Here is a 243,793-nt window from a genome sequence, read left to right as displayed (position 1 = left end):
TGATTCCCTAATTTGTAAAAGAAGATTAATAATACCTGCCTTGAGGAGTTTTGTGAGGATTAAATAAAATAATTCATACATTTAAACTTTCTTTAAAATATTAACTTTGCACTGTGGTAACCTAAATGGGAGGGAAGTCCAAAAGGGAGGGGATATCTGTATGTGTACGGCTGATTCATTTTGTTGTGCAGTGGAGGCTAACACAACATTGTAAGGCAACCATACTCCAATAAAAATTAATTAAAAAATAATAATTACAATAAAATAAAATATTAACTTTGATCACCATGAAAGTAGAGGGAAGAACATTGAGAAGTTATGGCAAAACCTTTTTACTTTTCTAGGACCCCTGTATTGAAGACCAAAAGACACTATCAAATACGGCTTTGAGCAAAACAATAAAATATGTTGGTCATGTCTCTTTCTCCTTTGTCCTCCACCTCCTCCCCCTCCCTTTCTCTTCTTCTTCCCTTCTCCCTCCTCCTAGCTGTTATTGTTGCAGGATGTCTCTTTCTTCTTGAGGACAAGATCCATTTCTTTTCCTCTGCTTTCATATTACTTAATATGTTATTCTTATATTAGGTTCTCCATGAATATCTATTGAGGTAATAATAAGTACTCATATACTGTTTTATAGATGATAATGCATTTTCAGATACATTATCTCATTCTGACCCTCAAAATTCCCCAGGGAAGTAGGATGGCATATAATATTATATCCTCACTATCAGAGGAGGAAACTAAGGCTCAGAGAGGTTAAAAACTAGCAGAGATAACAACCTAGCTCTGCTTCAAATGCCAACTCAGAGTGCCTTTCCCCTTGGCACACAGCCTACCAACATTCTTGACAGAATTCAGGTGGATACTTCAGTCTCCAGTTAGTACCAATGTATAAAATCTTTGCAGGATAAAAGACTGAACTTTATTTTTAGAAAACTAACAGTTGGTGGTATTTTGACGCTTGCACTGCAAAATATGCTTTTACAGGGAAACAAAGGAGATCTGAAATGTTCAGGATATAGTATTAGGACTGTAACTATTTGCAAAATTTGAGATAGATATAACTATTATTCTCCTTCATCCCAAATACAATTCTCAGCAAAATAAGAATTTATACTATAAAGTACTCCACATCAGGTAAAAGTAATTTCTTTCTGGAATATTGTTTCTGATTTAACCAGTATATAAACATTGACTGAGGATCATTTCCCACTTTTGCTTTTCTCTTTTTATCTTATTTTACTTAGAACAGTTTTTTTACCTATTGCAAAGGTGTAATGATTGATAGTACACAGTATATCTATTTTGCATTGTTATCTGTGTAGAAAGTTCAGGGTTTTCATTTTATTTTGGGCTAATCTTCCCCTAACTCTCTCTTGCGGGAGAATTTTTTCCTGTAGATAAAAGAACAAGAAGTGGTTGGGGATCCTTCTTAGATAATCACTTGTATTTCTATTGCTTCATCTTAATTTAGATGTTATCCCATTGGTACTTTTTATGGTTATCACATGACAAAGAGCTTAGCAAATGCACCCTGATATCGGATAAGCAGTACTATGTATTATTCAAAATTAAAGTTGTTGATACTATTACTGTAAGTTCTTATTTTGAAAATTTAATTAGAAGTATTTATTTATAAAAAGGGACTTAATCTAGCTGAATTACAATAATTCTACCTCCTCTAATAAAAGTGAATTGTTGAGGAGATGTAAAAATGGTGATAAATTCTGGGGTAAATTGTTTTAATTCATTTTCATATAAATGAGATTTCATATTTCATAGAGTCTGAGTTTATAACAAGGGTTATAAAATATTTTTTTCTCAAAATCTAGAAATTCTATAAACCTATTGTTAATTTTTATTAGTTTGATACTAAATGCTCCATTAGTTAAAGAATGCTGATAGTTTTCAACTCCATAGAATTATTGGCTGTATTTTAAATGCACTAGATAATGCACCTGTCTTGTTCTAGACATTGATGGCAGTCCCACAATACATTAGCCTGGTGAAATGAAATATTTTTCAAACCAAAATTGAGAGATTAAGAAAGAAAGAACTAATAAAGTTATAGATAGAAATCCCAGAGATAAACCCACACACATATGGTCACCTTATCTTTGAAAAAGGAGGCAAGAATATACAATGGAGAAAAGACAGCCTCTTCAGTAAGTGGTGCTGGGAAAACTGGACAGCTACATGTAAAAGAATGAAATTAGAACACTCCTTAACACTGTACACAAAAATAAACTCAAAATAGATTAGAGACCTAAATGTAAGGCCAGACACTATAAAACTCTTAGAGGAAAACATAGGCAGAACACTCTATGACATACATCACAGCAAGATCTTTTTTGACCAACCTCCTAGAGTAATGGAAATAAAATAAAAAATAAGCACATGGGACCTAAGGAAACTTAAAAGCTTTTGCAGAGCAAAGGAAACCATAAAGAAGACGAAAAGACAACCCTCAAAATGAGAGAAAATATTTGCAAACGAAGCAACTGACAAAGGATTAATCTCCAAAATATACAAGCAGTTCATGTTGCTAAATATCAAAAAAACAAACAACCCAATCCAAAAATGGGCAGAAGACCTAAATAGACATTTCTCCAAAGTAGACATAAGATTGCCAACAAATACATGAAAAGATGCTCAACATCACTAATCATTAGAGAAATGCAAATCAAAATCACAATGAGGTATCACCTCACACCAGTAAGAATGTCCATCATCAAAAAATCTACAAACAATAAAGCTGGAGAGGGTGTGGAGAAAAGGGAGCCCTTCTGCACTGTCAGTGGGAATGTAAATTGATACAGCCCCTAGGGAGAAAAGTATGGAGGTTCCTTAAAAAACTAAAAATAGAACTACCATATGACCCAGCAGTCCCACTACTGGGCATATACCCTGAGAAAACCATAATTCAAAAAGATACATGCACCCCAATGTTCATTGCAGCACTATTTACAATAGCCAGGATATGGAAGCAACCTAAATGTCCATCGACAGATGAATGGATAAAGAAGATGTGGCACATATATACAATGGAATATTACTCAGTCATAAAAAGGAATGAAATTGAGTTATTTGTAATGAGGTGAATGGACCTAGAGTCTGTCATACAGAGTGAAGTAAGTCAGAAAGAGAAAAACAAATACTGTATGCTAATGCACATATATGGAATCTAAAAAAACAGTACTGATGAACCTAGTGGCAGGGCAGGAATAAAGACACAGACGTAGAGAATGGACTTGAGGACATGGGGGTGTGGGAAGGGGAAGATGGGACATAGTGAGAGAGTAGCACTGACATATATACACTACCAAATGTAAAATGGATGGCAAGGGGAAGCTGCTGCATAGCACAGGGAGATCAGCTCAATGCTTTGTGACAACCTGGACGGGTGGGATAGGGAGGGTGGGAGGGAGGCCCCAGAGGGAGGGGATATGAGGATATATGTATGCATATAGCTGATTCACTTTGCTGTACAGCAGAAACTAACACAACATTGTAAAGCAATTATACTCCAATAAAGATATTGATAAATAAATAAATAAACAAAGTTATAAAGCCAACTACTAGAAAAAAACAACTAAAACTGAAGGGAGAGAAAATAAGGAAAAGCGAGAAGTAATTTAAGAGTGCTAAATTTTGTATCTTTCATAATTAGCAACCAATATATATTGTTGAAAGTTGATAAATCAAGAAATGGAAATATCTTTATTTTTATTTTGTACCTTGTAGTACTGTTTAAAAAATTTTAGTCATGTGCATATGTCACTTTTTTTATTAAAAAATTAAAACACAGCAAAGTACTATTTTTTTAATGTGACTTAGCTAGAGCAAGTATTCTGAGCTCTGATTTCCCATCGCTAAACTAATTCAGGAGACAGGGAGGCAGCTTCCCAAGGGATGTGGCTGTACTTTAACTGCTACTCAGAATAAAGGCTTATCTAGGCTGTGGAGTTGTGTTCATTACTCCTCATTGGGAAACTCTTCCTACCTAGGGCATAATGATGGTAAGCAAGGGGAAAAAAAGGGGTGGTTTTCTAGCCCCTGGTCAAGAAGTAGTCCCTTGGAAGAGAAATATTTAACGTGTTTGTGGAGAAATAGGACAAGCAAGGGTTGGATTCACAACAATATATGGTTAGTATTGCTGACTAAATGCTTTAGCTTAGAAAGAAATTAAGTTTTTTTAAAAATTTTATTTTTATTTTATTTTATTTATTTTTGGCTGTGTTGGATCTTCATTGCTGCACGCGGGCTTTCTCTAGTTGTGGTGAGTGGGGGCTACTCTTTGTTGCGGTGCACAGGCTTCTCATTGCAGTGGCTTCTCTTGTTGTGGAGCGCGGGGGCTCTAGGCGCGGGGGCTTCAGTAGTTGCGGCACGTGGGCTCAGTAGTTGTGGTGCACGAGCTTAGTTGCTCCGCGGCATGTGGGATCTTCCTGGGCCAGGGGTCGAACCTGTATCCCTTGCGTTGGCAGGTGGACTCTTAACCACTGCACCACGAGGGAAGTCCCAAGAATGATTATTAAGATTCCCAAAACATCACCCTGTTACTTCACCACCAACCAATCAGAAGAAAGTCCATGAGCTGCAATCCTCACCTCGTATGTTGCCTTTAAAAACACTTCCTTGAAAGCCATTTGGGGGTTCCGGTCTTTTGAGCATTAGCTGCCCTTTCTCCTTGCTTGGCACCCTGCAAACAATGCTGTAATTTCTTTCACCACAACCTGATGTCAGTAGGTTGGTTTTGCTGTGTGGTGGGCCAACAGATCCAAGTTCAGTTCAGTAATATTGAGATTTCTTCAGTTTTTTACTGAATGCCCTTTTCCTGTTCCAGGATCCCGACCAGGATACCAAGGCTGTCTTACTTTTAATGATGTTCATTTTGACCAGTAGATTCAAGTGTTTTCAGGTAGATGGATCCATCATAAAGTTCTCCACTCAACCTTCCTCTTAATGGTTTTAGCATCTATTGGTTATCATGGCCTAGGTCCATTATTTAATTAGGAGCTGCATAATTTAAAATTCTATGATTTCTCCTGTAAGTATTAGCTAGAATTCTCCTATAAAAAAGAACTTTCCATTCTCAGGTACTTGGTTACTTTTGAAATACTGAACAATTTATCTTGCATAGATTTTAATGGTTCTAAATGTTAATGATTCTAATATACCCATGTGATATGTGTGAGAAATTCCAATTACTTTTAACTTTTAAATTATTTGCACAAAAGTACAAAGAAAATGTCTTATACTGCTAGTCAAAAGCTGTGGCTTTCATCTTCCTCTAAGTAATTTCTGCCATTTATGAAGACTGACCAAAAACATGTTGCAAGGATAATTGTTAAGTTGCCTAAAAAAGAAAACGACTATAGTATATTTGTTTTGAGCCAAAAAATTCCAGGCACTTAACTGGTATTAACAATTAGTCCTCACAGATGTTTTAAAACTTAGTTATAATAAATACTATTGTTATTTAATTTGCATGATGTAGTGACAAATACCATAATAGATTATGGCTGAGGAATTGAGACCCAGAGAATTAAAGAAAGTGGCCTAAGGGACTTCAGTACTATAAATACACAGAATTATTAAAGAGAATTAGTAATAAAAATATAAAAGAATATAACCCTTCTACAAAGGTATGGCATGTCACTTGTTTCCCTTCAACCAAATACTGTACAATCTACCTGTGTAGAGCAAACTTAATTTTCTAATAGTAAAATATATTACATAATAGTAGAACCATTGAAAAAGAATACATATCTAGTAATCAATCAAAAAGGGTTTCCAATAAAACAGTGGCCTCTTCATATTCCCCATGTTTCACTATCTACTTTATTTTCCTCACAAATATAGACACCACAATTGTTTAGAAATTAAGAGTGCATGATCCAGGACTTCCCTGGTGGCGCAGTGGTTAAAGATCTGCCAGCCAATACAAGGGACACAGGTTCGATCCCTGGTTCAGGAAGATCCCGCATGCTGCAGAGCAACTAAGCCTGTGAGCCACAACTACTGAGCCCACATGCCACAACTATTGAAGCCCACACGCCTAGAGCCCGTGCTCTGCGACAAGAGAAGTCACCGCAATGAGAAGCCCACGCACCACAATGAAGAGTAGCCCCTACTCACCACAACTAGAGAAAGCCCGCGTGCAGCAACGAAGACCCAACGCAGCCATAAATAAATAAATAAATAAATATTTTTTAAAAAAGAAATTCAGAGGGCATGATCCAAATTTTTAAACACACATGTAAGATGGGGTCCTCGGCTAGTTCTTGAAGGAACTTTCCACATTGTCTACCTCATGAACATATTACTGGAAAATATGTTCCTAAAATTGGGGCATATACTCTATTGAATATACTACACTTACCTGATTCATGCTAATGACCTGTGGAGGTAATAGCTGAGAGCAAGAGAAACTTAGAATGCATAGTGAAGGAGGGAAATGAGGAACACTAGTTGTGACCTGAGATTAACTGCTGTTGTGGGAGACTGTAGCTTGTCCCACTAATCTTCCTTTCCTAGGTTTCCCCTTAGGAAAAGAAGTCCACAGGAACCATGGCAAATCTAATTCCCAAACATACATGAAGAAATGGATTTGTGCAGAACAAGAAGTTTACTGTGGTAGCCACTGAGGTACCACACTCAGATCTCCCTTTAAGAGATTCTGCTGCAGGAGCCTAGCTGATTGACAATTGATACACTTTTGGCTCTCATGCTTTTGGGTCAGGCCATACTTCCCCTAGGCTACTCCCAGCCAATGAGCACAGCAGGGTGTAAGAACCAGTCCATTCCTACACAAAGCAGGATTCCTTTAACTGGCAACTTCAGCTCAGGGGCTTCCCATTGGCCTGGGTGAGATTTTCTCAGAATTGCTCTATGGTTTGAGGCTCTTCCCACACAATCCTTCCTTCCCTCTCTCCTGTCACAGGTGTTAGACCTGCCTCACTCTCCCTATATGCCCCTTCTCCTTTCCCCTTTGTCTTTCATAAGCATTCTCTCCAATGAATCCCTTATACATCAGATTTCATCTTGCTGTCTGCTTCTCCAAGGATTCAAATTGACACATGTTACATAAGAATTTAGCCCCCTGGGTGAAACTCACAACTGTTTATAGCAAGTATAAACAATTTCTTGGAAAACTATATAGACAAATAGATGGCTTAATATTAGAATACATACTTTAACTTAAAAATAATGTTAATGCAAATATACATGTAAATTATTGAATGGTTTTAAGGTCTTAATTAGCAATCGGAATATCTCCTGGGTTTGATCTTACGTGTATCTAGCCATCATTTAAGCACTATTTTCTAGTTTTGGGGTGGTGTGATTATGTATAGCAGAATTCTTCTCCATTCAGAATCAAATTCTACTCTCTCACTTGTTCTTAGCTCTTAAGGGTGGCTATGAGATATTAAGGACCTGTATTTCTACGTGCCGTTAAGTAAGGCATATCAGCAGAAGTAAAAACAGAAAGTAAAAGAAGGAGAGGTCAATCATAGTTCACGGTTTATTCATATTTTATAGTGCAAAGCAAACAAAAATGGAAACAGCAAACCCTGGGCATCCTCAAAGCCAACTGATACTGGACCTAATTCACCTACCTTGTGTCTCAAATACCATTCTATACCATGCTGGGAAAGCTGTGGATTCCTTGAGGGTATTTGTCTTGATTTCCTAAAAGAAAAAATAAAGTCATGGTCACTTGGCTTTTTTTTCCTCATCATGTGACAAAATCATATAATATCCATATCCATGAAGAAAAATGAAGGGAAGTTTGATTTGGGGAAAAAGGAACAGTATCATACTTCCTTGGCTTATTTCTAAACCCCTCACCTTGGAAAATACCCAGCACTTAATAAAAAAACTTTAGGACTTCCCTGGTGGTCCAGTGGTTAAGAATATGCCTGCCAATGCAGGGGACACGGGTTCGATCCCTGGTCCGGGAAGATCCCACATGCCACGGAGCAACTAAGCCCATCGCCACAACTACTCAGCCCATGCTCTAGAGCCTGCAAGCCACAGCTACTGAGCCCGCGCGCCACAATTAGTGAAGCCTGCGCACTCTGGGGCCCGGGTGCCGCAACTACTGAGCCCACATGCTGCAACTACTAAAGCCCGCATGCCTAGAGCCCATGTTCCACAAACAAGAGAAGCCACCACAATGAGAAGCCCACGCACCGTGACGAAGTGTAGCCCTGGCTCACCGCAACTAGAGAAAGCCCGCGCACAGCAACAAAGACCCAGTGCAGCCAACAACAACAACAACAAAAAACCTGTATACTAAATTTTTGACAATCAATGTCAAACATCAAAATGATATTGAAGTTTTGAAATATCAAAAATGATACTTTTGTATTGTAGCAAAATAGCTCCCTTTACTCCAGAGTGAATGTGAATTGTGACTCCAGGTTGATAGAGAAGTAAATGTGACAAAAAATGTAAATATTAGATCTTCATTATTTTAAATGTTTTAAGGGATAAAAATTAGGGACTCTCCAGAGATAATGCTGCTTGGGGTGTGTGTGCAGTGTTTATTTTATATTATCTAATGAATGTACTTAAGTGCAAATACTTGTGAAGGACATCTATTCATTCAATTAATATTTACCAATTTCCCACAATGTGCTAGGTACTATTTTAGGTTTTAGGATATCTGGAGAGACTTGAAAGGGGAGATGACTTCCTGTTTGGCCCAAGAGACACCTTTAGCTCAGCTATTCTTAGAAAGTGATAGCCTACTGATTTTGTCTCTTGATGAGGATTTCATGTGTTATTAAATCCTGGATTATGTTGTTTCTTTCAGTTCTCTTTCTGTACTATTGTGCAAATTATGTCTAATAAATAGAATCTAGACACAAATCTGCTGAGTGTTTTTTGAAAAGAGATGCCACATCTGAAGAAATTCTAGAGAGAACAGAGAAAACAGACAAGAGGAAATTATCAAAGAAACAAATCAAAGTTTATTAGAACTAAAGGACTCAAGTCTCCTGATAAAGGACCTACTGAGTGGCCAGCAGATTAAATAAGAAAAAGGCCCACAACATGGCATATCATGCACTGGGGAAAAAAGGAGAAGACCTAAGAACTTTCAGAGAGAAAAAACATGTGAAAGATCAAGAACTAAAATTTCATCTCACTTCTTGAGACCAACACTGGAAGCTAGAAGAGAGTGGTATAATGTCTCAAAAATCTTCAAGGAAAATTGTTTCTAATTTAGAGTTCTATACCTAGTCATGCTATCAATTAAGCTTACAGCCAGATGAAAGACAATTCCTGACATATAAAATCTCAGAATCTTTGCATTCTTTCTTAGAAAGCTACCACCAAAAAGAAAGAATAAACTAAGAAAAAGGAAATGCTCATGAAAAAGAGGGAGAAAAGCAATAAAGAAGACAAGGGTCTAGGTACTAGGAGATCTACCATAGGAGAGAGGTGAAGGGGATTCTCAAATTGATAATGAAGGCAAGTTCATGAATAACAGATGTACAGGAGGCCAACAAAACAAAAGGTAAAGACAGGGGGTTCCAAGAGGCACAAAAATAGCTTTTCTGATGAGTTGGAACATATAAAGAAAAAAGATATTAATTCACAATAAATATTTATTGAATATTCACCTTGACGCACAAACACTATCCTCATGGAGCTTTCATTCTAGCACAGAGAGTAAGATAATAAATATAATAAAGAAATAAATTCTATATTAGAAGGCAGTAAATGTTATTAAAAAAGAAAAAGTAAAGCAGGGTAAGGAAGATTAAAATTGCTCTAGGTGGGGAGGCGGGTAGGGTGTATATGACAATTTAAAATACGATGGTGAGGATAAACCTCACTGTAAAGTGACGCTTCAGGTAAGACCCAAGAATTGGACTGGAAAGGATTGGAATTAGGGAATTAGTCATGTGGCTATCTGGCAGAAGAACCTTCTAGGCAGAGGGAACTGCCAGCGGAGGTGAAGAAACATGAGGGGGAGAGATGCCAGAGCAGTAGTAGAAAATGAGGTCAGAGAGGTACGTGGTGGGGGATGTGTCATGCATGGCCTTGCAGATCACTGAAGAAACTGGCTTTTCTCTGAGGGAAATGGAGAGCCATTGTAGAAGTGAAATGATTGGCTTACATTTTAAAAGGATCACTCTGGCTGCTTTGGGAGAATAGACTATAGGCAGATAAGGGTGGAAACAGGGAGATACAGTAAGTCCCCTACATACGAATGAGTTCCGTTCCAAGAGCAAGTTCACAAGTCCAATTTGTTCATAAGTCCAACAAAGTTAGCCTAGGTACCCAACAAACACAATCAGCTATGTAGTACTGTACAGTAATAGGTTTATAATACTTTTCACACAAATAATACATAAAAAAACAAGCACAAAAAATAAAGAAAACATTTTTAATCTTACAGTACAGTGCATTGAAAAGTACAGCAGTACAGTACAACAGCTGGCATACAGGGGCTGGCATCAAGTGAACAGGCAAGAAGAGTTACTGACTGGAGGAGGGAGAGGAGGTGGGAGATGGCAGAGCTGAGGGATCGTCAGCAACAGGAGACAGAGGGCAAGCTGCAATTTCACTCATGCCTGACGTTGACGGCACAGGTTCTGGTTCCTTGCTGGATTCAATTCTATCTAACCTCTTGAATAAATGTTCGCATGTTCACACCTTTGAAAGTTCACAGCTTGAAGGCTCGTATGTAGGGGACTTACTATAATAAGGAGGCAATTGGATTGCCTAGTAATTGCCTAATAAAGAAGCAATTATCCCAATATTTCAGGCAAGAGATGTTGGTAGCACACACTACAGTGGTACATCGTGGAAGGGATGAAAGAGGAATCAGCCATTTCTTCAAGAAGCTTTGATTCCTTTTCATGGGGAAAGGCATTTAGAAATCAAGGTCTGTGTAGGGAGTCTTTAATTTTGAAGTTATTTTCAATCATAAGGTCAAGAGGAATATATATCAATTTTTATAAATCATCATATTTACAGCTGATTTAGCTATTTCCTTTTTTTTTCTTTGTGGTAGGAAGGAAGGAAACATTAAGCTTATTTTTAAATTTTTTCATATTTACTTGAATATAATTCTGGCTACAATATTAGCAAAGAACACAGATTGCAATAGCAACTATGGATCATAAGTCTCTCAATAGTTGCTTGAATATAATATATCCTCAAAAGAAATTTGTGATGGAAGATTGCGTAGGTTTTGAAATACTATAAGCTAATCTGTGGAATCCTGAAGATAAGTGTAATGAAACATGGGACATCTCACTGAATTCATTTTAAAGAAATTAAAGAAATTGAATCAAAGCTCTATAAAATAACATTTTTTGTCATCAGATTCTTGTTGCAAAAGATGTTTTGCTTCTTGTGCTGCAAACTGCTGTGGTAACATCTCACATTATTTTTATGTGATAAAGGCATATGAACTATAAAATGTTTGAAATAAGTACATCAATTTCTATTTTAACTGAATGCAATTAAATATGTACTCTGTCTCTTGATAACACAGGTCTTTGAACAATGATATACTTTTGAAATACTGAAGATGAAATAAAGAGATCACATTTTATGTGTGACAGTACTAGGGACAAAGACCAAGTCCCTTTCTCTGTTGCATGTACTTTGTATTCATTCCCAAACCCATCACTATATGGGAATACTCGGGTCACTTTTTAAAAATCCAAATTCCTGAGCATCACCCTGGTGCCCTTAAACATCATATTTCTTACTCTAGGAATATGTATCTTTAAAATCTCCCCAGATAGTTCTGAGACAGTTGATCATAAAGCTGATTTGGGAACTATTGAACGTGGCAGAAAATACATTTATACCAGGGTGTAAGTCTCATTATATATACATAAGTTGCCTGAGGGCAGGAACTGTGCTTATAAATTTTTATAAGCCCAGCACCTATTATGAGCCTTGAATATAGTAGACATTCAATATATGCTTAAGAAAATAATTTTAACTTCAAATTTTATTTGAGTCAATATTAGTTTGTGCAGGGGATATAAACCCACTTTAGTGATATTATATATTCATGTGACAGGAACCTCCTTGCATAGCAAGCTGAAAGACAGTATTGGTGGACTGGTTTCTAATGCAGAATGTAGTTGTGTTCAGTTATGATCCTAAATTCTGCTAACTTACTCTATGCTCCTGATAAATGAAGAAAGAATACTCCCATTTACAAGATTGGTTTATTCTGTAAATTATCTCTGTCTTGTTCCTCTTTCCACTAAATGTTCCACTTGATGACAAATGGTTTAAAAAAAAAAGTAGCTAACATTTGTATGGTTTAAAACAGAGGTTCTCAAAGTATGGTCCATGGATTCCAGGGGTTCCCTGAAATCCTTTCTAGTGATCTATAAGGTCAAGACTTTTTTCCTAATAATAAGCTGTTATTTGCCTTTATCACTATCATTCTCTGAGTGTACAGTGGAGTTTTCCAGAGGCTACTTGATGAGTGATATTGAAGCAGATTAATGAAGAAAAATATGAGAATCATCTGTCTTCTATAAGCTAGACATTAAGAAATTAATAAGAATGTAAAACCATGCTGCACTTATATTTTTGAAAATATATAGTTATTATTAAAAATATGTTGTTTATGTTAACATATAATGCGCTTATTTTTAATGACTAAAAAAATTAAAAATTCCCAGTTTTAATTTCTAAAACATGATAAGTATTGATAGTTATACATACATAAACAAAAATTGTTTGGGGTCCTTAATAATTTTTAAGAGTGTAAAGGGCTCCTGAGACCAAAGAGTTTGAGACCAGTGATTTATGTTTTTACAGGTTACTTAACAATTAGCTGAACTGGTTATTTAGTTTTATACAAATTTTGACCGAAATCAGTATTGAATTTCACCAAGTATTAAAAATTGATCTTTGTTCAACATTTATGTATTGATAACTTTCTTTTTCTTATTCTGAGACACACTTGACTCAGCTACGAGTTAAGATTCCAGGAGCCCCGAGAGTTCTGGAGAGTAATCTATGAACCAACTTGAAATTCCCATGATCAGCGTGAATGGACATGCTGCCCGAGAAGGATACCACGCTAAGTGCCTACTAGTAAACCTGGAAGGATGTCTTTATCAGATTTATCATTTAACAGAGAACAGGCTCTAAATGGAAAGTAACACAGAAAAGGCACATTTTGATAGCTGAGAAGCAAATCAGCAGATTCCTAACTCCTGTGGCAAGTAGATCCAGAGGACAGCAGATTGAAGAAAACTGCTTAAGATGTCCTTGGTGACCTTTCGATTAGGTCTGTGCCAGCTCCAGCATTTTCTGAGTCACTTAGGGGTCTTCGCCTGCTTCCCTACCTGCAATGGAATAAAAGTTTCCATCGACAGGGTGGTTGTAAAGAAACATTGGGTTGCCTGTAAAGTGCTAGCAGCAGTGCCATGAACACAATAATTTGTCGTTCTTAGGGTAGTGGGGAGGGATGGTCCTCTGAGAAGAAATGGAGAATAGTTGTTCTGCTTACTTCACAACTTAACCCAGTGATAGTTCTGTCTGCCTCCTTTTGTTTCCATGGTTGCAGCTTTTCTACAGCTCTAAGTAAATTCTTGAAGAAATTTTTATTTGAAAGTTCTGTCATATCATAATCAAAATACTGTCATTCTATTTCCACAGCAGAAAAGAGGACCCCTCTGGAGCCTTAGTTCGGATAGCAACATCAGAGAAAAACACGCTACTAACAGCTTACTGACTAAACTCTCCAATAACATTAGTTTGCAAAGAGAACATTTGAGAAACCTCACAGTAGAGGAAGCGGTGAGGCGGTTTCTAAATTGAAAAAAGCTTCAAGGTCGAGAAATAGACAAATTTTGTCAGACGCCTAAATCTCATAGATGCAGTTCGAAAAGAACAATTCCCAACTCACTGTGGTCCAATTTCCTTTTCACTGACTCCTTTTTGCTTAGCCAACACGTAAAAGGGTACCAACAAGGTGGCAGCACGCACAATAAATCTCTTTAAAAGACTCCTGTACCCCTTGTGTGGGGGGGCGGGGAGGGAGGAACGCCAGAGAAAAAGCCAGACATCTTCCGGGTACTCGCTCACCTTCCCGCCTAAACACTGAGTGGGCGGGGCCCGAGGCCGGGGCGGGGCCCGAGGCCGGGGAGGGGCCGGTTGCTTCCCTGGGCTCTCCCCACTCCTTTTCCTCCGTGCCCCTCCCACACGCGTTTCACCACGATCCCGACAGGCTCAGCGGCTAGGAGAGTCACGTGAGGGTGGGCGGTGGAGGTGGAGCTTGGCCTCGCCTGTTTCTTCGTCTCTATGGTTTTCAGAGGTGGGCGGCTTTGACGGAGAAGCAGCTGGAGTTCCAGCGTGGACGGGTAAGTCCTGGACTCTGAAGGGTATAAGGAGACAGCCTTTTAGGAAAGACGAAAGGACTTGACCTGCGGGGCCGGCTGTTTCCGGCTGTTTGTCTGCTCTGGGGTCAGGCGACTTCTCTGGTCGAGCGGGATAGCTGTCTCTCCCTGATGTGCTCAGTTTAGGGGTTTGAGAGCAGTCCTTAGTCCTGCCTTCTTCCCTTCCTCGGCTTTACCTTCACCTCACCCAATCCCTTCTCCCTGTCCCAGGAGAACTTCTACTACCGAGTTCCCAACCGCAGGGTTCACTTGAGCGCCGACGTCCCTCTTCTCACGGGTGACCAGGGACACATCCTTGGGATTTGTGGATGTGGTTGGAAGTGGGTGCGGAGTTTACAGTTAGATCTCTGATGGGGGAAGTATTAATCTTTGAAACGAAGAAAGAAGTGGAAAAATCACTGGGACCTGAAGGAACATAACAAAGTGCAGGCTTCTTGGACTGTTCAGTTTTTATCTTTCCCAGTGCCGTAACCAGTTTTCATTCTCTGTCAAGTTTCCTTCTCACCATACTATCCTGGCCCACAATACGATGCTTTGAGAATGAGCCGGGCGTTATTGACTCAGTGTGACTGTTCGGAAAAGAGTTTAAAACAAACTGTTTTTTAGGTTGCGATCTCTTGTTATGTCATGGTTTCTTTATCTTCTCTTTCAGATGCCTAAAAAGTATTGTAGATATTTATAAATATAAGTAGAATAACCATATTATAGTTAAGGGACTAGAGTAAAATACTTTATTTTTCTTGTGGTACCTGGAAAGTCCTATTTTATTTCTGTTTTATAAGTATCAATAGGTGTGTCTATCGGTTTGGGGGCAGTTTCTTGGGTATACCTTTGTTTATGTTAAAGTATTCCTTTGAGTTACATGTGCAAGTGATCTAGCAGTAGAAAGGAGTGAAACAGTTTGGGGTTGATAGCTGTAGGAGAGTTTAGGTTTCATTAAACTGTATGACAAATTAATAAAATGCCAGCATCTTGAGACAGGTGTTGGCCAGTTCGACCACCCGTTATCTTCCTAGCGTTGGGTAAGGTATTGAGCTTGTTAAATATTGCCTTACTCTAAAAAATTTTTAGAACCCACTGCCACTTGTTTGTGAGAAGGTGGCTCTGGCCTCTAGCTGCTCTAAGTGTCCTTACTGAGGATTATAAGACACAAAGTAATGCTAACAAAAAGGAAAGATTCAGGAGTTGGTTGTGTGCCTGGGGGGAAAAGGAAAGAGTGATAGAAACTAATAAGAGCAAGAGAACAAAAGAGTGTATTGCTATCTTCATTTATAATCTATAGAACATTTACTATATTCAGTAAACTTTTTAACATTTCCAAGGGGTGCATTTTGAGAGTGACTTTCCTGTATTTACCAATGGTATCTAATTTCTCCCATAATGCAATATTATGTAAAATAATTATAACTGAAAGATTTAACTGACACTTCAGATTTTATATTATTCAGAATTATAGGATTAAAGTAATTGATAAAGTTATTATACCTAATTTGGCCACTTTCAATCTTTAGTTTTCCCTCTTGAGCAATTTTTACAATGGCTGCAGCAATTGCTGAATGTTTACCATTTTTTTTTCCATAAGGAGTAGAGTTTTTTTTTTACTATTTCCTTTAAAAGAGAGCCAATTTTTTTAAAAAGTTTACTCACAGCTTTTTTCCCCCCACTCAAAATGAAAATAGCTTGATTTCGTGCCAAGGGAAAAAGCTGATTCTTTTTAAGTAGATGTTTACTCACTTTTGTAAATTATGAGAAAATTATTAATGCTTTTAAGACATGAGATATTGATATCTCAGCATATATGAGAACAAAACACAAGGCTAGTATTTTTAAATGTTTTATATTTCCTATTATAAAAGTAATATGTGCTTATTTTTGAAAAATAAAAACATTGTAGAAAGTATGACACAAAGTTGAAATCCTAATTTATCTTTTCCCTGCCACCAGGTAACCACTAGTTCCCCTTGCATTTTTGGGAGTCAGTGTGGAAAAGTAGAGTCTGGAGTCAGACTCCCTGGGGAAAATGGTACTAATAGTATTAGGCTTACATCCTACAACCTCAGAAACTCCAGAAGAGAGAAGATTTCCCTTTCTCTATGATAACACCAAACGACTGTGTGGGAGTCTCCTTGGCCTGACTTGGGTCATTGCCCATCTTAGAGGCAATCTCTGTGGCCAGACAGTTGGAATGCTTTGTGTGGCTAGGATTGGATCTTATTCCCACCCTGGAGTGGGGTGGAGGGGGATACATTTTCAAACCACATGAATTAAGGGTAGGTGACATACAGTTCCTAAAGGAAAATTGAGGTGTCATTTCCTGGAGAAGGCAGAAGGATTGCTGGGCAGACAAAAACAGCAGATGTTCACTAAAATAATATTACATATATTTTTTAAAAATTAATTGCTTTCCTTTCCCAGTATAAATTAATTGTATTTTAAAATTTACATGTTGATGTTTCCTTTTTTAATGTGTATTATTTTATTAATTTATAAAACTTGAAATTTAAACTCTTTGCACCTATTTGTATTGTTATTACATGTGTAAGTACTCATGCTCTGGAGTATTCAGATTTTCTAACTTTAAATATATTGTATATTTGGCCAGCTTGTTAAAATTGATTATTGGTAAGTATTTTTTGTACTGTGGGTGAACTTGATTATATAAACTGTAGTTTATAAACAGTAAATAAAAGTGTTTTAAATATTTAAGTGTATATAGTAAATATGATTACATGCTGATTCTTTTAATTATTCCATGTTCAAAAATCTGCATAGAAACTACTTTATTTTGACATTGTGTAAAATATAAAAGATAATAGTCACTAATTGTTGTCACTGGGTGTTAACTTTAAAACTACAGTTAACATTAATGTCTGGTTTTATATCTTTATGGATTATTCTGTCGGTTCATTATATTTTAAGAGAAAATGTGATAGAATCAACATATTGTTTACTCTTGTTTTCATTTAAAAGATGTTAGTAGCTCGATTCAATGGACATTTGAACTTTGATTGCTAACATTGGTGGCTAACAATTGGCTACCAGGCTTTAGTTTAGACAGGCAGGTCTATATTCTAAAACCCAACTCCATCACTTGATATTGAGCAAGTTACTTAATCTCTCTGAACTTGAGATTATTTCATTTACAAATGGAGATGATAATACCTATCTCAAAGGGTCTTGTAAGGATTAATTAATATATGCCAAGTGCCTAGGATGTAGTAGATTCTCATTAAATGTAATTGTTAATATTAACAATGACAAAAAATAATGTCTAGAAGAGTTTATTTTCCCAATTTCAGAATGCTTAGCCCCAGAGAGTTTAAAATATATAGGTGTCTGCAGAATTAGCAAGATTGTTCTTTATTCAGCTTGTCTTGATTTTAGCAGGTTTTAAAATTCTATATTGCATATATAGCAATAAATGAGAAAACTTTGTTTAAACTACATAATTATTAGCAGACTGCCTAAGTTTTTAAAGATTGCTTAAGCTCACACAGCTTGATATATATAAAAAATACAACCCAGTCAAAAAAATGGGCAGAAGATCTAAATAGACATTTCTCCAAAGAAAACATCCAGATGGCCAACAGGCACATGAAAAGATGCTCAATATCATTAAGTATTAGAGAAATGCAAATCAAAACTACAATGAGGTATCACCTCACACCAGTCAGAATGTCCATCATCAAAAAATCTACAAATAATAAATGCTGGAGAGGGTGTGTAGAAAAATGAACCCTCCTACACCGTTGGTGGGAGTGTAAACTGGTGCAGCCACTATGGAGAACAGTGTGGAGGTTCCTTAAAAAACTAAAAATAGAGTTACCATATGATCTTGCAACCCACTCCTGGCCATGTATCTGGAAAAGATGAAAACTCTAATTTGAAAAGATACGTGCACCCCAGTGTTCACAGCAGCACCATTTACAATAGCCAAGACATGGAAACAACCTAAATGTTCATTGACAGATGAATGGGTAAAGAAGATGTGGTACATATATACAATAGAATATTAGCCATAAAAAAGAATGAAATAATGCCATTTGTAGCAACATGGATGGACCTAGAGACTATTACATTAAGTGAAGTAAGTCAGACAGAGAAAGACAAACATATGATATCACTTATATGTAGAATCTGAAAAAATGATACAAATGAACTTATTTACAAAACAGAAACAGACTCAGAGACATAGAAAACAAACTTACGGTTATCAAAGGGGATAGTGGGGCTGGGGCAGGGGAGAGATAAATTAGGCGTTTGGAATTAACATATATACACTACAATATATAAAATAGGTAAACAACAAGGACATACTATGTAGCACAGGAAACTATACTCAATATCTTGTAATAACCTAAAGTGGAAAAGAATCTGAAAAAGAATATATATATATATAGACACACACACATATATGTGTGTATAACTGAATCACTTTGCTGTATACTTGAAACTAACACAACACTGTAAATTAACTATATTTCAATTAAAAAAACATAAAAAGTAAAGATTGCCTCCTCCAAGTATAACTGTCAGGCTGGGGGAATGTATTGAGTGAATTTTACACAAACTCTGAGCTCAGTAAAGCTCAGTAAGTGGAAGATAGCATGTTCCTTCACTATACAAAGGGAGCTAAGCATTGAGCACATTGAAAGTTCAGGTCAGAATTTATGGTGACTTTAGGTAATTGGGGTATAGTTGTTTTACAATGTTGTGTTAGTTTCTACTGTATAGTGAAGTGAAGTAGAGTTCCCTGTGCTATATAACAGGTTCTTATTAGTTATCTATTTTATATATATTAGTTAGTGTATATATGTCAATCCCAATCTCCCAATTCATCCCACCACCCCATCCCCCCCTTGGTGTCCATACGTTTGTTCTCTACGTCTGTGTCTCTATTTCTGCCTTGCAAACAGGTTCATCTCTACCATTCTTGTAGATTCCACATATATGCATTAATATACGATATTTGTTTTTCTCTTTCTGACTTACTTCACTCTGTATGATAGTCTGTAGGTCCAACCACATCTCTACAAATGACCCAATTTCGTTCCATTTTATGGCTGAGTAATATTCCATTGTATATATGTACCACATCTTCTTTATCCATTCGTCTGTTGATGGGCATTTGGGTTGCTTCAATGACCTGGCTATTGTAAATAGTGCTGCAGTGAACATTGGGGTGCATGTGTCTTTTTGAGTTATGGTTTTCTCTGGATATATGCCCAGTAGTGGGATTGCTGGGTCATATGGTAATTCTATTTTTAGTTTTTCAAGGAACCTCCATACTGTTCTCCATAGTGGCTGTATCAATTTACATTCCCACCAACAGTGCAAGAGGGTTCCCTTTTCTCCACACCCTCTCCAGCATTTATTGTTTGTAGATTTTTTTTTAGTAAGGTTACTTTTTTAAAATTTTCATTAATTAATTAATTAATTAATTAATTAATTATGGCTGTGTTGGGTCTTCGTTTCTGTGCGAGGGCTTTCTCCAGTTGTGGCAGGCAGGGACCACTCTTCATCGCGGTGCGCGGGCCTCTCACTATCGCGGCCTCTCTTGTTGCGGAGCACGGGCTCCAGACGCGCAGGCTCAGTAATTGTGGCTCACGGGCCCAGCTGCTCCGCGGCATGTGGGATCTTCCCAGACCAGGGCTCGAACCCGTGTCCCCTGCATTGGCAGGCAGATTTCTCAACCACTGCGCCACCAGGGAAGCCCTGTAGATTTTTTGATGATGGCCATTCTGACAGGTGTGAGGTGATACCTCATTATAGTTTTGATTTGCATTTCTTTACTAATTAGCGATGTTGAGCATCTTTTCATGTGCCTCTTGGCCATCTGTATGTCTTCTTTGGAGAAATGTCTATTTCGGTCTTCCTCCCATTTTTTGATTGGGTTGTTTTAGTGGTTACTGTGTTGAACAGTGCAGATATGAAACATTTCTATCATCCCAGCACATTCTATTTGACAGAATTGTGGATTATTATAAATACACTTATATCTACATTTGCTAGTTTCAGATGATAGTTAATTTGTATTTCAATCATGTTCCTTCCTTGTTCAAATCAAACTTACTTTTAGATTTGGAAATTGTATTTTTAAAAATGATCAAGTAGATTCTATTGTAATGTATTTCAAATAAAGAAGCATTGCTAATTTTCTTGGGTCTTTGATCTATGATAACATTTAAATTAAGTTGTTTCAGAATTTGATTTTCAACTTAAGCATTGATATCATCTGACTTTCTATCCTCATAATTCCTGAGATGGTAATGAAGCATAATGGTTAAGAGCAATGGCCTTGGGATCAGAGAAACCCTCCCCTGCCATCCACTGGCAAATTTCTTAAAAGTGTTGAGCTTTGGTGTCCTTCTCAGTAAAATAGAAATGATAATAATACTTAGCTCAGGGTTATTGAGGATTAAATAAGGCAATGGATATCAAACATTTAGCATAGTATCCCTCACAGAGTAGTGTTCATTAGATGCTAGCATTAAAGAGAATTTGAACAACCAGTTGTTTACAAGGAAAAGAATTTTTTGAAAAGTTGGGGAAATTGGAATGTGGACTGGACATTAGATGATACCAGGGAATTATTGTTAAATTTGTTAAGTATAACAGTGACATGTTTATGTAGAAAGAAAGTCCATGTTTTTGGAGAGGCATACTAAACTATATAGCAGTGAAATGATACCATGTCTGAGAGTTGCCTTAAAATAATATACAAAGACAATGAGGAATAAAAGGGACAGAAAAATTGATCTTAACTTCCATTTCCTGTGAAGAAGGAATAACAGGGACCATATTTACCCTCCCACCTGGAGCTGCTACAAGGGGAGACAAAATATACAAAACAGTTGTTTCCTGGATTTTGGACATTGTGCAGCAAAGGAGAGTGATCCCTGAGAGATGGGAAACAAATGAGGTGAGCTCTGTGATTGTTCTGACTTGCTGCCTGGAGAGCATTTCCCAGCTGCAGAGTAGGGGGGGCGAACCCAGGCAGAGCACAGTGGTCTTCCTGAATTGAGAGAGTCTGGGGAGGCCAAGACAACTGGAGTTTGCTGGGCAGAATGCTAGAGATGAGAGAGCCAGAAGGAGGGAGAACCCTCATGTATTCAGCTGAGAATTGATCAGTGACTACATGTGAGGAAACTACCCGAGGCTAGGAGAACTACCTGAAAAGAGCGAACAAAGGCAGGGATAGTGTTTTTTCCTACCAGCCAGAGTGGAATATATTTTAACAGGTCACCAGGTGGAGTACAGTAGTCCCCCCTTATATGTGGGTGATACATTCGAAGACCCCCAGTGGATGCCTGAAACTGGGGAGTACCAAAGCCTGTGTATACTAACTGGTGAGTAGCATATAAAGCATGAATATGATGGACAAAGGGACGATTCATATGCGGGGCAGGCGGGACAGGGGACGGGGCACGGAGCAGGACAGTGTGAGATTTCATCAGGCTACTCAGAATAGCACATAGTTTAAAACTTATGAATTGTTTATTTCTGGAATTTTGCATTTAATATTCTTGGATCAAGGTTAACTGTTGGTAACAAGCTACAGAAAGCCAAACCACAGTTAAGGGGGGACTACTGTACTCAGAAGGGTTTTGCCTGAGTAGTGGGGTAAATTAGCCTTAAACTAAACACTGCTCTGACCCAGCCAAAAAAACTTAAAAGCAAGACCTGAAACAGTCAAACTGTTTCTAAGTAACGTATTCATGTCCTAGAACTAAGCTCAAGAACAAATTCAGGAATACAAAAATATCCAGCACCCAAAAAGGTAAAATTCACAGTGTCTGGCATCCAATCAGAAATTACTAGGCATGCAAAGGAGCAGGAAAATATGACTCATAATGACAAGAAAAACAATGAAAACTGAAACAGAAGGACACAGGTGATAGAATTAGTGGAGAGGGATGGTAAAACAGTTTTTTAAAACTGTATTCCGTATGGTCAGGAAACTAGAAGAAAGAGCGAATGTTTAAATAGAAACATGGAAGATATAAAAAAGACCCAACTGAACCTCCAGAGATGGAAACTACAATGTCTGAGATGAAAGATACACTTGATGTTATTAATGGCAGATTAGACATGGGAGAAGAACACAAGTCAAGATGTAACTTCCAGTTTACAGGAAATAAAGGGGCTAGAGAAATATTTAAACCATTCTACAAGGAAGCAATTAGATAAATACAGAATTTGAGAAATGCAATATAGATGTCCTGTTCTGTTAAAAAATTAGGGTTGTGCTGTGATTGCACAGTGTGGTGAATATACTTACTATAAGCTTTAAAATGGTTAAAATGGTAAATTTCATGTATATTTTACCACTGTTTTAAAAAAATTACCATTTTAAAAAAAACATTTAAAAGTACACAATTGGCAGGCATAAAGTGTATCTGCATTGTTGTACAATTATCACCACCATTCATTTCTGGAATTTTTTCTTCTTCTCAAACAGAAAACTATACCCATTAAACAATAACTCTCTACTTCCTTCTCCCCTCAGTCTCTGGCATCACCATACTACTTTCTGTTTCTTTGAATTTCACTGCTGTAGGTTTGTCATATATGTGGAATCATATAGTATTTGTCTTTTTGTGATTGGCTTGTTTCACTTAGTTTAAGTCTTTAAGGTTCATGCATGTTGTAGGATGTATCAGAATTTCCTTCCTTTTTCTTCAATTTTAAAAATTGTGGTACAATACACATAATATAAAATTTACCATCTTAACCATTTTTTAAGTGTACACTTCAATGGTATTAAGTACATTCAGATTCTTGTGAAACCATCACTATCATCCATCTCAAGAACTATTTTCATCATGTAGAAGTGAAATGCTGCATCCATTAAATAACTCTCCAATACCCCTCCTTCCAGTCCCTGGCAACCACAATTCTACTTTCTGTCTCTGTGATTTTGACTACTCTAGGTGCCTCATATAAGCAGAATCATACAGTGTTTATCTTTTTGTGACTGATTTATTTCACTTAGCATAATGTCATCAAGATTCATACATGTTGGAGCATGTGTCAGGATTTCCTTTTTATGGCTGAGTAATATTCCATTGTGTTTATAAACCACATTTTGTTTATCCATTCATGTTGATGGACACTTGTGTTGCTTTCACCATTTGGCTACTGTGAATAGTGCTGCTATGAGCATGGGTGTACAAATACCTGTTTAAGTCTCTGCTTTCAGTTCTTTTGGGTATATACCCCAGAGTGGAGTTGCTGGATCATATGGTAATTCTATGTTTAATTTTTTGAGGAATTGCCATACTGTTTTTTGTAGTGGCTGCACCATCTTACATTCCCATTAGCAGTGCACAAGGATTCCACTTTCTTTTTTTGTTTTTTTCCCTAAGGATTCCACTTTCGTATAATGAATAAACAAACAAACATAGAATAGCCATTCTACTGGGTGTGGATAAATTTTATGTATAGCTAATAAAATAAGATTAGGGTGGTCAGGGGAGAAAAAGGTTGTATATGAAGGAACTATTCTAGATTAGAGAGATTAGAGAAACAAAACCAAAGATAATACATGATTTTTGTGTGGATCCTAGTTTGAAAAATCAGCTATATATTTTGTGGAAGTTTGAATACGTACTACTATTAGAAGATATTAGGAAATTGCAATTAATTTGAATAAGTGTGATAATGGTATTGTAGTTATGTAGGAAAATATTATTGAAATATTTAAAGTGTTTTAATGTCTGTAACTTTGAAGTTGTCAGCCTTAAAAATAGCCTGATAGACATAGATAGATGAAGCAAATAGGTGAAATGTTAATTGTTCAATCTAGGTAATGTACATGTGGTGTTCATAATAGTATTCTTTGAAATTTTCTGAGTGTTTGAAAGTTTTTAAATGAACTATAAAGGTTTGATGTTAATATCTTTCTTTTTTAAAATATTTATTTATTTATTTATTTTGGGCTGAGTTGGGTCTTTGTTGCTGCGCGCAGGCTTTCTCTAGTTGCGGCGATGGGGGCTACTCTTCGTTTCGGTGCGTGGGCTTCTCATTGCAGTGGCTTCTCTTGTCGCAGAACATAGGCTCTAGGTGTGCGGGCGTCAGTAGTTGTGGCTCGCGTGCTCAGTAGTTGTGACTCACAGGCTCTAGAGTGCAGGCTTAGTAGTTGTGGCACACGGGCTTAGTTGCTCCACGGCATGTGGGATCCTCCTGGACCAGGGCTCGAACCCATGTCCCGTGCATTGGCAGGTGGATTCTTAACCACTGCACCACCAGGGAAGCCCCGTTAATATCTCTCTTTAATGGAAAAGAAGTCTTTTTTTTTTTGGCTTTGGGTCTTCGTTGCTGTGCGTGGGCTTTCTCTAGTTGCAACGAGTGGGGGCTACTCTTCATTGCAGTGCACGGGCTTCTCATTTCGGTGGCTTCTCTTGTTGCGGAGCACAGGTTCTAGGCGCACAGGCTTCAGTAGTTGCAGCATGCAGGCTCAGTAGTTGTGACAGGCGGGCACTAGGGTGCACGGGCTTCAGTAGTTGTGGCACGTGGGCTCTAGAGTGCAGGCTCAGTAGTTGTGGCACATGGGCTTAGTTGCTCTGCAGCATATGGATCTTCCTGGGCCTGGGATCGATTTTGTGTCCCCTTCATTGGCAGGCAGATTCTTAACCACTGCGCCACCGGGGATGTCCCAAAAGAAGCCATTTAAAAAAAAAAAAATTATTTATTTATTTTTGGCTGCATTGGGTCTTTGTTGCTGCACGCGGGCTTTCTTTAGTTGCAGCGAGCAGGGGCTACTCCTCATTGCTGTGCACGGGCTTCCCATTGCATTGGCTCTTGTTGTTGCGGAGCACGGGCTCCGGTAGTTGTGGCGGGCAGGCTCAGTAGTTGTGGCACGTGGACTCAGTAGTTGTGGCGCATGGGCCTAGCTGCTCTGCAGCATGTGGGATCTTCCCAGACCAGGGCTCGAACCTGTGTCCCCTGCATTGGCAGGCGGACTCTCAACCACTGCGCCACCAGGGAAGCCCAAGAAGCCATTTTTAATTTGCTTTTACTTTTATAAATAATTTAATCTTTAACACTTAGTTTCTCAATCCTTTTTTTTTTTATTAGTTTCTCTTTATAATTGATTTTATGGGTTTTGTCTTCCAGATACTCCATTTTTACTCTTTTTTTTTTTTTTTAACTAAGTATATAATTAGTGTCCTTTTTAGGAAGTGATTTTTGTGTTCATCCTGACCAATGGAGTATGCATTCTTCATATATATCCTAGCTTTTGAAGGAGCAATTCAATTGTCAAAGCTTTAGATTACTCCCATTACTTATTTAACCCAGAGGTTTTAATTTCATGCTCTATAGGAAAATGGCTCTCAACTCATTGATAATTTCTTTCCTGACTGCATATTTTCTTAAGCTCAGGTTAAGTCTCTGTTCAACTTCTAGGTACTATGTGTACTGTATTAAGATTCACACAGTGTCATTTTTTGGTTAAGAGGGTAGAGGGCAGAATATTGTTATTGTGGGAAACCTAGGGTTCTACTACTATAAGAAGCATTCTAACCTATGAGTCTCAGTGGTGGTTATTGTTTTTTAACTTGTTTGATAGTTAATTTTCCCAATATGAAGCATTTCCAGCTTAATTTCTATAGTGTAAGTATGATGGGAAGAGAATTAGACAAGTAGTTATGGGAGTTACTAGACCTAGTTTCTGTTTCCAACTTTGCTGCTAAGTAGCTTTATGATTTTAATGACGTTTCTTGAAGAATCATCCTCTCTGGCCTGTTTCCTTTTGTACTGAAAATTTGAAAATTTCTAAGGTCTCTTTTAGCTCTAATATTCTGGTATATTGTTCCTTTTTCTTTCTTCATATTTTATCTCTGTGTTTGCAAAGGTATTGTGGCAGAATGTGTACTGAATCCTCTTATCAAAAATGTGTGGGTTGGGCTTCCCTGGGGGCGCAGTGGTTGAGAGTCTGCCTGCCAATGCAGGGGACATGGGTTCGAGCCCTGGTCTGGGAAGATCCCACATGCCGTGGAGCAACTAGGCCCGTGAGCCACAACTACTGAGCCTGCGCGTCTGGAGCTTGTGCTCCGCAACAAGAGAGGCCGCGACACTGAGAGGCCCGTGCACTGCGATGAAGAGTGGCCCCCGCACGCCACAAGTCGAAAAAGCCCTCGCACAGAAACGAAGACCCAATGCAGCCAAAAATAAAATAAATAATTAATTAATTAATTAAAAGAAAAAAAATTTTTAAAAAATGTGTGGGTTTCTTTTCTTTTTAAATAACAACAAAAAACCTTTCTCTTTTTAACCTATTCACTTCCCTACTTTTTGTGGCAACAGGAACAACTTCTTTGTACTGAAAAATATGTTTATTATAATTCTTCCTTTTGTATGATAAAATAGAAATGTGAAGTAAAGTAGTATGTCTTATTGTGCTCGATAGTCTTCATTTGCTCCCTCTATATTCACTCTTTTTTTGTTTTTGGCTGTGCTGCGGCACGTGGGGATCTTAGTTCCCTGACCAGGGATCGAACCCATTCCCCCTGCAGTGGAAGCGTGTAGTCTTAATCACTGGACCGCCAGGGAAGTCCCTATATTCACTCTTTACCCTTCTCCATCCTGCTTGTGCTCCAAGAAGCTGACCTTTATGGACTACATGCTACAAGCTCCATTCGCTCTGGTATCCAGTAGGGTTTGGCCAGTGGCAGAGGATGGGAGACGAGTGAGGTCTGGGTATATAGTTTCTTGGTTCCCTCTTTGTAGGTTGGTAATTATGGTTGACCCTTGAGCAAGGTGGAGGTTAGGGGCACTGACACCCCCCCCCCGCCCCCGCTGAGCAGTCAAAAATCCACATATAGCTTTTGACTCCCCCCAAACTTAACTACTAATAGCCTACTGTTGACCCATGTTGGAAAGCAGAGATATTGAATAATATTTTCTGAACTGAGAAGGAACTTTGAGACCAAAAAACAAAGCAGGCAACTCCATAAAGTGCATTTATGAAGTTTGTTGTGGGTAACTTACATGCAGGCAGGATAGGGTGGATGATGATCTGGAGGCGTTTGCAGCTGCACTACACGCTGCCATAAGGGGTACAGGGGAATTTAAAGGACCCAAAGCTAAAAATAGAATCTGACTACTATGTTGTAGTGTGTATCAGAATTTCATTTCTTTTTAAGGCCAAATAATCAATTGTATGTACACAGAATATTTTTTTTATCTGTTTTTCTGTTGTTGGACTTCTGGGCTATTTCCACCTTTTGGCTATTGTGAATAATGTTGCTATGAACACTGGTATACAAGTATCTGTTTGAATCTCTGCATTTATTTATTTATTTGGCTGTGTTGGGTCTTCGTTGCGGCATGCAGGATCTTTTCATTGCAGCATGCGAGCTCTTCATTGTGGCGCGCACAGGCTTCTCTCTAGTTGTGGTGTATGGGCCTCAGAGCTCACGGGCTCAGTACTTGCTGCATGCAGGCTCTCTAGTTGTGGTGTGCAGGCTCTAGAGTGCGCTGGCTCAGTAGTTGCAGTGCATGGGTTTAGTTGCCCTGCAGCATGTGGGATCTTAGTTCCCTGACCAGGGATCGAACCTGGTCATCTGCATTGGAAGGCAGATTCTTAAGCACTGGACCCAGGAAGTCCCTGAATCTCTGCTTTTAATTCTTGTGGATATATACTTAAGGTTGGAATTGCTGGATCACATGGTAATTCTATGTTTAACTGTTTTCCATAGCGGCTGCACTGTTTTACATTCCTACCAGCCGTGTACAAGGGTCCAATTTCTTCACATTTTCTCCAGCACTTGTTGTTTTCTGTTTCTTTTTTGTTTGCTTTTGTTTTTTTGATAATAGCCATCCTCATGGGTGTAAAGTGGTATCTAATTGTGGTTTTGATTTGCATTTCCCTAATGACTAATAATGTTGAGCATCATTTCATGTACTTATTGACCATTTGTATATCTTCCTTGGAGACATGGCTGTTCAAATCCTTTGCCCATTTTTGAATTGGGTTGTTTGTTTTTTTCTTGTTGGAGTAGATAGTTTTGAGTCAAAATGCAAGGTTTCTTAGAAATGGCAAAGTGATTCCATGGATTTGAAATGGTATTTAGATTAGAAAAAGAAACAAAAATGTCCATTTCCTTGATTAGATAGCAAGGATAGATTATAGATAAGTTTATGATTGGAGTCTTATTCTGTGTTTTAATGTTTGCATTAAAAGGAAAATATTTAGGCGTTATATGTTTATGTAACATTTTAGTGAAATTTATGTTACACTATACAGTTTTTATTTGATTTATCACCGTTAGCAGCATTCTCTTATATTGCCTTCCAAACAAACATTTATTCATAATTTGCTACCGTGCTCAGCTTTTTACAAGCATTTTCTCATTTAATCCTCCTCATAGTTCTTTGCAGTAAGTATCCCTGTTCTATGGAAGCACAAAGTTGCCAAAGTCAGAAACACAGGTCTGGCTGACTTCAAAATTAATGGCCAGTAAGAGGTCAAGTTAACTAGATTACCTTGAGTAAGACAGTTAACTTTCTGGGCCTCAGTTTATTAAACAAAGCAGAACAAAACAAAATATACAACAATACAAACTTATCTACATGTTCAGTAGAACTTTAATTTGTGATGTTCTAATTTTGCTTTAATTAAATCCTAAGGTTTAAAACATCTTCAAGTAAATAAGCGAAAGTCTTAAACAAAAAAAAAAGTACCTGGGTAAATAGAAATTGGAGTAAAGGTAAAAAAGGCAGGAAAACATCCTGTGAAATATCTAATATTGCTGTCAGCCTAGCAGGTTTGTTTCTAGAGAGAACGTAAATATAGACAGATTGTTGTAAAAGAGTATCAATAAAGATGTCTGTTGTTGTGAACACTAAAAAATTCCGCTGAAATTGTTATTTATGTAGAAAGAGACTTCCTTTGGCAGAAATGTATATTATTCTTACAGATTCTTTGCTGTTGAATGAGACTCTGAGAAACATGTCATGGCCTCACAGTTGAGTTCTGACATGGAATTGTTATTACATTTTAATACAGGTACCTCGTTTTCCATTTCTGGAAACTGAGTATAGTGCAAATGAGAGTATTCGTTGGAGCATTTTAAAATATAAAGTTCTCTACAAACGTAAGGTGACATTCTTATTAAATATTGATTCCTTCATTTTATGTTCACATATTTCTATATCACAGTAGGATTTAGAGCTTTTAATTTAATAGGGAAGCGCATAAAGTATTCTTTGTTCTATGGTACATATAATACATTATTGTTGATCAAAATTTTGTGTTTCCCTTATTTTTAAAAAATGTGCTCTTCCTGGGGTTAGTCTCAGCTTTTTGTAAAGTTAGGTTTAGTCAACCACTGCTTTTGCTATACATTCCCATGTTACAGCTTTATGAGCAAAGCAAACAGACTTAGCAACGAATGAATTAGACGGTTAGCAAATTACAAATGAGGATATGGTTGTAGGTTTACATAGGCCATTTAGGTTTGTTCTCTTGTATGGTTAGATTAACTCAGCCTAATATCAGCTTTTGAATGGTTGGGTATCGTTAAAAAAGAATTTTATATTGTATATATCACATATAGATATGGCATATAGCACATAAAGAAGACTACATGAAACAGATATGTATACTTTAAAGAATAATTTTAAAAAGTGAGCCATATCAGGCCAAAAAGAACATTTACATCACCCCAGAAGTCCCAGATGTGCCCTTCTTTGATCACACAGCTTGCTGTGTGTTGGTTTGTTATGATTTCATACCTACTTGTTTATGGCTTAAGTGAAGTTGTTTTGATCTAAGGGTGAATTTGTTTACATTGGGGAGGCTGTGTCAAGATGATATCATCAAAGTTGTTGTGCTACTAAGTGCTTGTTGATGTGAACATATGGAGGAGTGACTATGTTGTAATGAACATTTAAACTTTAAATACCAAGAACTTGTGAGGACTTACTGAGAGTGTTCAATCTGGGCAAGGCTACTCTTTGCTGATCTAAAATAACTCTCCAAAGACCTGCTGTGGCAAGGTTACTCTTTGCCAGCAGTGATGAAAACAGTGCAGCGGTCTTGTGAAGGAGATCATCTTGTCAGCCAGCACTGGTGCCTTCATTCCACTAGCATCCAGCTCTAGCAACAAGGGACTTCAGTTTGCACTGGAAGCTCTTGGTTGGCTAAGCTGACTGTTCAGAAAACCAACTTATAGAAAGGTACACCTCAACTAAATTTGGGCTTTATTTCTTTCATCTCCTCTTTGCCTGGAACAATAGTGTAATCATTTGAATCAGCCACCCAAAGCAATCTACCGTTGCTTTAGAGTATATTTCTGTATTGGCTTATTAAGAGACATTATCCTGTATGCTGTTGGCTTGTGACATATTATTATATAATTCCCGCAATGAACCTGTGTTAAATAAGTTATTGGCAAAGACAATCTCAGTCTCTGAGCATAATTTGATAAAACAATTTATCTCTTCAGGAGATAAATTATCTTCCAGAATTTTGGTGATAATCATGGTTATGTGTATCACTAAACACTTAGTTTTGTCTGTTTTTGAACTTTATATAGATGAAACCTAACCATGTATATTCTTTTTTTTTTTTTTAAAGCAAATTTCAGTCAGACCATTGGTTTTTTATTTATTTATTTATTTATTTATTTATTTATTTATTTATTTATTTTTGGCTGTGTTGGGTCTTCGTTTTTGTGCGAGGGCTTTCTCTGGTTGTGGCAAGCGGGGGCCACTCTTCATCGCGGTGCGCGGGCCTCTCACTGTCGCAGCCTCTCCCGTTGCGGAGCACAGGCTCCAGACGCACAGGCTCAGTAATTGTGGCTCACGGGCCCAGCTGCTCCGCGGCATGTGGGATCCTCCCAGACCAGGGCTCGAACCCGTGTCCCCTGCACTGGCAGGCAGACTCTCAACCACTGCGCCACCAGGGAAGCCCTATATTCTTTTATGATATGCTTTTCCACTGAACATTATATTTATGAGACTTACGGTGCGTTATTTGTAAAGCATTTGGGGGGGGGATGTAAATTTTCCAAAATTAATTTAGTAATTCTTTTTTTAAAAAAAATATTTTATTTTGAAGTGAAATGTGTAAAAAAATAAAGGTACTCATTAATGACTATAGCGTGGATCCCTGTTTATTCATTATCCACATTAGGAATTAGGACATGTTTATCCATTTAACTGTTGATAGACATTTGGGTTGTTGCTAGTTTTGGTTATTACAAGCAGTGTTGCAATGAACATTCCTGTTCATATCTCAGAATATGTTTGAATTTTTCTACAGTAAAATTGCAGGGTTAAAGGTATTCATGTCTTCAATTTATCAAGATAATGTAAAACTTTTCTAAAGTGATCGAATCAATTTACACTTCCAACATCAAGTGTGAGAGTTCCCCTTGCTCCAGATCTTTGCCAATATGTGGTGTTGTTGGACTTTTAATTTTACCAGTGTGTAAGGCAACCCTGTCACCTCAGAGCACAGGTGAAAATCCATTAACTCTAGAGAAGAAGAAAAGAAAAAGAAATCCTCAACCGCTGGGGGAGGGGCAGGAAACTGTCAGAAGCTGAGATCTTCAGAAGTCTACATCTGAGGAGAGACAGGGCCACTGAGAAAGCTCCATGCACAAGACCCAGTGACACAAGGTCACTGTTGAAAATTGTGGCTATCCCAGGACAACAGAGAACCCATTGCTACCAGTCTAGCATGCACCAAATAACAAGTACTCAGAGGAAAAATGACATATTACACACAAAGGAACAAAGGTAAGAGTTACAGCAAACTTTTCAGAAACGATGAAACCCAATTTCTGTTGCTCTTCCTTCATTCCCGAATTTCCAAGTTTCCCTCCAGTATTTTTTTTTTCCATCTGAAGAACTTTATATAGTTTTTTGGAGTGGGTCTGTGAGCAAATAATTCTCCTAGAATATCATGTTTTGACACTACAGATCTTACTTAAATCCTGTAAAGAATGTTGGTTTTTTTTCTTTAGCAGGCAGTTGGTCTAGTTAGGTTCAGGCTGCAAATTCCAACCCACCTTTTATGGGTTGTAGTTCCAATGTCAGTTCAGTTTTCATAGCCTTTGCAGTACTATCCATATTTGTCCCTTTTGTGCCCCACACAGTGGCCAGTCTTGAACCTTGGTGGTGGTCTACCCCATATTTTAGTTCATAGATCCTTTGCTATACTGCTTAGGGTAAGATCTACATGTGTACCTTGGAGGTGAGCTCAGGAGATCATACTGAACCTTATGGTTTCACTTTATTGAGCTCCCCTTCTTTGTGATATCCCCAACACTTACTTGCTCCCAAGGACCCCGCTTCTCATGATTCAAACCTGAAATTTTCCTTTCCCTACCCTGTCATATAATTCAACTACATCAGCCTCCTGGGTCTAGTGAACAGAGGATAGAAAAATAGAAGAGCTGCCCCAGTGCTCTTGGAGCACAGTTCCTCTGGTTAGAAAAGAATTCTTCCCTTCTTCTGATTTTAGATGACTTCCCAGCTGCTGGTTCCTCTGTAGGAGTGCTTTGTTGCTGGGATGGGAGAAAACAAAAAAAGACACACAACAAATACACACACACACACACGCAAATCCAGGGGATTTCTCCCACTCTCTCTTACTCATGTAAGTCCCTTTTCCCACTCATCAAACCAGAAATAAATGGCTCTTCTTGGAGATCTTTCTGTCTGCATCCAGTGCACATGTTTGTTGTCAGGCTAAGTTTGAATTCTGGCATGGAGAGACCAGAGGAAAAAATTTGGAAGCTCACTTCCATTTCAGCGCTACCTTGAGATCTATTTCCTTTTCCATTCTGCCCATTGACATTTACTTTTCAGAGTCCTCAGACAGATATTCCATCCAGGGCTTTCAGTTGCATTCAGTGGGACAGACAGGAAGGAGTGTGCTCATTTCATCTTAACTGGAGCCAGAACCTCTACAATCTCTTTTTAAATAATTTTTGTTATGAAAATTTGAAACATATGAAATTATGAAAAATGTTTTAATATACAATACAAAACTCCCATGTACCCATTATCCAGCTTCATTATTTATCAACATTTGGCCAGTCGTTCATCTGTAACTTCCCACTCCCACTGTCACTTGACTTTTTTTTTTTTTTTTTTAAATTATTTATTTATTTATTTTATTTTTGGCTGTGTTGGGTCTTCGTTTCTGTGCGAGGGCTTTCTCCAGTTGTGGCAAGCGGGGGCCACTCTTCATCGCGGTGCGCAGGCCTCTCACTGTCGTGGTCTCTCTTGTTGCGGAGCACAGGCTCCAGATGCGCAGGCTCAGTAATTGTGGCTCACGGGCCTAGTTGCTCTGTGGCATGTGGGATCTTCCCAGACCAGGGCTCGAACCCGTGTGCCCTGCATTGGCAGGCGGACTCGCAACCACTGCGCCACCAGGGAAGCCCCTGTCACTTGACTTTTAAATGTGAAACTCTGATGTCATTTCATTTCATGTGGTTAATTTCTATAATTTTTGTGTGTATTTGAAAGGAATGTGTAATATACAGCTCTTCAGTGTTCTATTATATATGTGTCCATTACATTAAGTTGTTGATCATGGTGATAAAAATATATCCTTTCTGGTTTTTAAAACATTCTTTCTGATGCATTTTTTCTTATCCTGCACAATCCTTTTTGAAGTTCTGTAAGGTAATAATGTGTAGTTGTGTTATTCAAGTCTAATATATTGTGTTCCAGGGCGTTGAAATTTTTTTTTTTTTTGTGGCCTTGAATTTTTTGTTTAAAGTAATTATTTTAAGCTCTTCTGGAAATTAACAATTAAGAACTTTAGGACTACATATGATAAAGATATTATTCCCATGATGTATTGTTATCATGCCAGTACATTACATATTTGAGTTCCAGCTTGAAAATCTTAAAGGTTTGAGAAGTGCATTTTTAGTTTTGACAATAGCCATTCTAATGGGTGTGAAGTGGTATATCACTGTGGTTTTGATTTGCATTTCCCTGATGGCTAATGATGTTGAGCATCTTTTCATGTACTTATTGGCCATTTGTGTGTCTTCTTTGGAGAAATGTCTATTCAAGTCCTTTGCCCATTTTTAAATTGGATTATTTGTTTTTTGTTGTTCAGATGTAGGAGTTCTTTATATAGTCTGGATATTAATCCTTGCTAGACATATGCTTTGCAAATATTTTCTCCCCTTCTATGGGTTGTGTTTTCATTCTCTTGATACTATAATTTCACGCACAAAAGTTTTTATTTTGATGAAGTCAGTTTATTCTTTCTTTTGTTACCTGTGCTTTTGGTGTTCAGACCAAGAAACCATTGCCAAATTCAGTGTTATAAAGATTTTCCCCTATGTTTTCTTCTAAGAGTTTTATAGTTTTAGCTCTTATGCTTACGTCTATGGTCAATTTTGAGTTAATTTTTTGCATAGGGTGTAAGCTAAGGGTCCAGCTTCATTCTTTCGCATGTGGACATGCAGTTTTCTCCACACCATTTGTTGAAAAGAGGTCTTCTCTTTGTTGAACGGTCTTGACACCCTTGCTGAAAATCAGTTGACCATATATGTTAAGATTTACTTCTGAGCTCTCTATATTTTATGTCATTGGTATATGTCTGTCTTTATGTCATACCACACTGCTTTGATTGCTGTAGCTTTGTAGTAAGTTTTGAAATCAGGAAGTGAGAGTCCTCCACTTTTGTTCATCTTTTTTTCCAGATTGTTTAGGCTTTTTGTGGTCCCTTGAGATTCCACATGAATTTTTTAAAAGAGTTTACTTTTTTTAAGAGCTATTTTATGTTTACAGCAAAATTGAGGAGAAGGTAGAGATTTCCCATATACCTTCTGCCCTTATGCATGGTTTTCATATAGTTATTTTCCCCTTCTTGTTCTGCATTTCTTTTGGAGAAATATTGGGAGATAGGAATGAGGTGTCTGCTAATGTCTTCAGGTACCCCTGTTTGTTGTCTTGAAATCATATACATCATAGCAAACCTTAACCTAACACTTTATACTTTCATTTGATGATAAAGATTAAGTTTTGTATTCTGTGAGAGTTGACATTTAGAAAATTCCAATTGAATAATCAAATATTGGTTAACAGCATATTGCTGGATTATCCTATAATAAGAATTGTTTAAACAGAAACATTTTAAATGAAATTTTATGTTATATACTAAGATGTTGTGACTGCTGGTGTTGCCAAAAATATGGCAAAGTAACCATAAAAATTTTAAGGCTTAGATAGGGCTTGAAATTGAAATGTATCTTAATTTTGGATAAACCAAAGATGTTTAGGCGAGGTGGAGAGTAAAAAATGGTTTTCCACATGCTTCCTCTAGACTACTCTTCTTCCTCTTCACTTCTACACACCCTGACCTTTGCCTTGTACAGTTAGTACTTTCTTGGCACTATTTTCTTTTGGAGCAGTGCTTAAACTGTCCTTACTGATAGCTGATTTTTTTTTTTCACCCTGTAGTTTTCTAATGGTTCTTAAGTACATTAAAAGTGTTTATTAACCATTAAAACTCCATGGCTACCTAATTTCCAAAAGTTGAATCGAAAGTTGGAGATGTAGTTTTATGGAAGTTTTAAATATTGAAAGAAGCTTACTCATCTCAACACATTAGCACATCCTAGTGGTTTTAGAAAATTTATATTGGTTATTATTTGTGTAGTTTCCTGGATGGTTTGTTTGCTTTTGTTTTAAATAGACTTTCTTTGGTTGATTTGTTCTTCTGTGCAGTTGTTCAAGGAAGGGAAATTGCTACTCTTCCATTCTTCCCTCGTCAGACATGAGTTTCAGATTTTATTATTGCAATAAAAAGGCTCTATGGAGATGGCTTCACAGGTGAATTCTATCAAACATTTAGAGAAGAGCTAACACCTATCCTTCTCGAACTCTTCCAAAATATAGCAGAGGGTGGAACACCCCAAACTCATTTTATGAGGCCACCATCACCCTGATACCAAAACCAAAGATGTCAGAAAAAAAGAAAACTACAGGGCAATATTACTGATAAATGTAGATGCAAAAATCCTCAACAAAATACTAGCAAACAGAATCCAACAGCATATTAAAGGTATCATACACCATGATCAAGTGGGGTTTATCCCAGGAATGCAAGGATTCTTCAATATACGCAAATCGATCAATGTGATACACCGTATTAACAAACTGAAGGAGAAAAACCATATGATCATCTCAATAGATGCAGAAAAAGCTTTCGACAGAATTCAACACCCATTTATGATAAAAACCCTCCAGGAAGTAGGCATAGAGAAAACTTACCTCAACATAATAAAGGCTGTATATGACAAACCCATAGCCAGTATCGTTCTCAGTGGTGAAAAACTGAAACCATTTCTACTAAGATCAGGAAAAAGACAAGATTGCCCACTCCCACCACTATTATTCAACATAGTTTTGGGAGTTTTAGCCACAGCAATCAGAGAAGAGAAAGAAAAGGAATCCAAATTGGAAAAGAAGTAAATCTGTCACTGTTTGCAGATGACATGATACTATACATAGAGGATCCTACAGATGCTACCAGAAAACTACTAGAGCTAATCAATGAATTTGGTAAAATAGCAGGATACAAAATTAATGCATAGAAGTTTCTTGCATTCCTATACACTAATGATGAAAAATCTGAAAGACAAATTAAGGAAACACTCCCATATACCACTGCAACAAAAAGAAAAAAATACCTAGGAATAAACCTACCTAAGGAGACAAAAGAACTGTATGCAGAAAACTATAAGACACTGATGAAAGAAATTAAAGATGATACAAACAGATGGAGAGATATACCATGTTCTTGAATTGGAAGAATCAACATTGTGAAAATGACTATACTACCCAAAGCAATCTACAGATTCAGTGCAGTCCCTATCAAGCTACCAATGACATTCTTCATAGAACTAGAACAAATAATTTTACAATTGTATGGAAACACAAAAGACCCCAAATAGCCAAAGCAATCTTGAGAAAGAAAAACGGAGCTGGAGGATTCGGGCTCCCTGACTTCAGACTATACTACAAAGCTACAGTAATCAAGACAGTATGGTACTGGCACAGAAACAGAAATATAGATCAACGGAACAGGATAGAAAGCCCAGAGATAAACCCATGCACATATGGTCACCTTATCTTTGGCAAAGGAGGCAAGAATATATAGTGGAGAAAAGACAGCCGCTTCAATAAGTGGTGCTGGGAAAACTGGACACTACATGTAAAAGAATGAAATTAGGACACTTCCTAACACCGTACACGAAAATAAACTCAAAATGGATTAAAGACCTAAATGTAAGGCCAGACACTATAAACCTCTTAGAGGAAAACATAGGCAGAACACTATGACATACATCACAGCAAGATCTTTTTTGACCAACCTCCTAGAGTAATGGAAATAAAATAAAAAATAAACAAATGGGACCTAAGGAAACTTAAAAGCTTTTGCAGAGCAAAGGAAACCATAAAGAAGACGAAAAGACAATCCTCAAAATGGGAGAAAATATTTGCAAACGAAGCAACTGACAAAGGATTAATCTCCAAAACATACAAGCAGCTCATGTTGCTGAATATCAAAAAAACAAACAACCCAATCCAAAAATGGGCAGAAGACCTAAATAGACATTTCTCCAAAGAAGATATACAGATTGCCAACAAATACATGAAAGGATGCTAACATCACTAATCATTAGAGAAATGCAAATCAAAGCCACAATGAGGTATCACCTCACACCAGTCAGAATGGCCATCATCAGAAAATCTGCAAACAATAAATGCTGGAGAGGGTGTGGAGAAAAGGGTACCCTCTTGCACTGTTGGTGGGAATGTAAACTGATACAGCCACTATGGAGAACAGTATGGAGGTTCCTTAAAAAACTAAAAATAGAACTACCATATGACCCAGCAATCCCACTACTGGGCATATACCCTGAGAAAACCACAATTCAAAAAGAGACATGTACCACAATGTTCATTGCAGCACTATTTACAATAGCCAGGAGATGGAAGCAACCTAAATGTCTATCAACAGATGAATGGATAAAGAAGATGTGGCATATATATACAGTGGAATATTACTTGGCCATAAAAAGAAATGGAGTTATTTGTAGTGAAATGGATGGACCTAGAGTCTAGCATACAGAGTGAAGTAAAGCAGAAATAGAAAAACAAATACTGTATGCTAACACATACAAATGGAACCTAGAAAAAAAAGTGGTTCTGATGAACCTAGGGGCAGGACAGGAATAAAGACGCAGACGTAGAGAATGGACTTGAGGACACGGGGAAGTGGAAGGGTTAGCTGGGATAAAGTAAAAGAGTAGCATTGACATATGTACACTACCAAATGTAAAATAGCTAGTGGGAAGCAGCTGCAGAGCACAGGGAGATCAGCTCGGTGCTTTGTGACCACATAGAGAGGTGGGATAGGGAGGGTGGGAGGGAGGGGATATGGGGATATATGTATACATATAACTTTGTTATACAGCAGAAGCACAACATTGTAAAGTAATTATACTCCAATGAAGATGTTTAAAAAAAAAAAGGCTCTATGATATGTGTGTGCATCCAGGTGTGTATGTATTTTGAAAAAGTGAACTTCGGAGGTTCTTAGCTGGATGAAGGAATGTTTCACAAAGTTGAGTACTGTGGGATGTTGACCTGCTTTTCTATAGCATCTTCATTTAGCAAGAATATGTACAAAAGTTCTGTGTCAAACCTAACATTTCTGTGAGATGATTTTTGTGCCTACAGTTACTGTGTTGTTGTTTTTTTTTTTAACTGTTAGAGACTTCTGTGACTTAAATTAACTTTACATTCCCCAGATCATTAAAATAGCTCTTTCTCTGCTGTTGAAAAATACTCACTTCTCAGAACAGAGTGAGCTGAAGTGTGAGCTTTCCTTATTTATACTGTCAGTAATGTCACTTTGAGGTATGAAAATGCATCTTTTCTAGACGTGAACATTAATCTTTACTGTATTTTGGCAGTCATCCTGGTGTCTTCATTGCAGAACTTTCAGTCTGATTCATTTCATCTAAAAGAAATGTATAGAGATGTTTTAAAAATTATTTGGCATAATTGAAATCTAATATATTATTGCATTTTTAGAAGTGTCATTGTTGTGCAGTAAAGATTATATTTCTGGTACCTTATCCCATTCCTCAGGTAAAATAACAAAGGCTTCTAAGATAATACATTCAAAGTCTTGTAAAGAATGCTTAACTTTTTCCTACCCTAAGTAAATCTTCCTTGGATCCTTTCTTACGCCTTTTCCACTTACCCACCTAATGTAATTTTTCCTTTCTTTGACTCTATGTTACTGTGTTCTTATAGCTCTTACCTTTTTTCCTGCGTTGCATTATGGTTATTTGAATAGTTGTTTTATGTCCACTACCAAATTATAAGGTGTTCTTGGGCACATTATGTCTTGCTCATCTTTGTGCCTCTTGCAGTACCCTCACAGTACCTTGCTCAATAAATAGCTAATGACTTAAATGAAATAATGACAATTGGACATTTTGGATTATATGAAATTTTCTTAAGCCAGTGAGGCTAATGTAGGATGTTATGTCATTAATAACCATTCAGGATGACTTTCTTCCAAAAAGTACAGAACACCTTTACATTTTGTTTTTCTGAAATGAACTCTTAAAGCCAGAAAGGATTTAGGAATAACAACCTGTGCCGTGCATCTCCCTGCATTATTAGAGAAGAATAAGGCTTTTACTGATCACATAGCAGGATGGTAGTAGAGGTAGAAAGAGGCCCTAAGTTTTCTGTATGAACTCTAGTGTAATTGAACATTAATATCTGTTATTACTGTTAGTAATAACTTCAGATTTATTAACTGGCACTTAGGATACTAAGAAGCCTAAAATATACTTCATATCTTTAGATTTGCAGTCTCTTTGGCAAGTTGGCAGGTATACATGAAAATGATTTAATAAACAAGGTACCATAATAATGGTACAGAATGTTAATTCTACAGGAATTCAGAGGAAGAAATCAAGAGTGGTAATTATTTTACATAGCTTTTATGGACGATGTGGGATTTCATTTGCATCTAAAGAGGGCCTCGGGCTTCCCTGGTGGCGCTGTGGTTGGGAATCTGCCTGCCAATGCAGGGGACACGGATTCGAGCCCTGGTCCGGGAAGATCCCACCTGCCGTGGAGCAACTAAGCCCATGCGCTGCAACTACTGAGCCCGCGTGCCGCAACTACTGAGCCCACCTGCCACAACTACTGGACCTCGCGCGCCTAGAGCCTGTGCTCCACGACAAAGAAGCCACTGCAGTGAGAAGCTTGCGCACCACAGCGAAAGAGTGACCCCTGCTCACTGCAACTAGAGAAAGCCCATGCGCAGCAATGAAGACCCAATGCAGCCAAAAATAAATAAATTAATAAATTAATTTTAAAAATAAAGAGGGGCTGGTCAGAGGAGTAATACAGAAATAGTTTGTCATGTTAAGACATTTAGAAACAATAATAAAACCAAGCCAGAAACTTGACTATCCTCACTTCCAGTCCAATAGCCTATTATATAGTCAATATTTTTATAATTATTAGGCATTATTCAAAATCTTATATTTCTATTTAAATCTGTCTGATGCCCAAAGTATTGTATTAGGCTTCGTGTATTGTATTAGTTACAGTCCTCATGTTTGTGCTTTCATGAAGACGTATAAGCCCAGTTTGTTGAGTTCTGTGGGTATATAAACTATGAATATGAAATCAATTACGAAAATATTAATTACAATAATCCTTATAGTTTGCCCAAGGAACAACTTGACTGACTAATCTGAAGCTACTTAATTCTGCTCTCAGAAGTCCATAAATCTTAAATATAGCAATAGGAGATGCTCATTTTTTCTCTGTTATTTATTCTCCTGTGTTCATTGCAACTATTGCTTTCATAGATTGCATGGACTTTGGGGATAACACACACCCTTTGCAGAGAAGAAGTATTACACATATCAGTGAAATAAATACACTTGTTGATGTTTGCACTACTGCCTAGTGTGTATTTAATAAGTTGTTCTAGGTTGTAGCTTTCGTAAAATAAATTGCGAAAAAGTACATACGAAAAAGTGCATCCGTCTTTGTTGTGAAACACTGAAGTAGCTATGTCCCTCTACTGCAGTTGAATTGGGCACACTGTAATTTTAGTATGTGTGAAGTGTAAATTTTAGCTTGTGTGAAGAGGAAACACTTGAGGGGTATTTTTGAGAACTTTGTTACTGTTTAGATTAAATCATTCTTTTCAGTAATGTGATGAATGGATAATCAATTCAAGTATTTTGAAAGTATAACTAGCCATTAGAAAACAAAACATTAGATGGAAAAAATCTTCCCAGTCAGATCTGGTGGAGCTCAGTCAGATTGAATAAGAAGAGTATTGAAATGGTTCAGATTAAGGAAGTTATAGTCTTTTTGTTGTTTAATAAAAATAACATTCTACTCAAAAATAACATTGAATGAAATAGTGTTAATATTACATCTAACGGAAACATACTATTTTATAACTGAAAAAATCTACGTGAAACAAATGCCGCCCCCCCCCCCGCCTTTTATTTTTTTTTGCAAATAAGGAAAGATGAAGGCTGAGGACTGGGAATATGACTGGAACAAAAGAAAATAAATACAGCTTAATATTCGAATGGTCCTCAGAACACCAAAGAAAGATGGACTCTTGAAAAGTAAACAAATATTAACAAACTCATTTACTAAACAGATATTATCAAACTCATTTACTTAGATTTTTTATCTCATAAATGGAAAAGATTGAGAATAGCAAGTGCAGGGAAAGGAATACCCTCATACACTGCTGGTGGTGTGTAAATTGGAATGTCAGTATTGAAGGGTAATTTAGCAGTATCTATCAAAGTCAAAAATGGGGGTAGGGGAGGGAAGGAATGGGAGTTTGGGATTAGCAGAGGCAAACTATTATATATAGGATGGATAAACAGCAAGGTCCTACTGTATAGCACAGGGAACTATATTCAGTATCCTGTGACAAATCATAGTGGGAAAGAATATGAAAAAGAATATATATATATATATATCTCTGAGTCACTTTCCTGTACAGAAGTAATTAACACACTGTAAATCAACTATACTTCAATAGAATTTTTAAAAACCTTAAAAACGATCACACTCTTTTAACCTAAAACAGTTTCATTTTTAGATATCTGTCCCACAGATATACTTGAATAAAAATGAATAAAAATAAATGCATAGGGAAAAAAGTCTCTGAGCTATATTTGTAATGGCAGAGTATGGAAACAACGTTACTGTATTAATTGGCAAATAGTTAAACAGTCATAGTGGAACAGTCATAGAATGAAATACTCTGTAGTAGTTAAAGAGGTATGTCTGTATATCCTTTGATGGGATATACAAATATGCATTCTTATTTTCCCTCTTCTGTTCTTTCTTCTAGGGAGAGTGGTGGAATTTCAGATGTATGAAAAAGAATACATAGTTTCTTATGTATTTCTCTACAACAACATTTTCAACAATAAAAGTGTATTCCTGTATTATTATTGTAACAAAAATGCAAGTAGTCTTGCTTATTCCACACAAAAATCTGTATCATGTCCAGCAAAACAATATTCCCATGATTTTCCTTTCTTTAGACTCTTCCTTTATTCTCTTCCCGTAACTTGATTACACCCTGGGCAGAAGGGAAAGTGAGTGTGGATCCCTAGGTTCAATGACTCTGGCCATACAAAGCTTTTGAGAAATTCTCACTGGGGTGTAAGTTTGAATGAAATGGCAAGGCAGAGGGGCAAGATGTCACCATAGTCCAAGACCTTGGCTTTGAACCTTGGAAGTCCTTAAACTGGATCTTATCACTGCCTTGGAATTGGTTGGATTCAGAGAAGCTTCTTTAGACTGAGTAATATCATGGGAGATTAAAATTATAAACCAGATTGCAGATTGCCAATTTATTAATTTACCATAAGAACTAGAAACTCCCATCTTCTGATCAACATGTTCTCTCTTTGAAGGCAATCTAAATAGGAAGTACAAATTACTTAGTGAGCATGGAAATAGAATAAAAGAGAGTTAAGTGTATAATTAAGATACTTAATGGCTGAGGCTCTGATGGCCTACTGAATCCAATTCTATGGTTAGTATCCAGCTGCCACTGGGATGACTAGAGTGAATTCTTGTGGGCACTCCGGATAGTGCTGATTTTATAATGTGGTTCTCAGAGAGCAAACATATTTCCAGGTTCATGGAGTGCACTGACCCATCAGCTATGTATACTAGCTCTAGACAGAGTCTAGAAATACAGATATAAAGGAGACTGAGTCCTTGTTTTCTCAGAATCTTAGTTCATGTAGACTAGACACTTTGAAACCTTGAAGTTTTAGTTAACTGAGGTCTGAGTTTTGTTGATAGCCAAATTTAGGTAGATCTCAGAAATTTATTTTGGCCTCAGTATTAGCAGATGTTGCTTTTAACAATAGTGCCGGGTAACAGTCAGAAATAGTACAAAAGAGGTTTATGTAGGCCAGTGTCAGGAGTGGAAGAGCCAAGCAGTTGTTCTATAAATGTGCAGTTGCCAGAGGTCATAAATACCAGAGGCATAATAATATAGAAAGTGCAAGCAGATATATTAAGTCAGGCTCAGGATAAGGTCTGGAGTTCTAATAGTTTGGTAAGTTGAATCAGGATGTGCCAGTAATCAGAGTATCAGGATATGAATTTGATTTGAGTAAGGCTTATCTTACTAGGGAAATTCACCATGATATGGGTTGATTTCTGAGACATTATTGGGCCTGAACCCACTAATAGGTCTGGCAAATTACAGTTCTTGGCTGAGGAGGATGAAACATCAACCTGGGCCTGCCTTTATTTTTCTTTAAATGAAAAAGTTTGAGTAAAACTCTTCCCCCAGAGTAATCTTTAAATTTTATTTGCATCATCTAAATTTTTTTATAAATTAAAAAGGTACACATATTTTACATTATTTTAATTGGCATGCACATATTACTTTGTATTCTGTCTTTAAACTTCACTGAAGATGCTTGCATGAAATACTGTTTGTCTGGATAAATACATAAGCATAGTTTTAAAACTGAAATAGTATGTGATAAAAATCTCCCTATCTTGAAAAAGCTTTTGACAATATTCAACACCCATTTATGATAAAAACCCTCCAGAAAGTAGGCATAGAGGGAACTTACCTCAATACAATGAACGCCATATATGACAAACCCACAGCCAACATCATCTTCAATGGTGAAAAACTGAAACCATTTCCACTAAGATCAAGAAGAAGACAAGGTTGCCCACTCTCACCACTATTATTCAACATAGTTTTGGAAGTTTTAGCCACAGCAATCAGAGAAGAAAAAGAAATAAAAGGAATACAAATCAAAAAAGAAGAAGTAAAACTGTCACTGTTTACACATGACATGATACTATACATAGAGAATCCTAAAGATGCTACCAGAAAACTACTAGAGCTAATCAATGAATTTGGTAAAGTAGCAGGATATAAAATTAGTGCACAGAAATCTCTTGCATTCCTATACACTAATGATGAAAAATCTGAAAGAGAAATTAAGGAAATACTCCCATTACCATTGCAGCAAAAAGAATAAAATACCTAGGAATCAACCTACCTAAGGAGACAAAACACCTATATGCAGAAAACTATAAGACACTGATGAAAGAAATTAAAGATGATACAAACAGATGGAGAGATATACCATATTCTTGGATTGGAAGAATCAACATTGTGAAAATGACTCTACTACCCAAAGCAATCTACAGATTCAATGCAATCCCTATCCAGCTACCAATGGCATTTTTCACAGAACTAGAACAAAAAATTTCACAATTTGTATGGAAACACAAAAGACCCCGAATAGCCAGGGCAATCTTGAGAAAGAACAATGGAGCTGGAGGAATCAGGCTCCCTGACTTCAGACTATACTACAAAGCTACAGTAATCAAGACAGTATGGTATTGGCACAGAAACAGAAATATAGATCAGTGGAACAGGATAGGGAGCCCAGAGGTAAACCCACACACATATGGTCACCTTACCTTTGATAAAGGAGGCAAGAATATACAATGGAGAAAAGACAGCCTTTTCAATAAGTGGTGCTGGGAAAACTGGACAGCTACATGTAAAAGAATGAAATTAGAACACTCCCTAACACCATACACAAAAATAAACTCAAAATGGATTAGAGACCTAAATGTAAGGCCGGACACTATAAAACTCTTAGAGGAGAACATAGGAAGAACACTCTTTGACATAAATCACAGCAAGATCTTTTTTGATCCACCTCCTAGAGTAATGGAAATAAAAACAAAAATAAACAAATGGGACCTAATGAAACTTAAAAGCCTTTGCAAAGCAAAGGAAACTACAAACAAGACAAAAAGGCAACCCTCAGAATGGGAGAAAATATTTGCAAACGAATCAACGGACGAAGGATTAATCTTCAAAATATATAAACAGCTCATGCAGCTCAATATTAAAAAAACAGACAACCCAATCCAAAAATGGGGAGAAGACTTAAATAGACATTTCTCCAAAGAAGACATACAGATGGCCAAGAAGCACATGAAAAGCTGCTCAACATCACTAATTATTAGAGAAATGCAAATCAAAACTACGAGGTATCATGTCACACCAGTTAGAATGGGCATCATCAGAAAATCTACAAACAACAAATGCTGGAGAGGGTGTGGAGAAAAGGGAACCCTCTTGCACTGTTGGTGGGAATGTAAATTGATACAGCCACTATGGAGAACAGTATGGAGGTTCCTTAAAAAACTAAAAATAGAATTACCATATGACCCAGCAATCCCACTACTGGGCATATACCCTGAGAAAACCATAATTCAAAAAGAGTCATTGACAGATGAATGGATAAAGAAGATGTGGCACATATATACAATGCAATATTACTCAGCCATAAAAAGAAACGAAATTGAGTTATTTGTAATGAGGTGGGTGGACCTAGAGTCTGTCATACAGAGTGAAGTAAGTCAGAAAGAGAAAAACAAATACTGTATGCTAACACATATATGTGGAATCTTTAAAAAAAAAAAAAGGTTCTGAAGAACCTAGGGGCAGCCCAGGAATAAAGACGCAGATGTAGAGAATGGACTTGAGGACATGGGGAGAGGGAAGGGTAAGCTGGGACGAAGTGGGAGAGTGGCATGGACTTGTATATACTACCAAATGTAAAATAGATAGCTAGTGGGAAGCAGCCGCATAGCACAGGGAGATCAGCTCGGTGCTTTGTGACTACCTAGAGGGGCAGGATAGGGAGGGTGGGAGGGAGACTCAAGAGGGAGGAGATATAGGTATATATGTATATGTATAGCTGATTCACTTTGTTCTAAAGCAGAAACTAACACACCAGTGTAAAGCAATTATAGTCCAATAAAGATGTTAAAAAAAAAATCTCCCTGTCTCATATCTCACCCATCTCCCACCCCCGCTGGCACTATTGCTATTACTATTTTGTGTGTCCTTCCAGAATTAATTAATAAGAACATACAAATATGCATTCTTGTTTCCCCTCTTTTTACATGAAAGGTAGCATACTATATATGTTGTCCCACACCTTGCTTTATTAAGATAACAGTATGTTTTGAGAATCTTTCTAAATCTATACATAGTTTTTTCATTTTCTTTTTATTGCTATGTGGTATTGCCTTGTATATGTTGATATTTATCATAGTTTAACCAGTTCTCTCTTGGTGATCACTGGGGTGGTTTTTAGTCTTTTGCTGTTTGTTACAAACCATGTTGCAATGAATGTGTGCGTGTGTAGTTTCAAAGGTGTGCAAGTATATCAATAGCGTATTATATCAGAAGTGGAATTGCTGGGTCAATATATGCAATTTATATAGGTGATTTTGATGGATATTACCAAATTGCCCTCTGTAGATTGTACCAATTTACACATTCCTCAGCAGTGCCATTTCTACAGCATTGCCAACTAGTATGTTTTAAAACTTTTGGATTTTGCCAGCTTAATGAGTGAAAAACAGTTTGTCAGTATAGTTTTAATATGCATGTCTTATTATGTGATATTAAGTATCTTCATAGATTATAGAGCCATGTTTACTTCTGTTTTTCAACTGTCTTTTTATATCTTTAGCCCAACTTTCTGTTATTTTGTGAAATAATATTTTAATACTTTTTAATGGTTATCATTTTTAATATTTATACTACATTGTATTCTGTCATTATAACATTGTTTATCTTTCTGTAATTGGACACTTGATCTCCTTTTGAAGTGTGGCTATTATATTTATTTTTCTGGGAACAGTTTTGAAAAGGTTTCCCCCCCTTATGTTATTTATTTGGGAATCAAGAATTTTGGGATCTATTGTAGGTTTTTGTACTAATTAGCTATGAGTAAACTACATAACTTATCTAGATCTTAGTTGCTTCACCTTTAAAATAAGGATGTTGAATTAAGTGATTTTCTGGTTCTGTGACCCTTTGAAAGTTACCAAAAGCAATACATTAAGCATGATAGTTTAAAAATAATAGATATAGAAACACAGCAGTGATATACTGTTACAGGTTTTTTTGTTTTTTGTTTTTTTTAAAAAAACAACTTGTTCTGTTTCTTGTTGGATAGATAATGCTTTTCTTTGGTAACAAGATTATCTTTTACTTGCTTCTCTTGACATTTCTTGATTAGAAATACCTCTTCATCTTTTTTCAGTTGCAATCAAAGCTATTTTTTAGAGGCATGCCTTTTTTTGGGAGAAGGATGGGGACTGATAGGAAGGAGAAAAATGCACTGGTTTTGATTTAATTTAATCCATGTCATAAATCTGCATGTTAATCTTCATTACTGCATAACTGCTGCCAGTTGGCCTATTCAGTTTTCCAGACTCAGTTGGAAAGCTGATCTCCTTAAATCTGTTTAAACGGTCTCTCATCAAAAATTAACACATTCACCTAGTTACACTATTTCTTCAGTACAAAGCTGAGAATTAAATTATAATAGAGCCTGTTCTCAGTGGGATAATTTTTTTCCTCTGTTTACTTGGCATCTATTGGAAATTACACTAGAGTAGATGACTAGATATATATATTGATGTGTACTTTGGGGAATGAGATTAAAACCAGTGGTGAAATGAGATGTAGACAGTAACATTTGAATTACAACATCAAATGTAAGTGGAATGTTAGTATAACTCAGAACCTCCAAACTTTAAAATCCTCTGGAGCCATAGCATACAGGTATGGATTCTCAAAGCTAATAAATCTTGAATATATGATATGGTCTTAGTCCCTCCCCCCCAGTTGAAGTAGATTAAATTTTGCCATACCTTTTTTCACCAGAGGTATGGGACCATTAAAGAGATGAAAGAAGCCCTAAAGCTCCTGTAGGTAGTTCTCTCATCAATGGGTATACTCTTCTCTGAGGAGGAGAGATGTACTTCCTTTGTGCACAACTGTTTAGTAGTAGAGTTGAGACTAGATCTTGGGTCATTGGATTCCTATTCCATTTCACTTTCTACCATATTCCTTAGTGTTGTCATTATTTTAATTTCTTTCCCCTTTTTGTCTTCCACATCTTCTATGCAGTTAGATTTTTTTTTTTTTTTTTTTTTTTTGCCACACCACACGACTTGCAGGATCTCAGTTCCCCAACCAGGGATTGAACCCGGGTGCTCAGCAGTGAGAGTGCAGAGTCCTAACCACTGGACCACCAGGGAATTCCAATGCAGTTAGATATTGATGTGTGTCAAACACTGATATCTGATAGTTTTGTTTCTCTTTGGAAAATTTTATTTTATTTTATTTTTGGTTTCTATACTTAACCATCCTGATCTAGGTGCTCATCACAATAGTTTTGGTTATTAGCTGCCTCTGACTGTACTCATTACTTCCCTGTTAGCTCTCTCTGCCTATGGTTCTTTGTAGTTTATTCTATTCACTGCTATTAGATAGATTGGAATTCTTTTAAAAATGTTTGCATCATGTTGTTTTCCTTTTAAGGACTTCAGTGGCTCCCTGTTTGTTGTATATGTGATCAAAATTCTCAGTGCAGCATTCAAAGGATCTTCTCAAGTGATCACAGCTTTCCTATTTGATCATTTATATATTCTCCATATCTGATCAGATGTTGTAAACTTTTCTTCCAGCCTTATACCCCTTGCCTAGTCCAGCTTTTGAATTGGTTATGTTATTTGTCTTTCACATTGAGAACTTTCAAATGCTCTTTTCTTTCTGTTGTCAGTGATGAATAATGTTTTCTCCAGATATGAATGTTTTAGTTGTGCTTGTCTTTGTTACAGACGAAAGCAGTGCTACGTATGAATGCATTTGTGGGTTTGGAAAATGTTAATTTTAAAATGAATCAGAAGTTGACGGTTGGAAGAAAACATAAAAGACAGTCTCCTTGGTGCTGGAATTTGCTAGAGTATGTGCAATAAAATGAGGTGATTTCTAGGATTGGAAGGGATGTAAGAATTGTGGTGCTGAAGCTTAGGTCATAGCATATAGGAGAAAAAATTAATTATTTCCCACTTTATCTTTAAGGGCAAGATTTAGCTCCAACTTTGGCAGTGGACCTAGGTTGAATGAAGGAGGCTAGGAGAAAGGTTTACTTAAGAGATTATAGGTATAGGTCCCAGAGAAGAATCAGTAACCACCTCGGTGATGTTAGGAGACAGCTAAATAGTCTAACTTGACCTGAACCCAAACAATAAAAGATATAGTTTTCTTAGTGTCTTGGGGTTGAGAAATGTACGTAAATGTTCCGAGCCAGTACCTGTATAATTTGCAACTTGACATTTTTCATATTAAAGTAAAATAGTTAAATATTTTAAGCAGCTGTAATGTAACAGGCTCTATGTTAGACTGTGTGTTTTCAAAGAGGAAAAGAATAATTTTGGCCTTAAAGGAAGCTCAGAAGCAATTGTGTATATTGAGGGTTGCGGGGAGGCAAAGTTATGTATGAACAAATACATGAATATGTGGATATACATACAAAGTGCAAGGTAATTTAAATCAGGAAGAAATAAACTATGCTTTGAGAAAATCAAACGGGAGAAGTATGGATACTTTGTGTGATTTGAATGAACTGCCACTACAAAAAGTCATCTAATCAAGAAGAAATGTCTGTTTCTCCTTCAGTCACCTGCAGATGGCCTTACAGTGAGTTCTTTTGGTGTAGCACTTTAGTAAATTTCTCAGACATCCATGGCTGCGTCCTCACCAGAGTGTCCGGATCTCAACCCTGTTGGGAGTGGCCCGTTTACAGATTTATTCCTTTTTTGTTGCTCTGCAGCAGCCCTTTAAGTAGTGACTGCTCCCTGTATCTAATGTCTCTTTACCCCTTGGTACTTAATTGCCTGTTGTAATTAATAATGCTTTATATTAAATTTTCCCTGTTCAAATTACCATGTGGTTTCTTCTAATTGTACCTTGACTGATATATAAGGTTTATAAGTAGTAGTACTTTTCTCATCTGATTGTTCTGAGGATTAAATGGGATAATACATAGTATTGCCAAGTGTTTAGAATACTGTCTGCCATTAAGTACTTAGTATTTGTTGGTGATGTTAATACTGTTATTATCATCATCATCACTGTCACTGCCACCAACTAGGAATAACATTTCTACTTTTTGTCCACAGGATGTTTCGTCTTAACTCTATTTCTGCATTAGCAGAGCTGGCAGTGGGCTCTCGATGGTACCATAGAGCATCACAGCCCACCCAGATCAGGCGACGGCTGATGATGGTGGCTTTTCTTGGAGCATCTGCAGTAACTGCAAGTACTGGTCTCTTGTGGAAGAGGTGAGTGTTATCTGAGCATCCTGTTCCTGCATGTACTTTTATTCTTCCAGTTGTCTCTGTTATCTAAAAGGGATTGATTTCTGGCTTGACTTTGTATCAGAATTTCTTTGCTAAATCATTTGGCACTGATAATATTTGTCTATGAAATGAGATGTTTCAGGGAATTAAGCTATCATGTCAAAGCAACAAATAGGAAATATTCTGCTTCAAGGTCTGCCTGTCTTTTATAGGGTGAAAAAGAAGTTGGGAGGGGTATAATAAACAGAGTCCATGGCTTTTTATTGGCTGAGTCCTTGTCAGGAAAGAAGAGGTGTCTTTCTTCTTCCTGTTGGGCTCTGCTATCATTACAGAGTGTGAGAGCTCCCCCTGGCTCTAATTGAGGTTTCTGTTTATTAATTTTTTACATTTTCCCCTTTTGACCAAGATCTTTCTCTGAAAGCATTGCTGATCAAGAACCAGGTTTTTGGGGCTTCCCTGGTGGCGCAGTGGTTGAGAGTCTGCCTGCTAATGCAGGGGACACGGGTTCGAGCCCTGGTCTGGGAAGATCCCACATGCCGCGGAGCAACTGGGCCCCGTGAGCCACAATTACTGAGCCTGCGCGTCTGGAGCCTGTGCTCCGCAACAGGAGAGGCCGCGATAGTGAGAGGCCCGCGCAACGCGATGAAGAGTGGTCCCCGCTTGCCACAACTAGAGAAAGCCCTCGCACAGAAACGAAGACCCAACACAGCAATCAATCAATCAATCAATCAATAAATAAGAATGCGAATTTCTTTAAAAAAAAAAAAAAAAAAAAGAACCAGGTTTTCTACTGTCAGTGAGTTTTCATATTTCAGTGCCAGGGAGGAACTTTCCTGGATCTAATGTCTGACGTTGGAGAGGAAGTGCACAGATTGGAAACCTGTTGAGGTCACATTTGAGTAACAAGGAGGTGTAAGAGGGAGAACTCTCATGCACGTTTTATCTGAAGTTCACTGTTACCAAGATCATAGACGTTGGAAATCATCTGAAACATTGTCATCATTAAAGGTTTTGGCAACACATTTCCAACAGGCTTGTCCAGATATCTTGGGATAGCTGTCTCATCAGATGTTGTCTCCTTCAATTTCAGGAAATCTTTGGTTTCAGGTCACCAGATGACGTGCAGGTCCAGTCAGGGTTTGGCGCTTTCTTTAGGTTTGTGATGTGAATCTAATAGTCTCTTCCTTGGAGTTTGGCAGCACAAGGGTTGGTTAGCAGTACCCGATAGAGGCCTCTCCAGCAAGCTTGAAGAGAGTTCTTCTGGAGATGTCTTTTCCAGTAGACAGAATCTCCAGGTGCAAGGTGTGATGCTTAAGGTCTTCATCTCCAAAGAGTGCACTGTGAAAAGATTGCTTTACCAAAGCATGATTATTTTTAATAGAAGCAATTAGGTCTTTGGAATATTAGAGTATCTCTTCTTTTATCATTTGTAGGTCAGAAGAAGCAGGAGACAAGTGCATTGGGCATCCTGTGACTGTTTCAAAGGGTGAGAGTTTATGAGTTCCAAAAGGGGTGGATCTGAGATTTAGAAGGACCAATGACAATGCTTTGGCCAAGGTATTTGGAGGGCCTCTACAAATTTTGCCAGTAGAGTCTTAGTAATGCCTTTAGTCCTTTTCGCTAAACCAGAGGGTGGTAAGCACAGTGAAGGTCTTGTAAAACCAGCCTAAATTACATGTTAAGGTTCAGTCACTAAATAGTGTAGGAGGTTGAAGGAATAGAGTCATTACCTTGGCTGAGTAAGTAGGAAAAATCTTTATAGAATAGATTATCAGTTTCAATTTCTAGTTAGCCCAAGGGGCCTTTACTGAACATTCAGTTTTTTTCTTGCTGTTCATAATAGGATGAACATGGGAAGCCCATCAGATGATTTGTCTTCATGTAGAAGTGCAAGTTTTTATCTAAATACCTGTTTGTGATTCTTTTGGTCTCACATTTCTTCTTTCAGTGCATTTTTGTTGTTGTTGTGGTAAAAAATATGTATAACATAAAATTCATCATCCTGCAGTATAATCTTTAAAAATTGTGAATCACTGTATTGTATACCTGTAACTTACTGTACATCAACTATACTTCAGTTTTATACAGTAGGTTCTTATTAATTATCTATTTTATATATAGTAGTGTGTATATGTCAGTCCCAGTCTCCCAATTTATGCCTTTCCCTACTTTCCCCCTTGGTAACCATAAGTTTGTTTTCTACATCTGTGACTCAATTTCTGTTTTGTAAATAGGTTCATTTGTACCCTTTTTTTTAGATTCCACATACAAGCGGTATCATATGATATTTGTCTTTCTCTGTCTGACTTACTTCACTCAGTATGACAATCTGTAGGTCCATCCATGTCGCTGCAAATGGCATTATTTTGTTCTTTTTCATGGCTGAGTAATATTTCATTGTATATGTGTACCACATCTTCTTTATCCATTCCTCTGTCAATGGACATTTAGGTTGCTTCCATGTCTTGGCTATTGTAAATAGTGCTGCAGTGAACATTGGGGTGCATGTATCCTTTCGAATTATGGTTTTCTCCAGATATATGCCCAGGAGTGGGATTGCTGGATCATATGGTAGCTCTAGTTTTAGTTTTTTAAGGAATCTCCATACTGTTCTCCATAGTGGCTGTACCAATTTACATTCCCACCAACAGTGTAGGAGGGTTTCCTTTCCTCCACACCTTCTCCAGCATTTATTGTTTGTAGGTTTTTTGATGATGGCCATTCTGACCAGTGTGAGGTGATACCTCATTGTAGTTTTGATATTCATTTCTCTAATAATTAGTGATGTTGAGGATCTTTTCGTGTGTCTGCTGCCCATCTGGATGTTTTCTTTGGAGAAATGTCTCTTTAGATCTTCTGCCCATTTTTTGCTTGAGCTGTTTGTTTTTTTTAAAGAGATACTTTTTTTTTTTCTCCCCACCACGTGGCCTGTGGGATCTCAGTTTCCTGACCAGGGATTGAACCCGTGCCTGCCCCCTGTGATGGAAGCAGAGAGTCTTAACCACTGGACCTCCAGGAAGTCCCGGGTTGTTTGTGTTTTTGATAGTGAGCTGCATGAGCTGTTTGTATGGTTTGGAGATTAATCCCATGTCAGTCACTTCGTTTGCAAATTCTGTGTTGATTGATAGAAATTTAGGTTTCTCCCACATCTTGGCTACTGTGAATAATACTGTACTGAACGTGAGAGTGTATATATCTCTTTGAGATCCTGATTTCAGTTCCTTGTGATGTGTAACCAGAAGTGGGATTGCTTAATCATATTCTAGTTAGAAAACTAACATATTCTATTGTTAGTTTTTTGAGTATCCTCCATACTGTTTTCCATAGTGGCTGTATCAATTTACTTTCCCACCTACAGTGTACCAGGCATCCCTTTTCTCCACATGCTTGCCTACACTTGTTATCTTTTGGGTTTTTGTTTTGTTATTTGTTTGTTTGTTTGTTTGTTTGTTTTTGAGCAAAGCCATCCTACCAGGTGTGAGGTGATATCTCATGGTGGTTTTGATTTGCATTTCCCTGATGATTATTGATGTTGAGCACCTTTAATCAAGTTATTTATTTTGTTGCTATTGTGTTGTAAGAGTTCCTTTTATACATTTTAAATATTAACCCTTTATTAAATATATGGTTTGCAAATATTTTCTTCCATTGTGTAGATGGTCTTTTCATTTTGTTGATTATTTCCTTTGCTCTGCTGAAGGTTTTTAGTGTCACGTAATCCTGCCTGTTTTTGTTTGTTGCCTGTGCTTTTGGTGTCATATCCTTTTTATTTAAGGCTGAATATTATTCTATTATACAGATATACCATATTCCCTTTATCCATTTATCTATCGATATACATTTGGGTTGCTTCCATGTTTTAGCTGTTGTGAATAATGCTGCTATTAACATGAGTGTGCAAAAATCTCTGAATGACCCTGCTTTCAATTCTTTTGGATATATAACCAGAAGTGGGATTGCTGGATCATATGTTAGTTCTATTTTTAATATTTTTAAAAAAAATTTATTTATTTATTATTTATTATTATTATTATCTTTTTGGCTGTGTTGGGTCTTCGTTTCTGTGCGAGGGTTTTCTCTAGTTGCAGCGAGCGGGGGCCACTCTTCATCGCGGTGCGTGGGCCTCTTACTGTCGTGGCCAGTCTTGTTGCAGAGCACAGGCTCCAGATGGGCAGGCTCAGTAGTTGTGGCTCATGGGCCCAGTTGCTCCGCGGCATGTGGGATCTTCCCAGACCAGGGCTCGAACCCGTGTGCCCTGCATTGGCAGGCAGATTCTCAACCACTGCGCCACCAGGGAAGCCCCTATTTTTAATTTTTTGAGGAACCTTTTCATGTAGAACTTTTCACGAATTTCATTGCTGTTGCTCCTGCTAAGCTTTATCTGAAAATCTTTATTTGTTTAATATGATGGACCTCCTTCATTGATAGATTTTTTTTTTTTTTTTGCATATCCAGGGCCCTTGCACAATCTCCACCATCTGTAAACAACCTAAAGAGTGAACTTGGTGATAAAAGGAAGAGTAAAGAAGAAGGGGAAGATTGTAACCACGAAAAAAAGGCTTCAGGTGTTTGTCTTGAGCCTTATCCAGAAGAGAAAAAGAAGAAACGTTCCGGATTCAGAGACAGAAAAGTATGGAACACAGTCTTATAAATTAATTAAAACTATAGTTAATTCTATTTTAGAATAATGCTGTTGAGTCTTTTATCATATATTTCAGATGGTTTATATTCACTTTGAAGTTATTCACCTCTTTGCTGTTTTCCGTCATGTTCTAAGGCAAATGTACTCTTTGAATGTGAAGTTAATTGGGATGGTGAAAAGGACCTAGGACTGGTAATCAGGATTAGCATGTATTTTCTTTGTTCTTTCAATTCAACCACCTGAGGTGATTATTGCTTTTTAGATCTTTCTGATGCTGAATGTTTTCATATATGTGAAGTTGAGTCTGTGATATACTGATTTGTCATGATGCCAAATTGTAAAGGCAGAATAAAATCTCTTTGGAAATATATAAATATTTCCAAAAAATCAACTAATTTTGAGGACAGCATAAACTCAACATAATTCAGGCATTTTATATCTTTAACACAATATGCTGTTATACAGTTTTACCTGAGAAACGTTTAGCTCCTCTGTAATAATGCCTATGATATTGGGCATTTGAATTCAGCAGACCAGTGATGAAAAGGCAAAAGGCTTAATTTCTTAGACATTTTGCATGTTAACATTGAAATTCAGGGAATTACCTTTACTTGCTAAAATATAGCTAATCAATGCAACAAGATAATTTGAGTTACTTTGTGTGTGTTGGGGGGGTGTATAATTGCAAGCAAGAGAAATTTGAGAAACTTGGATCTTCTGTTTATTTGGATGAAGCTATTAAATATGTCTTCTCATTTCCAAATCCACTTCTGATTAAACTGAATTTGAACAAAAGTTATGTATCACAAGTTAATTATCTATCATGCCATTTTTTCCAAAATGATACATTTATTTAATCTTTTGCCCTGAGTGAATTTGAGGAAGGTTCAAATTTATCTTGCACAATCAGCTTCACTTATAGTCAAACTTTACATTTTACAGTGTTGGGCAAAAATGACCCAAATAAATGTTTATTTTTGAATCTTCCATTTTCTGCTCCCGCTTTCTGCTTAGCAGATGACTATATCTTACGCTTCACAGAAAAAATGAAAGCTATCAGTGTAATTTACTTAATTAGTAGCTCCCAGAGTTATAAAACCTTTCTAATCTGTATCTGAAATAGTTCTTATTTCTTTCACTAAAGTCTCAGTGAATGGGTAACCATTCCATGTGTCATTTTGTCTCCCCAAGAACCTATTTAAAAACGTACTCTTTTTCTATCCCGTTTTCTTTTTTTTTTTTTTTTAATTTATTTATTTTTGGCTGTGTTGGGTCTTCGTTGCTGTGTGCAGGCTTTCTCTAGTTGTGGCAAGCGGGGGCTACTCTTTGTTGCGGTGCGTGGGCTTCTCACTGCGTTGGCTTCTCTTGTTGCGGAGCATGGGCTCTAGGCGTGCGGGCTTCAATAGTTGTGGCACGTGGGCTGAGTAGTCGTGGCTCGCGGGCTCTAGAGCGCAGGCTCACTGGTTGTGGCATATGGGCTTAGTTGCTCCACGGTATGTGGGATCTTAGCGGACCAGGGCTCGAACCTATGTCCCCTGCATTGGCAGGCAGATTGTGAACCACTGCGCCACCAGGGAAGCCATATCCCGTTTTTAAGAATTTTGTTTAATTAAGAAAAAAAATTTTTTTTTGGCCACACCTTGTGGCACGCAGAATTTCCCTGACCAGGGATTGAACCCACATGCCTGCAGTGGAAGCGCTGTGTCTTAAGCACTGGACTACTATGGAAGCCCCCAGCTTCATTTTTTTGCATGTGGGTATCCAATTTTCCCAACATCATTTGTTGAAAAGGCTGTCCTTTCTCCATTGAACGGTTGTGGCACCCTTGTCAAAATCATTTGATGGTGTGTCTGAGGGTTTATTTCTGGGCTTTCTTTTCTATTTGTCTGCTCTATATGATTGTCTTTATGCCAGTACCACATTCTTCTTATGACTGTAATAAGTTTTGAAATCAGGAGGTTGGAGTCCTCCAACTTTGTTCTTCTTTTTCAAAATTATTTTGGGTCTTTGGAGTCCCTTGAGATTGCATGATGGACACATAAGTTGTTACCGTACCTTGGCAATTGTGAACAGTGCTGCAATGAACATGGAGTACAGATATCTCTTTGAGATGCTGATTTCATTTCCTTTGGATATACACCCAGAAGCTGGATTATTGGGTCATATGGTTCTATTTTTTTTAATTTATAAATTTATTTATTTTATTTATTTTTGGCTGTGTTGGGTCTTCATTGCGGTGCGTGGGCTTCTCATTGTGGTCGCTTCTCTTGTTGCAGAGCACGGGCTCTAGGCATGCGGGCTTCAGTATTTGTGGCTCGCAGGCTCTAGAGCACAGGCTCAGTAGTTGTGGCACACGGGCTTAGTTGCTCCGCAGTATGTGGAATATTCCCGGATCATGGCTCGAACCCGTGTCTCCTGCATTGGCAGGCGGATTCTCAACCACTGCGCCCCCAGGGAAGCCTGGTAGTTCTATTTTTAATTTCTTGAGGAACCTCCATACTGTTTTCCCTAGTGACTGAATCAATTTATGTTCCCACCAACAGTGCAAAAGTGTTCCCTTTTCTCCATACCCTCACCAACACTTGTTATCTCTTATCTTTTTAAAAAAAATTTTATTTTATATTGGAGTATAGTTGATTAACAATGTTGTGTTACTTTCAGGTGTACAGCAAGTGATTCAGTTATACATATACAAGTATCTACTCTTTTTCAAATTCTTTTCCCATTTAGGTTAGTACAGAATATTGAGAAGAGTTCCCTATGCTATACAGTAGGTCCCTGTTGGTTATCTATTTTAAATATAGCAGTGTGTACATGTCAATTCCAAACTCCCAGTCTCTCCCTCCCCCCAGCCCTTCCCCGCTGGTAACCATAAGTTTGTTCTCTAAGTCTATGAATCTGTTTTGTAAATAAGTTCATTTGTGTCATTTTTTTTTAGAGTCCACATATAAGTGATATCAATGATATTTGTCTTTCTCTGTCTGACTTACTTCACTTAGTATGATAATCTCCACGTCCATCCATGTTGCTGCCAGTGGCATTATTTCATTCTTTTTCATGGCTTAGTAATATTCCCTTGTGTATATGTTCCACATCTTCTTTATCCATTCATCTGTCGATGGACATTTAGGTTGCTTCCATGTCTTGGCTATTGTAAACAGCGCTGCAGTGAACATTGGGGTGCGAGTATTCTTTCAAACCATGGTTTTCTCCAGATATATGCCCAGGAGTGGGATTACTGGATCATATGGTAGCTCTATTTTTAGTTTTTTAAGGAACTTCCATACTGTTCTCCGTAGTGGCTGTACTAATTTATATTCCCACCAACAGCGTAGTAGGGTTCTCTTTTCTCCACACCCTCTCCAGCATTTATTGTTTGTGGACTTTTTGATGATGGCCATTCTGACTGGTATGAGGTCCTCATTGTAGTTTTGATTTGCGGTTCTCTGATAATTAGTGATGTTGAGCATTTTTCATTTGCTTTTTGGCCATCTGTATGTCTTCTTTGGAGAAACGTCTATTTAGATCTTCCACCCATTTTTTTATTTTTTATTTTTTATTTTTCCTCATGCCATGCGGCTTGCAGGATCTTAGTTCCCCAATCAGGGATTGAACCTGTGCCCTTGGCAGTGAAAGTGTGGAGTCCTGACCCCTGGACCACCAGGGAATTCCCTGTTTGTTTTTTTGACAGAGCTGAATGAGCTCTTTGTATATTTTGGAGCTTAATCTCCGGTTGGTCGCTTTGTTTGCAAATATTTTCTTCCATTCTGTGGGTTTTCTTTTTGTTTTGTTTATGGTTTCCTTTGTTGTGCAGAAGCTTTTAAGTTTAACTAGGTCCCATTTGTTTATTTTTGTTTTTATTTTTATTACTCTAGGAGGTGGATCAAAAAAGATATTGCTGCAATTTATGTCAAAGAGTGTTCTGCCTATGTTTTTCTCTAAGAGTTTTATAGTGTCCAGTGTTACATTTAGCTCTTTAATCCATTTTGAGTTTATTTTCGTGTATGGTGTTAAGAGAATGTTCTGATTTAATTCTTTTACATGTAGCTGTCCAGTTTTCCCAGTACCACTTACTGAAGAGACTGTTTTTTCTCCATTGTATATTCTTGCCTCCTTTGTCATAGATTAATTGACCATAGGTGTGTGGGTTTACTTCTGGGTTGTCTGTCCTGTTCCATTGATCTATATTTCTGTTTTTGTGCCAGTACCACACTGTTTTGAGTACTGTGGCTTTGTAGTATAGCCTGAAGTTAGGGAGCCTGATTCCTCCAGCTCTGTCTTTTGTGTCTCCACACAGGTCTTTTGTGTCTCCATATAAATGTAAAAATTTTTTGTACTAGTTCTGTGAAAAATGCCATTGGTAATTTGATAGGGATTGCATTGGATCTGTACATTGCCTTGGGTAGTATAGGCATTTTGACAATATTGATTCTTCCAATCTAAGAATCTTCTTTCTTAATGTAGGCATTTATTGCTGTGAATTTCCTTTTAAAACTGCTTTTGCTGCATACTATGTTTTGATATTTTGTGTTTCCACTTTCATTCCTCTCAAGATACTTCTTAATTTCTGTTTTCATTTCTTCCTCGACCCGTTGGTTTTTCAGGAATGTGTTGTTTAATCTGCACATATTTTTGAATTTTCTAGTTTTCTTCTTTCTGTAGTTGAACTTTAGTTGGATACCATTATGGTCAAAAAAAGATACTTGATATGATTTCAATCTTCTTAAATTTATAAAGCCTTGCTTTGTGACCTAACATGTGATCTCTCCTGGAGAGGGTCCCATGTGCACTTGAGAATAATGTATATTCTGCTGCTTTTGAATGGAATTTTTTGTACATGTCTTCGAGTTCATCTGGTCTAAAATGTAGTTCAAGTCCAATGTTTCCTCATTTATTTTCTATTCAGATGATCAGTTCAAAATGGGATATCAAAGTTCCCTACTATTATTATATTGCTGTCTTTTTCCCCCTTCAGTTCTATTAATATTTGCTTTATAAATTTAGGTTCTCTCATGTTGGGTATAAAACTGTTTACAAATGTTTTATCCTCCTTATGAATTGATCTTGTATAATTATATTATTCTCTTTCTTGTCTCTTGTTATAGTCTTTGGCTTAAAGTTTATTTTTTCTGATATAAATTTACCTACCCCTGATTTCTTTCAGCTTCTGTTTTCATGGAATATCTTTTTCCAGTATTTCGCTCCAGTCTGGGTGTGTCCTTAAAGCTGAAGTGAGTCTCTTGTAGGCAGCATATAGTTGGATTTTTTTTTTTATTCATTTAGTCACTCTGTGTCTTTGATTTTAGAGTTTAGTCCATTTACATTTAAGGTAATTGTTGATGAATATGGACTTATGATTGCTATTTTGTTATTTGTTTTCTTGGTGTTTTGTAATTCCTCTGTCCTTTTATTCCTCTCTTATTCTCTTCCTTTGTGACTTGATTTTTTGCAATGATATGCTTAGATTTCTTTTAGTCTTTTCTGTTTCCAGTATAGGCTTTTGCTTTGTTTGTACCATGGGGTTTACATAAAGCATCTTATATTTATAACAGTGTATTTTAAGCTGATAACTTCCAACATATACAAAAACTCTATATTTATATACTCCCCCCCATATTTTGTTTTTCATATCACAATTTATATTTTTTATATTGTATGTCCATTGTAAAATTATTGTAATTATTTTAATACTTTTTCCTTTTACCTTTCATATTAGAGTTAGAAGTGATTTACCCACTACTATTAAAAATTAGAGCATTCTGAATATATTTACCTTTACCAGTGAGTTTTATATCTTGATATGTTTTCCTGTTAATAATTATTACATTTTTGTTTCAGTTTGAGGAATTAATTAGCTCTTTAACATTTCTTGTAAGATTGGTCTAGTGTTGATGCAGCTCCCTCAGCTTTTGCTTATCTGGAAAAGTCTTTATTTCTTTTTCAATGCTGAATCATAACTTTGCCAGGTAGAGTTTTCATGGTTGTCAGTTTTCTTCTTTCAGCACTTTGAATATATCATCCCCTTCCCTTCTGGCTGCAAAGTTTCTGCTGAAAAAATTTGCTGATAGTATTATGGGAGGTTCCTTTGAATATAACAAGTTGCTTTTCTCTTGCTTTTATGATTCTCTCCTTGCCTTTAACTTTTGACAGTGTGTGTTTTTTTGGATTCATCTTGTTTAGAACTCTATAGGCTTCCTGGATCTGGATATCTGTTTCTTTCCCCAGATTAGGGACATTTTCATCATTATTTCATTGAATAGGTCTTCTGTCCCCTTTTTCTTTTTTTGTAGTTTTTATTTTTAATTCATTTTTTTATTGAAGTATAGTTGAATCACAATGTGTTAATTACTGCTGTATAGCAAAGTGACTCATTTATACATATACATATACATATATATATATATATTCTTTTTCAAATTCTTTTCTATTATGGTTTATCACAGGATATTGAATATAGTTCCCTGTGCTATATAGTAGGACCTTGTGGTTTATCCATTCTGTATATACCAGTTTGCATCTGCTAATCTCCAATTCCCAATCCAACCCTCTCCCACTCTGCCCCCTTTTTCTTGTTCTTTCTACTTCTAGGACCCCTTTAATGTGTATTTTGGTTCACTTGATGGTATTCCATATGTCCCTTAAGATATTTTTATTCTCTTTCATTCTCTATTCTTTTGGCTCCTCTGTATGAGTTCCACTGTTTGTCTTTGAGTTCACTTATTCTTTCTTCTATGTGATCTAGTCTGCTGTTGAACCCTTCTATTGAATTATTCAGTTCAATTATTGTATTCTTTAGTTCTGTGATTTCTGTTTGGTACATTTCTATCTCTGTGGAGTTTTTTTGTTTGTTTTTTTAATAAATTTATTTATTTATTAATTTATTACTTTTGGTTGCATTGGGTCTTTGTTGCTGCATGTGGGCTTTCTCTAGTTGTGGTGAGCGGGAGCTACTCTTCGTTGTGGTGCGCAGGCTTCTCACTGCGATGGCTTCTCTTGTTGCGGAACATGGGCTCTAGGCACGCAGGCTTCAGTAGTTGTGGCACGCGGGCTCAGTAGTTGTGTCTCGCAGTCTCTAGAGCGCAGGCTGAGTAGTTGTGGCACATGGGCTTAGTTGCTCTGCGGCATGTGGGATCTGCACGGACTGGGGATCAAAACTGTGTCCCCTGCATTGGCAGGCAGATTCTTAGCCACTGCACTGCCAGGGAAGTCCCTATCTCTGTGTTTTAATTCTTTTTTTGTTCGTGCATTGTTCTTCTGACCTTGGTGAGTATCTTTTTATAATTGTTATTTTGAACTCTAGATCATGGAAATCACTTACCTTTGTTTCATTAAGGTCTGTTTCTGGAGTTTTAACTTGTTCTTTTTTGAGAACATATTTGTCTGTTTCCTTATTTTCCTAGACTTTCTGTGTTGGTTTCTAGTCCTTAGATGAAACAGCCATCTCTCCCTGTCTTGGCAGAATGGTCTCATGTAGGAGATGAACCTTGCCAGTCAGCCTGGCCCAAGCTCTTGATTGTCTCTAAAACCTTTTTGATTGTCCAAGTTGCCTTCTTTGTTTTTGGTGCCTCCCTGTAGTTGAGAGTGTGCCAAGACTTGTCAGTGTCCCAAAGCAGAGGATCACAGTCAGCACTTAGATGCATGTTGATTGGAAGCTGGCTTTTCAGGCAACATCTGGGAAACTAACTAGTTAAGCCCCTTCCAGGGAGAAACTGGGAGATGGAGGTTTTTGTCTGCTTCTCCTGAGCTTGGCCCAGGTGTATAGCCATAGGGTTGTCCTCCTGCACCCATTACAATCTGCTTCTTTTTTTGCTACAGTCCTGTGGGACTCAGGAACACAAGCCCTGTTGACTTGCAGAGCCAGGTGATTCAGGGACTTATACCTCAGATGACAGCTAATAAAGCTGAGGTGCAGACGTGTGTACAAGCTCCTTCCAGGGAGATCCTAGCAATTTGGAGTAGGCTAGATGGAGAAATTGGATGAGGCATCCACTCTCTTCCCCAGGCCCCATGGAGGGTGTCAGCCAGCCCTTAGATGTGTGCTAAATTAGAAGCCTGACCTTCCGGCAGCAGCTTTTAATACGTGCAAATAGACCTTTTTCAAGGGAAGACTGGGAGGTAGGTGTTTTTTGCCTTCTTCCTCTGCACTGATCCCTGGGGCAACAGAGACTCTGAGTTCTCCAGAGCCTGTTAAAAACTGTTTCTTTGTTTTCTGTAGTCTTGTGGATCTCATGGATGGAAGTCCCATTGGCTTTCATAGTAGTTGTTTTGGGGGCCCATCCTTCAAGTGGGAGTCTTACAAGTTGGGGTGCTAGATGTAGCATCCAAACCCTTTACTGCTCAGGGAGAAGCTGGAGGTTGAGAGTTCCCTCCCATTTGTATGGCACTGTGCTAGAGGTGGGATTTATGGCAAGAGTGCGTCTCAGTCTTTCCTACCAGTTTTGATGTCGGTACTTTCTCATTGACCCAATGTATAGGCATTGTTCAGCTAGTTTCTGAATTTCTTTCAGAGGGAAATACTCCATGTATAGCTGTACATTTGGTGCATCCATGGGAGATGGGGAGTTCAGGAGCTTCTGATGTCGCTATTTTGGTTTTGGAATGGCATCTTCATATTAAGAAGCCAAATTATTTAGTTCAGTACAATTGTAAATCCTTTTAAATTGATTGATAGGTGAACATGAATAATAAAAGACATAAAATATGCTCTATATGCCAAACAAAATCCTTAGGAACTTAGGTGACTAGAAAACCCAAGTAAGTTTACTTACTATACACATAACAGAACAAATGAAAAATGAAAGGAAAGTAACATTTATTGAGCATTTTCTGTCTTCCAGGCATAGTATATGTACATACATGTATGCACACATACTTACATACATATATACTTAATGCTTGAAACAACTGAGTAACTTGTCTAAAGTAGTATAGCTGGTTACTTACAATAGAAGGAATCAAATAAAAGTCTGTGTAACTCTAAAACCCTTGCTCTTTCCATTGCATTCTTCTAACATAACATGTTTTGGTTACAAAATTTTGCTCATGGTGTACCCTAGGTCAGTTAACATCATGCCATTTCAGATTTCTAAAGGTGATCCTGAGTCCTGATTTTTTACTTTATCTTTTTTAATGGATATTACTAGTTTGCTAGTTTTCCACTGAATGGAAGTGATGTTAGCCATTTCTAGACCTGGCACGTAATATCTCCCACAAGGTTTTTCAATGCCCTTTCTCCCTTTCTTGCAGGCTGGAATGGCCATGAGTAGAATTGACCTTGGAAGCCACATGTTGGCTGCTTTCATCTTGACGTTGGTTCTTTACTTTTTTTCCAGGGGTTGTAGTTGTCAGGGCTGTGAACTGTAGAGCTGAGAGGGACCTATTTCTCCCAGGCACAAATATTGGGGATGGATTGGGGGTTCTTTCATCCAAGTTGGTCTGGGCCCTTTCTGGGATCTTCTGAGCTTTCCAAGAGGCTCCAGAAACAGAGGCTGCATCTCAGTGCTGACTTCCCTTCACATGAGCCCCCTAAGCCATCAGGGGAAACTGATGAAAAATGGGGGTTGGGAGAGGCTCCATCCAAGCAGACTCACAGTGGGGGTAGATCAGGACCCTTGTCTCTGGAGCTCCAGCTGCAGGTAGGAGCAAGGGTCTTGGATGCAGTAAAATGCCCAGGGCAGATAGTGTGAGCCCAACTGTGTTGCGTGGCATTAGGGTAGGGTAACTAGGCACAGGGTGGGGGTGTGGGGAGGGGGTTTTGGCTGGCTGGCTGAAGGCATGGATCTGGGAAGTGCCAGCAACCTGGCCTATCCACCCAGCCTATCTGCCCTGCCATTTCTCATAGTAGTTGGTTGCAGCTACTATTTGGCTACTCTTGTGCATTTCATATAGGAAATATAATGCTGAATTTTGATACAAGTAAGTCTGGCTGTTTTAGTGAAGACAGCTGTCTTAACATGAAACTCAAGAATGTTTTAAGTAGATGATTGAATGTAACTATTATAATTTCCTTAGTAAATCTTTTCACCAGGCTAAATGTTCTAAAATTCTTCAACAGTTTTCTATATATCTTAGCTTCCAAGCCTTTGTTATCTTAGATGCTGTATTTTAAACCCTTTATATAATAGTTGTTAGTGTTCCTTTAACATGACTACTTAAAAGGAGGCAGCTCCATATCAAATTGTGTGATATGGTCTTTAAGATACATTGCTAAGTGAAAAAAAGCAAAAATATACTATACAGTATGTCTATACTAAACTCTTACCAGTGCGGGAATGGAGAAGGTCTATCTCCTCAACCTATTATTTCAAACTAAAACTAATTAATGATATTCAGCAGCATATTTTTTTGGTAACAATCAAGGATCTGATTTTCAGTCTGTAAATCATTGACTTTTAAGTTGTTATTTTTCTATCTTTATCTTATATATGATTGACTTTTTAGTTTACAAAGCCATCTTTGGCAGTAGCTGTAGCCCATACCCTAAATACTGTAAACCGATTATTTTTTGTTCTATAGCTGGTATGACCCAGCAGATAGTTGTAGTTAAATATAAAATGCCTTTGATTTAAGACTCATAGCTAAGTCTTAAGGCTGCTAAGCGAGGGATCCCCAACCCACGGGCCACTGACTGGTACTAGTCTGTGGCCTGTTAGCAGCCGGGCCTCACAGCAGGAGGTGAGCGGCAGGCGAGTGAGTGAAGCTTCATCTGCCACTCCTTGTCGTTTGCATTACTGCCTGAACCATCACTCGCATTACCGCCTGAACCATCCCCCCACATTGCTCTCATTACTGCCTGAACCATCTCTGCCCCCCCAGCTTTTTGTGTCTTCCACAAAAGCGGTCCCTGATGCCAAAAAGGTTGGGGACTGCTGTGCCAAGGGACTGCCTAGTGTGTTTGCCACATGCCAAATCTATTGAAAATTTTTCTGAAATCAGTATTCAGACTTTAATGCAAATTAGCATTAGAAAGGTTCCTGTCATGTATAGCTACAAATTAGCATTCCTTTCTTATTGGTTGAAAGCACATCTCGTAGTGGAATTGAGACCATTTTTAAGCAGCTGCCATCAATGACCTCAAAGTGACCATCTAGCCAGAAATGACAGTTACACTAATAGCTGTGTTAATAAGGTAAACTAAAACATTAATAATGTTTTTTTAAATATAGTGAATTGCTTTATAGACATTGAATTCACTGGATTTTTAGATCGTATTGCCTTGACACATTTTCTAACCAGTTATTTATAAGATACTATTTAATGTTGGTTAACTCAACATATAAAATTCAGGCATGAGAGACATCTTTTCACCAAAGTACTGTGTAGGCTGTAGAAGAATATTATGCAGAAGATACAGTATTTTGTATGTTTCGTGTACAGAATGGGGGCTTGGGTGCAGGATAAGGAAACAGGCTTTTATATTAACATTATAATCTTTTAATTAAACGTATGCCATATATAATTTTGTTCCTATTCAAATATTTGCTTGTGTTCTTCCCAAGTCTACTCTTTTCTAAATATGCTATATTTAAATGTTATCTGGAAGTCTACATTTTAAAATTAATTAATAATTAATTAATTTGGTCACGCTGCATCTTAATTGCGGCAGGCAGCCTCCTTAGTTGCAGCTCACTGGCTCCTAGTTGCAGCAGGCAGGCTCCTTAGTTGTGGCAGGTGGGCTCCTTAGTTACAGCTTTCCCACTCCTTAATTGTGGCACACGGACTGCTTAGTTGTGGCATGCGAACTCTTAGTTGCGGCATGCATGTGGGATCTAGTTCCCTGACCAGGGATCAAACCTGCGCCCCCTGCGTTGGGATCGCAGTCTTATCCACTGCGCCACCAGAGAAGTCCCTGGAAGTCTAATTTTTTAATCAAAAGTAAAAGTCTTATTGCTTCAGACCTGTTAATAATTGAGTTTCCATGATATGTAATTTTATTTTTTTGTGCTATTGTGTAATGTACTTTCTGTTTGAAGGACTGTTAGCTATTCAGACCTGTGAAGTCTCATGTCTGTTTTGTTTTTGAATTCAAGAAATTGCATGGAAGTAAAAACTGTAAAATCAGTCCCTTTTTAAAAACTCGTTAGGTATTTAAAAAATGATAGGCTCCCATATATATGGTATTATACTCTTTTACTGAGACCTTTTGAATTCTTCTATGACATTTTTCAATTTTGCTAGCTTTCAATGATTTAAGAAATTAGAAAATATTCAAAATTCTGAAGAAAACTTATACAAGCATTGCCTCAATTGGAGTATGAATCGTATATCACAAGTGTTTGAGACACAAGTAATTTCTAATATAAAAAATCCAGTCAGAGAAAAAAATGATATAAAATTGCCCCCCAAATAAGAGAATATACATGAAAATGAGATGCTTAATACAGTAACACTCTCTGAATTTCCAATTTTAGGTGATGGAATATGAGAATAGGATTCGCGCATATTCCACACCAGACAAAATCTTCCGGTATTTTGCCACCTTGAAAGTAATCAGTGAGCATGGTGAATCTGAAGTGTTTATGACACCACAAGATTTCGTGCGATCCATAACACCCAATGAAAAACAACCAGAACGTAAGTTGCTGAAGTGAAAAATAAGATTGTGATATTTATTTCTTTATATGCTTCTTTGTTTCTCTATGTGTTGCCTAAACTGTATAAGTCCATGTAATAATTATATTCACTATGTAGCTACTGAATGTTAGGCATTATGCTAGGGTTTAGGAGTAGAAAAGAGGAGCCTGTAATCTAAAGCGCTAAGGAGATTATACACCTCTGGCTGAGAGTCACTGCTTGTAATTAGACTGTTCCTGAAGGCAATGGATTACAGATGTGACTGCTGTCAAGTTACTCTTTGGTGGGATAGACAGAGACAGTAACAGGTAATTTCAGGAATGTGACGATTTGTTAAAGAACAGGTGCTATGGCAGTATAAAGAAGGGACACTTAACTCAGTCTGGAAGTTTAGAGAATGGTTCTAGAGAATACATCTAAATTTGAATATAAGTTAGACAAACAAAGAATAGAGGAAAGGATGTCTCATTTACAGGAAATGGCCGAACAAACAAGTTGTGAGGAAAGAAAATAAAGGGCTTAATATTGTAAGTTAAAGGTAATTATTTACAAATGTATATGGGAGACGTGGTGGAAAAAATGACAGAGTAGGGAGCTTCAAGAATCAATTCTTTCACTGAAGCAATCATTATGCTGCCCAAAATGGATGGAATCAACTTTTTTTGGATCACTGGAATCTAATAAAAAAGTTATAGCAACCAGTGAACTGCTTAATGAAGAAAGAAGCTGTTAAATTTTGGAAAGAAAGTGTCCTGGCCTTTTGTTTACCTGCCTACCATGCCCTGTTTCCCAGCTTAGCAGCAGCCATGAGGATGGCAGCCTCCATTCCTCGTTTGGCTTACTAGTGATGGGGAGATCGCTGGGAGGCAATATAGACTATTTCTCCAAAAAAAGTGGTTGTGCATTTTGACTCATCTGGTAGTTTCCTGAGCTACCAGCACAAAGGCTTGCCTTTTGTTTCACCCACCTCAAGCTAAAGTACCTTTCCAGGTGTCATCTACTGAAAAAATTTAAAGGCATATACCACCTGTAGCCATTGGGCCAAGAGAGGGCAGATGGGACCAGCAGCAGACAGACTGAAAAGCCTCTGAAGGAGGAGGCTGAGGATAAAGACATTTCAGGGAATAAGAGCTTTCAAGGGCTACTGCCTGGGGAATCCAGAGTGATGCTCAGGCCAGACACATACGTGGAAAAGACTTGAGTGGGCTTGTATAGTTGTGCTCCATGCAAGAAGGAGGTGAAAGTTAAGGTGGAGTTGTAGGAGAATCTAGCTAAACATCAAAAGAAGGCCCTAGCTCAGAGCCAATCTACAAACACTAGGAGAGCTGGGTTCTGTTTTGTTTCGTTTTTTCATCCTTTTTGCCTCCAACATTTAAGGAAATCTCTGAGGTCACTTGATGGCTGCTTAGATAATAGAGCAGAAACTTCAGTGATGACACATAATGAGGAATATAATCTTTGCAAAAATAGTTTGGAAAAATCACTAAACAAAGTGATGACTGTGGTCCTCAGCAAGTTACCATGTCAAACCCTGGGAAGAAGGGAGAATATGATTTCCAGAATTACCACATTGCAATATTCAAAATATCTAATTTTCAATTTAAAAAATTGCATGGCATATCAACAATAATCAGGAATGTATGACCCATTAATAGGAAAAAAAAAGAAAGAAATTGACAGAAACCATTCCTGAGGAAACCCAGGCGTTGCACTCACTAGACAAAGACTTTACATCAACTATCTTAAATATGTTCAAAGAGCTAAAGGAAACCATAGACAAATAACTGTAGGAAGTAGGGAGTATTATGTATTAATAAATAGAGAATACCTATAAAGAAATAGAAACTGTCAAAAGGAATCAAGTAGAAATTATTGAGCTGAAAAGTAAAGTAAATAAAATGAAAAATTTACTGAAAGAGTTCAACACAGATTTGAGCAGGCAGATAAAAGGACCAGAAACTTGCAGATAGGTCAATTGATGTCCAGTCTGAGGAGCAGAGCAAGAAGAATGAATAAAAATGAATAGAGCCTAAGATACTTGTGGGACAATATCAAGTGTACCAACATATGCATATTAGGAGTCCCAGAAGGAGAAATGAAGACATTTCTAGATAATCAGAAGTGGAGGAAGTTTGTTGCTAGTAGACATTCCCTATAAGAAATGCTAAATGAAATCCTTTAGGCTGAAATGAAAGTATACTGGATAGTAACCAAAGTCATACAAAGAAAAATTTTAAATGATAAAGACCAGTAAAGGTAACTATATAGGGAGATATCAGTATTGTTTTATTTTTGGTTTTTAACAACCTTTTTTTCCTGTATGGTTTAAAAGACAAATTTGTAAAACAACAATTTAAATATGTTAATGTTGATTCAAACTAGATTATTTTCAATTTAAGATGTTAATTGTACTCTTCAGGGTAGCCACTAAGAAAATAACTAAAAAATATACAGAAAAGGAAATGAGGAGGAAATAGAAATAGTACAGTAGAAAAAAATCAATCAAACACAAAAGAAGGCAAGATTGGAGGAATCCAGGGACAAAAAAGATGTGACATATAGAAAACAAATAACAAGATGGAAGAAGCAAGTGCTTTCTTATCCTTAATCACTTTAAATATAAAAGTATACTCACAAGTTAAAAAACAGAGACTGACAGGAGAAAAAAATATGATCTAATTGTATATTGTCTACAGGAAACTCACTTTAGATCCAAGATACAAATAGGTTGAAAATGAAAGAGTACAAATAGGTTGAAAATGAAAGAGTACAAATAGGTTGGAAATGAAGGGTACAAATAGTAACCAAAAGAGAGTTGAGGTGACTATACTTATATCAGACAAAATAGACTTTAAGTAAGAAATTGTTGCAAGAGACAAAGAAGGACATTGTGTATTGATAAAAGGGTCAGTTCATTAAGTAGTTATAACAGTGCTAAATATATATACCCACCAAATGAAAGACCCCAAAATATGTGAAAGACTGACAGAATTGAAGGGGGAAATAGTTCTACAATAATGGTTGGAGACTTCATAACCCTTTTTCAGTAATGAATAGATCATTTAGTCAGAAGGTGTTTAAAGAAATAGAAGACTTAACACTGTAAACCAACTAAACCTACTAGACATGCATAGAACACTCTACTCGAGCATTAGAATATATTTCTTCTCAAGCACACATCAAATATTCTCCAGAATAGACAGATAGACCATATGTTAGGCTACAAAACAAATCTTAATAAATTTTAAAAGATTAAAATCATACAAAATATCTTTTCTGATCACAACAGAATGAAACTATCCATCAATAACATAAGGAAAAATAGAAAATTTATGAATATGTGAAAATTAAACAATACATTCTTAAACAACCAATGGCTCAAAGAAGAAATCACAAGAGAACTTAAAAAATACTTTGAGATGAATGGAAAAGAAAACAGAACTTAGCAAAACTGATGTGATGCTACAAAAGCAGTGGTCAGAGGGAAACTTATAGTTGTAAACACCTACATTTAAAAAGAATAGGGCTTCCCTGGTGGCTCAGTGGTTAAGAATCCGCCTGCCAATGCAGGGGACATGGGTTCGAACCCTGGTCTGGGAAGATCCCACATGCCACGGAGCAACTAAGCCCGTGTGCCACAACTACTGAGCCCGCGCTCTAGAGCCTGCGAGCCACAACTGCTGAGCCCCCACGCCACAACTACTGAAGCCCATGCGCCTAGAGCCTGTACTCTGCAGTGAGAGAAGGCACCACAATGAGAAGCCCGCGCACCACAACGAAGACCCAACACAGCCAAAAATAAATAAATAATAAATAAATTAAAAAAAAATAAAATAAAAAGAAGAAAGTTCTCAAATCACTTTCCTAACTTTACACCTTATGGAACTTAAAAAAAAAGAACAAACAAAACCCGAAGATAGCTGAAATAAGGAAATAATGAAAGTTAATGCAGAGATAAATGAAATGGAGAATAGAAAACAATAGAATCAATGAAACAAAAAGTTGGCTCTCTAAGAAGATCAACAAAATTGAGAAACATTTAGGTAGACTGACTAAGAAAAAAAGAGAAGAGAAGCCAATAACTAAAGTCAGAAATGAAAGTGGGGACATTACTACCTACTTTACAGAAATAAAAAGGATTATAAGATAATACTGTGAACAGTTATATTCCAACAAATTGGATTACCTAGATGAAACAAATTCCTAGTAATACACAAACTGCCAGAAGTGAAAAAGAACTCTAACAACTCAACAAAAAATTAAACAAACCCATTAACAAATGGACAAAGGACTTGAATAAACATTTCTCCAAAGAAGATATACAAATGGCCAATAAGCAGATGAAAAGATACTTATGTCATTAGTCACGAGAGAAATCCAAATCAAAACCACGATATACCATCACACAGGTTGGCTCTAATTTAAAAGCAAACAAGTGTTGGTGAAGATGTGGAGAAATTGAAGCCCTCATATGTTGCTGGTGAGAATGTAAAATGGTGCAGCCACTATGAAAAACAATTTCTCAGAAATGTAAGTAAAAAATTACCATATGACCCAACAATTGCACTACTAGTATAAACCCAAAAGAATTGAAAACAGGTACTCAAACAAGTCCTTGTATATGAATGTTCATAGTAGCACTATTCACAATACCCAAAAAGTAGAAACATCCTAAATGTCCTTTAACAGATGAATGGATAAACAAATTGTGATACATACACACAGTGGAATATTATTCAAATGTGGATGAACCCTGAACCAGACACAAAAGGCCACATATCATATGATTTCTTTTTTTTTTTCATTTTTATTTTATATTGGTATATGATTTCATTTGTATGAAATATCTAGATAGATCCATAGAGACAGAAAGCACGTTGTTGGTTGCCAGCAGCTGGGTTGGGGGAATGACTGACTGCTTAATGGGTACAAGGTGGGTTTTCTTGTTTTTGTTTTTGTTTTAGAGTGATGAAAATATTTTGGTACTAGGTAGAGGTGGTAGTTATGCAACACTATGAGCGTAGTAAATGCCACTGAACTGGACACTTTAAAATGGTTATTTTATGTTATTTGAGTTTCACCTCAATTTAAAAAGGGAATAAAGAATATATGGTCAGTTCTCATTATTTGCAAATTTTGTATTTGCAAATTTGCATGCTCACTAAAACTTACTTGTAACCCCATAATCAGTACTTAATGGTGCTTTTGCAGTCATCTGTGGTTATGCGCAGTGCAGCAAAAAACTTGAGTCACCCCGTGTACATGTTCCCAGCTGAGGTCAAACAAAGTAATGCTCTGCCTTTTTGTTTCAGCTTTCATATGTGTCCTTTGCTTTGTTTATTTAGTGCCATGTTTTTAGAATTTTTGTGCTTTATCTTGGTGATTGCTGTCCCTCTTCCCCCCACCCCATGTAGTATTGACGTGCTGTCTAGTGTTCTTAAACATAAAAAGGCTGTAATGTGCCTTAAGGAGAAAATATGTGTGTGAGATAAGCTTTCTTCAGGCTTGAGTTGGCCATGAGTTCATTGTTAATTAATCAAGGATATATATAGAGAAAGAATGAATCAAATATATATATAGATATATCAAATATGTATGGAAGGAGGGGAGAGAGAAAAAGGTGTCTCTAAAAAAAAACACACATAAAATAAGGTTATGTATTGATTGGTTTAAAAAAAAACTTGTGACCAGAGGATCATAGGAACCTAACCCTGTATTTCCCGTAGGAGTAATAGGTCACTATTCACTGATTCTTTGTTCATGGCAACTTTATAGAACATAACTCTCACAATTAGTGAGAATCAGTCATATATGTTACAGTAGTAGGCTATGAAAAAGAAACTATGTGTTGTAAGGAAGGCATCCTAAAGGGGGTGGCATTTGAGATGGGTTTTGAAAAGTGAATAATAATAGTTCATTGTATACATGAGCAGGCAGAGGCATCACTCAGAGTGAGTAAATTGTGTGGTCAGAAATACAGACATGTGAAATAACAATGTGAGCTTGGGGAACCAGAAACAGTTACGGTGTTTTCTAACCAAGGAATTTATAATGTTTTGCCCATGTTTATTAACATTCATATATCTCTAGGAAAAATGAAATATTCAAAGGTGCAGGAAATTTACCGTATATTTAAATTTTTTTCTTAGGGAAATTTTCAAACATAGAAAGTACAGAGGGTAGTATAATCAACCCATAGGTACCTGTCACTTAGATTCAACAACTATCAACACGTGGCCAATCTTATTTCATCTATAACCTTCTTACTTCTTCTCCTCACCCCAGATTGTTTTAAAGCCAATTTAAAGCAATTTTAAAGACACGTCTGTATGTGTCTCCAAAAGATAAGTACTTTAAAAAAAAAACAATAGTAGTACCAGTAATAACAATAATTTAAAAATATTACAGTAATTTCTTTTTTTTTTTTTTTTAAAGATCTTATGTGGCCAATTTACTAGTTTTTTTTTTTAATTAATTAATTTTTGGCTGTGTTAGGTCTTCGTTTCTGTGAGGGCTTTCTCTAGTTGCGGCAAGTGGGGGCCACTCTTCATCGCGGTGCACGGGCCTCTCACTATCATGGCCTTTCTTGTTGCGGAGCACAGGCTCCAGTCGTGCAGGCTCAGTAGTTGTGGCTCACGGGCCCAGTTGCTCCACGGCATGTGGGATCTTCCCAGACCAGGGCTCGAACCCGTGTCCCCTGCATTGGCAGGCAGATTCTCAACCACTGCACCACCAGGGAAGCCCTACAGTAATTTCTTAATAGCAAATATCTAGGCATCGTTCAAATTTCCCTATCTAAAATATATTGTTTACAGTTGATTTGTTCAAATCAACCTCCAGAAATGGTCACACGCTATGTTTGATATCTCTTCAGTTTTTCTTTATGGGTTTTTCTTCTCTCTTTTTCTTCTTGCCAGTTTTTCCTTGCCATTAAGCAAGACAAGTTTTATGCCTTGTTTCACATCTCTCAGCCCACCTTTTACCTTTTGCTCAGATTATTGCTGCAGCATTTAGCAGGATAGAGATACAGCCTGACAGGAAAGACCCTCAGCTACACTATGTATCTCTTGTTTCTGCTATAGAGCATCTCTGCTGCTATAGCATGGGTCCCCTTCGGGAGCCTCCTCAACCGTGTTGGCACATGCGCACATATAGAGGTATAAAGGACTTTACTCTTTGTTGAGATTTGGTGCATAAATACTCTCCTCTCCACTGTCTTGGATGGTCAATTCTGAGGATACAAACTACATGGTTTCTTGGGTGGGCTAAGGGATATTGAGCCCTAGTTTTCTACAGCAGTAATCAGCTCAGTGACACACCCTTGAACTGGCTTTCCTTCCTTTCCTGTTTCACTTTTCCTGGTCCTCCTGCACTGACTCTACTTTTTAAGAAACTCAAACTGTACATCATTTATTCGTAAAAGAATGTAAGTCATTTATATTCTAGAGTTTACCACATTTTGGATTTTACTGATTGTATCTCCATGGTGTTATTTAATACGTTCCTCTATCCTTTGTATTTCCGCCATGTAGAAAATATGTACAAAGCAGCTGAAAGAGAATATACCAAAATGTTAACTCTCTGAATGTTGAAATTATGAGGAATTATTTTATTCTTCTTTGAATGTTCCTGTTCCTTTATTTTCTAATAAACTGCACATGCATTCATTCAACAAGTATTGATCAATTAGCTCTGCTATGGGTTAGACACTATTTTATGTGCAGGGCATGCAGGAATGAATAAAACAGACACAAATTTCTTCCTTTATAGAGTATAACATCTTTTATAATCAGAAAGAAGGTATATAAAGTTTCCGTTAATTGTATTGAATTTTAGATTTTTAGCCTTTTGAATTAGTTTTAGCACCTTGTTTTGTGACATGTGGAAGGAAAGATTAAAGAAGACATGTGTAAGACAGAAAAAAGGATTGCAAGATATATTCCTGGGTTTTATGATGGCAAAATATTTTGTACTTGTCAAATTATTTCTAAAACCAGATGAAATCTAATATGTAACAGTAACTTTAAATAAAACTGTACTTTGCTTCCAGTGTGACAGTGAAAATGAAGCAACACTTTAGGTAGTTTACTAAAGATTATCTGGTCATTTAAGGAAGTTCTTTCTTTTTTTTCCTTTGGAAATCATTATATACGCTAATTGCTTACACACATTTTTGCATTTAACTTTGTAATTTTGTTTTTTTAATTATTGAAAGACCTGCCACATGGACAGAATAGTTACTAAATGTCTAATATGCCAAGCACATTTCTGGTTTTCATAAAAAGCCAGAATAATGAATGATTGCTTTTCTTTTAAGATAATAATCATGAGGGAAAATTGTAGTATATTAAAATGAGATTTAATGGAAAATTTGGCTTCATTTTTGTTTGCTCATGAACACAAATTTCCACAAATGTTGATGTAGCAGAAGTAAAAATATGTATTATTCCAATGTGGGTTGAAATAAAGAAAAGAGTGAGGCTGTAATTCAAATTGTAATTTGAATTTCTATCATCAGATGTCTGGACTCTAGCCAGTAGCTCATATTTCAACTTTGTTTTGTCATGTCTTTCACACATACCATATCCCAGGATACCTAACAGATCTAAACTTGTAAGTTTTAGTTTTAGAACAGTTCAAAAATAATCACAAAGCCCTAAAATTAAGCAGTTTTTAAATGAGTGGAGTGCTGATGAATTTCAGTAACAAGCTGATTAAGAATAATTTTGTACTGAATACCAAAAGAATTTAGAGTAGCCATATAGGTAAGTAAGAAGAACATTAAAAGGAAAAAATATGTAGAGTGTATGACTGGAATACATCTCATCTCCCTTTCTGTGCAATCTTAGTATCATCAAAACCTCTGGGTATAGTGGATAAGGCAGTTGCTTCAAGCTCTGGGTCGTGCTGCTTGTAGTAACCAGTTTTGCATAGCTAGCCAATGACTTGGAGAAGCAGCAGCGTGGGGAGAGTTTTTAAAGTACCATATAGAAAAACTTGAGCTTTTGTCAGAGCAAAGCATACTTGAGCTTTCGTCAGAGCAAAGAGGATCTCTCTTTCCTTTCCACCATATCCCACTGGCTGACCTATTCATCTTGATCTGATTTTGTCTACATGGAAGACAAAAAGGATGTGAAAAGGGGAAACACAGATCATACTGTGATTTACTTGTCCTGGACTCCATATTCTCTCTAGGATAAGAGTCATGCCGTTAATGATACCCTTACCTAGAGCACTTTTAGTTTGAGACACATAATTTTACACTCGATTGTATACAATGATTTTGGTTCAAGGTGGTGTTGTAGGAGGATCCTGAACTCACCTCCTCCAACAGACACACCAAATCTACAACTATATATGGAACAATAAGAAACCCCAGAACTAGATGAGCAACTCCTACACATCAGGCAAATGAGGAAAAACCCACACCGAAACAGATGGAAGAGGCTGAGACACAATTTCACCATAAACTCTACCCCTGGCACAGTAACCAGTGGTTAGGAGGGAACTCACAGACCTGAACTTCTACCTGAGAAGCGCGTGCTTTGAACCTCAATCTGGCATGCCAGCTTTTGAGACCTACACCTGAGAGATGAGCCCCCAGAGCATCTAGGTTTGAAAGCTAAAGAGGCTTCCATCTACAAGACCCACAAGGCTATAGTGAACTGGGGAGCATTTCTTAGAGTGCTCATGCCCGGCTGCCCCACAGGGCCCAGTGCAAAGGCAGCTGAATGAAAAGTGCCCAGTCTTTCTGTGAAAGAGACCTATTTGCTTATCTTAAAGCATTGGCCTGAGGGGCAGACATCTAATTTAACACATATCTAGGGGCCTACTGAAATATTCTCCAAAGACAGGCTGGTGGGCTCTGTAACAAACAGAGAAACCATTCTTAACTGGCTACCACCACCAGGGCACAGCACAGAGACAGCAGACTGAAAGACATCTCCAGTGTTTCTGTGAAAGAGGCCCATTTGCTTGCCTTGAGCCTTTGGCCTAAGGGGCAGGCTTCTGGTGTAAAACACATCTGAATGCCTACTGAAATACTCTCCAAAGCCTGCAGAGGCCAGTGGGAGCCATCTTTGCGTATCTTTCTGCCTTGCTTGAGGTCACTGGTATCTCCCAGAAGGGAATTTGTGTACATGTCTGGCGTCCTGACTTTTGCAGCTGGCGCCCAGGACACATCCCTTGATCACTTGAGTCTGGTGGCCTCTGGGGCTTACGTTCTCAGGTCTCATAGGACTGTAACAAATGGAGAAGCAAGTCTTAACTGGTTATCCCATTCCCAGGGCACAGCACAGATAACCAGCATGAAATATACCCCAGTTGTTCTATAAGAGAGGCTTATTAACTTATCTTTATAGCTGTGGCCTGAGGGGCAGGCTTCTAATTAAACACATAACTATGGTCTGGCTACAATCCTCTCCAGAGACTGGGAAGGCCAGTGAGCATCATTTTTGTGCCCTCCCTCTGCCCTGACCCAGGTTGCTGGTATCTATGAAAAAGGAGCTTGTGTATATGTCTGGCTCCCCAGCTTTTGTGGCTGCCACCCAGAGGACACATCCCTTAATAGCTTGGCTCTGGTGACCAGTGGGGCTTGTGTTCATGGATTCGATAGGTGGTAGCAAACAAAGTAACAGTTCTTAACTGGCTATCACCTCAGGGCTCAGTGTAGAGGAATCAACACTCATCTCCCAGCCTTCTCCTGAAAGAAGTTTATTTGCATACTTTAAAAACTGCTGCCTGAGGGTCTGGCTTCCAGTCAGCCTGAATCTAGGTGCTGACTGAAATCCTCCCCTTTGGGACACTGATGGTTCTTGGCACTACTGGGAGCCTCTAAGAGTAAAGTAGGAGCCTCAACTACTGGGAGCCTCCAAGAATAAAGTAGGTTACTTGGACAATCACAAAGGCTTGAGGGACAACCAAGAGCTAGGGCAGGGTTGAATGATAAGGTTCAGCTTCCCCAAGAGGCCACTCCTTCAAGACTGGGAGAGGTGGCTGTTTTATCTAATGCATAGAAACCAACTCAGTTACAAAAAGTGAAGAAATAGAGGAATATGTTTCAAACAAAAGAACAAGATAAAACCTCAAAAAAAGACCTTAATAAAATTGAGATGAGTGACTTACTTGATAAAGAGTTCAAAATAACGGTTATAAAAATGCTTAGCAAGCTCACAGGAACAATGCATGAATAAAGTGAGAATTTCAACAGAGAGATAGAAAATACATGAAAGTACCAAATAGAAGCCACAGAATGGAAAAACAATAACTGAACTGAAAAATACAGTAGAGAGGTTCAGTAGCAGACTAGATGAAGTGAAAGAAAGGATCAGTGAACTTGAGGACAGTGGAACTTACCCAGTCAGAGCAGCAAAAAGAAAAAAAGAATGAAAAAGAGTGAAGATAGCTTAAGGGACTTATGGGAAAACATCAACAGACCAACAACAGTCACATTATGGGGGTTCCAGAAGGAGAAAAGAGAAAGGGGCAGAAAACTTACTTGAAGAAATAATGTCTGAAAACTTCCCTAACCTGGGGAAGGAAACAGATGTCCAGATCCAGGAGCCCAGGAAATTCCAAGAAAGATGAACCCAAAGAGACCCACACCAAGACACATAATTAACGTGTTAAAAGTTAAAGACAAGGAGAGACTCCTTGCAAGCAAGAAGAGGCAAACAACTTGTTACATACAAGGGAACCCCTATAAGACTATCACCAGATTTTTCAGCAGGAACTTTGAAAGCCAGAGGGAGTGGCATGGTATGTTCAAAGTACTGAAAGAAAAAAATGCCAGCCAAGAATACTTTACCCAGCAAAGTTGCCCTTCAGAATTGAAGGAGAGAGAGTTTTCCATACAAGCAAAAGCTAAAGGAATTTTTCATCACTAGACTAGCCTTACAAGAAATGTGAAAGGGACTTCTTTAAGCTGAAATGAAAGGGCACTATTAAGTAACAAGAAACATATGAAAGTATATACTATGAATGTATTTTTGAAACATTTTTGTTCTAATGTTTTCGCCCCAACAAGGTAAGTTCCTTCCATACAAGAACCTTGTCTTCTACTTTTATTTTATTAAAAAAAATTTTTTTATTGGAGTAAAATTACTTTACAATATTGTGTTACTTTCTGCTGTACAATGAAGTGAATCACCTATATGTATACCTATATCCCCTCCCTCTTGGACCTCCCTCCAACCCCCCCCATCCCACCCATCTAGGTCGTCACAGAGCGCCGAGCTGCGCTCCCTGTGCTCTACGGCAGGTTCCCACTAGCTGTCTATTTTGCACATGGTAGTGTATTTATGTCAAACCTAATCTCCCAATTCGTCCCACCCTCCCCTTCCCCCCCTGTGTCTACATGTCTGTTCTCTACGTCTGCGTCTCTATTCCTGCCCTACAAATAGGTTCATCTATACCATTTTAGCGTCTCTATTCCTGCCCTACAAATAGGTTCATCTATACCATTTTATTCCACATATATATGTTAATACACGATATTTGTTTTTCTCTTTCTGGCTTACTTCAGTCTGTATGACAGACTCTAGGTCCATCCACATCTCTACAGATGACCCAATTTTGTTCCTTTTTATGGCTGAGTAGTATTCCATTGTATATATATACCACATCTTTTTTATCCACTCATCTATCGTTAGGTTGTTTCCGTGTCTTGGCTATTGTAAATAGTGCTGCAGTGAACATTGGGGTGCATGTATCCTTTTATTTTAATTTCCTGCAGTGATGCTGAGTATAGAGCAGGTGTTGGTCAGCTACAATGAACTTCCCTGTTTCTGCATGGCCCATGAGCAGAGAATATTTTTTACATTAAAAAAAATAAATCACATGAGGAATATTTTGTGCTGCCTGAAAATTATATGAAACTCAAATTTCAGTGTCCATAAAAAGAGTTTTATTGGAACACAAGCACACTCATTCATTATGTATTGTCCATGGCAGCTTTTGTACTATGATAGCAGAGTTGAGGAGTTCCAATAGAGACTATAAGTGGCCCACAAAGCCTAAAATATTTACTATCTGGCCTTTTACAGAAAAATATTTGCTGACTTCTTGTGGAATAATAAGAAACAAGGGTTTCTTATAGTAAGAAATAAGGGTCTCTGCCCCTGGTTCCTGACACCACTGTCCTTAATTTGGTGTTTATCATTCTTTTTTATTTATTTATTTATTTTTATTTTTGGCTACATTGGGTCTTCGTTGCTCCGTGCGGGCTTTCTCTAGTTGCAGTGAGCGGGGGCTACTTTTCATTGTGGTGCTCAGGCTTCTCTTGTTGCGGAGCACGGGCTCTAGCCACATGGGCTTCAGTAGTTGTGGCACAGGGGCTTCAGTAGTTGTGGCTCATGGGCTCTAGAGCGCAGGCTCAGTAGTTGTGGTGCACGGGCTTAGTTGCTCCCTGGCATGTGGGATCTTCCTGGACCAGGGCTCGAACCCATGTCCTCTGCATTGGCAGGTGGATTCTTAACCACTGTGCCACCAGGGAAGTCCCTGGTGTTTATCATTCTTGATGAAGACTATAACATTCATGTATATCCATTGTCCTTCCCTAGGGAATGATTTTATTCATCTCCTAGCATTGAGTTTGGACCTAACCATGTGATTTCCTCTGACCAATGAAATGTGAGCAGAAATTATATACATTATGTTCAAGCAAAAGCTTTAATAGTCAGTTTGTGGTTTGCTGTGTTCTCTTTTACCTCTGCCATGTTCCAAATAGAGGTTGCTGCCCTGTCAGCCTGGATCCCAGATTCAATACCATGTGAAGCAGAGCTGTAGCCAGTATGATAGATAGGTAGCATGAGCACTATATAAACCTTCCTTGCTGTAAGCCACTGAGATTTTAAAGCTGTTACTGTAGCAGAATTTAGCCTTTTCGAGCTGCTACATTTCCCATGCTTTTTTTATTTGTTAAATATTATGTTTATATGTGTGTGTTTGTTGACACAAGTAGCTGTTGTTCTCTTATTTTCACTGCTATATGGTTGTGTATATCAGTTGTTTAAACTTGTATAAATATGCCAGTATTTAATTTACCCATGTTCACGTAGATGAACATTTCCAATTTTGTCAGTCAGCTATTGCTGTATAACAAACAGCCATATAAAATGTCAGTGGCATAAAACACAAGCATTTATTTACCTCATGCATCTTCAGGTCACAAAGGGTGTGCTCTGTTGATCTCAGCTGGCCTTGCTTAGATAGGCTAGGGGCTGGCTAATCTAGGCTAGGTCATCTCTGCTTGATGGTTTTGTCAGATTTGTTAGTTTGTTCTATATGTTTCTCATCCTTTTTAGACGAAAGGGCTATCTGGGATATTATCCTCTCATACTGTTGGCAGAGGTGCAAGAAAGCAAGCCAACGTCAGAAGTCCATTTTAAGGATCTAGTCATGTCATAATTGCCAGTATCCCATTGGCCAAAGCAAATCACATGGCTAAGCCCAAAGTTAAGGGATTTTCCACAGAGGTCAAGGAGGAGGAAGTGAAGATTTGAGAACAAAAATCTAATATGCCAGTGTTTTTTCTGTTGTAAACCATACTGAAGTGAACATTCTTCTGTATGTCTCCTGGTGCGTATTTACAAAAAGTTATTTTCAAAATATATACCTGGAAGTTGGACTTGCTGGCCCGTAGGATACCCTCTTCAAATTTGCTAAACATTGCCAAATTGATTCCCAGAGTGGATAAAATAATTTATTTTTTCTCCAAGAATGTATGAGTTTCCTCCTTGCATTCCTGCCAAGACATGGTATTATCAGACTTAAATTTTTAGCAATCTGATGGAAATTATTGTATCTGGTTTTGTTTTGCATTTCATTAGTAACTAGTAAGGCTTATCTCCAAATGTTTATTGGCTGTTCACATTGCCATGTGTATGAATTGCCTATTTATCTTCTCTACTCACTTTTCTATTTGATTTCTTTTTGATTAGTAAAAGTATTATGTGTATTCTCTATTGGAGTCTGCCATATATATTGCAGATATTTATTCCTAGTCTGTGGCCCATCTTTTTATTTTGTTTCTGATAATTTTTAATATACAGAAGCTGTCAGTATTCTCAAACATACCATTCTTCTCCTTGGTTGTTTGTACTGTCTGTTTCTTTTTACTGATTTATTAAGGTGTAATTAACATAGAATATCAGCATATATTTAAAGTGTTTGATGAGTTTTGATATACTAATCGCATGTATATGCTAGTGAAACCATAAGCACAATCAATATAATGAACGTATTCATCACCCTCTAGAATGGTTTCATACCCATTTGTAATCCTGCCTTCCCACTTTTTCCCAGGCAAGTCCCAGGCAGCCCATCTTTCTGTCTTCCATATCCTTACTGATTATCTGTTTCCCTTCTCTGTCAATTATTGAGAGAAGGGTGTCGATCTCTGACTTTATTTGTGGATTTGTCTATTTATCTTTTCCATTCTATCAGTTTTTGCTTCAAATATTTTGAAACTCTTATTAGGTGAATACACGCTTAGGGTTATTCTAGCTTCATGGTGAATTGACCCTCTTATCATTATATAATTGACCCTCTTTATCCTTGCTAATATTTTTTTTGCTCTAACGTCCACATAGTCTGATATTTATGTAGCCACTCAGTCTTTCTTTTGATTCATTTTTCATGATGTATCTTTTTCCATCGTGTTACTTTTAACCTACCTATATCATTGTATTTAAAATGGGTTTCTTATGGACAACATATAGTTGGATCTTGTTTTTTATCCAATGTGACAGTTTCTACCTTTTAATTAATGTGTTTAGGTGATTTATATTTAATGTAACTGTTGACATGTTTAAATTTAGGTCTACCATTTTATTATTTGTTTTCCCTTTTTTATGTTCTTCTTTTACCCCTTCCCTGCCTTCTTTTCAGATTATTTGAAGATTTTTTAATATTTCATTTTAATTGATTTTGGCAGGGGGGTTTGACGATATTTCTTTGCGTATCTTTAATTTAATGGTTGCTATTGGGATTATAATATACATAGTTAACTTTTCACAGTTGGCTGAGAATTTATAATTTTACCACTTCAAGGGGAATATAGATATCTAACCACTATAAAGATTTCTCCCCAGTTTATGGTGTAGTGTCATACGTATTACATCTACATATGTTGAAAACTCTGCCAGACATTGTTTTAAGTTTTTACTTCAACCATCAAAATAGTCTGTTATATATATATCTAGATATTAGCTACTTCTGTTGCTCTTTATTTATTCCTTAAGTTCCATACTTTCCTCTGGTACCATTTTCTTCCCCCTTGAAGGACAGAACATCTGTTAGAGCAGTTCTGATGGTGATGAATTCTCTAGGTTTTCCGTCATCTGAGAACATTTTTATTTTGTCTTCATTCTTGAAGAATATTTTCACTAAATAAAGAATTCTGGGTTGAAGTTCTTTTCTTTCAGCACTTTAAACTGGCTGCTTCAAAGATTTTTTTCTTTGTTTTTGGTTTTCAGCAGTTCAATTAAAAAAAATTTATCTCTCATACCTGATGAACTTGAACTGTACTTTTGCTGACTTACGTAAGCTGAAAATATAATTATTTTAATAAAATTTTAGGATATTCTTTGGGTACATTTTTTAGGATAAATTCTAGTATTAAACTGAAAAAATGAATCTCTAAATTTTTGAGAGACATCTGGGACTTCTTAAGTAAAATTGTATAGAGTTTCCATTTACCTAAGCTCTAATTTATAGATATCAGAATGACATATTTGATTGTTTCACTTTTGTCTTTTGGCAAAATGAGTAGCTATCATCTTTAAAATAAGCCTCCTTTTAGATATTCACTCTGAAGCTTAAACTGAGACTATTCTTATAGTATTTCTGCATGTTTACATTATTTTTGCCATGGATTCAAAAAGGCAACTGCCACCATTTAAAAAGATCGTTAGACTTAAAATCAGAAACAATCGTTTAATCCTTTTGAGCGTCAGCTTTCTCATTAATGAAAAGGGGGAGATAGTGTTAGCATTAAATGACTGTGAGAGTTCTTTGAAGAGAAGTCTGAGATTCATAGAAAGCACCCTAGGGAAAACAGCATAACATCCAGTGTTTCTAAGCTGGGACCCAAAGAATGAGGGTGGAGAAATGGAAGGATAGTCATTTGATTATATTTTCAAACTACACATGCTGTGTTTTTTCCTTTCTTTCTCCATACTCTCCCTCCCCCCCAATAATTTGGCTTATTAGAATCTCAAGAGGAGTAGTGAGTAAGGATAGCATGAATTCTTTCATCCATCCACACTTTCCATACTCCATCCCCAACCATGTTAAGAATTGATCTAATCCAACCATCTGCTTCATTTGACAGGTAAAGAAATCTAAATATAACAAGATGAAATAATCATTTCTTCCAACTTGAAATTATGAATCTCTTGGCCTACTTTATGTCTGTATTTGCTTCTATTTATTTATTTAGGCTGCTCTGGGTCTTCCTTGTGGCACGCGGGCTCTAGAGTACACGAGCTCAGTAGCTGCAGCGCACAGGCTTAGTTGCGGTATGTGGTATCTTAGTTCCCCGACCAGGAATCGAACCTTGGCCTCCTGCATTGGGAGCATTGAGTCTTAACCACTGGACCACCAGGGGAGTCCCTGTATTTGCTTTTAAATGAAGGAATTCTCACTACATGCCAGGCTGTCCTTACATGCCCCTCCTTCATTTGGCAGATGCACATGGTAAAATATTTTCCAAACTATAGTGAAGAGCTCTTAATGAAAAACACAGATCTGTTCCAATTTCTCCACCCTCCCAGTTATGTCACAGAAGCAATCACTTTAATATTTTTTAACTTTTGAGTTCTTCTGGATATTACGATAATAACTTGTAATGTAGCTAGTCTGAACTGAGATGTGCTATAATTGTAAAATACACACCAGATTTTGAAAACTTAGTGTAAAAAATAATGTGAAATATCTCAAGTTTTATATTGATTACATATTGAAATGATGCTATTTTGGATATATTCATTTAAATAAAATATATTATTAAAATTAATTTTACCTGTTTCTATTTGCTTTTTTTTTAACATCTTTTTTTTTTAAACATCTTTATTGGAGTATAATTGCTTTACAATGGTGTGTTAGTTTCTGCTTTATAACAAAGTGAATCAGTTGTACATATACATATGTTCCCATATCGCTTCCCTCTTGCGTCTCCCTCCCTCCCACCCTCCCTATCCCACCCCTCTAGGTGGTCACAAAGCACCGAGCTGATCTCCCTGTGCTATGCGGCTGCTTCCCACTAGCTATCTGTTTTACATTTGGTAGTGTATACGTGTCCATGCCACTCTCTCACCCTGTCACATCTTACCCCTCCCCCTCCCCATATCCTCAAGTCCATTCTCTAGTAGGTCTGTGTCTTTATTCCCGTCTTGCCACTAGGTTCTTCATGACCTTTTTTTTTTTTCCTTAGATTCCATATATATGTGTTAGCATACTGTATTTGTTTTTCTCTTTCTGACTTACTTCACTCTGTATGACAGACTCTAACTCCATCCACCTCACTACAAATACCTCCATTTCATTTCTTTTTATGGCTGAGTAATATTCCATTGTATATATGTGCCGCATCTTCTTTATCCATTCATCCGATGATGGACACTTAGGTTGCTTCCATGTCGTGGCTATTGTAAATAGAGCTGCAATGAACATTTTGGTACATGACTCTTTTTGAATTATGGTTTTCTCAGGGTATATGCCCAGTAGTGGGATTGCTGGGTCATATGGTAGTTCTATTTTTAGTGTTTTAAGGAACCTCCATACTGTTCTCCATAGTGGCTGTATCAACTTACATTCCCACCAACAGTGCAAGAGTGTTCCCTTTTCTCCACACCCTCTCCAGCATTTATTGTTTCTAGATTTTTTGATGATGGCCATTCTGACCGGTGTGAGATGATATCTCATTGTAGTTTTGATATGCATTTCTCTAATGATTAATGATGTTGAGCATTCTTTCATGTGTCTGTTGGCAATCTGTATATCTTCTTTGGAGAAATGTCTATTTAGGTCTTCTGCCCATTTTTGGATTGGGTTGTTTGTTTTTTTGTTATTGAGCTGCATGAGCTGCTTGTAAATCTTGGAGATTAATCCTTTGTCAGTTGCTTCATTTGCAAATATTTTCTCCCATTCTGAGGGTTGTCTTTTGGTCTTGTTTATGGTTTCCTTTGCTGTGCAAAAGCTTTTAAGTTTCATTAGGTCCCATTTGTTTATTTCTGTTTTTATTTCCATTTCTCTAGGAGCTGGGCCAAAAAGGATCTTGCTGTGATTTATGTCATAGAGTGTTCTCCCTATGTTTTCCTCTAAGAGTTTGATAGTGTCTGGCCTTACACTTAGGTCTTTAATCCATTTTGAGTTTATTTTTGTGTATGGTGTCAGGGAGTGTTCTAATTTCATACTTTTACATGTACCTGTCCAGTTTTCCCAGCACCACTTATTGAAGAGGCTGTCTTTTCTCCACTGTATATGCTTGCCTCCTTTATCAAAGATAAGGTGACCATATGTGCGTGGGTTTATCTCTGGGCTTTCTATCCTGTTCCATTGATCTATGTTTCTGTTTTTGTGCCAGTACCAAACTGTCTTGATTACTGTAGCTTTGTAATATAGTGTGAAGTCAGGGAGCCTGATTCCTCCAGCTCCGTTTTTCGTTCTCAAGATTGCTTTGGCTATTTGGGGTCTTTTGTGTTTCCATACAAATTGTGAAATTTTTTGTTCTAGTTCTGTGAAAAATGCCAGTAGTAGTTTGATAGAGATTGCATTGAATCTGTAGATTGCTTTGGGTAGTAGAGTCATTTTCACAATGTTGATTCTTCCAATCCAAGAACATTGTATATCTCTCCATCTATTTGTATCATCTTTAATTTCTTTCATCAGTGTCTTATAATTTTCTGCATACAGGTCTTTTGTCTCCTTAGGTAGGTTTATTCCTAGATATTTTATTCTTTTTGTTGCAATGGTAAACAGGAGTGTTTTCTTAATTTCACTTTCAGATTTTTAATCATTAGTGTATAGGAGTGCAAGAGATTTCTGTGCATTAATTTTGTATCCTGCTACTTTACCAAATTCATTGATTAGCTCTAGTAGTTTTCTGGTGGCAGTTTTAGGATTCTCTATGTATAGTATCATGTCATCTGCAAACAGTGACAGCTTTACTTCTTCTTTTCCGATTTGGATTCCTTTTATTTCTTTTTCTTCTCTGATTGCCGTGGCTAACACTTCCAAAACTATGTTGAATCATAGTGGTGAGAGTGGGCAACCTTGTCTTGTTCCTGATCTTAGTGGAAATGGTTTCAGTTTTTCACCATTGAGGACAATGTTGGCTGTGGGTTTGTCATATATGGCCTTTATTATGTTGAGGAAAGTTCCCTCTATGCCTACTTTCTGCAGGGCTTTTATCATAAATGGGTGTTGAATTTTGTCGAAAGCTTTCTCTGCATCTATTGAGATGATCATATGGTTTTTATCTTTCAGTTTGCTAATATGGTGTATCACGTTGATTGATTTGCATATATTGAAGAATCCTTGCATTCCTGGAATAAACCCCACTTGATCATGGTATATGATCCTTTTAATGTGCTGTTGGATTCTGTTTGCTAGTATTTTGTTGAGGATTTTTGCATCTATGTTCATCAGTGATATTGGCCTGTAGTTTTCTTTCTTTGTGACATCTTTGTCTGGTTTTGGTATCAGGGTGATGGTGGCCTCATAGAATGAGTTGGGGAGTGTTCCTCACTCTGCAATATTTTGGAAGAGTTTGAGAATGATAGGTGTTAGCTCTTCTCTAAATGTTTGATAGAATTCGCCTGTGAAGCCATCTGGTCCTGGGCTTTTGTTTGTTGGAAGATTTTTAATCACAGTTTCAATTTCAGTGCTTGTGATTGGTCTGTTCATATTTTCTATTTCTTCCTGGTTCAGTCTCGGCAGGTTGTGCATTTCTAAGAATCTGTCCATTTGTTCCAGGTTGTCCATTTTATTGGCATAGAGTTGCTTCTAGTAATCTCTCATGATCGTTTGTATTTCTGCAGTGTCAGTGGTTACTTCTCTTTTTTCATTTCTAATTCTATTGATTTGAGTCTTCTCCTTTTTTCTCTTGATGAGTCTGGCTAATGGTTTATCAATTTTGTTTATCTTCTCAAAGACCCAGCTTTTAGTTTTATTGATCTTTGCTATTGTCTCCTTCATTTCTTTTTCATTTATTTCTGATCTGATCTTTATGATTTCTTTCCTTCTGCTAGCTTTGGGGTTTTTTTGTTCTTCTTTCTCTAATTGCTTTAGGTGCAAGGTTAGGTTGTTTATTCGAGATGTTTCCTGTTTCTTGATGTAGGCTTGTATTGCTATAAACTTCCCTCTTAGAACTGCTTTTGCTGCATCCCATAGGTTTTGGGTCATCGTGTCTCCATTGTCATTTGTTTCTAGGTATTTTTTTATTTCCCCTTTGATTTCTACAGTGATCACTTCGTTATTAAGTAGTGTATTGTGTAGCCTGCATGTGTTTGTATTTTTTACAGATCTTTTCCTGTAATTGATATCTAGTCTCATAGCGTTGTGGTCGGAAAAGATACTTGATACGATTTCAATTTTCTTAAATTTACCAAGGCTTGATTTGTGACCCAAGATATGATCTATCCTGGAGAATGATCCATGAGCACTTAAGAAAAATGTGTATTCTGTTGTTTTTGGGTGGAATGTCCTATAAATACCAATTAAGTCCATCTTGTTTAATGTATCATGTTGGGTGCATAAATATTTACAATTGTTATACCTTCCTCTTGGATATATCCCTTGATCATTATATAGTGTCCTTCTTTGTCTCTTGTAATAGTCTTTATTTTAAAGTCTATTTTGTCTGATGTGAGAATTGCTACTCCAGCTTTCTTTTGATTTCCATTTGCATGGAATATCTTTTTCCATCCCCTCACTTTCAGTCTGTATGTATCTCTAGGTCTGAAGTGGATCTCTTGTAGACAGCATATATATGGGTCTTGTTTTTGTATCCATTCAGCCAGTTTGTGTCTTTTGGTGGGAGCATTTAATCCATTTACATTTAAGGTAATTATCGATATGTATGTTCCTATTCCCATTTTCTTAAATGTTTTGGGTTTGTTATTGTAGGTGTTTTCCTTCTCTTGTGTTTCTTGCCTAAAGAAGTTCCTTTAGCATTTGTTGTAAAGCTGGTTTGGTGGTGCTGAACTCTCTCAGCTTTTGTTTGTCTGTAAAGGTTTTAATTTCTCCATCAAATCTGAATGAGATCCTTGCTGGATAGAGTAATCTTGGTTGTACGTTTTTCTCCTTCATCACTTTAAGTATATCCTGCCACTCCCTTCTGGCTTGCAGAGTTTCTGCTGAAAGATCAGCTGTTAACCTTATGGGGATTCCCTTGTGTGTTATTTGTTGTTTTTCCCTTGATGCTTTTAATATGTTTTCTTTATATTTAATTTTTGATAGTTTGATTAATATGTGTCTTGGCGTGTTTCTCCTTGGATTTATCCTGTATGGGACTCTCTGTGCTTCCAGGACTTGATTAACTATTTCCTTTCCCATATTAGGGAAGTTTTCAACTATAATCTCTTCAAATATTTTCTCAGTCCCTTTCTTTTTCTCTTCTTCTTCTGGGACCCCTATAATTCGAATGTTGGTGTGTTTAATGTTGTCCCAGAGGTCTCTGAGACTGTCCTCAGTTCTTTTCATTCTTTTTTCTTTATTCTGCTCTGCAGTAGTTATTTCCACTATTTTATCTTCCAGGTCACTTATCTGTTCTTCTGCCTCAGTTATTCTGCTATTGATCCCATCTAGAGTATTTTTAATTTCATTTATTGTGTTTTTCATCGTTGCTTGGTTCCTCTTTAGTTCTTCTACATCCTTGTTAAATGTTTCTTGCATTTTGTCTATTCTATTTCCAAGATTTTGGATCATCTTTACTATCATTATTCTGAATTCTTTTTCAGGTAGACTGCCTATTTCCTCTTCATTTGTTAGGTCTGGTGTGTTTTGACCCTGCTCCTTCATCTGCTGTGTGTTTTTCTGTCTTCTCATTTTGCTTATCTTACTGTGTTTGGGGTCTCCTTTTCACAGGCTGCAGGTTCGTAGTTCCCGTTGTTTTTGGTATCTGTCCCCAGTGGCTAAGGTTGGTTCAGTGGGTTGTGTAGGCTTCCTGGTGGAGGGGACTAGTGCCTGTGTTCTGGTGGATGAGGCTGGATCTTGTCTTTCTGGTGGGCACGTCCATGTCTGGTGGTGTGTTTTGGGGTGTCTGTGGCCTTATTATGATTTTAGGCAGCCTCTCTGCTAATGGATGGGGCTGTGTTCCTGTCTTGCTAGTTGTTTGGCATAGGGTGTCCAGCACTGTAGCTTGCTGGTCATTGAGTGAAGCTGGATCTTGATGTTGAGATGGAGATCTCTGAGAGATTTTCACCGTTTGGTATTACGTGGAGCTGAGAGGTCTCTTGTGGACCAGCGTCCTGAAGTTGGCTCTTCCACCTTAGAGGCACAGCCCTGATGCCTGGCTGGAGCACCAAGAGCCTTTCATCCACACCAAGTACCTGGGGAGTTTCTTGCCTTTTGGGAGGTCTGACATCTTCTGCCAGCGTTCAGTGGGTGTTCTGTAGGAGCAGTTCCACGTGTAGATGTATTTCTAATGTATCTGTGGGAAGGAAGGTGATCTCCGCGTCTTACTCTTCCGCCATCTTGCCCCCGATCTTTTTTTTTAACATCTTTATTAGAGTATAATTGCTTTACAATGGTGTGTCAGTTTCTGCTTTATAACAAAGTGAATCAGTTATACATTCTATTTGCTTTCTTAAAAGTAGCTGTTTGAAATTTTTTTTTTTAGTAAATTTATTTATTTTATTTATTTATTTTTGGCTGTGTTAGGTCTTCGTTGCTGAGCGTGGGCTTTCTCTAGTTGCGGTGAGCGGGGGCTACTTTTCGTTGCAGTGAGTGGGCTTCTCATTGTGGTGGCTTCTCTCGTTGTGGAGCACAGGCTCTAGGCGTGTGGGCTTCAGTAGTTGCGGCACGTGGGCTCAGTAGTTGTGGCTCACGGGCTCTAGAGCGCAGGCTCAGTCGTTGTGGCACACGGACTTAGTTGCTCTGCAGTATGTGGGATCTTCCCGGACCAGGGATCGAACCCATGTCCCCTGCATCGGCAGGCGGGTTCTAAACCACTGCGCCACCGGGGAAGCCCCTAGAAAATTTTTAATTATACATGTGGCTTACATTTATTGCTCACATTATATTTCTGTTGGACAGTGTTGCTCTAATTAGTAAGCATATATTTCCCTTAGTTGATGTACCAAGTTTTACTCATGAGATATCTGATCCTAGACTAATTCTCATTTCTTTTTAAAGGACTAGGAAGGTTTTTTTCTGGGAACTCTGAGGATTTTCTTGTTCTTGGTATTCTGAAATTTTACAAGCATACAACTGGATTACAAGTAGGTTTTGTTCATTTTGATTAAATAAGTTCTTTTAATTTGTGTCACTCTTCAGCTCTGAGAAATTTTCTGGTAATACTTTTTGGATTATTTCTTATCTATTTCTGAATGAGAAAAGGTCTTGTATGACATAGGATCTTGTATTGAGTCTCTGTTTCTCTATAATTCTCTCTTCTATTTCCTGTTTTCCATCCTGTTGTCTTTTTGGCAGTGGTCCTGAGAGATAACCTTTTCCTAATCTTTTGACAGTATGTTAAGAAATAGGAGCTTCCCTGGTGGTGTCGTGGTTGAGAATCTGCCTGCCAATGCAGGGGACACGGGTTCGAGCCCTGGTCTGGGAAGATCCCACATGCCGCGGAGCAACTGGGCCCGTGAGCCACAATTACTGAGCCTGCGCGTCTGGAGCCTGTGCTCCGCAACAAGAGAGGCCGCGATAGTGAGAGGCCCGCGCACCGCGATGAAGAGTGGCCCCCGCTTGCCACAACTAGAGAAAGCCCTAGCACAGAAACGAAGACCCAACACAGCCATAAATAAATAAATAAATAAATAAATAAATAAATAAATAAATAAATAAATAAATAAGGATAAGCCCAACTTTAAAGAAAAAAGAAATAGGGGGGAGATAGGCAATCATAGTTTTAATTGTCTATAACTCTTTCTTGTTTTCTGTTCTCTTATCATAGAAACATGTTCTACCTTTATGACTGGTATCTTCTTGAGAATCTGTGAGGTTTCAAATTAGATTTGTTTTTAAATTTTCCTTTTTCCTGACTTATCTCTTTCTTTTTCAGTCAGTGGTTCATTTTGTTCAGGGCAGGCTTCTAGAAGGTGAAGCATATTTTAGATAAGGAGCCTGTGTAACCAAATGTGTAGAAGCAGAAATGCAAAAAGCTTTCTTTGGGAGCAGTGATAATCCTATCATTGTAATACTGTGGGCATAATGAGGTAAGGGTCTGAACTGGCATGAATAAAGTGAGAACTGAAAGAAAAGAACTGAGTAATTATGCAAGAAAAATAAGTGTAATTGGGAACTGATTTCTCCACTCTAAAAACTCCCACACCACCCTCTTATTGAACTCATTGTATCCTTCCTTGTAATATTATTATATGCATATGTCTTTCTTACTAAATTGTGACTCTTCAAGGAAGGGATTGTATGTTACTCATTCAATTTTTTTTTAGGTATTTATTGATCAACCACTGTTCAAGTACTGGGATAAAGCAGTCAGCAAAGACAGAAAATCCCAGCCCTCAGGAGCACTTAATATACTTGCTTTTATCTTTCACAGTGCTTAGGATTTCACAATGCTAGGGATTCCCAAGGTTAAATTTATTATTTAACCCATCTTTATTTTTATTTATTTATTTATTTATTTATTTATTTATTTATTTAATTTATTATTTATCTGGCTGTGCCAGAGCTTAGTTGTAGCATGCAGGATCTTCGTGCGGCATGTGGGATCTTTACTTGCAGCATGCAGGATCTTTAGTTGTGGAATGTGGGATCTAGTTCCCTGACCAGGGATCAAACCCTTGCCCCTGCACTGGGGGCATGGAGTCTTAGCCACTGGACCACCAGGGAAGTCCCTTAACCCACCTTTAAAAAGTAATATTAAGATGGTCTATTTATCTGTTTAGGTGCGTTGCAAAATGTCTTCTGATATTAAAGTCTTCTCTCTTTAACTTTATACAAAAAATTATTATGCATTCAGATTAAACTAATATCCCTCACCTTATTTAGAGGTAATATATATCATTTTGATGTAATGGAAAAGAGCATCACCTTGGGAAGAGTCCAGAGTTCCAGTTTGACTCTACTGTTGAATAGGTTTGCACATGAACTTTTACCCTCTTTATCTCAGAGCTTCATATTCTCATATATAAAGTAAAAGGTTGGTATCTTTTAGCACTGACACTTTGAGTCTGAAGGTGGGACAAAATTTTCATTTCTATGGACTTTGAATAATGTTGTGGCTAAACCGTCTAGTACATTTAATTGAATGATTGGAAACAAAACTGAGAGCTGTCAATTCATATGTTTCACCTGAGTTATAATCAGTGACTAAGTATTGCTTTTTTCTCTTTTACAGACTTGGGTCTGGATCAATATACAATAAAACGCTTTGATGGAAAGGTGAGTGAACTATGATACAACGTATATATCCTGTTGTTTACTAAGAAGATTTTAAAGCTCCTCTAGAATTATTAGTGAGAAATTTCTGCATACCTGTTTTTCTTATCAAAAAAGCTTGTTGCTTAGGTTGGGAGGCCTGTAAGTGCCTTCAAATGCTTCTACAGAAAAAAATCAAGCAGAATGCTCTTCTGTGTTTTTCCGTATAGGGTATTACTGATGGGTTACCCGCTGTATATATTAAGGGCTAATTCAGTGTATGTTGACATTTGAATTTTAATTCAATAGCCATTATAAAGGTTAACAAGCCCCCCAATATTACATTTACATTTCTTATAAAAACACCTATCTGATTTGACCTTCCTTAGGCTTTGATAGTATATAGCAATAATCCTAACTAGAAAATTACAGAAGTCCTTACAGCTTTATAACAATTATGAAGAGCACCCCAAATTGTATGTAAATTTGCATTAGGCTTACTTTCACTTCTTTATTTTATGCCTGAATAAATCATATAGTAAATCATTTAGTATAGAAAATAAAACTTTCAATTTTAGTGTCTCAAAACAGTCAGTTAAACATGTTTTCCCCTTTCAGGCTGAATTCTCCAAAAAGAAAAAGAAAATATTACACAGGGTCAGAAAGAAAAGTAAAAGGTCAATTTTAAAGAGGAGGAAGAAAGTGCAGAAGGAAGAGCGAGTCAGGGATGGCTGTACAAAGCTTAAAGAGAAGGAAATCAGAAGGAAAATCATGAAGTGGCTGGAAAAGGCAGGATTACAAACAAAGGTCTAGGTGGGTAGAAGTCAGGATTAGTAGAAACTGATCTTGCAGGGATGTGTCAATCCTGCATCCTTATGTAAAACTACATGTACTGGTAAGGTGAAGATATAAGTGCTAAGGTCTTTTGCACAAGTAGAAGGAATGAGTGGCTGCCTTAAGAGTTGAGAGATCTCAGCCAAGGCTTCCAGCCTAAAAATTACCTTTTCTATTCAGGTGGCACATATTCTAAAAGAAAGCATGAACAAAAAGAAAGGGCATTTAGATGTTAGGAGACCCAGGTTCAGAGTCCTGGCTCTGCTTTGGGGCAGACCAGTCTTCTCGCTGATCCTTGGTGTCTCTGCTTTATGTATGATAAAATACCTTATCCATGTGAGGGGTTGCTGCAGACATTGATGTCAGGGTCTGATTTCAGAGTCTTTGGCAGGTTAGGTCCCTATCTTATCTGTCTTTATGTCACTCAGAGTCCAGAGCATGCCTGGCACATAAGAGGTAATCAATAAATGTTTGATGACTTGGAAAAAAATCAATTAGTCAATCACATATTTCTTGGAGGTATGACTCATTATGCCACTAATATCTTATTGCAAAATCAATTTTACAGATCACTTTTTTTTTTTTTTTTGGCTACTGAGGGAATCCAGAGTAGCATGAGAATTCAGTCCTCTCTTGTAAACCTGAAAACATGTAAAGAAGTTGAATATGTGCAAGTTGAACAGCAACTTTACATGTTAAAAGGGGAATTTCCATTCCTAGAGAGCTCCCGAATATAGAAGTCCTAATGGTAACTCATGTTTCATATGTGCTGTTTAATTTTTTCCTGTTTTGGCCAGTACCTGTCCACTTGATGCTAAAAATTTGCAACTTTTGGCATGACTGATGAGCTCAGTGTTGGTTTCAATTGTATTAAATTTATGAGCTCTACATTTCTTATCATTTGTGCCATTTGCATTTTTTTTTATTTCCACTCATTTTTATAAAATAGCAAGAGTAAAATGCAGTAAAACATTAAAGTATTTGTGTACCCATCTTGCTATGGAAACAAAAATGGCAGTGCTTCTATGTTTGGAAGGCAATCTTAGCAGATTATAGTTGCAAGTGTTTATGCACTGAAGCATAAAATTCTGAAATCAGAGTAGGAAAGACAAGATTAAAGGATATTAATGTATAATCTTTGAAAGTATGACCTACATGAAAGTCAGGCATATGAAAGTTGACTTCATCCAGGGGAACGGGTTCTGAAAGCAAATAGAGGAGTGGGATACTTATATAAGGAGGTATAAAACTGAGACAGTGACCCTGAGCCAGATAGCTTGTTCCCCTAGCAGAGTGCACAGATTTCCCTTTCATCCATGTTGTAATATGCATGTTTAATTCCTTTTCCAGGTTCTTCATTTAAGTCCTGTAGTAATTTCTATCAAATATATTATTAAGGTTTTGTTTTGGAGTGAAGGTTATGTTTCCTAAATAGGATTCTTAAACTTAGTTCACCTCTAGTTTATATCTTTATGAATTGTCTTTTATTTCATATGAAGTCTAAGAAAGTAGTTTCTATACTGTTTTTAAATCTTATATAATGAAGAGTGCAAATTTCATTCAGTGTTTAATCAGTTTAGTAGTTTTTCCAGGGATTTTTGCCATGCATCAAGTTCTTCACTCGATAATTATAAGAATCAATGCTTATTCAACTGTCGATCTTAATTATTTTCCTTTGGATCTTCATGGCTCTTTTGTTTTCCCAATCAGAAAATCTCAATTCTTGAGTAGCAGTTTCCAGAGTGTATAACTCCTAAGATAATATCCTGTTGAAAAAACAGATGTACATGGTAATTACAGTAAATTTCATGCATGATGATTAGAAGTTAGTAGAAAGTTAACACCCGTGAGGAATTTCCTTTCAAACTTACTTTGAATTTTTTAATGGATAATTTTCTTTCTCTCTCGCTCTCTTTTTTTTAAACTTGGAAGATGAACTAATTATAAATTGCTTAGAGAAATATTTATTCTCATCCTCTTATTCCCCCATTGTTTTAACATTCAGCACACCATTTAATTAAGTCCATCATTTGACCAGTAAGAAACACTAGCTTATTTTATTGCCCTCTAGTTGAATTGCACTTTAGTGCTTTTGTCATTGAAAGCAAGAACAAATGTAGAAGTAGTATCATCTTCCTGGGGTGTTTTCTCATTTGTACTTGAATTTCATACAAACTCCAGATACAAAGTAGAAAAGAATGGCCCAACTGATATTGACAAATAATTGAACAGTTATTTCTTACTTTGATACTTGTCATCTTTTCTCCTATTCTTTTTGACTAGAAAATTCTCAAGAAGTAAATGAAACATTCCTGTTTCAACTGATAGTCTGTGAAACTGAATTTGATTAAGCAGCTTTTGAATTTTGGGGAAGATCTTTTTCTAGAGCTTATCACTGCCTTATGTTAATGTATGCTAATCCCTTACTCTAAGGATGCTTAGCAATTTCCTTTGTAGAAAAGTCTTGCAGTACCTTGTTATTGGCACTTGCATCATTTATGCATTTCACTATCTACCATCTACTAACACAGGCCTTGTATTTCAATATAAAGAAGCTATAGTCAGTGACCTTTGGTTTTAAGAATATATTTTTTAGTTAAGTGATATTTGTAAAAATATTCAGACTAGGTTTAAAAGTTTAAAAACCTCAAAGCTTGAAAGAGTTCAGATTTTCTATTAGAGGATATTTGAAAATTATTATAAATAGAGTGTTAGCACTAGTGTATAGATGGTAATACAAAATATGGTCTGGCTTTTGTTTTAGTGTAATATATCACAGATTTTTAAAAAATGCACTCTCTCCCTACATTGTCCATGCATTCTCCTTATGATTTGTTAATGCAGTTATTTCATGAATTTTGGATTATTTCTTTAATGAAAACTATATTTTTTCCTGAGTTTAATTTTTTATCATCCAATAATTGGTCTATAAAACAAAGCACCATTTCTAAGTGGAGCCTGTATTTTACATAATCATCAAATATTTGTTCATTTAATCAGTTAATTGCTGTCCTGTATTGGTGTGGTTTATCTCAAGTGGTTTATACCCTTCATTATCCTGTTTCTCTTACTTCTCCTTTTTTTCCTCAGCATACCAAGTATAGAAATTATGTTTTGTATTTTCTGTTCCTATCGCCTATAATAGACAACTTCCTCCATCTCAAACCCTACCTTTTTTTTTTAAGTTACAGTAGAAAACTGCATGGGCTAGGTAAAATTTTTTCTAAGCAAAGAATACCAGTATTCCGGAGCTTTGATGTAGTCCTCTTCTCTCTTCTAAAAACTTTAAAGTTCATACTCTTCTTTTAAGTAACAGTGAATCGCCCATTGAAACTAATTGTTCATCATATCATTCCACCATGTATTTCTTTTTTCGGAAAATAGGTTTTTTATTCTTTCCTTTCTATCAAGTTGCCTTTTTCCCTAACCTCTCCCTGAACATTTCAGAAGTCCTGCCTCTGGAATGAATTTTTTCATTATTTGTAATTACAGTCCTCTTAGAATCTCTCCTAATTTGGAAGAAAAAATTAACTTGTGTTTTATTCCCATCTCCTTTATGATACTTACAAGAATGTTTGTTTACATGGAACAGGAAAACAATTTAAATCAAATTAAGATGAAATGTTGTCCACATTGAGGTGAAAGAGATAAAAGTATGTTCAAAGTCTAGAAAAGGAAATACCAATTACAGTGTTTATAATAGAAAAGATATGCAGAAAAAAAGATGGAGCTGTAGTTAAAAAGCAAAGCTTTAATATAACGAAATGCTTTTAATTGCTTACTAGGTAAAAGTTCTTTTAAAAATATTGGTAAATGAAGTTTAAAAATCCATTCCCTTTAAGGGAAAGTCGTGGTTCCCCAAGGGGAGTGTGGGCACATTTTTTTTTCCTGTAATGTAATACTCTTAATGCTTTATTTGAGTTGTGATTATTTACTTCATATCACAGATAAAATATGAGTCTGGAATAAGGTCTAGTATTACTATTACTCCTTGACGTGTATAGTAAGTTATGTGAGGGATTTCCTGTCTTCTAAGAGTGAATTGTATTGCAGATCAAAGAAATGTAAATTGGGGGGGGTGTTGCTGAAATTCCTATAGGATAGAGTTTGGTGAATCTTCACATTTATTTGAATTGCTTTAATTTTGCTCAAATTTTTATAGCAGGATTGATGTTCTTATGAATTCTGCATTGTTAATTGGGCACATCTCTCTCGCTCTCTCTTTCTTTTGGTTTCCAGAGACTTGAAACCAGTCAATTCTAAATTCTTGGTGAATTGATGTATTTATTCAGGTCTTTCTATTGATAAATGTGAATATATAGGCAGAATTTTATTATTTTTGTTCCATGTCTTTTTGATCCATGTTTCCATTTGCCCTAAAAAGTGTAACATTCTAAGAGGATAAAGTATTTCAATTCTTCGAATGCTGAAGTTCTCCACAAATATTTTCATAATTATATATTATTTTAGGGGTGATGATTGCGCCCTTTTAAAAAAACCCATTAACATATCCACTCATTGGTTGTCAGTGGTTTATTTTTCCAGTTGAAAGTAAAATCTAAATGAAAAATGCTTGACTCTATTTGTCTCTTGAGGGAACTATTACTGCTACTAATCATAATAATACGAAAAAGAAGAATAGTTGAAGTTTTTTGAGTGTTTATTATATGCCAAACACTGTTCTAAGTGTTTATACATAATTACTCTAATCCACACAGCCACTCTTTTAGATAGCTTACTGTTTTCATTATTTTGCAAATAAGATACTAAAGTACATAAAAGTTAAGTAACTTTTTTTTTTTTTTTTTGACCTAAGATCATATAGTTAGTAAGTGGTGGAGCCAAGATTCCAAATTGGTAGTCTGGCTCTAGAGTTCACCATCTTAAGGACTATGCTATACCACCTTTCGTATATCTAAGCTACTTGTCTGCATGATCTATTTGTAAATAGAAATTTCTCATCAAATATTTCTTTTATTTTACTAACTTAATGCTATTTGTGTGAGAAAGAACTTGCTATTTCACGTTGTTTTTGGTAAGAGTATTGAAGTTAACTGTTTCTGCTTTGATGAAGTACAGCTAGAAGCCAATATTAACCTGAGAAACCACATAGTGTTTCACTTTAAAGGAAGAAAACAAGAGATATACAAATTTTAATGCCTGAATTTAGAAGTTAGAATTTCAACTTCACTGTTATTTGCTCCATTGTTTTCTCATATGCCATGAACACCACTTGCATTTTGAAAATGCTGTCTTTTTTTTTTTTTTTTTTTTAATCGAAGGCATCACTCTTAAGGTGAAAACTGTCATCTATATTTCAAAAACTGGATCCTGGCTCATTGTAGTCAAGATAGCAGAGAAAATAGTATTTCTGTTATAAACTAAACTATTTACTCTTTCAAATATTGATTGGTTGTGTGTTAAATGTAGAATAATTTGAATAGAGCTACTCATTATAGTTAGTCTTTAGACAAGCAGAAGTTTAAAATGTAATTACATTACCAAAATGAAATCAAGTACAGATTCAACATTTCAGAAAATCCTTTGACACCTGTTGTAATTTTCTGTTTTATTTTTAGTCTCAGATTTTTTTGTCTTCCTTCTTTCCCATCCAAAGTTCTTTAAATTATTTTAAAACCATTTTCTCATTTTTCTCTCTTCTTACAAATTAGCAATTTTAGTTCTCTTTTATACACTGCAGTCCTCAGAAAATCTGGTTTTGGTGTCTGAAATATTTTACAAGGGATTTCCAATTTGAGCATCTAAGTATTTGACAAGCTACATGTAAACGATTAGTAGATGTAAGTATTCTGAATCGAATATGAAAAATACAAAATTATGGATTGCTGTACTCGTCAGTGTGTAATAGCGCAGGATGAGAGAATGTGGTTTTGGATATAGACAATCCTGTATTCAGATATGGACTCTGTGCCACATACTTGATGGATAACCTTGGGCAAGAGACCACTTAACCTCTGAGTGTCAATTATCTTCTGTAACTGTAAATTCAGGACAATAGGTAAAGTATCTGGCTCTACAAATTATAGCTATTTTGCATGACTTTCAGCCCTTTACTCAATTTATGAAAGGAGTTAGCTGCTATCATGTATGTTATCTTCTTTCTCGGTTTGTATGAAATGCTATAGAAAAGCGTGTGCTCTTCATAATTGCTCTCTCCGTTGTTCTTTCCTTCCCAGTTAAATCAGCTATAAAAATCTCCTTGTGTTATCTCTGTAACAAGCAATTGGCCGGGATTAAATGGCTAGTCTATGAACTGGAGAGAGACCTCTGGTTTGATTTCTCATATCTGAGCTGTTCTGTGTTCACAGTGATTCATCTCACCACAATACTGTAAAATCCTTTGGGCCTCTGTCACATCAGTCCTAGCCTTAGGCTTGTAAATTGTTGATAGCATATATTTTTCAGTCAAGAACTTTTATCATGCTGCTAAGGTTGGTTTGAGAAGTATGATAAGTTCAGGTCAAATTTTATTTCACAGCCAGTGAAGTTTATTTGTTGAAAAAAAATTTTTTAAACCATTTGATATATGAAGGTACTTTGGAGTGGTACCCAGCTGAATTAGCTAACTTAAACTGCTTCATCAGTGCCAGCCTTCATGATGGCTGGCTTTTTGTTACTAACATGAATAGTACTTTATTTAGTGCAACATAATTTTGCAAGAGACCTGTTTCTAAGTAGTCATTCTGAACTCTTCCTTAGGGTAGTTATTAATCCTCTGAACTCATCTGAGTTTGGTTGCCTATATGTTAAATATAGGTGCTAAAGCAATGAATTTGCCATGAAGTTAAAAAATAGTATATCATGAAATGATAGTGAGATACCCTTAAAGGAAACCTTAATTAAAGAAATGGTTTCACTACCCATGGAAAAAAGTTAAGTGTTTGCTTTCCCTTTTCTTTAAGAAATAGGTAATTATTCATGCATTTTCTTTTTATAGTAATGTGAAGTTTTTCTGTAATTGTATGTTTTATTTCGGCGAGGTTATTGAGTTATTTGGGTTTTTGTTTTGTTTTGTCTTACTGTACCTAGCAGATAATATATAAAATATTTTTATGTATTCCTCATTTCCTGTTTCGGGTGTTCAGTGATTTTATTCCAAATCACATTTGGTCCTTTATATGTTATAATAGTTTGTGATATAAATATATTTGATTTGGGAGTTTTTGTTCATATAATCAAACAATGTTATTTATTTTTCTTTTTCTCGTCTTCTGATCAGGATTCCTGGCAGGTACTGACTCAGCAGCATGTGCCTTAAATTAATTAATGTTTCAAAACCCATAGTAAGGCTTCAGGGACAAAGGTTCAGTGCATGTTCATGTCCTTTCCCTGCTCCCTTCAGAGTGATTCAGTTCCTGTCACTTTAAATTAACAAATCTTTAATATGACAATTCAAACACTGCACAAGTCCTTGAGAATATAGTACCTAGCATAATTTAAAAGGAAGTTTTAATATTATGTGTCACACCAAAGGTCAAGAAACTGTTTTAATCATTGTATAATGGATACTCAGTTACTTGGGTCATTTAAATAGTCTTAGTAGGGATGCCGTGTTCCTAGTTGAACTGTAGCAGGGATGATGAGACAACAGTAACTTCAAGTGAAAAATCAGTAGTTTTTTTTTTTTTTCTTTTGAAATTTCTTAAATGATAAATACAGATAAGCAGTTGCTTAGTTGTACTTTGCTCAATAAAATGACTTAAGGGGAAACAGATGGAACATTTAGAAAGACTTCATTATTTTGCTTTTTTGAGCTAATCAACAACTTTAAATGGAAAAGCAGCAAATACATGGAGAAAATCATAAAAAAGAATAGATTGTAGGCTGACAAAAGAGAATTTCAAGGACACGCCTAAGAAGTACTTTTCAAATTGATCTTTGAAGGCTTAGACTTCTTAATTATAGTTTATAAACTATTAAAATGTATTCAAAATATATTCATTAAAAAACATTACTCTTGCATTTCTTAATAAAAATATAAACTAAGCTTAATTAGAACCTCCTTTGGTTTAAAATAATTATTTAATTAATGAAGATCACAAGGTGCTGTTTATTTTTTATACAACATTTTTCCTGTGCTTCCTTGTTCTTAAAATGATATATATTTTTAGTAGTCTCCTTACCAAACCCCCAAACCAATCATCCTGTTATTGGTGCAGTAGACTATTTTACCACCTTTGCCTTTAATTGCATTCTGAAACAAACCAACAAATATTTAAATTACTGTATCAAAATAATTTATTGATAATCCCATTATCAGTGTTTCTAATCCTGGAGATTTTGTTTTAGAATAGCTGTGGCACAACCATCATGCAGAGTGCTAAGGAGTGTAAATCAAATGAGGTGTTAACACCTGTGATTGAGGACAGCCACTTCCAGTTCTCTGTTTATGGCAGGACAGTTTGTAGGAGGCAGCTAAAAATTCTTCCTCTCCTTTGATAATTGTGTGGTTTAAGGCTTAGAGGTTTAAAATGACTTGCCTCACTTAGGTGCCCTTACTAGACAATGAGGAGAAGAGAAAAGAGGTAGGAATTGGTAAGGACTTGGAAGTCTCCAGAACCTGCAGCATTGAGTAGTCAACCTCTGTAGTTGACAAAGAGCATCAGTCTTCTTTAAACTTTGACTATTGAAGGTAGTATCCTTTGTTGATCAAGGATTCAGAATCAAGTTTTACTGTATTCTTAAGGATATCTTATTAATAAGCTTTGTATATTATATATAAAGTATATTTATATTTTATATTAAAAATAATAAACTCTTTTTTAGAATAGGTAGTGGAGGAATTGTTTATATTGGGTTCTATAAATATCACTCATTTTGGTGACACTAGTATAAATTGTTTAAGCTTCCAAAGGTCAATGAGCAGTTACTTTATACAAGAGGACTTTCTTGCTTGCTTCCTTACAGGGATTTGTCCTTTGCATGCTAAGTTCCTATTGCCTGTGGAAAGGCTGGGATCATTTTGTTTTTCTGGTAGCATAGTATGAGTGCTGTTCTTCAGATGCAGCTTATGAATGGTGTCAGTACTTACTATATTGCTGTGAGGAGTATCCATAATGTCTCTTTCCAGTCTCTGAGTTCCACCACTACTAAAGTCTGTTGATTTAACCCATGTGCTTGATTTTTCATCTTGAACAAAGAAACAATAATATAATCATTAAGTGCTCCCAAGGAGGGTATAGTTTACTTGGTTGTCCCAAATATTAAGACTTCTATTAAGATGTCTTTAAATATGTTTTTATTTTAGATTCTGTTGTGTTTGAATTTGGGGTCATCTGTGAACCCATTTGATTTATCATTGTTGATTTGAAAGCGTAAACATGACTAACCATTACATTTCCAACACCTTTATGTTTAGCTTTTCCATCATGAAACAAGATTTGAAATTCACTTTGATATGAGAGGACTTCGTTCCAAACTAACTTCCGTTTTAAAATTATTTTAGCACAAACACCCTATCATGTTTCAAAGTTACACAAATAGATTTCTATGAAAACCACTCAAAACATTTTATTTCTTCTGTTCTGGTAAAAATGGGTTCTCAACTGATATGTATTGATGACCTTTGGTTGCAGAGAAAGTGTGAGGATAGTTCTTGGTTTGCATATTTGGCTTCGCCATGGTGCATTTTTTAAAAGTTCTATATATAAATAAAAAGCTTCTCCAATTATAGATCAATGTAACATCTATTAATTAAGAAGATTATAGAGAATCATAACATTCTTTTATAGATACTCATTTTGAAAATGATTAAAATATACATTTGAACAAATCAGGGCATAAAAATACGATGTGCACCTACATCATTAACTAGATTTTCATCTTCAACTTCAAGATAAATGAGCTAATACAAGCTAAGCCTCAAGATTAATATTTTACAATAATAAACTATGTTTTGCTCCAAAAATATTCAATCTGCATTAAATTTTAGAAATTGCAAACAGTATAGACACCTGATGTATTTCTGTGCATTTGATACAGTACAACATATAATAGTTCATGCATGGGTTCTGGAGTCAGACCATGACCTGTCCTGCCACTTTATAGCACTGTCACCTTGGGCTTCTTATTTAACTTCTCTAACCCTCAGTTTTCTCATCTGTTAAGTGCAGACAGTAGTATCATCTATCTCATAGAATTGCAGTGAGAACTTAAAGAGATAATGCAAGTGTTTAGCACAGTGCCTGGCATAGAACATGCAAACTATAATTTTTAAATTCTTGATATGTCTTTAATGGTTGGTGGTATTCAAGGAATACCTAAAAATGTTTGATTTCAAAATGATTGAAAAATTCTTCATCTAAAGGATTTCCTGGGAGATGATAGTTACTAGAACACTGTAAATCAAGGGTGTGAACAGTGATCCTCAGAGTGAAACTCTTCTTTTTCGTTCTTATGGTGCATTTTTTCTTGGAATAATTTTTTCCAAATGGGAGAAGGTGAAATACTATATTGACTTATTCTTCAAAATTTGTATGTGAGGTTGTTTTTCCATGAAGTGATAGGGAAGCCTTTTCTAACCCATGTGACTGAAACCAAGACTGCTGCTGAGCTCAGGACAGTTCTTCTCAGCACTGATTGACTTGAGTGGCCAACATTCAAAATTAAATTCTTAGATTTGGGTAGCAGATAATCAGTAATGACAAAATATAGATTCTCCCACCCAGAGCTTCCTTGAAGCAAGTTTGCAGGCATAATGTGGTAGAAACTAATAGAGTTGATGATTTTCCCCATCTAGGGTTTTGAGAACACCTCATCAGATACTGAAGACTGAAATAAATCATTTCAATAAAGTTATATCATTTCTTTGAAGTTAATGCTGTTCCAGTAGACTTTTGAATTTTTATCATTGCTTTAATCAAATCTTCTGCCACTGTTTTTCTTAAGCATCTTCATTTGTATCCATATTCTCTTTAGCCATCTAGTTAATGAAATAGGAAAACATTTGCATTCTAGGTGTTTGGAGTTGTTCTCAGAGCTGAAGTGGTTAGAATTGGGACTGAAAAGAGAATGGCTTTCTGGCAGAGTGAAGTTTCCAGGATCTTAAGCATTCACCTTCCACAGTTTGTTGCACAGTAATTTGTGTTTGTTGCCTCAAATGCAATAATACCTTTACAAAGTTTGGAACCTCTGAGTTAGAAGTAGAAATCATAAAGTACTGTAAATTAGAAACATCTCGGTTTAATTTTTATCTGACATATCCCCAAATTCTATCTTCTGCAAGTTCAGGTATGGGATGGGGGAAGAAGAATAACACATATTTTAACTGTGCAACATTTTCTGTTTGATTGAGAATAGTGTGATTGTTTAAGATTGATATCTTACACAAGGCTTTGGCATCTGTCTGTGCACCAACTAAATAATGAAGAGTGAGCATTAATTGCATGGGGAAATTGCTGAATTTTCTCTTTCTTTCTAACACCTGTTCTCCCTGCCCTCACCCCAACCTTAGGTAGAAATACTATTTATCATTTGGAAATTATATGCTGAAATTGCATCTTTTGGGAGAAGCATACTATTATCATTAATTTGTTTTTGAAATACAACACAAGTACTTCTTGAGGGATTTAGATAGGCTTCGAAATGTATTTCAGCAATATAGAGAAATGTTAATATTAAAACAGTCCAATTATTTCAGTTTCATAAAGGATGACATCTTAATTTAAATAGTAAAGCTGCGTTCTTTATCAGATTTCCTATATACCAGAGATGTTTTAAGGTTCTAGATGATGTGTTAGCATTTATTTTGCTGGCATAGTCCATCAACTTCTACTCGATAGAAAAAAGTTTACTTCAAACTATAGAACTTGAAAAGTGGATCTTAACTAGAATAAATAATGAGGTTAAACTCCTAGATATGATTTTTCTCTTTGGCTTTATCCAGTCAAGTCCTAGAAGGCAAAGTTATTGGCCCTATTTTGTTCAATCCTTTTATAACAGGATTCACTGTTTGAGCACTGTGAGTATTAACAAGTTGGAATCATGTCTGTAATTCCCAGTCCCAGGGCTCCTAATGGTACCTGCAACTTTAGCCAGATGTTTTATAAGTTTTTGTGATTGGTCAGAAACAAGAGTGTGAATGCTTCAGCACAAAGCCATCCTGGTAAAACAATTGAGGTTTTAGACTAACTGAGAAGTGTAGTAGTTACACATGTAATTGCTGATTTGCTGTAAGTTTACTCTTAAGTCTTTCTGCTTATCTAAAAAATTAAAAGATTCAGGATGTGGTACAGTTGAGATCACTACCAGGATTCTTATGAGGTTATTAATTTATTTGCCTGTACTTAAGGTCAGTAATTTGAATGTTTTAGTGATGTTGAGTCTGTAGCCGTGTTTCAAATTTTAAAACATATAAGATCTAAGACTAGGTCATGTAAATGAACAGTAAAACAGTTAAATTTCATTTTAAGTCAGTGAGCACACTGCTTTGAAATAATTTGCATAGTCTTGTTCTCCAAAACGGGAGTAACATTTGTCAGTAAATTGAATAGAAATTCTATTGTGATCAGTTTACCTGCATTCCACTTTCACAGCCTTAACTTCAGAGATTCAAGTGATTAGAGTAGTGTCTGATATGTAGCTTCTAAGATGCATAAAATAGTATAATGCTCTGTAAGGTATCTGCAATTATAGCTTCTTTTTAAAATACCCAGTTCTGTTTAATTTTCAGCATATACACTGAAGTAGTTGCTAGAATCTTACCTCAGGAGCTTTACTATAAGTTTCTATAAATTTTTTTACTGAATGATATGTTAATATATTACTTAATCTCACATTATATGGTCTTACAATAGAATTGAAATATATTCTATTTCTTTTGACTTTTATGTAGATTTCTTCCTTTTAGTTTGTCTTATGTTTATTATTTATATTGAATTTATTACTTATATTGAATTAAATACAAATCCTTGTGATAGATTTCACTAGTAAAAATACATATTAATATAAATGTTCATTAGGAACAAAAAATATAAATAACCACCTCTGAGACAGTGAGAGAAAATGAACATTACTACCAATCTGCTAAGGAAGGTTATGTTTTCCTTGCACTGTGCCTCCATATTACCCCTGAAGTATATAAATTGTATTTGCTTAAGAAAAAAATGACTTAAAATTTAGTCAAAGATTAAACTTTATCTAAAAGATTAAGTGAAGGAACAATTTACTTGACATTCTCAATTTGCAAAATTAAACACTGATAAGACTTTAGGAATAAGAAAAAATAACCAAAAACCTTCCTTCCACTCTCCTTCTTTGAATCTTGATTTTCCATTTTCACCATACCTCGGTGCTTTTAAAAATTTATTCATTATTAAACTTCAGTATATCTATTTTCACAGTTTCTCCTTGTGCCTTGGCTGTTTGACTTGAGGATATCATTTATGGTAGAATCAGGCCTTTGGTTTAAGAATATCAGCTACCAAACTGTCATGCAACACAAAATAGTCTAAAAATTGGTTTCTGGTAACTCCCACTTCTTTCCAAATCTTGACATATTTATTTGATTCTCCTCCTAACTTTAAATAATTTGAGGGATCAAATATGATGGTTTTATGACAGTTTAGGTGTTTGTGATTAATATATGTCATGAATTTTATAACAGTTATCTTCGGAGTTTTGGATACTTGAAAACACACTTATAAATTCTTAGAGTTAATATTGATAGATAGTTGTGTAATCCTAAATGTACCTGAACTACTCTTTGACAAGTGGATGCCTCAGAAAACATAACGTAACTTCTCTCCCTGTCTCCTTCTACCCCCATCCCAACTCCTGAAGCATGGAAGAACAATGTAGACCTTTACTAAAGAATTAGAAGACTGTATTGCACAGGGCACATCACAAAGCATGGCTAATTTAAAAGTCCTCTTTAAACATCTTTCTTTCTGGTTTTTATTTTATTTATTTATTTTTAAAATTAATTTATTTATTAATTAATTTATTTTTGGCTGTGTTGGGTCTTCGCCAACTGCGAAGACCCAACTGAACTTCGCCGCTGCGCACGGGCCCTCTCTAGTTGTGGTGAGTGGGGCCTTCTTATTGCAGTGGCTTCTCTTGTTGTGGAGCAATGGGCCCCAGGCACGGGGGCTTCAGTAGCTGTGGCGCACAGGCCTAGCTGCTCCACAGCATGTGGGATCCTCCTGGACCAGGGATCGAACCTGTGTCCCCTGCATTGGCAGGTGGACTCTCAACCACTGCACCACCAGGGAAGTCCCTTTCTTGTTTTTAAAGAGCTACTGCAAAACACGTACTCTCTGTCCTTTCTCTCAAACACATGTGTGCACATATGTGCTCACATGCTTTCTTTTCTCTGTTTTCCCAACTTTGATACTTTCTATTACTCTCTGGTCACGTCTCCTTCCTCTTTTTGGCTCACCTTTCGAGGGTCCCTTTTCCTTCTATATTTTTTCTCCCAGATGTCTTCTTCAACTTTTTCTTATGTAGAGCAATTTGACCTTCTTTTGGCCTCTCCTGGTCCCTGTAACTGTATTCAGTACAGCAGAGGTCTCATAGATAGCCCTGCAAACAGAAATATTTTCTCCTTTAGAGGACTAGGATTGCAAACATGGACATATCCTATTTAATGCAGTAAAGTAGGGGTTGTCCTCCTGGAGACAATCACACTAACTGAATTAGCATTGGAAAGTGTCAGTATAAAATAGCCCCTATGGAGGTATGTTCTGGTAGTAATTCTCAATCAATATACAATTTAAGGTCTGTTCAGTGACGTCTTTGTTATCTCTGCAGACTTTATAATTGCTCTAATGGTAGAGGTGGCTAGGCCTAAACCATGACCCCAAATGCATCTCATGCACAGTCTTTCAAGCTGCATTATTTATATTTTGGAAAACAGTCATATACTTTGCTAGTAATCAAAAGACCTTCAAAAGAAAATAGGCTACTCAAGTCAGAAGCTATTATAGAAGAGTGGATGCACACTTACATGGTAAATTGATTTTTAACAAAGGTGCCAAAATAATTAAATGGGGAAGGGAAGGTGTTTTCAACAAATGGCTTAGAAATGGCTTCTGTCAGCTGTTGGCTAGGGCCTTCGCCGTCTAGCTTGACCAAGGATAGAAGATTTATTTCTAATGTGGCTCACTCAAATGGCTGATAAGATAGTACTGACTGTGGTTGGGAGGCCTCAGATCCTCTCTCTGTAGGCTCTCCACAAGTCTGCTCGAGTGTTCTGTTCAAATGAGACCTGGCTTGCCTCCAGCAGAGCAAGGGGCGTTTTATGCCTTAGCCCCAGAAGTCACACATTATCACTTATGCTGTATTCTGTTAGTTATACAGACCAACCCTGATTCAATGTGGGAAGAGACTAGATCTACACAAGGACATGAATACCAGGAGGCAAGAAACACTGTGGTTATTTTGGAGTCTGGCTACCACATTGAAAAGAGTCTCATATCCAGAACATATAATGATCAGTAATAAAAAGACAAACAACCCAATTGAAAATGGGCAAAAAACTTGAACAGATACCTCCCAGAGAAAGATATATTAATTGTCAATAAGCTAAGTGCTTAAAACACTTGGTCATCAGGGAAATGCTCAAAAAAACCACAATGAGATACCACTAAAATGGCTAAATTAAAGAAACTGGCCACATAAATGTTGACAATGATGTGGAGCAACTAGAACTGTCATACATTGATGGTGCAAGTAAAAGAAGTACAACTTTGAGGAAAGTCAGAATAGTCAAAAACTGAAAAGTGCCTGTTTAATCATTAAAGGAATGAATAAATTGTGATATTACTTGTGTGCATTATTATATGCACAATATAATTATATGCAAAATAAATTGCATAAATTATTTATTTTTAATATTTTAAATTTTATTGGTGAGTATTATACTACTCTGCAATAAAAATGAATGAGTTACTGATAAATAGAGTGTGGATGAATCTCCCCAACATTATGCTGAACCATAGAAGCTGGACACCAAAGAGTATATACTGGTGATACCATTTATAGGAAGTTCTAGAATAAGCAAAACTAATCTGTGGCACAAAAATATGGTGGGAATTAACTGTGGAGGGGCATAAAGGAAACATCAGGGATGGTGGAAATGTTCTATAACCCAAATATATATCTGGGTTACTCAGATATGTATTTCTAAAACTCATTGAATCGTATATTGGATTTGTGCATTTCACCATAAGTGGATTTTACTTAAAACTGTAACAAATATTGAACTCTAGATGATACATTCATTTTTTGCAGAGATAATTAGCAATTGTGAAACTATCTTCCTTGTATTCTAAGCTTGAGCAAATGAGTAAATATATTGCGGATAATGGGAACCAGATTTCTCTCTGTTGGAGAAGGGAGTAGTAACACGTGTGTAAAGGGCAAGACTAAATTGTGCTCTGTGGTATTAGAATGGAATTAGAGATATCATTATGAATTCATAGTTTATAATAGACAAATAGATATGAATGTAATCATGAGGAAACAGCAGCCTAATTCGAATTGAGGGATATTTTACAACATAATTCACCTGTACTTTTCAAATTGTTCAAGGTCAAAAAGTATAAAGAGACCAAAATTGGCAGAGTAGGTAACGCCAAAACTACGCACCTCCACTAAGACAATAATTAAGCTAGTGAAAACTGTCGATCAGCTTTTTCAGATCTGTGGAATCTAACTAATCAGACTTTAAGCAACTAGGGGAATGCTTAAAGAAGAAAGAAGCTGCTGAAATTTGGTAAGAGAATGTTGTGGTGTTTTAACTTACCTGATGACCACCCCCCACCCCCCAGCACAGTGGCAGCCATAAAGATTGTGCGTTCATGGTATAGCTCCCTGGTGCCAGAAGGGGCAGGGCAGACCTTGTTTTCAGAGAATGTGAATGTGGGCCTTGACCTGTCTGGCCAGTGAGGAATCAGCTTGGGGGTTTGTGTTTGTTTCGCCTACCTTGGAGCTTTCTTAGGGCTGGGGTGACCTCCCAGGTGGCATTTGTTAAAAGCATAAAGGTAAATATACTAGCCACAGCAGCTGAAGACAAGCAGCAGACAAACCAAAACAGCTGGGAAAGAAGAGGCTGCCGCAGGAGATGGGTGAGAGAACAAGGACTTTGAAATGCTCTACCATATACTGGTGAATCTGAAAGGCCATGTGCACACCCAGGGCCAAATGAATACTTAGAGGAAACCCCAACAGACCCTAACCTTTCACTTCTGGCTGATGTTTAGCTTCCAAGCAAGCAAGAAATGAAGGCAAGGGCAGAATTATAAATAGTGACTAAGCATTGAAAGAATGCCCAACACAGAGCCAGTCTGCAAGGATCTTGAGAGGTTTTATTTTTTCCCCACCCTTTGGATCCAGGAACTTAAGGAAATCTCTGTCAGATCACTAGCTGACTACTAAGGTATGAAACAGAGACTTGAGTGACCATGCTGGACCAAGTATTTACAAAAGAATTTACAAAAATCATTAAAGAAATGACTACAGCCCATGCAAGCAGCAACAACAAACCCTGAGGAGGTGGGAGAATCCTGTTTCCAGAATTACCACATTGTAATATACAAAATGTCCGGTTTTCAAAAACATTATGCTTGTAAAGAAACAAAGTATGGCCCAGGAAAAAAAAGGAATAGGAACTATCCTTGAGAAAGCTCAGATATTGCAACGTATTACAGACAGACTTTAAATCAACTGTCCTAAATATACTCAAAGAGCTAAAAGAAACTACAGGCAATGAACTTAAAGGAAACAAGGAGAATGATGTATGAACTAATAGCAAAAACTAGATAGAAATTTTAAAAAGGTATCAAATAGAAATTCTGGAACTGAAAATTTCCTATAGCTGAAAGGAAAATTTTAGTGAAGGGGTTCAACAGCAGATTTGAATACACAGGAAAAATGATTAGTGAACTTGAAGATAGGTCAATTAATATTTTCCAGTCTGAGAAACAAAAAAAAAAAGGAGATGAACAGAGCTTATGAGACCTATGTGACACTACCAAGTATACCACATATGTACAATAGGAATCTCAGAAGGCAAGGAGAGAGAAAAGGGGACAGAAAGAATATTTGAAGAGCTAATGGCTCAAAACTTTCCAAATTTAATGAAATATATGAATCTACCCATCCAGGAAGCTAAATAACTCCAATAGGATAAACTCAAAGAGACCCACACTGAGATACATTATAATCAAACTGTCAAAAGCTAAAGACGGTGAATCTTGAAAACAGGAAGAGAGAAGCAACTTACCACACACAAACTGTACACAATAGGATTAACAACCAGTTTCTCATCAGATACCATGAAGGCCAGAAGGCAGTGGGATGACATATTTAAAGTGCTGAAAGAAAAATAAAATTGTCAACCAAGAATTCAATACCTGCAAAATTATCCTTCAGAAGTGAAGGAGATAGATATTAAGCCATTCCCAGATAAACAAAAGTGGAGGAGTTTGTTGCTAGTAGATCTACCCTACAAAAAATGCTAAAAGGAGTACTTAAGGCTGAAAAGAAAGAACACTAGATAGTAACTTGAAGCTATATTAAGAAATAACACCAGTACCAGTAACAACATAGGTAAATATAAAAGCCAGTATTATTTTATTTGTGGTTTATAACTCTTATCTATCCCTCTGTAATCTGAAAGACAAATGCATGAAACAGTAATTATCAATCTATGTTAATGGGCACACTGTATAAAAATGTAATTTGCAAAAATAACATAAAGGGAAATGGAAGTGTACAAGAACAGAGTTTTTTAATACTATTGAAGCTAAGTTGGTATTTATTCAAACTAGGTTGCTGTAAATTTAAGATGTTAATTGTAATCTGCAGAGTGGCCACTAAGAAAATAACTAGGTATGGTTCCATTTATATGAAATATCCAAAAAATATGAATCCATAAAGACGGAAAACAAATTAGTGATTTCCAGGGGCTAGAGGGAGGGGGCAGTGGGATGTGACTGCTTAATGGATAAGGGGTTTCCTTCCAAATGGGGTTATGAAAACGTTCTGGAACTAGGTAGTGGTGATGGTTACATAACATTGTGATTGTACTTAATACCACCAAATTTTATGCTTTAAAATGGTTCTGTGGTAAATTTTATATTATGTACATTTTACCACAGTTTTTAAAAATCATAAAAACGTAAGCAGTGTGGTACTGGCATAAGAATAGACACAAGGATCAATGGAATGAAACTGAGAGTCCAGAAATAAACCCACATATATATGGTCAATTTATTTTCATCAAGGGTGCCAAGACCATTCTGTGGTGAAAGAATAATCTTTTCAACAAATGGTATGGGGTCAACTGGATATCACACGCAAAATAGTGAAGTTGGACCCCTACCTCACATTAATACAAAAATTAACTCAAAATAGATCAATGACCTATATATAAAAGCTGAAACTACAAAACTTTTAGAGAAACAGGGTGAATCTTCATGATCTTGGATTTGGTGATGGAGTCTTAGACACGACATCAAAAGCACAAGCAATAAGAGAAAAAAACAGACAAATAGAACTTCATCAATATTTAAAATTTCTGTACACCAAAGGACATTATCAGGAGAGTGAAAAGGCAATGAACAGAATGAGAGAACATATTTGCAAACCCTATATCTGGTATGTTTAGTGTATAGAATATATTGATATAAAGAAACTTACAACTCAACAACAGAAAGACAAATAACCCAACTCAAAAATGGGCAAACGATTTGAATAGAGATTTCTCCAAAGAAGATAATACAGATGGCCAACAGACACATGAAAAGATGCTCAACATCATTAGGCACTAGGGAAATGTAAATCAAACCTCAATAACATACCATTTCACACTCACTAGGATGGATATAATTTTTTTAAAAAAGAAAGAAAAAGGAAATTGAGGATGTGGAGAAATTGGAACCCTTTTACATTGGTGGTATTAATGCAAAATAGTGTAGCCGCTGTGGAAAACAGTTTGGCCATTCCTCAAAAACTTAAACATAGAGTTATGATATGACTCAGCAATTCCACTCTCAGGTATATACCCAAAAAAACTGAAAGCAGATATTCAAACAAATACTTGCACATGAATGTACATGGTAGCACTATTCACAATAGCCAAAAGGTGGAAGCAACCCGAATATCCTTCAGTGGATGAATGGATAAACAATTTGTGGTATATATACAATGGAATATTATTTGGCGATAAAAAGGAATGAAGTACTGATTGATGCTACAACATGGATGAACCTACAAAATATGATACGTGAAAGAAGCCAAACCCAAAAGGCCCACACATTTTATGGTTAAATGGTTAAAATGGTGAATTTTATGTCATGTGAATTTTACCACAATCAAAAATAATAATAAACCTCCAAAGGAAAAAATAAATTTGGGCAAAAACCTCCAAAGGAAAAAATAAAGATGGGCAAAGAAAGCTGTTTTAGATTAATGGAGATTAAAAAGACATGACAACTAAATGCCATTTATGATTGTGGACTACATCCTGGACTGGGGGGAAGATAGCTGTAAAGGAAATTATTGGGACAGTTCACTAAATTTGATAACAGACTGTGGATTAGATAATAGTACTATCAGTATTAAATATCCTGGTTTTATGAAATGTATACTGTAATATGTAAGAGAATGTCTTTGTTCATAGGAAATATATACTGAAGTATTTAAGTGTAAAGGGGCATATGTCTCCAACTTTCAATATGGTGTAAAAGAAAATATGTATCTATATAAAATGAAAAGCAAATAGGGTGATAACATAAACTGTTGGTGATTCTGAGTAAAAAGCATATGAGAGTTCCCTATACGGATCTTTCCACTTTTATGAGTTTGAAAGTATATCAAAATAAAAAGTTGTGGACAAACTTGGATTTTTCTTTTTATCTTCTGAGCAGCAGCATAGTCCAGATGGTTCTTAGAAAAATAATGTTAGATACGCTTTTTTGGCTTATCTGCCTCATTTCAGTTTGTCCTTAGACTTTTGTCTGTTTCTCGACTTCTGGATTCCAATATATTATTTATTTTATTTGCTTATAGCAATCTCTCCATAAGATTATTACATAATTAATATGGGTTACTCAGCTTCTATACAAATTTATTCTGGCTAGTAATGGTGTGCTTTTGACAGCCTGTTCTCATTTTGTGTATTTTTTCTTATTCACATGCTTTACTTTTGCAGTATCTTGGATAATGTTAAAAATGTACATTTTTTTTTTTTTGAGAAATTAAAATATTAACTTCCCAGTGAACAGCTTTGCTGCTCTTTTCATCCAGTAGCCTTCTTTTGTCTGAAATTTGTGTTTAATCTATTGGTAGACGATCAAGTGTGATACGAGATCTAACCTTAATTGAACATATTGGACTGTGGGCTCATTTTTGGTTTTGGCTCAAAGAAGTAATCTCTAAATGCTGTCAGGCCGGACCAGGCTTTCTGCCCATCACAAATGAGTCAGAAGCACTTTCCTAAGTAGAAACTGCCATCAAAACCTCTTACCACTTTGCAGGCGTTCAACTATGGAGTTTTGCCTGTCCATGGTTACTGTTTCCTATTACAAGCAAATATCCAGTAGAGGCTATTTTGAGTGGGTTTACTAAGAAAATCATGATGATTCATTTGGTACTTGTACCTTCAATTGGTTAACCAGTTTTCTTTCCTTTGTGGTGTATGATGGGATCTTCACTAGACAGAGGTAACCTATTGGATAGTTGTGTACCTGGATGGTGGTGTGGTGATGCTTGTTGGTTTAATTTTCATGATACTCCTCCCAAGGTTATGCTTGCAGTGCTGCTTCTTATTTTGTGCTTGCATGATATTATTACTTTGTGCTTTGTTGGTTTGGGTTTTTAAAACCTCCTATTTCTTTTTTTGGTACCCAGAATAATTCCTGAAATTTCTTTGGTTGGTCCAGAACTTACGGAAATGTGTTTCAAGTCTAACTCTTTGGTGGATCCTTTTCAGTTTTTGAAAGTATCTTCAATGTCACCACTAAGTTTATGGTTTGGTAGCAAATCAGAAAACAGGGTAAGTTTCCTTAAACACCCAGGAAGAAACTGCTTCCCACATAGACCATTACTGAACCTGAGAATTAACTCTCTTTGTGAGCTTTATAGATTAAAGAAAATAAATACATACTTAGAGTAAAAGCTAAGTTTTGGGAGAGTTTCTTCAAATAGCTGAAATTTAGGAGCCTCCACCAAGGTCACAGTAAATATAATTAAATTAACTCATGCCTAAAGTTTGGTGTGTGTCTGATTTGACATTATATTTCACAGATGCTGTTTACTTTGTAAACTGTTCTACATTCCAAAACTAAGATTCTTGGGGTTCATAAGGTAAAAGTTAAAATTAGTATTTCAGAAATTAGTTTTCTGAGCATTTGTGTGGGTGTTGACAATAGTTGCTTACCTCTTCATTTCTCATTACTAGTTGTATAGTTTCTCTTGGGCATTTAGAACTGATTTTATTTTAGTTTTTCATTTTTTTTTTCTCTACCTTATATACCTCTATAGAAAGAGGTGGATTGTTTTTCAAACTAAGAGATAAAACCAGCCCTGAAGTGGGCCTGTTATATGTTAAATGGCAGGAGTTCATAAAATTGAAAATTTTATTCCATTGTTCACATTAAGCCAGTGTTGAAACAAACAAACAAACAAAATCATCTTTTTTCTTATAATTTTAATCATCTTAAAAACTGTAAAGGATCCATTAATTTGGAATGGCCATCAGAGAAATGCTTATGATAAATAGCATAAAACTGTCAGATAAATGGTGATTCATCTCTAACTATTTATATTCTCATTCTGTTATATCTTCTTTTTATCTTTTGGTGGAACCCATACATTCAATAGAAAATTGCCCAGGAACGAGAAAAATTTGCTGATGAAGGCAGTATATTTTACACCCTTGGAGAATGTGGACTCATATCCTTTTCAGACTACATTTTCCTTACGACTGTTCTTTCTAGTAAGTATAAACTTTTCTTTTTATTCATTTATAGAAAATATATAGGACTATAAAAAGAGTTAAGTCGATTGGAGGGGGAAACAAGGCATGTTTGAAAAGTTAATGAATGATAAGTTACATCAAATTTCATTTCTTTTGAGTTCTCTGTAACTTGTATATAGAACCACCTGAGAAAGAGGAAGGAAAATAAAGTTAAAATGTAAAGTTAAAAGAAAAAAACAAAGCAAAACTGTGAAGTCACATCTACTTTTAACTGTTTGAAGCTCAAGATAAATTATATATTGCCTGCTCCTCTAGCCCTCATTAATGTTTATACTTCCTCAGTAAAACACATATTGATCTAGTATTTCCTCTACTAAAGAAGAAGACTGGCTTGGTTGTTGTAATTGTGTTGAATATTGATTTTTCAACCTTGGACGGTACCTTGACTCATTTAGAGCACTGATGAATTTCTAATTTTTCTAAGCTAAACAATTTTGTTGATTAGTATGCTACTATCAGTGTTCTTAGTATTATTTTCCTTTAGTGTGACTTTTTTTAACCATTCAGAAATAAAAAAGTATGTCTCTAGCTCTCCATGTACATTCTATTAAAATCTACCTAAATTGATCCAAAGAGATCTGATTTATATATTTCAAAGAAGTGATTCTCAATTTTTTTTCCATGGGGGAACATATCAAACAAAAATAACCATATCTTCCTTCCCTTCTCCAGGCTAGGCATCTATAAAGATAAAACTATAAACAGTTTTCCAAACTTATGGTTACCAGGGGGGAAGGGGTGGGGAGGGATAAATTGGGAGATTGGGATTGACATATACACACTACTATGTATAAAATAGATAACTAATAAGGACCTACTGTATAGCATAGGGAACTCTTCTCAATACTCTGTAACGACCTATATGAGAAAAGAATTTAGAAAAGAGTGGATATATGCATATGTGTAACTGATTCACTTTGCTGTGCAGCGAAATTAACACAACATTGTAAATCAACTATACTCCAATACAAATTTTTTTTAAAACTATAAACAATTTTCAATAAATAACATACACAGTTCCTGCCATAGCTGTGACTACCCTTCACTCTTCTTCCCTCCAATTGACAGAAAAATGAAGAAATATAGACTAATATGCCTTACCACAGCTGTCTTGGGCTACCAAAGTATCTGAATAAATTTGTAGTGGACCACTGCTCTAGCAACGTAGATGTGCATTGACTTGTTACGAAGATCCAAGATAGTAAACTAAGAGCACTTTTTTTATCTTAAATTGTGTATTATTAGTTATTATTTTGGTGTGTTTTCAAAACAGACTTCAGTTCAAATTCTGGTCCCACCACTTCTTACCTGTGATTAAGTGTCAGGAGAACCACGGCAGAATCTTCAGAATACTTTGCACATTGTGTAGCTCCCTAAATTTAGGTTAAAAAAAAAAAAAAAGGTCACATTGACCTGTGACTTCTGGAAACCCCTCCAAGTAGCTCTACAGGTCTGGGCACCTTTACTTACTGGTGCTCAGCTCCTGGCATAACCATGGTGAGTAATTTACCAAAAAATGCTTAATATTACATGTCATATACTTTCTATATTTGTCAGGAATGAGATAATTATGATGATATGATTTTCTCTTTATCACTAGTTTTAAGCCTTTTGATTATTATATGCTTTTAGTATTTCTCAACCTTAGCACTATTGATGCTTTAGGCAGGATAATTCATTGTTGTGAGGGCTGTCCTGTGCATTATAGGATGTTTAGCAGAATTCCTGGCCTCTACCCGTTAGATGCCAGTCACACACGCTCTTCCCCTCCCAGTTGTGACAAACAAAAATGTCTTCAGAAATTGTCAGATGTCCCCGGGGGGAGTAGAAATGGGGAGGAATAATCCCTGGTGGAGAACCACAGATGTAGTTTTTAGCAGGGTTGTTTGGTTTTGGTATTATTATGTACCTCAAAATAGTGTTCTTTATGTTTCTTGTCTTGGGATTCTTTGAGTTTTGGGGTCTGTGGGTTTATAATTTTCATCAAATTTGGAAAAATTTCAACTGTTATTTCATCAAATACTTTGCTTCCTCATCCTCTCCTTTGAGGACTTCAATTACACATATATTTTCCTCATATCAACCCTATAATGTTTGTAGTTTATTATCTTCATTTTGAAATTGAGGCATACAAAAAATTAAAGAACGTATCTCAAGTCCCACAGTAAATAGATGATTCAGGGTTTGAACCCAGGCCATCCCATCATATGGGCTCCTGTCACTTGGCTTTACTGCTGTGGTCACATTTTCAGCAGTGATAAGCCATAGCTTACCATAGTGCCTCTTCTTTCTCTAAGGCTGGGCTGTGGAAAGACTGGTCCTAAAACTCTCCTGTAGATAATGGGCAGTTCAAGCATCCTTGCAATCTGAATGTTGTACACTGCATTGTTTACTTTATTTAACAAGACATGGAGGAAAATATGCCACAGAAATTACATTGAGACAAGTTATTTCCCACATTCTAATTGCTGCTAGGACGATAAGAAATGAGGCACTCAGTGGATCAACTTCTTTGTGGATAACCAGGAATCATTACATCTAAATACACTAAATTGTTCCCAGGTTGTCCTGCAAGAAGGAATGCAATTCTTTAAACACGAAAAGCTTTGCTGGGAAGTGGCCTGGGACTAGGGGAATTGCATTAGCATATTTATTCATCTGTTACTGTGGTGGACAACATGGACCATTCTTGAGATTTCCAGTAGAAAACCAGCCACAGCAATGTGAACAGCATAACCCAGATAATGCAAGACTGTTGTATTTCTAATTAGCTGGGGGTTTTTTCAAAATTAATAGACTCAATGATGTTCAAGAATTTGCCATCATTTTGAAGAATATAAACACTCTACCCAAATGGATTGACACTTGGAACCTCTCAGTACTTTAGAAACTCTACCATGTTGTCTAAAATAAAATTCAACAACCTTATATAGTAAATTATTTGTTTTCTCTCTTTCGATTCATGATTCGTTTCCTAAAAATAAAATTAAGAAAGCTGCTTTACTGAGACTTCCCTGGTAGTCCAGTGGCTAAGACTCCATGCTCCCAATGCAGGGGGCCCGGGTTTGATCCCTGGTCAGGGAACTAGGTCCTACATGCCGCAACTAAGAGTTCACATGCCACAACTAAAGATCCTGCACACGGGAACGAAGATCCCATGTGCTGCAACTAAGACCCGGTGCAGCCAAACAAATAAATAAATAAATATTTTTAAAAAGGAAAAAAAAAGGAAAGCTGCTTTACTAAAAATGCATGTTATGCAGTGTAATTTCCTGCATTAAATAGAGTTAATTCTTCTTATTTAAACTTTTTTGAAGTTTCATTTGTTTAACTAAACAAAGAATTTTTTGGACACACACCCAGAATAACAACCAGTTTGGCAGCAATATCTTGTGCTTATAATAAGCAGTGGCATAAATTCCTCACTCTTCTTTGTATGTGCTTTGGATAATGGGGGCCTTCTTCGGCCAGCCTAAAATTTTAAATACCTTTTATCGTGTCATACACACACACTTACGCATACACATCTCCTAAATCCCTTTTTTGCTTTCTTTTTTCTCCTTGGCACTTGTCACTATTTAACAGTCTATATAATTGATTTCTTTTTTAAAAATATTATGTAAGTTTCAGGTGTACAAGATTATCATTCAACATCTTGCATACACTACAAAGTGATCACCATCACAAGTCTAGTTACCATCCATCACCATACAGTTAACCCCCTTCACCCATTTTGCCTACCCTTCAACCTCCTTCCCCTCTGGTAACCACTAATCTGTTCCCTATGAGTTTGTTTCTGCTTTATTTTGTTTCTTCATTTGTTTTTTTTAGATTCCGTGTGTGAAGGAAATCATATGGTATTTGTCTTTCTGCATCTGACTTAACTTCACTTAGCATAATACCCTCAAGGCCCATCCAGGTTGCCACAAGTGGCAAGATTTCATCCTTTTTTATGGCTGAATAATGTTCCATTATATTTATATGTATACCACATCTTCTTCATCCAGTCATCCATCGATGGACACTTAGGTTGTTTCCATGGCATGGCTTTGTAAATAATGCTACATTGAACATAGGGATGCCTATATCTTTGCAAATTAGTATTTTTGTGTTCTTCGGATAACTACCCAGAAGTGGATAATTGATTTATCTTCTTTATTGTCCATCTTCCTACCTAGAATGTAACTGACTGACAGTGATCATAGGTTTGTAATGATATTCGCTACAAATTTGTAATGATATTCATCACAAACATATCTACTGTATAAAAAGCATTGTGGCAAAGTAACAAAGCAAGAATTTTTTTTTCAATTTTCTCCAAAAGGAAGTTTTATCAAACATGAGACTTGACTTTGCTGTTTATATCCTGAATTGAGAGCCGTTCTTTTAGCCGTTGATGTCCTCAGTCTGCATCCAGTACCAGTGGAGTGAGGGAAACATGTTTTTAAATTAATCTACTTCTAAATAAGCTTTCTTCTAAGAAGTATATAAACTTTCTAATAACTACAAGGTTTCTTATAATTCAGAATTCACATATTTGTATCCCCCTCTTACCCTAATCCATAAATTCTATTGCTTCATACCTTATCTCTCTGATCAGGTTTGAAGGATTAACTTGAAGAGTTGTCAACATGAGCCATAGCATCTGTATTAAGTAGAATATTAGGCATTTACTAAATAACTACTCATTAATAAAATAAATTCAGATTCATTCTAGGCGAGATAAAGAGACTGTTAATAATAATTATTAAATAATTTCCGAAGAGCATTTGATCCTTAAAGTAGGTTAATAGGAATGGAATGAGAACACAGAAGCATGGCTTAGTTCTCTGCACTAACCAACTACAATATTAGCGATGGTCTTAAATCTTATAGTTGAAGTCAGAGATTTTTCTCCATAACTAGGTACAGAGAAAGGTTGTCAAGGTTTATCTTGAATGCTCTATATTATTTATTGATTTGGATCATTCAGTAGCTAATGCTAAGATTCACTAGGTTATGATAATATAACTTAGAATCAGGATCTTTGCCACTGACAGTTATGAAATATTTATTTTTTGTTCTTTGTCTTCACACATTTGCTAACTAAAGTTATTGACCCTGTTGGCTAATAACATAAAAACAGTTCTAGATAGCTTGAGACAATAATAAAATGATCAAAAAGTTGATTATTAAGCATTTTTACTATTTACTATTAATCTTTGAAAAGCCACCAGAAAAATCAAAAGCAAAAAATGCTACGGCATGTTCAGTACCTAGGAACAGACCTAATGAAAATCAGGCATAGGTCAATGTGTTCTGATTTTGATTCCCTCTTTATATTTGAAGGAATTAGTAGAGAAATTTAATTAAGTGGGTTTTCACTGTAGGAGAATTTGATTTACTGACAAACTACATCCTCATTGTGATGCATCTTTCTCACAAATATACAAACCTTTTGGGAAATTACAACAGCATTCAAGTGAAAGTTTATAATATTTTATTCCTCTTGCCATATTGAAGTCCAGAGCTGATCACAAAGTGTATGTGGCTTGGAGATCGCAGTACCATTCTGTGCCATTCTGGCTAATGAAAATGTTATAGAAGTTATAGATGAAAATAAGTTTTTCAGGTTGAGTGAGTCTGTTGAAAAATATGGCCAAGGGCTGTTGGTGGGAATGTAAATTGATACAGCCACTATGGAGAACAGTCTGGAGGTTCCTTAAAAAACTAAAAATAGAACTACCATATGACCCAGCAATCCCACTACTGGACATATACCCTGAGAAAACCATAATTCAAAAAGAGTCATGTACTACAATGTTCATTTCGGCTCTATTTACAATAACCAGGACATGGAAGCAACCTAAGTGTCCATCAACAGATGAATGGGTAAAGAAGATGTGGCACATATATACAATGGAATATTACTCAGCCATAAAAAGGAACGAAATTGAGGTATTTGTAGTGAGGTGGATGGACCTAGAAACTGTCATACAAAGTGAAGTAAGTCAGAAAGAGGAAAACAAATACCGTCTGCTAACACATATTTATGGAATCTAAAAAAAAAAAAGAAAGAAAATGGTCAGAAGAACCTAGGGGCAAGACAGGAATAAAGATGCAGACCTACTAGAGAATGGACTTGAGGATATGGGGAGGGGGAAGGGTAAGCTGGGACAAAGTGAGAGAGTGGCATGGACATATATACACTACCAAACGTAAAATAGATAGCTAGTGGGAAGCAGCCGCATAGCACAGGGAGATCAGCTCGGTGCTTTGTGACCACCTAGAGGGGTGGGATAGAGAGGGTGGGAGGAGGGAGACACAAGAGGAAAGAGATATGGGGACATACGTATATGTATAACTGATTCACTTTGTTATAAAGCAGAAACTGGCACACCATTGTGAAGCAATTATACTCTAATAAAGATGTTAAAAAATAAAAAAAATAAAAAATAAAATATGGGCAAGGCAACATACTGAGATCTGTAAACAGATCTAAGGCAGTTACAGATCTGTTTTATTGACACATTGGAATTGGGGAAGTTATAGAGAAAATTTGGTTTAGCTATTTTCTGTGTAATTTTTGTGTCTAGAATTATCTGCCATTGCCTAATTGATATCATGAAGGGTAAGACAAAGCAGAAAAGGGTTAATCTTGTTCAGTGGTATTTTACCCTATAAAAAGTGCTTAGAACTTCAGAAAGACTCATTTGCATGCCGTAAGGCCAAAAGTATTATATTTCACTGTGTTGTTTACCATTAACTTCTTTCGCTAGCATAACCTGTTCTTATGGTTAACTCATTGATTTTATAATAATGTAACTTCTATCAAAACAATAAAATAATGCATTTAAATATATTAAATGTTTATGAAGTTCATTTTGAGCCAGAGATTTATTTGAATGTGTCATTTCAGTAGAGCCCGTTGTTACAGAAAGTTGAAGCATTTACATCTTTGTATCAACAACCACACAAGAATTTTGTTCACATTAACAAGAAATAAGTGGTGTTTGTGTTTAACTCTCTCAAATCTCCTTGTGACTATACTAGAAATCAAACTATTTCATCTGCAAAAGGAAGTTTATCCTTTGGGAACAATTGCTTGAGATTTGTTCTGAGGGTTCACAAGGCCAAGGGGAGAACAGAGACTAAAGAAGCAAATTGTGGCTTACACAAAAATAAGGTCTAAATGTATTTTGACTGTATCTTGAGGAAGATTTTATAATTTTACACCCATTAGAAAATCAGTTCTTATTAGCCTTTTCATGCTTTTTATGAATAGTTTTATTTGAATTTATTATCCCTTTTCATTTTTTGAAAATTGTAATATTGTAATAATTCTAATAAAATTCTAATATTGACCTAAAATCTTATGGAAATCTGGTTGAGATCACATGATTTCTTTAGCTCTACCCTTTCAATACAAGTAGTCAAGATGGACCTATTTTCTAAAAACAAAAGAGTATTTTTTAAAAATTTATTTATCTTAATTTATTTTTGGCTGTGTTGGGTCTTTGTTGCTGCACACGGGCTTTCTCTAGTTGTGGTGAGCAGGGGCTACTCTTTGTTACGGTGCGTGGGCTTCTCATTGGGGTGGCTTCTCTTGTTGCAGAGCATGTGCTCTTGGCGCGTGGGCTTCATTAGTTGTGGCACACGGGCTCAGTAGTTGTGGCTCACAGGCTCTAGAGCACAAGCTCAGTAGTTGTGGTGCACAGGCTTAGTTGCTCCGTGGCATGTGGGATCTTCCCAGACCAGGGCTCAGACCCGTGTCCCCTGCGCTGGCAGGCGGATTCTTAACCACTGTGTCACCAGGGGAGTCCCAACAAAAGAGTATTGAGTGAGGTAATTAGGAGTGTTTTCTGTATGCTCTATGAGCTGATGCTGCCACTAAAATTATTATTATGTCTGCATACATTTTGTACTCTCTTGAATGGCTTATATTGGCCTGTAAAGCTTTCTGCCACTTTTCCAGGGAGCCCCTTCTCTGTGATATATGAAATTCATATAGGAGCTCTAGAAGAGAGAAGAGGAGGAGGTCTGCCCTTGGTTTTCCTTCTCTGCTCCTTAGGTTCTCGGAAAGGAAGGCCTAACAGGGGAAGGCTTCCCTCTTTCTTAGGTCTCATTTATCAATGGGAGAAAATTCCTGAAGCAAGAAAAGTAAAACTCCAAAATAGGCTAAATTCTCTGCCTTCTAGAAAGTACCGTAACCTATAACTTTATTTATTATTTATTATAATATTATTATTATTATAGCATATCTCAGCTAAGATTTTACTTGTTTTAAACATCAGAATTTTTAAAACTTTTTTACATTGAACTGTGAATGAATTATGGCACCTCGTAACAGCTCCAGAGGTATTTGTTAATTTGAAAGAATCTCTAACTGATGCAAGTTTAGACAGTGTGTTATCACTAAATAATACCTTTAAGTAGGAACTATGCCATATGGCTTTGTATCCCCAAAGTACCTAACACTGTATCTTACTAATACTAGTCATTCCAAAAATATTTGAATGAAAGGATATTTGGGATGTGGCTTCTTTGGGTCTCTTCTAGGTAGAAAGGAGACCCAGCCACCTATCCGTCTCCATACATTACAGTGTCAAATGGACCTCAGTTTACCTTCCTGCCAGAGTCTTCCCTTCATTTCCCAAGAACAGATTATAGAAACTTCCCCTCTTATAACTCACCTAACATCTGTCCTATCCTCCTCAGCCTCTACCATGTCTTGTTTTGTTTACGATTGGGGTGGCTCTGTAGGAGTTCAGCCCTCAGTAATTGATGATGTGTAAAAATCTTTGCTGTGGTCTGTGAGTCCCACTTTTTTGCATTGTTTGCCTCTTAGAAGCTGGACTGGAATCAAATGTATCTGTCCATTCTATATGTCTGACTTTTCCCAAAAACCCACAACTTAATAGTATTTGGTTATGCTTAGGCTTCATGATGTGTTGCTTACCTATTCCTGGAATAGCTTTAGAAAATGCTTATTTGTTATGCTGAAGAATTTGAAGGTGCAAAAAGGAAACCAGGGAAAGGAATAGTGGTTGTCATGGAATGGTTTACCTAATCACTATCCCTTCTGGAGAAGGTATCCAGCCCAGTATCTGGCACATAATAAGTACTCCATGTATATTTGTTGGCTAAGTATCTAAGAATTTTTCTGAGTAGTTACTTTAGTATACATACTAAAATGTTATATTGCTCCAAGTACCCTTAGCGTCCTGCCTAGTATTTAAAACTTTTAAAATAATAGCTATTCTCTATCTATATATACACGATGAAAGCTAGAAAATTAATTAGAATAGAAAATTTTTTTCTATTTGGACACTAAACTGAAAAGTAAAATAGTGTTTTGGGTGAACACCAAACTAAGTCACGTGTAAAGAGCGTCCTTCAAAATGAGCATAAATTAAGTATCAAATATCCAATCTCTTTTTTAAAGCAGCTAATTGTAAGCATGTATTCATTAAGTTGTATCTTGGCATAAGTGTGGCTGTTATTGAGCACGTGGAATGGAAACCACATAGAATGAAATGAATGTCAAGCAGATGATTTTTTTTTTTTTAGATCTCTGAAGATAGGGGTGGGGAATCTATCAAACAGGCATATGTAACTTGGGCATAAAAGTAGTAACATGCATTTGAAGAAAATATATTTCGAAAGAAGAACGTGACCTTAATACAAGGCTAAAACACTGGCATGCCTTTTAGAATTTATCTCCCAGGAACTCTTGGGGAATCAAAGCTTTTTGACATCTCTGGCATTGAATACTCTTCCTGTAGCACAACTGTCAAATAACAGTGTTAAGGAAGAGCAATTTAAATGAGGGACTGTTTCTGGCAGCTCTCTGAAGGTCATGCAGTAAGTAAGGCTGAGCTATAACTCAAAGACAGGTTATGTACTGTGAACTACGAACATTAGCTATTTCTTTTCTTCAGGTGTAAAATTTTATTTAGAGATATATAGATAGATATATAAGCATATAAATTTTATATATAGATATAAAATATTTTAGAATCAGGGCTGAAATGTATTTTCTAGAAAAGAGGTAAATGGAAGAAGAGCAGTAGTTCGAAGGAATAAGTGTCTATACAGCTAAAACCTTGCTGAAGGAATTCGGAAACATTTCACAATCTTATGAAGTTTTTAAACTCAGGTTTTTGACAGGTAGTGTTTCATATTATTTAGAAAACCTTGCCAGTTGACATTAAATAAATAAATCACACTGAGACACAATAAAGAATAAAGAGCTCTCTCTGTAGCTATTGCTGGTGGTAACCTCATAGTAACATCTTTTGTGGTTTCTTTCATTGTCTTAGGATTTTCAAATGAAAGCAAGACTAAGTCAATATGAATTTTAAGTCTGTTCTAAGAATATACGTTAAATTTCTCAGTGTTTTTTCCTTATGGTCAAAATCTGTTAAAGTAGAAACATGGGTCTTCCAACCAGATCCTTCCAATTATTGCTGCTAGGAATAGCAACTTAATTCCCTTCCTCCTACCCCATATTCATGGGGTCCTGGCTACCCTGTGGCTGACTATAGACCTGTAAATCAAAGGTTATGGGTTTGTCTAGGAACTATACAAAGTGTAGGCATCGTGGCTGTACCTTGCATCTCAGGCAGCTTTACCACCTGGTCTACCCTACAGCTAAACTAGCTTAGACTTGGGCTTAGTCCTCAAAACTACATGGGGTGAATGAAGTCTTTCCTAAACTGAGATCACTCTCAAAGGTCTAAAGGACTCCAAGAAACTAGGATAAAGATTAGTATTGTTTACCTCTTTTGAAGGGGCAATTAGTTGCTCCTCCTCTCATTTGACTACCAAATCCATAGTGTACCCAAAGCTCTTTGTGCATCAGAATTAACTATTGGAATGACACTTAAATTTAATTGACTGTATAGTGTTGGTAAGAGTATAAAATATTAACATGCTTTTTTAGAATCTTGTCAGTGTTTCCCAAACACTTTCATTAAGTGGTTACACTTTGGCCCAGCAATTGCAATTCTACAAGTTTAGACTAATAAAATGATCACATGTATAATGATGTTGATGGTCAAAAAATAAATTGGGAAGAACTCAAATATCAAACAGATGGCTGAACAAATTACAATAAATCTATGCAATGAAATTTAATACAGCACTTCATATATGTAATGCAGAGATTTATTAGCATAAAAAACTGTTCACAATATACTGATGAGTCAGTACATACTTATTGCACGATTCCATTTTGGGAAAAGAAAAAGTGTGTGTGTGTGTCGAGTACGTGTGTGTATTTTTTAAAATAGCCTGAATATTTGTATTTCTCATCTGTCAGCAAATTCTGTCAGCTCTACTTTGAAATAATCCAGAATCCCGCCATAAAATCACATCATCCCTCTGCTCAAAATCCCCCAAGGCGGGGCTTCCCTGGTGGCGCAGTGGTTGAGAATCCGCCTGCCAATGCAGGGGACACAGGTTCGAGCCCTGGTCTGGGAAGATCCCACATGCCGCGGAGCAACTAGGCCCGTGAGCCACAATTACTGAGCCTGCGTGTCTGGAGCCTGTGCTCCGCAACAAGAGAGGCCGCGATAGTGAGAGGCCCGCGCACCATGATGAAGAGTGGCCCCCACTTGCCACAACTAGAGAAAGCCCTAGCACAGAAACGAAGACCCAACACAGCCATAAATAAATTAAAAAAAAAAAAATCCCCCAAGGCTTCCATTCTCTCTTGGATTTTAATCTCGAAGTAAAAGCCAGAGTCATTACAGTGGCCTTCAAGGTCCTGTGTGCTCTTGCCACCACCATCCCTCTCAAGGAAAACACAGATATCAGTGGGCACTAGAATTCTCTACACTTTTTTTCCTTCTTCCTTTTTCTTGTTCTTTTAGCCTTTTTCCTTTTTATTTTAGACACAGTGGAAAAAGGATAGCTACTCTATTGCTAATTAACAACAATAGTTAAGGATGTTTGGGATGATAGCCATAGTTTATTAAGCTTCTCTAATGGTTCTAAAAATTTTTCCTTTTTTTTAAACACCTCTTAAAATTAATTATTTTTTGTGTTTGAAAGCCTGTCTTTCAGTCATGTCTAGGTTGACTGGTACTATAGAATTCCAAAAGTTTATTTTACTGGTACCTTGGTGTACAGAAATAAAAAAAGAAAAGATGTTAGATTCTTATAGTGAAAAAACATAGAGGCTTAGAGTATAGTTAAATGTATTTATGTATCTAGAATTCCTCCATGGGCCAAACACGTTGCATATCTAATCTGTTATTTAGGAGCAAATTAGATACATTAACCCTGTGAAGCCCCTAGACAATTATATAATTAACTGCAGTCTTTCTGTGTCATTCATCTGTCACAGAGTTGCTTTTAAGCTGAGTGAATATGAATCTTTGAGAGAGAGGGTATTGGATGCCTCACGTTAAGAAAAGCAATGATGCAAAATCTAGACTTATAAAGCAGATGAATTAAACCATAATTATTTTCTCCACAGAAGGACTCACTGCAATGTTTCCTTCAATAGTTTCATTTCAAGTGTAGTCTAAATATAAAGTAATATTTAACTGTTTGATTCTAATGAGGAGAAATTGTCTCATAGACCTAAGAGAATAACAAATCACATGTTGGGGATTGTTGCAAAATAGTGCATAATTCAACTTGTTTCAGCACCCAGAGGTGAAAATATTCAAAGCAGAGCATAGTTTTATCCTAACACCACTATTCTCACAGATGGAGTTACCTGTCTTCTTTTTTTTTTTTTTTTCTATTTAAAATATTTATTAAATTATTCACATTCAGACTATAATACAGCTTGAAGAAAACAGAGTGAGTTTGGAATGTTTAATTATTAAGCATTTTATAAATGACTCTTGATATGCTATTAGTAGTTAGTGCTTTTTAATGGAATTTTTTAAAAACCAATATCAGTGATAACTTCATGCATCTTGAAACTTTAGGCTAAAGCCTAATTCTTTTTTGTTTTTTGTTTTTTTTTGGCTGCACCATGCGGCTTATAAAATCTTAGTTTCCCAACCAGGCATCAAACCTAGGCCCTTGGCAGTGAGAGCGCTGAGTCCTAACCCCTGGCCCACCAGGGAATTCCCTAAAGCCTAATTCTTTCTTAGAATAACTAGTGAGGTAGTTAGAACCTTAATTATTAAACCCACTTGGTGAGTTGGAGAACTGAAATTAGAGAAGTTATCATGTGTTCAAGATATTTACGAATACTAAGGGAAAATCCTCTCCTCTGTTATGGAACTGAGAGCTCTTTTCATTAAAATAATTGTTTGTAAATAGGGTTGCCAAATTTAGCAAGTAAAAATACAGAACACAAATTGAATTTTAATTTCAGATAAACAGTGGATAATTTTTAAAGTTTGAATATATTCTACGTTCTATTTACAAACCACAGTCCACAAAACGTTAGGTCTGCAGAGTCCATTTATGGAATTCCTTGGTGGGAGGAAGAGGGAAGGTAGGCAAGGCTCAGGGTTTCCTCATCCCTTTTCCTGTTCAGTCAGAAAGGTTATAAGCTTTTACATAAAATTTTCTTTGATGAAAGTTCTGAGTCAAAAAAAAGGAGTTTAAGAAAAAAATTTTTAATGCTAGAAGACTTCTTGACTTCACTGTGTGGCAAGAGTTTTGATATGAAAAAATAAGAGTTTCAACAGAAGTGGATGCATAAATTTGCTGAGAATCAAATGAAACCTACAATTTACAATTTTAAAGCAATTACCTCTGCTGATTTGAAAAGGAAAAAAAAAATTGTAACCAGAAGGTATATCTTTTATATGTTTATGTTTAATTGTAACCAGGATGAAACATATTTTATAAAGCAACTATATTAGAATCAATCAGTAAATATGTGTATATATAGATACACATATGATATGCGATATTGTATGTCACGTGCATTTTAGGATATACATCTATAGATTTTGATATAGATCCTCTGTGTGTATGGTATAGGATGTACCTAAATAGGAATAAAAATTATAAGATGTCATATTCTATGTATAGAAATATGGCTGTTTGAATAAAAGAAAATCTATTTTCCTTTATTTCTAGCCAAAATAGAGGGTTCTAATAGAACCCTCAAAACAAAACAAGTTGCCTACAGTTTTAAAAAGAAATCTATTTGGGTTCACCTACTGCAAATTAGCAGCATAAACCATACATTGTCATCTATTTATTCCTAAGACTTTAAGAAATTTATTTTGAATTCTTAGGAAAACAACAGAAGTAGTGAAGATTTTATCTGAAATCAGAGCAAATTATTCTGGTAGTTTGGGCAGACTGTAAATATTGCTTTCTCTTTGGGCTCATCCGATTGACCTATGCACCAATAGTAACACCCTTTAAAAATGGACTCATTTCAGTATATAAAATAATACAGTGATTCCTGTTTATGTTACTATAGCAACACTAATCTATCCATTTTCATAAAACTATTTCATGTTAGGACAGGAAGCAGAGATAAAAAGACAGTCATGACTTGACCAAGTTCATATCTAGCATTAGGGGCAAAAATGGGGTACTTTTGCTCTAATACTTATAGGTATTTATGAGGAAGAGAGATTCAAAAAAAAAAGAGAGGGGAGGACAGGAGACTAAGAGTGGTACTGTGTATCATAAAGAAGCATCTGTTTCCAGATGTGATGCTGTATCATATACAGTCTCTTTCCAGGACAGTGCCTGAGCGGCTGCATTCCTGAGGCTGAGAATCCAGGTCCCTGAAGTTCCCGTTCTAATTCTTGATCTCAGGAAAACAACATTCTTGCTTAGAGACTGAGGCGAAGAAAGAATGTGTAGCACATTTCCACAGATCACAGTAATGACTCTCTCAGCTGTTGAACCCCTTGGGCTCGCTGCCTCTGGAGATGGTGGGTGAAGCCCTCTCAGATCCTGACTCTGCAGTTTTGCTTTATGAGTGTCCAGACTTTGCATATTTCTTTTTCTGGACTGGGTCTGGAAACCCGCCAGAGTTGGACTGGGTCCAGTGTCAGACTCACCTGTCTTTTTCTTTATGCTGAATTCATCAGGAAATCCTTCCCTGGCCTTTTATAGGACTAACCCAGCTCATAATTCTGTTTTGTGCTTGGCTGCACAGGCTTTCCAGCAGTGGAACGTTAGTTGGACATATGGGGCTTCTTTCTTCCCTGGGCTCTCTCCACAGATGGAAGCCCTTAGATCTCTACCAAGACAAATTGAGAGGAAAATACTGGTCTTTGGTGAAATGTCGAGGTAGACTAAGTTCTCTGCCTTCTAGGAATTTCTTCATCCAAAAAAAATTATTTTCCCTTTCATTATGCAAAGGGAACACCAACACACATACTACTGGTACTATGTAGTCTAAATGTAATCTAAAGTAAGTTCTAGTGGGGAAACTCACAGGCAGAAAAGCAGCAAAATTACCCAGTCCCCATCCACATGCTATTTAGCAGAAGAAAGTGCTTAGACACAGCCGGAGCACATCAGGGAGAGGGCTCTAAGAAAAAGACGGTGCCCCCCTGACTCTCTCTGTAATTATTAGGATGAGGGCAGGGACCATCCAGGAGCATCCAGGAGTTGTGTAACAACAGGAGCATCCTGGTTGACAAAGTGGTCTTGTTAGAAAGAGGGAGCTTCCTGCTGTACAGGTGGCATTAGCCTTTCTTTCGTTGAGCTAATTCAGATCTACAAAGACAGCTTTTTGCTAAGCTACCAAAGGAATATCTCTATTTGTCTCTTTTCACCCTTCCTTTCAAAAAGACAGTTTCCTTTCTCATAATACAACAAATTGAGGTCAAAAAATTTTGAATCCTCATATTAAATGAATTCACACTAAATTATAAATGACCTATAAATTCCTGTAATAGTTCTAGAAATATTTTCAAGACGACGCTTGCAAAGCCATAAGATTCCCTAAATGGTGAGGTCCATGCAGTGGACATGATAGTAGTGTAATAAAATTTTTGAAAATAGGGATATGACCTGATGTTGAAATCTCAGAAACTTCTTTAAACGTAAATGGAGACCCAGAAGTGGATTCACCGGAGTGAGGGTTCCACTTGGTGATATCACAAAGATGACAGAATCGGAGACCCCAGCCTCCATCCTCCCACAGAGATCAACAGTTAGCTGTCTACAAACAAAGACAACTCTGGGAGAGCTCTGGAGTCGACTTAAGAAACTTCATGAACGCAGCAGAATGAATAATTTGAGAATATCCACACAAAAAGGAAGGAAAAACAGCTCCATTTACGTGCATCTTCCCAGCCACACAAAGGACTCACTTCAGTTTCACCCAGAGACCAGCAAAACTGAGACATATAGAGATGGCTAAGAATAAGGAAGAATAGCAAGAATACCAATGTAAGCCATGCAGTGGGAGCATCAGGATTGCCAGAGACATGCTCTGTAGAAGACTCCAGCACCTTTTCCCACTAAACAAACCAATGTCCAGCACAGCTGCCACAGACTTCTGCAGATTTCACTGGTTTTTATCCCACAGGTATTTGCACTTGCTGACACCAGCTCCAGAGTCTCTCCCCAGCCCCTGCTCCACTGGAACCTGGGACCCACACCAGCAGCAAGTCCAGGCTTCTGAGGCTACACAAATGCAAGACTCCAGCCTAGATCCCTACCACTGTGCACATGCTCAGGGCTAACCCCTGCAGCTGTGCCCTTGCATGCCGCCAACCTCCGTTGCCATGTATGCACCAAGGAAAGATCCTAAAGCCACGGTAGTGCATGCTGACTGCCAGAGCCACCACAGCCTGCAGTGTGTCTGCAGTTGGCCCTGGCCCTTACTGCTTGCTTTGGCCTCCACCACTGCACGTGTGTTTGCAAGTGACCTCTGTCACTACACAGGCACCTGTAGCTGGCCCCTACAGCCAAGTGTGTGTACACCACTGGCTCCAACTACCACCACTGTCTACCCTGGTCCCTACCTGCTGGACCCAGAGGTGTCACCCAAGGGCCCCAACAGCCCTTGCAGCCTCTGTGGACCCCCTGCAATGCTCGCCAAGAACTACACAGTTGTTGATGCTATGGACTCCATCATTCTGAGCCAGTGAGTCACCATTTCTCCCCTGGACCCAGAGATGCCACACACCCCTACACTTCGCACCCTGCACCACTAGGCCCAAGATCACAGCACACTCCAGTGTGCCCCCATCCTCAGATGGAGGTTTTCCTTTACCGAAGTCAGCTCATAAAGTCTGGAAAAGATGACTGCTTCTTCAAATGTGCAGACACCTACACCAGGCAATGGGGATCATGAAGAATCAGGGAAAGAAATATGGCTCCACCAAATGAACACAGTAAACTTCCAGTAACTGACCACAAAGAAATGGAGATACAGGAATTGCCTGGCAAAGAATTCAAAATAATTGTTCTAAACTTGCTTAGAGAGCTATAAGAGAACACAGATAAATAATTTAACAGAATCAGGGGAAAAAAACAAAATGAGAAGTTCAACAAAAAATAGAAAACAAAAAAGAAGCAAACAAATATTGGAGGTGAAGAATATAATAATTGAAATGAAGAATTCAATAGAGAGTTTCAACAGCAGACTGAACCAAGCAGAAAAAAAGTATCAGTGAGCTCAAACACAGATCATTTGAAAACATCCAGGAGAGGAACAAAAAGAAAAAAAAATGAAAAGGAAGGAAGAAAACCTACTAGACTTATGAGACACCATTTAAAGAAACAATCTAGGACTTCCCTGGTGGTGCAGTGGTTAATAATCCACCTGCCAGTGCAGGGGACACGGGTTCAAGCCCTGTTCCGGGAAGATCCCACATGCCATGGAGCAACTAAGCCCGTGCGCCACAACTACTGAGCCTGCGTGCCACAACTACTGAAGCCCGCGTGCCTAGAGCCCATGCTCCACAACAAGAGAAGCCACTGCAATGAGAAGCCCGCGCACTGCAACGAAGAGTAGCCCCCGCTTGGTGCAACTAGAGAAAGCCTGCATGCAGCAATGAAGACCCAATACAGCCAAAATAAATTTAATTAATTAATTAATTTTAAAAACCTACACATCATTGGAGTCCTAGAAGGGGAAGAGAGAAAGGTGTAAAAAGCTTATTTAAAGAAATAATGGCTGAGACCTTCCTGAACCTTGGGAGAAAGTAGGACATCCAAGTTCACAAAGCTAATAAGCCACCCCAAAATTTCAATCCAAAACAATCTTCTCAAAGACAGATTACAATGAAACTGACCAAAATCAAAGACAAAGACAGAATTTTTAAAGCAACAAGAGAAAAAAAAAATGTCTCATACAAGTGAACCCCAGTAAGCCTATCAGCTGAATTCTCAACAGAAACCTTGCAGGCCAGGAGAGAACAGAATGATATATTCAAAGTGCTAAAAGAGGAAATCTGCCAACCAAGAATACTTTACCCAACAAATTTGTTCTTCAAAAATGAAGGCAAGATAAATACTTTCCCTAATAAAAGCTGAGGCTCTTCATTGCCTTAAAAGAAATGCTGAAAGGAGTTCTTCAAGCTGAAATGGAAGGAAACTAGCTAGTAACATGAAAATATACAAAACACTGATAAAGTTAAGTAGATAGCCAGATTCAGAATACTCTAATATTGCAATATGGTGGCATGTTAACCACTTAATTCTAATATAGAGGTTAAAGGACAAAAGTGTTAAAATTAGCTATAGCTACAATAATTTGTTAATACACAATATAAAATATGTGTGTTGTGAAATCAAGAACATAAAATGTTGAGGGAGGGAGGGTAGAATTTTTGTATGCAATCAAAATTAAGTTATCAGCTTCAAATAGACTGTTATAGCTACAAGATGTTTTGAGTAAGCCTCATGGTAACCACAAAATAAAAACCTATAGTAAATACACACAAGATAAAGAGAAGGTAATCAAAGTATACCACTACAGAAAGTCATAAATTCACAAAAGAAGACAACAAGAAGGGAAGAAAGAACAAAGGAACCACAAAGAAAAAAATTTAACAATCTAGCAATACTAAATCCTTACCAATAAGTGGATTAAATTCTCTAATCAGAAGGTGCAGAGTTGCTGAATGGGTTACAAAAAAAAAAAAAGACCCAACTCTGTGCTGCCTACAAGGTACTCATTTCAGCTAAAGGGATTACAGAGGCTCAAAGTGCAGGGATGCAAAAAGAGATTCCACACAAATGAAAACCAAAAGAGAGCAGGGGTAGCTATACTTAGATCAGACAAAATAGACTTCAAATCAAAAACTATAGCAAGAGATAAAGAAGGTCATTATATAATGATAAAGGGGTTAATTCATTCAGATAATATAACAATTTAAATATGCACAAACTCAACATCAGAGTACCTAAGTATATTAAGCAAGTACAAACAGATCTGAAGGGGGTAATTGACAACAATACAATAATAGTAGGGAACTCCCATATCTCACTTTCAACAGTGGATAAATCATCCACACAGAAAATCAGTAGGGAAACATTGAACTATACTTGAGATCAAATGGACCTAACAGACATTTACAAAACATTCCATCCAAAAGTACAATATACATTCTTCTCAAGTGCTCATGGACATTCTCCAGAATAGATGATACATTAGGTCACAAAACAAGTGTCAGCAAATTTTAAAAGATTGAAATCATATCAAGTAACTTTTCTGGCCACAGTGGTAAGAAACCAGAAATCAATAGCAAGAGGAAATTTGGGGAATTTACAAATATATGGAAATTAAACAACACACTCCTGAACAACCAATGAGTCAAAGATGAAATCAAAAGGGAAATGAAAAATATCTTGAAACAAACAAAAATGGAAACAATGTACTGAAACTTATGGGATGCTACAAAAGCAGTGCCGAAAGAGAAGCTTATAGTGATAAATGCACACATTAAGAAAAAAGAAAGATCTCAAAGAAATCGCCTAACTTTACACCTCAAGGAACTTAGAAGAACAAGAACAAACTAAGCCCAATCTAATAGAAGGAAGGAAATAACAAAGATCAGAGAAGATATAATTGAAATAGAGAATAGAAAATTTCAATGAAACTGAGAGTTGATTTTTTGAAAAGATAACAAAATAGACAAAACTTTACTAGACCAGAAAAAAAGAGAGAGAGATGACTCAAATAAAATTATAAATGAAAGAGGAGGCATCACAAATGAACCAAAGAAATACAAAGGATCTCAAGAGACCACAGTGAACAATTATACACCAACAAATTGGACAACCTAGAAGAAATGGATGAAATCCTAGAAACATACAACCTATCAAGTTTGAATCACAAAGAGGTAGAAAATTTGAACAGGCCAATAACAAGGAGATAGAATCAGTAATCCAAAACTTCCCAACAAAGAAAAGCCCAGGACCAGATGTCTTCATGGGTGAATTCTACCAAATATTTAAAGAAAAATTAATACCAATTTTTCTCATAATCTTCAAAAAATTGAAGAGAAGGGAACACTCCCAAACTAATTATATGAAGCCAGTGTTACCCTAAAACCTATGCTAACAAGGATAATACAAGAAAAGAAAACCACAGACCAATATCCCTGCTGAATATATTTGCAAAAATTCTCAACAAAAATATTAGCAAATCAAATTCAACAGCATATTAAAAGTCATACACCATGATCAAGTGGGACTTATCCCTGGAATGTGAGAATGGTTCAACATAACGCAAGTCAATCAATGTGTTACACCAGTTAATAAAATGAAAAACAAAAAAAATCATGATCATCTCAATAAAGGCAGAAGAAGTATTTGACAAAATTCAACATCCTTGCATGATAAAAGCTCAACGAATTGGGGATTGAAGGAATATACCTCAACATAATAAAAGCCATATATGACAAACCCACAACTAATATCTTAAGGGTAAAAGGTTGAAAGCTTTCCCTCTAAGATCAGAGATAAGACAAGGTTGCTCACTCTCACCACTTCTATGCAACATATTACTAAAGTCCTAACCAGAGCAGATAGGCAAGAAAAAGACATCTAAATTGGAAAGGAAGAAGTAAAATTGTTTCTGTTTGCTAACAACATGATCTTGTATATAGAAAATCCTTAAGACTCCACCAATCAAACTGTTCGAACTAATCAACAAATTCTGTAAACTTTTAGGACACAAAACCAATGTACAAAAATCAATTGCATTGCTGTACACCAACAGTTAAATGGCTGAAAAGAAATAAAGAAAACAATCCCATTTACAATAGCATCAAAAACAGTAAAACACTTAGGAATAAACTTAACCAAGGAAATGAAAGAGCCATACACTAAAAACTGTGAGACACTGAGGAAAGAAATTGAAGAAGGCACAGGTAGATGGAAAGATATTCCATGTTCGTGGATCAGAAGCATTAATATTGGGGTGGGATAGGGAGGGTGGGAGGGAGATGCAAGAGGGAAGAGATATGGGGACATATGTATATGTATAACTGATTCACTTTGTTATAAAGCAGAAACTAACACACCATTGTAAAGCAATTATACTCCAATAAAGATGCTTTAAAAAAAAAAAGCATTAATATTCTTAAAATGTCCACCCTGCCCCCCAAAGCCATGTACAGATTTAATGCAATTCCTATCAAAATTTCCATTTTACTTTTCACAGAAATAGAAACATTAAAATTAATACTTGTATGGAACTACAAAAAACCCAGAATAGCAAAAGCAATCTTGAGAGAGAACTAAGCTGGAGGCATTGTGCTTCCTGATTAAAAACTATAATATATAAAGCTATAGTAATCAAAGCAGTACGGTACTAGCATAAAAAAGAGGCACATGGGTAATGAAAATATGGCATATATATTCATATAAACATATATATGACATATGTATTTAAAGGAAGTATATATCATATAAAAATATGACATAAAAATAATATATAATGGAATACTATCCAGCCATAAAAAAGGGAATTCTGACGTTTGCAACAACATGAATGGACCTTGAGGGCATTATGCTAAGTGAAATAAGTGAGAGTCAAATGCTGTATAATCTCACTTATATGTGGAATCTAAAAACATCAAACTCAGACACAGGGGGTAGTATGGTGATTGTCAGGGACTGAGGAGCAGGGGATACAGGGAGATGTTGGCTAAGTGCTACAGACATTCAGTTAGAAGATGAATAAGTGCCGGGATCTAATGTTCAGCATGGTGACTGTAGTTATCAATACAGTACTGTGTACATAAATGTTGCTATGAGAGTAGAGCTTTAACGTTCTCACCATAACAACAAAATGGTAATTATGTGAGGTGAAAGATGTGTTAGCTAACCTTATGGTGGTAAACATTACAATTGTATCTCAATAGAGCTGGAAAAAATGGAGACAGGACTTGATATGTCATACCTTTATAAATTATTTACTGAACTTGTCTGAAACTTACTGAAACAAAAACAGACACACAGATCAATGAACAGAATAGAGAGCCCAGAAATGAACCCGCACTTGTATAGTCATTTAATCTATGACAAAGGAGGCAAGATTATACAATGGGGAAAAGACAGTCTCTTCAATAAATGGTATTGAGAAAACTGCACAGCTACATGCAAAAAAATCAAACTGGATTACTTCCTCACACCATATGTAAAAATAAACTCAACATGAGTTAAAGATTCAGTTTTAAGACCTGAAACCATAAAACTCCTAGAAGAGAATATAGGCAGTATGCTTTTTGACATTAGTCTTAGGAATATTTTTTGAATATATCGCCTCAGGCAAGGGAAACAAAAGCAAAAAAGAACAAATGGGACTACATCAAACTAAAAGGCTTTTGCACAGCAAAGGAAACTACCAACAAAATGCAAAGGTCACCTACTAAGTGCGAGAAGTTATTTGCAAATGATATATCTGATAAGGGTTAATATCCAAAATATACAAAGAACTCATACAACTCAGCATAAGGAAAACAATCGAATTTTAAAATGGGCAGAGAACCTGAATAGACATTCTTCTAAAAAAGACATACAGATGGCCAACAGGTACATGAAAGAAATCCTCGACATCACTAATCATCAGGGAAATGCAAATCAAAACCACAGTGAGATACCACCTCACACCTGTCAGAATGGCTGTTACCAAAAAGACAAGAAATAACAAGTGTTGGCGAGGATGTGGAGAAAAGGGAACCCTTGTACACTCACTGTTGGTGGGAATGTAAATGGGTGCAGCCACTATGGGAAACAGTATGGAGGTTCCCCCAAAAATTAAAAATAGAACTGCTATATGATCTAGAAATTCCACTTCTAGGTATTTTTCCAAAGAAAACAAAAACACTAATTTGAAAAGATATATGCAACCCTATGTTCATTGCAGCATTATTCACAATAGCCAAGATATGGAAGCAACCTAAGTGCCCACTGGTTGATGAATGGATAGAGAGGATGTGGTGTATATATATACAGTGGAATATTAACCATAAAAAGGAATGAAATCTTGCCATTTGTGACAGTGTGGATGGACCTAGAAGTATTATGCTAAGTGAAATAAATCAGACGGAAAAACACAAATGCAATATATTCATTTACAGTGGAATCTAAAAAACAAAATAAATAAACATAGCAAAACAGAAACAAGAGTCATAGATACAGAGAACATCAGGTGGTTGCCAGAGGGGAGGGGTTGTGGGTTGAGTGAAGTAGGTGAGGGAGATTAAAAGGTACACACTTCCAGTTATAAAATAAATGAGTCATGGGAATAAAATGTACACCATGGGGAATATAGTCAATAATATTGTAATATCTTTGTATGGTGATGGATGGTAACTAGACTTATTATGATGATCATTTTGTAATGTACAGAAATACTGAATTACTGTGCTGTGTAACAGGAGCTAACAGTGTTGTAAGTCAGTTATACTTCAAAAACAAACAAACAAAGAAACAAAAATCCCAAACAAACAAATGAACTCAGAAAGACCTCATGAAATAGGTCAGCTTTGTGGTTACAAGAGGCTGGATGTGGCAGGAGGGGGAATTGGATGAAGGTAGTCAAAAGGTACAAACTTCCAGTTATAAGTACTAGGGATGTGATATTCAACATGATTAATATAATTAACACAGCTATGTTTTGGGTTTTTTTTAATAAATTTATTTATTTATTTATTTATTTTTGGCTGTGTTGGGTCTTCGTTTCTGTGCGAGGGTGTTCTCTAGTTGCGGTGAGCGGGGGCCACTCTTCATCGCGGTGCGCGGGCCTCTCACTGTCGCAGCCTCTCCCGTTGCGGAGCACAGGCTCCAGACGCGCAGGCTCGGTAGTTGTGGCTCACGGGCTTAGTTGTTCCGCGGCATGTGGGATCTTCCCAGACCAGGGCTCGAACCCGTGTCCCCTGCATTGGCAGGCAGACTCCCAACCACTGTGCCACCAGGGAAGCCCGGCTATATGTTTTTTATGAAAATTGCTAAGAGAGTAAATCCTAAGAGTTCTCATCACAAGGAAAAAATATTCTTTCTTTTTCTTTATTTTCTATCTATATGAGATGATGGATATTCACTAAAATTTTGTGGTTATCATTTCATGATGTATGTAAGTCAGATCATTATGCTATAATGCCTTCAACTTGTACAGTGCTGAATGCCAATTATATCTCAGTAAAACCGCAAGGAAAAAAATACATGTTAGGTTCTATGTGTAAATGAGTATTATCCCCCTAAAAGTCGTTCTCTTCTCTTCCCATTATTTGCCTCTCCCTATACACACACCATTTAGTCAATAACTAAAAGCAGGTAAAATCAAAAGAAGTCAGCATTCTTCAACTTCCAGAATTGTTCCAACCAATCATTGGTTTCATGAGTTCTCCCCCCACAACCCCCAAGAGGCTTAGAAACAGGACTTTCCAGTCATATTTATATACTCCACCTATCCCAGATATAAATATATATATTATATATTTATCTTATAACTGCACATTACTGTTATTAGTAGTTCTGAAAGTTTTTCGTTCATTTTCTTGGAGTTTTTAGGAAGACATTTATATTTATATAATCTTCAAATAATGATAATTGTTTTTTCTAACATGTGTGCTTTATTTTATCTCATTATATATTTGCTTTGGCTAGAACTTTCAAAATAATATCCGTAATAGTGAGCATCCCCACTTCGTTTATTATATTAAAATAAATGTCCTTGGCATTTTTCAGTTAAGTATATTGTGAATCTTGGTGTCAGATAAATATTCTTTACTATATTGAATAAGTTCCTCCTACCTCTATTTCTCAGGAAAAAAAAAGATTAGGAAGACTTAAAATTTTGTCAAATGCTTTTTCAGCATCTAGCCTGATGATCAAAGTGGCTTTATTCCTGTGACCTAGTTTTATTGCATTATAGTTGTAAAAATTCTGCATTTACAATTTCTTCTTTTACTTGTGTTTGTTGTGTGTGTGTGTTGTGTGTGTGTGTGTATGTTGACTAATATCTAATGTCCTTCTAAATTTCCCTTGAAGATTTAAAAAATATATGCAGTCTCTGTTTACCAGAAAGCAATGTTCAATATATATCTGTTAAATTGAACTTGTGGTTTGTATTATATAGTGTCCATAACCTCATTAAATTTTCTGCAAAATATGTCAAAGGCTTAGATATTACAGTAATTTTTGTAATTTATTCTTTACATCTAACTAATATTTTGTTATATATTTTGATGTGATGTTGTCCTGTACGTAAAAATATATAATAGATTTTCATTATGGATGGTACTTATGAGTACTATAAAAATGGTGTTCGTTCTTAATCCTTCTGCTCTTAATTCATTTCTGTCTCATTAATATTACCACCTCTGCTTTCTTACTGTTTTGTTTTCTTGTATTTCCTCTTATTTTTTATCTTTCTATATTATTTTGTTTTCAATATATTTCTTATAAATAACAGACCCAGTTTGAGAGCACGTGTTCTTATAGAGGAGTTTAGTTCATTTAACTTTGTTGTGATTTATTTGTTCTTACATCTATCACCTTACGTCTTGTTCTCTATGCTTTCTTTCCATTTTTTTTTCTTTTAAGCTTTTGCTTTATTCATTGGGTTTCTCTCCCAAGTAATTTTAATGCTCTCCTATTCGTGGTAATCTTTGAGTTAATTTAAATGTGTATGTGTATATGTATCTGTGGGGGTTGGGGGGAGACGTGGCTTTTTTTTTTTTTTTTTTTTTTTTTTTTTAAGCTGCACTAGGTCTTATTTGCCACATGCAAGATCTTCGTTGCGGCATGCAGGATCTTTTAGTTGTGGCATGTGGGATCTAGTTCCCCCACCAGTTCTCTGATAGTTCCGGGCCCCCTGCGTTGGGAGCATGGAGTCTTACCCACTGGACCACCAGGGAAGTCCCAGTATGTAGCTTTTTTATCTAGGACAGAATCATCTGTTTCTTTTGATGTCTTCTATTGGAAGTCAAGAAATTTATCTTCCTTTCACTTTCTTCTCTCCACACAGTTTTTACATTTTTAATAATCTTATACTTTATTATTTTATAGCCATTCTCATATAATGGCTAAGAGTGGTGCATACTCTAGTAGACTGTCTGCATTTGAATCCTGGCTCTTTGACTCTGGACACCTAATACCTTAGTTTCCTCTTTTTTTTTTTTTTTTTAAGAATAGTCTCTATTTTTTTAAAAAAATATTTATTTATTTATTTTGGCTGTGCTGGGTCTTAGTTGTGGTAGGTGGGATCTTTAGTTGTGGCATGCAGACTTTTTAGTTGCAGCATGCATGCAGGATCTAGTTCCCTGACCAGGGTTCGAACCCAGGCCCCCTGCATTGGGAGCGTGGAGTCTTACCCACTGGACCTCCAGGGGAGTCCTAGTTTCCTCTTTTTTAGCAGGGGATGGGTATAATAGTACAATGTCACAGAGTGGTTGGGAGGATTAAATAATTCATATAAAGTGCCTGATATATAATAAACATTTAATAAGTGCCACATGCCATGATTATTTTATCAATAATCATTATTTAAGCTTAACTCTGTTCTACTGATTTTATTGCTCACTTAATTTACTGCTCATTTCTTAATTGATCTCATCTTCCCCGTCTTTATTTATTTATTTTGATTGATTTTTTTGTCATTGTTGGCTGAAGAATTTCCTCAACCAGGGGTTGGCAAACTTTTTCTTAAAGGGCAAGATAATTATTTTAGGCTTGCTGGCCATAAAGTCTCTGTCACAGCTACTCATTTCTGCCCTTGTACCTCAAAAGCAGCCATGGCAATACATAAACAAATGGCTAGCCAGCAGATCATAGTTTACCAATCCTTGCTTAAGACTTTTGTTACTGTTTTTTGTGGAATTTTGTTAGGAAGAATCTGTGGATTATATAGTTTCAAAGTCCTTGCCTGTCTGAGACTGTCTTCTGTTGCTAATATAGGTAAATGATGAGTTGACTTGTATGTAATTCTTAAATTAAAATTGTTTTTCCGGGACTTCCCTGGTGCCACAACTAAAGATCCCATGTGCTGCAACTAAGATCCGGTGCAGCCAAATAAATAAATTTTATAAATAAATAAATAAATAAATAAAATTTGTTTTCCCTCAAGATTCTATAGAACTTGCTCTGCAGTGTTCAAGTGTTGTTGAGAATTATGATACAACCCAATACTTTCTTCTTTACGATAACTTTTTTTTTTCTTCCTGGATAGTTGGAGTCTGTTTTTCTTTATCCGTGGTGTTTGTCATTTCACCAGGGGAGGGTTTTTTTCTTTCCTGTGTTAAAAGAGCAAGCCCAAGAAGAAAAACTAGATTGTTACATTTACGCACCATGAACTTCAGCTATTTCAGATCACTTTATTGTCTTTCTTTTTTCCCCACTAAGGAAATTTTCTGGATATTGTATTCCAAAAGTTAGCAATAAAAATGTCATATCATTTTATCATTTCAAATTGCACATCATGGGAGAAACTAGATATTTTAAGTGGTAGAATGTTTACTGTTTTATATAGTTTGGGCCCCCTGTATTTCAATTTAATGGGAGCATACAGCTGCACAGCCCCAGAAAACATATTCAGGAAACAGTCTAAATAACTTACCCATGTTTGAGCATATTCACTCACTAAATGGTTATTAACTAAAATTTGTTAGTATAGTCAAAAAGTTATTACAGTGTTTTTGTTTTTGTTTTTTTTAAATATCTTGTTTTATTTTTATTTTTTTTTAAATTTTATTTATTTATTTATTTATGGCTGTGTTGGATCTTCGTTTCTGTGTGAGGGCTTTCTCTAGTTGCGGCAAGTGGGGGCCACTCTTCATCGCGGTGCGCAGGCCTCTCACTATCGTGGCCTCTCCCGTTGCGGAGCACAGGCCCCAGACGCGCAGGCTCAGCAATTGTGGCTCACGGGCTTAGTCGCTCCGCGGCATGTGGGATCTTCCCAGACCAGGGCTCGAACCCGTGTCCCCTGCATTGGCAGGCAGACTCTCAACCACTGCGCCACCAGGGAAGCCCCTACAGTGTTTTTTAAAAAATATTTATGTATTTATTTGGCTGTGCCAGGTCTTAGTTGCAATACGCGGGATCTTCGTTGTGGCATGCGGGATCTTCTAGTTGCAGCATGCAGAATCTTTAGTTGTGGCATGCAAACTCTTGGTTGTGGCAAGTGGGATCTAGATCCCCGACCAGGGATCGAACCCCGGCCCCCTGCATTGGGAGCACGGAGTCTTAGCCACTGGACCACCAGGGAAGTCCCTACAGTGTTTTAAATTGTAATTCTAGCAAAACCAACAGCGAAAACCTTGATTTTAACTTTATATCATAACACAGTGTCTTCTATAACCAATTATAGTAGATGTGGATTTTTTTTTATTTGCCATTTCAGATCTTGCATTTCAAGAATAATCATTTGCCTGATTTCAGAGCAAAATGCCATAGTTATTCTCATCATCACCATTGACTTCAGATGGCATGATTAATAGTGGATGTTTTGGTCAATAGATAATTCTACAAGACAATGATGAGGGCAAGCCTGACTATGGGACTTCTGAGTTGATGCAGAAAGTGTAATTGTTAAATTTTTGAGCCACTGATATTGTTCATGCTATGCCTTGCTTCACATAAATACACCTGTATACAAAGTTAACTGTGTATAAAAATTAAATAAGATACATAGCTTTATGAAAGGAAATATTCCTTGACTTTGTCCTTATCTTTTATCATGCTGTAAGTCTTCTGTTTTTCAAATATCTGCAGTCCTTTTACTAGGTATAATGTTAGACTGGCTCTTATCATGAAACCTAACATTAGAAAATGCTGAAGAGACTAATAGATTATCAAAGAGTACCTGTAAAATAGTTACTAACAGAAGTCAAATCAGACTTAGAAGGCAATTAGGTCATTGAAAAGAAAATTGATCTGCTGTTGCTTAAGTATGTTTTTAAAAAATTCTTAGGACATTTTCATTTAATGTAGCACCCTTCTTTGGAAGCTAAATCATCCCAAGGAAATGCTATAGTACAACTACAATGCATCATACCATAGGAACTTTTTTTCTCCACTCTGTGTAAAAAGGGCAGAAAGATTCTTCCAGGCTGCACCTAGGCATCATACCTTGAGGAATTCAGAAGAATTGAGAGAGGGGCACTTTTTTGAAACCTCATCTTGCAGGTTTTTCTTCTCCTTTCCCCAAGCCTAATGTGAGAAAACAAGACACTAAGCCCTCATATAAGAAAAGTGTTAATATATTAGTCTGCAAAGAAGAAGTCCTATTGTTACTAGAAAGGATAAGTCATTCCAGAATTAACTATGTTTAGAATACTGCATTTATGGGAGGCATTGGCCATCTAAAGTACCCCAGAGAGGGCTATTAGGATGTTGAAGTTCTGGAAACAAGTTCTGAGAAACCTTTAGTAGAGACATGACACTATGCTTTTATGTATTCAGAGGGCCAGCATATATGAGGAAGCAGTTATATTTTTTTATTTCTCTAGAAAATTAAATTAGGACAATTTGTAAGAGCTACAAAGAATTAGATTTGGGCTCTGCATGAGGAAAAAAGTTCAATTAATATGGCCAACAATGGTTACACCGCAGAAGTGGTGACCTCCCTCTCAGAAATAATCAGAGGCTGTGTGATCATCCTTATAAATTCAGTAGGCAGGTTCATCATTGAAGAGAGGTGCGTCATATTATATGAAGTTTTTTTCTAACTCAGAGTTCTCTGATATTGCATATTAATTACCTCATTTGTCCTATGCATCATTTTAAAACAGGAATGGTAGAGGTGGGAATTTTGTGGTAGGAGAATCAAACCAACAGAAAATAAGAAACTGGGCTTCCCTGGTGGCGCAGTGGTTGAGAATCTGCCTGCCAATGCAGGGGACACGGGTTCGAGCCCTGGTCTGGGAAGATCCCACATGCCGCGGAGCAACTGGGCCCGTGAGCCACAACTACGGAGCCTGCGCGTCTGGAGCCTGTGCTCCGCAACAAGAGAGGCCGCGATAGTGAGAGGCCCGCGCACCGCGATGAAGAGTGGTGCCCGCTCGCCGCAACTGGAGAAAGCCCTCACGCAGAAACGAAGACCCAACACAGCCAAAAATAAATAAATAAATAAATAAATTTATTAAAAAAAAAGAAAATAAGAAACTTGTTGATGTTATAACCTGTCCATTTTTTTGTTGTTGTTCATTCCGTCAGTACTACCAAAAGAGAATTTAAGGCATAATGACTCATTATGTTGTGGAAAAGCCAGAATTAGAGCCCAAGTCTTTTGCATTTCTATTAAAGAAAAATAAGTGAAAGTCATGAAAATCTTGAGACAGGTAGTGTTGTTGCTATCTGATTATTTGACTTACCACACATAGAAAAACGTTTTTTTTTCTTATTACTAAAACAATGTAGAAAAATCTACTGTGCTTTGAACAAGTCTAGAGTTGTTATTGCTGTTGTCATTATTGTCAATGATAGAATAATGTAAAAATGTTTTATTCTTAACTAGAACAGATCTAATGTATCTCCATTTACTTATAGCAAAGACTATCATGGAATTATGAGTAAAAGATGTATAGTGATGAACTTTGTATAGAATTCCATTGTTTTGATCAGTTCCAATGTATAATTGTTTTAGAAATTGATGTGCAGGAAGTAGATTAAGCCATTAACACAAGGAGCGGGCAGAGCAGAGCTTCACTGTCACTCTACAAGCAGCCTGGAATTCAAAAGAATTCCTCTCTACCTTTCTATGGAAATAGGTTGTGAATTAATGTAAACTCAAGACACCTTTAGCTTTCCAGAGCAGCTAGATTTAAAAATTACTCCAAAGCCTACATTTAAAGGGAGACAGGGGAGTATGAGAAAATTGCCTAGCAGCATATTCCTGTATAGCATGTTTCACTTAAAGCAAGCTGGTTTTTTGTTTTTTTGTTTTTTTTTAATTATAGGGATAGGAGATGGATCAGCAGGGGTGAGAGGAGGGTGTTTACATTTATTTATTTATGGCTGTGTTGGGTCTTCGCTTCTGTGCGAGGGCTTTCACTAGTTGTGGCAAGCGGGGACCACTCTTCATCGCGGTGCGCGGGCCTCTCACTATCGCGGCCTCTCTTGTTGCGGAGCACAGGCTCCAGACGCGCAGGCTCAGTAATTGTGGCTCACAGGCGCAGTTGCTCCGCGGCATGTGGGATCTTCCCAGACCAGGGCTCGAACCCATGTCCCCTGCATTGGCAGGCGGATTCTTAACCACTGCGCCACCAGGGAAGCCCGCAAGCTGGTTTTTTACTTAAGTGCTTTGACGTGGTCAGCAGATGAAGATTGAATAGACTGAGAGAACTACTCCTTGAAGGACCTTGCCTGATACACTGCTAAGGCCTAAATGAGAGTGTGCACGGCTGCTGCCCTGACTTGCCATTATCAGTGACCAGGGCACAGGAGCTCAGCCTGAAAGTGTCAGCACATATTCTTTAATAAACACTCTGAGTCGCTTCACATAAAGCAGATACTCTGTTTGGGAGTAAGCCAGGATAAAAAGATATAGAAACCTCAAGCAGTACAGGATGTGCTTTGTTTGGTAAAGTGAATTTAACCTTAGTTGTAGGAGAATATATAAGTATGATTTGCCATAATAACTCATTCAGTCATTTAAATGACTGGGCATATGCCGTCACAGAACTCACAGGACAGTAGGAATAACAGATCATGATAAAGCTAAAATTTTAAGAACTCTGTGTCCCCTCTGTAATCAGTGGAGATAGGGAATGAGAATGCTGCTTTAATTCAGGAGTAGCAACACTTTGACTGCTTCTGGCCAGATCTTTCCCTATTTCTATTCATTTGGACCACATTTCTCTTGATGTTGTGATACCGCCTCCTCTGTCACTGCTTCCTCGCTCTTTCCTTTCACCTTAAATATTGGTTTCCAACTCATTCTACCCTTTCTTTACCCTTCTCTTCAACCTTCAGTTCTCCATGGACAACTTCATTTCAGGTCTTTGCGGCTAACATATTTATGCTAATGATTCCCAGCTTTAACCTCTCTCTTCTAAGCTTTAGACCCATATTTCCACCTATCTCCTGAACATTTTCATCTGAATATGCTGTGGACTCCTTGAATTCAGCAGGTCCTATCTGAATTCATTTTTTTCCTCAAACCTTTTCTATTCTTTTTATCTCTTGATTAGTGATATGCAGGCTACCTGGTAGCCTAAGCCAGTCATGCTGTCCGCCTTTTTCACTCTTAACTCATCATAGCTAATTAATCATTAAGTTATATACTTTCTGCCTCAAGTTATTTCAGATACCTTTCCTTCTTTCCATGACCACTGCCATCACCTCAGTTCACATTTGCAACATTTACAAGAGCTTTTATGATCTTCTCTGAGGCTGGTTCTTGTTTTCCAACTCATCCTTCACACTGTAGCCAGAGAAATTCTTTCTGAATGCCTGTGTGATTGTGGCACTCCTCCACTTAAAACTTTCAGTGACCTCATATTGTCTGCAGTTGTTACAATTTCAAGTATCTTTAAGGATTAGGCAAATAATGTATGTGAGTGCAGTGGGCCAAGTTTGAGACAATAGGGGAGAACAGGGAGGCACTCCTGTTTAAAGAAATTCATATTTAGAATTTTTAAAAATATGTGACAAGTCTATCAGAGAATCTGATGTTGTCTATGCCTATGAGTGCAACCAAGCTTAAACTACTGAGCTCTGCACATGCAATGTTTCTTTGATATCAGGTAAATCCTTTAGATGGACCAGTTGAAACTCTGAGCTATTGCAGAGACTGACATAACCAGTGAGTCATGTTTGGTTGTTTTGTTTCTAAGTCAAAACATACCAGAATAAAGAGTATTGGTTTATTATTTTAAGTACCACTGTCTTCGTATTGGAGGCTGTGGAACATAATGAAAAATTTATGGGCTTTGGAGTCAGTGTTGACCTAGGTTCACTTACCAGTTCCGCTGCCTATTAGCTGTGTGATTTTGAGCTAGTCATTTAGTGACTTTGAGCCCCAATTTCCTACTCTGTTAAAAAAATTAAGAAAGAAATAAAATTTTCAAGATTGAGAATACAAAATCAGATAACAGCTTAAAATTATCCAGCCCAATGCTTGGTACATAGTAACTCTTCAGTAAAAGATAGCATCCAGACAGGTAGGAATAATTTAAGAAGTGACAATAAATATACGAAAATCTAATCCCCCCGACTGAATCCTTCTCAGCAATCATACTGGTGACCTAAGAAGAGCAAACCTGTTGGAAGACATTATCAAGTGAAACAGGCAATTGGAAACTGACAAGCACATGATTCACCAGGCAACTAAAAACCAGGAACTTACCCACCTAGTTGTCTGGCTAGCTGAAAATGGAATTTAAGCCTAGAAAGTGTTGATACTGACAAATTCATGAACATGATGGGAATATGGACTCTCTACAACAATGCATAATACACTAAGCCCTTTTTTACTCTTTTGTCTACATATAATCTTTAATTATTATTATTATTTTTTTTACTAAAAGTGATATTAACTGAAAATTTAATTCAGTAGTATTAGGATATATAGGAAATTTTATTTCGATTTATTCTCTATAGCTATATAAATTTGAAGCACCAAAGGAAGGAGGTAAACGACTTAGTTTTCTTTTCTTTTTTTTGGCCATGCGACGTGGCCTGTGGCATCTTAGTTCCCCGACCAGTGATCGAACCCAGGCCCCTGCAGTGACAGTGCCAAGTCCTAACCACTGGACTGCCAGGGAAGTCCCTAGTTTTCTTTACTAGAACGTTTAGCATTGGTAAGGAAGGAGGGCTGTTCTATTTATATTTTATCCTAATGCACAAATATATTAATTTTATTTTGATTAACCTAGGAACATTAAAGAAGTCTTGAAACACTTTCATCATTCACTTAAGGGAAAAAATATATATTGTCTTCTCAAGCTTTGCACTTTTCATTTTGTTTTTTAAACATTTAAGTGTACTTTGCTTAGTAATTTGTGTACCCAGCTGACATGGTTAAAATAGGGGGCTGGGTAGCTGACAGTGTGCTTTTCTGCCTTACCACAGAGCTATAGTGACATTGAGTAGAGCGGTGTAGATAATAACCTGTTGGCAGAATGATATCCACTGAACTCCTGATTGTACTTACAGTGGAGAGACTAGAAAAAACAAAGTAGAAAGCTAGCTTGTTTTAAAGAGGCAAGACAAAGACTTAGAGTTTCAGCTTCTTACTTTGCAGCAGTATATCTCACCCCAAATAGACTTTCATGCCCAGATAAATAACACTATATTTAAGTAACAGAACAACATTAATATTATTCAGTTAAGAGAGGATGGTTTCTAAGAAAGCAAAGCTGAAGTATTTAAGAGAATGTTGAAACACAAAGATAGACAAGTGCTATCTTTACTGGCCATGGTAAAATTCTCTTTTGGTTTTAAGGACTATTGCTAAAAGGTTGATTAAGATACATATGGTGGCATTCTGTGCCTTGATATTACATTTTAATGTTTATCTTTTTTTCTTAAAGGAATGATTATTTTTGGTCGATACCTTCTAAATATTTTTCTTTTTTCTTCCTCCTTCCCTCCTGTCCTTCCTTCCTTCCTAACTTGCAGCTCCTCAGAGAAATTTTGAAATTGCCTTCAAGATGTTTGACTTGAATGGAGATGGAGAAGTAGACATGGAGGAGTTTGAACAGGTAAGTTTTCCTGGAAATTTCCTTTGAATACATTAATATTTAACACATTTTCATGTGCCTTGGAGTTACTGTGGCCTTGGTCAGTATATTCTGATGCTATCCAATTTTTGAAGTACCTAAGGTATCATTTTTCAGAATTATCTCCACTTTTAATAGGTGAGGTTTTTTGTTTGTGTTTACTCTAAATGTAAGGAATTATTTGAGCATATTATTAAGGTCAATGGTGCTCTGATTCCCCAACATGAATTAGACTCTAATGCTGAGAGGCTAAGTTGTGGTTATTCAATCATATATTCAATCAACATTTATTAAATAGCTCCTTTGTGCCAGGCAGTTCCAGAATACAAGGATGAATGACATATGTTCTGAAAGGATTTCTGTAAGAGAAGGAAAAATGGTACGATGCCTTTTACTGTAGCAGGTTCCAGCCATAAAAGTATATAGTTTCTTCTGAATCCTAGGAAGAGATTACATTTCCATCAAACTTCTGTTCTTGGAGGGCCATAGTATCTCTCCAGGTATAATTATTATGATTGGTAGATGTGGTTTCAAAACAGAAAAAAATATATATGTGGGAGATAACATTTTTGTATTCAGATAACATTTTTGTATTCACAATGAGTAAAGGGGCAAAAAGGAAGTGGGAGAAAGTATCAGGAATAGTGTATCTTTAAATAAGAAATGCATAGAGACAAATGTTTCAAAATACCTACAGATATTTATTCAAATTTGCAAGCTATGTCCATCTAATACCTTCACTTTTCATAATTCTGCACGTCACTGGTGTTACCAGGTGGCCTCAAATGATTATAAATAGAACTTATTTTGGTATTTTTAATTTTATTTTACACAGAACTATTTTATTTTTATTGAGATATAGTTAACATATAACATTGTTTTAGGTGTATGACATAATGATTTGACCTATGTATATACTTTGAAATGATTACCACAATAAATTTAGTTAATATTCATCACCACACATAGTTAGTTTTTTTTCTTGTGATAAGAATTTTTAAGATCTCCTCTCTTAGCAACTTTCAAATATACAATTTAGTTTTGTTAACTATAGTCTCCATGCTTATATCCCCAAGGCTTATTTATCTTATAAGTGGAAGTTTAGACCACCTTCACTCATTTTGCCCACCCTCCATCCCCTGCTTCTGGCAACCAACAATCTGTTCTCTGTGTCTGTGAGTTCAGCTTTTTTTTGGATTCCACATATAAGTGAGATCATATAGTATTTGCCTTTCTCTGTCTGGCTTATTTCATCTAGCATAATGCCCTCAGCGTTCATCCGTGTTATCACAAATGGCAGGATTTACTTCTTTTTTTATGTCTGAATAACATTCCAGTGTGTGTGTGTGTGTGAGTGTATCATATTTTCTTTATCCATTCATCTGCCAGTGGACACTTAGGTTGTTTCCATGTCCTGGCTATTGTAAATAATGCTGCAGTGAATATGGTGGGGGGGCTGAAGATATCTCTTCAACATAGTGATTGGTTTCCTTTGGATAAATACTCAGAAGTGGAATTGCTGGATCATATGGTAGCTCTAGTCTTAATGTTTTGAGGAATCTTCATGCTGTTTTCCATACTGGCTACGCCAGTTTACATTCCCACTAGTGCCTGAGGATTCCCTTTTCTCCACATCCTCACCAACATTTTTGGCATTGCTGTTAAAATGCTGAATGACTTGGAGCAGTCACTCCACCATTGCTCACTTGACGGAGAAAGGAGTATTAATTTCATCTAATATGATCCCTTGATAACTGGCCTTGTTAAACTGATGGAACTTGTAATATTGATCACAAGAAATTTTGATGTAAAAACTCTTTAGAGAAACAAAAATAATTATAAGGTGGTTCAGGAGTGAATAGCTCTCATTAGAAGTTTCTCTGCTTCATCGTTCTACATTTTACATTTTTGGGCAATATAATAATTCTTTTAAGTTGAAAGTGCACTAAGCTTTAAAACATTCAAACTTTGATTTCCAGCTAAATAGGTATTTTCTTAACGGTAAATTTGTCAAGCTTACAAAAAAAGTTAAACAGAACCAGTATGAGGACACACATATTTCATCATTGTGTATCTTCAAAGTCAATGTGGTGTGAAGCAAACTAATACCTAATATTACTTTTATTCATCTTTTTCAAAAATCACTTTGATCATGCATAAACATAAATTACTAAAAAGCATTACTCAACTGTAAATAGTGTAAGTTTTCTCTGACCTTTCTTTTCTTTTTTTATAAATTTATTTATTTTATTTATTTATTTTGGGCTGCACTGGGTCTTCATTGCTGCACGTGGGCTTTCTCTAGTTGCGGTGAGCGGGGGCTACTCTTCATTTGCAGTGCACGGGCTTCTCATTGCGGTGGCTTCTCTTGTTGCAGAGCACAGGCTCTAGGCGTGCGGACTTCAGTAGTTGTGGCATGTGGGCTCAGTAGTTGTGGCTCACGGGCTCTAGAGCGCAGGCTCAGTAGTTGTGGCGCACGGGCTTAGTTGCTCCACAGCAGATGGGATCTTCCCGGACCAGGGCTTGAACCCAAGTCCCCAGCATTGGCAGGCAGATTCTTAACCACTGTGCCACCAGGGAAGCCCCCAGATCCTTTTCTTTAACTCATTTCATAGCAGATCATAAAACAGAACTAACCTAGCAAAAGATATTTTTTTAAAAATCTCATAACTGTTTGGGCTACATTCACCTGAGGCTGTGACAGAAATGTTTCTTTAGTATGAAAGTATGAGTTGTGAGACAGAAGAAAGGAATGAAATTTCCACATACACTCTTCAGCACCACACTTTTGAAGCTAACATACACATTTCCACCATAGGAAGGGTATAAGCTGCAATATTATAGGACAGACAAAATTTAAATCATGACAGGTCTTGACGTTGATGCTCAATACTGGTTCACTGCTATTGGAAAATTCTTCAGTTCTCACACCCAGGCAGAGAAAATGAATTGTGTATTGCCTTCAAATAGAAGCAGCACTGTACTGATTATCCTGTATTTCAATTTAATGTCTAAAAAACTTCAACTTAAATAATTTTAAACTCCATTGTATACCTATCTTTCAAGTCTCCATGTGCATGAAAAACAAATGTCAAGAAATCTTATTTACATGATAAAACATGAACCCAGAAAAAAATCATAATCAGAAGCGTTTATGATATTAACCTAGAGTTATAAGGAGACTTAGAGACAATGATCTCTAACCGTGAACTTTTCCAATGAGAAAACTAAGGCCCAAAGAAGTTAAATGAACTGCATAAATTGTGCTTTCACTGCAGAGCAACAGAATTAGACCCCGTGTGTCCTGATTCCCCATCTTGTGTCTTTCCATTATCCTACTTTTACCTTTTAGAGCCAGAGACTCTTAAATTGTGTTAAATAAGTCTTCTTATGGTCATAGGTAATAAATAAAACAAATAAAAGACACTTAACCATGGAAATCCATTGTTACAAATCTTAAGTTTTTAAGTATTATGCTTTTCTAATTTGGCAATTTAAAAATCATTATCCACAAGGCTATATATATTATTTATTTATATAATATACCTTTATTATCTATCCTTACATATCACAATTTTAATTATTCTGAATAGTTGTTTTTTTAGCTTGTTAAGAGGTAGAAAAGATTGCAGGAACTTGTGAAAAAAATGCTTTATCAATCATAGACTTGCCTCAAAAAGCTCATTTTATATAGTTAGGCCATGGTTGCTAGTCCCCCAAATTATTCTTTCTCAAAAGCTCGTTGTTTTTTTTTTTGTATTTTTTTTGGTATTTTTTATTTTTTTAAACATCTTTATTGGAGTATAATTGCTTTACAATGGTGTGTTAGTTTCTGCTTTATAACAAAGTGAATCAGCTATACATATACATATATCACCATATCTCCTCCCTCTTGAGTCTCCCTCCCATCCTCCCTATCCCACCCCTCTAGGTGGTCACAAAGCACCGAGCTGATCTCCCTGTGCTATGCAGCTGCTTCCCACTAGCTATCTATTTTACATTTGGTAGTGTATATATGTCCATGCCACTCTCTCACTTCGTCCCAGCTTACCCTTCCCCCTCCCCGTGTCCTCAAATCCATTCTCTATGTCTGCGTCTTTATTCCTGTCCTGCCCCTAGGTTCTTCAGAACCATTTTTTTTTTTTAGATTCCATATATATGTGTTACCATACAGTATTTGTTTTTCTCTTTCTGACTTACACTTCACTCTGTGTGACAGTCTCTAGGTCCATCCACCTCACTACAAATACCTCAATTTCGTTTCTTTTTATGGCTCAGTAATATTCCATTGTATATATGTGCCACATCTTCTTTATCCATTCATCTGTCGATGGACACTTAGGTTGCTTCCATGTCCGGGCTGTTGTAAGTAGAGCTGCAATGAACATTGTGGTACATGACTCTTTTTGAATTATGGTTTTCTCAGGATATATGCCCAGTAGTGGGATTGCTGGGTCCTATGGTAGTTCTATTTTTAGTTTTTTAAGGAACCTCCATACTGTTCTCCATAGTGGCTGTATCAATTTACATTCCCACCAACAGTGCAAGAGGGTTCCCTTTTCTCCACACCCTCTCCAGCGTTTATTGTTTGTAGATTTTTTGATGATGGCCATTCTGACTGGTGTGAGGTGATACCTCATTGCAGTTTTGATTTGCATTTCTCTAATGATTAGTGATGTTGAGCATCCTTTCATGTGTTTGTTGGCAATCTGTATATCTTCTTTGGAGAAATGTCTATTTAGGTCTTCTGCCCGTTTTTGGATTGGGTTGTTTGTTTTCAAAAGCTCATTTAAAACTTCTCAAAGATTAAACTAATTCCCCATCTTCTCTTGGAGAATTACTTCATACCAACTTTATGTTTCACATTATCATTCTAATAAATGTGTTATCTCAATATCTGTGTGATATCAAGTATTTGCCTATAGCTATACTGCCTCTCATCACAACTGGAGAGTCAGTAGTGAGAAGTGTGAAATTTTTAAACGTCTCCTGAGATATGGAAGGTATTACTGTGAGGTTGATGATTATTTTAATGTTGTATGTGAGGTTTTGAGCCTAAAACAAATGCATACTTTTTTCTAAAGAGAGATTTTAAAAGGTATCCCAATTATAAAGGTGTCAAGCATGTGTGTTAGAATACCAGTTCAATTATTTGCTAGCTACTTGACCTCAAGCAAGTTATTTAATAGTGTACGTCAAATTCCTCATCTGTAAAATGAGAATAATCATGGGGCTTATCTCATAGGACTGTTGTGAGCATTAAAAGAGAGCATTGTAGCACAGTGTAGGCAAACAGTAAGCAGTCGATAGTCAGTTACTATTCTTACTTTTCCATATTTTCCACCTTGTAATGTTTTTCTGGACGGGGGTTTCCTTCTCCATTAGGTTCAGAGCATCATTCGCTCCCAAACCAGCATGGGAATGCGTCACAGAGATCGTTCTACAACTGGTAACACCCTCAAGTCTGGCTTGTGTTCAGCCCTCACAACCTACTTTTTTGGAGCTGATCTCAAGGGGAAGCTGACAATCAAAAACTTCCTTGAATTTCAGCGTAAACTTCAGCACGATGTTCTGAAGCTTGAAGTAGGTATTCCTTGGACTTCAGGGCACTGTCCGTCATTTATGCACGTAGAGCTGCTGGGTTGGGAGGGGCCTGCACTATAAGTATTCTTTCAATCTACCTCCAACCATGAGAACTGATTGGTTTGAGCCTTATCAGTGATCTACAGCCTGACAGCAGTAGGAAATAATATGTCTTACAATAAGTTTGTTCTGGGACTGAAAGCCAAAAAAGTCTAAATTGAAAATCTTAGTTGTCTTTGGATACTCAGCTTGAGGAAAAAGAAGTTCAGGGGTCAGAGCAGTTCTCAACCTGAGCATGTATGTTTATTGTGTAGAAGGCACCAAAGGGGTAAGGAGAGGGGGATAATAAGGAGCTCTTTCTATGCAAGTTTACAAAGGTAGTAACAGCTGGAAACACAAAATGTCAGAAATAAAAATATATGTGCTCAGAGTTACAAAGGTATCATACTGGGTTTGGGGATTTACTTTTCCACTTAAAGTTTAGACCATCATGGTGTTCAGTTCCTGGACACAACTCTGTAAGAGCATTACCTTTTTCTATGCGTGTACTTGTTGAATTAAGTATGTTTGGGGTTAATTGGCTACTGAGTCTGTTCAGTTCAAAACGTTCATTAAATGCCTTCTATATGCACTTTAGTCTGGAGACAAAAAAATGAAGTCTCTGATTTCTTCTGATTATTAAAAATTCCCTTATGCTGGTGTTCCTCAACCTCTGTTTTTGGTTAACATATGCCCTACCTTAATGTTACTTGAAATTTCAAAACATTAAATACTATGACTAAAAACACATAAAAGTATTGGAGAAAAGCACTGCTTTGTTTTTAAACTCTGAATATTACTTCTCTATCTGCTCTCCTGTTTTTCCCCGGAGATTCTAATATACTACTCCCACCTCTTCCACCCACTTCCCTCAGTTGAGACAGTTTGAAAAATCACAACTGAATTCCCATTACTGATAAGAACACTGTTTAATATTCATTCTCTAGGAGAAAAGCAGAAGAATAGATCATACTAAAAATCATATCTAACTTTGGAATGTGCTTTTGTACTGTTTATTTTGGAAATGGTATAATTAATATTCAAGGAACTTACCTCAAAATAATGGTTTTCCACAATTCAGGAGGCTCTTGTAGCCCTTATAATACATGGTAAGTACTATATATTTATTGTATATATAGTGCAGGGGACACAAAACTTTACCTCTACCCTCCTAGGGTCTCCACCTGGGCCTGAGTCTTAAATTGACATAAGACAGATTAACAAGAGAAAAGTATACAGATTTTTACACATACATGAGAATCCCCATAGGAAAATGAAGACCCAATGGAGTGGCTAGGCCTAATTGTTTATATACTAAGTTGAACAAAGAGAGGCAACTTAGCTTTGTGAAGTTTGCATTCTTATCACCAGAAAAGGGGAGTCAAAGTCGAGAGTAATTTGTACAAACAGATCTTGTTAAAATAATTCTTATCTTCCTTTAGTCCCCCATATATTTTAGTTACTTGTCCACAGTTGCCTGTCTTTGTTTCTTTCCTGGTAGTATAAGGAGGACATCTTTCACATGGGAGTTTCACTTCCGGCTTTGAGGAGTCCAACAGTTTTTGTGTAAGAGTTGGTATGTACCAGGATTCTAGACCTATGCCTTAGTATGCATACCTGTAATGGTCTTCTTTGGAAGCATTATAACATAATCTAGGAGTGTAAATTATTTAACTTATTAATTATGTAATTACAATTTAACATATAGTATACATCCATCAAACGTAGTTAGAGAATAAAGCACAAGCTAGAATGGTACTTTTAACAAACTTTAAACAACAATACAAGGTTATCAGAGCATGGAGCAGATGCCTGCTTCACCACAATCTAGCCTGACAGTCATTCCTGGATGGAGTCTCCCGAGACAGAGCATGGGACTTTTGTCTTTTATCCTGAGATGCTATAGAGCTTAAAGCCCACTAACATATTGTGTAGATTGCCAACGAATGTTACAAAGCAGATAAATGTAGAATGTTATAAAGCAGATAAATGTAGAATGTTATGAAGCAGATTAGGGATTTCATACATGTATACCTGCACATAACCTACACCCAAATGCAGAAGAAAAGAGATCTAAAAGAATATATCTAAGATATTTATTCTAGAAAGCCCTCTTGTATTTGACATTGACTTGGATCATCTGTAGGCTTTGGGCCAAGACATACCAAGACTGTTCTGTTTGACAATCAGCAATTCCTCCTGTAAGGGAAGCAATAGACTCTTTTGTGAAAGAACCCAGCCTAAAACGTAATAAATATTCTATTTATTACATAAATGTTTAGTAATCCTGAGTCCCTTCTTTCCATATAATACACAAGTTCAATGAATAAGTGCCTCCTTATCAATAAGCCCCATATTCAAAGTTTCATCAATCAGTACTGTGTCTTCCCAACTAGATGTGTAATTCTTTGAGGAGGTGTGAATAGCAGAAAGAGCAAAGGCTTTGGTGTACTCATAACGAGACCTTGGTTAAAATTTTCTTTCTACCACTTACTGGCTATCTGACATTCGATGAGTTATTTATTCTCTCAAAGCCTATATCCTCATTTATACAACACGGTGATGATTAAGTGAGATGATGTTTCTTATAGGCTGAATTGTGTCTTCCCCCAGAATTGCTATGTTGAATCCCAACCCCCAGTCTGGAGATAAGGCCTTTAAAGATGTGATTAAGTTAAAATGAGCCTATTAGGGTGAGCCCTAATCCAGTCTTACTGGTGGCCTTATAAGGAGAGGAAATTTGGACACACAAAGAGACACAGACACCAGGGGTGTACATACACAGAGGGACAACCATGTGAAGAGACAGCAAGAGGGCAGCCAACTGCAAGCCAAGGAGAGAGGCCTCAAAGGAAACCAACACTGCCTACACCTTGTTCTTGGACTTCCAGCCTCCAGGACTGTGAAAAAATAAATTTCTGCTATTTGTCACCCAGTTGGTAGTGTTTTATTATGGCAGCCCTAGTGAACTAACACAGTGGTGCATGCCTAAAACACTTGGCATGTACTATGCCTTTAACAGATGCTTTCACCTTCTTTTGTATACCCTCTGCCCTTTAGTATGACAGTTGGCGTGTAGTAGACACGTAAACAGGTCATCTCAGATGAATGACTGAAAGTCCTTACTTTCATTTTGAAATATTTTTCTGATAAAACATCTAGAAAATGGAAGCAGTTTTTGTTTTTGTGAAACACTTTTAATTTTACTTTTCAAAGTTTGGGTAATTTATCCCCTCACTGAATATGAAACATAATATCGTCACAGCCAAGAGGAAAATAAGAATGATTAACAGTATCTTAACTTTCATATGGGTTTTATAGTTCCATCATTCTTTCTATTTATCTCTTACCAGTTTTATTTCACTGCTTACTTATCTACTTTAAAATTTTAGATCGAGAAGACTTATAGCTCCATTTGGTTATTTCTATCTTTTTCTCACCACAGTAGCTTTGAGAGTGAAGAGAACACTATTTATCTGTCAATTTTAATTTCCACAGTGTTTAGGGAAGGGGAAAAAGTCCATGAACATTTATCAAATGCCTACTATGAGCCAGGCATTGTACAGATATTACATGCCTTCTTTATTTTAGTTCTCGCCCAACCCTATTGGGTTTGGCAGTATTATACCGGTGTTACAGAGGTAGAAACTGAAATTCGAAAAGATAAATGTTGCAGAGCTATTAAATGGTACAACCAGGGTTCCAACTCACTCTTTCAGACTGAACTCTTCTATTCATCATCTGATTGTTATTACTTTTAGTCTGAGATGAGGTTTCTGTGCCTGACTTATTTAGAGCTCTAAAGAAAAACAAAACGTTCTGAAATTTAGAAACAAAAAAGAAATTGTCTTGAATATTTATAGTCTCCCTTCTTCAGCACCATGTTTTTCCAGTTCCTTTGCCCTTCAAGTTGAATGTTATGACAGAAGAAATACACTGTTCTTTTGTGTTGATAAGATACTACATAAACTAGCCGTTTAGTTTCTTTTCATAACAATCATTAACTTGTTAGATTTTTTTAGAGTGTTCTAATGCTCTTATCTCTGGTCATATTTGTTTTATTCTACCCTTATGTCTTTATTTGGGTACTCAAAAAGCATGGGTTTGAAAGAATGACTTAAGAATGCACAGTTTTATAAGAAAAGATAAGTCAATAATGGTGAAATACCTTTGTGTTTAAGGCTGTTGGGAAAAGGAGTTATAATGACTTGGAATAAAATTATGAACTATTTATTTAATTAAATACTTAAATTTTCTTATGCATATAAGAACCACATATACATGCATTTTAATAAATCCTAATGGCTTAATGTCAAAAAAAGAATGCACAGTTTTTTTAAAAATCCCTTTTGAAGTTATTAAAAATTCCATCTAAGTCTCCCAAGAACTATTTAGCTGAGTTCCTTGGAGACAGGTGCCAAGTCTAATTTCAGTTAATATATTCATTGATTTCTTGAGGACTACAGCAAGTAGGATGTCAGTCAAAAATGAAAGGTAATACAGAGCTCTTTGAAAGATTATGATTAATTTTAATTTGGGGGGAGGAGAAAAAGGAGCTGTCATTATGTCAAAGAAAAGCAAAAACTAATTTATACAAGAAGGAAGAAACCAACTCCAGAATACACAACAAGGAAACTGAAAGAGTATCATCTAATGGAATTCCAATCTGTAGCATGATCTTTTTTATTAGTTTTGGGGGTTTGCATGCTTATTGCATAACCAACAAGATTATCACATTTTAAGATAGAATGAGTATCAACAATCTGAAGGTAAATTAGATATAGTTCAAAGGGTAACAGTAACTGTCTTACATTCCCAGTCTTCAAGAAAAAAAATATTGAAGTTAACTAGATTTGTTCAGTCAGAAAGAAAGTTAACAGGGAAACATAAAGAACTATGCTAATTATTCCCATCTACCAATAAGAGTAGAGCAAAAAAATGAGGGTTAATTTAATTTAAATATTAAGGAACTCAATATTAAGGAATTCCAGAATTACCTACCCTTTAGATCATCGGGCTGACATCTTTGTACTCATCTCTTTAAAGTACTAAAGTAGAATTAAATCTTTCTTGTCCCAATACAGAGGGCCATATTGAAAGACAAACTTCAGCTCTTTTCTTGGCTGAAAGATTGTGGGAAAGGAGACCAGGATGCTTTCAACCAAACACTTTCTGGAACTAGAACAGTCTTGGCAGAGCAGATTTCTTTTTATCTTAATATCCTGGTTTGGGTTTTTCTTTCCCTGGGAAACTGACTCTTATTATGTAAACTTAAAGATGAGAGTTGACTTTGATTTAATTAAATCTAAGAAACAAAATGTGATATGTTCATTGGGTTTCTTTTAGTTTTATTCTTCCACTTTTGCCTCTACAAAGCAGAATGTGGATAGTAATAAATCTTTAGTTCCTTATTCCATCCTTAGATGTTTTCAGCTTGAATTTTCCAAAAGTCATTAAAAGGGTTATTAAAGAGTACTTGTCTCTTTTAGGGATTTATAACTTTAAGGAGCCAAGTACATGTTTAAAGGTTTAAAAAAAAAAAAACTTTATTATTATCTTAATAACCTTGTTTTAAACCTAGTCTTTATTTGCCTGGGACACCAAGGGACTTTTTAGGAAATAATCATCACTTTAAAAAATAGAAATATAGAGACTTCCCTGGTGGTCCAGTGGGTAAGACTCCATGCTCCCAATGCAGGGGGCCCAGGTTCAATCCCTGGTCGGGGAACTAGATCCCACATATGTGCCACAACTAAGGAATCTGCATGCCACAACTAAGAATTCCACATGCCACAACTAAAGATCCCGCATGCTGCAATGAAGCTCCCACATGCCTCAACTAAGACCCGGCACAGCCTAAATAAATTAATTAATTAAATATTTTTTTAAAAATAGAAATACATAAAAATAATAGAATAAAAATTTCATTGCCCTCAATAATTCCTTATAAATCAGTCACCCATGACTTGATGTCAACACTTTTTAAAGCTCATTCTGTCTTCTCTCTGTACCACATTGTCAGGTAGGTTCAAAGTCTTGCCCTGATGAAACCAAGTTAGCTCTCAGGGTGAGTTACATATATCTTCTCATTAAAAGAAGATGTGTAACACCCAAAACCAAACTCATTTAACTTCTTGCAGTTCCCTTTATACCCTGTAGCTCAAGTTTGCTATCATTCGTGACTTATAGGTAGAATCAGACTGGAAATACTATACATGGTAGAATGTCCATGGTGATATAAAGCTCCTTTGATGTTGTAAATGTAACCTTGACAATTATTCTGTAAAAACTATACAAAACAGTGCTTTTTTGTTTCATATTTTTTGGAGAATGAAGGGAAAAGTTGAGTGATACTTTGTTGTTTAAAATACATGATCTAGGCGTGATTTTTAAAAGGCATTAATTAGTACTTCTGAATCTGACTTTTCAGATTGATCATTAAAGTGCAGAAAACTGTTAGAGATTAATACTTTTTTTTGATTTGCAGATAGTGTTGCAATTCCAAAGTCAATATGTTAGTCATACCTTTTATCATACTTGGCAATCACCAGGATTTTCCTGTTGTCAAATATCTCTAATTTACATTCTAAGTTAATTTTAAACTGGCCACAAGAAAAAAGGGGCTCATAAATAAATCATGAAAATCGGATCTTTCTCTAAGGGAAATTTTTCCTCAGTCTATCATTCAGATAGTCTTATCAACCATTTTTTAGTAGACCACAAATGCTTCTCAATTTATGAATGAGCTGTGTACCAGCATATCAAAAGTTCATAGGTCAACTCTTTGGAATTCAGAATACAGTGATAATTTTTTTAGTCTTACAGCAGAATATTTAATTTACAATATAGTTGAATACGATACAGTAAAATGAAAAGTAGTATGAAAGAAGATGATTGTGAATGTATAATCTGTGTTTAACCTGTGCCTACTCTTCTAGCCACAACAGTCTGTGGGTGTAGACCTCTAGCAGTACCAAGCATTTTAACAATAATTTGAGTACATATTACCTAATAAAAATACTAGCCAACATCTCTTGAGAGTTCACCATAAGCCAAGCACTATTCTAAGTGCTTTATGTTCATTATTTCCTGTAATCTTCACAACACTATGAGGTTGGTATTATAATTATCCACATTTAACAAACAAGAAAACTAAGGCACAAAGAAGATAAGTAACTTGCCCAGGGTCTCTCACATAATAAAGGAGGAGCTGAGATTTGATTCTAGGCAGTCTGCCTCTAGAGTCTGCTCTTTTTTTTTTTAATTGAAGTGTAGTTAATTTACAATGCTGTTAGTTTCAAGTGTACAGAAGAGTGATTCAGTTATACATATATACATACAAATATATATTATTTTTGAGACTCTTTTCCAATATATGTTATTATAGGATATTGAGTAAAGTTCTCTGTGCTATACAGTAGGTCCTTGTTGTTACCTATTTTATATATAGTAGTGTGTATATGTTAATCCCAAACTCCTAATTTATCTCTCCCCCTCCGCCCCTTTGGTAACCATAAGTTTGTTTTCTATGTCTGTGAGTCTGTTTCTGTTTTATAAATAAGTTCATTTGTATCATTTTTTTTTAGATTCTACATATAAGCGGTATCATATGGTATTTGTCTTTCTCTGGCTTACTTCACTTAATATGATAATCTCTAGGTCCATCCATGTTGCTGCAAATGGCATTATTATTTCATTCTTTTTTATGGCTGAGTAATACTCCATTGTATATATGTACCACATCTTCTTTATCCATTCCTCTGTCAGTGGACATTTAGGTTGCTTCCATGTCTTGGCTATTGTAAATAGTGCTGCTGTGAACATAGGGGTGCATAAATCTTTTTGAATTAGAGTTTTCTCCAGCTATATGCCCAGGAGTGGGATTACAGGATCATATGGTAGCTCGATGTTTAATTTTTTAAGGAACCTCCATACTATTTTCCATAGAGGCTGCACCAATTTTACATTCCCACCAGCAGTGTAGGAGGGTACCTTTTTCTCCACACCCTCTCCAGCATTTATTATTTGTAGACTTTTTAACGATGACCATTCTGACTGGTGTAAGGTGATTCCTCATTGTGGTTTTGATTTGCATTTCTCTAATAATTAGTGAGACTAAGCATCTTTTCATGTGCCTGTTGGTCATCTGTTTGTTTTCTTTGGAGAAATGTCTCTTTAGGCCTTCTGCCCATTTTTAGAGTCTGCACTTAACCACTAACTTATACTAGCTTTCCAGGAGCTGTGCTGAATGCTCAAGATTCAGGGATGAACAAAATATTGTCCCTACTCCCAAGAAGCTTATAAAAGTGAGCTGAATAAACCAGAAATTCTTGCACAGTGTTATAAGTACAGTACTAGAGAGATTTATACAGTGCAATTAGGGTATAAAAGGGGACATGTAAATCAGTCTGTGAAGTAAGAGGGCAAGGGACTGCTCAGGAAGTTTTCCCAGAGATGGCAATACTTGAGTCAGCTTTAAGTCTGAAATTTCTTCTATCTAAATTCTAAAGAAAGAATTTTTGTTCGCTCTTAATTCTGGTTGTAGAACAGATGAGAAGAGGCAAGGGAGCGCTGAGTAACACTGGGACTACAGCCAGGAGAGGGTGACAGAGAAAATGACCTTTCTTATCAAGTTTGTCCCAAACCAGACTTAAATTCATGTGTCTCTTAGGTGTTCTCAGGTTGGTAAAGGGTCCCTGTGCCTTCAAGTCTGGGTCTACAGAGATCCTTAAGAAACATGAAAAGCAGGGGGCTGGATAAGAGAAGAGAGAACTTTCTCCAGATTTCTGGAGCTAGCTGGACCTGTAGGAAGATCAAATTTGGCCTCTAACTCAGACTTAGAATGAAGAAGTTGGGATTAAATGATGTCTGAGGGATCTGAGCAGGTCTTTCCATTTTTATTCCTCTTCTAGCCATGTTTCTGCAGATGCCTTTCAAAATTACGGTCTTCAGAATTTATGGATATTTTAAAAGAAAGAATTTGGGCTTTAAAGAATAACAACTGTACTAATGAGTGGAAAGAAGCTTGTTTGTCCTTTTATTATTCCCCTTCTTTTAACTAATTTGGCCTTTTTTCTTTCTTAGAGGGAAAAGAGATTTTTTTAAAAATAGCTTTATCCTCTAGCCTGCCATAACCTTAGAGGAGACTGGGGAGTCTGGACAATGTCTTAGGAACCGGAGCCAGCTTCGCAGTAATTTGTGAATAATACATTACAGCCTGTTGAATTCAGACTCTGAGCAAAAATGCCACTTTAGAGGGTCATAGGTATTACATCAGGTTATTATCCTCTGAATTCAGTTAACAGCACAAAACAATTTTTTGTCAATGCCTTTTCTCCTTCCCCACCCACATTCTCCTTATTTATTTTGTATCAATCTACCACAACATTAGCATGAATGAAATATAAACTACTTCAATCATTTTTAGCATTAAAAAAAAAAGTACCTCAAATAAAGTAATGCCAAAAAAATCTTTTTGGGGATGCCCCTTTTCTTTACCAGTCTTTCCTTGAGATGTGGTAGCCTATCTACCTAGCAGAAAAAATAAAAACCAAAAATGTAAAACTTAGTCTTTTTTTTAACCAATAACAAATTTAAATTATTGAGTGTTTAGGTATACACCAGGCATTGTGTTAGATACTGGTTGTACGAAAGCAAGTAGACCCTGCTTCCTGAATTTAAGGAATTATCAATATAATCAGCCTGGGAAATTAGACAGTTATTACAGTACAGGAAGAAAAGTACAATGATGGAGGTATGCACAGAAGAGGTGCACAGTAAATATTTGTGGAAAGAATAATAGTATACAGCTATGTCATTTGGATTTTTAGAAAGTCGATCTGAATTTGAGTTTTACCTCTTTGGCCTTGGGAGCCTCTATTTTGTCAATTGTATGATTGGGATAATATCCACCTCACAGAGTTGCAAGGAGGACTGCCTGAGATAAGAAAGCCCCCAGCACCATGCCTGGCATCCATCATGCCCTCTAGGAGGGTTTCTTCATTTATTCATTCATCTGTGGCTGCCTGTTTGTAGTTTTGGTGCCTAGTGTTGGGCTGCTCCACAGAGACCCTTCCCAGAGACTGCTGGTGTCTCCTGCGCTTCTTGCTTTATCAGAAAAGGAAGTGAGGGAAGAATCAGTGACTTCCTGACATCTCTGTCCAGTGGCCCATCTTGATATCCTTTGCAGTTTTGTCACCTTTAATGTTTGAAAAGATTCCAGAAAATTGCCAGTTTCACAGTCATTATGTTGATTCCGTTTTTTACCCCAAATCAGTGATTTCCAGTATCTCCAACTAGAAAAATAAGTGAAGTGTACTGAATTCATTGTGCTGGAAGATATCATTCAGTGCGATGTTTGGTAATATTTTTCAAATTTCCAGGTGGATACATTATGGAGCGTGATGCCAGAAATTAAGGAACAGAAGTAGTTTCCTTGAACACATGCGATGTCTCCTTAATGGACACCATATACAGAACCATTAATACAAAGTTATTGCTGTCATCAATGCCAAGGATATTAATATACTAGTATTCGCCTTCCTATATAGTAGTTTTCATGGATTTTCTGTGCTATTAAGTCTGGCAAAGTGCAAACTCAGAAACTCTGGAAGCATCTCATTTGCTGTAGTGCAAGTACCTTACCTATCTGGTGGGTTATTTTTGTTGTGGTGGTAATTGTTTCTCTCTCTCTGACATGTAGGGCGAATTAATGTTAATAGGGTTGATTCACAGTTGGTCTTGTCCAAGGTAATGTGTCTGATGCTGCAGCTCCAGCTCTGATATTGGTGTCACTACCACTGCTGGTATAGATTCCTGCTCAAGCTCTAGTGGTTCTTCAAAGTAGGAAGATGGTTTCTAAACCATTCCCTCCAAAATTGGAGCAGTACAACTCTGTATTAGCCAGCTGTTATCACATAAGAAATTATCCTAAAACTTAGCCATTTAAAACAACAAAGATTTATTATATCACACAGTTTCTAAGGGACAGGAATCCAAGAGCAGCTTAGCTGGGTTTTCTGGTTATCTCTCATTAGGTGATAGTCACAGTGTCAGCCAGAACTGCAGTCCTCTAAAAGCCTGACTAAGCTGGAGGATCCTCTTCCAAGTTCACTCACATGCCCACGGGCAGGAGGCTTTCAGTTCCTTCCTCTGTGGACCTCTTCACAGGGCTCTCATGACATGGTCCATTGTGGGAGGAGACTGCACAAGAGTGAATATTAGGAGATGAGGAACACTGGGGACCATCTGTACAGGGTACCACCTGTGTACACTCACCACCTTCCCCAGGGTAAAAGAGTAGCCTTCAGAGGGCTGTGTCAAAAACAGTTCCAGTGACATGCCATCTTCAGTAGTGCTGTCTCATGGACCTACCACCATCTGTCCCTTTCCCAGCAATTGACTCATTGTAGAGGCCAAACCACCAGTTTATCTTTCTGCCCTGGGCTGATTTATTGCAGATGCCTCATTGCCTTTCTGGACCACCTGGCACTACTCAGGGTCATCGCAGTCCTCCCCCACATGTTTCATTAACTGTGTCTCTAGTGAACAGAGGATTGCAGCCTCATTTTCTTCCTTCCCAGAAGACGCTTGCTTCCTAGTAGTATTCAAGCACCATATGTCCATAGTTCTCTCCACTTCACCAGACACCCAGCTGCATGTTCATGTGATCCAGACTCTGCACATGCTTGCTATATTCTTGTCCCAGTCCCTTCTGTCTCCAGAGAAATATGCCCTACTATGCAGTTTTTGAATTGATGAAGAAGGCTCTTCTAAATCTCTAGCATTCGATTTTTCCCCCCAAGGGATGGAGTTCAATCTCTTTTATGCTATGCACCATGGTATATTGCTCCCCTTAGTGGCAGAAGTATTGGACATTTTAAACAAATGTACAGCGAAAATGATGTGACGTATTTTAGTTTCCATGCTTGTAATTTAAGGAAAATGTCTGTTAAGATCGCTTTGAAATCACTGTCCATTATGAGAGTACTTTGTAGATTTTTTCTGAAATATTTTGTAATCAACTTGGAAAATTCCCACTGTAACACAAAATAATAATGTGTTAAAAACTAACAGATTGCTTTTTTTACTCAGGATTTAAGGAGTTTTGCACTCGTGATACATAGAATATGATACATATTAAAATACCTGGATAATGCATCGCTTAGTGATAACCTTCTGGATGTCTGAAAATTTTTATTTCTTTGGTCTAATGGACTTTGAACTTTTAGGCAGAAAGTAGCTACTGTTTGGTTATCCCCTTACACAATTTCCAATTATTCACTTAGGTATAAACTCATCTTATTCAGTGATGTTAACTAAAGAAATGGGAACAGACTCTGCTCTCTGTCAGGAATTCCCCTATCAGCTAAATTGACCTAATTTTTAGCATTTCTTAAGTAAGTGAGTATCAGGTTGAATTTGATTGAGACTAGTTTTTAAGTTTGGATCTAAAGTAATGCTGGGATTTTTCCAATGCTTGGGAAATTGTGCTGGTTGGTTTACTGATTTTGTCTTAATTTGACTTTTTAAAGAAAATATTGTTATTTATTTATTTATTTATGGCTCATTGGGTCTTAGTTGAGGCACGTAGGATCTTCATTGTGGCATGCAGGATCTTTCGTTGCAGCACGCAGCCTCTTCATTGTGGCGCATGGGCTTCTCTCTAGTTGTGGTCTGCAGGCTCCAGGGCACGTGGGCTCTGTAGTTTGCGGCACGCAGGCTTCTCTCTAGTTGAGGCGCTCGGGCTCAGAAGTTGTGGAGCGTGGGCTTAGTTGCCCCGCGGCATGTAGGATCTTAGTTCCCCGACCAGGGATTGAACCCATGTCCCCTGCATTGGAAGGCGAATTCTTTACCACTGGACCACCAGGGAAGTCCCATCTTATTTTGACTTTAAAGAGCCCATGAAGGCTTTGTCTTTTCTCCATCAGGAAAGGTTAATCAAAACTCTCTTAGTATATCTCCACAGCTTGTCTTAAAGAATATTGTGGTGTATTCTTTTCCTGACTGTAGATTTGAATTAAGTTTTTTAGTTCACTTTTAATATATATATATATCTTTATGCTCCTACAGGGGTTATGATGGCTAGGGGAACAATCTCTTTGGTTTTCCTCACTTGTGAGTATGTATAACCTCAAATGTGATGTTAATGTGGCTTTGCATTCAATTTATGCCAAGGAAGAATAATAAATTGTAGAGTTGTTTGATCCGCTGAGTGTACTAAGAAGTCCATTTATTTGAACATGCAGTCATTAGCTCACCAAAGCTGATCAGGTTTTATACATACTTTGTCAACTGTGTCCAGGAGCCTGCTCTGCCTAGTGAAACATAATTTCAAACTGGCGTAATGGGATGTAGCCTTAGATGCCCTTCTAAACCAGCTTTATAGAGGTCATCCAAAAAGATTCACCTTCCCACTCGGGCTTTTCAGTGATCATAATGTCCATTTGCCAGAGGGCTCAACAGGGCAGATCCTCAGAGCAGAGTAAAAGTTACACAGTTTTAGTAAATGAATACTGCTAGGCTATAATTAGTATATGTCAAACCATAGTTATTAGATAGTTTCAAATATTTGAAATACCTGCCTCTCTCTGCCAACATGTGCTGGTAAATATGTGACAGAAGAATGTACAATTTTCCTCATTATATTACCATGGTGGCATAATACACATAATTTAGTGTATTTAATTGGTTGGTTCTGATCTGAAATACTGATTAACTTCCTCTTTGCCTCTATACTGAAAACGGTGCAGTAATTTTGACCTCGTGTTTATGTGGCAGTCTTCTCTGTATTACAAAGCCATGGACAGCCTGTTCCTCCATAGATAATTTGAGGCTTATTTTTGCCTCCTAGCTGCATGACAGCCAGAAGGGAAGAAGTGGGTATTTGAATTATATTTGACTTATACTATTATAGTAAAGAGATAGACCAACCAATTGGTTGTGAATGACCAACCAATATTAGTATCTTAGTCTTCGATGTTACATCTAGCTCTTAAGGTCAAATACCCTTGAAAGTAGGGGACCTCTTCTACTTTGGAGAGCTGCAGGAGATTACGAGAGCAGCTTCCTTAATAGTTACCACTGCCCCTATTACCTTGTATTGTCCGTTCACATGAATGTATCAGGTGTTGCAAGTCTAATAGGACCCCAAGAAGTGAAGATATTAAAAGCAATTTAAAGATTTGAGGAAGATAATTTCACATATGAGAACATTCTGCTGGCACCAGCAAGGAAAGACCTGCCAGGCAGAAATGAGTTATCTGACCTTCTTTTAGTAAAGGCTTCGGGTTAACAGTGAGAAAGCCAAGCAACCATAGGCTTTGCAAGTAGCTAGAGACACATTCAAAGAAATATGTGTGAAGCAGAAAAGAACCTATTAGGCATAGATAGCTTCATCACACCCATTCGCACAATCACTGTCAATAACACCATCTCATGTTACCACTTCTGTCCGTATCCAACACCATTCGAGTCTAAACTACAGTTATCTTTTGGCTGAGCTACTTTAGTTGCTTCCCAACTAGTCTTACTATAGCCACTTTTGCTTTCCTCATTCTTCTTAGAATAAAGACTTAAACCAGTACCCCTGGGCTCTGTATAATTTGACCTCTGCCACCTCTTCCTCCAAGTTCATCTCATACCAATCACTCTTCCACCCAAGGGCCATTGCACTAATGTTGATTTGCCTGGAATACTCACTTCCTCCTTTCCCTTCCCCTAGTTACCTCCTTCTTATCCCTCAGAGCTCAGTTAGACCTCATTTTTTAAAAAAATTTATTTAGTTTATTTATTTTTATTTTTGGCTGTGTTGGGTCTTCGTTGCTGTGCACAGGCTTTCTCTAGTTGTGGTGAGCAGGGGCTACTTTTTGTTGCGGTGCGCGGGCTTCTCATTGCGGTAGCTTGTTGCGGAACACAGGCTCTAGGAGTGTGGGCTTCAGTAGTTGCGGCACGCAGGCTCAGTTGTTGTGGCTCGTGGGCTCTAGAGCACAGGCTCAGTAGTGTGGCGCATGGGCTTAGTTGCTCCGCGGCATGTGGGATCTTCCCAGACCGGGGCTCAAACCCATGTCCCCTGCACTGGCAGGTGGATTCTTAACCACTGTGCCCCCAGGGAAGCCCCTAGACTTCATTTTATGTTACGTATTTCCAAAGCACCCTGTACTTTTTCTTCAGATAAGTTAATTATATAGTCATCTGATTATTTCTTAAATACCTGTCTCCGAACACTCCTCAAGAACTTTTTTTCTTTTTCCTGCTGAGTCTCTTTATTTTTCTTGCCAACATAATAATTTGCATACATTCAATAAGAATCTGTCCTACTTTCTTTTTTTGAGTTTCATTTTATTTATATTTTTAAACAGCAGGTTCTTATTAGTTATCCATTTTATACATATTAGCGTATATATGTCAATCCCAATCTCCCAATTCATCCCACCACCACCACCCCCCGCCACTTTCCCCCCTTGGTGTCCATACGTTTGTTCTGTACATCTGTGTCTCAATTTCTGCCCTGCAAACCGATTCACCTGTACCATTTTTCTAGGTTCCACATATATGCGTTAATATACAATATTTGTTTTTCTCTTTCTGACTTACTTCACTCTGTATGACAATCTCTAGATCCATCCACGTCTCTACAAATGACTCAATTTCATTCCTTTTTATGGCTGAGTAATATTCCATTGTATATACGTACCACATCTTTATCCATTCATCTGTCAGTGGGCATTTAGGTTGCTTCCATGTCCTGGCTATTGTAAATAGTGCTGCAATGAACATTGGGGTGCATGTGTCTTTTTGAATTACGGTTTTCTCTGGGTATATGCCCAGTAGTGGGATTGCTGTGTCATATGGTAATTCTATTTTTAGTTTTTTAAGGAACCTCCATACTGTTCTCCATAGTGGCTGTATAAATTTACATTCCCACCAACAGTGCAAGAGGGTTACCTTTTCTCCACACCCTCTCCAGCATTTGTTGTTTGTAGATTTTCTGATGATGCCCATTCTAATTAGTGTGAGGTGATACCTCATTGTAGTACACTCCTCGAGAACTTTTGATAGAGTATTGGGCTCATTATTATTTCCTTAGCGACTGTCACAGTATCTGACACAAATTAGATGCTCAGGAAATAGTGATGAATAGTCCCTCAGATATGGACAAAAGCTTGATGAAGGTGCACACACATGCACACACCCTCTCAATCTCTCTCATAATGGCATCATTATGTTTTAGTAAATTAAGCACCTTTTGGGTTATCTACTCAACTTCCAACAATTCCCTCTTCTCCAGGATTTGTCCCACCCTACCTCCCAAACACAGGTGTGGGCTCCTGGAAGCCATATTTGTACCTTGCGCCTCCCACTGCTTCTCCTCCCATCACCCTCCCCTTCCCCCACCTCAGCTAATTGGATCGGCAGTGGATACCCAACCCAGGTTGAACCAATCAGTTTCTCCACAGGAAATTTGAAATTGGTACTAGGGATAGTTGGTCTTTTCTGATAGTTGCACTATAACATACAAACTCCAGAACTCCAGGGTAACCATCTGCTGCCCACTGTGTAGACCCATGAAGTGCAGAGGAAGAAAGGCTAACAGAAAATGAGGAGTGAGGCAGCTACATAGAAATGAGAGCCCTGACAATGTTCTAGTCCTGGCTTTCAGTCTTTTCCCTTTCATGAGCTTGCCTTTGTTTCTTGGGGCTCCTAAATTTCTTTTTTGCTGAAGCTAACTTGAGTTGGTTTCCATTATGTACAACCAAAAAGAAGCCTTACTACAACTAGAAAAACTAAAAATAATGACCTCAAAACATGCCCAGAATAAGACTCAGTAGTCTCTGAACCCATAAAGTAAATGAACAAACTTCAAATGACTTTCAGGTACCTTATAGGGTATCATAGTGAGTTTAGATTATTTTAACTAACTGCCGTGTTGAAGACCCGTATGCTTAAGCATGAAGAATTCCTAATTAGCTCTTTTTAAAAACTGAGAGTCTACCACGTAATTGAAAAGTATCTCCTATGTCTCTTAATTTGCTTTAAAAAAATGAAAAACTAACATTTAAGAAAAACCTTCTTAATTAGCTCGGTGACTTAAAAAAACAAACAAACAGAAAACCTTTAGTGCTGAGGGATTTAGCATATAACCTCACTCAGTGGTTACTCGTTGGTCTCTAAAACATGTAATTGGCCTGGCAGAGACAGCTAAACTTATTGTTAACCTAGAATACAATAGAAATAGAAAGCAAGTTCTCTTTCTATTTTTAACCATTGTCATCTAAAAGAATTTAATGACTTTCCTCCATTTTCCTATGTCAGGGGAAAAACATATTATCTTTTTTTTTTTAATGAAAGAGAATGATCACTGAAGTGATCTTGTCCATTAGATACTTTGCCTTTCACCTGCCTATGTTCGGACTCATCATTTCTTCCCACTTTCTACATTAAAGCTGCAGTGAGCTGCGTATTTCTAAGCTTCAGTCTCAGTCTTTCTTGCATTTGTCTTTATGCTTGTCAGTCAACGTAACCTGAATTCTAATTTCTGTATATTATTTCACTCTCTAGCTCTCCATTTTATGTTCCAAAAAAATATTGGCAGCTTCCAAGGTAATTTTTAGTATATTAAAAAATAATAACCAGTTCCATAGTACCTAATAAGCATGAGCTCACTGCCTATGTAGTAGCTTTCTGAATGGTCAGATATGGGTGATAAGATTAAGCCAATCAAAACGGGATCAGTCATTTTAAGAAGTGAGATAAATTGAGATTTGAGCTCTGGAGACCAAAGAATGGAATGAATGTATTCCTAATTTTACAGATAGTGTCGTCAAACTATAGTTTTTTAGTATTTTCCAAGAAGGTAGAAATTTGAGAATATACAACTTAATATTCAGCTTAGTTCATGTGGGTAAAAACAGATAGAACCGTTTCATTGTTTTAGTGTAATAAACCTATGTTTCTTACAGTTAAACTGTCTAGCTTTTGTGAAGCATAGAGAGTTGTCATGATGAATTCCTTGAACACAGATGTTTTTCAAATTGAGCCACAATTGATTTTTTCATATCTTGCGTCTGTGACATTGTTCCTATAGAAAACATCAAGCAATAACTATTTTTAATGATGCTGTCTCCTCCTGGGTATAAACTAGCAGTTTAACTTATAATTGCCTAAGTAGGTTTTCTTTTTTTCATATTTTTTTAGGCATATGTGTAGTTACATGATCGTAAATCAGCCTCTGGTCATGGGCTTTTTAAATCATTTACTCATTAAAAAGTAATGTTACATAATTTTATCATGCCTATAATCATGTCAGTAATACACATTCATGTAGGGTAATTTTAAAACCCACCAGACTGTGTTGTGGTCTTGGCTTTGTCCCATTTACTCTTCATATCTCAGGTTCCTCTTATGTAAATAGAGATAGTCACTATTATACCTATTTTTTTTAATATTTTTAATAAATTTATTTATTTGTTTTTATTTTTGGCTGTGTTGGGTCTTTTTTGCTGTGCACGGGCTTTTTCTAGTTGGCGAGTGGGGCTACTCTTCGTTGTGGTACACGGACTTCTCATTGTCGTGGCTTCTCTTATTGCAGAGCACGGGCTCTAGGCACGTGGGCTTCAGTAGTTGTGGCTCGCAGGCTCTAGAACGCAGGCTCAGTAGTTGTGGCACATGGGCTTAGTTGCTCTGCGGCATGTGGGATCTTCCCGGGCCAGCGCTCGAACCCGTGTCCCCTGCATTGGCAGGCAGATTCTTAACCACTGTGCCACCAGGGAAGCCCTATTATGCCTATTTTAAAGGTAATTATGAGAGTCAAGAGAATAGGAAGCGTTTTGTACATTATTGTTTCTCAGCCCACTTGTTTATTTGTGTCCCATATGTAGTAACTGCAGGGTTTATAGTTTATTCTTACATCTCCTATTTCCATAAATTTTTTGCAGAAGTCCAGTTTTTATAGGGAAAGAGAGTTTATAATTCAACTTTCCATGCCCTGAGCATAGTTCCACTCTTGCCCACCTCTTTTCCTTTTCTTCTCATAAACATGAAAAACATTCATGTGAAGAGTAGAAAGGAGAGAGTTAAGAGAATTACTTAGTTGTAGTTTTCCTTTCCTTTCTCAATTTTTTTTCTGTATTGTCTTTGTAGAGGACAGAAAGTTTGTTTCTCTTTAAACAGAGCTGAAGTTAACAGAAGCAAAATTATTATTGTTGTGTTGTATTATTATTATTATGTGTAGCTAAATAACATTTTTTATTAATAGCAGCTAACATTTACTGAGCTCTTAGTGTGTGCTAGGCAGTGTACTACCGTATTTCATTGAATCTAAAACACAAGCATTGGTGAGATGTACCATTATTTTATGTACCACTAAAAAAGAAAAAAATGCTGTCAAGTAAATCATAACAAAAACGCTTTCTCTGCACTAAAAATATTTAGTTAATGCCTATTAAAGTACTCCTTTAGGCTTAGATTTTTATTATATGTCATCCATGTGCATTCATCAAAGGACATTATAAGCAAAATAAATTGGTCTAAAACTTCCTCACATTCAGGGCCCAGTTCTTCTGAATTTCTTTTTGACTCAGAATCATGAATGTCTGTGTTTTTCCACACCAAACTGTCCTTTGAACCATCAAGAGCATTGGTATTGCAGCATTTCTTAAAGGAATACTCCACTGTTACCTGGGATTTTCTTCCAAGCCACTGACACTCATTCTGCAAGCTTTGACATCTTGTATAGGCAGTGACAACAATGTCACAACTGCTGCCTGGCCAACAACAATTGTAAGAAGCGTATTGCTTTCAGAGGTATTAAAATGTAAAAAATATAAATAAGTAAATATATCAAAATATTAAATAAGGTGATTATTTCACATGTATTATCTAACTTAACCCTCAGAATAATCCCACGAGGAAAGTACTGTTATAATACCCATTTTACAAATGAGGGACCAAGGGGTTAGAAAGGTGAAATAGATTGCTCAGGAGTTTACAGTTGGTAAGTGACCAACTGTAAAAAAAACAAACTCAAGTCAGTCTGACTGCAGATCCTGTATTCTTGCCACTGTAATATATTGGATTCATTTATACACCCCAAATAATAAAGATCTCTGATATGGACACAAGAAGAATACCCTAATTCTTCCAGAGAGCCAGAACAGAGAATACATAGAACTGCATAAAGTTATTTCCCAGAGGCTACCAAGCTAGAATTTCAGTGAGTAAAGACTACATGATAAGACTCCTGCAGATACCTTCAGCTGAGTATAGATCCTACATTTCAGACTTTTAATTTAGATGAGTGGGTCTCTGTGTTTTGATCAAAATATTCTCATTTTCCTAATGGACTGAAGTGTGACTATAATGATTTTATGACATCTACCCTGGCTTGAATTTTATGAATATTCATGATATAGTAGTTTTTTAATACCAAGTGACAGAAGAAGGGAAACTTTACTGATGGGTTTTTGTGGTTTTTATTTGAATGAATAAATGTACCTGCCGTTCTCAACTAATTTATCATTCCAGCATAGTTCTCAGACTCTGAGTACAAATTATTTTGGCCTACAGAGTCTGGCATTGCCTATCTTGTCTGCATCCTCCTGTGTGCTTATTGATTTACCTACCTATTTTTATTGTTTCTTTTAGTTTGTTAGAGGCAAACTGAATATTATTGAGAAATTTTATGTGTAACTGGACTCAGGTAAAGGAGCAAATGGAGCTTCATAGCAGAGGCCACGGCTAATCATATCCTTGAAACTCTAGGGGCAATGTTAGGATTTTTTTTCTCCCCCTGGGAATAATTACAGTTCTAGAGTAGTGGCACAGTCTTTCCTTCGGTATTCAAGAGTGTAGGCTGAAAAGGGTGTCTTAGGTTCCTACTAGATGATAAGTAAAGAATTGTAGGTGAGTCTTATAAATGAGGCAGAGATTTAATCAGCCAACCAAAATTATTTATTGAGTACATGCTGTGTGGCCCAGCTCTGGCTATGACATAGTAAAAAATACAAGGCATGGACTCTTCCTTCAAGAAGTGTATAATGTTAGGGACTTCCCTGGTGGCGCAATGGTTAAGAATCCACTTGCCAATGCAGGGAACACAGGTTCGATCCCTGGTCCAGGAAGATCCCACATGCTGCGGAGCACCTAAGCCCGTTCGCAGCAACTACTGAGCCTGCACTCTAGAGCCCGCAAGCCACAACTACTGAGCCTGCGTGCTGCAATTACTGAAGCCCACGCACCTACAGCCTGTGTTCTGCAACAAGAGAAGCCACTGCAATGAGAAGCCCGTGCACCGCAACAAAGAGTAGCCCCCGCTCGCCGCAACTAGAGAGAAAGCCCACGCGCAGCAACAAAAACCCAACACAGCCAAAATAAATAAATAAATAAAATAAAAAGAAGTGTATAATGTTATGAGAGATATATGTACTTTCAAAAAAGAAAGGAAAATATAATGCAAATTATTTTATTCTATGAAGCCTAGACCTTACCTATTGTAAGATTTCAGAAAACTCAGGAAAATCAAGTGTGTTTTGGAATAATCAGTAGGGCCAAAAAGAGAGGTTAAGTTCGAGAAAGGACAGGGTTTGTACATATAGATAAGAAGGGGGAACAACATCCCAGACAGAGAAGATAAAGAAAAACCCAAATGCTTAGCATAAAACAAAGTCCTTTCTCTAGAGCCGTGAGGTATTCCAAATCCTTTCACAGATGATGAAAGACTCCTTTAGAATACAGAATGTGTAAAATTGATTGAATTCTTCTTGCCATAGAAAGGCTTTATGTTTATATTTTATTGTTATCAAAAAACATTAGGTACATAATCAACACAGCTTGGGGGAGTTTATATTGCATATTTTAGTGAGTTGATGGCTAATTTGCATCATTCTGGTGAAAACCACACAACTCAGATTGGGACTTTTTTTTTTTTGGCTGCGTTGGGTCTTTGTTGCTGCACGTGGGCTTTCTTTAGTTGCGTCGAGTGGAGGCTCTAGGCGCGTAGGCTCAGTAGTTGTGGCTCACAGGCTCTAGAGCACAGGCTCAGTAGTTGTGGTGCACGGGCTTAGTTGCTCCGCAGCATGTGGGATCTTCCCGGACCAGGGCTCGAACCCATGTCACCTGCATTGGCAGGCAGATTCTTAACCACTGCGCCACCAGGGAAGCCCTCAGATTGGGATTTGAACCCACTGTCTTTTAATTGAGATCACACACCTGGTCTCAGGACTTAATGAAGCTCAGGTTCTTTATGTCTCATCGCAGAAAGAATTCAGTGAGAGACAAAGTGATAGGTAAGAAGTGGGATTTATTTAGAGAGATACACATTCCATAGACAGAATGCAGTCCATCTCAAAAGGCTAGAACGGCCTTGGGAGAAACACACTTCACAGACAGAGTGTGGGCCATCTCAGAAGATGAGAGGCCCCGAAACATGGGGTGGTTGGTATTTATGGGCTGGGTAATTTCATAGGCTAACAAGTAAGAGGATTATTCCAACGATTTTGGGGAAGGGGCAGAGATTTCCAGGAATTGGGCCACTGCCCACTTTTTGGCCTTTTATGGTCAGCCTTGGAACTGTCATGGTGCTGGTGGGTGTGTCACTTAACATGCTAACATATTACAATGAGCGTATAATGAGGCTTAAGGTCCACTGGAAGTCAAATCTTATGCCATCTTGGACCTAACCGGTTCTAACCAGTCTTTGTCATATCCTCAACAGCTCTGTCATTCTTTTAAAAGTTGTGCTCTGCCCCCTTCCCTGCTGTTTCACTGGGACCCACTAAAAATGTATATCCTCCTTGCCTCTATTAGGCAAGTTTTGATATTCTGATCATTTGCCAGTAATTGCTGCTGGCAAGCAGTAAGTCTGCTGACTTAGAGAGTTTTTCTCCCATTATGGAAGTGGGAGAAATTACCCGTATTCTCATATGAAAATGGTAGCAAGAAGAAATGTTTGCCTCTCTCCCCATTTCTTTTTTTTTGATCATGTAGTTTTTGACCTTTATTTTCTTAATGTGTCTTACCTTCATTGACTTTCAGTTGTTAAACTATCCTTTCATTTATGGGATATATTTCACTTGGTCACAGTATTTAATCCCTCTTATATATTGCTGGATTGGGTTTGCTAATATTTTGCTGAGGCTTCTATTTTTCTTTATTCAGTCATTCACTGTGATGAGGAAGTGATCAACTATGAATACACCAAGCCCAGAGTAAACTGTATGTCTTAACTGTCATCATTATTTTTTAACAGCTTTTCACACTGGCTCCTGCCTTCCAGTTCACTACACCTATAGGTAAAATCAGCACATCAGGCCTTTTATAGTGGTCATTAGGTGTCAAGTAATGAACACGCTAAACTTCCAACTTTTTCCGAGTGCTGACATACTGTCAGCAATGCTCGGACAAAAGCAGTATGGAAATATGTTGTGTTTTCAGCTAGACAGTAGATCCCAGAGAGCTATCTGCAGAAATAATGAAGTCAGAGGAAAACAAACTGACACTCAAATGAGAAAAAATAGCACTTTGCTTTCCTACCACGATTAATCCTTGGTTCTTATCTCCTAAAATTGGAGCTTTTATATTTTTTTCCAATAGATAGTCTTTCTGTTTTCCAAAACTCTTGTGATCTCATGAAAAGAAGAATGTCCTTGAACTCTGAATAATGTTGGGCCTCAAATCTCAAAGGAATATATAGTGCCAAGACTAAGGTTTTTTTCATGTTGCTGTGATTTAGAATAAAATGGTTGTTGAAAGCAGAAATTGGATATGGTAAGACCTACTGCTTGCTGAAAGAGTTACCTTAGAGAAAAAAATAGTTTGAGACTAACGTGATATAGCGATTCCATGTGGAAACACTAACTTCATAGATTGATTGGAATATTAAATAGCTGTTAACTGCCAGAATTTGGGGCTTGTTCATATTGATCAAGGTCATATCTTAGGAAAAAATAACCGCACAAATTTTGTATAATTCAAAATGCTGTGTGAGTTAGTGTATGGAAAGCACTTAGAACAGGATCTGGCACATAATAAGTGCTATATAAGTATTTGCTATTATGAATGATAGAGAATGGATTATTCTTTAACAACCTGAGGAATTTTTCTAACTAAGTCCTTTTAGGCCTTCTTTTCTTTGGAACTGAACTATTTTTTTCTTGCTTTCTCCATCACTCCATAGCTGATTATATACCTTTAAACAAAAAAAGGAAGTTAACTGGAGTGAATTTCCTTGAGCTTATTCCCTCAATAAGGAGAATTGGGTTAAGTTAGGCTTAAATGACCACATTTTAGTCTAAATTCCCAAACATTAAGACTAGTTTTAAAAAAAGTCAGCAGACTGGAGGATTTTACTTTACTTTAATTTAATTTAATTTATTTATTTATTGGGGTTTTTTTAAAGATTCCCAGTTGATTTTATTTTTTTAATTAATTTTTATTGGAGTATAGTTGATTTACAATGTTGTGTTAGTTTCTGCTGTACAACAAAGTGAATCAGTTATACATGTACACATATCCAATCTTTTTAAAATTCTTTTCCCATGTAGGTCATTAGAGAGTATTGAGTAGAGTTCCCTGTGCTATACAGTAGGTTCTTATTAGTTATCTATTTTATATATAGTAGTATGTATATGTCAATCCCAATCTCCCAATTTATCTTTTCCCCCCCTTCCCCCTTGTTAACCATTGGTTTGTTTTCTACATCTGTGACTCTATTTCTGTTTTGTAAATAAGTTCATTTGTACCATTTCTTTAGATTCCACATATAAGCAATATCATATGATATTTGTCTTTCTCTGTCTGACTTACTTCACTCAGTGTCTGGAGGACTTTTTAAAACAAACTTAGCTTTTGTTCTGAGGATTTAATCACTTTCATTGATTGACACTGAGGAATATGTTTTAATATTTTAGGTTACGTTTCCTTTTTTTAAATGAAGAAATGATAAGTCAATACTTAATTAGCCTCTTATCTAACAAGGAAAGAGTTGCTAGATATAAACCAGTGAAACAAGTTGCGGAGAGAAAGATCCATGCGTTTCACCACAATAAAGATTTAAAACTTCTGTACATAAAACGGACTTAAGCAAAATTAAAAGATGGGCAAACTGGGTAAAAAAATTTATACTGTATTAATTAAGGGCAAATATTTTTAATCTTATAAATTAATGAGACAAATATCCGCACTTCTCTAAGTAAACAGGCAAGGAACATAAAAAATTCAGCGGAAGAAATAGAAATGAGCAGTACACATGTTTGAAAAATGGTCAGCCTCACTAGTAATCAAAGAAATACTAATTAAAATGGGTTACCATTTTTATTCTAGCAAAGATTTTTAAAAATTATACTTGATGTTGTCAAGGGTGTTCTACTATACTATTAAGATTATAAATTGATACATCTTTCTGGAGATCAATTAGGCAATATATATCAAAAGCATTCAAGAGTTTATACCTACCATTTTTTTTTGAAACATAGCTTGAAGATATCTCCAAGTGATTCTTTTTTTTTTTTTTTAATACATTTATTTATTTATTTATTTTTGGCTGAGTTGGGTCTTTGTTGCTGCTCCGGCTTTCTCTAGTTGTGGTGAGCGGAGGCTACTCTTCATTGCAGTGCGCGGGCTTCTCTTGTTGCAGAGCACGGGCTCTAGGCGTGTGGGCTTCAGTAGTTGTGGCTCGCAGGCTCGAACCCGTGTCCCCTGCACGGGCAGGCGGATTCTTAACCACTGCGCCACCAGGGAAGCACTATACCTACCATTTTTACACACACTAGATTGGCAAAAAACTAAAAGTCTGACAGTACCAAGTACTGGTGAAGGTGTGAAGCAATGGGAGCTCTTATACATGGCTGATAAAAGTATTGGTGTGATTCTTTTGGAAAATAATTAGATATTATCTTGATAAGCCAGCAGTTCCACTTCTAGATATATACCCTAGACTTGGAACTCTTGTTACTATTTCACCAGGACACTGGTATAAGAATATTCATAATAGCATTGTTCATAATAGCAAAAGGCTGACAATAACTCAGATGTCCATCTATAGGAAAGCTGATAAATACTGGTATTTTCAAATAATAGAAATCTATAGTAGAGTAAAAATGAAAGAAGCATGCTTAAATGTAGCAACATGGATGAATTCTAGAAATATAATGTTGATTGAAAAAAAGCAAATCGCAGAAGAGTACATCCAGCATGATACCATTTTATAAAGTTCAAAAGCAAGAAGAAATAAATAATATTGTTTAGGGATGCAAACGTGTTTTAAACTAAACAAAAATAACAAGACAATAGAGAAAGAAGTCCAGTGGTGGTTACCTCTTAGGGGAGGCAGAGGGATGAGCTTCAACTGTTCGTTCTAATGCTTCCTCCCTCAGATTAGTGGTAGGTTCATGGGTGGTTTTTTTTATTATGCTTCATGACTTGTCTATTATATATATTATTTTGTATATATCAAATACTTCATAATAAAAAATTGTAAGAGCCTATAGATTTTTATTTCATAATTCATTTCTAGAGATCAACCCCAAAATAATGATGAAAAAGTAAATACAGAAAAAGTTTATCCCAGTGGTGATATTTATTATAACCAAAAATTGAAAAAACCTAGATGTCCAACACTATTTTTTATATCCTGCTTTGTTCAACAATGATTTAAGAAAGGCTTAAAGAATACATTCAGTGAGACAAAAGATAAAACTTGCTGAAAAATGAAAGTTAAAAGATGGAAGAAGGTTGGGACTTCCCTGGTGGTCCAGTGATAAAGAATCCACCTTACAATGCAAGGGACGCGGGTTCAATCCCTGGTCAGGTAACTAAGATCCCACATGCCACAGGGCAACTAAGCCCATGTGCCACAACTACTGAGCTAGCGCAACTCAGCTAGAGAGCCTGCGTGCCGCAAACTACAGAGCCCACGCACCCTGGAGCCTGTACGTCACAACTAGAGAGAATCTGGTGCGCAGCAACAAAGAGCCCGGGCGCCACAACAAAAGCTCCCACATGCCTCAACTAAGATCCTGCATGCCAGAACTAAGACCCGATGCAGCCAAAGATAAATAAAATAAATAAATAAATAAATAAATAAATAAATAAATAAATCTTTTTAAAAAAAAAGATGGAAGAAGGTTGAGAGAAAGCCAGGAGTAAGATTATCAAAAATATGTCATAAATTCCTGTTTTTATTAGAGGGGGGCCACAAACTTGACTCTAAGCTTTTAGTAACCAGGATAAAAAAGGAAACATGATTGTTGGTACCTTTAAGATAAGAAAACAAATCAACTGTTTTGATTGAGACCAGAGAGAAGTTTCTCCCCAGATTAACTGTGTGAGCAAGTTATTTAACTTCTCTCTGCTTTTGTGTCCATGTCTATAAAATAAAACAACAACAATAATAATAGTAATACCTGTTATATAACATTGTGAGGATTGCATAAGGTAGGTTCCTAGGACAGCACCTGGCAAGTTAATAAGAACTCAAATATGTTACTGATTAGCCATATTTAATGACATTCTCGGGAGTTCCCTGGTGGCCTAGTGGTTAGGATTCTGGGCTTTCACTGCTGTGGCCCGGGTTCAATCCTTGGTTGGGGAACTGAGATCCCACAAGCCTCAGGTGAGGCCAAAAAAAAAAAAAAAAAAAATGACATTCTCGAGCATATTCTTACAGAAATCAATATCATGGAAGTAGGTATTAAGGGAGAAATGGAGAGGTAATCCTTGCCTCAGATAGGAAATCCTCTCAACAGTAGGACAGAGTGCTGTGAATTAATTTTCTGGTGTTCTGTCTCTGTTCACTTGCTACATATTTATTGAGCACCTCCTTTATGGAAGTTTTCTGTCTAGTAATATATGGCCAGATTACAGGACTTATTAAGTTGTTCTGCTTCAGCCACCTCTAAGTAGTTTAATCTTGAAATTATTCTGTTGTGTTGAATAATAAATAAAATTTGTTGCATTCACTTTTTCTGCTCTTCAAATATGAAAGTAGTATTCTGTAAACAGAGACTGGCCAAAAGCAATTATGAAAAACAAAGTGAGACCTAGTACGCTGAATTTAATTAATACCTACTAAGAACAGAATAATCAATTGAGGCACTTTCCTGAGAAGTGATATCATGGTGATAAGAATATTAATTGCTGGGGCTTCCCTGGTGGCGCAGTGGTTGAGAGTCTGCCTGCCAATGCGGGGGACACGGGTTCGAGCCCTGGTCTGGGAAGATCCCACATGCCGCGGAGCCGCTAAGCCCGTGAGCCACAACTACTGAGCCTGCGCATCTGGAGCCTGCGCTCCGCAATGGGAGAGGCCGCGACGGTGAGAGGCCCGCGCACCGCGATGAAGAGTGGCCCCCGCTCGCTGCAACTGGAGAAAGCCCTCGCATGGAAACGAAGACCCAACACAGCCATAAATAAATATAAATAAATAAATAAATTTATAAAAAAAAAAAAAAGAATATTAATTGCTACATTTATTGGAATTCTAACTATGCGCCAAACTCTGGACTAATTTCTTTACATACATTATCCCATTTAATCCTTACAGCACTTTGAGGTTGTGAATATTATCTCTATTTTTTAGTGGGAAGATTTTGAAGCCTTAGAGGGAGTAAGTCACAGCAGCAAGTATGTGTTCAAGCTGAAATTCAGACCGAGGCCTTGCTGATTCTAAAGCCTGTATTCTTAGTCATTTAAATATATTACCTTGTATGGAATGAAACCCAAACTTATCAAACCTTGAATCCCTTTGTTCCAGATTTAAAATATTTTTCTCCAACACCCTTAGTCAAATATGATGATGTTTATTATCCTGTATTAACTTCATACATCAGTCTTGTTATCTTCCTAATTTTTACTATCAGACTGGAAAATTAATCTTTTTCTGGTCTGTGTGATTGGTACACATGTCTTTTAGTCACTTGATTTGCTCTCCAGCATGAACTTTCTTAATTAAGTGAGATAATCCTATATTACTGTACAGGATTGAAATTATGACTATACACAGCTGCCTGCTCTGTTTTCAACCCCAAGGCACTGACTCCCCTCTGCCTGTTTATCTTAATTTTTTTATTAATTAATTAATTTATTGCATTATTTTGGCTGCACTGGGTCTTCGTTGCTGCGCGCAGGCTTTCTCTAGTCGCGGCAAGCAGGGGCTACTCTTTGTTGTGGTGTGCGGGCTTCTCATTGCGGTGGCTTCTCGTTTGTGGAGCACGGGCTCTAGCCACGCGGTCTTCAGTAGTTGCAGCGCGTGGGCTTAGTAGTTGGGGCATGCGGGCTCAGTAGTTGTAGCTCACGGGCTGTAGAGTGCAGGCTCAGTAGTTGTGGCACATGGGCTTAGTTGCTCCGCAGCGTGTGGGATCTTCCCAGACCAGGGATCGAACCCGTGTCCCCTGCATTGGCAGGCGGATTCTTAACCACTGCGCCACCAGGGAAGTCCCTTAAAAACCATTTTAAATGGAAAGAATCCTTGGATTTGAAGTAGAAGAGTCAAGCAGCTTAGTTTGGTAATCTATAACCTCATGGTCCCAGATGCTAATGGAGTGTTTTGGTCCTTGCTCAGGGCACTGAACTATGTTGCCTTCATTCCAAATTGTAGGCCTTCTTCCTTAGCCAAAAGACAATCATATTAGGGTTGACAGTGAAGATGCATCTTATAATTAAAGATCAAGAAAATTCAGGCTCCAAGCAGTTTGACCTGGGGCTCTCTAATGTCCGTTGCCAATTTTGTAGAAACATAGATTTCATATTCAAACTGTGGAATGTATGTTATGCTCACTGGGTGGTTTGCAGTAGAGAACTTTGCCTGTAATGATTTTTCCTCCTGATGGGCAAAACAGTTTTTCTGAGACTCCTGGTAGTAGCAGCAGTGACATGGTTCAGATCTCAAAAGCCAAATACTGTCAGATTGAAAAACATAGATATATTCAGCTCAGTGGCTTGAGATTACTATGCATTACTTGAATCATACAGTTCAGAAGCTAGAAAAAGCCTATGAAGAAAATTATCATTCTGAAATACTTGTAAAAGGGCAGGATTTACTCTGAGGGATAGAGTCTCCTGAAACATAATTTTGTGAAAGAGAATAAGGTTGACGTTTACATTTGTTGAAATATATTAACTTCAAAAGACTTTAATAAATCAAGACCCACTTGCAGATACTGATTTCTTTTTCCTTTTACTATTTTTCTAGTCTTATTTTGGCCTTTGTTTATAATACATGTTTTCTTCTCTTCCTGACTTCCCTTCTTCCTTAAATCATTTCATCTCTAGATGCTAATGGATATATAGACCATCTGTCCTTCCAAAAAGCTGTTCTTTCTCTCAACAAGGGGCAAGGGTGGGAACAAGAAGCCAGGAAAAATCTTGCAGACAGTCTTTTGGCTCCTCTCCTCTGACCCCTCTTTGCCTGCCCTGCAGCCCCCTGGGGAAACAACAGGGAGCCAGCAGCTTATATCTATTTGAGAAAGTGGCAGTGGCACAGAAGAGAAAATGCTAAGTTGTTCATTTCTCTTCCTAGACTCAAAGAAGCAATGCAGATGGTGAGTGGTGTGCTGGAATGCACACGTTCTGTGCCACAAGATCCAACAGAATGGAATTTCTTTTTATTTTTTTTTATTTTATTGAAGTATAGTCAATTTACAATATTGTGTTCTTTTCAGGTGTACAGCACAGTGATTCAGTATTTTTGCAGGTTATACTCCATTATAGGTTACTACAAGATAATGGGTATAATTCCCTGTCCTATACAGTATATCCTTATTGTTTATCTATTTTATACATAGTAGTTTGTATCTGTTAAGCCCATTCCCCTAATTTGTCCCTCCCTCCTTTCCTCTCCCCTTTGGTAACCATAAGTTTGTTTTCCATATCTTTGGGTCTGTGTCTGTTCTGTATATATATTCATTTGTATCATTTTTAGATTCCACATATAAGTGATATCATACAGTATTTGTCTTTCTCTGACTTATTTCACTAAATATAATGTTCTCTAGGTCTACCCACATTGCTGCAAATGACTATATTTCATTCTTATTTTTATGGCTGAGTAGTATTCCATTGCATATATGTACTACATCTTCTTAATCCAGTCATCTATTGATGGGCACATGAGTTGCTTCCATGTCTTGGTTATTGTAAATAGTGCTGGTATGAACATTGGGTTGCATGTATATTTTGAATTAGTATTTTCATTTTTTCCAGATATATATCCAGGAGTGGAATTGATGGGTCATATGATACTTCTATTTTTAGTTTTTTAAGGAACATCCATACTGTTTCCATAGTGGCTGCACCAATTTACATTTGCACCAACAGTATAGGAGGAGGGTTCCCTTTTCTCCACACCTTCTCCACCATTTATTTGTAAATGTTTTGATGATAGCCAGTCCGACAAGTGGGAAGTGATACCTCATTGTGGTTTCAATTTGTGCATTTCTCTGATAATTAGCGGTGTTGAGCATCTTTTCATGTGCCAGTTAACCATCTGTATGTCTTCTTTGGAAACATGTCTATTCAGGTCTTCTGCCCATTTTCTGATTGGGTTGTTTGGGTTTTTTTTGATATTGACTTGTATGGACGGTTTGTATATTTTGGATATTAATCCCTTGTTGGTCTCATCATTTACAAATATTTTAAGTTTGATTAGGTCCGTTGGTTGTTTTTTTTTTTTCCCCTTTGGCCTTAGGAGACTGATCCAAGAAAATATTGTTACAATTTATGTCAAACTGTGTTTTTTTCTGGGAGTTTTATGGTTTCAGGTCTTACGTTGAAGTCTTCAAACCATCTTGAGTTTATTTTTATGTATGGTATGAGGGAATGTTCTAATCTCTTTGTTCTCCATGTGCCTAGTTCTCCCAGCACCACTTATTGAAGAGATGGTCTTTTCTCTGTTGTATGTTCTCGCCCCCTTTGTCATAGATTAGTTAACCACAGGTGTGTGGGTTTATTTCTGGGCTCTCTATTTTGTTCCGTTCATCTTTACGTCTGTTTTCATGCCAGTATGCTGTTTGGATTACTGTAGCTTTGTAGTATAGTCTGAAAGAGCAATGAAAATTGTGGGTGGTGTCCTGGAACACACACATTCTGTGCCACAGGATCAAACAGAATGGAATTTCTTAATTGTCATTGAAGTGGAACTTAAGAGGCTCAATCAATATTTGGTAAATAAAATACAAGCCAATCATATGAATTGCCTCCAGATATACAATTAGGAGCTTTCTACACTGTGATAATTTTGCAATAACCTACGTCTTTCCCCAAAGACCCTCTCATGACCTTGGGAATTACATTCATATGGTGCCACATGATATCTAGCTACTGCCCTTGAAAATTTAGCCATAATGCAGGTCCTTGAGAAACGACTCTTAAAGCTCCCTAGCCTAGTAGGTCTTCAGTGCTGCCCCAAATCAAATTACAGAGGAGGTAGTAAACTTTGAAGTGGGCTATACTGCATGGAGCTGAGTTTTATAGTTTTTAAGCCATTTCAGGTTCCAACCACATCAAAATATTAACAATAATAATAATGATAGAAAAAGATAAGTCTGTGTTTTCAAAGAACATTAGTAAAAATGCTAATTTGAGCACTGGAATTGTTACTTGGGGATGTCCACTGGAAATTGTCTTTACTGCCTTTGAAACATAGCAGAGGTGAGGTTTTATGCACCTGTGGAGGGCAGATGAATGCAGTCTTTCATAAGCCTCGAGCACACTGCTGCTGCTGCCAACGCTATGAATAGAGACATTGCAACCTTGAATCCATCTTGTAGGATACAGCTTAACTCATCTAGTTCAAATGTATGGGATTTCTCCACAGCTGTGAAATCTTCCAGTTAAGGGTAAAATGAGCACCCTAATTGTTGAAGCCTAGGACCATAGCTTTGCTTCGCTTGCTTTAAAGAAGCCCAACTTTGGCCGGGGAATCACATTTCACTGAAAATCTGATTTGAACACTGCAGATAGTACTCCCATTTGCAAAAATTTTATCAGTCCTCCATTTTGTTTCAGTATGGTAAATTGAATCATAAATCAAACTTAAATCCTGAAAACTTCTGGTACTGTCACAAATTAATCAGCTCTGTAGAAGTGATGGTATGACAAACATGAAATACTGAGTGGTTGAGTTAAAAGTGAGGCTTTCACTTAATATTGATGAAGTTGATTTCTTTGGAAGTAGTTTTGCTTCTCACTCAAATATGATTAAATCCCATTGCTTTATAAGTTCATCCAGAACAACATAATGCTATCCTATAGGATGAATATGTACTACTGCTTAAAAGGAGGAAATAGTATGATATTGAGATACAGTCTTTGGATCCAGATAGAGCCTCGTTTGACTCCGAGCTCTAACTTCATGTTCACTCAGTTTTCTCATCTGTAAAATGGAGCTCATAATATCTACTCCACAGGGTTGTTACAGAGATTAAATGAAAGAATATATGGGTGAAGTACCTGGCTCATAGTACATTTTCAGTAAATGATTGCTGTTGTTAAAATGTAATTTTTTGTCTTGCTCACTGACATAGTCTGACCGGTGAGGAGACAAATTAAGGTGTATATCAACTTACCAAACTAACCGAGGAAATAAAAACAGAGAGGGGAATTCCCTGCCGGTCCAGTGGTTAGGACTCTGCGCTTCCACTAAAGGAGGCATTGGTTCAATCCCTGGTTGGGGAATTAAGATTCTGCATGCCGTGTGGTGCAGCCAAAAAAAAAAAAAAAAAAAAAAATTGAGAGAGAATTTCATTCTTAACTACATACTTCCTTATTTTGTGTCTTATGTGTAAATCTTATCCTGTTACTAGATGGTGAAGTTCCTAAGGACAGAAACTGAATCTTCTACTTTCCGGTACTCCGCAATGACTAACACACTGCTAAACAACTAGTAGACATTCAGGAAATGTTTGTTGACATGACCTTACTTGGCCATGTCTTATGTCTATATATAACCCTCTTAGGAGAAGAGGATTATACCCTGCCACATAGGAATCTGAAAGTTTCCTGGTAACTGATATTTTCCAATAAAACCGTGGGGAAATTTTACCATCTTGAAATCGTTTTGCTTTCTAATTGGTTTCTGGGCCCATCTTTAGCCATTTTATTATTTATGCATTTATAAGTATCATTAACACTGCAGCTGGCATTGAGATAACTTTCTTCTCTCCATTTTTATTTTATTTTTATTTTTTTTTAATTTATTTTATTTATTTATTTTTGGCTGTGTTGGGTCTTTGTTGCTGCGCACGGGCTTTCTCTAGTTGCGGTGAGCTGGGGCTACCTTCATTGCGGTGCGTGGGCTTCTCATTGCGGTGGCTTCTCTTGTTGCAGAGCACAGGCTCTAGGCACCTGGGCTTCAGGAGTTGTGGCTCGCGGGCTCTGGAGTGCAGGCTCAGTAGTTGTGGCGCACGGACTTAGTTGCTCCGCGGCATGTGGGATCTTCCCCGACCAGGGCTCGAACCTGTGTCCCCTGCATTGGCAGGCGGATTCTTAACCACTGTGCCACCAGGGAAGCCCCTTCTCTCCATTTTTAAATGAAAATCTTAGTTTTCTGATATCACTTAGATTAGCTAGAGGTCCTTTATACTTAACCTTTCCATCTGCATGTTTAAATACACTTCATGATTTTTTAGTAGCTTTATGATACGTATGCATGTCTAATTGAGGCATCCTACGCTCTATACATTTTTTTCAAGCTCTGTTGTTGTTCTAGCATTTGATTACCATTTTGGGGGAAACCTGAAAACACTACTCTCCTTTGAAATGCTTAGTGGTCTGAATGTATAACAATATTAAGTACAGATCAAGGAACTGATAAGACTTTTACATATGTATAATTGATCAAATTTGTAATAATTAGCTTTTAAGTTTTCTCTGAGTAGCAGGGACATGGATGATCCAGAGAGCACTTATTACTAATACTATTACTCATGAATTTGAATGGAGTTTTAACATTGTTTTTATTCCCACAAGGAAGCTCCTGATCTAGAAGGTATATAAGATGTTATAGCAGCTCTTTTTATCCGTGAGGAAATTGAGGCTTAGAGTGGTTGGGTAACTTAGTGGCAGAACTGGAATAAGAACACAAATCTTTTGGGCTTCCCTGGTGGCACAGTGGTTAAGAATCCGCCTGCCAATGCAGGGGACAAGGGTTCAAGCCTTGGTCCGGGAAGATCCCACATGCCGCAGAGCAACTAAGCCCATGCGCCACAGCTACTGAGCCTGTGCTCTAGAGCCTGCAGGCCACAACTACTGAGCCCACGTGCCACAACTACTGAAGCCCGTGCGGCTAGAGCCCGTGCTCTGCAACAAGAGAAGCCACCACAATGAGAAGCCTGTGTACCTCAACGGAAGAGTAGTCCCTGCTCGCTGCAACTAGAGAAAGCCCACACACATCAATGAAGACCCAACACAGCCAAAAATAAATAAATAAAATAGATACATTAAAAAAAAAAAACACACAAATCTTTTGTTTCTGACTGATTTTTTTAAATCTTGGTGAGAATTATAGTTCAAAATATGGTCCCAGCCATCAGCTATTCTCTGCCATCCAACACAGTTGATTATTCCGCATTCCATGTCAGAGTACTTTCCATTTGACCCCATGAACACTCCTTCTGTTCCCTTCCCAGTTTGAACGCCATGACCCTGTGGATGGGAGAATCACCGAGAGGCAGTTTGGTGGCATGCTGCTGGCCTACAGTGGGGTGCAGTCCAAGAAGTTGACTGCCATGCAGAAGCAGCTCAAGAAGCACTTCAAAGAGGGAAAGGTAGGTATCTTTGCCTAGAGGAAGAAAAGGAACCATGGGAGCATATTGTTATTGCAAAGGCACTAACATAATGAGAGTGAAATAATGACTAATAATGACTGATTTATCTCTGGTACCTGAAAAAAAAAAAAGAGCAGTGAGTGAGGAAGAGGGGAGAGCCCTAAATGACCCCAGGTTTTTTGTTCAGACCACGGGTGGCACCGTGAACTGAGATTACAAATTTAAAGAGACAGGCTGGTTTACAGGGGGAGATAAAGAGTTCACTTGTAGATATCTTGAGTTTAAGATGCCTGTGGACTATCCAAGCAGAGATGTTTAGCAGCCAATTGGATATTCAAATCTACTTGAGAGGACTGAGATAGATTTGGGAATCATCAACACACTATTGGAATTAAAACCACAAGAATGGATGAAGTTGCCCAAGGAGGATATTAAACAGAAAAGAGCTATGAGCCAAGGGCAAGATCAAGTAGAACACAAACATTTAAAGAGCTCCAGAATGAAATCTTGAGGAAATGGTTAGAGAAATACCTAGAGGAAGTAGTGAAATCAAAGCCAAGGAAGAAGAGTGTTCATGAACTAAGGGATCTACAGTGTCATATGGGACTGAAAGGGTCCAGTAAAATGAGATGATAAATACCCATTGTTTTTGGTAAAATGATGACCTTTGGGAGAGCTGTTTTATTACAGTGGTCCAATTGGAAGGTATATTAGAACAAGAAGTAAGGAAGTAGAAAAGAAGGAAAGAGGAAGGAAGAACGGAGAGGAAGCTCCAGAAAGAAGGAATAGCATATGTTTAAAACTCTGAGGCAGTGTATTACTCTGCTTAGGCTGCTATAACAAAATACTACAGACTGGGTGGCTTAAACAACAGGAATTTCTTTTCTCACAGTTCTGGAGACTAGAAGTCCATGATCAATGTGCCAGCAAACTGGGTTTCTAATGAGGGCTCTCTTCCTGTCCTGTAGACAGCCATCTTCTTGCTATGTCCTCACATGATCTTAGTGTTTGTGCAGAGAGAGCATGCTCTCTAATGTGTCTTCTTATAAGGACACTAATCCTATAGGATCAGGGCCCCAGCCTTGTGACCTCATTTATCCTTAATTATTTTCTTAGAGACCCCATCTCCTAATATAGCCACAGTGGGGGTTAAGGCTTCAGTGTGTGAGTTTGGGGGGTGGGGGAGACACAAACATTCAGTCCATAACAAGGAGGAAAGATGAATCTGGCATGTGTGAGGAACTAAAAGGGGACTATTATGGTTGGAGCATACTAACAAAGGGGATAATGGTCTGAGGTGAGGTCTGAGAGGGAGATGGGGGCAAGAACATGCAGGACCTTGTAGGTGTGGAACAAGTTGGGGTTCTATTCATAGTGCAAAGAGAAGCTGTTAAAGGGTTGTGATCAGTGAAATGGCATGGTTGTGTGTATGTTTAAAGAGATGACTCTGGTTGCTTTATGAAGAGTAGTTTGGAAAGGAGCAAACGTAGAAGCAAAAAGATTGAGAATAAGATTATTAGAGATTTCAGGAGATGATTGGGCCTTTTTTGAGCAGCACTGAGATTAGAGACCATGGATTTGTGATGACACTTGTCAACACTGCTCTGTGACACCCTCCAGAGCTGTACCTCGTACAGGAAGAGGCAGATGGTAGAACTGAGTCCGCATCTGGGGTTTTCCAGGGGGTGGGATGAACAAACTGAACCAGAAACTAGTAAAGAGGCCAGATCTCTTAAAGATCACACGCGCGCGCACACACACACACACACACACACACATACACAGAGAGCAATGCAAGGGCTAGAACCCAGATCTCATTCTCAATTCAGTACCCTTTCCACCTGACAACAGTTAACCATTTGGCCGTGACTGGGAAACTGACCTGGCACTAAACATGTTCCATGAGGGATTGCCAAGGTAGTGTGGTGTGGTAGACATGGAGCTAGAAGATGAGTTCAAGTCCTACCTCAGAGATTTCTGTGGACGTTAGACAAATCACTTAACATTCCTGGCCTCATGAATTGAAGAGCCTTGTCCTAGATGCAGACTCTAAGCTTTAAAGACTCAGTAACTGAAAATAAGAAATAAGATTGCTAGTGCTTGTCTCAGTTTTCTTAGTTATTAGTCTTCGTGCAGGAAATCTTGCATGAATAGCATCGCCCCAATTTGGTGGAAAACAATTCTTATCAGCTAGACTTTTTCCTCCTTGTCTTGGATGTTGAAAAGCTGAACGGACCTCTGAACAGGCTGTGGACTGCAACTGAGAACAGGCTGGATTCTGAGAAAAAGTGTCAGCTTCTCAGTTCAGTCCAGCCCAAGGTGTTCCCTTGGCTGTGGAGGAAGACTCATTAACAGAAAGTGACAGAGGACAATGCTTTTCTCCCAGAGAGAACTCCTACACTACCTAGAACCCAGCTCATATCTGTTGGAAATTGTAATTCAGAAAATTAATTGCAAATACAGGTGGATTTTATAGGGAACACTCCTTTCTTTTGACCAGACTTATTTTTAAAGTTTAGTCCAGGCATTGATTTGACCTTAAAATAATTATATATCATGATAGGCTAATTCATGTTTTGTTGTGAATTTATATTTAAAAGCAATAAATTGGTTGTTGGAGACATCTCCCTTAAAGGAATAAAGTATTTTAGCTTTGGCAGGAGTCAATTTAGGACCTGAAGACCTTGCAAAAGAGCCCTGAAATGAAAGGACAGATTTTGTGAGATGATGAAAATCTGGGGTGCTAAATTATTTCTGGCCCAGAATTTCTAACCTGCCTTAGCAGGGAGATTGAGATTGATTTTACTCTCATGTTGATTAAATAGTTTGTGAACACAGCAATTAACTAAAATGAGAGTTAATGAAGGGCCTTTGCTCCTAAGGTTACCAGCCCATGTCTCTGGGACCATTTCCCATTATAGGGGGATCACTGTCTGCTTCCTAATTGCTTCTTTTGTTCCACTTTGGATTTGTTAACATGAAAATGTGTTTTCATTTGGCACATGTTAATCATTTTCTCTGTGGGGTTCTGTACAAAATATGAAACCAGACCTAAAAGATTGAAGGTCCTAGTGGTGGTATTAAATAAATATTTGTGTATTACTTTATGACCATGCAGTGCTTCACAGCCATTTTTCTTTTTTGTGTTTCTAACAGCTTTGTTAGATCTCATTTTGCCTTTGAAAATACAGAGACAGAGAGAAAGAGAAATTAATGATCCGCCCAGAGTCTGGACTAATAAAATCCAAGGCTTCCTATTACAGATCTTGTCCCTTCTCTAACAAAATTCTATTTCTCCTAACCATACTCTTCCTCTAAAGCAGTGCTTTAGACCTGGTCTCCCAGTAGGCTCGCTTGGGGAATTTTTCACAAATGTGGTGTTGGAACCCTCTTCAAAGTAACTGAATCAGAAGCTCAGTGGGTGGGTCCAGGCATCAACAGTTCTTAAAAGTCTCCCCAGGTGATTCTAATGTGCAGTTAGGCTTGCGAGCCACTGCTCTGGAAAGGCCTGCTCCATCAGCGTCTCTAGTTTTGTTCCTGAGTAATAGCTGGAAGAATTGGGGAACCTGCCACGCCTGGAAAAATTACTCTATTCATGCTCTGAGTAACTGCCATGTTTCTTATTTAACAAAGACAGATTTTTCTTCTCTTTCTTTCTTTTTTTGCTTTATGGGAAACATGTTTTGTTTTTGCCTTGTTTTAAAGTTTAGTCCCTATCCTCTATCAGATTGTCCCCATTCCCCTCAATATCTCTTTTTTCTGTGACTTTTTCTTCTAGGTCAAATCTGACTCAACTTTAACTTTTTTTTTACTTTCCATCCTCCAAATTACCTTCTTCTCCTCATTAAAAGAAAGACAGAATTTTCTGAGACTTCGTAAGTGTAATTCACAGTGGCGGTTCTCTATGATTAAGAGTGCAGAAACTGCAAACTTTAATAATTTAGCAAATCCACTCAAGGATGAATTGAAAATTACAGTTCAGTGGCAGACATTGCTATGTTCAAGACACAAAGCCAGGTGCTGTGAGAAAGATAAAAGATAAAACCATCACCTATCTGTAATAGTTTAGTAAAAAATAGATGTGTGCAAAGAACTATATAATTTCATATTCAGTATTTATTGAGCACCCACCATGTGCCAGGCACTCTTCTAAATATTGGGAATACAGGAATGAGCAAAACCAAGTCTCTGCCATCAAGTGGAGGGAGACAGATAATAAATAATTATGGTACAAGACAATTCACTCAACTTTGAGCCTCTTGAGAGCACTGTCTTACTCATCTTTGCCATCCTCTATACGATGTTTCATAGGCAAATGTTCGTCAAATGCATTGATGAATGTATATTAAGTACCCTAATAAAGATAATGAGATCTTTTGGGAGCACCAATGAGAAAGATTAGAACCAGCTGAAGAGACTGAGTAAGAATTCTTGTACCTTGGAGGAGGTACAATTTGAGCTTTGCCTGAAAGGCAGAGTAGGATTTTGACAAACAGAGGTTATAAAGGTATTTGCTTTTGCTATGTGTTTCCTCTTACAGCTCTATCCTCAGCAGTCTTTGTGTATAGCATTGCTTATTAATCTTGCTACTAGCCGTTAAGTAGGGTTAGTACTTATCAAACAATTTTAATAAAACTATTAGATTATTAACTTTTCATGTTTTCTGTGGATAATATTCATGTGGGCTCCCCTGTTCACATATTCTCACAGATATTTGAGAGTTGAACCACATTGTGGCCTTCAGAGGATATCAGATTCTAGAAACATTGCTAGCAGAGCCCTTGAAAAACTCTAACTCCAATTATTGGGTGCCCACCAAAGCCACTATGTATAGCACCCAAGGTGTGACCGTTAAACTAAAAAAAGATTAGAACTCTACTGATTTACTTTGTTTTACTGATGAGCTTTGAAACCTTTACTTCCCCCAAAGGAGTACTAAACTGTGAATTACTATTAAGAGATTTAATTTTATGGATTTTTCCCCTATTTTATTTTTGGTTTTCCACACACACAATTAGTTTCATATACCTCAACCTTTTCCCTATTTCCTATCCCTCAAGGCCCTACACATACCAGAGAAGAGAGTGTATTTCAGAGCATAACAGAGTAAATTCACTGCCGCTGGCTCTGTAGTAATGAGCCTGCCAGCTATTACTAAGGACTTTGCCCTACTATTTACTGAGTACTTTTTATGTACTAGGCATTTTACTTATCTTCTCCCTAATTATCACATCCTGCTTGGTGGATAGAATCCCCATTTTTGAGATGAAAAATACTTTTTCTGAGCCTTAGTTATTTGTCTGAGATCACACAGTGTCTTAAGAGGTGGCACTAGGATTCAAAGCCAGGACTGTCTCATTCCAGAGTCCATAATCTTCCTACTAATGAACCTGTTTATTGTCACTGTTTATTCTCCATGATTTGAATAAGCAGAAAGGTTTAGAGGAAACAAGAAAAACAGTGTTGCTATACTCTAGCCTATAGGTTCTTAGTGAGATAGCTAGAAAGGTAAATTATGGAATCAGATTGTAGAGGACTTTGTATACTAGGCTATGAAGTTTGCGGTCTTTCCAGTTGATAGTGGGTGTCACTGATATTTTGTCAGCAGGAGGAAAGAACATATGAAGAAAGTGATGTTTCAGGGCTATTAGAGTCTTATAGAAATGCAAGTAATTGAAATGGTGTAATTTCCCCCTGCTGCCAGACACCAACCAGTTGAAGAAAAGTCTGGGCTTTGCAATGGGGAAATGCTTTATTGGAGCAAGACAAGCACAGAAACATCTCTGAAAAGGTACCCAAGAAATTGGTGACAGTGACCACATGTAGGGAGGGAGACTGGATGACAGAGGGAAAGGAAGAATTACTTGGTACTGTGTAACATTTTGTACCATATACATATATTACCTGGTGTAAAAATAATTTAAATGTTTTTAAAAACTAAGCAGAAAATGGAGCAGATGAGAGATTAGATTGGTGAGAAACATAGCATATAAGGAAGAAGGAAGGAGACATTTTTTTAATGGACCACAGAGGGAGTTCAGGCAATTAGATTGATTCTTGGCAGATGGATTTGCTATGACCAATTAAAAGACAAGGCAAGGAAACAACGTTACAATGTGTTTGTACTACCTATGGCCTGCCAGCACTAGATATCTGGCTTTAGCGCTGACTCCAGAGGAAGCCAAATTTTCCTTCCCCCTCTTCTCATTCTACTATAACTGCTTTTTATTTTTTAACAGTTTTATTGAGGTATAATCTGTATATCATAAAGTATATATAAATTATTTTAAGTGTACAATTCACCAATTTACCCATCAATGATTTTTAGTAAATTTACAGAGTTAGGCAATCATCACTGCAATCTAGTTTTAGAAGATTTCCATCACCCCAAAAAGATCCCTCATGCTAGTTTGCAGTCAGTCCCCATTTTCACCGTAGCCTTACACGACCATAAATCTTCCTCTGTCTCTATAGATTTGCCTTTTCTGGAAATTTCATATAAATGCATTCACATAATAATGTAGTTATTTGCACTAGCTTGTTATGTTAATCACTTTGATGTTTGGGTTCCATAAAGCTCAGCGGAAAAAAAACCTTCTTGACCGTATTTCCACATGTGATTCTCTACTTAAACATAACAAAAACGTTCTGTTTTAAAACAAATTGTGATGGGCGATGAAAAGTGGATACTGTACAATAATGTGGAATGGAAGAGATCATGGGGTAAGCGAAATGAACCACCACCAACTACATCAAAGGCCAGTCTTCATCCAAAGAAGGTGATGTGTATATATTGTGGGATTGGAAGGGAGCCCTCTATTATGAGCTCCTTCCGGAAAAGCAAACGATTAATTACAACAAGTGCTGCTCCCAATTAGAACAACTGAAAGCAGCACTTGACGAAAAGCATCCAGAATTAGTCAACAGAAAACACATAATCTTCCATCAGGATAACGCAAGACCGCATGTTCCTTTGATGACCAGGCAAAAACTGTTACAGTTTGGCTGGGAAGTTCCAATTCATCTGCCCTGTTCACCAGACATTGCACCTTCGGATTTCCACTTATTTAGATCTTAATAGAAAAAATTTCAATTCCCTGGAAGACTATAAAAGGCACCTGGAACAGTTCTTTGCTCAAAAAGATAAAAAGTTTTGGGAAGGGACTTCCCTGGTGGTGCAGTGGTTAAGAATCCTCCTGCCAATGCAGGGGACACGGGTTTGATCCCTGGTCTGGGAAGATCCCACATGACGCAGAGCAACTAAGCCTGTGCTCCACAACTACTGAGCCTGCGCTCTAGAGCCCGCAAGCCACAACTACTGAGCCCACACACCACAACTACTGAAGCCCATGCGCTCTTGAGCCAGTGTGCTGCAACTACTGAAGCCCACGCACCTAGAGCCCATGCTCCGCAACAAGAGAAGCCACCACAATGAGAAGCCCACACACCACAACGAAGAGTAGCCCCCACTCGCCGCAACTAGAGAAAGCCCGCACGCAGCAATGAAGACTGAATGCAGCCAAAAAAAAAAAAAAAAAGTTTTGGGCAGATGGAATTATGAAGTTGCACATCTTTTGATGGAGAGGAAGAGAAGATGGTATTAGTGTATCCATCCACAAGCAGGTGATATTGTAAAACCTGTGCTTCTGATCCAGTGGAATTCTTCCCTCTTATAATGTTGTTTCTAGCCTAGTGCTTACATTAGATAGCATACTATGGCATTTGTACAAGGAATGAACCCTACCTCTGAGAATGACCTTAAGAGAATGACCTCAAGTTGGGGCAGAATTATTTAATATAGGCCTTTTTCACTGCCAAAAGTTATGGAGCTTGGTATATAGTAGGTGCTCCATAAATGTTGGAATGAATGCTTAAATACAGATGGACAACCGTTTGTAATTGCCAAAAACTGGAAATAGCCCAAATAGGATAGATAGTCACACGATGGAATACTTACAGCAATAAAAATGAATGAACTACAGATATACACAAAAACATCGAAAAATCTTAAAGAGAGAATCCATATATAATAGAATACATATTGCATGGTTCCATTTATAAAATTAAACAGACATACTTAAACTCCTTAAACATATGTCTAAGGATGCATAAATAAATAGTAAAGCTATTTTTTATGAAAAGCAAGGAAATGAATATCCTAAAAGTCGCAATAGTTATCACTGGGAGGAGAAGAGGCTCATGACTGGGAAGGGTCATGTTGGGGAAGAGAGGGAGATTTCTGGGATGCTGATAATTGTCTGTTTCTTGACCTGAATCGAGATTTTATGGGTGTTCATTTTACAACAGTTTGTTTTATGCACCTTTCTATATGGTCATCATATTCCATAATTTAAAAAATTTTAAGTTCTATGATTCTAAGGAGAAAAACTAAAAAGATCAAGTGACATAATCATACACATAGTATTTTAGCTTTTAGTTTGATAAAATGAGAAAGATACCATTGGCCAGTTTGGAGAGTACCAGGAAAGTTCTATAGATTGTCTATATTAAGGTTTCCTTTTTACTGAGTTACCGATGTGGATTCCTGGGCTCTGTAGTTTGGGGAAATGGCGATCGGAAGAGGATCAGTACTGAGTAGAAGCCCATCAACATCTGCAGTCCATAAAAGGACCTGATGCTTCATTAGAAGGCGTTAACCTGAGTGTCTCCCCAGTGTTACTCACTTCTTAGAGATTGTATTCATTTCCATCACTGCATGATGTGTGAGAAATGGGAAACAGGCAACAGGACAAATCTTCCTCCCTCTAATCCCTGTTTATCCAGCTACTCTCTTGAGCCATCATAGAAAGTAGCATCAAAGATCAGCAAATGTTTGACCAGCTTTTGGAAAGAATTTCCTCATTCACAGACTTTCATCAGATTAAAGTTACATGGCAAATTGCTTCATTAGTAGCTTTTAAATTGAGATAATGAACAATTTTCCCAGTTGCTTGGGTTCTGCTAAATGCTGAAACCGTTCCCATGTATATTACTGACTTTGGTGGTTCTTCAATTAGCTTAAGCCTCAAAAAGCTTGACTGGCCTATGAGTAGATTATTAAAATGAAAGTCCTGATGGGTCTTACTTGTTATGATGTATAACAGATCAAGTGGCTACAGCTCATTTAGGAAGTGTTACAACAGATATTGTGACTAATTGGAGGGTATAGTTAGAAATATTTTCTTTAAAGATATCCAGCCATAACTTTAAACAGCTTCATGTCAAATTTTACATATGAGGGGAAAGCAGTTAGCCAATGTGCGTTTCTCAGGGTAAAATACCAGAGTTTTGTTCCCCTGTTGTGTACAAATTTGACATTCCTTGACTAATTTGTTGAGTCTCTGTTCTAGACATAGCATAAATTTCTGATTTATAGGCATGAATAACTGCCTTCTTCTTTCTTCTTTCAGGGTCTGACATTTCCGGAAGTGGAGAACTTTTTTACTTTCCTAAAGAATATTAATGATGTAGACACTGCATTGAGCTTTTACCATATGGCTGGGGCATCTCTTGATAAAGGTAATGAAACCCAAAATTTTTTTCTTGAAGCTATAAACACTGAATCTGTAATCTATTAGGTGACTACCCATCCTTAACAGTAATACGTGAATTTTTCTTGACATTGTTTTTTGATTTGTTTTGTTGACACTGTATGAGCCTTGCATTTCACCCTGAGAGGCCAAATTGAGCAAATATATCGTCTTGTGCTAAAGGCTATATAGTCAAGGCAGATTCCCATCTTTAAATGATTAGTCTTGGAAACAGGCATCTAAGCTGAGGCACAGTGAATGAAATTCAGAAATTCTCTCTTTAGAGCCAGAGTCATGACATATATAATGTGAAGGTAAAGTTGCTGTTCATTTTAATTCATTCTTTGTTGAGAAGGAATAGTTTGGTTTGTTTTTCATGTTAAAGTTTTTGTGTTTTTCTTTAAAAGATAAAATCATGATTCTGAAAATAGCACCCCCTATTGGCTTCCTTCATACAAATTCAGTTCCAGTTTGTACAGTCAATGTGAGAGAGCAGAGGAACTGAAAACAGTTTTTTCCCCAATATTTTATTATGCAAAATTTCAAACATACATAACAGTTGAAATAATTATTCAGAGAACATCCATATATCCACTTCAATGAATATTTTGCTATATTTCCCTGATAGAATATCTATGCATATATTCATCCTTCTGATTATCAATCTCTCTTATTTTTTGACACATTCAAAGTTAAGTTAGAGACATAAGTACTTCACTCCCAAATACTTCAGCATGAATATTTACTGAAGTTCAGTAGTTGTTTACAGTTCCCTTGTGCCCTTTCACAGTCAATTTCTGCCCCTGGTTATCACGAGGCAATCTTAATTCTGTGTATTTTTCCACCATGGATTAATTTTGTTTGTTCTAGAACTTCATACAAATGGAATTATACAATGTACACTCTCTCTAAAGTTTCTCTCAGCGTGTGCTTGAGATCCACCCATGTTGTTGCACGTACAGTAGTTTGTTCCTTTTTTATGAATAGTAATCCGTTGTATGAATACACCACAATTTGTTTATCCACTCTTCTGTTGGACACCTTGGCTGTTTCTAGTTATTGGCTATCTTGAATCAAGCCACTATGAACATTCTTGTGTTAGTCTTTTTGAGGACATGTATTTTCAGTTTTCTTGGATAAATACCTAGGAGTAAATTGCTGTGTCCAGAGAAAGGTATTTCGTTTATAAAAAAAACTTTCAGACCCTTTTTCACAGTGTATCTTTTTTATACTCCCACTAACAATGTACAGCAGTTCAAGTGGTTCCACATTCTTGTCAACAGTTGGTGGTATCAGTCTTTTTTAATTTTTGTGATTCTGGAATGTATATAAAGGTATCTCGTGTTTGTTTGGTTTTTTTAATATTTATTTTTTTATTTTATTTTTGGCTGCGTCGGGTCTTTGTTGCAGCACATGGGATCTTCGTTGTGGCATGCAGGATCTTTCGTTGTGGCACGCGGGGTCTTCATTGAGGTGTGCAGGCTTCTCTCTCTAGTTGTGGCACCCAGGCTCAGTAGTTGCAGCACGCAGGCTCAGTATTTACAGCGCGAAGACTCTCTGGTGGCACACAGGCTCCAGAGTGTGTGAGCTCTGTAGTTGTGGTACACGGGCTCCAGAGCACGTGAGCTCTGGAGTTGCGGCACTCAGGCTCTCTAGTTGTGGCTTGCATGCTCAGTAGTTGCAGCGCGTGGGCTTAGTTGCACTGTGGCTTATGGGATCTTAGTTCCCTAACCAGGGATCAAACCCACGTACCCTGTATTGGAAGGCAGATTCTTAACCACTGGACTACCAGGGAAGTCCCCTCATTGTGTTATTAATTTGTACTTCCCTGATGACCTCTGCTATTGAGCAACTTTTTGTGTTCTCATCATTCAGATATCTTCTTTGGTGAAGTGTCTGTTCAAATCTTTTACCCATTTTTATAAGTTTGCTTGTCTTATTGAATTGTGGAAGTTCTTGATATATTCTAATATAAGTCCTATATCAGATATATATTTTGTGAATAGCTTCCTAGTCTGTGGCTTGCCTATTCATTTTCTTAACAGGGTCTTTTTTTTTTTTAACATCTTTATTGGAGTATAATTGCTTTACAATGGTGTGTAAGTTTCTGCTTTATAACAAAGTGAATTAGATATACATATACATATATCCCCATATCTCCTCCCTCTTGCGTCTCACTCCCACCCTCCCTATCCCACCCCTCTAAGTGGTCACAAAGCACCAAGCTGATCTCCCGGTGCTATGCGACTGCTTTCCACTAGCTATTTATTTTACATTTGGTAGTGTATATATGTCCATGCCACTTTCTTACTTCGTCCCAGCTTACCCTTCCCCCTCCCCGTGTCCTCAAATCCATTCTCTATGTCTGCGTCTTTATTCCTGTCCTGCCCCTAGGTTCTTCAGAACCATTTTTTTTTTTTTAGATTCCATATATATGTGTTAGCATACAGTATTTGTTTTTCTCTTTCTGACTTACTTCACTCTGTATGACAGACTCTAGGTCCATCCACCTCACTACAAATAACTCAATTTCGTTTCTTTTTATGGCTGAGTAATATTCCATTGTTTATATGTGCCACATCTTCTTTATCCATTCATCTGTCGATGGACACTTAGGTTGCTTCCATGTCCTGGCTATTGTAAATAGAGCCGCAATGAACATTGTAGTACATGACTCTTTTTGAATTATGGTTTTCTCAGGGTATACGCCCAGTAGTGGGATTGCTGGGTCGTATGGTAGTTCTATTTTTAGTTTTTTAAGGAACCTCCATACTGTTCTCCATAGTGGCTGTATCAATTTACATTCCCACCAACAGTGCAAGAGGGTTCCCTTTTCTCCACACCCTCCCCAGCATTTATTGTTTGTAGATTTTTTGATGATGGCCATTCTGACTTGTGTGAGGTGATACCTCATTGTAGTTTTGATTTGCATTTCTCTAATGATTAGTGATGTTGAGCATCCTTTCATGTGTTTGTTGGCAATCTGTATATCTTCTTTGGAGAAATGTCTATTTAGATCTTCTGCCCATCTTTGGATTGGATTGTTTGTTTTTTTGATATTGAGCTGCATGAGCTGCTTATAAATTTTGGAGATTAATCCTTTGTCAGTTGCTTCATTTGCAAATATTTTCTCCCATTCTGAGGGTTGTCTTTTTGTCTTGTTTATGGTTTCCTTTGCTGTGCAAAAGCTTTAAGTTTCATTAGGTCCCATTTGTTTATTTTTGTTTTTACTTCCATTTCTCTAGGAGTTGGGTCAAAAAGGATCTTGCTGTGATTAATGTCATAGAGTGTTCTGCCTATGTTTTCCTCTAAGAGTTTTATAGTGTCTGGGCATACATTTAGGTCTCTAATCCATTTTGAGTTTATTTTTGTGTATGGTGTTAGGGAGTGTTCTAATTCCATTCTTTTACATGTAGCTGTCCAGTTTTCCCAGCACCACTTATTGAAGAGACTGTCTTTTCTCCATTGTATATCCTTGCCTCCTTTGTCATAGATTAGTTGACCATAGGTGCTGGGTTTATCTCTGGGCTTTCTATCCTGTTCCATTGATCTATATTTCTGTTTTTCTAACAGTACCATATTGTCTTGATTACTATAGCCTTGTAGTATAGTCTGAAGTGAGGGAGTCTGATTCCTTCAGCTCTGTTTTTTTCCCCTCAAGATTGCTTTGGCTATTCGAGGTCTTTTGTGTCTCCATACAAATTTTAAGATTCTTTGTTCTAGTTCTGTAAAAAATGCCATTGGTAATTTGATAGGGATTGCATTGAATCTGTAGATTGCTTTGGGTAGTATAGTAATTTTCACAATATTAATTCTTCCAATCCAAGAACATGGTATATCTCTCCATCTGTTTATGTCATCTTTGATTTCTTTCATCAGTGTCTTACAGTTTTCTGAGTACAGGTCTTTTACCTCCTTAGGTAGGTTTATTCCTAGGTATTTTATTCTTTTTGTTGCAGTGGTGAATGGGATTGTTTCCTTAATTTCTCTTTCTGATCTTTCATTGTTAGTGTATAGGAATGCAAGAGATTTCTGTGCATTAATTTTGTATCCTGCAACTTTACAAATTCATTGATTAGCTCTAGTAGTTTTCTGGTTGCATCTTTAGAATTCTCTATGTATAGTATCATGTCATCTGCAAACAGTGACAGCTTTACTTCTTCTTTTCCAACCTGCATTCCTTTTATTTCTTTTTCTTCTCTGATTGCTGTGGCTAGGACTTCCAAAACTATGTTGAATAATAGTGGTGAGAGTGGACATCCTTGTCTTGTTCCTGATCTTAGGGGAAGTGCTTTCAGTTTTTCACCATTGAGAATGATGTTTGCTGTGATTTTGTCATATATGGCCTTTATTATGTTGAGGTAGATTCCCTCTATGCCCACTTTCTGGAGAGTTTTTATCATAAATGGGTATTGAATTTTGTCAAAAGCTTTTTCTGCATCTATTGAGATGATCATATGGTTTTTATTCTTCAATTTGCTAATATGGTGTATCACATTGATTGATTTGCATATATTGAAGAATCCTTGCATCCCTGGGATAAATCCCACTTGATCATGGTGTATGATCCTTTTAATGTGTTGTTGGATTCTGTTTGCTAGTATTTTGTTGAGGATCTTTGCATCTATATTCACCAGTGATATTGGTCTGTAATTTTCTTTTTTTGTAGTATCTCTGTCTGGTTTTGGTATCAGCGTGATGGTGGCCTCGTAGAATGCGTTTGGGAGTGTTTCTCCCTCTGCAATTTTTTGGAAGAGTTTGAGAAGGATGGGTGTTAGGTCTTCTCTAAATGTTTGATAGAATTCACCTGTGAAGCCATCGGGTCCTGGACTTTTGTTTGTTGGAAGATTTTTAATCACAGTTTCAATTTCATTGCTTGAGATTGGTCTGTTCGTATTTTCTATTTCTTCCTGGTTCAGTCTTGGAAGGTTATACCTTTCTAAGAATTTGTCCATTTCTTTCACTTTGTCCATTTTACTGGCATAGAGTTGCTTATAGTGGTCTCTTAGTATGCTTTGTATTTCTGTGGTGTCCATTGTAACGTCTCCTTTTTCATTTCTAATTTTATTGAGTCCTCTCCTTCTTTTTCTTGATGAGTCTTGCTAAAGGTTTATCAATTTTGTTTATCTTCTCAAAGAACCAGGATTTAGTTTTATTGATCTTTGCTATTGTTTTCTTTGTTTCTATTTCATTTATTTCTTCTCTGATGTTTATGATTTCTTTCCTTCTTCTAACTTTGGGTTTTGTTTGTTCTTCTTTCTCTAGTTCCTTTAGGTGTAAGGTTAGATTGTTTATTTGAGATTTTTCTTATTTCTTCAGGTAGGATTGTATTGATATAAACTTCCCTCTTAGAACTGCTTTTGCTGCATCCCATAGGTTTTGGATTGTCGTGTTTTCATTGTCATTTGTCTGTAGGTATTTTTTGATTTCCTCTTTGATTTCTTCAGTGATCTCTTGGTTATTTAGTAACATATTGTTTAGCCTCCATGTGTTTGTGTTTTTTACGTTTTTTTCCCTGTAACTGATTTCTAATCTCATAGCGTTGTGGTTGTAAAAGGTGCTTGATATGATTTCAGTTTTCTTACATTTACCAAGGCTTGATTTGTGACCCAGATGTGATGTATCCTGGAGAATGTTCCATGTGCACTTGAGAAGAAAGTGTAATCTGCTGGTTTGGGATGGAATATCCTATGAATATCAATTAAATCTATCTGGTCTGTTGTGTCATTTAAAGCTTGTGTTTCCTTATTAATTTTCTTTCTGGATGATCTATCCATTGGTGTAAGTGAGGTGTTAAAGTCCCCCACTATTACTGTGTCACTGTCGATTTCCTCTTTTATAGCTGTTAGCATTTGCCTTATGTATTGAGGTGTTCCTATGTTGGTTGCATATATATTTATAATTGTTATATCTTCTTCTTGGATTGATCCCTTGATCATTATGTAGTGTCCTTCCTTGTCTCTTGTAACATTCTTTATTTTAAAGTCTATTTTATCTGATATGAGTATTGCTACTCCAGCTTTCTTTTGATTTCCATTTTCATGGAATATCTTTTTCCATCCCCTCAATTTCAGTCGGTGTGTGTCCCTAGGTCTGAAGTGGGTCTCTTGTACACAGCATATATATGGGTCTTGTTTTTGTATCCATTCAGCAAGCCTGTGTCTTTTGGTTGGAGCATTTAATCCACTTACATTTAAGGTAATTATCAATATGTATGTTCCTGTTACCATTTTCTTAATTGTTTTGGGTTTGTTTTTGTAGGTCCTTTTCTTCTCTTGTGTTTCCCACTTCGAGAAGTTCCTTTTGCATTTGTTGTAGAACTGGTTTGGTGGTGCTGAATTCTCTTAGCTTTTGCTTATCTGTAAAGCTTTTGATTTCTCTGTCGAATCTGAGTGAGATCCTTGCCAGGTAGAGTAATCTTGGTTGTAGGTTCTTCCCATTCATCACTTTAAATATATCGTGCCACTCCCTTCTGGCTTGTAGAGTTTCTGCTGAGAAATCGGCTGTTAACCTTATGGGAGTTCCCTTGTATGTTACTGGTCGTTTTTCCCTTGTTGCTTTTAATAATTTTTCTTTGTCTTTAATTTTTGTCAATTTAATTACTTTCTGTCTTGGTGTGTTTCTCCTTGGGTTTATCCTGCCTGGGACTCTCTGCGCTTCCTGGACTTGGGTGGCTATTTCCTTTCCAATGTTAGAGAAGTTTTTGACTATAATCTCTTCAAATAATTTCTCAAGTCCTTTCTCTCTTCTCCTTCTGGGACCCCTATAATGCAAATGTTGGTGCATTTAATGTTGTCCCAGAGGTCTCTTAGGCTGTCTTCGTTTATTTTCATTCTTTTTATTCTGTTCCATGGCAGTGAATTCCACCATTCTGTCTTCCAGGTCACTTATCCATTCTTCTGCCTAAGTTATTCTGCTATAGAGTCTTTCTAGTATATTCATTTTAGTTATTGTATCATTCATTTCTGTTTGTTTGTTCTTTAACTCTTCTAGGTGTTTGTTCTTTAATTCTTCTAGGTCTTTAAACATTTCTTGCATCTTCTCGATCTTTGCCTCCATTCTTTTTCCGAGGTCCTGGATCATCTTCACTATCATTATTCTGAATTCTCTTTCTGAAAGATTGCCTATCTCCACTTCATTTAGTTGTTTTTCTGGGGTTTTATCTTGTTCCTTCATCTAGTACATAGTCCTCTGCCTTTTCATTTTGTCTATCTTTCTGTGAATGTGGTTTTCATTCCACAGGCTGCAGAATTGTGTTCTTCTTGCTTCTGCTGTCTGCCCTCTGGTGGATGAGGCTATCTAAGACGCTTGTGCAACCTTCCTGATGGGAGAGACTGGTGGTGGGTAGAGCTGGGTGTTGCTCTGGTGGGCAGAGCTCAGTAAAACTTTAATCTGCTTGTCTGTTGATGGATGGGGCTGGGTTCCCGCCCTTTTGGTTGTTTGACCTGAGGTGACCCAGCACTGGAGCCTACCTGGCTCTTTGGTGGGGCTAATGGCAGACTCTGGGAGGGCTCATGCCAAGGAGTACTTCCCAGAACTTCTGCTGCCAGTGTCCTTGTCCCTGCAGTGAGCCACAGCCACCCGCCACCTCTGCAGGAGACCCTCCAACACTAGCAGGTAGGTCTAGTTCAGTCTCCTATGGGGTCACTGCTCCTTCCCCTGGGTCCTGATGTGCACACTACTTATGTGTGCCCTCCAAGAGTGGAGTCTCTGTTTCCCCTTGTCCTTTCGAAGTCCTGCAATCAAATCCCACTAGCCTTCATAGTCTGATTCTTTAGGAATTCCTCCTCACGTTGCTGGACCCCCTGGTTGGGAAGCCTGACGTGGGGCTCAGAACCTTCACTCCAGTGGGTGGACTTCTGTGGTATAAGTGTTCTCCAGTTTGTGAGTCACCCACCCAGCGGTTATTGGATTTGATTTTCTTGTGAGTGTACCCCTCCTACTGTCTCATTGAGGCTTCTCCTTTGTCTTTGGATGTGGGGTATCTTTTTTGGTGAGTTCCAGTGTCTTCCTGTTGATGATTGTTCAGCAGTTAATTGTGATTCTGGTGCTCTCACTAGAGCGACTGAGTACATGTCCTTCTACTCTGCCATCTTGAACCAATCTCATCTGTTTTTCCCTTTAAATGATGTCAGTCTTTGCTTCATTAATTTTGAGCTCTGGTATTAAGTGCATACATACTTAATGATTATGATTATTGTCTTTTCCTGATGAACTGGCCATTTTATCATTATGAAATATTCCCCCTTTATGTTTAGTAATATGCCTTTTCTTGAAGTCTATTTTATCTGGTATTGATTTAATTACTCCAGCTCTTTGGGTAGTTATTGTTTGCATGGTATGTCTTCCTCTATTCTTTTATGTTAAACCTATCTGTGTCTTTAAGGTATATCTCTTCTAGACATAGAGTTGGGTCTAGTGGCCTTTTAGCTGTACTTTTTTGCATTTTATATTTTAGTGATTTCTCTAGAAATTATAACTTTTCATGGTTTACTTAAAGTTAATATTGTACCACTTCAAGTGAAATGTAAGAACCTTGCATTCATACAGTTCGATTTACCATCATCCCATCCTTTATGCTATAGTTGTCATTTTATATTTCCTCTGTATATGTTATAATCCCTATCATATAATGTTAGGATGTTTGTTTTCAACAATTATATTTTTCAGTAAATTAACAGAAAAAATAATTTTTATACTTAGCCACATTTACCATTTATTCATACTTACCATTTTGAGTGTTTTTCATTTATTCCTGAATATCTAAAATTTTATCTGGTATCACTTCCCATCAGTTTGAAGAACTTCCTTTATCATTTATGGTACAAATCTGCTGGCAGTAAATTCTCTTAGTTTTTGGTTTATCTGACAATGTTTTTATTTCACCATTGGGTACTGTGATTTGTGATTTTTAAATCTCTCCAAAGCACTGACTCAGGTTTTATAAGCACAGTCTTGCTTATTCAACACTTTTTGGTGGATTTCTTGAGATTTTCTAATATAAGATCATGCTATCTGCAAACAGAGATCATTTTACTTCTTCCTTTCCAAGCTGGATGCCTTTTATTTCATTTTCTTGATCCACATAACTTTTTAAAACAGCATTTGTCTCCTTGCTTGTTTACATATTTATTTTTGTTTGTTTAAAATAATACCCCCTCTGACCTTTGTAGAAGCTTTTGGAAAAAATTAATGAAATCATGGAGGTTATGTATGTGTATGTGTAACACCACAGGGTCATTTCTCCAGAATAGCTTTGGTTGTATTGCTTTGTTTCACAAAACAGATTTGACAGCATCTGCAAATCCAAAGATGTAAGACTTGAAGTCATCACTTATTATTAAAATAAAATTAATAAGCTCCTATTTATATTTGCATACCTTTTTTTGAAAAGTCCAACTAAAGACAATAGATTCACTTTAAAGAACAATTATATAGGATGAATCACTGTCTGTGTTAAAATTACAGGATGTACAAAATAGAATGATTCAGGGTAATGGTAGCAAAGGAAAGTGCAACCTAGTGGTTAAAAAAAAAAAAAAGATAAAGTGTTTCTTTCAAATGACTTCAAACCATTTCCTGGGATGTTTAGTCTCTCCATAGAGTTCATGCCTCATTATCCTTGTTAATAGAGGCAGTGGTACAAATTATACAGTCATATCTGATATCCAAAAATATGTTTGGTTTTGAGATAGATGATATTTGGCCTTTTTTTTTTGACTTCTTAGATTGTTTTATCTGTCTAACTTTGGAGTCCCTGAGTGTAAAAGATAGATATCTAGGGAAAACTGGCCTAGATTCATACTAAATAAGAGGGAGAAGCCAAGTGTATTCATTTCCCAGGGCTGCCGTAACAAATTACCACAAACATGGTGATCTAAAACAACAGAAAGTTATTTCACAGTTCTGAAGCCCACAAATCTGAAATCAAGATGCTTGCAGGGCCACACTCCCTCTGAAGGCTCTAGGGAAGAATCTTCCCTTGCCTCTTCCAGCCTGTGGTGGCTTAGTCACGCCTTGGCTTGTGGCTGCATAATACCAATCACTGCTTCTATCTTCACGTGGTCTTCCCCCTCCTTCTCTCTTCTGTATATCTGTTTGTCTATCCTCTGTATATCTCTTGTAAGGACACTTGTCATTGGATTTAGGGCCCACCTGGTATCATCTCAAGATCCTTAATTACATCTGCAAATCCCCTTCTTCCAAACAAAGTCACATTCACAAGTTCTCGAGGCTAAGATGTAGACATATCTCTTGGGGCAGCCACCATTCAATGCACTGTAGCAACCAAGACCTAAATATCACTCATACATAGTCCACAAAGTAAGGCAAAAATAGAAACAAAAAAAATATGAGTTTAATTTACTGTGAGAATATTTGTATTGTCTGTTTAAAAACTCATTTTTTTAAACCTAATTATACTCTTTACATGGCTAACTTCTATTTCTTCAAAGAGGCCTTCCCTAACTACTCAATATACATTATAAAAAACTAACTATATTGTCTATAGCTTTTATAGTTTTTTTAAAAAGAGGCATTAACCTAAAATCTTCTGCCTTCACTATTGTCATCAATTTCTATCCATAAATTATAGACATGGGCTTGAATTTTCACAAATATGGCTTATCAGGTAGAGCAGAGACTACTAACTGTGATATTTTGTACATAGATAGTAGGCCCTCAATAAATACTTATTAACTGAATTATGCCTCATCTGTCCAGGAGCTCGAACAAACAAAAGTAAGCATTATCCTTGATTCTGTACTCGTTCATCCCCATATTTATTTCTTCAATAAATCCGTGTCCCTGCTTCTAAAACATCCTGAATCTGACTCTGTTTCTCCACCTAGCCTTCTCTAGCCCTGATCTCTTTACCTAGGCTTACAGGGCTCCATATGGCATGGCTCTTATATACTCTTTGAGTACATCAAATATCACTTTCTTACCAGTTCACTGCATTCCACATGTTCTTTTATATTCTAGATATATCAAGTTCATTCCCACCCAAAAGCCTTTGTTCGGGCTGTTCCTTCACCTCAAGTGCTCTTTCCCAGGATCTCTGTGTATTTGGCTCCTTGTAACTCAGGTGTCATATAAATCACTTTCCTGGTAACTCCATCAGCCTGTATCATAGCCTTTATCACTACCTGATATTTTCTTGTGTATTTATGTGTGCATTTATTATCTGTCTCTGTTTACTAGAATGCTTATCTGTCTTGTTCCTGGATATATTCCCTGTGCCTAGGACAATATCTGGGATATAGTAGACACCCTATAAATATTTGCTCAATAAATGAATGAGTGAATGAACATCTTGATAGATGTGAAAAAGACATAGGATCTCAAGCCAGTAACCCCTCACCTTTGACAGTAGATCCAGAGAACAAATTCATGTCATGAATTCATTGTGTACTATAACCCCTATCTTTTAGACTTAACATACATTTCACCTTCATCCGAGCTTAAGGGGGTCATGATATCAGCAATGTTAAGTGATGTACTGCAGTGTGCATGGAAAGACTAGCTTGTGCTTGGCTACCGTTCCAAGTTCCTTCCCTCTGCCAGATGTGCCTGTCTTCACTTCCTTTGCTCTGCCAGATGTGCCTATCTTTTGCAGGCTCTCCTTGCACTCTCCCCTTTGCTTTTAAACATTCCTGATCCTAATAGTCATACTAGTGATTTTTCCATTCGTTTGAGTTCTATGCCAATTCTCCTTCCACTGAATCATGGAATTTCACTGCTGAGATGAATCTTAGAAGAGAGGAAGAAAAGTGTAATAGTTAAGAATAAAAGTCTGGATTTGAATCTTGGCTCCATCATTGACTAGCTTTGTAGCTTTGGGCAATTTCTGAATTTAGTTTCTGTGTTTTTAGAATCAGGATAATAATATCCACCTCATAGGATTGTCCTGAGGATAAATCTACATAAAGCACTTAACCTGGTGCCTATCATGCAGTGAATGTTTAATAAATGCCTGCTGCTTCCATTATGAGGTTGATGATGTAACCAGATTTAGTGTGGTTCATCCATTCATTCAGCTAGCAGCATAGGCACTGTGCTGGGCACAGGGTTCTACTCTCAAGAAGCTCACAGTCTATTAGGGGAGAAAGAAAAGGATACAAGCTGTTCAAGTTGTTGTGATAGGTGCTAATTAGGGCCTCTGACCCCTATGAGGGGTGGGGAAAGAGTGAGGCAGAGGTGGACACAGGAGTACTTTCGTCTGCCTGCTGCTCTCAGTCTCAGCTGTCTTCATTTTTTCTCAAAAGGTTAGGACCTTCAGAAATTGGCACCTTTTAGAGGCCCTGGAACTCTCTCTTCCTTGGCTATTTTAGAGCTTGCAAACCTGTCTTTAGACATAATTTAGTACAGAATTTCCAAAACAGCATTGTGAAGAACATTATATACTGCAATATGTTAATGGTTTTGTGGGTTTAAAACAAAACCCAAAAAAAGTGTTCCATGGTTCAAATAAGTTTGGAAAATGCCAGGTTATACAGAATTTCTTCCTGCAACACTACTCCTGCCAACTTTTTAATATGCTAATGTGCATTATTAATCTCCAAGAGAGTGATATAGTTCCCAAACTTGACTTGCCTCAGAATGTCTTTTAACAACTTATAGAGCTAATGTTCCTCAGAACAGTTGGAGAACCCAGGCAGGTGGCAACTGCAGATTTACATTCCAGCGTGATGTAATCCCTCAGATTGAAAATGCCAAATTTCATTGTGGCTATTTCTTTAGTTCTACATGGTTCATGTGAGAATGACAACTCTCAGGCAAGAATGACATGCCTTTGTTAAATTTTGACCATTTGGAGAAAGAACCTTTCTGCATGAACTATAGTACCTTTCTACTATAGGTCATCTCTTTTGTTTAGCACTTAAGAGGAATTGGTTCTATTGCTTATTCATATACATACTGGGCATAAAATTAGATATATTACCTCTCAAGGGCTGTCTGAATGATTTACCTAGTCTGCTGAAGAAGGTAATGGAAAATTGAACATGACTCCTTCCCCATGGCATCCTATGATGGAAAAGTTAGAAATTATTTGAGTTGGAGCTCTAGAATGAGCTATGGCCTGTATGACTTAGAGTATTCTTATTTCTGCCAAGAGAATAAAAGGTTTCTTCTAGGTATGGTAAAGCCCCATTATAAGCACCTTAGGATATTAGAGATTTGGGAAACTTGTAGGTCCAGTTGTGTCCCCCATGTACTTTGAACTATAATGCAGGAAATAATCGCACAAATATAGGCCATGGCCTTTAGTACTCATGCCCCAGCACAAGCCCATTTAAACTGAAAATCATAATTTATGACATGGTTGTCCTAATTCTTTATAGTCGTCCTATACGTACAGTTTACCTTATTACCTGACAAGCTAAGAAAATAAATAGTAAAACCTGTGGCATATCCCCTACAGGATACTCTCTGCAATCCCAAGTATTTTTACTGAAAGTTAGGTAGTATTATCCCCCATTTTATGAATAAGGAAATACAAAATGAAGCAGCTTACTCTTGGTTACCCTGCTAAGTAGAGCTAGAATTCAAGCTCAGGTCTCTCTGATCCCAGTCTGTGTTCTATCCAGACTGTCATGTTGTCTCTCAGTATATCCCAAAATGCTGCTGGAATTTGAAAATCTTTGCTGAAACGCAATCCAGGAGGAGATAATGCAGGTTCACCATTTTGAACTATGGTTCTCAATAGCTTAGGGAAGACAGGCTCTAGGCTATTTCCTCCCAGTTCCCTTTGGCTAAGAGTTGACCATTCTTGGGTGAGAATAAAGTCCTTTTGGTAAACTATGATGTTTTGGAGTTAGTGTCCTTCTCTTGAAGATGAAATATGACATTTTCCCCCTACAATTGTCTCTTCTGTTTAGGATCAGGTTCTCCCACTCAGACATGCTCTGACATCTGTAATGCATACCCTACAGTGACACAGACTCTTGGAGTTGTCTAATCTAGCTTCTTATCCCACACAGGGACATCTTAGTAGACACATCTGTGTTCTTCACTTTTCTGACCATATAACTTTTTGGTGAAGAAACCAATACACAAAAGCCTAAAGTTACTTAAATAAGGTCATGTAGCAAGGAAAGTTAGTATCCCTTTAAAGGATACCACAGAACAGAAAAGACATATGTATATACTAAGCTGTCAGTTTCTGGACATCAAATTATAGGATATACAGATATGGATGGACTTCTCAGCTTTTAATGATCCAGCTGTTCCTCATCACCTCTACTCGTTGGTGTAGCAATACTTTGTTATACTTTTAGAGACGGTTCCAACATCTAGCATTTATTGAGAGCTAAATATATGCAAGACATTTGTAAGCATAAATTTTGGGTTTAAACTCAAACCTGATTTTGAGTCCCTATTTCTCATTAGCTTTGTGACTTTGAACAAATCACTGAAACTCTCAAAACCTCAGTTTCCTGATCTGTAGAACAGTGATAAAGGCTACTTGCCTCAGGGCTATTGTGAAAATTAAATGAGATAACCCTAAATTACTGTACTAGATTGAAATTATGACTATACACAGCTGCCTGCTCTGTTTTCAGCCCCAAGGTACTGACTTTCCTCTGCCTGTTTATCTTATCTTTTTAGTTAATTAATTAATTAATTATTATTATTATTATTTTGGCTGCTTTGGGTCTTCATTGCTGCGCGCGGGCTTTAGTTGTGGCAAGCGGGGGCTACTCTTCTTTGCGGTGCGTGGGCTTCTCATTGCAGTGGCTTCTCTTGTTGCAGAGCACGGGCTTCAGTAGTTGTGGCACACGGGCTTAGTTGCTTCGCGGCATGTGGGATCCTCCCAGACCAGGGATCGAACCCATGTCCCATGCATTGGCAGGCAGAGTCTAACTACCACGAAACAGAGGAGTCCCAAAAAGTTATTTAAAAAAAAAAAATAATCCTAGAACCTGATGAGGCTTAATTTTGTTCTCTTAGAAAGTAGTACTGCTTTCTTCAGTGGATACTTTTTGAGATTCGTATTAGTTTAGAAGTTATAAGTTGGGTTTTTTTGTATTTTTTTATTTTTTTAATTTTTTTTAAAATTAATTTATTTATTATTTATTATTTTTTTGGCTGTGTTGGGTCTTCGTTTCTGTGCGAGGGCTTTCTCTAGTTGTGGCAAGCGGGGGCCACTCTTCATCGCGGTGCGCGGGCCTCTCACTATCGTGGCCTCTCTTGTTGCGGAGCACAGGCTCCAGACGCGCAGGCTCAGTAGTTGTGGCTCACGGGCCTAGTTGCTACGTGGCATGTGGGATCTTCCCAGACCAGGGCTCGAACCCATGTCCCCTGCATTGGCAGGCAGATTCTCAACCACTGCGCCACCAGGGAAGCCCTTTTTGTATTTTTTAAATAGGAAGATTGGAGCTTTTAGTTTCTCCTAAGTTTCATCATTCATCCAAAAATTCTTGGGATCATTGCTTTCAGAAGGCATTATCATTATTTAACTTCTCTGTTCCTAGGAATATCTAAGCAGTATTAATATCTCTAGTATCCACAGCATTCAAGGGGGAATTTTCTACTGGACTGTAAACTCCTGAGGACAAGAACCATGTTTTCCACCTCTTTGTGTCCTACTCTGAGCCTAGAAGAATTATGTATATTTATACAGTAGATATTTAATTAATGTTGAATAAATGAGTGAATTAATTCTAAACATGGTCAGATCCTGAAAAGGATGCTAAAGCTCTAATAAAAACCTAGAGTGAGGAGGAGAATGATAGGAGTATGACACCTTCCCATATCATTAATTTCCTTGACACATGGGCAAGTCACAATTTCTCTGACCTCAAGTTAGAGTTTTACTAATTATCTCCAAGCGTGCTTCCAGATTTGAAATTCTATAAATAATCAGCTTTTTACTGAATGTTGTAATGTTTTAAGGGACATGTTATAGCCTAAGTATCCAAATCTGTGTTAAAGTGAACTAACTTATAATTATCAGATACATTTGAAGTCAGAGCAAGGCTGTTGAATTCCCAAAAGAAGCGTGGCAGTTTTATTTTCTTGTTAAGAAATTTAAAACTTAATTAGATCTTGGCTAGTGCCTCTATAAGAGCTAGTTTATGGAGCTTGGTATAGTAGTTGCAGAAAAGTGACAGTTCCATAAAATGTACCTAGAATGAGTGTAGCTGTATATAAAGTATGATTTGAGGAACCTCAAAAGGACATTCCCAACCATAAATACCTTCCCTACTTAACTTTCTTGCTTATAACAAATTACTACAAATTTGCAGCTTAAAATACCACCTGTTTATCCCCTAGTTTCTATAAGTCAGGGTCTGAGCATAGCATAACTGGGTTCTCTGCTCAGGGTCTTAACAAGGCAGAAATCAAGACATCAGTAGGACTGCTTTCTCATCTGGAGTTCATAGTCCTCTTCCAAGCTCACCTGGGTTCTTGGCAGAATTCACTTCCTTTTGGTTGTAGGACTGATGTCCCTTTTTCTCGCTGGCTGTCACTCGCAGCAGGCTGCTGCAGTTCCTTGCCATGCGGCCCTCTCACAGGCCCTCTTACAATATGGCAGCTCACTTCTTCAAAGCCAGCAGGAGAATCTCTTTCCCCAGTGTGCTGAGATGGGTTCTTATATAACTGTAATCATGGGAGTGACTATCCCATTACCTTTTCCATATAAAGTAACCTAATCACAAGAGTGGTATCACATCCTATTCACAGGTCCTGCCCACATTCAAAGAGAGGAGATTTTACAGGGTGTGGGGATGTTGAGAACCATCTCAGAATTCTACCCACCATACCAGAAATTACCACTATTCTATTCTTTGAGGACTTCTGAAGATATGGACATTTCAACTGATCTAAGCCATGTTATCTAAAAAGATGTTAAGAATGGCAGTCATAAAATTTTAGGGCTAGAAAAGAGCTTAGAAATCATTTTACTTAAACCCTTGCTTTATTGTTTTAACCTCTTTGTTTACACTTGAAGGAAAATGACTTACTCAAATCACAGCTAGTGCGATGCAAAACTGAGACCAGAGATTCAGGTTCACTCACTTCCATACCATTGTTCTCTTTAGTACGCGGCATCCACTGCCACGAGAAGGACCTAGAGAATTCTATTGGGGACTCAGTGCTTTTATGGGAAGGCAGAAATAGGGAAAAGTTCACAGCAGAAATGTATGGGAGAGCATCCCCAGACAGCCATAGAATGAAGGCAGGAAATGGGAATGTCATAAAGATGTGTGGGGAAGAGGTTATGGGAAAAAAGCTCCTATTTTATAAATTCTTTTAAAGTTTGTGGAGGCAAGCCCCTATGCTTCAGTTCGTTATTGCATTTTGTAAAAACATTTATGTGTGAAGAGGAGTGTTGGCCAGAATTTCATTCATTTAAGACAAAGTCATCAATTTTTTAAACACAATTATTCATGATGTAGGCAGGGAAGCTCAAATTCTGAAAGAAACGTTTGCTTCATGAGGCACTTTCTCTGCAGAGACCTGATTTTTTTCCCCTAATTTAAAGTTACTTAGCAATTCTAAAGATTGATTCTGGCTTAACTATGTTGCTTTGAATATGTTGTGATTTAGTAAAATTATATATAAGTGCCCCAAGGAGGAAGAGAGCTGCTTTAGGGATTCATGATTACCATTGGGGGAGAGAGGAGAGTGAGGGTAGGATAAACTGCCAAAACATCCACTTAAATAGATAAGTGAGAACAACATCAGCCAACATTACATCCTGCTATGAAAAGAATCAGAAAGGAATTATACCAACTGGGGAAGTATAGAGATTACTATTTAACGCATGTGCTGCTTTTGTGGGGCTTAAGGGGTTACTACCCTTAGAAACCTCTGAAGTTTTATTAAGACACTTGTTAAGGTGAAGAGTATTTAGCCTTTTGGCATAATTTCAGCAAACTGAACTTAAATATCTCAGTTGCTTTCAACTTTAGCCATCAGAGATTCAGACTCTGTTGAAGCTGACAACCATAGCCCACCAAAGAAGTAATTTTGTAAAGAGGGGATAAAAGGCACTTCCTCCTCAAGATTGAGGTTAGAATAATATGAGGAAGTGGTTATCTAAATAATGATACATCCTCTTGGTGGAATACTATGCAGCTGTTAAAAAAGATCTGTTTATGTATTGGAATGGAGTTATTTCTTAGATATATTGTTAAATGAGTCAAGCAAAACCATTTAATATACCAACCACCATTTCGTGGGAAGAAGTGAAGAATAAATATTTGATTTTATATCTATAAAATATTTCTGGGGAAACTGGAGATATTGGTTGCCTCTGGACAACTAGGGGGCAGGGGTATAAGTTTGGGAGGGAGATTTCAGCCCTTTTGAAATAGCTGAATGTATTATCTAATGAAAAATAACTTTTTAAAATAAAAAATAATGAAAATTTAAAGACTCAAAGAGGGAAAAGCAAGTTAATATGGTAAATTGGTCTCCAATTAAGACCTGGCTGTGTTATAAAGGTTTCCCTGCAAGGAGACTTGACTGGCCCCCTGCAAAATCTCATCCCCACCTGCACCTCTGTTCTAGCTCTCTAGTCAGGCATTAGCATCCTTTCCTGCTTTCAGTACTTTACTCAGACCCCCACCCCCCATCACCTACTATTGTACCTGCCAAATCTGGAGCAGTATGTCTCTTTAATCCTTTAGAATTAGGATCCAAAATGTACCTCCAGCGAAATACAGACTATTCCACTGTGACCCATATGTGTCTGTTAATGTCTGATAGTTCTCCTATGTATTTCTCCATCTTAATGGTTTGTATGGTTTCCCCCACTGAACTGTGATTGCCCTCTGAGCGTGGCACCTGAAATCACTGCCTAATGGTGCTGATAGAAATGCTTGCCCTTTGTGGACAAAATGTGTTGAGTGTTTTTAATGACGCCAGATACAATACTGGACAATGGCAATAAACCTTACTGTAAATCAGTTTTACTAGATTAATCATGTAAGCCCATTGAAGCAGTCATCTGGGATGATGCTCTGAGATTCAGAAAACCTGACCACAGGTTTTCTCTGTGGCATATACCAGTATTTAAGAGCCAGGATCACCAGCGTCACCTCTGACAGTGGACTGCCTGAGCACACAGAGGGGATCAACCTGCCTGCAGCTCAGAAGCACCGTGCGGAACACAGAACTGTTATATTTTTCATTATTAGTATACTGCGTTGCTCTTGGCTCCTTAAATTGCTTGTCATCCTAAATATTGTCCTTTCCTCCCCACCCACACCCCCTCAATCAGGCTGAAATGTGTATGTTGTATTAGCCAAAGTATCTTGGAAGAAGATGCAAAAGAAAGGACAGGTGCTTTTTAAAGGAAAATCCTTCCCCCGTCCCCGCCTTCCCCGAAGCCATCTAGGCATGGATTTAAGAAACTAGGACCTCTGCATCATAAGCCCTTCCAAAGCTGAAGCAGAAATGTCTTCCCTCACTTAACCTTGGCAGTCACCAGCCAGCTTTTGATTTTCTCCACTGCAGTCCAGGAAAACAGGAATAATCACATGGCCGCACAGCTAGAGACTGTCAACCCAACGTGGCGTATCACCTTTCCAAACATCTTTGCATTAGGAAGAGACAGGCAGTTCCTAACTGGGTCACATTGTCCGTAGGTCTATCTATGCATCAGAGGTATAGAAGCTCCCAGGGCCACCTTTGTTTTTTTTTTTTTGTTTTTTTTTTTTTGCATTTCATCATTTCTTTAATGTTTAAGCTCTCGCACTAGATTTTTACAAGCTGGTGAACACTGACAAAGTATTTCTCCCACAGAACTATAACCAAATGTTCCTGGACAGTATAAGTATATGGTTGAGCTGACGTTAATACACATCACCATTTTATCAATCACATAATAAAACAAATTGTCAAGTATCCAAATATTAAGTTACACAGCTCAAAAGGCATATAAAATATTAAATGTCTGCTCAATTCATTAGCAGAAACCCACTTTTTTTTTTGCAAGAGGTTGGGAATCACACTTCAAACAAAAATAAGTTGGTAAACACCTTCAGATAAGTTTGAAAAAAAATTACAAGAATTTCAGAAATTTTATGATTAAGAATTGTTTTAGCTACAATAACAAAGTATTTCTACATTTTAAAAAAATATTTACTAAATTAAAGCGCATATTCTACATGTTCTGCACAAGACAAAGGCAACATTTTACTAAAAATACTTAATAGCCCCCTCCCATTCCTTTTTCAGGCCCTCCCTGTAAGTTGCACACCAAAGTGCAAACATTAAAATTAACTGTAAGGCTTTTTTTGTCTGGAGACATTAAAGACATGTGCTTCTGTACAATGTAGATTTTCAAAACGGAGGTCTTGCATGACAGCACAAAATGAGATTTATAGAAAGACATTAAATAATCACTGGTAAGACTCGGTTAATGAAAAAAAACCAAACGAGCAAATCTGATGTATACTGGTATGAATGTGGAAGATGTAAACATACTGTGAGCAAATAACCTTATAGGCCCTACTTTCTATGTTTGAAATGATGGAAAGAATAAAACACATAAGGTCCAGAGTTTTCATAGTTCCTGGGATTTTAGTTCGATACTAAAAATAACAAGAATTGTGCTGGGTATTTTGGCACCTAGTCTTTCTAAATTTCTTATATACTGATAAGAATCTGGCATGGAAGCAGATTTAAAGACATGAATGACTCCATACTACATGATTTCAGGAAAAGTCAATTGGTACAAACGATAAGCACATTTTAAATGCTGAACAGCAAGAATCCTTTGCTAAGTGTCCAAGTAGGTTGATCATAACCCAAACATAGAGGCTGCAATTCTGCCAGGCTTGTGGCCTGGTAGAACTGCGTTTCAACACTCCTATGGAAGCTTCATCAGACTTCACCAAGCCAACGTGCTGGCTAACATGTATGACAAATCCCGTCCTGTCTAGGTTCCACTTCCAAGCAATGGCATCAAGCACCCCAGTTTTACTGAATGCAACAGTTGTTTCTATGACCATTAGAGTCTTTGAAGCGCAGCCGCATTTTAGGACGATACTTCTCCAAATACAAAAGTTGCTTGCTGTTAAAAGCTCCACGTCGCTTTTGTCTTATGAACTGTACTGCATCTTCGTATTTCATTCCACCTTCAATTAACGCTAGGGCGACAAGCACTGGAGCTCTCCCAAGGCCCGCAACACAATGAACGGCAATACAACAACCAGGGTCTTCACGAAACTTAATTTTCACAAGACTTAACCAATCATCAACAATCTGGTTAGATGGTGGTGCGCCATCATCAAAAGGCCAATCGAGAACATGGATGCCTTCTTTCTCCACGAGACTAGTGTCGTAAGTTGCTTCACATACTCTTACTATTGTGGTAACTCCATACTTCTTAAGTTCCTCTATAAATTTGTTTAAGGTCGCATTAGTTGGATTGTGTGTAATAAGAAATCTCATGTTCTTGTAAGTGATTTCCACAGGAGCTGGGTGGTTCATTCGAGCCATGTTAATTTAGTTAAAAAACACTCAATAGGGTTATGAAAGAATTTAAAAGACTGAATACAGAAATGATGCAAAGAAACTGAGTCTACTTCAATACACTCCACTTGAAATTCTCAGTGCTTCTGAGTATGAAGTTGGGAGTAATGGGAAATGAAATGAACCTCCTGACAAGAAGCAGCAATTCTTCAATCCAGTAATACTGAGGCAAGAGAAAGGAAGTGCACTGAGGTTTACCCCATCCAGGTCAGAACTCTTGTGAAAAATGCTCTGTGGATTTCAATTCAACACCTCTGTGTCCAGGTTCACCACTCTTATGGGGGCTTCTTGGCGGAGTAGTAATGAATTTCTACAGTTCACTTGTCTGCATAGAGGTCGTGCTGTGCCTGGCAGTAATCTCCACTGCCCTTCAGAAACTCCATAAATGTGTGACCAAGAACACCACAGAACTGCTGTGTGGAGGAAGACTATGAGAACTGAAGGAAGATGACGACAGGTACATCGAAGAGTAAAGCCTAAAGATCTGAGGGTTGTCTGTGTTTGTCCAGCACTGCCCTCTCTCCAGCCTGTTCTCTTGGTGTAGGTTTGGTTATCCCAAGAAAGGTCCACTCTTGTAGCTTCACTCTCAGGGCGCCGAATCCCACCTTTGTTTCATACGCTTTTCATTGGGTTGCATTTTAATAAACTTCTTTAAGTTCTTAAAATTGTCAGTATGCGTTCCAAGGGAATGCTAATGTATAGGGCAATCAGATCTGTGGTCAAACTATAATGCTGGCTCTTCACAACCCCTAGTTGTTACTCAGTTATTCGTCCCTGCCCACTAGCAAGGAGTAATCCCCAACTTGGCTTTTCTTTCATCTGAGCTCTTTCTCTTGTTTAGAGTGACAGATTCATGGGAATTCCCTGGCGGTCCAGTGATTAAGACTCCGCGCTTTCGCTGCCGAGGGTGTCGGGGAACTAAGATCATGCAAACCATGAGGTTCGGCCAAAAAAAAAAAAAACAGAGTGACAGATTCATGGGGGGATCCGTTGTCCATATAAGGGATCGAGTGGATCCAGTGTGTATAGGGAAAAGAGCATTGGCTGGAAGTCAGAAGATCCAGATTCTAGACCCAGCTGTGCTACTAGCTAGCTTTGTGACCCTGAGCAAGTTATTCAAATTCTCTGCATTTTACCTTTCGTCTGAGGTCTCTTCCAGTTCTACGATTCTGATTCCAAGTGGATGTTTGGGCTCTTATCCCTCCAGAACTCTCCTTTCCTCTGTTCAACTACTGTTGTGAATAGTTTTATGTAATATAGCTTCTGACATTATAGTCACACAAACTCAGTATGTGTTTCTGTCTGATGCTGAATTGTCCAGTCATGGACTATGCCAGAGAGTAAATTGGGGGTCCTGGCACAATTCAGATTCTGCCTGGACTTTTCAAAAAGCCAGATGGTTAACACGTTTTTGAGTGCCAATTCAGCACGCTTCTGCAAATTCCTCCCCATCCCAATCTAGTAGAAATCACCCAATCTCATGTCCATCTATTGTTCAGGCAGCTGGACCAGATTTGTACCAAAGGAATAGATAGGCCTTGGAAACGTAGGCCTTCTCCAGGGTGACTTCATGCTCCATAGAGACATCTTTCAGATTAGAATCCCAAACATCAATCAATTAGCATCATCAAGTAAGGGAGGCCCAAATTCCAGTACCAACAACTGGTCTGCATGGGGAAGTTGAGATCTGGGGCGGAGGGGATGAGGGATTGTTCTCCTTGCTGTGATTTAATTATGGCTTTGTGGTTCAGAGATGTGGAAGCAAATCTGACTGAGCCAACTCTCAGGACCAGCTGTCAAGCACTTGGCTTGTAATCTGCTGTCATCCTACTTGTTCCAAGTGCTCTTGGCTGTACAGCTCACCAGCTAGTTTAATGTTTGTTTCCTCCACTGCTCTGATTCACACCCTGGGGGCTTATCTGAGGATCTTGGACTGTGAAAGGGCACCCCAGCCAGGCTCTTTGCTGGCTGGTAACATCCCAGTGGTTTGAATAACTTAGCTCCTGTAGTACAGATGGCGTCAGAGCCCTCTCCATGTGAGATGGAACATATTCTGTAACTGTTCTGTCAAGAGATGGTATTTGTAATGAGGGATTCCTGACAGTGGCTTCCAGAAGTCCCTATTCTACAACCACTTAATACCACTTTAATGAGCTTTTCACTAAAAAAAAAAAAAAAAAAAAAAAAGCCAAGAGCTCTCACTGACCTTCTTGGATATTATTTAGTTAATGGTTTATTTAGAGGAAAGGCTCTATCTTCATGGGGAAAAGGATAGGCACTTGGAGCATCAAGAAGAATTAGCACTACTATATAGCACAGGGTACCCTACTCAGTGCTCTGTGGTGACCTAAATGGGAAGGAAATCCAAAAAAGAGGGGATATATGTATATGTGTAGCTGATTCACTTTGCTGTACAGTAGAAACTAACACAATATTGTAAAGCAACTATACTCCAATTTAAAAAAAAGAATTGGCAATAGGCACTCTGCCCTGAGAAAATGGAACTGGGAAAGAGAAAAAGAGGGTAGTTATCAGTTATAACAGGTGTGGTATTGGTGTGAAAAAGGCATGGTTAACAAACATTGGCAGAGAAAGGAATGGTTAACATAAAGCGTTCATGTTTATCTACATCGAACAGGTTTTGAGCCACTTCTCAGGACACATTTCTGTGGCCACAAAGGGTAATTCAGTAAATGATCACAGTTTGAGAGCATCCAGTGTCTTCTGATCTGATTCTCTTTTCACTGAGCAATCTTCTGAGGTGAACTGAGTTTCCTTAGTAGATTTTCCTACTGAGAAGTATAATGACCAGCTGTCATCAGTTTAGTTCTCTTAACAGTTACTGTTTTCATTGTAAATTGGCCTTCTGGTTTCTCTTCCTTCCCCAGGCCATTTAGTTAGCAGGAATCAGTTCTTCCTGAGCTGACTGAGAGAATCAAGTGTCTAGACCTACGAGGCTAAGTTTCTAAACCCTAGAATTTCTACAGTCTTGTAGAGGCCCCATCTCCCCCGTCAGCACTTAACCACATCTTGTGAACATCCACACAATAATATATTCTGCTTAAGTCTTTTAGTTCCAAGGGATGTTGATTCCTCTTTCACTCTAACTCACGTCCCGGGAAGAGGGGCGGTATGAGCAGTAACCTAAAGCTGCAGGAGGAGGAATCTGACTCTTCCCGCCCTCGTGAGCAGCCTAGTCCCCCTCCAGCCAGAGGCTGTGGACACTAAGGTACAGCCCAGCTTGTGGCCCTTATACCTTTCTTCTACCCTTCGCCACACAAGATCTTCAGCTATTTCTGTGTACCTCCACCCCTATCCCTCACCCTCAGATTCTAGGAAACACCAATAAACCATTCTTTGCACTACTAAGCCACCTCAGCAGCTATCCTGTGGCATCCCCTCATTTGAATATGAGAATATTATACCTAAAGAGATCAGGTGACTCCACCACAGCAAGTTGATGGAGCCAGGACTAGAGCTCAGGTCTTGTGACTTGCAAGCACAGTTTTTCTACTGCGTCGCCTTGCTCCTCTGCATTGTTCTGGCATTTGTATCAGCTGACCTCAAGGGCCCTGTGGTGAATATAATGGAGGCTATAGAGGTGAAGTGAAAGAGCAAATGCAGAAAAAAAATGACAAGAAAGAACTGAAATTATAGGAATGAAATAAGCAGAGAAGGCACACTGCCTTTAAGTTCACATTGCTTCTAGAAGAATCTAATCTGAGGTTTATAGATATGAACACTTCGTTGCTAGTTGGTTCATAAATAGAAATTCATCTTTTTCTTTCCTCTGAGTTTTACCTCACTGAAGAGTGTGTCTATAAGCAATAACATAATTTATAGATGTAGCTGGATCAGGCTTGAGGATAAATGGCAGAGAGGGCAGGGGAAATTGCCTCGTCCTTCCTGGCTTGTTTTTTGTGAGAACCCAGTTCTCATGTGATTGCTAGTGTTAAACAGTAAATGTCACAGAAAGAGAAAATGGCAAGAGAGAAGAGATTTTCTGATGAGATCTGGAAAAAGAAAAAAAAAGAGAGGCTGTATTGATCTAGTGAGATGGGGGCCACCGCTTCTCCCAAGGGGCACGGTTGGAAAAGACAAAGTGGCTGATGGAAAACCTGTTGGGAGGAAGGGCAGGAGCTCAGCCATGCAGATTCTCCACTGTCAGTCAGCAACTGGGGGGTGAAGCCTCAGTGCACTCAGACAAGTCTCCTTGTTCCCCACTTCCCCATCCTTTCTCTGCCTCATTGTTTCCTTGACTTTTTGTTATTGTGTTCTTTCCAGTGGGAGGGAAATGCCAAGATGGAGACTATCAGGCATTCTTTTTTTTTTTCAAGGCACTCTTCTGGTAATAATTTATTAGAAAAGCCACCACTGCATGCTGAAGACTTAGAATTCCATCCTTAAATATTATGTAGATTTTCACTTTTTAAATTTTTATTGTGGTAAAATATATATAACAAAAGTTGCCATTTAAACCATTTTTAAGTATGTAAATAAGTCAGTGGCATTAATTACATTCACAGTGTTGTACAACCATCACCACTATTTCCAAAACTTTTCCATCACCCCAAACAGAAAATCTGTACCGATTAACCACTAACTCCCCAGCCCCTGGTAACCTCTAATCTACTTTCTCTATAAATTTAGTATCAGGCATTCTTACTTAATTATGTATACCTCCTAAACTGTGGCAGCAGTAGAAAGAAAATGGAATCTGAAGTGAAAAGGAAAGGGGGTTATGGATTAAAAACTGAATTATCATTTTCTTAAATGTGACGTAAATACACTTGAAAATTTTTTGTGACTGAATAGTTTTATCCTTCCATTCAGAGAAAGCAAAACGGAAGTCCCTCTCCTGTGCTAACTCAACATCTTTCTTCTTTCAGTGACCATGCAGCAGGTGGCCAGGACAGTGGCTAAAGTGGAGCTCTCAGATCACGTGTGTGATGTCGTGTTTGCGCTCTTTGACTGTGATGGTGAGTGGGGCCCTCTGGAGTCCGCGGAAAAACCAAGCCTTACTGCCCTTGAAGTAGACACTTTTATGATGGAGCCTTGCAGCCAGCTCCAGGGTACCAGCCTAGACTGCTTCAACTTCCCCATTTCCCACATCAGTAGCTCAGCCCTCAGACTCATGACATTGAGAAATACCACCCCTGGTCCTGGTTTGTGTTCTCCATTTCTTCTTATAATTCTAATTTGCCTGTAGGCCTAAATTCATTTATGACCCTAAGGATCTTAAAAATAAAAATAAGGGAATTCCCTGGTGGTCCGGTGTTTAGGACTCCCCGCTTCCACTGCAGGGGGCACGGGTTCGATTCCTGGTTGGGGAACTAAGATCCCGCATGCCGTGCGGCACGGCCAAAAATAAAAAAAAATTAGACCCAGCTTACTGCTTAGTAGATAGGAGCACTTGAGTATTTGAATGTCTCTAGGAAGAAGATGGTACTGATCATTCCACCACCCAGGGCACATTTTAGTCATTTACAACCCATCATAGCATTCCAGCTGCACACCAAGGTCTGTTGTGTCTGTGAGCACTCTGCAGTTTATTTAGCCCATTTAAGAGATCCTGGTTCTGCTCTGGCCTTATTTCTCAGCTATGTTGGCTGATACAATGATGATAATATTAACAATGGAGGCTCACAGTTTTTTGTCTCTTTTTTTTTTTTTTTTGCCTTAAATTTTTTTATTTTTATTTTTTAAAATTTTTATTGGAGGATAGTTGATTTACAATGTTGTATTAGTTTCAGGCGTGCAGCAAAGTGAATCAGTTATACATACACATCTGTCCATCTTTTTTAGATTCTTCTCTCATATAGACCATTATAGAGTACTGAGTAGAGTCCCCTGTGCTATACAGTAGGTCCTTATTCGTTATCTCACAGTTTTTTCATTGCTTACTATGAGCCAGATACACTGTGCAAGCTGCTTGTTTAATCCTCTGACACAGGAGTAGTTATTAACCACATTTTACAGATAAGGAAGCTGCAACTCAGAGAGGTTAAGTAGTTTCCCCAGGATCACAAAGGTAGTATTAGATAGCGAATCCAGGATTTGAAGCAAAAGTGCACTGCCTCCCTCTGTACTATATGACCTCAATTCCCTGTCTCACAGCCAAGATTCACTGTTCATCTTCCTCCAGGAAGCTAGGCTCACAGAATTCAAGAACAGATCAAAAGCTCCTGCATGTGTGAAACCTTCCCTTTTGATCCCAGCATAATGAATCACTCTGGTTTTTTTATTCCTTAACTTGGTTCAATTTGTCTGCATTGCTGCATGTTACACTCCATCTCTGTGTATGTGACTTAATGTCCCTACCTAATTGTGAGCCTTTTATGGGTAGTTACAAGTCCTATTCACCTCTGGATCCCGCCTCCCCTGCAAATAGGACCTCAGACAGTACTTTGCACATAACAGGTGTTCATTAACTTTTTGTTTGTTTGTTTTTTAATTTATTTTTAGTTGTGCCAGGTCTTAGTTGTGGCAGGTGGGTTCCTTAGTTGTGGCATGCAAACTCTTAGCTGCGGCATGCATGTGAGCCCTGACCACACAGAAATCGAACCCACGTCCCCTGCATTGGGAGGTGGATTCCCAACCACTGCACCACCAGGGAAGTCCTCACTAACTTTTTAAGTTGAACTTGAGTTATTTAAATCTCCCCCCTGAACCCACAACCGAGGTCTGAGTGAAAGGAAGCCCAAGAGCGAGGACAAGGAGAGTCCTCATCCACAGGGAAGGGTGGTTATTCTCTAGAGCTGCCCTGTCCAATATGATACCACAGTTACCTGTGGTTATTTAAATTTAAATTAAATTGAATACAATTTAAAACTCACTTCTTCCAGTATCACACGTGGCTGGTGGCTCCTGTATTGAAAATAGCACAGATAAAAACGTTTCCCTCATCGCAGAGAGTTCTAATGGACAGCACTGCTGCAGAGAGAGTAACTCTCCCCAGATTTTGTTTTTACTCTAATCACTTTTAGGTACTTTGAGTTTTTTTCCAAAGAACATTTTTATAATTTTTGAAGCCAGTGTCCAAGAGCTGGTTTGTGAAGTGAATATGGGAGTAATGGCAACCAGCATCACAGTTCCCCTCTTCTCCTGGGAAGTCCTGGGAAATGTTTGATTTTCCAGCCTTTTAGAAGGAGGCTCTATCAATATCTACTTCTATTACCTTTAAAAAATCATTTTATCTCTGGGACCTAATTTTTTAATTGAGATGTAATTGACATATAACATTATATTCGTTTCAGGCGTACAACATAATGATTCAATATTTGTGTATATTGCGAAATGATCACCATAAGTCTAGTCACCATACATGTTACAAATTTTTTTTCTTATGATGAGAATTTTTAAGATCTACTCTCTTAGCAACTTGCAAATATGCAATACAGTGTTTTTAAATATAGTCTTTTTTTAATTTATTTATTTTTATTTTTGGCTGCCTTAGGTCTTTGTTGCTGCGCGCGGGTTTTCTCTAGTTGTGGCGAGCGGGGGCTACTCTTCGTTGCGGTTCACGGGCTTCTCATTGGGTGGCTTCTCTTGTTGCAGAGCACGGGCTTTAGGCGTGTGGGCTTCAGTAGTTGTGGCACTCGGGCTCAGTAGTTGTGGCTCGCGGGCTCTAGAGCACAGGCTCCGTAGGTGTGGCGCACGGGCTTAGTTGCTCCGTGGCATGTGGGATCTTCCCGGACCAGGGCTCGAACCCGTGTCCCCTGCACTGGCAGGTGGATTCTTAACCACTGCACCACCAGGGAAGTCCCTTAAATAGAGTCTTCATGCTGTACATTATATCCCCATGACTTACTTATAACTGGAAGTTTGTACCTTTTGAATCCCTGCACCAGAATTCATCCACCTCCACCCCCCACCTATAGCAACCTCCAATCTGTTCTATATATCTATGAACTCAATTGTTTTCGTTTGTTCGTTTTAGATTCCACATATAAGTGAGATCATACAGTATTTGTCTTTCTCTGATTTATGTCAGCATAATGGCCTCAAGGTCCATCCATGTTGTCACAAATGGCAAAGTTTCCTTCTTTTTTATGGCTGAATAATATTCCATCACACACACAATATATACACACACACACATATCACATTTTCTTCATCCATTCATCTGTCCATGGACACTTAGGTTGTTTCTGTGTCTTAGCTCTTATAAATAATGCTGCAGTGAACATAGGGGTGCATATATCTTTTCAAGTTAGTGTTTTTGTTTCTTTCAGATAAATACCCAGAAGTGGAATCTGGATCATATGGTAGTTTTATTTTTAAATTTTTGAGGAACTTCCATACTGTTGCCCATAGTGGCTGCAGCAATTCACATTCTCTCCAACAGTGCACAGCGTTCCCTTTTCTCCACATCCTGGCCAACACTTGTTATTTGTTGTTGTTGTTGTTAACAGCCATTCTGACAGGTGTGAGGTGGTATCTCATTGTGGCTTTGATTTGCATTTCCCTGATGATTAGTGATGCTGAGCATCTTTTCATGTGTCTGTTGGCCATCTGTATGTCTTCTTTGGAAAGCATCTGTTCAGGTCCTCTGCACATTTTTTAATCAGGTTGTTCGGTTTTTTGCTGTTGAGTTGCATGAGTTCTCTATATATTTTGCATTTTAACCCCTTATCAGTATATGATTTGCAGATATCTTCTCCTGTCTAGTAGATTGCCTTTTCATTTTGTTGATGGTTTCCTTTGCTGTGCAGAAGCTTTTTAGTTTGATATAATCCCACTTGTTTATTTTTGCTTTTGTTACCCTTGCTTTTGGTGGTAAATGGGGTTTATTTTCTTTTTGTTTGTTTGTTTGTTTTGTTTTTTGGTTTTTTGGGGGTTTTTTTAATTTTTTTTTTTGGCTGCGTTGGGTTTTCATCGCTGCTCACGGGCTTTCTCTAGTTGCGGCAAGCGAGGGCTACTCTTCGTTGCAGTGTGCAGGCTTCTCATTGTGGTGGCTTCTCTTGTTGCAGAGCATGGGCTCTAGGCGCGCGGGCTTCAGTAGTTGTGGCACACGGGCTTCAGTAGTTGTGGCTCACTGGCTTAGTTGCTCCTTGGCATGTGGGATCTTCCCGGCCCAGGGCTCGAACCCACCAGGGAAGCCCGGGGTTCATTTTCTTAATCTATAGAAAAGGGAAGTAGATATTAAATTCGAAAGCCATTGTCATTTCTACCAGTGCAAGATCTTAGGTCAAAATGCCAGGGGACAGAGAATTCCGATTTTCAAACAGACGTGTTTGTCACAGAATTTAGAGCTGCAGTCACAGATCACACATGCACACAAATGACATTCAGTCATATATCCAATTCACGGGTAACAAAGGCCATTCAGACTGGTCAGCCCTGGCCTTAGGGAAGCAAGAAGCAAATCCCAGAGCAGTTTGAATGAAATAACCTCAGGTTTTGGGAATTCCCTGGTGGTCCAGTGGTTAGGACTCCACGCTTTCACTGCCCGAGGGTACAGGTTTGATCCTCCATCGGGGAGCTAAGATCCTGCAAGCCGCACTGCCAAAAAATAAATAAATAAAAATAACTTCAGGTTTTTCATCTTAAGCTTCTTTTTATACAAAATATTAAGAATCCTTTTTAGACCTTTTTGTTCTTTTAATTGCATTCTTAATAAGCCATATTACTGATTAACTTTCAGCCCAGCCAGGCTACTTTTTAACTTTTTAAGTTAAAGTATAATATACATACAAAAAAATGCAAATACCGTTAAGTGTGGAGCTTGATACATTTTTAAAAACTGAACACACCCATGCATCATCCCGAAGCAGCACATCACCAGGACCACAGAGCTGCCTGGTGCTGCTGCCCTCCGGTCACTTATACCCCCGAGGGCGGCCACTTCCCTAACTTCTAGTGCCATAGGTTAGCTTTACCTGTTTTTTGTTTGTTTTAATCTTGCTCTGAGGTATCCCTGAGGCTGCCCATGCTCTTTTCAGACAGCAAACATGGGCCCGTTTAGGTTTTCAGGTACTCTATACAGAAGTAAACCAATTATTCCCTCTTACCACTTTCTTCCCAGACTGATCATTAGTAGAGGTCTGTTTGCTAGTTTCCTGTCACCACCAGTAATGGCTGCCATTCTTTTAATCAGCAGACATTTACTCCTGGGCACCTAGTCAAATGGTAACTGTCCTCTACTTTTGGAGTGGTTACTATTCCATGTGGCTTGAGAAGTGACCTTGGGTCAGACCAGATGCTCTCCAGGTTCTCCTCCAGACCTGAGAGTCTGCCACTGAAGAGGGTCAAATGAGAAGCCATGAGAAAATGGGCTTAACCCAAAGCCAGGTTTTGATTTTAGTTTTCACCATGAAAAGCCTCATCATGTCTACCTGGACTATTGCAGCAGCCTCCTAACTCACTCCCACTCCCACGGCTCCCATACTCACTCCATCTGTGCCACTCTCCAGTCTATCACCATCATCCAGCTAGAGAAATCTACCCAAAATGGAAATCCAACTACATCTTACTCCCCTCTCCCAGTCCTTTCCTGCCCTGAAGATAAAGTGCAAACCCTTTCATGAGGATACAAGATCCTTGAGGACCTGTCTCCTGCCTTCCTCTTTGGTTTACTGGCCATACCCCTATCTTTGTGTGTCCAGCAATACCTAACTCCTTGTAGTTCTCTAACAGCTGTGCTGCTTCCTACAGGTGCCTTTGCTTATGCTACTACCACTACTGCAATGCCTCCCCCATCTCACTCCCCTCTGCTTGGCCACTTTCTGCTCATCCTTTGGGATTCAACTTAGGAGTCACCTCCAGGAAGCCTTTACTGATCTGTACTTGCACCCTCCCCAGCCTGGGTTAGATAGTCTTCCTCTGTGCCCCCATAGCATCCTCTGTTTACCCCACTGTGGCATTCACCATACTATTGAAATAATGTACTTGTCTCTCCCATAACCTGATGGCATTTCAAGGGACAAAGTCATTTTTATCTCTTTATTCTCAACACCTAGCACAGGACCTGACATATATATTCTCATTCAACTTCTGTCACACTACACTGAACTATCACTGAGTTGCAATTGGAAACATCAAGGACAGTACAAACCAGTTCATTTTTAACCAAGAGAATTGAGTTTGGCTGTGAGAGAGCGCTAGGCTTTGGGACCTACCTGATGTGAGTAATGGAATTGTCTCATTGTCTTTGTTCCAAGGGCGTCACTTATCCCTGTTGTGTTTGCCTCTTCTTCTAGGCAACGGAGAGCTGAGCAATAAGGAATTTGTTTCTATCATGAAGCAACGGCTGATGAGAGGCCTGGAGAAGCCCAAAGACATGGGCTTCACCCGCCTCATGCAGGCCATGTGGAAATGTGCACAGGAAACTGCCTGGGACTTCGCTTTGCCCAAACAGTAACCCAGACCTGCACGAGGAGCCGCGCCTCCAGGCCAGGCACCCTGGCCCCTTGGGCAGAGCCTTGGCACAGTCCTCCCTGCTGCTGCTTCCGGAAGAAGTGCTCCCCTCCTCCTGGGAATGATCTCAGGACTCATCAAGTTTCCCCTCTCCCAGTGTTCCGCTAGGCCCTGGTTCTAAACCAGTGATTCTCCCTAGAGGTCCTCAAAAACATGAGCAGGTCCTAAAAGCGCAGACCTTTGGCACGTTCGACAGTACTACCTATTCAAGCACCCTACAGACAAAGAATGCAGGAACCATCCATGTACCTGCCAACCCTGGGAAACACCCATTTCTTGAGTCATCTTGGTGTGGATTTATATTAACAAGAACATTCCTTGCTTCTCCTCCTGCTGGTGTTTTTTAAGCTACAAATTGGGAAAACCTCTGGCAGAAAAAGGAAATCAGTGATGAATGATAACGAGGATGACCCAGGCACCCTGAGCTGGTGGGAAGCCTGGGCCAGAGGAAGGATCTGTGTCAGTCCCCAGGGTGGCTCTGAGGCGATGTGCCCAGTGGGAATGGAGCGAGATTAGGAATTTAAAGTAGCTGCTGCATGGCTCTCTCCACTCCCTTCTTTTCCTCTCAGGCTCCCTAAGAAGACTCCAGCACGACTGTGCTTATTAAATGAGCAGCAGTGATTAAGCTCATGGCCCCTGCGAGTGCCATTTCCCCTCCAGGCGTGTGCCTCTGAAGCTGAGTCCTGGCTCAGAGCCTGTCTGCCCTGTCTTAAACACTTGTAAAATAGCACTTTAATTATAACGGTTTGCAGTAAAGCCCCACCACCACCACCAAAGGCTCTTGTCTCCTTTATTTTAGGGTCCTCTGGGGCCCTTTTCATTTCACTTCTCCACTGGCTTTGAGATCCTAGCAGCAGACCTGTTTTCTTTCCACCAGAGCCTGGTCCTTCCTGTTGAGAAGGCACTTCAGCAAGGTTTGGATAGCATTTCATCCTGGACCAAGGCTACCAGGTCCAATGTAGTCCTTGATTACTCATGCCCCACGAGAAGGAACTAAGACAGGGTGGTGGGGGATATGAGACATCATCTGGTACGGTGGACCTAAGTGTTAAGAACCATAGCAACCGGGAATTCCCTGGCGGTCCAGTGGTTAGGACTCTACCTTCTCACTGCTGAGGGCCCGGGTTCAGTCCCTGGTCGGGGAACTAAAATCCCACAAGCCGCGCAGCACGGCCAAAAAAAAGAAAAAAGAAAAGAACCATAGCAACCAGTGTTTTATGTGGATTCAACTCTGCCACCACCTCAGTGTGACCTTGAGCAAGCAAGCAATTTCCCATCTGTTTTCTCAACTATAAAATGACAGATAGGGTTGAGCTTAATGGGCTTAGAGGTTTCTTCCAGGTCCAGAAACCTCTCCTTCAGCTCTTCTCCAGAATTCCTACAACCTCCAGAACCTCCAGGTAGTGCTCCTTGGCACGATAGAGTCTCGCATCCAGTGTAATAGCACCACCACACCAAAAACCCAGTGCTTCCTGCGAGGCCTAGAAGTTGGTAGGGAGTGTTTATCAGGCAGAGAAGAGCAGAGACATAGGTCTGCACCTGTGGCTCTACAAGGACAGTACCAACCCCAGCATTTTCTCCAGAGCAATTTAATAACCTCACTTCTAACATCCTTTCTGGGAGCAGATTAGATTATCTCTCAAAGGAGTTTGCTACTCATGCACCTCATCTATCTTCCACTGTTTCCTTTTTTGTGGTATGTATTCCTGGCACCCTAGTGTAGCCTTTGCCTTGCTCATTGCCCCAGGGCTGAGGCATCAGCAAAATGTGAGCTTTTTCTTAAATTTGTCCCATAATCCCCAAATCACTCTTTTCCCCAATCCTCATTTCTCCAGCCTGAAAGAGAAGTCCCTTTCACAGCCTCTGTGGGGCATTCACTCCCTCACCAGAAGAGACCTGCCAACTGGCCTGGGTTCACCGAAGCTGAAAGCCAAAGCATAGCAGGAAAGGATAAGGATCTCACCTGCAACATCTTGAAAGCCAGGGTCAAGAGCACCTATGACAAGTACATGGAATTCCAGCTTAACTCCATTAGCTCCTAGGAGAGCCTGAGGAAGCAGAGGCGGTCCGGGTGCTCAAGAAGACAGGACGGCCACACTTTGGCACAACAGGGCAAATGTGCAGGCGAAAGGTACAAGCTAAGTCACCCAGAAGAGGCCAGGATGCCCCAAGGAAGTCCCTGACCAAGGAAGCATGTAAGCTCCCTGGTGGTGTAGTGGCTAGGATTCGGCGCTTTCACCAAGGAAGCATGTGAGTAGGCTGAGGGGACTTTAGTAGGCAGAGTTTGGGGGTAAGACTGGGAGCATTTGGGAATACAGAAGGCTGATACGTGCTTCTCTTTTTCTTCCCATTGTTTCTTCTACCTAGACAGAATAACCTTCCCCTCTGCCTTGAAGATTCAGATCAAACTGTCCCTTCCTTAATCCTCTTCCAGACAAGATTAGCGGCCCCTCCTTTGCCCCCCAAGGATCGCTTGCCCACCCATAACAACGCTGCTGTAATTTGATGTAATTTTTGTGAGATTGTCACCCACAAAGTTCAGACCCAAAGCAGTGACATAATCAAAGAAAGAGTCCACCACCAAAAGCAAATTTAAACATATTTCTCGGACGAGGTAAAAGTGATACTAGCAGTGCCTCAATAAATTCCTCCTGAGACAGGCTGGGACCTGGGCCCTTTACTGCAGTGCTTGCACCTGGACACACATCTCCTCGAGCAACAGAATACAAAGAAACTAATGGAATTAAAAATAACTGCATGCATGCCGCAATCCGGGCAATTATGAGCAATAAGATAAAAGGCCACAAACCGACTGCCACTTAGGTGCTGGGAGCAAAAGCAGGGTACTGTACATGATCCCTGCACACGGCACCACCAAGGGGGTGGGCAGAGCACCTAAGCCACTCCTCCGGCCCCATCTGCAGATCTGCCTCCGTCCTCACCCCACTGAAGGAAGCAGCCTGCCCTCCACGGAGAGCGAGCAAGGGCACCTGTTAACTTGTTCTCGCTCCCTCGTGCTGCAGCACAAGTCCCAGTAAAGCCTTGCCTGAATTCCTCATCTGGCCTCTTATCAATTTCTGTTGGTTAAAGAGTCCAAGGACCCACGTCAGTAACATTCCTACACACCCACAGCTGTTGTCTACTTTTGTTATTGTTCTCTACTTCTTAAAAAAATAAATAACTCTCCAGTTCCAGCCTTTAAGCTTTGGAGAGGAAAAGAAACTAAGAGGGGAGCCAGGCTGCCCGGCTTCCTTGATGGGCTCAGCTGGGCTTCCTAGATGGTCTAAGAGGACAAGCAGGGAGAATGTGGAGAGAGAGTTACTAAGGAAAGAGCGTAAGAACATACATGATATACAAAAACCATCATTTTAATAGTTTTTAGTGCCCCACCTAGTTTTATGTCTGGTTGGAGCATAGGCACTGAATAGGACTCTTAAGACAAAGGAAAAGGCCAGACAGTGACTGCTGCTAGACAAGGAGGAAAGGACGGCAGCATGGGAGCCAGGAGTCAGGTTCCCAGGCCAGAGCATCCTCTCCAAGCCCAAGCACAGCCCAAGCCAGATTATGTGTCCCAACAAGCAGCTCAGAAAAGGAACGTGGAACAGAGTAGTTCAGCTTTCAGGCTTTAGGTGCCACCTGCTGGCAAGAAGGCTCAGCGCCAGGAGTCACTGGCAGGGGAGGGGCAGCTGCTGGAGTCCAGCCTAGCCCCAGTCCTGCCCCAGAGAATAGGCCTCCCAGGGACCTGGGTGGCATGGGACGGAGGGGGATGAACAACCAGAGATGAACCATCACCACGAAGAGAGACGTGATGGATATGACGATACCTGAGGGGAGGGAAGCAGCCGTGTACTGTTCTCTGTGGCTCCAGAATGGGATTTACCAGCAAGTGAGAGGGTAAGAGTCACCATTCATTCTACAGCTCTTTACTGATCACCTACTGTGGGCCAGGCACTGAGCAAGGCCTTCAGGGAGTTTGCAGGAGGAATCTAAAAATGAGAAAAACAGAAAAGAAGCAAAAAGGTTAAGTACAAGCTGTGTGAGAGCACTTAGAAAAGCAGAAGGCTATCTAATCCAGATTTGGAAGTTCAAGGCAGGCTTGCAGAGAATTTTTTTTTAATTAAAAAAATACTGAGACCTGAGGGTTGAGTAGGAGTTAACAAAGGGGGAAGGAGGAATGTCCGGGCAGCAGGTACGGAATGTGCAAAGGTCCAAAGGCCAAAAAGCATGTTTCTGGGAACGGAAGTTCTAGGGTGTATCCAGTAAGTACAGATTGGGGAATGATTTTGTTACCCAAGGATGAATTAAGATGGCGGTCATTCACAAAAAAAGATGACAAAAAATACTGTTGGGCATTTTGAAACACACTTATAGATAACTAATAGGTTATAGAAAAAATCATGATGGAAATGTTTAAATGCTTGGAACTGAATATGATAATGAAAATACTAGATATGAAAACTTGTGGGACACAGCTAAAGGGAAACTTAGAAACATCTTAACAACTTCCATACTTATTTACAGAAGATGGGCTGACAGTTAATAAGCTAAGCATCTGCCTCAAAAAGTTGGAAAAAGGGACTTCCCTGGTGGCACAGTGGTTAAGAATCCGCCTGCCAATTCCGGGGGCATGGGTTCGAGCCCTGGCCCAGGAGGATCCCACATGCTATGGAGCAACTAAGCCCATGCGCCACAACTACTGAGCCTGCGTTCTAGAGCCCATAAGCCACAACTACAGAGCCCGAGTCCCACAAGTACTGAAACCTGTGCTCCTAGAGCCTGTGCTGCACAACAAAGAGAAGCCACCACAATGAGAAGCCCGCGCACCGCAACGAACAGTAGCCCCCGCTCGCCACAACTAGAGAAAGCCCGCACGCAGCAACAAAGACCCAACGCAGCCAAAAAATGAAAATAAATAATTTTTTAAATTTATGAACAAAATATTCAATAGCTATAGTAAATTGGATCAATAGTTAAAAATCTGCTTACAACAAAATGTACCAAACCCAGATGGCTTTATATAAGGGAGAAAAAAAGAAAATAGGACCAGGTTCTATAGGACCCTGTAAGCTCCAATAAGGAGTTTGGACTTCTATCTTAATGCCACTTAGGAGCCACTGAAGGGTTTTAAGCAGGAAAATGACATAATGAGCTTTGCATTTTGGAATGATGACTGCAAGGCTACAGATGGATTGGAGTGGGATCCAGGTTGGAGACTGCTATAATAATCCAGTTAACAGATGCTGGAAGCCTGGATTAGGGGAATGGCTGCAGAGTTGGAGAGTTGCTAACAGATTTGGAGATTTGGAAGATGTTCAGATCACGCCTGAGGGGTAAACGTGGGGCATATAAACTGGAGGATGGTAAGGGAGAGGAAATAATTCAGCATGAAACCCAAATTTGTTTGGGTAACTGGGTGTGTGATAGTGCTCTTCAGGGGGGTAGGGAGGCTGAGAGAACCAGGTTTGGGTGGAGAATGATGAGGCAATTTTTTGATATGGTGCCTGAGAGATATCCCAGTAGAAATACCTAGTAGGTAGGTAGATATGAGTCTGGACCCAGGAAAGGGGTCTAGGGGATCTCCTAAAAACCTGGGTTCTCCCAATTTCAAGGCCAACTAACCATGAACACATGAGGTCTGAATCAGTGTCCTAATACCATCTCCATCTCTTCCCCAAGAGAAGCTGGGAATAGAGACCATCAAAGTGAAAGGAATTTGAATCAAAGAACCCATACTTGGTGGGACGTCCCTGAAACAGACATGTTTGGGAGAAAGGACTTCAAGTGCCCTGTGCCCTTATCCTGCAGCCTCTGGCCCTCCCTAGATGTGAGGTCTCCTCCTTCTTTAGGGAGAAATAGGGAGCAAGGGACTGAAGTGGAGATCAGAGATGCTATGGAGACATCTTCATGTGTTCATTCAACAAATAATTTACTGAAGCTAAAATTGAAAATTCAGTTACCTACCAGTCATTCACACTCTTGGGTGAATTTTCATCATCTTCAATGTGAGGTTTAGGTTTCTCTCTCTCTTTTTTTTTTTAATAGGTGAACATTCACATGTTTCCAAAATCAGACTTACATTAAAAAAGTATACATTGGAAAGCCTCATTCCCA

The 243,793-nt window shown here is 37.6% G+C and overlaps 1 protein-coding gene and 1 pseudogene across 1 annotated transcript; one reads left to right on the top strand and one right to left on the bottom strand.

The window, feature by feature from the left end:
• Positions 1-14,248: 14,248 nt before the first annotated feature.
• Positions 14,249-238,458, top strand: MICU1 (mitochondrial calcium uptake 1). The gene is made up of 12 exons (XM_068547778.1): positions 14,249-14,363; positions 51,027-51,188; positions 55,662-55,836; positions 68,259-68,421; positions 94,955-94,998; positions 118,654-118,768; positions 153,767-153,849; positions 159,253-159,450; positions 195,105-195,242; positions 204,653-204,761; positions 231,154-231,243; positions 237,466-238,458. Exons 2-12 carry the CDS (start codon positions 51,028-51,030, stop codon positions 237,624-237,626), a joined length of 1,437 nt encoding a protein of 478 aa, XP_068403879.1. The 5' UTR covers positions 14,249-14,363; position 51,027; the 3' UTR covers positions 237,627-238,458.
• LOC137767112 (protein tyrosine phosphatase type IVA 1 pseudogene) lies at positions 225,622-226,566 on the bottom strand (annotated as a pseudogene).
• Positions 238,459-243,793: the final 5,335 nt, after the last annotated feature.

This window comes from Eschrichtius robustus, chromosome 7 (assembly GCF_028021215.1).
Source record: "Eschrichtius robustus isolate mEscRob2 chromosome 7, mEscRob2.pri, whole genome shotgun sequence".
Classification (NCBI taxonomy): domain Eukaryota; kingdom Metazoa; phylum Chordata; class Mammalia; order Artiodactyla; family Eschrichtiidae; genus Eschrichtius; species Eschrichtius robustus.
Note: the sequence above shows the minus strand (reverse complement) of the source record. Positions and strands in the feature narration are given on the sequence as shown.

What these genes read in the sequence shown, in the direction of transcription:
- MICU1 (XM_068547778.1), top strand. Translation starts at nt 51,028, where the DNA reads ATGTTTCGTCTTAACTCTATTTCTGCATTAGCAGAGCTGGCAGTGGGC. An exon ending in CCGGATTCAGAGACAGAAAA is followed by an intron (nt 55,837 to 68,258) that starts GTATGGAACACA and finishes TTCCAATTTTAG; the next exon opens with GTGATGGAATATGAGAATAG. An exon ending in CCTTACGACTGTTCTTTCTA is followed by an intron (nt 118,769 to 153,766) that starts GTAAGTATAAAC and finishes CCTAACTTGCAG; the next exon opens with CTCCTCAGAGAAATTTTGAA.